Source organism: Oreochromis aureus, linkage group 14 (genome assembly GCF_013358895.1).
Source record: "Oreochromis aureus strain Israel breed Guangdong linkage group 14, ZZ_aureus, whole genome shotgun sequence".
Classification (NCBI taxonomy): Eukaryota; Metazoa; Chordata; class Actinopteri; order Cichliformes; family Cichlidae; genus Oreochromis; species Oreochromis aureus.
This window is the reverse complement of record NC_052955.1, coordinates 23,214,716-23,494,654: the sequence shown is the minus strand read 5'-3', so window position 1 is coordinate 23,494,654 and position 279,939 is coordinate 23,214,716. Positions and strand designations below refer to the sequence as shown.

At 39.6% G+C, this 279,939-nt stretch overlaps 5 protein-coding genes and 1 long non-coding RNA gene across 13 annotated transcripts; 3 read left to right on the top strand and 3 right to left on the bottom strand.

Moving 5' to 3' along the window:
- Positions 1 to 8,839: 8,839 nt before the first annotated feature.
- ctsc (cathepsin C) lies at positions 8,840 to 23,306 on the top strand. The gene is made up of 8 exons (XM_031743143.2): positions 8,840 to 9,208; positions 9,551 to 9,696; positions 10,413 to 10,567; positions 17,932 to 18,087; positions 19,091 to 19,209; positions 20,590 to 20,721; positions 21,384 to 21,616; positions 22,153 to 23,306. Exons 1-8 carry the CDS (start codon positions 9,049 to 9,051, stop codon positions 22,417 to 22,419), a joined length of 1,368 nt encoding a protein of 455 aa, XP_031599003.1. The 5' UTR covers positions 8,840 to 9,048; the 3' UTR covers positions 22,420 to 23,306.
- Positions 22,805 to 24,399, bottom strand: LOC120432781. Its single transcript, XR_005608098.1, has 3 exons — positions 24,067 to 24,399; positions 23,856 to 23,968; positions 22,805 to 23,754 (listed from the first exon to the last, which is right to left on the bottom strand). It is a non-coding gene; the product is annotated as an uncharacterized LOC120432781 (long non-coding RNA).
- Positions 24,400 to 24,522: 123 nt separating this feature from the next.
- rab38a (RAB38a, member RAS oncogene family) lies at positions 24,523 to 32,630 on the top strand. Its single transcript, XM_031743080.2, has 3 exons — positions 24,523 to 25,047; positions 28,234 to 28,514; positions 31,338 to 32,630. The coding sequence occupies exons 1-3, from the start codon at positions 24,846 to 24,848 to the stop codon at positions 31,491 to 31,493; spliced, it is 639 nt and encodes a 212-aa protein (XP_031598940.1). The 5' UTR covers positions 24,523 to 24,845; the 3' UTR covers positions 31,494 to 32,630.
- A 29,466-nt stretch (positions 32,631 to 62,096) lies between these two features.
- On the bottom strand, positions 62,097 to 72,736 carry fzd4 (frizzled class receptor 4). The gene is made up of 6 exons (XM_031743210.2): positions 72,048 to 72,736; positions 67,778 to 67,915; positions 67,258 to 67,644; positions 66,702 to 66,847; positions 65,810 to 66,057; positions 62,097 to 65,639 (listed from the first exon to the last, which is right to left on the bottom strand). The coding sequence occupies exons 1-6, from the start codon at positions 72,309 to 72,311 to the stop codon at positions 65,221 to 65,223; spliced, it is 1,602 nt and encodes a 533-aa protein (XP_031599070.1). The 5' UTR covers positions 72,312 to 72,736; the 3' UTR covers positions 62,097 to 65,220.
- A 65,358-nt stretch (positions 72,737 to 138,094) lies between these two features.
- On the bottom strand, positions 138,095 to 152,717 carry LOC116323037. Of its 5 annotated transcripts, none has more exons than XM_031743305.2 (10): positions 152,329 to 152,717; positions 149,268 to 149,337; positions 147,572 to 147,635; positions 144,782 to 144,810; positions 143,930 to 144,000; positions 142,723 to 143,010; positions 142,192 to 142,494; positions 140,726 to 140,836; positions 140,573 to 140,616; positions 138,095 to 140,369 (listed from the first exon to the last, which is right to left on the bottom strand). In XM_031743305.2, exons 3-9 carry the CDS (start codon positions 147,575 to 147,577, stop codon positions 140,573 to 140,575), a joined length of 852 nt encoding a protein of 283 aa, XP_031599165.1. In that variant the 5' UTR covers positions 147,578 to 147,635; positions 149,268 to 149,337; positions 152,329 to 152,717; the 3' UTR covers positions 138,095 to 140,369. The 5 variants fall into 5 exon arrangements, with proteins under 5 accessions (XP_031599165.1, XP_031599163.1, XP_039478838.1 ...); XM_031743303.2 differs by having other exon boundaries at positions 140,577 to 140,616; positions 152,329 to 152,716; XM_039622904.1 differs by lacking the exon at positions 149,268 to 149,337 and having other exon boundaries at positions 140,577 to 140,616.
- A 110-nt stretch (positions 152,718 to 152,827) lies between these two features.
- Positions 152,828 to 269,650, top strand: LOC116322966 (cytoplasmic dynein 2 heavy chain 1). Of its 4 annotated transcripts, none has more exons than XM_039597954.1 (97): positions 152,828 to 152,939; positions 153,586 to 153,781; positions 154,494 to 154,667; positions 154,803 to 154,941; positions 155,166 to 155,284; positions 155,608 to 155,752; positions 156,124 to 156,269; positions 156,512 to 156,598; positions 157,245 to 157,379; positions 158,775 to 158,888; positions 158,993 to 159,104; positions 159,557 to 159,681; positions 160,982 to 161,157; positions 164,361 to 164,556; positions 165,668 to 165,763; positions 165,990 to 166,151; positions 166,293 to 166,391; positions 166,667 to 166,806; positions 167,098 to 167,326; positions 168,056 to 168,183; positions 168,686 to 168,801; positions 169,140 to 169,267; positions 169,553 to 169,702; positions 169,826 to 170,031; positions 170,235 to 170,390; positions 170,505 to 170,619; positions 171,341 to 171,511; positions 172,211 to 172,369; positions 175,104 to 175,172; positions 175,376 to 175,530; positions 175,869 to 176,001; positions 176,095 to 176,212; positions 176,387 to 176,499; positions 176,697 to 176,810; positions 176,924 to 177,065; positions 180,226 to 180,431; positions 181,388 to 181,570; positions 181,785 to 181,967; positions 182,280 to 182,503; positions 182,749 to 182,864; positions 185,964 to 186,163; positions 186,260 to 186,391; positions 186,592 to 186,724; positions 186,990 to 187,197; positions 187,299 to 187,428; positions 187,818 to 187,973; positions 188,137 to 188,396; positions 189,326 to 189,572; positions 189,731 to 189,882; positions 190,032 to 190,176; positions 191,274 to 191,376; positions 193,137 to 193,301; positions 194,625 to 194,749; positions 195,176 to 195,424; positions 195,806 to 195,914; positions 196,500 to 196,613; positions 197,008 to 197,150; positions 197,492 to 197,573; positions 198,628 to 198,791; positions 199,318 to 199,455; positions 200,693 to 200,806; positions 200,956 to 201,116; positions 201,503 to 201,626; positions 201,796 to 201,917; positions 202,222 to 202,308; positions 202,827 to 202,953; positions 204,018 to 204,159; positions 204,624 to 204,733; positions 205,040 to 205,060; positions 206,116 to 206,214; positions 206,851 to 206,974; positions 210,060 to 210,223; positions 210,416 to 210,535; positions 213,403 to 213,537; positions 214,598 to 214,741; positions 217,665 to 217,754; positions 222,204 to 222,269; positions 222,383 to 222,433; positions 222,520 to 222,573; positions 222,850 to 222,981; positions 224,398 to 224,470; positions 230,493 to 230,653; positions 231,103 to 231,228; positions 235,850 to 235,960; positions 237,496 to 237,565; positions 237,860 to 237,945; positions 244,026 to 244,101; positions 244,327 to 244,547; positions 245,332 to 245,436; positions 251,029 to 251,145; positions 253,355 to 253,462; positions 253,925 to 254,026; positions 259,980 to 260,069; positions 265,727 to 265,836; positions 265,940 to 266,021; positions 267,140 to 267,256; positions 268,905 to 269,650. In XM_039597954.1, the coding sequence occupies exons 2-97, from the start codon at positions 153,599 to 153,601 to the stop codon at positions 269,064 to 269,066; spliced, it is 12,921 nt and encodes a 4,306-aa protein (XP_039453888.1). In that variant the 5' UTR covers positions 152,828 to 152,939; positions 153,586 to 153,598; the 3' UTR covers positions 269,067 to 269,650. The 4 variants fall into 4 exon arrangements, with proteins under 4 accessions (XP_039453888.1, XP_039453887.1, XP_031599075.1 ...); XM_039597953.1 differs by having other exon boundaries at positions 153,578 to 153,781; XM_031743215.2 differs by lacking the exon at positions 205,040 to 205,060 and having other exon boundaries at positions 153,578 to 153,781; positions 268,905 to 269,649.
- The last annotated feature ends 10,289 nt before the right edge of the window (positions 269,651 to 279,939 follow it).

Below are 279,939 nucleotides of genomic sequence, written 5' to 3'. Positions count from 1 at the left end.
GAAGCTTTGAGTATTTTGGATTAGTAGTACTGCTGTGTTTGTTGCATCATATTGCTGTAATTGTTTATATGCTTTATATATTCTGAGGTAAGTTGATCTATAGTGTTACATCATATTCTATAAGGATGTTATGTGTTTGTATACTTTCTGCCCAGTTTGACCCATTTAGCAGAAGTCAGCCTGTTTAAGGCTCTGATATCTATTCTGTATGACTTAAAGCAGTTATGACATGGTCTGATTTTCTCACCCAATAAAGGGATATTTAATGTATCAGTCTACTCTTCATTCTATCAGACACAGTTATCACAGCTCGTACATTTTCTATTTACACATATATGTAAGCATTGAGCCAAATTTAGTAATGCCAACATATTACATGGACAATATTTGTCTCTTATATATAATACATCTACATATACACTGTCAAAGATACTTGAGTGTCTTTGAGTGAAGATTTAAGGTGATAGGACATATAAATAACTGCAACTTGAATCTTTACTGAAGCTCAGTATTAGACACAGAGTTCACTCACATGAATTTCACTCACATGTGCTGTACCAGTGTGCCTGCACATGTGATGTGACAATAGAAGTGATTTGATTTGAGAGTTCAAACTCACTGCTGTAATAACTTATGATTAATATAATAACTATAATATTGGCCATATCATATTTACACTGACTTTAGTCTCATGAACAACATTAGCTAATTGTTATTTACTAGCTAATCTTAAATGACTGTTCAGTACAGATATGAAGGCCAGCAATCATATTTTACAGTCCTGTGGTTTCAGCCTCAGATACGTATTAAATCACACAAAGCTCGTGTAGAAACAAACACACGAACAAAATATGTTCTCCTTCATTTCCGTCAAAGCTGTATGAAACGTTTCCAGCGGTTGGTGTTATGGTTGCTAGGCAACCTGGGCAGCGTGACGGAGGCTAGACCGTCCCATTTCACAAGCCTCGCACTTCCGGCCTTAGCGGTCTTTGAGTACGCGGCCCTTGAGGATCGTTGAGGCTGCGTACTTAAAGGCTGCTGCAGACCCTGAATTGGGATACAGCCGTTGACTGCTCTTTCTCATAACCACATTCGGCAGAACAACTTCCGGTTCAAAAGGCTACGGATCCATCATCCAATCAGTGATGCCTGTTGTTGCAGCATTGGTACCTACCTCTTCCGGTTTGGTTTTTGTTGTTGCGCTTTTCGATTTGTTGTTGCGCTTTTCAATTTGTTTTTGCGTTAAGAGATTTGTTTTTGCGCTTTTCAATTTGTTTTTGCGCTTTTCAATTTGTTTTTGTGCTTTTCAATTTGTTGTGCGTTTTGTGATTTGTTTTTGCGCTTTTCAATTTGTTTTTGCGTTAAGTGAATTTGTTTTTGCGCTTTTCAATTTGTTTTTGCGCTTTTCAATTTGTTTTTGCGTTAAGTGATTTGTTGTTGCGCTTTTCAATTTGTTGTGCGTTTTGTGATTTGTTTTTGCGCTTTTCAATTTGTTTTTGCGTTAAGTGAATTTGTTTTTGCGCTTTTCAATTTGTTTTTGCGCTTTTCAATTTGTTGTGCGTTTTGTGATTTGTTTTTGTGGTTTGCACTTCAGGGCCACCGTAGGTTAGTATGGTTGATGTATTTTCTGTATGTTTTTGTGTTCCTCTCATCACATTTCATTATTCTCATCACTGCTTAAAACCACACACATCTCTCTCTCTCTCTCTTTTTTAAACTGTTCTTCTCTCCAAAACAGAAAGTAGCATTACAGCTGTTTCAGGCTGAGAAACACCAAACACTCTTCGTGCTATCATTCACCACACAACTTATGTTATTTCTTTGTCCACTGGGCAGGTGACCTGCAGAATCACGTCTGCCCCAGCTGGATACCTTTTCACACACACCGTGACATCAGACACGCTCACACTCACTTCTGCTTAGAGCACAATTTCACTTCATTCGTCAACGATCCACACACCACGTGCTGCCCAATAAAACTTTGCAGTGTATTTCATCCTCTTTCAAGGCAGACTTAAACACCATATGTTTTTTTTCTGTTGTGTCAGGGATGGATATGTGGTTGCAACGTTTATGTTCACTTTCTTTCCTTTCTGTCTCCTCTCCTGCCTAGTCTGTTTTGGACTCAATGCTGCTCCTAATGCCTCTCCATACTCAGCCTTTAGTCTCTCCTCCACCTCTGCCTCTGCTCTCTCACGCTCTTCTCTGGCTCTTCTTCCTGCTAACATTCTTGCTCTTTCTAATGCTTTTCTACGGTGTTGTTCTAGAGTAGTTGCAGTGGATTGAGCTGTGGTTTCATCCTCAGGTTTCACAACTACTGCTTATAATATTGCTCTTTTAACATTCTGTGCTTCTCTTCTCTTTTGAGCCTGCTCCAGCCACAACTTAGCGACTGCTAACTGCAATTCCTTCCTCTGCTTAGCTGTCCCTGTTTTACCTGCTGCACTTACAGTTATTCTTTCTACAAGCATTTTACACTGAACTTCCACTAATATCCCTTCAAATCCATATTTCTTACGCCAACAACCTACATACTGCATGCTGCCCGGTGAATATTTCTCCATAAATTTTACATCCCCTTCTAAGGCAGCCTTACACATTTTATTCTCACACAAGACAACAATCAGCCACACTCACGCAGACCACGTCTAGCCCGCACACACACAACATAGGCCTATCGCTTGCGTCTACACGCACAGCTAGCGCTCTCTGTTGAAAACTCTCAAACGCCCCATATGGCGGAGAATTCAACCGTCGGACACTCTCCAAACGCCCCAAATGGCGGAGATTCCGAACACTCCTCACGGCAGAGTCACCGAACCTAGGTTGTCTCCACGACCCACACGGCGGAGAAGCCTGCGTCTCTCTCACGCGGCTAGCGCGCTCCCCGCCTCGCGGTCAACGAGGGGTCATGTAGCCGCTCTCTAAGGCCTTCTGTACTTACTGTTCGTGTTGTTTCCGTTCATGGGAAGAGTCTCTGTATCCCGTCAATCGCCATCCATCCCGAGGGGAGTTCAGACGCAAACTTTCCGGCCTGGTGACAAGCAAGGCACCAGGGCTTTCCGTCAATCATCCCAGACATTGCGGTGGCGTCCTCTCCCTCTCCTCGGGGGTGGATGCGATGTGTTAGGATCCGGCTCGAAGGACCAAATAAATGTTGGGTCTGTTCCCACAAACCCGCTAATTCTAGAGACTTATTCAACATGAAAGCAAACAAGACAGTCAGCGATCGATCAATTACTTGCGCAAGGGAGGCCTCATCTGTGTCCAGCACGAAAATGACCCCGACGATGGCCTCCTCCTGCTGCCTTTTATTGAGAGACAGTTCACACAAAACACAGCAAAGCAACGCCCACATGGTTCTAAGGCATTGTATGTATATGTGTGAACTTTTATATGTAAGTAGGAATGTGTGTGTGTGTGTGTGTGTGTGTGTGTGTGTGTGTGTGTGTGTGTGTGTGTGTGTGTGTGTGTGTGTGTGTGTGTGTGTGTTTTGGGGGTGCGTTTGTGTGACCTCCTGCTGACCAAAAGGGTCATAAAAGCAGGAAGCTTACAACACAAGAAACAGATCTTTCAGATAGGATGTATCTACAATAAAACCTCCCCCAACACAAAGTGGTTAGAGGTGCTCAGGATCAAAGGAATGGCTTTGATAATACTGCTTGAACTAAGACTGTACAAATTTAAGAAACACAATGGCAACATTCAACAATTAGACCTAACACACATCAGAGTTGAACAACCAGAGCTGGTTTTTACCAGTCCGCATTAATGTGCCTGAACAGTGAGACTGGCATTCATGTTGAACCCAAACAGTGGAAGCTGCTAGACAGCACCTTGACAGCTTCTGTGATATTTGCTTCCCCTTCCATATCCTTCAGTGTCACATAGAAGCCAGGATGGCTAAGTGACACAGTGCAGCTATGAATCAGCCTCCAAAAACATTTTATTCATTTAACTGAAGGCATGCAGGTCAAGGCAATGAAATTACCCTGCCATCTTTCATTCTTTCTCAAAATCTCTGCCCAGTTTTGTCCTCTGTATTTCCTTCTGTCACTCTTCTTCACTCTCCTTTACTTTCCTTCTCTCTTGGCCTCTCAACGCAGAAATTGCTGTCTTCAAAATGAAATTTCCAAATTGCTGCAAATGGCTTGCTATTCGCGTAAATGGATGGGATGAAAAGGCAATAATAATAACGGCCAAAATACAAAAAAGTGGGCAAATGAAAATGGCCAACAAAATAGATTATGGTTTGTTTTACAATGGAGGCAGTTTAGGCTATGGCATGTGCGTAATATGACAGCAAACACATTTGTGTGCTCCACTCAGTCAAAGATGCTTTTAAAAAACTATCATGAACATTTCCTTCTATAAGCTGCTTGATATGCTCATATATGTGTCTCATGACAATTACAAGTAATAAGTAAATAAAAGAATAAGTAATAAAATATGACATTTGAAATTAGTAGACATATAGATGCAAAAACAGGATGCTCTCATGCCCATGAGATCCTGTATTATTTTCTATGTTACTATATTTTAGCTCCTCTCCTATTCACAGGGAGTCGCCACAGTGGATGGCTCCTTCCCTATGCAACCCCCAAGGGATTTGTGTCTCCTCCAGGTCTCGAGCAGGGGATCTTTCACAAGTTGGGGGAACATGTAAACCACTACACGAGACACCATTAATAATATTATAGTGTTAATAAACTTGGAGTACAGTAAGGGCATTAATTTGGGCATGACATTAAAAAAAGCAAAATAAACAAATAAATAATAAATGCATTTTAGTAAAGCAGCAAAACCTAAATGTACTTTAATCAGTTTTCTCAGTATATTTGATTTGGAGAGACCAGGACAAAATTAGAAACAAGAAACACTGAAACTGAAGTGACCCTGGTAATATGGAAATCTAGTGTAGTGTATTGATCTTTTTGTTTCACATAATATTTCATTGAAAAAAATCACGTTTTAAAAACTGAAAGGAAGAAAGTGCTTATGTCTCCCAATGAAAACAAACTAAAGCTTTTCCATAATTCATGTGACCATGACCTTTGACCTATGACCTTGAAGCATTATGTACTAAAACTGTGTATTTTATTATCTTTGCCCATACGATTGGAGCAGAATTAGCTGAAATTCGTATTGAAAAATAAAAACCATGTTGTACAGCTCTTGAATTTTTTTTCAATGCCAACTTTGATCTTGAGAGTTAACACTGAACGTCAAGGTCAAATGCTTAGCCAACTCAGATACTGTCACACAGAATTTGAATACGATGTCTTGAAAACTGTTAACACTAGAATGCTAACAAACAGACAGACAGGCAGGAGGAAAAGAGGAACATCTCTAAGAAGCTTCATGGATGTGGTGTAGGAGGACATGCAGAGGGGTGGCGTGACTGAGGAGGACGAATAGTGATAGGGTGAGATGGAGGCAGAGGATCCGCTGTTGGAACCCCTAAAAGCAATACGCCAAAAGCAGAAGAAGTAGTGACATTTTGTGGTTTCAGCTTAGTCAGATGGTCCCCACATGAAATCTATGTGGGCAGGGTGTCATGACAGTGTGTTCATGTGTGTGCTTGTACATACAGACGTTTGCTAAGCGTATACATGTGTGGGCATGGACATATGCACTAGGAAGGTGGTAACCTGCTTTTGTGTGTAGGTGTGGTAACTGATCGTCAAGCCACTCCACAGGACTTGCAATCTAAATGCAAAGAACTTAACATTAACACCACCAGGCCTAAAAAGCTAACCCCACTCTGTGATGGGAGAGGCTCCACCCACACCTCCAAGTTATCGAAATGCTCTTCTTGCATCCTTTTTGTGACTCGGTATCAACGCACAAAAGCAGCTCTAAGCTTCTGCTAAGAGATGTTATTAGGCACAATATAAATAGTAAAACCCTTTTAGCTGATCAAATTATCATCAAGCTCCCATCAAGTGGAACTAAAACAGCGGTAACACAAGCAACATTAGTAGCCTAATAGCGTTCAAACAGCATGTTAATATATAAATTAGGGAAAATCTATTCAGATGTCATCAGGTACTTAACAGCTTCAGAAATGACTTAACCATTCTCAACTGAGAACTGGAGCAAACATTACATTTCAGAGTGTATATTTGCATAAATTTAGTATTAACTTTTACAGTAAAGTTTTTTAAAAGTAGGTCTGTGAGAAACGGTGCAGGGAATGTGATGAAAGGTTTAGCTCGAGGCATGCATAGGCTCAGGCATGCTGTGTAACTGTTAATACACACCTGCATGTAAGGTAGATTTCAAATGAACTGAATTATTGTTTATTAATTATCATTTTTATGATATTCTGTAGTCAAAATGAAAATCAGGGAATCAGGAAATACACTGGAAAAAAGAATTTTTTTTAAATGAACCCACACAAGCACGAAGCATGTAGAGCAGCAGCCAGGGGACGAGAGACTGAGAGCAACGTACAGAGACCGTGAAGGCATGGCAAAAGAAGAAAAAACGTGATCGAGGGAGCGAAGAAACCAAGGGAGCAGGGAACAAATTTGTGGGTGCCAATAAAGCAGAACTCTAAGTCACTTGAGTTTTAATTTCCTGCCAGGGGAAGCGAGAACAATATCAAGATTGAAACACGACTTTCAATGAGTCACTCTCAGAGGCAGCTCAGTGGGATCAGGCTGTTAACATTCGAAACATCATCCCTCCGTCTCTCTTCTTCCTGCTCCTCCATTTGCGTTATTGCATAGGCGCACATGCACACAAACACACTGGTATGCACCACCGCACATGGGCCCATAAATGTGATAGCGTACACATGAGCCCTCAGTAACACGCACAAACACACTCACACACAAACACAGTGCAATGGCACTAATGAGAGTGCATGACTAATACCTCTTCAGTCCTTTCTTCAGATGAGTGCTTATTATGGTCTGTCAAGGAGATGAATCAGTTTATGTCACGGTTACTATGGTGATCAAAGCCTCCAGCACTTCCCTTAAGTGCCTGCTAGCTAAAATAAGCTATTTTAACCCCTTTAACTACAGGCCTATCAGTGTACAGTGACACCCACACACAAACATATAAATAGGCGAGCTGACTCTCTGACCTCTCTGGAGACAAGTGAAAACCCCCCTGAGGGACTGTTTGAAACCCCTTTATACGCACAACAGGCACACAAGAACTAAAAAAACAGACTCAAATTAGGGCAGAAATAAAAGATAAACATGACTTTATGACAGAAATTAACCAAAAAGGGTAACTTTTTGGAGCAATGCATTTTTTTATTAGGATCACGTCAGAGATCAAACTGCCATTAGATGTTTTTAAACCTTACCAACTCTACTGCGAGTATGTGCACCCATAAAACGTAAATGCGTTGAGCAGACTTGACAAGCCTATAAAATGTGCCCAATCTGCATTTTTAATGGCAGGTGCTTTTTTCAGAATCACAATTTGGTTAACTCATTCTCTAACAGCACTTCTGAGATAACAGATAATAACTAGTTTTATCAGTGCTTTCTGCTCATTTTATGTTTTGCTAGGCCTTTATTTAGTTCTTTGAGTTCCCACTTTCTTGGATACACAGATTGGATCTCGCTGTAGCTTTCAGTGTTATTTTTTTTTTTTTTTTATAAACTTTGTATTTCTCTTTCTCGTATTTGTTGACAGGTGTTTGTGTTTAGGTTAAGATTGGTCTCCTCTGCTTATTTCCTGTTTTACTTTGTGAGTTTGTTTTCTGTTGTGTCTTCTTTCAGATTTACTTCCCGTTGGTCTAGCTTTGACTCCCTCACTATGTTCACTTGTTGTTTATTGTGTTCAACTGTGTCTTGTTTAGTCGTTTGTTCAGTCCCTCTACCAGTGTGTATAAACAGTCCTGTCAATTCCTTTGTTCGGTGCTGTATATCCCTGGCTATGCCTTCTCTGTATTTTTGGTTTCATGCCCCTTGTGCATTTGTCTCTGAATTTTTGTTTATGTGTGCTCACATGAATTCAAAGAGTTTGGACTTTGTGTTTATGCCAGATAATCAGCAATAAAACCCTGTACCTCTTCCTTCTGTGTCCTCAAAGCAGAGGGTCACAGATGAGTTATATTATAGGGCAGAAAGGACAATTTTTTGTGTTCCATTAAAATAAATTTTAAAAAATTAATTTTTTTTAAACAACTCTTTTTGGGGAAAGGGGGAGGGTTAATCATTAATGTTTATGATTAAATCACCAGACAGATGCATCAACTACTGTTTTTTTCTGCCTAATTAAAAAACCCCAAAATCTGTTAAAAATGCAGTAAACAAAAACACAAATCAGGTTCTAACACAGAACGCATCCTAAAACTGTGATATTATTGCTTGTCAGTGTTAAAGATTTAAGTAGTTTATATATTTTTACCATCCTTTCATTTTATTACTTATTTTTTTTTAGCATATTTCTAACATTCAAGTAGCAATGTTATGCAAGCACAATTTTTAGCAACAAAAATAACTGTGAACTCACCTGGTTTTCCCCGCTAGGCTTTCAAATGTCCACTGCGCATGCTCTTAGCTAGGTCATATGACAAGGAAGTCGAAACTAAAGAAGTGGACTGTGAAGCAAAGATCAGTTGAGAGCAAGAGATTCAGATGCAATCAGTTCCTTGTTTGTTAGACTAATTACACTGTATTAAAGTCTCGATAAGCTACTCACGGCGTAATTACATCTTGCATGCGTGTTGATCACAATGATAGAAGACTTATGTTTCTGGAATGTGTCATATGTTAGCATTGATCTAAAATAAGAACAAACTAACATGTTTGTTTAACCTTAGCCGATTGGCTGTAGCGCTAGCTAAATCTGCGCATGCGCATTTTGCTGATAGCAGAGCGCTATCTTGACACGGCAAGTTATAAATCTGCGTCTGTGCAGAAGTTTCAGTCTGGATAGGTAGCTGTTTGGGGACTGGCTCGCAGACAAGTCGAAGTGGGACAGTTTGCAGTTAGTCAGGGTAAACTTTTATCTTTTTTAAGAGGAGCAGCTCTGCGTAGGTTTTATTTGTGTGGCCCGGTAAGCTAGCTGTGTTTGAAGATGAGGTTGAGTGGAGTGCTCGCGTGTTTGTTCCTGCTTTGTGTTGAGAGATGCTGGAGTGACACACCAGCAAACTGCACCTACGAAGACCTGGTGGGAACATGGGTGTTCCAGGTGTCCAAAGGAGGGCATGACAAGACGGTGAACTGTTCCGCTGAAGGTAAAAAAACAAAAAAAGAAAGCACATCATATCTAAAAAACCAAACAAACGGTCACACAATATGGGGGTCACATGAGGAGGAAATAAAATACTTAGCTTTTTGGAAATCATGTGACAGTCTTATGATGAGACATGTGTTAAGTTCCAGGAAGTTGTACTTTGTTTAAATTGTAGTTTTAAAACTTGCAGTATTGCACAAGTAAAACATACATTAAAGAAAGTAGTAAAAATGGTCCAACAAAAATTTAACTTCGTTGTAAAGAGTTGATGAAGTCAATCTAAAGGTCGACTTTGTTCAGGGGATTTTTGCTGCCTTTCATTGTGTGCCGTGTTTCTCTACAGCTGTAGGTGAGAGCACTGTGACTGTGACTCTGCAGAAACTGTCTGTGGCCACAGATGAGCTGGGGCACACCGGCTTCTTCACCATCATCTACAATCAAGGCTTTGAAGTGGTCATTAATGGGTACAAATGGTTCGCCTTCTTCAAGGTAAAAGATGGCTGCGACTAATTTGTGGATTTGAGTGAGGTCTTAAATTTCATGCCATGTTAGAGCTGCACATGCAATCTCCCAGCTTGCTGAGTTTTCCAACCATTATTGAAGTCGTGCTGTTTTTTAAGTATTTTATGCACTGTTCTTTTCTGAAGCCAGAGTGATAAAAGACTTGATATGTCGAAGTTTGACTCATCATTTAAAGCAATTAGAACTTGAGCTGTAAATGAATTTCAATCGTGGGTTAACCTTTATCTAAATATCTTAGATTTCACTCTGTCTCAATTTCCTCTTTCTGTACCTCATTTAATCTTTGAATTTCATGTTATTTAAAAGCAGCAGTTTCAGACTTCAGAATCTTTTGGCCGTGTGTGTGTGTGTGTGTGTGTGTGTGTGTGTGTGTGTGTGTGTGTGTTTCTTATCAGTCACATGACAGTGAGCTCAGAGATGTGTCATAACCACAAGTGTGGTCCAGTTCACTAATGACCATTGTCTGGTTCTTGATTTTTATTCAGTGTAATGATATGGGAGACATTTTTTTTTCTTTTACACTTTTAAACAATCTTGTACTGTATTTTCAAACTTTAACATCAATGGTTACCTAATTCAGTTGCTTTTAAAAAGGTTCTTTATATTAAATAAATATAAAACGATATGACTGAATTGTTCACACGATGTCCAACTTTAATCTGCGTGTCTCTTCAAACTTTCAGTACAGTCAAGAAGGTCCTAAGGTGACCAGCTACTGTGACCAGACCCTACCAGGGTGGGTCCATGATGTCCTGGGGCGTAACTGGGCATGCTTTGTTGGAAAGAGGGTAAATCCAGTACCGCCCCGAACAGAGTACAAACCAGTCTTCGGCAGCAGGTACATAACTAAACCAACCGTTTTTGTTGTTGTGTTTTTTTCTGTCACAAGATCTTTAAGATAATTGGGTATAAAAAGAAGCTGCTGTTTGAGAGGCTGAGAGAAAAATGGGTGTGCAAATGGTTCACAGTTTTAAGAGTGAAATTGCTAATAAATTGGATATGTCATCATCTTTGGTGAGTAATAACAAACCATTCTCAGAGTTGCAAGTAACCTTTGTATGGCAGAGACATGATTTAAAAACCAGTACAGCTATTATCTTTGACCCGGCATTGAAAATGGACTCGACTCTGCACTGTAAAATCACTCCCTAAAGCTGCTGTTAGTAAAAACAGTTTGTCACTGAAAAGTCTGTCAACCAAAGAAGTCCAAACCTAAACAAGATATAAACATGCAACTTCCTTCCTGAAAACCCTGCACAACTGTGCAGACACCAATAATTTTGAAAAATTTTTACCCTGAGGGGTGAAAATTAACTGGGCTACATTTAATATTTATCACCCACTGGAAATTCAATTCAGTTTAGTGCAAATAAGCAGATATTATTTAAAAGTACAATTTTACCATTGTAATATTTTCAAATATAACAAAGTGGAAAAATCATTTGGAAATTATTGCACTGTAAAATCTAACTTGTTGTTTCAACTTAAAAATATCAGGTACAGGGCTGCCTTAAAATTTTAAGTTAAGTCAAGAAATAGAGTTTGTTCTTATATATTCTTATAAAATAATCTATTGTTTAAACTCTTGTCCTAGTTCAGTTGACTTGGGTTTTTTAGTTAATTCAAATACTTTAGTAGTTCTTTTAACTTAGGAATCTATTTTAGCTTAACTAACATAATCTGTTAGCTAAGTTGATTTAAGTTTATTAATTAACTGATCTCCTTAAGGTAGCTGAGTGAACTTGTAAATCAGTTTCATTTTAATTATCAGAGTTGATTGACTGGATGTAAAGAAAAATGTGTATTAAACATCTTAAGTTTTTTTTTTTTTTTAAGCTTTCTAACATCCATTTCAGCAAAACTACCTGTTAGGTTTATCTTAGATCTCAGGTTTAAATATCTACATTCCTTTAAATTAATTTTCTGTTGTTTACAGAAAAAAAAATAAAACCCACAGATTCCATTAAAGTGTATCTGATCATTTCATACAGAAAGTTTGTTTTAAGAACATGACAAGACAATTACTAATGAGCACCCAACATTCACCATTTATTGTGCCATCTTAGTCATCTGAGAAACAGAAAAATCAGTGCGTAGCTCATCAGGCTCACAATCCATCAAAACTCAAAGGCTGCTCCTGTGAAACAATACATTTGAACTTGGTCTTGAGCCCAGTTTGGGTGAAGATTAAATTCTGACCAATACTCTAGGAGCAGTAGTGATTCTTGTGAAGTAACAACATAAAGTCTGCATTAATGTAATGTATCAACGGGACACTTGCTATTTTAGAAAAGTTATTCTTTACATTTGCACAATTTTTAAACTTCATTGTGCTCAGTCACACCTGTTAGCATAAAACTTGAAATATTAAAATAGTACAAAACCTTTGATAAGTGACAGTAAAGATCAGTTTATAACAACTAAGACATCAAACTCTTGTATTTGTCTTCGTTTACAATTGCAACAAATTCCACAGAACCAATATCTCTGAAAATGAGTGCATGCTTCTGAAACATTTGATAAGATGGATATTTCAGAAACATCAGTTTGAGTCTGCTCAATTGCAAAACAAAGGAAAAACTACTGACTTGCATGAGATAAGCATCTGCAAAGTCCACCATTATATTGTTGTTCACATAAGTTTCTTAAACCATGAACAAATGAGTAATTGTCTAATCTGGAATGTAAAGTGTAGTCATTTAGTGACATACAAAAGTGAGAATGAGAACTTGCAAGAATAAAAAAAACAAACAGTAAAATAAAAACTGTCCTTAACACTAAGGAGCATACAATTACAGTTCTGCATGGCTTTCTGCAAGAGTCTGTTTCTTAGACCATGCACTAGTGAGATGCACTGCCTTCCACCAATGTTCATTAGGATGTTCTGAATGACTTCAAAGATGTCCTTAAGTTCCTTTGGATAGTCTATGTTGAGGGCAAAAGAAGGCCCATCAGCATGGAAATGGCACTTGAGACATTCCTCAGATTAGACAGGATTACTGCCGCCTCAAGGACAACCAACACATCGATGATGTCTTCTTCTTTCACCATCGCAATGCCAACTTTCATCCTCCTAGAAAAGCGTGTCTTCAATACCTGTCGGCTATAAAAGACAAAAAAAATAAATAAATAAAATTACACAATTACAATTACACAATATCCCTTGTGCTTAAGAATTCATGTCTTTCCAAAGAAATGGTAAATGGCCTGTATTTATATAGCGCTTTACTAGTCCCTAAGGACCCCAAAGCGCTTTACATATCCAGTCATTCACCCATTCACACACACATTCACACACTGGTGATGGCAAGCTACGTTGTAGCCACAGCCACCCTGGGGCGCACTGACAGAAGAGCCATACTGATGCTTTGGATGATGGTGATTGGCTTTGGGTAACACTTATTAGTTGTTAAAGTTTTTCAGAATGAGATATGCACCCCATGTTACAAATCCATTTCTTGCTTTAAACAAAGACCATGTTCATAAATAACTGAGCATGTCTTCAATTGCAGAATTCAAACAAAATTTTCAATTTAAATGGTAAATGGCCTGTATTTGTATAGTGCCTTACTAGTCCCCTAAGGACTCCAAAGCGCTTTTACACATTCAGTCATTCACACACATGGGTGGATGACTGAAACTCAAGAGTTGACAGTTCATCTTATAATCAGAAGGTTGCGGTTCGAGCCCCGGCTCCGACAGTTTCAGTCGTTGTGTCCTTGGGCAAGACACTTCACCTGCTGCTTACTGGTGGTGGTCAGAGGGCCCAGTGGTGCCAGTGTCCGGCAGCCTCACCTCTGTCAGTGCGCCCCAGGGCGGCTGTGGCTACAATGTAGCTGCCATCACCAGTGTGTGAATTTAAATCTACTTATGCTAAATATTGGCTGTGCTCTAAACCAAATCTGGCTGAGAATACATGAAATGTGCAAACTGCAGCTACACTGCAGGATCAGATTATGGCTCCATAGACAATGCTTCTTTAATCAGTTTATTGATTAAAGTTTATTTTTTCCCCTATATTAACAGCATGAAAAAGAGCATATAGACATGGCTGAACAGGTTGCATAATTGGCACTGAATATCAACATCCACCTTTACCCGGCTGCCCAATGACTCTCGGCCAGTAACCTTTAATTGCTTACCCAGTCTACACAGTCTCTTTTCCAGGGTCCAGGACATTTCACCAAAGTATTGCCCCCACAGCTGTAGCAGCCACTGCAGCCCCTTAAATATCCTAATATCTCTGCCATTACAATATACAATGTGAGAAATCAAGCGTAAAGCTGAAGTGAACAGTACAGCAGCGAAATGTCAAAGACCCTGGTGAAGACATGAATAAACACAAGACACTAATAATATCAATGCTAGCTTGCCAGTTAGTTTCTCTGAAACCCAGACCAAATCCAGTGTCAAAGATCTTGTAATAATACATTTGGTGAGGAAAAAGTACACATGTTATCATGTGGCATCTATTGTTTCATAGATGCCACATGTTTCATTAAAACCCACTGTGGTGCTGTCATTATTAAATTTACTAAAAGAAACAATGCTAACCTTCACAGTCTTGAAAGTGTGTGAGGATCTTCCTTTAGAAAATGAGGTCCTCTGTCCTCTTCCTTTGTGTAGGGCTCTGGTCAAAGAAGTCAAAAACAAAACACTTTTTAAACAGTGTTTATGAAGCATGTAGACAGCTCCAAATTCACAGCTTTTGATACATAATTCCATCAATATATGATTATCATTGGAGATTTTGAATCAGGCTTATCAGGACATTCAAGTAGAATATGATATCCAACCTACCACCAATATACATAGATTCTGTAAAAGTTACCACACTAAATGTCCAGTTGTGAAATATGATGACTGACTTTACTTATCAGCTTTCTTTCAATGAGTTCATCAGTTGAACTGGATAACCTAAAACTTAAACAAAGGATTAGATTTCGCAGTTGAACACTTACATCATCACCGAAGCATCTTATGAGCCTAGTTAGCCCTCCTATGCCGCTCTTGATTTTGTACAGCTCCACGAACCTCTCCATAATGGTCAAGCACAGCAAAAGGAACCCTTTCAGGTCAACAGATGTAAGACGGGCAAATTCTGCTTCAACCTGAGCAATAGAAGAAGAGGGGTGGAGAGTACAGGCAGAATAAAAAAAAGATTCTTTGAGACCCAAATTTAAGCAAACAGTCATCTGAGGCCCATTAGAGAAAACACAAACACACAAAAGCAAACAAACAAAAAGATGCACTTTACCTGCCGTTCAGCAAACAAGGAAGTTCAGAGAACAATAAGCTCTGTCTCGAAATCTTTTAAAGTAGAATGATTGTGAAAATGACTTATGTGATGTAAAACTTTAGTAAAGCGTGCGATTAAAAGAACACTGAGTAAAAGGACAAGTAACAATTTCCTTATTCCTCAGATGTTTACCTTGATGAGCAATACTGTTTTAGTCCAACTGCCTCATTAAAGTTACACAACAGGCTTTTTACATTAAAGCCAGCAAGTCCATTACATACTCCCTTTTAGATCTGAAATACTGTGCACATTCTGTGTATATGTAGTGGACAGCAATTTACCCAAAAGAGCTTAAAGTTTGCAAGTCCACGTCATTTAAATGACGAAGTCAGATGTGATCATCTAGACCTGTGAAAATAAATTAATGACAAACCTGCAGTTATGGATGTTATTACAACCACAAGAACCTAAACAGTCTGCTCCATTGCTTTTGTTAATGAATCATTTGTTGGTAACACATCTGAATATTTAGTTTATGCCACCTGCATGTGATCATCAATAGTGCCATATTACTTCTTAAGAAGTACCCTGACACTACAATATTTATATCATTTGTTCTACAGAGCTATTAAGTTACAATATAATCTGTGGTGTTTCCAGTATGACAAAATGCACAAATTGTAACTTACCATTTGACTCCACTGACAAAAATAAATCCCCAGCATCAAGTTTGGCTTCACAGACCTAAAATAAGTAAAATAAAAATATATGTTATAATTATATTGTTTTGCCATTTATTCATGTTGCTAATTTTCTGACATATAAACAATATTAGTTTTGTTACAATACAGAGAATACAGTTTAATTAAAAGGTAAATTATGCAAAAAAAAAAAAACAAAAACAAAAAAAAACTTCTGCAGTATACCATGCCAAAAATCAGTGTCTCTGATGCCAATTATTTTATCACTACAGCTCTTTTAGTATGGAAACTCACACAAACTAGTCATACTGATCACAAGAGTTCAAAAATAAGTTAAAATGGTGAGCTGTTGTTAAGCATAAAGCATTTCAGGCTAACAAATAACTGCACAATATAATTAAAGCAAAAAATAAACACACTGGAGGACTATCTGATAAAAACTAATATAATGCTGGTTTGTAGACCATATTTTGTCTCAGTCCTCAGTGCACTCTTGCAGCTTAGCATGCAGCAGTTAATAACAACTTAAGTGATTACATAGGGGTAAACAGATGACAACAAGCATCCGAGTCCTGCCAAAAGTTCTTTTGAACCCAGTCAGTTATTGGAAATATTGCCAAAATGAACTTCCACCAAAATACAACAGCCTGTGAACTTGAAAGAAATTTACAAGTACAGAGACAATATGAAATAAGCTTTATTAATTAGCTGAGTTAGCTTGCTAATATCGCAACAGTGGTTGAGTGCACAACCTTAAAGCTAGCGGCACAATACTTGTGATTTGGTCAGTGCCACATTAAACCCATAAAAAAGGCCATATGTCAGTTTATTAAGTTAAGTTTGGTCATGACACACAAGCTGGACCTTGTCGGCTAAAGCTACATTAGCTAAAGCAAACATTTCGGTAAAAGAGAAAACACATCATGCCATAAATTCAAAACATGTTCCAACTTTTGTAGCTCTCTTTCCTTATAGTTATAACCAATGTTACTCACCTTGAAAGCATATTCCAAAGAAGACGATTAGAAAACGTCCAAGTAAAGTGAGCATGTCGTTAACCGCCAATTCCCCATGATGCACCTCGGTAGCAGTCACATGAGGCAGTTTTGAATCCTGCTGTGCTCAACTTACCCACATTGTCAACTTCACATAAGTTGCTGATTTAGCTGGACATGAGTTTTCAAGTTAGCTTTTTTTGGTGTAATTGGGACGTTTTTAACTTGTAATTCTATGTTATAACAACAACTTCAGTCATCTATCGTCAAACTGATATAGAATAATATGTTGAAATAACAAACATCTAGAATTACATTTTACAGTGTGGGGTTTTTTGCCCTTTTTTTTGTGTGTGTATTTATAACAGTAAAACTGTTACTGACTCGGGAATAAGCAAAATGTCTCCACACTTTACTGTTTTCCTCACAGCTGGGATCCTTATGATCATGTCTTTTTACTTAGTAGTAGTTATCTGTGGGTAACAGGTTCTTCTATTGTGAAGTGAGTGATTTGAAACTTAATTGATCGTTTCCCACACTTACCACTGCCTTGCTCCACACTTTGTGGAAGTGTGGGGGTTTTTTTTTGTTGTTTTTCTTTTTCTTTTTTTGAGAGTTGTGTAACCAACCAACACAACAAGTCTTAATTTTGCAACTTACAGTTAAGCAACTTGGCTGAAGTGGCATAAAAAGGCCACACTCATTGACTGCATCATTGAAAAAAACAAAAAACAAGTTGAGGTTATGAATTAGTAAGAATGCATATTTGGTTGAAATGATATTGAGCAACAACATCCCATACAGTATTAAAAAAATAAATAAATAAAAAACCATCAGATAACCATTGTAAACTTTTATTTGTAAAATGTGGTTGAATTCCACAGAAGTACAGAACATGGCCACAAACATGTGCAATGTTGCTTAAACTAGTTTCCTTTCCTTTTTGTCAATTGCCTCCTTATTTAACAATTTAGTGCTGAGGCGGTCAGAAAAAGGGGAACAGTGACTGTAACAGCTGTCTGGTCTTTCCCTTCACTATACTGCTTCTGCTTCAGTAAAATTAGATGTTTTTCAGCATTAATTACCAGATAAGTGCATTTAAAATAAATAAATAAAATCTGTACATTTTAACCTACTTTCTATCATACTGTGATTTTACTCAATCCATTTCAGTCGGTTTCTCTCTCTGTTGGGGGCTGAGGAGTCCCCTTAAAATCTTTTAAATCTGTACCTAATTAATTGTAATGTACTTTTATTATTTCTCCAGACTGCCACAGAAGCGCTACAAACACAGCATGGACTTTATTGATGTGATCAACTCTGTTCAGAAATCCTGGAAGGCTGCGCCCTATCCAGAGCACGAGATGTACACTTTACAGGAGCTGCAATACAGAGCAGGCGGGCCCGCCTCTCGTATCCCTGTGTGAGTATTTACTTGCACTTCCCGTTGTGTACTCCGGGATCCGGACACAGGAGACAAAAGATGTACATATAGGTAATATGTTTGCAATATTAGGAACTAGTCTGTTGATTTGGTTGGGAGGGGTTTTCAAAAGGGGAAAAAAAAGGTTAGTACACATTTGTGTTTTGTGTCTAGTTAAGCCATGACTGCTTGTCTTTTGTCTCGTCTTCCTCCCATCACTCCCAACCAGTCGTGGCAGAGCAAAAACTCCCTTCCTGTAAAAGGGATTTTTTTGCTCCCCACTATCACCAAGTCCTCGATCAAAAGGTGTTGTTTGATTGTTGGAGTTTTCTCTCTGTTACTTTAGGGTTTTTAGCTTGTAAAATATAAAGCACCTTGAAGTCACTCCTGTTTTGATTTGGTGCTATAAAAGAATTTACGTGTGGACAGTCCCCGCACCCTTATCTTGAAAGGTCAGCCACAACAAAACTAAGGCTGTTCATTGTGTCATTGTGACAGTCCTCCATAGCATTCAGCAGCCCATCCTGGGAGTTTCCACCCCTGCAGTCGTATGGACTCCAACACACCAGCTGAATTTATTGTCATGATTTAATAAGTCAGTAAAGACTTTTCTCCTGCAGGCAAACTTTACAAGAAGCATCATAAATAGTATATAATTCTCTACCACAGAGGGAGGATGTCCTGCCACAATGAAGAATTGAATTCATCAGTAGTATATTTGCTCACACTATTATTTTTTTTTTTTTTTTTTTTTTTTTTTTTTGGTCTAGTAGCAAGTTAAGAGTTATTTTAGCCATTTAGTTGTAATCTTTCCTCTTTATTTTGGACTGTCTCCTCCTCTAAGTGGATTTCAGCAAATTGTGGTACAAATATCACTTAGACTAACAGATCCAACTTACTTAATGTGGATTTACACACATTACATTTCCATAGTTATCGCTTTGTATAGGACTGCTTTTCAGTGCAAATGTGTTAAGTAAAATTACCCCCTTTTACATTTTAGGCGCGTTCGCCCTGCACCTGTGAAAGCTGACGTCGCTAAGATGGCATCGGCTCTACCTGAGCAGTGGGACTGGAGAAATGTTGACGGGGTTAACTTTGTTAGCCCTGTGAGAAACCAAGGTACACAATATAATAAATTTAATACAAAGTTCACTCAATACGATATAGAAAAGTTAAAGGGTCAGATTCAGACAAAGCCATACCTTTCCTTTTGAGCAGCTGTCACTAAGCCAGGCACTGAACAACTGCTCACCAGCTACCCTGCTTCCCTCATCGCAAGCCGGGGTGTGCTTTCTGCTTTCCTCCTGTGTTTCTGCACAGCCTAGTGTGAGAGTGGAGAGATTATGCATGCTTAGTACTTTAAGTGTCTGAGAGGGCCTCTGTAGGATGGGGTTTAAGGAGCTGGAGAGGGTTGAAGTGTTTCAGTCGAAGCACACTCAGCCACTGTGCAGAGTTGCAGAGCTTATTCTGCTTCAGTGTTATAAGTCAGGTGGATTCTTAAGGTTCCATTTCAGTTCACAAAAATTGGCAAGCTTGAAAGTAAATTGATGTGGGTGGTCTGGCAGAGGGTGCAATGCAAGGAAAGTGCCCATACACTCAATCAGAGCCCCCATTACTTTGAAATGCAGTGTTTTAGTGTATTGTCGTCACCCAGATGGGCGGGCAGGTGACGTGGACACCCAAGTTTGTGAATGTGAGAACTCAAGAACGAAAAGACATAGGACTTTCAAATTTATAACATAGGTGTATCTACTAAATATCTCAGATGAGTTTGAATCTCAGTGACCTCGACCTCAAGGTGAAGGTCAGAGGTCAAGTTTTCTGAAAATCTTGTGAATGCGATAACTTTAGTACAAGGTGACGATGGATTCATGCAAAAATGTATACAATGGGTGCATCTAGCTGGAGGCTGAGTGCTACCTCTGGCCGCTTCCAGTATTTTTTTTAAAATTTATTATACGAAGTCAGTATTTTATAAGGTGCCTGATTTACTGCTGGGAATTTACCAGAAGTAGACATTAGTTGGTTGAAAAGTTGCATATAAATGTTAAGAGTCTTCATTCCATCTGTGGGTACAGTTAATGGTCTTGTAGAGGAACATGATTAGTGTTCCTAATGTTAGAGCGTTTATGACTCTTTATTAATGTTGCACCTGGATCTCCCTTACATGTCAGCACTGGAGGATTGCAGGTGCATGTTATTTTAGCAAAGTACAGATTTATTAAGTCCTGTGAAAAAGCTTTAATTTTTCTGTCTTGGTCATACAAATGTTTGTCATCACAAACTAGACCAGCAGACATTTTTCCACTACCATAGGAACAAAGTGTTTGTATAAGAATTAGAATTAGGCTCGTTGTAGCTTCAGAAGTTGCCATAGTTTACCTGGACACCAAACAAGAAAAAAGCCATCACAAGTTTTGCAATGTTGGGATTTATTGAAGTGCTGCTGTGTTTCATAGTAGTGTTTTCTTAATGGAAATTTTGGATTTTCTGTTTCAGAATCATGCGGAAGCTGCTACTCCTTTGCCACAATGGGAATGCTGGAAGCTCGTATTCGAATCCTCACCAACAATAGCGACGCTCCCACCCTCAGCCCTCAACAAGTGGTCTCTTGCTCTGAATACTCTCAAGGTAAACTAACAGTAAATCTGTGCATTTGCTACTTGACTGCCTGTACAATTAATAATAAAGCAGTTAGTGGCTATTGCACATTTAAGCTACAAGTAAAAAATTAACAAAACGTAAAGTGAAAAATATTTACAGTCAATGTAAATATCGAATATCACAATACACTGTAACGATGGAAAATGTTTGTATTGAATTTTTTTTGTGTGTTTGGAGGGGGGTTTGCCTTTAACCTTAATTTGAACAAATATTGCTGAAGTATTTTAATAGCGTGTACAAAGTGTGATGGAGATGTTCTGTAAAGTATATGAAATCGCAGAAGGATTTCTAGGGTGCAGACTATAAGCACCCATGTTAGAAGAGGTCTACAGGTCCAGAAAAAAAGACTGACTGGTCAAATGTAAATTGGGTACAGGTTTTGCAGATGCTGTAACTCCTTTTTGAAGGATTTTTTGCATTTAATATCATCGCTGCCTTTAAAAAGTAATATTAATGCATTTTCAGTAATTAATTTTCTTTCTTTTTTTTTATTTCGCATTAAAAAAAATGTGTTGGTTTTTTTTTTGCCCCCCCCCCCCTTCTTGGATCACATGAAGTTTTGCCCTTGAAAGGTTTTTGACAGGTCTCATATGTTAAGCAAAACTTGTTTTTCTCCTCCTACTTTTAAGGTTGTGATGGCGGGTTCCCATACCTGATTGGGAAGTACACACAGGATTTTGGCATTGTGGACGAGTCATGCTTTCCATATGTTGGACTGAACACTCCGTGTGGTGTTCCTCAGAAATGCCAGCGCATTTACGCAGCAGAATACAACTATGTTGGTGGCTTTTACGGCGGCTGCAGTGAGGCGGCCATGATGTTGGAGCTTGTCAAGAATGGACCTATGGCAGTAGCTTTCGAGGTACAACAGCTTCTCCCCGATCTAAGGCTTGATCTGTTAATGCAAATTCAACCCTCAGCATAAACTAAGAGATAAAAAGAATGCTACAGACCAGTGTTTTTGAAATGGGGGGGGGGGGAGAAGATCAAACTCAAACTCAAATGATCATACTTACTGTTCACAGATCTTTCATTTTCTTGAGTTTATTACTTTTTTTGGTATTGGATGAGGCTGTCCTTGGACGGTGGCTCACCTCAGCTATAAAACACTCAGGGAAAACCCTATTCAGCAACTTCTCTTAAGGGTTTTGAATGTTACAGATTTTCATGAATTTTCTAAATTGCTTCTTGTAATTGTTTCAAATCACCACATTCAATATAAACTGTTTTCTAAATCTTTCTAAGCACAGGTTTAAATTATTTTGTTAACCCCAAACAAATAAGTAAGCCAGCAGACAGAGAGATGAGCAGAGAAGCAACCCCTTGAACTCTATATCCTTTATATCTGAGTGTATTTGCTTTCCAGTTAAAATTAAAATGATCCCTTTCTGTTCACAGGTCTATCCTGACTTCATGAACTATAAGGAGGGCATCTACCACCACACTGGCCTTGCAGACCCATTCAATCCCTTTGAGCTTACCAACCATGCTGTGTTGCTGGTGGGGTATGGCCGCTGCCACAAGACTGGGCAGAATTACTGGATTGTCAAGAACAGCTGGGGCACCGGCTGGGGCGAGGAAGGCTACTTCCGAATTCGCCGTGGAAATGACGAGTGTGCCATCGAGAGCATCGCTGTCGCAGCCAACCCTATACCTAAGCTGTAAAAGCTGAAACCTCAGAATTGACATAACCAGTGATGATTGACACAACCAATGATTATGAGTCACAGATTTTTAAGCACAGATATTCCTTGGTTTTTCTCAACATATGCATTGGAGATTGACAATTTAAAGCTAAATGTATAACTTTTCACAAAAAACCTTTGTCACAGGGTGGCGCTAATGAGCAGAGCAAGATTAATTAAATGGAAAAATTATGAATTTGCGCTGTAATGGCGATCTTCCAAATGGATATGCAATTTGTTTAAAAGGGAAAAAAATCTGAAATCTAAACATTGTTCATTTATATTTTTCATAAACTGCCAGCTCTCAGATCAGGAAGTATGGTGCAAACAGTAGGTTATCCACATAATTTCATATGTTGCTGTGATTTTTTTTTTTTTTTTTTAATAGTTTTTGCTCCCAAATGTAAAAATTTAGAATTTGGGTATCAAAGATTTTATGTTTGTATGAATTACACTTGTTTACAGCTCTTAAAATGGATTTTTAATTGAAGGGAAACAGTAATGCTGCTCTTTTGATGCCACTCCCCAACATCACCACTCTTTTATGTTTGCTGATTTAAGCAGTCACTGATTAGCTGCCTTTTGAATATTCAAGCTCTAACTGCCAGTAAGTACTTCAAATCAAGTACCTACCACTGTGGATTAGGACATACTTAGACGAGCAGTAAGTTTTACTTGTCACATTTAAAGGGAAGTCCAGATATGTGTTTTTTGTTCTTTGACTCAGGAATGCACTGAATGGAGTTGAAACCTCTTTTGTCCTTGCTACATTGAAACCAAAACTGCCATGTTTTTCTGTGGGATGATTTTTAAGAGTCCCCCAGTGAGCTGTGATTGCTGGATCAGTTAATAAAGGGATGCAACTGATTGTAGTGCCTCTTACTCCTCCTCTATCCCCTTTCTATTTCAATTTGGAAGCTTTGAGATTTTGTGTGTGTGTTTGTGTGAGAGAGAGACAAAATGTCATGCAATTTTGTATAAATGAAATAAAATAATTGGAAAAAGCATAATATAAAATTTAGATACTTCCACTGGTCACTTTATTAGGTACATCTTGCTGGCACTAGGTTCTTCCCTTCAGTGCTGCCTTCATTCTTCATGGCAAAGACTCAATAAGATACTGAGAGATCCTTGGTCTATATTAACATGATCACACAGTTGTAGATTTGTTGGCTGCACATCCATGTTGTTGTGTTCCACCACATCCCAAAGGTGCTCTGTTGGGTTGAGATCCGGTGACTTTGGAGTCCGTCTGTGTAGAGTGAACTCGGGTGCATTTTATCCTCCTGGATGCAGCCGTCATAGGACTGATGTGCTGTGGTCATAAAGGAATGGCATGGTCAGCAACAATATACTGGTAGACTGGTTTTAAAATGATGCACGGCTGGTACTAAGGCAACCGAGTTATGTCCTTACCATCTTAATGTTGCAGCAGAAGAGATAAGACTCATCAGACCAGGTAATGCTTTCCAGCTTTCTGTTGTCCAGTTTGTCAGTCTGTGCTAATCATAGCCTCAGTTCTTCCTGTTCTTAGGCGACATGAGGGGCAACCAGTATGAACTTATGTTGTAGTGGCTCATCAGCTTCAAGGCTGGACATGTGCATTCAGAAATGCTATTCTGCATACCTTGGTTGTATTTGAGCTCCTCTGATCTCTTGCATTTACAATGCATTTCACTGCTACTCACTCGATATTTTCTCCAGACCAGTCTCTGTAAACCCTGTAAGATGTTTGTGGGAGTAGAGCACAGTAGATCAGCCCGTCTGGCACCAACAACCACACCACGTTCAAAGTCACTTGAATCACCCATTCTGCTGCGCGGTTTGAACTTCAGCAGGTCGTCTTGACCACGTCTACAAACCTAAATGCGATGAGCTGCTTACATGCAATTGGCTGAATCGTGTTAAGGAGCCTATGAACAGGTGAACCTAATAAAGTGGCCGGGGAGTGTGTATAGGCCGTTCCGTTCTTGCGCTCTGCTTCGACGAGCTGCGAAACCAAAAAATGTTACCGTGCTGACGTTTCGGTAGTGATAGCTCAGTTTACATAATACAGACCAGTGCCAGGCACTGTTATGCCCCATCTTTTATCATTTCCATAAAGCAGGTTACATTTTGCTGACTGCTTTTATCTAAAAAAGTAGTCCGCAAATACAAAACAAGCAGTAGTAGTCAGCCAATATAAGAGAAGTGCTGCCTCTCCAGCTTGGAGCTGCCCATCGTGAGTCACAAGGTCCAGACGTCTCTGCCTCGCTTCCCTCTGTGGGCCAGGGCGTACCTTGCCACCCCTTCTCATTCCCAGCTCTCCCCAGCTCTCTCTGCGCTGTCCTGTGCGTCTCCCTCTATCATCCCCAGGTCTTCCCTATACGGTGGATTCATGCTCGGCTCTCGCCCTCCTCGGTCGCCATGCAGAACAACCACCATAAGGAGCATCTCTATAAGATTCTTGTGATAGGCGACCTCGGGGTTGGGAAGACCAGTATCATCAAGCGATATGTCCACCACAACTTTAGCCCCAACTACCGAGCCACCATCGGCGTGGACTTCGCACTCAAAGTGCTCAACTGGGACCAGGAGACCGTGCGCCTTCAGCTGTGGGACATCGCAGGTAAACCAACTTTTTACCCACCGGAGGTGAAACAGTTCGATAACACCGCGGGGATTGTAAGAAACAAGAGGATTTGTGCGATTTGTTTCCTTTTTTGCCTAAAAGTGTTTTAAGTATGTTACATTTAGAAGTTATGCAAAGCAGATTATTATCAATTTATAACTTCTTTGGTAATGTGTGATTTTCTTATGCAGAAAACATGCTGGAGAGGGTTAATTAGTCTTTTAAGTGAAATTACCATAACATTTGATAACTCTTTAATGAAAGTGACAAGCTATAATCGTAAAGAAATTTCTGTTTACAATTATTTAGCCCGTTATGTCTTCATTAAATGCCACACAATCACACAATGATTGTCGTTGTAAAAACCACTTTCTACTCCTCGGTAAGTGCTGTGCTAAAGCTTTCCAAATAATTAATGAAATACTTATGAGAGGTTGGCTGCTCCAGTAGAAACGACATGTTTTGTAATTTCAGGAAAATGTGTGAGCTGTCTGATTGTGGACTGTAAAAATATTGTTTATTTTAGATTTAAAAAATCATAGGTTTATAAGGAAACAAAAGCACACCAGTCCAAGAATTTTTTTTCTTTTTACAGTTCACCCTTTTTTAACACACACACACATACACACACACACACACACACACACACACACACACACACACACACACACATCCAGACTTGTTCGTCATTTGTACCAGCTGACTCCAAATTCCTGCCTTCCAATCACTTGGCTATGCACTCATACAATCACATGTTAAAAAGGTTAAAGCCATATATACGATGAGCTTTTGCTTGTGACCTTGATGAAGGAGCATCACGATGCTCCCATGATAAATCAGTGTCGTCATAGTAACGGTGTGCCACTTTAAGATTGTTTCCAGACTTGTGCAAAACCTTCTGCACCAGCTGGTCTGTTGAGCCAGAAAATTAATAATCTTATCTAATTTGGAACGAAACAGGGAGCTCATGTTCCAGCTGATGACATAATAAAAGCATGTTTATTATATCACCTTTATAATTTGATGTCATGCGGTCCCCAGTACGGAGTTTTTCTGCTCTAAAGCAGCTGTCTTACACACACACACACACACACACACACACACACAGTGTAACTAAAGGAAGTGTTTTCTCATTTTTTCCCCAAGTAGATCCCAAGTATCACACACCTTCAGTCTATACTTTGTAAATGAAGTATTATATATAAGTTGAATAGTGTAAATTGTAGGTGTTAGGATGCCATGTCATCAGGGATGAGGAATGAAAGTTTTTTATTTGCTTTAAAACCAAAGTTATTATAATAAAAGTTCAAGTATGTTTACTTGTCGGTTTACAGTTTTTAGATTGCTTCTGGCGATGACAGAAATCAGATATAATACTGGCTTTTGACTGGGGTGCTGTTGGTTAAGATGACAGAAAGACTACAACAGCCTCATGTCACATGAGTGTCTGCTGAGGTTTAGAAGAATCCTCAGACCTGGTGCTCTCTCCCCTCCTGTGCGCTCTCTCCCCTCCTGTGCGCTCTCTCTCCAGTAAGCGCAAGCAGTCATGTGTCTCAAACTCATGTGAGGGAGATTTTGAGGCCCAAGCTCCTGTACACAGAAAGCTTTTTATTATGAGCCAAAGATGAGGGTCGCCCTCAGAGAAAAGTGCCGCAGGTCTTGCACTGTACTCGTTGTGCTTCTTACACTCACCTAAAGGTTATTAAACCCTTTAAGATGGAAGATTATCTCAAGTAAATACGCTACGTACAAACCTTTTCTTGAAATATTTATGACTGCGTCTCACTTTTATGAATCTAAGAAAAAACTCACCCAGCTCTGTTATGGGATTTGGTAATGAGCTACAGTTTTCTCATGCAACAGATGTAATAAATCACTCGCTGTTCTGTGCATTTACCAAGATAAACAATTTCGACCTTTCTATTTTTGTCTCCCATTTTTCTATGCCGTGCTGTCAGTGTAGCAGAACTAACTTCACATGTACTCATAAGAGAAAAAACCTTTAGGGTTTTGTTTCTTTCTCTTTGACTTTATATCATTTTCAGTCTTTTGAACTTTCGTGGATTATGTTGAACTGCAGAGTTACACTATTGCTGCCTTTCTATGAGCCTAAAAGGCCCCTAAGTAGTACCTATTTTGAGGAGTGAGGTTAAATATTAGCAAAGATACAATATTTGCAAACAGCTACAACACTACATCCACAAAGACATGAGTAGTAACACCCAAAGATACCTGATCTGATCTGTTGTAAAGAGATACTTAAGTTTTCTAGTGAGGCTTTTTCAAACATCCTCTATTATGTACTTGCCCAGAAAGCAGTGTGTTTGAGAAGGCCAGGGGCATAATTTTCTGCTTGACATACTCCAATGGCCGACCTGTTTCAACAAGCATCTGCCCCTAGATAAGTCCTTGAGCAAACCTCTCTGCCTCCCACCTGTTCTGCATCTGACCTTGTGGTCTGATCCATCTGTTCAAAAAAACCAAAACACTGCTGTGGGACTCAAAACCCTTTTTCTTCGCATCTTCTCTTGAACGCCATGATGAGTAGACCAGTTTGATTTTTGGTTATTCCACAGTGTGGAAATGTCTTGATTTTATTCTGCAGCTGCGCAGCTGAATCTGATGGTCCTCCAGCAGAAATTATGGATGGGAAAATGTGTTTGGATACAACATTCCAACAGGGCTTATCAAATTAATTTGACCCTGAGGAATTTTTTTTTTATAGACAGTCTTACACACAGAGACTCCAAAGACACATTTCTTTCTCCCATTCTGCCTTTTTTCCATCTGTTGCTGCTTGTCTTGTAATGGAATGGAAAAAAAATTGTGTGTCTGAAGTGTCGGATGCAGGTGAAATATGTAAAGAAAGCATCCATAAATACACCCAAAATGATACAATGGTTACATTATTTACATTTTGCTGATAAGGTGACACCTTTGATAGACCATTGTGATACTGGTCTATCGAAAATTCACGATGTGCTTTAATAAAGTATGAAAAGTTTAAAAACCATCACAGTGACAACAAGCAATAATCTTTGTGTGTGTGTGTGTGTGTGTGTGTGTGTGTGTGTGTGTGTGTGTGTGTGTGTGTGTGTGTGTGTGTGTGTGTGTGTGTGTGTGTGTGTGTGTGTGTGTGTGTGTGTGTGTGTGTGTGTGTCACTTTGTTTGCACGTCTTTCAGGTCAGGAGAGGTTTGGCAACATGACCCGTGTGTATTACCGTGAAGCCATGGGTGCATTTATCGTGTTTGATGTCACACGGCCTGCCTCCTTTGAGGCTGTCACAAAGTGGAAGGAGGATTTGGATTCCAAACTGACACTTGCCAACGGGAAACATGTAGCCACTGTGCTTCTGGCCAATAAATGTGACCAGGGTCGGGATGTACTGACCAATAACGGAATAAAGATGGAGCAGTTCTGCCAGGAGAATGGCTTTGTGGGATGGTATGAGACTTCTGCTAAGGTGAGAAAGATGACACACAGACACACACACGAATACACGTACACACACAGTGTTTTAACTACAAGGAAACAAAGAGCAGCCTTCAACAGAGCTCTGAGGTTCAATCCCCCTGTGTCAGCAAGTCCTGTCTCCTCAGATGTCCTTGGGAAGCAGCTGACTCCTTGACTCTATCAGACCTAGCACCTGATTACCCTGTGGAGATGCCACCACAGAGGCACATTCAGGATGTGAAGAGAGCCTTTAAAAGTGCTGAGTTTAACAGTCCCAGTCTGTTCAGTATTTGCATATCAATCACGGAGCCCTGCTGCTTTTGCACAAGAGTCTCACAGTCGACGTTCCTTCTGTGTTATTCCAGGTCAGCTGCACTTGCATCAGGTGCTCTGTTATCCAGACAGGATGTCCAGGAGTGTTGAGGGAATATACCGGCACACTGTTTTCCACTGACTGCACAAACCATAAAGGAAAAAAGTGCTTATTCTTATGCTCGCAGAGACTCGGATGCAATTTAGAAAATTATATTTTTAACCAAAACGTAACTTTCAGCTAAAAGACCTAAACTGCTTACAAAGTATATTTTGTTACATTTGCTATATTCAGTCAGTCTGAAGCCTTTGTAACAGATTTTAGACTGGACTGACAGCATAGCAATAATATTTAAAGATGAACGGAAGAATTTAGATAATATATTTAAATACTGAGCACAAATAAGAAATAGAAGACAGTACAATTACAGTAAAAGTTTGATTCAAGGCTCACTCATGAAGACAGAAAATAAAAATGTGGTGGGTGTATTCTGATTGTGAAATGAGCAACACACAGTGACACAGTAACACACGGGACACTCAGACCTGAGTATGGCTGCTAGGAATCTCACAGCTGGGTGGTAAGAGGAGAAAATAGACTGAGGTGTGAGAAAGCATAGCCATATACGGCACTGAAAGTGCAAATAAAACTTAACAAAAACACTCAGCCACTTAACCATATACAAAATCTGTTCTCACTTTTGCTTTTTTGTACAAATATTTGTATAAATCTGTGAGGTCCACAGCTGCCACAGGCCCGAAATAGATTATGCTCAGTGTCCTCAGCAAAGCATTATTGTCCTCTATAGTTTTAGTTGCTGTATAAATGGCATTTATACCATTAGAAAACAAAATACAATCTGTAAAATATTTTAAATGTATAAAAACAGTAGAAGAAAAAGACCAACAAACAAGTTAATGAAGCTTTATAAAAATAATGACGATAACTTCTACGACAATAATTGTTTCAGGGGAAGAATGATTAAAAAAACACACAGAGATAAACTGAGTATTAACCTTGCTGAAAGCCTGACATTGCAAAACAGTCGCACCTAATAAATCATCTGTCATCTTTTTTTTCCACTAACCAGAAATATAAATAATAATCCATCACAAATGTTAAGTAGTTCAGAGCTTAATGCCTCGAATGTTAATTGGAAACACTATATTATATCCAGGTGATAGCTGACTTTTTTGCAGCTCAGTAACCTACAAAATTTGCAACAACAGTTTTTATTGTGAAAAACTCTGCGAAAGGAAAGAAGTGAAGCTGGCACATGATAGAGAATACATTTTATTTGAGCGGCACCCTGCTAGATCTTTAGGATATTAAAATATTAAGCACACAACTGCTGCTGCAGTAGACTTTACATGTTAGAAAAATGCATCTTTCTCATCATAAGTGATTGTCAGTCTTTTTTCACGCTCAGCATAAAATGGATGTTTGACATTTGGGTTGTATTCCTGTGGGTGGAGAAGCTTTGTAGAAGATGAGTTTCCTTAGAGGATCATTTAGCTCTGGAATGTTAAAACTAGGCATCCCAATTCCTATGTGAAGAAACTTTTTGGTATCATCTTCGTTTTATGTATCAAACTAAGGTAAAATTCCTCCTAACTAAACTTTGATAACTGGATCATGAAAAAAAAGAAAAATGCAGCTTATTTAAATTTATATTGAAAGAGTAGAGCAGGGCAGGGTGAGAGACACTTCTGGAAGTTATTTCTGTTTTTATTAGAGACCTCATTTGACTACGATGACATTTCCTTTCTGAGCTACTGCAGTATCCATCAATCAAAGACACGCACTGTGTCATCACTGAGTTCATCTAGGTTTTTTAATTCTTTCTAAGATTAGGATAGAAAAACTCTAATGTTGAGAATTTATATAAATTAGATTTCAGGTCTGCATAATGCAGGTCTTTCACACATATATAAGTGTTCTATATATACTGTGCAAATGGATAATTCCAGGTTTTGCCTATTCCAGTATTTTTGCAATCATCTCGGATTGTTTTGGCTTTCTCTGTATTATTGTAGAGTCTTTACTTTACAATATAAAGTGCCTTGAGGTGACTGTGGTTGGTATATGGTGCTGTATAAATACATTACATTGAAAAAATATACATTTTTAGTGTAATCACAGGTCTCATTAGGTTTTGCTGTGGATGCTTTTATCCTCATTTTTGTGTGTAAAAGAGGGATGCATTGTCATTTGTCAGTGTGTCAGACCAGAGGCAACCACTCAGAGTAAATGCAAAAATCTCTTTCCAGCTTGCGTTCACATCATTGCTGCTGACTGTTTTGTTGTGTTTCTTCCACCTTTTCAGTTTAGTGACGGTCCATTTGATTCACTCAATTACTACCACAGGTTTTTCCTCCTGCAAGCGCTTTTTTCTATCTTGTTTAGTGCCTTATAACATTGATTGATCTTCTGTGTTTTCCTACCTTTTCATATTCTTTGTCTTTCTTTTCCCCCTCTCCTCTATCACCCCCCCTCCTCTTTTTCCCTCTCTGCTTTCAGGAAAACATAAACATCGATGAAGCAGCCAACTGCTTGGTGAAGCACATCATTGCCAGTGAGAAAGACATGCTCCAGTCGGAAGTCCCAGACACCATCACGCCTCAATTAGAAAAGGACAAAGGCGGGACATGCTCCTCATGCTTCAGATCCCAGTAGGACCTGGTAGATAGATTCTCATTACACACAGTGTTCAGTTTGTGTGTGAGAAAGAGACCAAGGAAGGGCTCCTTTTGGCTGTTTTCGAGGAAGAGGATGCGGGTGCCAACTCCTTTCCAGTCTTTAAGCTTGGGTGAGGTGGGTTGGGGTGGGTTGGGTGTGGGGATTGAGTGGGTGACAGAGAGGCAGCTGGCTCAGGAAATGGATGGATTTGAGCAGAGGCAGAAAGAGAGATGGGTGCAGCTGTGTGCTCTTGTCAAAGGCAAGGTCACCCTCTGGGTGACTTCAGGCCTCGACACTGCCACTTCGGCTACCATGGAGACGGAGTTAATGAACACATGCACAGAAAGGTTGTGGCAAATCACAGAATATCTGTACTGGAGGTGTGTGGAGGTAATCACTATATAGAAGCCATGGTCGCTGCTCCTCTTTCTCTCTTCCTGCTGTCGTCTCTGTTCTTTTCCTCTACTCTCATTTTTTCCCCTCTGCTTGTTTGTAATTCCTAACCCATACCTGACGGCACTTTTGGTTTGTCACGTTTTTCATGCTTCGCTCACAAGCAAGCAGAGCAAGCAAGTTAAGAATTTTTTCCCACCGACTCTTTCCCAAGCAATCCCTTCTCAATCCTAATAAGACCACAGCCACATTACATGGCTCCTTCAAATATGGCTTCATTTATTTTTAACTTTTCATGTTCATCCACTAGTTCCAGTGAAGCACTGTAACACAGATTATTGCAATTAAAGTGCCTTTTCTAAAGCAACATTTTATTTAATATCTGCAGTAGAGATATTCACTATATATTATTTACAAGTGCTCTTAATGGTGCACATTTGTCTTTCCGTTCATCGCTAATTAAGAATTGAACTCATTTCAATTTCAGCACTTTTAAAAATAATGTTGAATGTGTGTTAATGCCCATTGTATCCCTTATTTCTATCCAGTGGTTTTATATTAACTTTCTATCCCACTGTGATTTTTTTTATTTGTAATGTTTGTAATTATGGGATGAATGCAAACATGTATACAACCATGTACATATTATATACAGCAAACTGAGACAGATTATACAGTAGAACCAAAGATGTATCCAGTTTTCAGAATGTTCATGTGAATAAACCATGGCTTTACTGACGACTAACTGTTTCCCATTTGTCTTCTTATTATATCATTAAAAAGTCTGTATACACCCACATATATGGTTTTAACATCCACTCTATGCACTATGATCAGGGTATAAATGACTGGATCCTAACAATTCAATAAATTAAGGATCGTGAGGCAGATGTCAGTTAAGAAGTCTGCTCATATGCTTAGCCACGCAGTCATGGGAGGAGGTCTAACCAGACAATACAGGTTACTCTAAAGAAGGGTTAGGTGGCAGTAGCCTCTTGTTGGCAAAACAAGAAGCCTGGGCTGTGTCTAAGCAGCACATCTGACAAACCATCACTGTCAGCCTGCAGCAGTCTATTGCTGACCAAAGACATTCACATAGCCACATGAAGTCAGCCAGCCAGTGTCCTCTGGTCTGATGTGAAAAGGGGTAAATATTTGCTGTGCCACAAGAAGAATCAGTGATCAGCACTGGTGATGCTTGTCTTTACTGACAACGGTGAACATTGAGACTCCCCCCATCCTGCTCCCCAAGGCTCTATCCTTCCTAATGGAATACAAACACAAGGCATGTAGAAGAGAATTTGGTGAACAAAGTGCAAATAAAGTCACTCAGCCCAGATCAGGAGGCCTTTAAAGGCCAAGCTATTTCATACAGCAGAACAACACCTTAATGTAGTTTTTCTTTGTGTTTATTCTTTTGTATGGCAGATACTACAATGATTGACATGAAACCAGTTATTCAGAGTATCTGGTATCAGAGCATGCTGTAATAGATCACCATGCACTGATTCCACCGGAGCCTATCCCAACTGAAGTCCAGCTGCATGACAACCCTGGTGTCAAGTAACTTCAGTATTTAACTGATGATATGAATTTGTGATTGCATTTATTCCCCTTTGTATCATATCTTGTAGTAAACAAAAAAGAGAATTATTGGTCATGCAAAAACCACACCTGTACTCTGTGTGTCAGTCAGTTCTTTTGATTTTAACAGTTTCATGCATTATGCTCATCTAACAGAAAAAGAACATTTTTCCCAGACATCAAATGCAGATTTTATACCAGAAAAACTGGGTTTACATTTACAGAACAACAGCTAAGGCAGAGCTTCATAGGACAGCAAGCAAAAGAATAGAACTTGCTGTAAAACAGCAACTAATGAGTTTATATGCCATTTGATTATGTGGTTAATTAAAGCTGACGTACATTCTGTGTTGTTCATTTGCACTGCACAAGAAACTGAACTCTGACAGCAGTTTTCAACAGCATAGCATTTTAAATTCACATGTTTAGTGTATCAAATCAAGTCAGGATCACTGAAGCAATTCAAGCATACCTCATAACTACACTTTGAATTGTATTTTTCACACTTTAACAGGAGATCACAGGCATTTCTTTTGGAGCAGGGATTTTCTCACTGTTTATGTAACACCCTGTGATAAGATGGAAATCCGATTTCACAGTGAAAAGTTCAAACTGGGACATAATAATAGTTCTTGTGCATTGTTTTTGACCCATCATGTGACTGCTGCATACACAGAAGGTTCCAATGCTCAGAGACGTTAAAGGAACACCCAACACAGTCTCAAGAGCTTGGAAGAGATTCCAGGAGACAGACAGTTACTCTAGGAGAGCTGGACAGGGCTGCAGAAGATCCTTAGCAGGTATCTGCTCCTTTGTGCAAGAGGAACAGGATGAGTACTGCCAGAGCTACAAAATAACCTCCTGCAGGTCACTGTTGTGAATGTCTCTGACCAAATAATGAGAAACAGACTTGATGAGGGTGGCCTGAGGCCTGATGTCTTCAAGCGGGACCTGTGCTCACTGCCCAGAACTGCAGAGCCCAACAGGTATTTGTAATAGAATACCACAATTGGCAGGTCCACAGGGTGCCACAGATGAGGACAGGTTCACCTTTAGGATATGGCAGACGTGAAAGTGAGAAGCCGTGGAGAACGTTATTCTGCCTGTAACATTGTTCAGCATGATTGGTTTGCTGGTGGGTCAGTGATGATCTGGGGATATCCATGGAGGGACACAACGACCTCTACAGGCTAGGCAACAGAACCCTGACTCCTATTAGAACACCTCACATTATGTTTCAGACCATCTGATGCTACCAGGCTGCGCTTTATTTCCTGATTACTGCATCCTGCACGTTACTGCATGGGAGTTGTTCCAGCCTACTTTAACCCCCCTGGCCATATAGCTTGTGAAACATTTGCTTATATCATATTAAATTCAACTGGAAAACCAAAAGAGAGTGGCAGCACAAGTTGGCTGATCACAGGCTTTACAAAACGGAAAATTCTAGTAGAGCTCACAAAACAAATTGTTTAGTGACTTATTTCTAAATGAGCCTTTAACCCCACAAATCTAAGCAACCATAGAGTTGATGTTTGTGGTTATTTTTCATGAATTCATTTTCCAGCAGTTTTCTCCTGAAACTCACTGTCTAATTATCTCCCTCTAATGATAACATTTTGAGCCTCGTTTAACACTGTGGTTTCTTCTAATCCTTGGGAGACAAAGACACCGTCTGTTGTCTAGCGTTTCTCTCTCCGTTGCATATTGGTTTAGAGGTTAGGCCGCACGCTGCAGGAAGATGGTGTCACTTTCTAATTTTCAATAATTAGATTGGATTTTCGGATTTTCAGCATTGATGTAATCATTTGAGAGAGAAACCACAGGGCCGAGGAAGCAGAGGGGAGAGGTTAGGCGCAGGGTAGAGTTGTGTGAGATTTTTTTTTCTTCTTCTTCTTCTTCTTCTTTTTTCTTCTGAATCAGAAGCCAACCCCTTCTCTGTACACCCACACAGACACAGTCTTCACTCTCTCACACAGTCAAACACACACATGCCCAGATGATCAGAAGATTTCACAGATTTATCTCTCGCTCTCTGCTAGTCTCTAAGGCAACAAGCTACCAAGAAAGTCATAGCTTTGTTTCTCTTTACTGAAAGACTCTGCCCTTGTAGTTCTCCTCTATTTCTTTTCCAATGTTACACAGAAAGGATAAAGTAGAGGGAATAAGGAGGAAGGGATAAGGAGGAAATGAGCTGCATGTGATTTCAGGTTGGTGTAAAGTCTCTCTTTAGTCGTGTTATTTACACACTCACTAACACAAACACACTCTATTTTCACACCAATACACCAACCTGCATCCAAAAGGTAGTGATGCTGTGTCAACTGTATTCAAAACGAGAACGCAAGAAGTTGCATAACATATATACGTGTAAAACTTCTAAACGGAGATTTATTTATTTAGTTAGTTTGTTAGTTTTGTAAAATGTGCTCGTTCTGGATTAATTGCTGGAAAATTTTGAGCATGTTTGGCACCTTGTTTCATCACTTCTTCTATTAGCAAACCTCTGTAAACATTTGGGAATTAAGTTAAGTTAAAGTTTTGAAAGCAAAACATTTTCCCATTCTAACTTGATTTCAGCTACTCGACAGTTTCAGGCGTCCTTTTTGGTGTTTTCCAACTGTTTTCAGTGAATGACAGGTGAGGTCTGACTCTTTTGTTACAGAGCCATGCTGCTGTCAGCAAAATAATGAGCAGAATGGTTTTTGGCGTTGCCTTGACATGCATTAATGTGCACATATATTTTCACGGATAGTCCAAAAAATACCAGAATTTGGACCCTGAGATGGCGTCAGTCAGACTTTTTTTTAATTTAATTTAATTTAATTTTATTATTGTTAAATGTTTGTATTGTAGCCTCTAGCTTAAGTTTACAGGAATTTCTTCTTCACCTTGCAAGGCAACAAATCCCACAGAGGTCTAAAAAATTGATATGCATTCAACTTAGCAACGTGTTCTCAGGTGAAAAATCACCCTCAAGAGATAAAGGATATTCATACTGTATACAGTATAAGTATAAATAAATTATAACTGCTGCAATAAAGCAGCCACAGAGAAAATACGGGCATAGAGCTCAGTTGTAGTGCTACTACATAATCGATAAACACTGAGAGAGGTGTTGGAAGTGGAGGCTGTGGCAGGCTTACTTTGGCTGTGAATTAAACACACAGTAAAAGAAAATCAATAGTAGGAGCCAGGAGAGACTCTGGATGAATGAAAATAGTGGCTGCACCTCCAGCTCTGATCGATGTGTGTGTCTGTGTGTCTGTGTGTGTGTGTGTGCGTGTGCGTGTGCCCATGTCTGTGTGACCTCACAGTAGCAAAGGTTTCAGTGAATTTAAAATATAGTGCTATGTGGACTCTCAAAGACTTGCTCCAAATGACTAATCATTCACAACCAGTTCAGCCTGAGAGTGAATCTGATTCAATACTAGACTTAGTGCACTCTCCCTTTGTCTCTCTCTCTCTCTCTCTCTCTCTCTCTCACACACACACACACACACAACACAAACACACTATTGATTAAACTTGAGGATTTGTTTACACATCATAGGCTAGCAGATCCTATTTGAAACGTCTGCGTGAGGTTTGTCTGTGCTTTTCCTCGCCAGCACTCGTTTCAGTGCTTTTAGAATTGATGGCAATTTTAAGGAGTTGTTTTGTTTGCTCTTCATAAGAGCATTCGTATGTCAGTGAAAATCAGAGGATGGCCTCTAGAAAATTGTCATTTGTGCAGCAAATGGGCTGAATTGATTCATCTGACATGATTGCGTTAAACCGAAGCTATGAAATGAGTCAAGCAGTTGGGGAGAAAGCTTTTGTCCGCACACAGGGTAAAACAGTGGTAATGTGGAGAAATGCATTTTCTATCTGTAGCAGTGGAGCTGGCTTACTTGTTGGTCAACTGCATCATCGGTCCACAACAGTATACTCAGACAAATTGCTGCACTCACTACACAATTACCTGGCAGCATGTTTTGGAAAATGTTGCGCTTCACATTGTTGCTCTGCTCCCTTTGTTGAGATAAGAAGTAAAGGCCACTTAAATGACAATGCACACAAGCACAGCTAGAAGTACTGCAGGAATTTTTAGTTTGTGTGACTTTGCCGCTGGTGAAACACAGAAACAAAGCCTCTAATATAGTGCCAGCTAGGCCAAAAATAAATAATGCATAGATAAAGTAATCCATGCTGACCAGTCTGTAACTGAATAGAAAGGTTGTTCAGACTGCAAACAACTGCCCACTGGAGGCTTGTTTTGTTAGAGTCATAAACCTGGACACTTACAGAGGCCACAGAGCTCTGTCTTAGCAAGACAAGTGCTCAGATTGTGAGTACAGCAAGCACCACATCAGCCAGTGAGCAGGTCACCTCTATGAAATATGAGTTTTTTTATACTGTCACACCAAACTCTTTTAAACATCACCATTTTTTTTGGTTTTCAATCTGTGGCTTGAAACAACAAATATTACTTTTGCTGGTCTCTTCTCAGACAGCTTAGTATGCAATTGGATCAGTGCCTGGTTTGGAAAGCTGACAATTTTCTCTAAGATGCAAATTCTGTCTGCGATCCATCCTAACTCAGAGATCACCAGAGGGACTGACAGAGCCTTTCTGTTAAAAAAAAAGAGAAGCTTTGTAAAGTTGCGCAGAGATTAGGTTGGTCAACCCACAACAAGAAAAAAATCAGGCACTTCTTGTGCTGATTCAGCATTGTCCTCATGTTTCTACCTACGTTTCCCTTTGATACTCCATAGTCAGGTAGAATGGCCTCTGTCTACAGCCCACAGATGCGTAAATGTATAAGGCTATGCTGCCTTTGTAGATTACTGACTTCTTCGGGGTATTTTGTTGCCTTTATTCCCAGCATACACTGTTTTTCACGCGGAGAAGAAGATTTATGGGAGAAAATAAAGCTTTCAAGGATGTTTGTTTCTCATCCAGAAGTGCATTAGTGGAGTGATGACGTGTCCGACGTGTCTCATTAATCCCGGAAAAACAAAATAAAAGAGACAATAAAAGGGCCCCTGATAGTTCTTGCTAAAAATAAATGCATTGTACATACATGACTGCATTTTAAGAGGCATTAGTGGTGTTCAAGACAAGTAAGTTACATATTGCCTTTCCCTAAGACAGATTTGCCATCACTGCATATGGTTCTGTTACGCAGAATTTACTACTCCACAGGCAGTCCAAAATCAGCACCTTGGACAGCAACCAAGACACATGGGGCTGTCTGATAGTGACACTAGTACATGTATTATGCTGTTATGATGTATTCATTTTAAGTATAATAGCAATTTAGTATATAAATAAAGTGTTTTTGTTCATAAAAGTTCAGAAATGTCAGTTTAATTTATGTCAGAATAGATTTATTACTTTTCTCTTATAAGTGAATCTTTGCTCAGGAAGTTAATTGCTGCTGCTGCTCATTTGTCCATCAGATTCATCTCTCCGCTACTGCATGTGTCATTCAGATTTTGCAGCTCTGTGTGTGTGTAGCTGCAAAGTGTTTGCTGTCTGTCTTTGCCTTGGCAGGGAAAAGACTAGGTGGAAAATTGGTCAGCAGTGCCCTTCCTCTCTGTGCCAACCGTGTCTCCTTTAGTGGATGTGTACAGAACAGCACGTGGACAAAATCTCTACATTAATGTGACCTTGTGCTGAATGTGCTCTATCCCAATTGTTAAAAGCCTGATAATGTGTGTGTGTTTGTGTGTGTGTGTTTGTGTGTCTGTCCATATTTTTACATGCATGAAAAACTCTGTTTATAGTTGTACTCTGGAGTCACTGTGTATGTGTGGAGACGGAGTTCAACAGCTGCGGTCCTCTCTGGTGCCTTACAGCGCTATCTAGCAGTGCATGTGCAGCACTGCATACCAACAAGCACACTCCCACCTCATGGATTAATCTAACGACACAAAAATGCAGGCATGCACAAACAGAAAGGAAGCCATGTTAATAAAAGGGTTATGGCTGTAAAAGTCAGGGAATTGAGAAAAAAAAAAGAAAAGGACATTGAAAAGATTCTTGCATATTGCACTTTTAGCACTTGGCATGTATGTATGATATTTCAAACTAAATTCTTAAAGCATGGAAATGACTCACTTGATCTTCTTAAAGGCAGCAGACAGAGAACAAGGAAGCACAGATGTTGATGTGATAGAAGGTGGACTGCATGGATGGACGGATGGATGGAGAGTGGGAGGATAGAAAGGAGGGAGGTAGGTGGATGAGAGGTAAGTTGCCAGGCAGCGTGGGAGTTTGAGGCCATGTTTAAGAGTTGTGTCTGTAAGCAAACGTGTGTGAGTGCATGTATGTGTGTTTGTGTGCGTTTGTGTGCGTTTGTGTGCGTTTGTGTGCGTATGTGTGCGATTTCGCTCTGTGTGGGCGAGCGAGCATGGGACGAAGCGATGGCTCACAGAGAGGCAGTTGTCATGGCAACAGAGGATGTCGTCTTGTTCTGCAAGATCTCAGCTGTCCCAGAATCAAACAGACCTCGCTCCTCTCTCGTCTCTCTCTGCAATACTTAATCTGTTTCTCCTGTTTTTGAATACTTTTTTTATTAAAAAAAAATGCCAAAACACCCACTCTCTCCTTTCTTCCTTGCCCTCTTCTTATCCCCTTCTCTCTTCTGTGACGTTCTCTATATCCCTTTATCGCTGCCTCTTGCCCCATTTCCCTGCATTCTCCAGTCGCTAGTTCTCCTCCTCCCACTCACTTTCACTCCTCCTCTCCCACATAGCTGTAACAGATATAAATAGAGGTAATAAATTGCAGTGAAGGTGCTGGGATGTGCATTTATATGTGTGTGTGTGTGTACTGAACTCTATACATGTTGCACATATGACACATGCCATGCTGATTTCCAGCTTTTAAATTACCAAACAAAAATCAACAGCAGCAAAAAAAAACCAAACAAAAAAAAACAACTGATGCAACTTTACTCAGTCTCAAATTTCACTGGTTTTTCACTGAGGGGGGAAAATACTGCACATATAATAACAGTAAATGCACATATAAAACAATAAAAATGCTGTTGGGTTTCCTTATGTGTAATATAAAAATATCACACATACATAAATTATTAATATTATATATTTTGGTAATAACTTTATACCAATTTTGTGAGAACTTGGTGGAGACCAAAACAGAGCTGAAAAAAGACTGATTGTGATGTGTGTATTGATTACACATTACACATTGATTTTGTGTAAAGAGGCAACTGGAAATTGGTACATTTGGCTCCTCCCTTATTTCCCAAATTTCCACCCCAGTAGAGGATCCATTCATTTGATATAACACAGATGTGAGATGCCCCCACCTTTATTTGGACTTGGGATTTTTGTGTGCCCTTCCAGCCTCCAGTGTCAAACTGGGGATTTTTTGGATTGTTACATCCCCCAGGAGGATGTTTCTTCTCTCAACTAACTCCTTATGTTTTGTCTAGGCTCCACCTCCTCTGTCCTGATTGGATGCTACTCACAGAATCCAGCTAATTGTCAATCAGCAGAGAGCTACTTAAGGCCTGTGGAGCTGTGTTTCTGGGCCCTCTGGCCATTTTGATCGCCATACCTGTGCAGGCTTGCATGCCTTTGTGACTTGTATGTGCATTTTTGTGTTTTTATGTTCAGACTGCCTGTAGGGGAGAGCTGCCTTTTGTTTTGACACCCTGTTTTCTCCTGTTTATGTGTTGTTAGGTAGGTTATGGTTATAGGTTGTATATTTTGTTTTCTTTAGAGTTAGGTAAGTTTCTTTTATTTTCATATCAGGGATGTTTTGTTTGTTATGTTGGCCTTGGCTCTCCTTGAAGTTAACCCTCAGTCTGAACCAGAACTTCAACTCTGGCATGAAATAAACCTTTTAAAATTACCATTTTGGCTCCTCCTTCACTATTTACCTTTATGTTCATCCCTTCAAACCCCCTAGACTAGCCAGGGGACGTAACAGTATGAACAAAAGAATCCATGTGGACTGCCATTATCACACCAGAGGCAACTATTATTGCCCTCAGACAGGCCAGAAAAGCCATTTAAGTGCATACATACATGCTGACTGTATCAGCTTAAAGACTAATGTTACACAAACTACATTTCAGTATTCACTGTTAATGATTCACTGGTTTATAATTATACTATATAAACTGAAAGAACACACATGCATAAAAAACAGGGGTGGGAGAGCTACAGGGAGAGAGAAACACAGAAAAATAGAATTCACATAGTGGATCACGGTCCTATGATCTGTGGATTACATCTAAGGTCAAGGATTGTACCTTCTGTCAGTTAAAAGATCGAATCTCTTTTCAAAGTCTTATCTTTTATAACTGATTTGTAAAATATTTGTTTTTGGATCTGTTACTTGTATCCACATTAAGATGAATGTTTCAGTTTTACATGATAACCTGAATGTGAAAACTCTGAATGTCCACAAAGGTCCTCTCATAACTGTGCAATGGCACGATTAGAATAATACTGTACTCTGTATACAACAGGATTCTTCTGATAAACATCACAAAAGGTAAAAACACTCAAAGGAGCTTGTGTATGTTTAACAGCATAATTGAGCATTGTGATTGGGTGGCGAGAAGCCAATAAGAGGAAGAGGGGGCAAACCAAGGAGTCACAGAGTCGAGACAGCAATTTAAAAAATGTTAATTTATTTAAAATAAATATTAAATACCTGCCCACTAAAACACGAATCATATAAAAAAAATAACAAATAAAAGCTTTTTTGTTTGTTTGTTTTTTACTGCCCAAGGCAGTAAAAATAAAAAAATAATGAAAACAAAATTGCACAATGTCCCAGAGTAAAACCCATCTCAGCAGCTCAGCAGTGTAACAGCAGTAGGCTCAGTCTTTCATGTTCAGTTCTCTCTCTTTCTAAATCATCTATTACTGCTGGATCTGTCTCCTCCTCTTGGCCAGATGCTCATGCTGAAGAAACAACTCCATGACCTCCATTTCCAGTTGAAGATTTCCTTGCTATCCATTTTCTGTGACCATTAAGCTGTGCCTTTCTGCCAACCCCTTGTTTTGCTAATATGGTGGCCTCCTGTCTCCATTTAAACACGGTAGACTGAGCATTTGCAAACTGTTTTGTTAACTTGGAAGATGTGTGTATGAAGTAAAATGCCAAACATTTTTAAAAATGTAAAACATGTAAAAATGTCAAAGTCCACACCAATAAAACCAAACAATAAATCACGGGATAAAATACAAAAATTACCTCTGCTGGGTGACATGCATAACTGCAACTGTGCAAAGAAAAGGTCTCTAGGAAGGTGCGGATATGATCAGGTTCCTCTCTTAGCCTTAAAGCACAAGCACAAAATAGATCATAAGATAATTAATCAGTATATAAATGACGACTAATTAATGTTTGACAATATTAATTAGTCATGATATTAATTACTAATAAAGTAGTGCAGCCACCATTAAAGTAAGTTCATTTTTATACCACTCTATTCATCTTTCATTTACACTGTATTTAGTTACACAGCGTTTTTATTGAAAAGTTTCGGGTGAGATCCACATCCTTGACAGCTGGGACAGACTCTCTTCTATCCAATCCATCTAATCTCTTCTAAAAATGGATGAATGTACTTCGGAAGCAAAGACAAATAAATACTTCTGTACAACCTGTTTCCCACATTTACTTTTCCCTGGTGGCTCTTACCTTATGTATTTCTTAATCACCTCTCAGTCCTTTACTCACACACAGAGGCAAACAACATGCCATGTGATTTATGGCTGTATTAGCATTGGTTTGTGTCCCTGGGTGTGGAAATAAGGTGAAAAAACAGAGCAAACAAATAAGCCCAGCTGAGACCTGACCCTACACTCATCTGTCCATATCCATTGAGGGGAAAGAGATAGGAGAGATAATAGAAAGGCATTAGAAGATAAATGTGAAATATATGACAATTTCTAATCAGAGCTTATCAACACAAGAGAGGAATTCCCAACATTTATCTTAAAAAGACAGCGCTGCCAACTGAGGTGGTTTCAGGTTGCCATTTATGTCCCAAGGTCACTCTATCTAAAAGGTTAGAGGTCGTACCTGAAAACTGGAATATGACCACATCACGTCTATCAGTACTTACAAGTGTTAAGCATTTCATTGAAATCAACATGTACATAATGAATGTGTATCCATACCATTATCGTAACTGTCTAGACAATATCATGGTCAATGCTACAAACAGAAACAAAAAAAGTTGCATTAATATGAGTTTTTCACCCTGCAGGAGAGGTTAGTAAAAAGAAACGAGTGAAAATGGAGCCTTAAGCTGTGAGCAGTTCTAGAAGAATAGTGAGGAGTGATGAGGATGTGACAAAGAGATAGTGATGATGACGATAAATGGAAAGGGGAAGAGAGAGTACAATTGGGGAAAGGTTGGATGAGCTTTGTGAGTCCCAGTGTGTTGGTATGGCCTCTCCACGCATCTGTCTCCTCATCCCATGGGGGGGCATTGCAAAAGCAGTTGCAACAGGGCATGTGTGTGCTCACCTCTCCCCTCCAAACACAAACATCTGGCTCATCACACAGGCCATATGCCTTGTAAGCCCTTACTCATCTCTATCCCCCTGCCTCACTTTCATGTCTTTTTCTCTTTCTGTCCCCCATCTCGTTGCCTTTGATGAAGTGCCAGGAGCTGGCACACGCTCTTTCTCCACAGCTTTATGGGCACACTGTCTCCCTCCATAACTCTCCACACACACACACACACACACACACAAACACACACACACACACACACACACACAAACACTGAGGAGACAAATTTGCTGTCCAATATTGTTCTTTTAAGGTGCTTTAAAGCATTTGTCTCTTACTGCAGGTAGCAGCTACCCTAATTATTGTCTCAATGACAGATGAGAGAATGCTACTTATCACTATAGTTAACCAACTAATGTAGACCACATTAACAACAACAGTCTCTTCCACATCGTTATAAAGCAACAGCTTGAAGATAAAGAGGTTGGTAGAATTAAAAACACGAGGCTTCTTTATCAGTAACTCAATTTGCAGATTAAAATCCCACATGCTGTTTTTCACTGAGTAAGGATTTACTCAGTTGCTAGACTTTGTTGTATACTCACAAGTATACATCTACATGTGCTTTTATACTTTTGAAAAATATATTATGATGTTTATGTGAGACATCACATTAACATCAAATTTATTTTTTTTGCTGAATTTATTGAACACGTTTTTATCAAGACAGTGTCCTCACTTGACTTCTTTGTCTTTCATCCCCTCAGAGTCACAGCTCACTGCTGCAACCAAACAGCTAGATCAGGGGTGTCAAACATAAGGCCCAGGGGCTAGAATAGGCCTACCAAAGTCTCCAATTTGGCCCACTGGACGACTTTGGAAAATGTGAAGGAGGGGGTAAATTTGAGACTTTGAACTGTATTGTTACAAGTCCAACACCTTTTCCTACTGATAACGACACTGCTTCATGGCCATTCACACTAACCAGATAAATTAGGTAATAGATAAACAACTACATTACAGAAAATTCCTGTTTTCATTTTCATCTACTATAGAAATTTATGATTTTTACAGAGGGTTTACAGTAAAAGAAAAAAAGAGATCCTGTCAGTTAACAAAAGAGTTCAATGTTTGTAATTATAGGACTGTTTCCACCAGGAGTTAACAGATACTTTTTTTCTGTAATTTTACACATTTATTTCTTGCTGGTTGGGCCCAAAGCAGCATCTTTATCGTGTAGAAAAAATGAGACATATTGATAATATTGCACTTATATTAAAATATTTCCAGTAATACATACATAGTTAAACTTCTTTACACCAACAGAAAGTTGATGTAAAAAGTGGTCGGGCCAACTTAAGATCAAATCAGGCTGTACTTGGTTGACATTCCTGGTCTAAATAAAGCTGGGTTTTTTCTGATCTGGGAGTTCTACCTGTGATTCGGTGTGAACACGTTTCCTGTTATTTTCCACAAATCCTCACCCAGTTGTGAGTTGTGAGCGCATTTTTAATGAATTTAAGAGGAAAAGCGGATTGGTTATATAACTGAGAGTTTTGTGAATGAACAAAGACAGTAAGCTCAGTGCATAGGATCACTCAAACAGATGAGTAACAACAATGAGCTCACTGACGGTCACAAGTTCGTCTCCAAAAGAGAACACTTCTGTGTTAATGTGCTTAACGATGTCCAAAAACATTGTGGGTTTGTGGGCTGAAGTGTTTTAATACCAACATACTGTATGCCGTTCTGCTGCTGAAATGTCAGGCAGACTAATTTCATCTGATCATGCAGAAATACACATTGCACCTGCTGCAGTGTTGTTAGTTTTTGTAGTTACTGGTGGCCAGCTTTACTCTGTGTGGGTTTTGCTTTGCCATAGTTACTTTTAGAATGGCTCATCAGTTGTATGCTTAGGCTGCAATGTTCACATCTAATTAAAAAAACAACAACAACAAAATTGGCTCGCAAAAATGCACGGTATAATCGGTGTGAGCTTTAAATATCATATGTGTGAGAGCTTTTCACACCTGAAATTAGCTCTCCTCCTGTAAAGCCTGATGGAATAAATTATACCACTGAGATGAACAAACATGCAGACACATATTTATCAGCAGGCAGATGGACATGAAGGGAAAAATGCAGATGTGCTTGAGCACACACATCTCTTATATATCTCAGGAATCGATCTAAGCCATGTACCTGTCTAAAAGAGGATTTAAACCACGAGTCTACAAGCAGTCTGTCACGCTGCACTGCCCAGCACACAGACGTGGGCACACACACAAATACTCAAACTGTCTATTCTTTACCGTCATCCACATTCATCCATAATGCATGAAACCTGTGTCTGGTTATTGGAAGTAGAGAGAGAGAGAGAGAGAATATGTTTATCCTATCCTGTGGGTGTGAGCCTGTGCATGTTTGACAGAAAAAGGCAGCATAACAAGAAGAAAAAGTTTCACTTGTCTTAAACGAGAACTAGATATACCTCTACTATGTTCACATGGACTCTCTCTGGCTCTCTGTTGCGCGCACAATCTTTCAGTGACTGCTTCCTCCTTTTGTCCTGTCACTCCACCTGTCTCCTGCAGCGGTTTCCCTGGGGACCCAGCCAGCAGTGACCACTAGAAAATAGATTATATCCTTAACACTTTCCTTGCCAGTGACTCAAGACCTCCCAGAATTTTTTTGTTCAATACATACACATAGGCACATCGAAAGAAATTTAGAGTTTTAACACCTCTGCATGATGTGAAATTACTCATTGCCAGAATATGTTGTCATCGGTGGGGATAGTGCTAACCAGCCACGACGAGAAGATGGGAAGAACGTGGAGGGGAAAAGGTATAAAGGAAATAGCAGGTGAAAAGAGGAGCAAAAAGAGTCATCAGTGAAGAAGTGGTAAAGGTCTTAAATGGATCATTAAAACCAGCCTGAATTAGGTTAAAATTGGGGAAAGAAGAACGTGAGAATGAGAGAGAATGAGCAGAAGAAAAGTGAGGATAAGGGAATAGTCAATACTGAAAGTGTAATGTTAAGGAACCATAATGTGATCATTTTACCTTGTGATACTAAAGAGCTCCACTGTAATTTGTAATATTGCTTTAGGGCTACCAGTATTATAGCTAAAAATGTAAAGTTTGAGGGAAACAGGCCATGCAGCCATAAAATTCTATGGTTAAAAGAGAACTTCACTGATTAGGTACTGATTTCCTAAAACATTAGAAATGAAAAAAATAAATATAGACAGGAATCGACAGGAAAAGTCAGGAGATCACCAAAAAAGATGAATCATAGCCTGAAAATTTTAAATAATTTGTACAAAATGAATGGCAAACATGCAGATAACACCTACAATATTTTATCAGTTAGCGAGCTTCTCAACAGGAAATTGGATCTGTCATTATTGATTACTAAGGAATCGCTTTGCCATTTTTCTAGCATAAATGCAAACGTAGATTCATCTGACATTAATGACACAGTAAACATTAAACAGTTTGTCCATCATATGTATGAAAAATGGATGAAGCAACTTTCAGTAATTAGTTTCTGGACTATTATTTTGAAAGCTCACGTGTGGTGTTTGGCTGTTACTATCTTGATTTTTTTAAACTGCTCTGTTATTGAGTGAAGACTGGGTGATGCTACTGCTAGCTAGCTAGCATGTTAATTCTAGCTGCATCTATATTGTGAAAACTGAACAGCTGACTCCAGCATTGCAATTGGATGTAGTAGCAACTCTTCAACCCTAAAGTAACTCTTCTATTTAAAGTAGACTCCAAATGTGACCACAGTTTAGAAATAAGTATTATCCAGTTTTGAAGAAGAGTTGGAATTAGCTTTCAAAACCACAAACTCATCAGGAAAATGCTTACCGACCCCAGTGATACAGTGGTTAGCACTGCTTAATGGCAAGCAGGTCCTGGGTTTGAATTCAGAAATGGGCCAGGACTTTTCCGTGAAGAGTTTGCATGTTCTCCCCATGCAGTTAGTGGGGTTAGGTTAATGTGTGAATCTAGATTGCCCTTGAGTATTAATGGTTGTCTGTCTCTCTGTGTTAGCGCTACTGCCAACCTGTCCAGGACCCCCCCTGCCTCTCTGGGATAAGCTCCCCAGTAACCTGAATTGGATATGCAAAAGAGAACAGATAGATGGATGACTAAAATTCAGTGAGGAATGGGTAATTTTGTCATGGTTTGTCTAGGATTGCTTCCAGTTGTCCATTGGAACAAATGCAAGTTTAAGACACTTTGCAATTTTTGCAGCTTTAAAGACCTGGAGTCTTTCTTTCATATCCAGTCTATGGCCCATCATAATATGTATTATGTTTTGCAAGCATTTAAAGATGGCGTGACTAATTATGAATGACAATCAATGTCTATTGCATTGAATGTACAGAAGAGATTTATAGGAGAAATGAGAAGTAGCCTAAATATAAAAGAAAAGGCATGATGTGCTTGTAAATTGGTATGTGTGTTTGTCTCTATGCATCCATTTTTGTTCGAGCGAGTGAAAGTAGGTTTCTTGACATTTTACTTATACTGACATTAAAGACTCGTCTGACATTTAAATTTCCCATTGATTTTTGCAGACAACTCCACCACTGCTGTACAATAAGACTGATCACCCACCTCAGTATGTGCTTTTGCTCTTAAATGCATGACAGTGATTATGTATTCCTACAGAAGGCCAGAACCAGATATAAGAGTGACTTAATATGTAACGTTTATTGTTGCTTCTGCTTGTTAATGTTTTCAATCCAGTTGCATACATGCGTGTGTTCATCATACTGGTGAATGATATTCAAACTACTTATTGCTTTCAAGATCATACCCTTAACTCTACTTTCATACTAGTATCCTAGTACCAGAAGAAAATACAGTTTTAGTTTGACAGAAGGATGAGGAAGGCATCTACAGAGTTTGAGCAGAACAGCATTAGATGAAGCAGAATATGATGGTGAACATGGTCACATAAACTGGCTAAGAGAACATTGTATGCACTTGGCTCTGTGGAAAAGTGCCTACATGCAGAATGTCATGCTCAGCGTGCTACTGCTGGACCACACAGCACTGGTGGTTTATAAATGCAATTAGTGCCAGAGCTCCTTGAGCTGGTGATTTACTTTGCAGTTGTTTAACAACACCTGAAGCCATATGTTGTGGACACAGGCATGAATCACTGTAAGAAATGTGAAGCACTTTCCATTGATCATCCTTTGGTGGCGAGTCGGTTCAGACAGATGGGAGGCTGCAGGTTGGAACCCATCAGCGATTTGAAAATTAATGAGCATGTTAATGTCGGGGATTTATTCATCTATGTGGGTTTCATGAAGCAGACACTACTGTATATCCAACAGATACTCACTTGTTATAGACCTGGAATATTTGGTGGAGTTCAAATAATATACATTAGAATTCATTCATATCTATAGACTATGTATATGTTTGTATTCTTCCTGTATTCTTTGGCCATTTTCTCTGAATGAATAACTAATATGCTGCTGCAAATTCAGCAGTGTCAGCGTCTATATCAGAGAGCTGTCAGCATTCTTGTATTAAGATGCTGCTACCAGCTAAATTCACAACCAGGAAAATGCTAACAAACTGATTCTCATGGAAGTATATTAGTTCTTTAAAAAAGTAACAATGATGTGGGAGCCCATTATTAAATCTAGGCTGAGTAGTCAGTTAAGTGATTGGTGAAATCTATACATTATTTGTTTAGGCAATACTTAGTTTAGTGTATGAACTAATCTCCACTCATGCACAAAAAAAGAAATATATTATTATTTTATTTAAGTTTTCTGAAACAGACACCATGTGATGGTATATACCACAGGATTTATTCTATAGCAACACTCGAGCTACATTTTTTGTCACACACTCCTTTTTTTCAATTAAACTGACACAGAAATGCTCCATTAATCTGATACATTGTATTGCTCACCAGCAGAGATCAATCACTGGTTGCTGGAGGAGCAGCCAAGTTATATGAGAAAGATGGTGAGAGCCTGGGTTACTCTGTGCTTTTTTTAAATTCTTTTTTCTTTCTTCTTTTTAGCTTCAGATGTGATGATAAAGGTGAGTCAGCCTACATGGACAAAACTATGCACTAATTGCTGCAAAACATTTTGTTCAGAGTGGGTAACGAACCAAACCAAAAAGAAGATCAACATTCTCTGGTTTATAATCAGGCTTCCACAAAATAGCACTAACATTTAAATTTAACACCATGCTTAAAGTAGTGTACCTGTGTTTTGTTTTTTTCTTGTTTAAATGTGTTTACAGAGCACTGACAATTCACATTTAAACATCTGTGTTTAAATTTTAAGTTACATATTAAATAAGGGGAAACTGAAAAGTTGATTAGTGATTGGCTGAGTCTTACAAAAAGTTCATATTTTTCACACAACTTATAAAACTGCTCAAAATCTTTAATCCCTGCAAGGCAGCTTCAAGTCTTTGGCATCACATTGTTACTGTAGAAAATGAATTCCCAGAATTTCCTGAAAAACAGGACCTCAGTGTGCTCAGCTGTAGTAACACTTCCTGTGTCCACTCATGTGAATATTCATGTGAGAACTCGGTATGCAGTCCTATACTACTTAATTTCTGTGGAACATCAGCTCTAAACATATCAAATGTAAATAAATAAATACCTTTTGCATTTCATCGCCGAGGTTGTAAAAGAATCCCTGTACAAGAAGAAGAAGAAATAACCAGACATTTAGTTTCGTAGTACAAGTAAAAGTATTAACTGTATTTATTTTTTGTGTTTTGTTTTTTGCAGCAGCTGTCACAGTCTCCTCCCGCTACGCTCTATATATCCAACCAGATGGCAGCAAAGACTTTAAATGCTGCAGACTTCCTCATGTGATCATAATGCATATCATTATGTATCAGCAATGAAAATAACACCTGAAGTAATCCATCCATCCATCCATCATCCATCCATTCATACATCTGCTCATCTAATTCATGGTTGAGCTGGAGCCTATCCCATAATGTGGTTTTCTAAAGTTATGTCACTACACTGTGATGTAAGACATTTCATTGTCTCGGCATCTTTGCATCATACTGAAAATAATGTGGTTGTGAATGTTGGTGGATCATTGTTTTTAGTGTCACTGGTTTGACATTGAACGCCTCGGGCTTTCTCCTAGGTCAGGGGGTCCAAGTCCAGGCCTTGAGGGCATGTGTTCTGCAGGTTTTAGATATCACCGTGGGTCAACACACCTGAATCAAATGATTAGTTCATTACCAGGCCTCTGGAAAACTTCAAGACAGGAGAAGACAAGGCTGAGGAGGTAATTTAGCCATTTAAATCAGCTGTGTTGGATCAAGGACACATTTAAAACCTGCAGGACACTGGCCCTTGAGTCCTGGAGTTGGCCACCCCCGTCCTAGGTGGAATGCAATGAATGGTCACTGGGACAAAGTGCTCTGTTTTTTTAATCGTGGTGTTGTCTTTGACCTAGAAACCTTTTCCACCCGGACAACTCCATAGTTGCATTGCTGGAGGAAGAAAGAGCACTGAAGCTCTCACTTGTATTGTTATATTTTCCCAAAGTCACTGGAAGTGTTTATGGTTTTATCACAGTGATATCAGTGGCTTTCTTGGCCTAAGAACACACCTCCATATGTGTCTCATTATCACAGGCACAAGCACAGGCTTGTACTTATGGATTGCTCGAAAGAGTAGGATGGAATATATATATTTCTATATTTATATTTCTGTAGGCAAATGGTTAATAATCATTAAAATAATTAAATTAATGCAAACATAAAATATTATTAGAGATAAAATGACTCATTTAAGTATATGTTTTACAGATCAAGCAATTTAATCAATAGCAGTAATTACTTATTAATTGATAATCTTAGTGAAAAGGTAAAAGTGCCTAAAAGATCTTCAGGAGTTTTTTTTTTTAAATCCTAAAACAAAATTCATCTTTTCTTTCACCAGAAAAACGGCAGCTGTGCATCCATACTTACACTGCTTAGTGTTCAGAGCCCAAATCCCTCATATTTTCTATATTTTCATACGTTTTAATATTTGGTACCACTGAACATAAACATAAACCTTTCTTTTTTTCTCCCTCTCAAAAAAACCCCCATTCTTCTCTCATTTACTGTGGAATTGAGGCCACACAGTGGCATTATATCCACTGACAGTAAACAAAGAGATTGTCCATTACCTGGCCACAATGGCCCAGCTGGTTTCTGGCTGAAAATATATTTTTACAAGTATTTTTTTTACAGCCCACTAATAAGAATGTTGCCAGCTGTGATATTTGTGGGAAGACAGTCTGCTACACTCATAATACCACAAATCTAATCAAATATAATCAGAAGAAAGGGCACAGCAAACTGTTACCAAGCAGAGAGCAAGACGAAGCCACAGTAGGACCAAAATGAATTTTAGTAATTGATATTTCTAAGAAATAAAAGAATATCGAGGACTGAATGAGAAACTACTGCAATCACTTATCAGTTAGTTTGCAATGACACTTTTCATTTTTGCATGTCAACTATCTCTAATTTCACCCTGTTATGTTAATGTCTGTTCTGCCAATCAAAGGCTCCATCGGCGCAAACTAACATTTGTAATAACTAGCCAGATATATCACTTGACATCAGATATAAACCAACAGTGTTGGCTAAAGGTAAGTGTTAAAAGCAACAACAAAAAAAGAAAGAAAGAAAGAAAGAAAGAAAGAAAGAAAGAAAGAAAGAAAGAAAGAAAGAAAGAAAACCAGTAAGCACTGAGGAAACTGACTTGTTAGAGTACATTCTAATTACCAATAAATTAAAAACCCTCAGACCCCTGCAGCATTGCATTTAGTTTAAAAACCCTCCTGACTATACCCCACTGAAAAGCAATTTGATCCTGTTGTATTCAGTATGATGTGAGACTAGCCACTGATAGGGGGACTTTGGAGCTGACTTTAACTAGTGTGCACTCTGTTTTTTTTGCACTTGTACTGCATCTGTGAATGTCTGATAATCAGGCAAATTATCAGACGTTGTTTCCTCTGCACCACGTCAGATTCACATACACTAAATGCTGCTAGTCATGACTTTGACATATCCTTTCCTCTTGCTCTACCCCTGAAGAGTCCACTCAGAAATGGCTCTTCCTCAGTGAGCACCCACAGCAGTAAGAAATGTAAGCTACATGCAGAATTATACAAATACAATTGTTGGGCATTATATGCTTTTAAATGGAAATCCATCCATCTTCTGCCATTTGCCCAGGTTTGGGTAGCAGGTGCAGCAGCCTAAGCAGAGACTTGCAGACTTCCCACTTAAAGCACCTCACCTAGAAGGCATCCAGGTGGCAGTCTAATCAGATGCCTAAACAACCTCAACTGGCTGCTTTCGATGTTGAGGAGTAGTGGCTCCATTCTGATGCCTTCTGCAATGACCCAGCTCCTCATCCTACCTCTCAAGGAGAGTCCAGCCATGCCATATCATGGCTAAGTTAAAAATAAAATATAAAACTATCAAATAGAATTTGTTAAAAAGAAAAAGTGTCTTGCAAAAAGGGCATCTGTCAAGTAAGAGGCCAAAAGTGCAAATGGTTGAGCACTAATCAGGTCTATCTTTGCACAGACCTGCCGGAAGTCATTTAGAAATCACATGAATTGTCCCCTGCTGGCCAATTTAAAGAATGCAGGTTTATGGCCCTTGCACACTGAGCACACTTCTTCTGTCTTCTCTTCTGTTTCATTATAGCAGTCTTGTGAGCAAACCGATTAGTTTACTGTAAACACAGTATACAGTTTTGACATCACGCTGCCTAGAAAGCTTACATGTAAATATGTATGGAGTGTGATCAGAACAATGTGCATTGCACTCTACCATCTACCATCTGCCTCATCAATCTATGACTACCTTCCTCCACTGTACTCTCTCTCTCTCTCTCTCTCTCTCTCTCTCTCTCTCTCTCTCTCTCTCTCTCTCTCTCTCTCTGGGGCATTTTATGATCAAGTGATTGTCTAACTTCAGATTAAACATTGTAGATGCAGGTGTTTCTGTATAGAGAGATGCCACTACTTGTAATTTCAATTACACCATTACATGTGAAAATTACATTTACAAGCCTCGCTTGTTCACTCCCATTTAGTTATACATGGCTCATCTTTTGAAGCATTTACTTGCAGCTGATGTCAATTATTATTCATGAAACCTTGAAAAGCTAAGATTTGTAATTGTTATTCTGCAACCCACAGACCGGCTCCACAGACCTGGAAACAGAATCATTTATAGGTGATTGATTTGCTCACTTCACAGGAAACATTTGGACCTTTCTTAGTGGTAAAAGGATAGATGTTACTAATAACAGCAATGACCTATTCAACTGTTCCAGCACATGTTTTTCACATTAGACCTTGAGTAGGGGAGGCACAGGTGTATTAATGAGGCCTTGCTACATTTGCTTTGGGGCGGTCTGGCTTTTTTTCATTGCTGGGCCACTGTTGAGGCTTACTGGGTCAATTAGTGGAACTTTGCCATCATTGGTTGCAGCTGTGCTTTATATCTTTTACTGAAGAACAAGCACACTGAAAAATCTAAACTGTAATAACTGTATTGTTTTCACTAGTGATGTTGACAAGAGGATATTTGGATCTAGATTGTGAAGAGCAATGAAAATACAGGAAGCATACACTCTGTATGATGTGGCTCCAAAATGACTTGGTATTTGTTATTTGTTGCCAACAGCTACATGTAATACTGCATTCAATTACTTAGTCTTGTAGCTTTGGGTGAGTCGCAAGATGCACAAACTGCCATCATATAAATGACTGCAACTCAGAGACAGACTCCAAAACCTAATTATGTCAATCACTTACACTCATGGTTACACAGTCACTTACACTGCTCAGTAAATACTTTGCATCATTGTCTCCCAGAAACCTTTCTGGGTGATGTCTGCAGAGCACTATTTATGTGTAACATCTATGCCAACTGAGTGGATTTGTGCTGGAATATTCTGACTAATACATGATGATTTCATTAAAATTATTTTTTTCACATTATTTCAAGTTGATCTAATCATGGGTTTTAGATGGAGCTTATTTATTAAATGGCAAACTCTCGCTTGACATCCAGCAACATCCTTGAATTTACTAACTAATCAAAATTCAGTTCATATGTTCGTTTCCTTTTTAAGAATAACATAGCCTGAAGCAGCTTTTGAGACATTTTCTTTATTTATTCTGAATAAAATCTTTTCAACACAGAGTAAAAAGCGATGCCCTTCACGTAAGTTCAATTAAATGTTTTTTTTTTTTCATTTTACCTAGTTTTGTTGCCATTTCAAATGAAACTGCCATTAATACTTTGACTGCTTTACCTTAGGCAGTTTTTGTGACATACTTTTCACAATGACCTGTTGGATTAATGCCAAGGAATAAAAATAAGCCCCATAAATGTCCTCAATTCTTTATTTCACTTGGTTTTTGCTTGGTAGTTTAGGGATATGGTTAGATTATTATTAGGAGAATTCATGAGATTTAAGGTCTGTACTTATCAATTTACAGATCCTTCTTTGATAAATCAGTGGCTTTAATAGCACTTTTTTTTTTTACAGAAACCAGGAGAATATGTTACATCCAATCAAACATTTCTCTGGGATAAAAGGTCAACCTAATTTAGGAGGATCACATGGATGAAGCAACAGTAGTTATACCAGTTAAATTGTCTTTGTTATAGCAAGAGACTCCACACAAGGAAATGTCCCAGTTACATGCCAAACTGTCCCTTCAAAGCATATGTTACACTGCTGTAGCCCATTTTATGTTGTAACTGAGAACAAACACCAAAAACAACAACAAAGATAACCTTTGACAGTCCCTAAAAGATCAATATTTCCACTGTTACAATCAAAAAAATACGTCTGGGGGCTGAGAGGCAAACAAAATTATGTGCTTCATTGCACTTAAAAAAGTTAGATGTGCAGTTGAATAGAACAAAACAAAAAAAACACTAATTCAGAGCAAAATGGGATATTTGTTGGATTTCTTTCTTGGAAAGAGCTCATGTGTCCATTAGTCATGTGAATGATAAAATGTATCATGGCTGCTTTCATCTTCCTTATCTGATTGTGTTTGTTTTGTGACTGTAGTGTCTTTGAGTTTTAATCTGTCTGTGCATGGTCCCACATTTCCATATTGGAGTGACTGGGTGCAGCTGAAGTGTGTTAGACCAGTTCTAATAAGCGGGGCGCAGCAAGTCCCGGATCATAGGCTTTAGATAATTGTCTCCTTCCTATGCGGGTGTCCAACGAAGTAGAAAGGCTGCAGCACAAAGTGGGTGACCCATGAGTGAACAAACAAACATACACACCCACAAATGCTGTCAAATATGCAACGGTATAAAGCTTACTAATACAGCCCAATATTCAGTCACATAAGCTATTCAAACAGGATGAAAGAATAAGGGAATTAAAGGTTTACAGTTGAGAGAACACACACGTCTGATCCATTTCATTTACTAACTGTTTAGATGTTCCAAATTGTACTTTCGGTTTAGTTTAGAGTCTCTGAAGGCACATCAGAGTCATCTAATTAATATGTAGAATAAGTCAAAATTTATAGTTGACTTTACTGTTAGCTTGACTTTTTCTTAAGGGTCAGATTATGAGCCGTACCATGAAGTAACAGTATGGCCTCATCTAAGAAAAAAGCACACTACATATGTGATGATTGCTTTGAGACTGTTGATGGAGAAGTATCGAGAAGGCCAGAAGATTTTGCACTGCAGAGAGAAACTATGATGCATGACGAAGTCAGGAGTGGCAAAGAAGTATGTGAAGATGGTGTGGGACATGTATGAGTACAGCAAGGATTATAATGTTTGCAGATGACACTGTGATATGTGCTGAGAGCATTGAGCAGGTGGAAGAGAGGCTGGAGAGGTGGAGGTATGCTCTGGAAAGAAGACAGAATACAGATGAATGAGAAGGAGACAGGTGGAAATATGAACGTCTAAGGAGAAGCTGTAGTAAAAGTGGATGGGGTCAACCATTGAAAGCAACAGGCATTACACAATAGAGATGAAGAAGAGAGTGCAGATGGGGTGGAGTGGATGGAGGTGAGTGTCAGGGATTATATGTGACCTAAGGATAGCTTCAAGCGTGATAGGGAAGGCTCAGGAGATGGTAGTGAGACCTGCTGGTCTCACTGGCTTGGAGACAGTGGCACAAATAAAAAGATAGGAGGCCGAGCTGAAGATGTTAAGATTTTTATTGGGAGTGACCAGGATGGACCTGAAGTAGAAATGAGTAAATCAGAGAGACAGTTCAGGATGAGCGATATGGAGACAAAGTCAGCGAGACAAGGCTGAGATGATTTGAACATGTGCAGAAGAGAGATATTGGATAAAGGATGCTGATGGAGTTGCTATGCAGGAGGAAAAGATGAGAGAGAAGATTCATTGATGTAGCGAAGGAGGACATGCAGAGGTTAGTGTGACAGAAGGATGTATAGGGATAGGGTGAAATGGAGGCAGTTGATCTACCGTTGTGACACTTAAAGTAAACATCCAAGAGAACAAGGAGGACTTTATGATCAAACATATGCCAAACCTAATGCCATGGAAGAGACCATACCTTGTTTAACGGATGGGCAGTAAATGGCAGTGATGAGACCGACTATAAAAGATGAACATAGAGAAAATATGACTGAGGAAACCAATGTCCCTGTTTGACTTCAGGTCAAGTTTTTCTATGCCCTTTATTTCTACGGTCTGCAATTGCAGATACACAGAAAAACTAATAGGAAACAAACCCTGACAGGCTCTTGAATTTAGATTATGTTTGTATGAGTCATTTCCAGTCAGCCAGTCTGCCAAACTGGCTGTCTAATTGACGAAAGCAACGGACTCATTTTTTTGTTTTGGTTTTCAGGCTTTTCGCTGCATTTTTTTTCTCTGACTTTGTCTTTAACACTGCCCCTCTTTTTCTCAGTCAGTAATCCCCTTCTGTTTCGTTCCCTCCCCTGCTCTTCCATCTCTCCCCCATCATTTTTCAGTCTGTTTTTCTGTCGGATATTCCCTGCTGCCCCACAATCCATCAGTGTGAGTGTGACTGAATTGAACCGTTGACATTTCTAAAGTTGACAAATGTCCTACTAAAATAACACGGAATCATTCAGCCTTTCACCCACATGAGACCACTTTTTTTTCCCACTGTCACACATTTGCTTCTCCTCTCAGACGAAAACCACTGTACACAACAGATTACACCTCTGAGGGTTCATTATGTGCATATTAGAAAAAGTGCTAACACAGTTGCTTTCTTGTGTAACAGTCATTATCCTCCTGATTACATTGGACCGGTGAAAGCGTTCACCCGTGTGAATTCGCTCACTAGCTCACCAGTGTAATGAGGTAGGTAATAATATGGCATATATTATTCTGATAAATCCCTACAAAACCAGCCATTTAAAACACATTCTCAGTCGCTGAAACGTTCAGGAGCTTCGAAGGGTAAGTAAATCATTTGTACAGTTCAAATTTTGCCACATCTAATAAGGATTTCATTTTTGTATTTATTATTTTATTAGTAGTAGTAATTGTAGTAGTAGTAGTAGTATTAGTACTAATATTGTCATTATAGTAGACCATGTCATCTATGAAAAACCTAGACACCAAAAATCCAAGTTTCCATCTTAACAACTTGATTTTTTTGTTCAATTACAAATGTCAAAACAAAATTGTTCCTTTATTGGTTGCAAATTTTCTTATTTCAGAAAGAAAATCAGAAAATCTTAACATTTTTCATTATTTCATGTTAGCAGACAATCCCCACGGTGCCACCAGACCAGACTGCTGTTAGGACCAAATGTAATATAACCGAGTACATTTACTCAAGTAATTTACGTATGTGTACTTTATTTAAATATTTCTAATACTACTTTCTGCTTTTACTTGAATCCTTACTCAAGTTTCTACATATTTTAAAGCTTTATTTTGTTATTCTTTTTCAACTTAACTTGCATTAAAGTAGCTCAAGCTATCAAGCATCCAATAATCCAATAAAATAACATGTACGATCCTGAGTATGTTTCCCATACGTACTTTGAATATATTTTAGTTATGCAACTTCTGCTTTATTAAGCTACTTCAGTAGGTTTGTGACTTGTATATAAGTTAAATCTCTAAATACATTGGAAAACTATAAAAACTGTTATCCAACATGTATATAAAATTATGGCCAGTGTTCCCCATGTGCTTTGTTCTTGGTCCCCACTCTGCCACAGCATTTAATAAATCCTAGAAACGCCTCATTTACACACATTTAGAGAAACAAGCAATAGTGACACTGAGAAAAGCGACACTGACAGTGGCACGGTGACATCTAGTGGTGAATAATGGTTTGACATGAGAGCAGCATAATTCATACAATCACAAATCGTCAAATGTGTGAAGCGCAGATTTTATGAAGTCCAGTGCTGCGTCAGATGTTTTACAACTTAAATGCTATGAGATGATATCACTTTGTATTATTATATTGATATTATCACAGGGCAGTAAACACTGAAAGCCTAAAGAAAGACTTATCTGTGCAAAGTCAGTGACATGTATGAAGGGTCTAAATGAGCATTTAAGCGCCCTTTATTATGAATGTAGTTCCATCAATAAAAAAAGAATACTTACAATACTCTACTTGCCAGATTATTATGGACATTACAATAAAAAATACACTGTATATGTTCAAATTTCTGGTCTGACCTTAACACACAGAGTAAGGTTTTGTTAGCCAGAAAAATAAATTCCAAGCTTTCACACTCCTTGCCATGTATAAAGAGCTCTCTGTTTCAGCTTGATGGCAAATAATTCGCCAATCTGCCTCCTGGCCGGGCTTTTGGATTTCAGTCTCAACTCGTTAGCATGTTTGGCCCGAGAACCAGGATTTACAAATTCTTCTTGCATCGAATTGGCTCTTAGGCCAGGACACCTACGTCACCCAGAATCCCCAGGAGTGGCCATTACTCAAAACTATTCATACAACATAGATGCTCGGTAGAATGGGAAAATGATTTCGACATTGCTGAGAGTGAACAGCTGCAACCTTCTGCTGCTGGACGATGACAGATTTCCTTTCCTCTCTTTATCTCGCTCACTTCCTTTTGTGTTACTCTCTCTTCTCTAATTTTGTCAGTTTGATGTTGCTTTTCTTTCACTTCTCGCATTTGACTTGTTTTTCCTGACCCTGATTTCTAACTTTGGCCTTTTTCACCCTCACTTTACTGCAATTTCTTACCCCTCTTTACACACACACACACACAAACATACATTTACACACAAGGGAACCCGACTCTGAAAATACATCTCCAAGAATAATGGCTAAGGAATTTTATTAGGGCCCTTTCACATTTCATCTGGAAAAGAATTCTAACATGCTGCTCGCTAACATAGTGTGTGTAGTACTCGGTGTGTATGTATGTGAGTGTGGTTATTCCGTCCAAATGTCACCAGGAGAGTGGATATACAGAAAATATGCTCTAGAGCTGTCACTTGTGAGGAAATGTCACAGTCAGAAGTGTAATTTCTGTTATTTTAAGGCTTGAAAATTAGCATTTAGGGTGAGCTTCTCCCGTTGCAGAATTTTGCTCATGACAAGCTGCGGTGTCTCTAAACAACCAAAGAAATGTGGAAACCAACGGGTAGATGGAGAAGCGTGGAGATTGAATGACCTGTGGCATTCACTGGGGGAAAAAAAAGAAAGAAAAAATTGGGAGGTTGTGTGCTCGAATGCACTCTCGAGTGAGAACACACATGAACTCACTATGCAAAAACCACCATATAGGGTATAAATTTAAGAGAATTTAACTCCTCCTCTTGCTTGTCTGTGTTTGTGAACACACATGTCAGTGTGCGAACATGCATGTGCGTGTACTCTCACTCTCTCTGTCTGCATGTACCGGTGTGTGTATGTGTGTGTTTTAGAGGAGCCACATCTGGAAACAATAGAGAAGGAGATGCTGTCACTTTCCCTTTACCTCAGGCTTTCGAGTGTGTTCTTAAAGAAACACTCAGTTCACTCACAGTAAATTACAGGAAGGCAATCTGAGCTTCAGACTTAGATATTTGGACTCTCTCGCTTGCCGACGCACACGCACACACATTTGCTCTCGGGCACATACACACACTCATTCAGACAGTCTAACATGCCCAGAATTAATCAGTTTCTCCAGATGTAATTTTACCCCTGCACCAGTAAATTGCAGTCTTGCTTGTATTAAGTGTAATTGTAAAGCCAAATTACAGCTAATTTTGAAGTGAGAGTCAGTGTGTGCTTCTGCAAATACTCCTGTGTGTGCTGTAAACGTGTGCGTCTGTTGGAGGGGTTGAAAGTTCATAGCTGATAAGATGTGATTGATGGTAAAGTCGTGTTTACACAGCATAATCACCATGTTTACACTGTGGATTCAAATGGAATTTAGTGGATATAGAGCATTACGTATCCTAACCCGGAGTGAACGTTAAAAAGAAACGCAAATTCGATAAAAGACCTAATAGGGTTGCGTGCCGGCAAATAATTGAGCAAATTGTAAATGCACTTGTGTCTGAAAGACCATTAAAATTTAATTTGCCTCATTAGACAAGAGGTGGCAGCATTGTTCAACCCAGTAAGTAAACACATCCCAGAGGACGTGCAAGGATGTTACACTGCATGGGCCAAAAGCAAAACAATAAAGCAGTCATCCATGGGTTCACTCATTCACACTACTTTTTAGTGGCCTTTATGAGTCATGGATTGTCTGTTTGTTTATACAAAACTAGAATTTTATATGATAACAATCGTACATTTTGAATGTCTTACCATTACAATAGTATGCTCACTAATTGCACTTTATGACCAAACTCTACTCTTCTGTACATAATAATTTTTTCAGTCATTTACCTATTTTATTTGTCTGTTGGCTATTCGAGTGATGACGATTTGAAAATGTAATTTGAGTATCTTTGTGTTCAGGTAAAGGTTTACCTTTAAGCTTTATAGAAACTGGAGGGCAATTTTCATTTTTTCTCCCGATGTACAACGAAAAATGTCACTACAATGAAATCAACACTCATCAAAGTCAGAGGCACACATATAACCCCGTCAGCATGTCAGAAAACAATTTTTTTTATTCTTCTGATACAAAACTGTTTTAAATAACAAACACATTTTAAAATTTGTTGTCATTTTTTTTACAAGGATAAATTAGCAATTTCATTATAAAACATTGACGATATTGACTTTTCTACACAGGGGTCAGTCCAGACCTTAAAGGCTGCGATCAGTGCTGGTGAACTGACTTCGGCAGTCATTCATATCTGGGTTTCTGGCAAACATTTAACAAATCGGTATAATCAGTGGTTCTCAATCTTTATTAAGCTTGACACATACGCACTGGGTTTCAAGGCACATTCTGTGATTGTTTGGAAATGTTACCTGAAGCTCAGTGTGGTCATAGGGGAGACGGCCAAAACATTAGCAGGGAAACTACATTAGCTCAGAGGGGAGGTGGTCAGAGGTTAATTTAATTCACTTTGAGTGAATGTAATGTTTGTTTGACTTTGGAAATGTAATAAATGTGCCAGGCTACGCTGGTTTAAGAAACACTTTCTTGAGGGGGTTCTAGGTTTCACCACAACCATTAAAAGTTGTCTCTTAATGTTAAAAAAAAGGCTCATATTTAACATATTTTGGGGCAGTTGAATCCCCACAATGATTTTCTGTCCAATTCCAAACATTAAGCCAAAAACAGGGGTACGTGTGAGGCACTACTAAGTTACAGAGGACACACAGGAAGACAAAGCTCCAGGCCTGATACATTTCAACTGTTTGAAACAGACATTTCCTTATTCTTCTCAAATATGGAAGGCAAAATGTGACAGACATCACATATACTACAGATATAAAGACTCGCAGAAATGCAAGAACGCTGCTGGAAAGATTGTCATGCAAATATACGGGACACAGGAGAAATTTCAGAATTTGGTAAATACAGCTCCAATCCAGTTTGAGAGACAATAACTTGTTTGAGTCATCCATGAAAATGTGAAATAAAATGCGCAACAGTCTCTTCCTATGAGGGTTTGATTGTCTGGGAAATTAGCCTTATATAAAACAGACTGGGCAGTGAGAGAGAGAGAGAGAGAGAGATAATGTGACATTTATAGAGAAAGAAAATATACACACCAACAGACCAGAAAAGAAAAGCACACAAAAGAAGATGTTTGATTCCTGATACTGACCAAAATATAGTCATAGGTGAGCTAATGAATAAGATTTGTGGAAAGAGAACCATGTACTTCATGTACAAAGGTTTTGGACACTTTAGATGTTCAGATGAATAGTAATGTTAAAATATCATGTCAGGCATTTACTGGTCCTACATTCAATCTGCAGCCTCTCATCAGTGGCTAAAAGAATTGCTCTAACCTCCACATATCTGAGCCATTCAGGGATAATGTGATTAAACAGCCCACAAATATGCCCCTTTGGAGCCCATGTGGGGTCACTGCGGACCCGTAGAACCCACAAGGAGATCAGTGCAGATTTTTTGTAGGTACGCCAACTATAGCTTGCCCACAAAAAACCCACATGGGGATTAAAAAGGGCAAATCTGCTATGGGCCCAATATAAGCTAGCCATCATGGGCTACACCTGGGTTATTTTCTGGTAAACCATCGCTGGGATACCCACAGAATTCCCTTTTTTGGGACCCAAAGGGGCAAATGTCCTATTGGCCCCACATGGGCTAACTTACATTTAGCACACATTGGGGGGGGGGGGTTGTGTGCTTAGTGGGCCACAGGGGGAAAAACTGCTGTGGGCCCTGTGTGGGCTCACCCACATGGGGCCCGTGGAATAAGCGTGGGCTGCTCTGCCCACACAGTTTACCCACACATACAGTTGCAATTCACCCACTGTGGGTCCACACCTAATACAGACCGCTTGTCTTCACTTTACTTTTATTGCCAAACATTTTGACAGTGATATCTGTGTGAGCACATGCATGTCTCTGTGACGGCCCTTTGCTGTTGCGTAATGTGTATTCTGGCAAGTGATTGTCTAATAACCTCAAATTCTTTAACCGTTACCTTGCCATAGAGACAATATTTGGGTAAGGACAGAGGAAATAATTTAATTTCCTGAATTTCACGGCGACTCAAGAGCATATACGGTACAGGATTTCCAGGAAAACCATACACATCACTGGAAGTTAGCCAAGCTCCTCGTAGAAAAGCACAAATTCCTTCATTTCCCAGGACATCTTAGCACTTACAAATTTATGGGGCAATAAAAGTCACAGCTGGTATTACCAGGATTCATTGTTGTGTGACGACTACCTCAGAATGTTTTTTTTCTTTGCACCTACATCTGACCAAACTCCCCATCAATGAGGCTGTGCATATAAATGTGTTGTATAGTGATTCACTTTCAGTCCTACCAATGCTTTCCCAACCCTTCACATATTATATCTCTATAGTGCATAAAACAGCTTAGAGCTGGTTTCCCAAAAATTCTGAGAATAACATTAACTGTTCTCTTGAACTGAAAAAAGTATAGTTCCCCAAAAAAGCAGAAAAATATAACCAAACTGTGGCTATAAGGCAGTGTATCAGATTCTCAGTACACTTTGTCTGATACGTTCAATGTGGAGGGGGTTTTAAAGGTATCAGGTGCTTCTGGGAAACTTCAGCCCACACCTATATGATACCTGCTCCAGTGTAAAATTTAAAACTTGAAGGAGACCCTAAAAGGACACAATGGCGTTAGGGTTATTTGTATTCAGCAGGTTCAGTCTCTTCTGCTGAGGCTCTGGAGAAAAGAGAGACAGAGAGGTAGACGTGGTGCTGTACAGCTTATTGGTGTCCGGTCTGCATGTTGATGCTTTAGTTCTGCCTTTTCCATCTCTCTTTTTCCTTAATTTGTTTTGCTTTCTCCACCTCTCTGAGCAAAGGAAGTCTATCAAGGTAGAGAGGCTATTGTTGCTACTGATGTATGACTCTCATCTTGTCTCCTTCATAGAGGCACATGGTCAAGGACTGTCTTTACTTTGATGATGCAATTACATCCAGAGGCTGTTTTGGTGATATTCCTGCAACGTTCCTGTGGCACATTTGCAATCTCCGTCTCATCTATTGATTCTCTGACCTCCTTCATTTGTCAGAGTGAGTTTCTGTACACGAGAGAGAAACAAGCAGAACTCCATTCCTGTCCATTCTCTCCTTCTTTCTCCTCAGACCACCGTCTCATTGCCTTTCCCTGGTTTGATCCAGCTCTCGCCCGGTGCCCTCTTGCCACCTCGGCTCGCTCTGCTGTCCCTGAGCAGGCGCGCAGAGCAGCGCTGCCAGGTGTGGAGGGTTTTTGCTGACCAGATCCACATGCCCGACGTGATGCCCACAAGCAGTGACATGAAGATTCGAAGCATCTCTGATGCCACATATGAGTCCTGGGTGCTGGCCCTGAACTCCCCCCAGTTAGAGAGTTGGTAAAGATAACAGCCAATAACGGTGGAGGCTGGAACGGTGTAAAGAACAGAAAACACTCCAATCTTCACCATTAAACGTTCCAGCTTGTCTGTTTTGGCACCGTCCTTCTGCAGATTGGAGCGAATCTTGAAAAGAGCCACAAGGCCAGCGCAGATGAACAGAGTGCCTGAGGAGGAGGGAGGAGAGGAGAGGGGGGCACATGTGAGGACCACCAGTTTGAAAATTGTAATGAGAAACTGAGTATGTTAAAGAAACGCTGAGGAAGAAAAACAAAGTAGAAAATAAGGAAACCCAATATAAGCAGATGAATGAATACCAATATTATGCTTTAATTACCTATAAGCAGGTACGTGGCCAGTGGTGCAACCACAAAGCCTGTGAGTGCTTCCTGCTGCTGGTTGCCAACATAGCAGAGCCCAGTCAGGTCATCTGCATCCACCAGTCTCATGATGAGGATAACAATGGTTTTAACTGCTGGAATGGCCCATGCAGCTATGTGGAAATAGGAGCTGTGCATTTCTATAGCCTCATGGCCCCACTTTAGTCCTGCAGCCAAGAACCAGGTGAGGGTCAGGATTACCCACCTGGAAGAGAGAGCAGACAAAGGAGCGATATAAGCAACACATTTTTTCTCATGGGTACACTTATCAGATTATATTTTTCTTTTTATAGTGAATAGAAATCATCTGTTTCTAGAAACTAAGATACTTAGGAAAACCATAGGCTACTGATTACTGTTGGAACGACACATAATTTTCCATTTATGTAACTTTTTCATAACCAATCAGGTGGACATGGCCAGTCGTCAATTATAATTAAGTTATCCTGACACCAGCTAGCCGTGAGTTGCATAATAGAGGGTTAATATTTTAGGAGAGAGTGAAGTCCTTGGTCTCTTGCTTTTCCAAATAGGGAAGAGTGTAGGCAAACAGGAAAGCAAGGCCCAAGCGAAAAGGAAGAAAAACAGCTGTAACAGCAGTGTTTCCAGTACAGGACATATTTAAGAAGTGTCACTTTTACCTTTGCATGTGTCGGAAATGAACCCAAATGGTACATGGGTTATGAGACAGGGCAGTAAGACTTTAAGGAAAACAGGATGCAAGTCTCATATTCCAATTGTTCTAGCAAAAGCCATTCCCAGCTGCTGATGACAATGATCAAACTGGGGCAAAGAGATGAAGGATTTATACAGCAAAAAGTCTGCAAGTCCGTGTTTATTTGCACTAACCAGAGAGAGGACGCCATGCCAAAGAAATAAAGGAGGAGGAAGACTATGGAACAGCCAGTGCTCTTTAATCCTTCTTGTACCAGAATTGGCACTGCTGCAGCATCCAGATCGCAGGAAACACGTTCCCTCCCAAGAGTCAGTCGTACCTGTTAAATGACATAAAAGAACAGAAAGGGAAAAGAGGTGAGGCTGAATTAATCCCAGAAGAAGGCAAAAAGAGGACGGATTGTCTTTCTTTCTAAATGCAGAGAGGCAGAGCTGGAGATTACTGAATTATCTGAATGCAGTGATGAATCAAAAAGTGCTTTTAGTATTTAATCATTGATGTAACATTTTGAAAACTCAAAAACAAACTGTACTCTTGTTGGATTATGTTCAACTGCTGGCGCTGTTACTCTACAACATTTTTATAAAATATGAAAAATAATCGATATGCAAAAACTATTCCATAAGGTGCTCATCTGATTATTTTTGATGAAATAGCTTTATTATTTCTTAACAAGAACAAGACAAGTGAAATTAAATAGATTGAAATAATACTAAACCTCCTGCTTACCAGGTAGGCTACGCTGTACAGGTTACAGCACATGGAGAGAAAGATGATGGGCCTTTCTGGGTAGGAGAAACGCTGAGAATCCAAGAGAAAGGTCAAGACTGTCAGAGTGGTTGAGAGGAAGCACAGCACAGCCCACACCGCCATCCACGCATCCGTGAACACTTTGGCCCCTCGCCTGTAGAGCCCGCTGTCATAGCCGCACTGGAGCGTACAGCTTTCAGTCTGTTTAAGCCAAGTATATTGGTCAGGTGCAGATCCCAGGGCGTGACACTCCTCTTGGTGGGGAGGATGGCGGACGGGCTGGTATGGAGGGTCTTCATCCCCTGGACCCTCCATACACATGTGGTTGTGGTCGTTTTGAGGTGGGAAGAGGCTGCAATTGAGCTCCTGGGCAGAAAATATAATGTGTAATGTCAGTAATGGATTTAAACGTTTCTTGGTTTTCCACATTGCTAAACTACATCCTGAACTCATATTTTTTTAAGACATGCGTGATGTCTTTGATGGTGATATGACTCACCTCAGGCCATATGAAGCCAAACTCGTGGAGCACGGGGAGGCATTTTTTCTTGACCGACAGACACATGCTGCCACATGGACCAATAGGGATGGGAACCTTGTCTGTGCACATCGGCACATAAACTGAGCACAAGAAGAACTGTTGGAAAGTGGAGATAAAGAAATACATGTTTAACATGTGATCCTTTGCAAATGTAATCAAGTTTGGCAAACTATGCATTCTGTGATGAGATTTAAAATTATGGAGCAAAGAGTGACTGCAAAGTAACTTTTGGGAGAAAAAACATTGTCACATGTACAATATATTAGTCTAATACTAATATACTGGCATATTTGCACTTCTCTTTGGGAAGATTGTTCACAATACTCTCATCGATGTCTGCAGTTGTGTCAGGGAACCACAGCCGAGTAGGTGCAGGGTCAAGTTGTGTCTAATTTGTCAAACACATTGCCGGAAGTTCAGAAACAATGGCCACTCATCATTTTCCTGTTCAGCATAACTCTAACATAAGGTATGGGCAGAAAAATGAAGGACAACCAACATAAAGCTTCTTACTTAAGGTGTTGGTCCATTACATGGCTGTCAGAAGTGCTTCAATAAGCCTTGCCACTGATTCTTTAAGTGTAGGCATGAACACTACTCTTCTAAAGGATTTTCACCCATTGGTTGTTTTTAATGATGCTAGTGGGGAATGCTGTCTAAAACATCTGTCCAGAATCTCCACAGATGTTCACCTGGGTTGGCACCAAGTGACTCTAAACCCACAGTATATTATTCAAATCATTTTCACACTAATCAAATTATTCATTTACCCTTTGTTCCCTTGAAAAGGCCAATATGATCAAGATAGAAGTGTTTCATCATAATATAAAGGGGATCCCTCGGAACAACTCTGAGTTGGAGTGAGCCTTCCCTCCAAGGCCCTCTGGCATGCCACACTTCAGAAGCAGGACAAAAGCTAATGCTCCACACCCAACAACAGTTAATAATTTATCAAATGAATACAAGTTTAACTTTAGTGAAATAAAAGTCAGCATGATATCATCTGTAAATGCTTGTTTATTTTCAACCACAATAATCATTATCATTCAACTTGGCCCTTTTATGGTCCAGCTCAAGTGGGCCTCTTTGGGGTCCGCCCGACAGTTCGAGAACCACAGCTCAAAAGGGGACAAGTGGACGCTAATGATGCCAGCAGCACTCCTCCCATTGAATTCTCAAAGCAGTGAACTCTAAAGGGCTTTTTCATCCTCTGTGCAGTATAAGGAATATATATGAATATGTATATATGAATATCAGAAGTTTTTGCCCATTAAAAACTGGTACTGGTACTAGGCTCCAATTCCAGTTCATCTAGAGCAAGTGAAAGCAACAGTATACTTAAGCCAGTTTCAATTAAACACTGAAATTGCAATAGGAGAGCAACAGTTATCCAATCTTATGTCATACTTTTTAGACTTTGATTCACTTCAATCAAACTGTGAAACACAAGGTAAATTGTGTCATTTGTGTGGTGTATTTTAAAGGAGTGAAAACAGTGCTGTGAGTGTAATGCCGGCCCTGTAGGCTTTCTGTATATTACAACTGGATTACAGCTGCTAACTGTACAGTACTCCCACATGTGGCTCCTCCAGCTACTTGCATATACATCTCGCTATCCTGCTGCTTTTTCTGCTCCGACTTTCATTACATTGCATCACCTCTTCTATTAGCGGCTCTCTATTTTCACCTCTAATAAGGAATGCCACATCTTGAGTCAAGACAGAGAGAGTCAACACTAACCTGCTCCAAGGTTACGCATACAAATCCGTACCATCAAAAACAATCTGTGGTCATTACAGCAGTGAGGGCATGTGCCGTGTAATGCTGCATGATCCCCCTGATCTAAGCCTGGTTTTTATTCTGTCCCATGGCAATAGTTTTGAAATAGATATCTAAGTCAGTGTTATAAAGATAGTGAACAGTCTGGAGTCACATTTGACTGCGTGCAGACATTCTAGCAGCAGTGAGGGAAGAAATACTCTGGGGTTACAGAGGGTAGCAATTTTAAGTGATTTCATGCATTTATAGTGAAATCTGTTTGAAGCCAGAGTGTAAAATTGTACCAGGCTCATGATATGAAAACACACAGAAGCAGAAAGTGCATTTCACTCAGCTACCATGAGATAACGGAAACAAGCTCTAGGCACTTGGAGTGGTTAAAAAAATGTGCTGGAGTAAAAGGTTTGATGCTGTTTTTCCATTTGAAAAATATCAAAATATGTATTGGGCCACAGCGGGAACTACATGTTACAGAAGTGCAGCCTTGATCCAGTTATAAACAAATCGCAGCTTGAAATCGGCCCTTGAACGGAGCCCAAATGAAACATGAATCCAACAAGGGTGTCAAGGTTGGGAAATAAATAATCAGGGAAATGTTATACAACTCTTAGTGTCTGTGAGAATTTACTGGTGGGGAAAAGTTAAAACTGTTGCCTCTGTGCACTGAAGCATGTTTGAGATATAAACGAATTTAATATACATTAAATGATTGAGCTACTGTTCTGCTGCACATCTACAAGCAGATAATGTTGACTTGTCTTCTGATAATGAATCAGCGACTCGTTACCGTGGCAATATCAAAATCACTAATCCGAGTCTAAGAAAACGTCCTTTAAACTCTCAGCTTATTACACTGTTCCCTGATCGGCATCTGGGTTATCATGTAGTTTCACTGGTCTGGCCCAAAGTGGCCTTTATGTGGCCAACAATGTAAAATGAGTTTGACAACCCTGTTATAGAGTTTCTCACCAAAAACAGAGAATGTATGTTCCTGAAATTTATTGAAGACCTGCCATCCTGAATAATTGTGACTTGATAAAATGCAATCAACCCAAATGTTGTAATATTGTCTTGGTTTGAGTTACTAAAGCATTCAAAGAAGTTCATAAGACATACAACACATGTTATACTTCAAATAATTCTCACGGTGAGCTCTGCATACTCAAGCTGTGACAGTAACCTCACATATTCTGGGTGTTTTCCCTGACTGTTGGTAACCTGAGTCCTGTCACTTCACTGCGAAAAGCTACTCCGGTTACTACTCAGGAAGCCTCCCATTAGAGCAAATGTTAAATGATACGGTTCCTCTTTCCCCTTTCTCCCTCTTTAGCATCTCTGTGTGTGTGTGTGTGTGCGAGAGAGAGAGAGAGAGAGAGAGAGAGAAACTGGGTTGTCAGCTAAACTTACTGGACAATTTACAACTGGAGGAGGACAGTTTGGCTTCATGCTGCAGTTGCTTCTTGTTCTGTGTGGTTGTCTAGCACACACTGTATGCTTCTTAAGCAGTGTATTAATTTAACATGCCAAAATATTTTTTTACCCCTATTTCCCAACAGCTGCACACAGCAATAAGTCACTCTAACGCTGTAATAAAATCACATGCCACTCCAGGCAGGGCAGTGGACTTAAAATAAGGACTGAGGGGGGGAAAAAGCACTTGGAAAGGTGTGGGCTTGATTTCATGTCAGTGTGCGAGGATGTCTAGACGATCTGGACATGCTTGCATGCCTTTGAAACTGGGCGTCTCTAAATAAAGGGAATAAAAGCAAATTATGGAAAAATGTAAACACCACTTGTCCACACTGAAACTTGCCATCTCTAAAAGAAATCTCTGATGTGCCACCAGCTGCTCCAATAATAGAAAATGAAATGTCACATAATTGGACCAATCTTTTTCTTTTTTCCTTACATGGTGCAGGAGTCAAACAAGCAGCATTTGTTTTATGACACTGAGGGCATCATTGTTAACAAGACAGTGCAGTATATAGCACTGAAGACTCAGCTGTTGCTGTGAGGGGCATGAACTCAGAATGTCAACAGACAGAGGGGGCATTTTCAATGAATTTAGCATGACAGCCTGGCACAACAGGAAAGGAAGGAAGGCACGGAGCCCCCCGCTCCCGCCCGCTCCTCTTGACTCCGTGGGAATCAACTCATGTTATGGCCCTCATTATCACCGGGGCCATCAGTCTGATCAGTTCGCGGTGCTGCAGCTCTGTCATGCGCTTTGAGACAAACACACTGCTCCTCTCTCTTTGACGCACGCAAATAAATATAGCAGAGATTCCAGACTGAGCCATGCTTTTTTTTAGACCAGGCTTGTTCCTAAATTTGTGCACGTTAATGGTGTATTATTATCATCATTATTATTATTATATTTGCATGGTGGTTATTCTACTCTGTTGTGATGCCTTGATATCAGTCGCTACGATTTGCATGGGTCCACTACCTTGAGTTGACTTGAGCAGCCGTACTGAATGAGTGGCGTGAACGTGGTCAGTTGCAGCTCTGCGTCCGACTGCAGCACGTTGCCGACCAAGTTGGGCATCTTGGTGACGTTGTAACCGAGACCCTGGCACATGCTGATCCGGATCGGGTCGCAGGTCATCTCCTCCACCTCATCGCCAAAAGCCCTGACCAAGCAGAGCGGAGCGACCAATCCGGATAAGAGAAGCACTGCTGACCCCGTGAGCGACACCATCATCCCGGGCATGGTCACCCTGATATTGAGCGGCTGCCCCTCTGTAAATGTTGCCACAGTTATTATCTCGTCAAACACAGTCGGGTTAAGTCGCCCTGGAACCTACAGCGGCGTTTGTAGTCCAGCTGGAGCGGAGTGCGTGTTCGTCCGTGCGCTCTGGGAGCTACACAATCCCACTCTGAGCCATTCAATAAATTCAAATATCCTGAACGCAGAAGTGGATCATTGCGATATCAAAAGCGCGTGTTTTCAATTAAAAGAACGTGCTCACTTGCAGTTTGAGAAACAAACAAACAAAACTGCATCTTGATAAATCCTCAAGTCCTTCTTATGACGTCTCCCGTCAGTAACTCCGTGTGGGAAAGCGCAGCGGACCGACAAAACATACAGCGGGACTGATTTTGTGCCTACTGCTTCCAAGCGTCCAGCATTAAACTTTATTGTGTCTGTGAAGGGAGACTATTTTCCTCGTCCAGAGAAAAGCCGACCAATCCAAGCACGGGAGTTGGGTTTCCCTGACCAACCCCTGGCCAGGTGGGCGGGATTCGAGAGAAAAATAGAAGAGCGAGCTTCATCCACTCCCCTCTCCCCTTTATACTCTCTCCCCTCTCGCTCTTTCCTTTCCTTCAGCATTTTGCCTTCTCCCGTCTCATTTCCTTTTCATGCTTTTCTTTTCTTTTCTCATTCTTCTCATTGTGTTTCCTCTCCTTTCCCCCTGAAAAGAAAATGAGAAGCATTCCCTAGCTAATTCTGACAATATCCAGAACATGTATTTTGACCGGATGATGTGGTCTACATATAATTTTATTGGCTGTATTTTTAGAAAATATGCATCTGAAAAATAGATTTAGAGTGTGCATGTGTGTGTGTGTGTGTTTGTGTGTTTTATATTTAAAGTCCTTAATTGTCTTTTAAGGGCATCTGGAACGCCACCACAGGTTCCACTCCCCTGCTCTAAAGGCCTGTCAGCTCTAAGTGCTCATGACATTGTAATTGAAAATAGGGCCTTAAGTGATGCTGAAGCATTGGAAATCTGTTTTGCATTGCAGTGAATGCACATACTGGACAGGTTTTGTTTGCAAGTGGCACCCAGGGAGAAGGTTTTTTTTTTTTTTTTTTTTTTTACAGCATGACACTAGCGGTGAAGAGTGTTGCTTTGGCTTTTCTGTGTTGTTAAGTGGCCTTGGGTGAGAAAGGGCTTGGATATGCTTGCAAATATTATGGGAGAAGGGATGCTTCATGTGTGTGTTCTTCAAAGTAACGTGCAGAATTATGACAGCTTAAAGAATCTCCCAGATGTAATCAAACTCAGAAAATTCAGATGCAATTGCAGACTAGCAGATATACAGTACTCAGGCTTTTCTGCAAAGTTATGATTCTCTAGTTAAATTCCATCTATGTGCAAGGACTGCTGTAGTTCTGTCATTTAAATATGTACCACGTCCAAGCATTATTTATCAAGGTTCAGGAGTTAACCTATTGAAACAACTGAATACACACCCTTTCATGGACACAAACATAAAAGTTCGTCCTGACCCCAAATATGTGCCTGTTTAATCTCTACTATCTACTCACACAAAGTAAACATTAGCAACAAAAACTGGAACAAACGGGAGGAGAAAAGAACAGTAACATTGCAGAGATAGCTAATTGTGATATAATAGACTTGAAACTTGAACTAGAAACACTTTTGCACATCAAACCATTTCTATCAGATTTCATGAGAGTTCCTGTCTATATCAGAGAGTTGCACAAATGCTGAAAACATGTCCAAATCAGCAGCAGTCAAGTTGACTGGTGTCATTGTGCTGCTGTTCTGGCTCCCTCTTAGATCACCCCATGATGGTTTCGCAAATCCAGTGTGAAAACTGATTGGCAGCACCAATGACCTCCCCAACCAACCACCCCAACCCCCAACGCAGAAACACTCACACATTCAGAGGGGCACATATTCGCATACGCACCTTCCCCCTCTATTGCTCTTCGTGTGAACCCGAGGTCAAGACCTGAAGTAATTAGCACCGAGCTGAAACAATAGCGTGTGCCTTGGAGCTGATGGCTATCAGGGGAGTGGCTTGTGTGCATGAGAGTGTGTGCGCATGGATCCAAAAGAATGAAGTGAATGCATGGGAACTTAAAACGAAGCAAACTTGGGACCAAAGTTCTGGAGCAAAGCTTAATTTAGGAACTTGTGAGCATTCAAAGTGAGATTGCTGGAAAAAGTAAGTATCCGTGAAAGCAGAGAAAAGTGGCATCAGCACACACACACACACACACACACACACACACACACACACACACACACACACACACCACCCCCCTCACCTTCCCAACAGAGTGTGAATAGCAGAAGTGAGCATTTAACATGTTTGAATGGACGACCTAATGACTATTACACTGGGTAGATAATGACCACAATTACCCTTTAAGCTACAAAACTAACACATCATACATTACACACTTATACATTCCTGAACTGACATTCAGCTGCTCAGCAAAAAACAAAAAGTAGTCCCATTTAAATATGTTTATACATGTAACTTGTATTTAAAAGAAACAGATGTGCATTATAAATATTAATACAGCTGACTGATTGCATGGGACACAGATGTTCTGACTGTTCATAATAAATTATTTTAGTACTTTGATAGTAGTTTTTACGAATCCACATGGAGGGTATTTTTTGAGCCATCCTGCGTCTTAGCACAAACCACGTTCTAACCAAACCAGCAATCAGCTTTGAAAGGAAATAGGTCTGCCAATACTTTGGTCAGGCTAAGCATAACATCAACATTTACTCTGAGTAGTTAATTTATAGTGACTGTACGGAACGCAGGATTTGAAGGCTGCAGAGGTGGGACCTGGTCGTAGTAAATATGTAATCAAAATCTATTAAATGCTTGTGTGGATGTGGGAAGGTGAGGAATTTCAGCCATTCAGGTCACCGGTGGCAGAAGTCGCTTCAACAGCAGCATAACAGCGCAGTTCCGTTTGGTATGTTTTTAATGATTTTGTAACAAGAAGGAATAAACCTTTAAAATGACTTTCTCAAACATACCGCATGAGGTCTGTGTGCGGTTTGTTTTGCAATCCAGTAATGCTGATTTCCACTGCTGAAGGCCAAGCAAAAATAGTCAGGGCTTTCTAATTATCAATGCCACACAGTTTTCTCCAAGACAGCGTTCATGTGACTCTTTTTGCATGCTGATGCCAACAGAAAGGACTCGGTGGTGTGGTTCTCATCCCCAAATTACCCACCCCTGCTAACATTTTGATGGTTTAATGCGTAAAGAGCCCTGCCTTTGGAAGGACATGTGCCCCGGTTGGCCCGAGTTCAAACTTCCTTGAGGTCTTAACTTCCCCTAATCCCTACTCTGCACCACTGCCACCTTTGTTACTTCCACAATAACAAAAAAGTACATGTGCAGAATTATAGACACTGCAGGAGGTAAGCTGGTTGGGCAAATATAATAAGTGAAACACCTCACCCACTCCCACTCCTACCAGTTTAATTCATCTTTAGTCTTTGGTTAATAAGGGGAGAAGTGAGGGAGAAGAGACAAATTAAAGAAATGTTTGACAGAGTCGAGTCTCTGCATCTTTTGTTGACGTGACTGCTGGTTTTAAAATGGTTGTGCCAATGCTGAGCTGATTTATGATTACTGGTAACGAAGCTTCACTTGAGATGACAGCTGCTAAAATCAGATACAGTCTGTGAGTGGGCAGGGCACCTGCATCTGTCCTAATGATTTAATAGCAGATGTTCAGAGTGAATTAGATTTTGTTACTTACTTCCTCCATGGTTGCTCTGTTTATTTTCTGGGGGAAAAAGCACATTATAGCAGCTACACTCTCCTTTCAGTTTTGTGGAAAGACGCACCATTATGCCATATGAAACCTTTAAAGCAGCACTAAATACAAAATGCTTCTTCCTAAAAAAATATCTTCATATACTAAAAACATCTGAGATTTCTCACAACCCTGCGAAGGCCAACTGGGTCTTACTGTGGGAATGTAACCATTCTAACCTTTCAGCTTGGCAGGCGGAGTGAAAAGCACTACCCTGAGGACAGAAAGAGAGACACAAGTGTGTATCTGTCACCAGATAGCATCTTATGGCTCCATGCCCGATCCCTTAGTCCTTGAAGTGTGGTATTAATAGGCCTGCCAACTCCTTGGAATGGTGTGAGTGTGCATAACTGAAAATGTTCGACATAGACTAGTGTGCTGCTAATGATGTGCGGCTTTGCTTCCATGAATTTAGTATTTTAAACTCCTTTGCATGCGAGGGTTTGTGTAGGATTGGTGCTACGTGTTGATGATGCTGAAGTGAGTGGTTATGTCAGTATGGGGTTCGGGGTGTTTGACACAAGAATGTTTTTTTTTACCAATTCTTTTCTTTTTCCTTACAAGTGATCTGTCCCCCGTAGGATAGTAGGTTCACATTACTCCATTGTATAATGCTACATACCACACACTGTCTTTCATCAACTCTCCTCCATCGTAATCTGGCCCCTGACTCCAGCTCTTTACTGCCACTCCCAGCCTCCTTTTCAAGCTGTCAGTCTTCTCCTCCTCCTCTTTTTAGGACTGGAGTCACAAAGCTTGCAAATGAAATCAAAATTTAGATGAAAAAAAGTAATACTCATAATTTTAGGTCTGATATGAACAATTTATACGTTGAAATTTTCAGTAAAACGTTCAGAGAATCATGTTCTCGGTAGAAAGGTCTTTTGGGTTGTGTATGTGTGAAAGAGAAAATGTTCAGTAAATCAACAAGATCAGAAAGGGACCCTTCTAATGTTAAAATCCTGAGCTTTACAGCAAACTAAACAAGTTTACAGTCAGTTACAGTGTTATCAATATTGAAGTTCATTGCAACAATGTAATATGTCAGCCATGGCAACTATATGGCTCCTTCACGTGTAAAATACTGTCATTATCTCAGTTTAAAATTACATTACCATGAATTTAATATGATTTGTAATTTGACACTGAGGTTTTTCTCATGTCTTCTTGGCAGGATTGGCATATATGCTTTGTGCCTGACTTATTTGCAGTGTACACAGTGGCGCATGTGACCTAAATAGGGATAAAAAATACAGTCAAAATGATAAAATACGAGATTTATTTAAATTTTTTATATTTTATACATATCATAAAAACAGCTCAGCTGTAAAGCCTCTTATAGGCAACAACATTTATGGCAGTTTTTCCTTAAAATTTCAGTTTTTCTTCTTATCTGAGCAAGGGACGTGTATCTAATAATACCCTACATAAAATATTGTTACTAACTTCTGCATAAAGACTTGAACCTCACTGGCAGGATACCACTGCACACCGGGAAGTGTCTTGTCTATTCATCTTAAATTCTAAAAGCCACTTTTTTGAGTGGTGACTTTAGCCCAAGGCGGCCCTGTTTGGCTTGTTTGGTGACAAGCAACAGAGTGCTGATAGATGGTTCCTGTCCGTGGCTGTAAATCGGCCTCTTGTTGGAAAGTTAACCCCTGTAACCCTGCTTGTCTGTAACAGCAGACTCCTCTCTCACAGCCCAGGGCAGCTGATGAGCTTTTCCCAGAAGTCCGATGAGCAGGTGGTAGCGGTCCAGTTGGGATGCGGACGGATGTGCTCTCTTCTTAAAAATGTCCCCATTTCTGTATATGACTGCGTGGGTGAGTATTTGGCTCAGAAGAGAGAGAGAGGGAGAGAGGGAGAAAAAAAAGAGTAAAATAAAATCATCTCCTATCTTTGGAACATCTGCACCAGCAAATGAATGCAGCTCCCTGTGATTACAGCAGTGCCGTAATAATGGATGAAAAAACATGTGTCTGTGCAGAGCATGTCAGGAGAGGTCAGCTAAGTAGGCTGGGCAAACCAATTAGGTAGCTGTTGCTGCTGAATGTGTTTCTTTGTGTTATGACTGTGTCTTTATGGTCATTATTAATCAGAAGGGAGATATATTGTGCAAACGCTTAATTCTGATGAACTGTGAACACATTCGTGCTCACAGAGAATTAGGGAGTAGTTCACCTCCTCCTCCTGACCTTCTGCAGACACAGCTGTTTCTCCTCTCCTCTGGCCGGTGACTGGGATGAGCTTTATTAATGTCCTGTAACTAAGTAACTACATAATATGGATCTCTGTGGCCCTGCTCAGTGACTGATTTATCTCCCTGCTTGCTGGGAGTGGGTGGGTCTGACTTTACAGTATTTCATGTATGAAGAGCGACATGCCTTTTTAATGAGCTGGATAATGCGGCCAGAGATGAGTAACTTCAACATTTGTTAACTAACTGTATTCTAATATATATTTGAGTATTGCTGCAATTTGTTCACTGCTTGCAAGTAAAGCAATCATTTTTGTGGTATGGCGATTTCTGGGGAGTGCGAGTGTTCAATCAAACATGGCAAAAACCAAGACACTGAACCTTTTCATGAAAGACTGTATAATTGAGGAGCTGGACTGCTCTTTAACAGACAACTTCTGGGAGCCACTTTAGCACAACTGTGTGTGTGTGTGTGTGTGTGTGTGTGTGTGTGTGTGTGTGTGTGTGTGTGTGTGTGTGTGTGTGTGTAGGTGTGTGTGTGTATGTGTGTTCTTGGCGCACTATTCATCCATGAACTGTAGAACCACCATGACACCATAAGATGACCGCATGTATACACAATGAGCACGTCCAATAATACCTTTGGGTAGTTTGTGCATGTTCCGTCCGACTATTGACATTTGTGAGTCAAGGCAAAGCAGACAGAGTGATGAGTGGCTTAAAGACTCAGAGCACACACAGTAACTCACACACACACATAAGCACACGAGTTTGGAAACAAAATATGCGATAAGAGCAGGCGTGTGCTTGTTCTGACTATGAAGTGGAAATGTTCTGTCAATTGTTGTGTCGAAGGGCTGACATCCAACATGCAGCTGTGCATCGGAACAGAGGGGGGAGCGGGAGAGAGCAAAGGAGAGACTGATTTATTATGCTTAGAGGAGGAAGGTGGACACCCTGTTTTTCCAATACAGTGGGAGATATGCGGAGAGGAAAGCGGGAGCGACTTCAGAGAGCTGGAAGCGGATACAACTGCGGTGTGCACTCACAGAGAGACCAAAAGAGAAAGCAAAGAGAAGACGAATCTGTATTTATTTCTATAACCAACTGAAAGAATAACTGTCACATAGTCATAAAAGGAATCGTTGTTTTAGTTGCTGAGTGCTCAGTGTTCTGGTTTCTACAGCAAACACACCATCATCTGCTTCTCCCTTAGTTTGTTATTCATAGACCTCTGCGCTGACTTCCTTGGCACCTGTCTCTTCCCCATCTTGTTGCTCCGCTCCCTTAAATAGAACTCGTGTCTCCAGAGGAAGAGTAAACACTAGCCCTGTCGTGGGAATACAGACAAGCACAAATACACACACAAGCATATAGCAATGTACTCATAGTTTATATCTGAGCACACATGGGGTAAGAAAATCACAAGATCAATTGTTTAGAAGTGGAAAGTGCAAGAAAAACAACAATGTAAGATAAAATGTTTATTTTATGATGCAAAATACCTCTGTTGGATGTTTATATGTCAGTGTTTAGTTTGATCTGGCCTCAGTGGTTTGGACCCAAAGCAAAGATGCACTGCCTCTGGGTATGTAGGAGGAAAAGGCCATTACGCTTGTGTAGGCTGAGGCACTCCCCTGCATGTGTGCCTTTGTGATAATATGAAAACACTCATAAACAATCTGCAGCTTCAGGCATGTTTAATTTCCACACTTTCCTGAGCTTTTCCAGGTCATTTTATAGCAACGCCAAAAATGTTTAGTGTTAGGAATGGCGCTAAGTCATTGTTATTCCAAACTACAAGGATAAAATTGGTTTAGAAAAAAAATGGCAAGGAGTGTTTCGAAACTAATGATTTGTAAAGCATTACATATTAACCCCGTGGGCTGTTTGTTCTGCCCATCAGGTCCTGCCCCCCCAGACTTAAGTACGAACTGATCAGTGCTACAGAGAGCTGAACTGGTCCTAGCCTGCAGAACTGTGGTACAATCACTGGAAACACTGTGAATGCTGACTGTTGATGTTCACTAGATAATATTGGTGCATCTTTTTAAATGTCACCAAATGCGTGCCTCTATATCTGTGTGCATACGCCGGTTCCATAACGGTTTCACCTTATTATGTACACACACGGGTTGTGGTTAGAGTGTTTCTCTTTTACTTGAGTTAAAGAAGCAGCACACAGCCAGACTGTTTGATATGTGGAGTGCCTGCTAGACACAGTCCCCTCCCTCACAGTGTTGCTCTCACATAAACACAAACACTTTTCATTCAACAGTCAGATTCCTGTTTTCGTGCCGCTCATTCAGAGACTCTGGACAAGAATAACCTGAAAAGAATTCACATGCTGGCACGCCCAGTCTCGGTACTGATGATATTGTCTTTTGATGCTTTTACAGTCATACCTGTGTTTCAAATTCTCCACCACAGAAACCGTCTAAAGCATTCAAAAGATCACAAGCGTATAAAAAAATGCATCTGTGGCTCTTGTTGTTCGTTTTTAGTCAGTACCTGAGTGTGTAATGCCTGTGTGTACAGTGTAAGCGAACGTGAGTTTTGATACCTGATGTGGGTTTGTGGTCATACGTCATCCAGCATATGGTGAGTGTGAGAGTGAGTGTGTGCTTGCAAAATGCTTTATACAAACGGCTTATTCATCTTTGTTGCAATAGTGGGTGCCCGCCGTAGCATTCTCACCATACCACGTCCGCTCAGTCCAGTTGTGTGTTTATGTGTCCCCTCTTTGTCTCACGACTGCTAGCTTTACTGCAGACAGTGGCTGACAGACATAATCTTGCATGCACACTGAACCTTTCTCTGAAGACACACACACACAGACACACACGCGTGCACGGACTGGAAGACAAATGATCCTTGCTGACACACAGACAGAGATGTAGACAAGCTGCTTTTCCGTTTGAATGCTCAGCCAAACCGCAAGCCGCAATTACACTTGTCCCTGTCTGTTTGACTGCAGCAGAGATAGCGTGCTGTGTATTCACTCTGTGGCAGAAGACGATGACAGACAACGGAGATGTCATGGTCTTTTTTAAAACTAATTGTAATGGTAAAAAGATCAGTTACAGTACTATAAAACTAATTCTCAACAATATATGCATTTTTATGACCAGAGTAAATACAAAAACTTGGTCTTCTCCCTTTTTTCAATCTCTCTGCATAAATCTATGTGTCACAGTAAGGAGGCTCTGTGGAATGTGTTGTATATGCTTTATAGAGCAGCGTTTCCTGGAATTAATTGGCAACGTTTTTAGAGGAGCATAACGCAGGTGTGGAGGAATTTTGGCTGAACTGGTAAAAATTTGTCAGAATAAATTGATGGAATTACAAGTGGAGTAAAGCAAACTATGTGAGCAAATGGTGCGCAATAATTCATGCAGGATTTAGATAGTGCCTCTTTGAGAAAGAGCTCAAATCCACTGGCTTTACATGACCGTTACAGCTCTGAAATATCAACCAAGGTTTTTGTGGATAAATTGTAATGAAGTTTCATAACAGCATAGCAAGGCATGTCAGCTCACTGCCAGACTCTTCCTTTGTTTCATATGTTAATGTCATGTGTTTTAAATATCAGTCATAAAGCTTTCTTTCCCCAAAAACTCCTTTCCTTCTCTTCTCTGCGTTTTCCTGTTTTTTTTCCTCGGGGTTTCCGACCCCTGACCCTTGTGAGGTCACTCATGGCAAATCATCAGATTGTTTTCCTGGCTGCTGTCAGCATCTCCCATGAATTTATTTTTTTCCACTTCCCCCCCTTCAAGGTTAAAAAAAATCAACTATATACATTTCAGGATGTGAAGTCTTTACTTTTGAAATTGTCAGTAGACAGTTGAGAATGAAAGGGTGAATCTGTACGCATGTGTGCATGCAGTGTGTGTTGCTGCGTGTGCAAAAGTCCAGAGGGATTTTTGGCCGCAGATGTAAAAGTCATTTCTGGGCTATTTCTCTCTGGATTTTTTGTCTTTCCTCCATCACTTTCAGACTTTTATTCCTTTCCTACCAAGTTTGCTCTCATTTTGTTCTGTGTCATTTTGTCCCTGTTTGTCATTCATATTTCCATTAGCATCTCCACCTAACTTACTTTCTCTCTTTTCATAAATCCTCATTTAATTATTATTGGCTTACTTTCCCTTTTTCCCTTCATTCTTTAATGGCCTACTAGCCCCCCCCTCATCTCTGTTTTTTCTTCTTTTTCCCCCTCCTCTGCTCTACTCTCTCTCTCCAAGGCCTAGTATAAGTGTATATACCTGGCAGAGTGTTTTATTGCACTGTCAGGGGGCTGGGGGGGACTAATTTCACCCATAAAAGCAGCTCGGAACAAGAAAAAAGGGGCGGCAAACGGGGATTGGGGGCAAATTTATTGGAACAGTTTGTTTTTTTAAACTGTGAACAGCTATTATTTTCCTTCTCCTCTTTCCCTTTTCTTTCCATCCTGGCAGCGGAGCGTTGTTTTGGCTCTCAGTCGCTCACTCTCGCTTCTGCGCACACAATGAAACACTGAGACATGCTTGTGAACTAATACTGTACAATCAAAAGGTGTCTGGGTACACGAAGAAATACAAAGATTTGATTATACATTAAGATAACCACACACACACACACACATGCACAGACTCTTTGGTGTGGTTTGGGGATGATGTGTTTGTTTGTCTTACTGAGTGCTACCGCTACCACAGACCACAGTGTATTTTGTGAGGGCAAGCCATTTTGTCTCACTGCAATTTGGCAGACAGCCTGCAATTGTCAGCTCAATGCACACAGATGTGTGTGAATATGTGTGTTTATGTGTGTATTCCCTTAGTCTGGTTCCCATAACTTAGCCCAGCCATAGGCTAAGCTTCCAAAGGAAACCCACACCCACTGAACCAGCTAAAGAACTAAAGAAAGCCATTATTAACTGTGACAATACATCAGATACGCAATATCTTGATATATATGGAAGTTAAAGGGGAACTACTATGCACATTTCCAGCTCTATATTTTTCCACTGGACCTGCTCTCTATGGCTCACAGTTTAAAAAATGTCACACTTATCTTACGAGCTGCCCCAAGGCCAAGTGTAAGTTCAACCAATGTCTGAAACAGTTTGAGCTCCATTTCCTCCATGGCTCCCCTCCCTGAAAGCCCACATTGTTCTGATTGACTTATAATATTCTGTAAACATAGTCCGCATTACCTCATTACATGTTTGTGTGAAACAATGGGGGAAATGTGCTAAAATGACAACTTAATTGAGTTTGGTGCAAAGGTAGCACGATGGGTAAAAAGTTCCTGCCGTCACTAAATAACTGCACAGTATCTCCCCACAATGCAGATCAGCTGCACAATCCTGCATTGGGTGGGTTTTTGGGGAAAAATTTAATTTAGATGCTTGAAGATTTTGTCATCATGATTCATATTCTATCTCCTTAGTTAAGATGTTAAACTACAACGTTACACAGCCTCAGCCCACTGGCCAAGAGTCATGACTTTTCTGGCCTCAGGAGGACTCAAACAAAACATCTGTTGTCTTTGTGCTGAAACAGTCAATTCTGTCATTTTTGTTATTGGCTGTTATGTTGACTTGTGTTTTTCAGCTTGTAGATGTGGATAGAAGTATTTGGCCACAGCTCTTAATCTTTAAATTTAGGTCTGTCCAGTCCCATTGCTATAGGTGCATAACATCAAGCAACCATCCATGCTGTGTGCATTTACAAACATTTGTCAAAGGAATCGTTAAGAAGTGCTCACTGAATTCAAGCATGGTGTTGTAATAAGACGCCATTGTTCCAACGAATCAGTTTGAGAAATTTCTTCCCTTCCAGATATTCCACCATCAAGTGTAAGGGGTGTTATTGCAAAGTGGAAGCGCTTAGGAACCACAGCAACTCAGCCATGAAGTGTCAGACCACATAAAGTTACATAGCAGCATCACCAAGTGCAGAGGCACAAAGTGTGTGAATAGTCACCATCGCTCTGCTGACTCAGTAGTTGCAGGGTTAAAAACCTCCTCTGGCATTAACATCTGCACAAAAACTGTTCACCGGGAACTTGTTGTTTTGGACTTTCATGAATGAGCAGTTCCTGTAAGTGTAATGCACAGAAGTACATCCTGGTACATTTGTCCATAAAATAGGGGAAATAATTACTTGAGACAGGTTGTAGGTTGTAGACCTGCACCTGGTGTGAGACTGGTCGTATGCAAGGTTGTAGATGATTCCCAAACTACTCATGTGGATTGTTAAAGAACTGAAAGCCATTAGGAACACAGTCCCCATGCACACAATTGATAACACACTACACTATAATGAACTGAAATCTTGCAAGGGTCCCCTTTGCTCAATAATGAACATCTACAGGCCTGTCTCAAGTTTGCCAGTGAACATCTAAATGTTTCAGAGAAGGTTTGGGACAAAGTGCAATCAAAAACAAACTCCCACCATCTTTGGAGGAGGAGAAATACTGAATATGACCAAAAGAACACCATCCTCGAGGCAAAGCATGGAAGTGGAGCCACTATCAGTACAAGATGACTTCACCACATTGAGGGACCGATGGACGGGGCCATATACCATAAAATTTTGGACGTGAGCCTCATTCCTTCAGCCAGAACACTGATGATGGGTCACGAATGGGTTTTCCAGCAGGAGAATGACCCAAAATACTGCATACTGCTGAGGTAACAGAGGGGTGCCCAAAGAAGAAGGACATTGAGGTCATGGAGTGGCCTAAACTGTCATGGTCCTGGGTCGGTGACCCAGCGCTTTGTGTTTACTATTATTATTTTCTAGTTTATTCTGTTTTGTATTTGTTCTTAGGGTCTCCATCATCCCTACCTGTGTCTTCCCTCTGTGCTCTGTTCGGGTCCCCGAGTTTTGTGTTGTAAAACAGTCTGTGTGTTTCCTGTTTTACTTTATAGGTCTGTGTCTCGTTATGCCCATTAGTTCCAGCTGTGTCCCCTCCTGTGTCATTTCCTGATTACCTGATGTGTGTATTTATACTGTGTGTCTGCCTGTGCTCCTCGTCGTGTCGTCTGTGTTCATCCTCTGTGTTACCCTGCGTACTCTACATTACTTCGTGAATCCCCTGCGTGTTCTCCCTGCTGTCCTCCCTTCATGTTCAGGTTTGCTGCTCTATGGTTTAGTTTCTCCCAGTTTAGTTCATCCTTAGTTCTGTTTTGCCATCCCCACTTTATGTTCGGTATTCTTAATAAATCACCCTCACATCCTAATAAGCGCTGCATTTGAGTCCTCCTTTCCACTCATCACACGGCTGCTGCCCCAGTCGTGACATAAACAGTCTCCAGATCTCAGCACTATAGAAAATCTGTGGAGGGAGCTGAAGCTGTAAGTTTCCAAGCAGAAGCAAAGTAACCTAAGAGATTTACTGTTGGATATGGGAGATGAGTGGGCCAAAATCCCTCCTGAGATGTGTGCAAACCTGGTGACCAACTATTGTCTACTACTAATGCTTTGCTTGAGGATCAAATACTAATTTCATTCACTTTCATGCAAAAAAATGTATTACTTTTATGGAACGTGTTTTTTTTGGGGGGGGGGGTTTGTGAGTTACAGTTGGTCAAAGAGCCAGAGAGTTTCACTTGCCTCAACCAAGCGACAACCTCCAGCGCCAGAGAAAAAAAAAAGCTGACTTGTAAGTGCCAAAGATTAAATTTCCTGTACTGAACCTGTCTCCAAAAGTGAGTCAGTCCCTGCAGACTCTAACTTTGAAGTGCCCAACTTTACAACATTGAAAAAACATGTCTACATCATGGAACAAAAAATTGTTTGGTCCTGTTTGAATCCCCACCCCTATAAAAACTCTGCTGGGAATGCAGGGGGAGCTCATCAAGACTTCTTTTATATGTATAACTCATCACCTTTCATACTGGACTGAGGGGTCACTTTGATTGATAGGTGTTCCTTCTGCAAGGCTTCAGCTCTGCTAACTGGATCCACTTAACTGGATTTGAATGCATTTGAATGGAACTGACTGAGACATTTCCTGACATCACATAGCTTATAGATAACTGATAACTCACAACGTGAGTCCAAAACGAATGGATGACGTCACTGTTTCTGCGTCCATGTTTTATATCGTCTATGGAATCGAGCAGACATGCTTTACAATGTTTTATAGTTTTGCCGTTACCTAATTAAAGGGCATTGCCAAAGCAGCTCTTGTTGACTGCTATAAAATGATGAAGTGCTTTAAAAATGTTTATCGTTGTGAACATTTAAGTATTCTGTAAGAATCTCATAGTTTATTGTTCTGTAGTCAAAAGAATTTGCTTAAAAAATTGGGAAATGGGTTTCAGTATATTAGTTATTGGATCAGATATGAAAATAATACCACCCAACCATTATATGACTTTCTGAGGGTGTTTATATTTACCTGGAGGCCTGTTTGGAAGAAAAACAGCTCTGTGTACCTTGTAGTATTGGTAACAATAAAATTGCATGCTGAAGTGATTAGTGAGCAAGAGAAAGAAAGCTGTACTGCTTCTCTGCATGTGCCCACTTATGCTGCCACCCAGAAGCATGAGTGCTGTTCTCAATATACATGTGTGAGCCTGTGTTTGGGTGGGTAGGAGTTTGGTTCAGTATAAATTGAATTCCTTGTTTCTAACTATATAAACAAGCACATGCAGTTACATTTGCAGTATTTTATCCTTGGTTTTCCTGATTAGCTAACAGCTAAGTTACAAGGGACTTTATAATGCTGTGGTTTTCAGGCTCGTGTATTACTGAGTGTATAATGCTGGACCAAAGAAATGCAGTGCCTGAATGTGTCTGTGGGTGTTAATGAAGGCAGATTCCTGTTTGAAAGTGTGCAGATTGGGGCTTGATTTGCTACATGTGCCATGTTTGTATGTTAATGGTGTCCAGCTTTAAATGCATTTCTTTTCATCTCGTTCAGTTCAGGTATGTGAACAGATTCATGCTTGACCCTGATCACTGTGTCTTTGTTTTCCTCAATGCCAGTTTTACAGTTTCATCATGATTCATCCATCCATCCACACATTTGTCTGTCCATCCATTTTCTGCCACACCAAATTGTTCCTGTAGGACATGTCCAAAACACCTCACCTGGTTCATGTCAAAGTGGAAGAAAGGAGATCATCAAGATTTTAGGACAATTTTTATTTTCCTCCCCTCTTTCTTTATGTGAAAGTCTTTAGGGAAAAGGTCCTTTTTCTACTTATGGAAACCCCCACAAAGCACAATGACACACTTTTGCACTGTGTGTATAATTCTTTGAAATATGAAGAATCAAGCTTAATTTTATCCCACAGCAAATTACTTCAAAGCGCGTGCTAAGCCTGCAGTCTACGGCCCCACTCTTTCTGTGTTTCTGAATGTGTGTGTGTGTGTGTGTGTTTGGGAATGGGAGTGAAAGAGGATATCTTTTGCTGAACAGAGGTTTCAGGAAATGCCGCTATAGGAGCCCGATGTAGCTGGACTGTATAACTTGGTGTTCTCAAACACACAGCTACAGACACACACACACAGAGTTTGACAGGCCGGTGTTTTATGGTCACCAGTTGGCTCAACTTAACTTTCCTTTACATGTGCCACTCGTGAATGTGTGTGTGTGCAACATTTCCCTCTAACACAGGTCCGTGCACATGTTTTTGTGAGTGTGTGTGCGTGGGTGTGTGCACATGCGGATATGTGTGGCTATGAGGTCATTAGAAGCAATTAGCTGTGGCACTGCAGGGCTAGTTAGGAGCTTGCTGATGGATTGGAAACATCCACAAAGCAAACTCACACTTCTTCAGTTACATCCTCTCTTCTCCGCTCTCCTCTCTCACACAGTCCACACAACAATCACTTGCTGTGCTCTCAGACAAGTTTGTGCGCGTGCGTATGCCTCAGTTCAGGTAAAACTGTGTGTATAGCTATTGGTGTGTGTGTGTCCGTGTGTGTTTTTGTGTAGCTGTAAGTGGATTTGATTTCAAAGGTATGTCTTAGGCCCATTTGAATCATTAAGTATGATTAGTGGAGAGGGAAGGAGGCCTCCTACTTGCTCTTTACCCACAGAGAGAAAATGTACTACACTGTACTACCAGCTGTGCTTGTGCCAAAAAAATGAAAACAACTCTCTCTCTTTCTCCCTCTCGCTCTCCTGTTTTATGTCTAATGTTTTCCTCTTTCTTACCTCACTTTGTTTTTCATTTTCTCTCCACTTATTTGAAATATGCCAGCTAAAGCTGGTACACTTGATATTTTTGTATGCACACTTCAACCTTTTTTCCATCTACAGTCTACTTAAATTTCTATACAGTGGTATGTGTGTATAACACACAGATTTGATTAAGGGTCATAAAGGCTACTAACCAAGGCTTACAAGGCTAATCCCCAGGCTCTGAGCGCTAAGACCTCCAATCACATGAGTAATTTATACTTGCAGAAATATGGACACATTATATGCCCAAACCATTGCATTAGGACCAGTTATATACATAGAAAGAGGTAGTTTTAAGGTAAGGTAGAAAGTTAGCCTTTTGCATATTAACAATTCTTTAAAATCATTGGAGTCTACTGCCAAGTTCAACTTATTTGATGTCGTACAGTCTGGTTGGCAGAGGAAGAGGAAGTGGAAGAATAACATATGCGTTTACAGTGTCATCTGATACACTCTGAAGTGAAAAAAGGTATCTACATCTGGATTCTTCTTGTTTTCCCCAGCAATCTTTAGCTGTCTCCACCATATTCTGGTATTTTCTCTGTGCGATCGACAATCTGAAGCTTAGCTATAAGCTTCTGTGATGGAAGGGAGCCATCCAGGATGGATGATTTATTTGTTGAAGTTGTAAGGACTTTCTGCTCTCAATCTCACATCAGTACACTGCTGTAAATCAACAGGCTGGGAGCCTGTCCAGCTTGCTCTCCTTTCTTGTTTTGATGGAGGTTAGAGTTAGTGTCAGGCTTTCTTCTCTGTCTCTTTTTATTTTTGGTGTAAGTGTCACACAGTTCTGGGGGGATTTGTTAGGAGCCTCTCAAAGCTGCATGTCCAGCAATGTTGAGAACCCGCTACACCCCTTTCAAAACTTCAACTCAAATGCTCATCTCCCTGTTTGCTGTGATTGGCCAGCTGTTTGGTGATGACAGAAGATCCTGGCTGTGCCTTTGTGCAGATTTTTGCATTAAAATCCTAACACACAAGGGACAACGCACACATGTGTGAACTTTGACATGTACTGTACACCCACATAAACCAACCCGATATCACAGCATCTGACAGCGTCCTAAGGGAAAAAAAGAAAAACACAATGAATATAAAGTAAACATGACAACTGTTCTGCTGTGTAGGTACATATACACTTATACACATAGGTGCTTCTATATAATGGCTTGTTACCACAAATCATACAGCAGCAATTCATTGCTTTTAGGCATGTGGACGTGGTCAAGACCAACAGTTAAAGTTCAAACTGAGCATCAGAATGAGGAAGAAAGGTGATTGAAGTAACTTTAAACAGGACATGGTCGTTAATACCAGACAAGCTGGTCTGAGTATTTCAGAAATGCTGATCTACTGGGATTTTCTTGCTCAACAGTCTCTAGGGTTTACAGAGAATGGCCCAAAAAGAGAAAATTTCCAGTGAGCAGCACTATTCTAGGCCAGAGGTCAGAGAAAAAATTTTGAGCTGATAGAAAGGCAACAGTAACACTAATAACCATTTGTTACAACTGAAGTATGCAGAAGAGAATCATTACATGAAGCAGATGGGCAACAGCGGCAGAAGAGCACACAAGGTGACACTTCTGTCAGCTAAGGTTGGGAAACTGAGGCTGTAGTTCACGCAGGTTTTTCAAAACTGGACAATAGAAGATTGAAAAATGTTGCCTGGTCTGATGAGTCTTAACTTTGCTGTGACATTTGAATGGCAGGGTCATAAATAGCAAATGATAAATGAGTGAATATATCTGGACCTAACCTCCAAACAGGGTTTTGTAGAGCCCCACAGGTATTTGCCTATATATTTTTTCTTTTTAAAAATCCCTGTTTAATTTCTTTATTCCTGTTTCCATTTTAGATTTAAGCTTAGTATGATTTGTTTTTGTTTTTGTTTGTTGCTCTCAGGTCGCTGTTACCTTGTATATCAGTGTAGAACAAACAGATACTTAAAATCCTGCATTCCCTCAGCTATTGGATCACTTAACACCATTTAGACGAATCCTTATGTGGTTGTACATTTTTAGACATTTCACCTTGTTATTCTATTTCTTATTTTACTTTTAATGTATTTATTTATTTATTTATTTATTACCTCATTATTGTTTATCTCTGCCTTGACATGTAACAGTTTTTGATTGGTGGTTGTGTGAGTTTGACTGTGAGATTAGGGGGTGTGAGTAAGCTGTGAACAAATTCCCCTTTTGGGGGGATTAGTAAGGTTAATCTCAGTCTGTTTTATGTCTATTGCCACTGTCGTTGTCTTTCTACATTTGTGGCCTTGGAAAAAAAAATATTTACTGTTCAAAATTTATTTAAGTAAGTTTCCTGTTGGCTGTTACATGCATTTGGTGCCTTTTTTTCACCCGTTTTAACAATTAGCATCATTACACCTAATATACTCCTTGTTTTTCATTTATTCATTATAGTCATCTTCCCACTTTTGTGCTACAGTCCGCTCCACTCCTGCTCTTGCCTGTTCTCCTCGGCTGCGTTTTGTTTCACTGCCTGGAGTTTGTTTTAGGTAAAAAGTCATCGCTTCTCAGCACCACACCACACACCACAAGTAATAGTTGTTTTAAGATGTAATCTGGGGGCACTTAGGCTTGTGTATTTCTGCAGCGAGAATGTTCGTGCATGTATGTTTTTTCTGCTGTTGAAGTGTGTGTGTGTTTATGTGTCAACAGCCACAGAACTGTATTCCCAAATTAGTCTGTGGTTTGTCAAAGCTTCAGAAAACAGCTTTTTTTTTTTTTCAGGCAGCTGAAAGATGTGTGTTTGTGTTTGTGTGTGTCAATGTGTGTGTGCGTGTGTGTGGTGTGCGCCTCTCTGTTGGCTCTATGTGTAAGCCTGATCTGAGCTCGTGTAAAACTGTGAATGCTGAGAAATCAGGCAAGCGCTGAGGTCATATTGTGCTTTTGGCCAATTTCTCCTATCAGTTACAAACCCACACACACACACACGCATATGCAGACTCCTTTACCTGAGCTCGTTCTTTGTTTCTCTACCTTTTCGCTTTACCTTTGATCCTCAGACATTTTAGTTTAAATCTAATCCTTACTCTTTGCATAAATGCACCATTATCAGTAGTTTACAGTAAACCCAATCCCACTGCTGTGGCCAGTTTACAGTCGTCTCTTTTTACCCCCTCCTTTTCTTTCTTCTCAGATGACTTTTTAAAAATATTACACAAATAACAAGTCCTAATTTGCTTATTTTATGCCTCTTTTTAGAGACGGTGTGTGGCTTTTTATTGTGGTGTGTGGGTGATTTTGTCTTGCAACTTTGTTTGTTTACTCACAAAAAGAAAGAAGGGGGAGGAAAAGGTGGAGGAGAGAATGGAAAAACTTCAGTTTTATTGCATGTTAACAAACAGATCTGCGTAGTTTACGGCTCTTTAATGAAGGAGCGGTGCTGCTGCTCCTGCTGTGTCTCCTCGAGTGACTGTTTTCAGGAAAACATGAGGGTTTGAGAGAATATAAAAAATAAATAAATAAAAGACCCGGAGCTGTGATTCCAGCTGTGGATGAAGCATGGATATGGAACTAAAGAATTGTGTGTTTGTGTGTGTTTATATGTGTGAACATGTGTTTCAGCAGTATCTAATAGCTGCTTCATCTGGTCTTCATTTGGTGATAAATGTTTGGCTGCTTCTGTACTGCTTGCACATGTGTGTTTGTGTGAGAGTGTTTGTCACAGAGAAACCATAAGAAATGTCTGTATTGGATTCTGATGTGTCAGATGTGTCACCAGGTGTGAAGATTTGTCTACTTCCCACATTGCTGTCTGGCTTTTTCTTCCGTTACGTAATTGTAAATAAAGCTAGTTAGAATGAGAAGCTTTTTATTTACTCAGTAGAGTTGCTTCTCCTAACAGGATGCGGGCGAAGACACGAGTCTTCATTTACTTCTGCCAGCTGAGAAGCTGACAAACCAGTGGATTAGTTATACCAGCATCAGTGCATCAGTATACTGGCTCAACTTTCCTGCCAACATTCAGATTTTCAAATTACAGGAGTTTTTCCACCCTAGAGCATCAAATACTGTCACAAAGTTATAAACGAGGTGGGGTTTTTTGGCATCAGTGCCTTTATGCATAAGCTATGGCAATATTGGACATTAATAACCAGTGGTACAGCTTTACAGAGTGTCAAACATCTGCATAAGGAAGTTGGAAGGACACCAGTGGTTTGTTTTGTGGGGCTTTCTCTTTTGAAAAAGGTGTTTCAAGACACTAAAACAGCTTGTTTTGTGGTACAGAAGAATGCAACAGCACTGAATAACCCAGGTAAATATTTAAATGGTGCCTACTTATATGCATTTATTTTAGATTCTTATAGAGAAGTATTCTAAAATGCATGTCATTGAATATTTTGAGGTGTCTCTCAGAGGTTTGAGCATGGGTATAAACTGTGCAATCTCGTCTACACAGATGCCCACCAGCACAGATGCTTGCAGAGCACAGGACTGGTTCTCAGGCTCTGCAGTAATTTGGGGTCAGAGTTTGGGCCTCTCGTCAATCAGCAGGTCATTAGAGCTCTTTAATGACCCCCTCCTTCTTCTTCTCTTCCTCCTCCTTCTCCATTTACTGCTCTCCCTTCGTCTCTGTCCCTCCTACCCCTTCATCCCTGTCCCCTAACTGCACTATATTCTAATGCTTCTTGTTTATTTCTTCTCTTTCCTATATCCTCTTCTGCTACGTTTGATTTACCTCACTCTTGATTCTCTGTCTCCTTTTTAGAAATCCAGCAGATTATTTTCTACTGCATTACCTTTGCCTCTCTGTTTCATTCACTACTTCTTTTCCTCCTCTTCTTATTTTGATATCTCCTCCAGAGGAAAGTGAACTGGCTGACATGATGCAGGCCTGCACTATTTCACATGTCTTGGGTTCGATTCCTTGCATTCCCTAAGATAACAAAACAGCCCGAGTCTGTTTTTCTTCTTTTTAATTTGTCATTCCCTGATTTCTCTTCCTCGCTCATTCCCTTCTCCCTGCTCACTTTTTGAACCCACTCTGTTGTCTTTCTTTACATTCCTGCATGCCTCACTCTTATGTCTCTTTGACAGTGAATAATTCGGCAGCATCTATCTATTAACTGTGTGTCAGCCTAAGGGTGCTTTATCATTTGTCAAATGACATCAGCCAGCAACTGACACTCCAAAAAAAAAAGAAGAAGAAGCCCAAAATGTGCACAAACAAAAACTGTGTTTGGCTTTTTGTGCTTCTTTGTTTTTTATTAATTGATTTTGGATGAAGGCTGAGGACTGTAGTGCCTGGAAAATGTGTTCTTTAGACTGTTTTTGATCTGTGTATTTGATCTTTGTCTGGCTTTCCATTTTTAAAATGCTACATTTGTTTTAGGTTTTTTTAAACTACCTTTTCCAACTTCCACCTGAAAGTATCAAACCCTTAAGAATGGCATTCATCGTAACTGATTGTGCAATTCATTTGTTGCATTCAGAAGATCTCACCCACTCAAGACAAGGGTTGTGATTCTACCAAATACGCCATAGTTTGTTTCAGAAGCATCCCAGAGCCAGCTTCCTGCTCCAAATCCCTAAAACCAGGTTTATACTTTATGGAAGTCAAGCTGCACAGAGCAGAGGAGGAGGGCAGGCAATATGGTCAATTATCCCAGGAAAACACCACATACACAACAAGAGCTCCACTTCTGCACCTGGTAAGACTCGAAACGAGCAAACGAAGGAACACAACTGCATTTGAGTCTTGGCGTCATGGACGTGCACTGGGAGTATTACCAGGGATATCCTCATCTCAAGTGTTTCCTGACTAGCCCTGACAGTGTATGGCTATAGTTTACTTGCTGTACCCACAGTCTTTTCCTAACCCTAACCGCACTGTATTTTCTGCAAATATTATAGAGCTCTGAACATTAAAAAAAAAAAATCTTTGACCATAATCTGGGGTTTTTCCACAACCATCTATTATCAACACTCGTATCGGATGTCAGGGCTTGCTAGAAAAGTATGATAATGATCTCTCAAATCTGATTTGCAATCAGATTTTACACCGATCTCTTCCTCCATGAATTGTAGTTTTAGTTTACCCCAAATGAGCTCCACTAGTTGAAAGATTTTTATTAAAGGCAGAATCAGAGCTGTTGCAGAAGTTGACGGGATCCTCAAAGAAGCCAGGAGAAACACCTGCTTGAAAACTGCACTTTTCAGCTCAATTTCAACAACTGCAATCCAAGTTTCTCACCTTCTGTACTGAGGCGGTCTTGACGTTGTAGCGAATGTGCTTTTCTGTTAAAAGCTAGCCACTGAACATCATCAGTGTTACAAAATGCTGAAACATATTTAGCATTTTGTACTTTTAAGCAGACGTCCAATTATCTCTGTAACAATGGGAACATTTATTTTTAAAAAATGAGTACAATTAGTAAAGGGTCAAAGGGACCAGCGTGAGTGTGTGCTGAATAAGCTCTGTCTGTCTAAGAGCCCCCCCTCCTATCTCCACAACATGTGGAAGTAATATCAGCACAAATGTGTTTCTCATTAAAGCAGCATCAGCAGCGCGTATGAACATGGTCAGGATCCACAGACAAATTAGCCCATTTCCCCCAACATGCACATGCATGCCTAAACACACACACAGCACACACACAACAGCACATGCACCCATGCATTGACACCTAAACACATGCAAGCACATACACTTTTTTATGAGCACATGCCTGCCTAATACGCACTCAGCAAAAAAGCAAAATAATGACTTTAGCTGTGTGTTGCTTAGTGTTCTGTGTTTCCTTGTAGAAGACAAACTAATTAAGCCAGGCTGCTGAAAAGTGTAGGAATGTGCTTAATTATGTGCTGTTTGTCTATGTGTTTCTGTTAGTGGGGTCATGTAGAACCAGGCATAGCAAGCTTGGTATGAGAAAAATTATGACAATCAGACTGTTTCAGCTCTGCTTATTTCCCTGTTGGGTGTGTGGATGAATCTACAGTATGTGTGTGTTGCATTTAAACGGAAGGGATTGGCTTCCTGTGTTCTGATTGGACAAAGTCTGAGGAAAGCCCCCTCTGGTCTCAGTCTCATTCACTGTTGTCACACTTTTCCTCCATAAAAGTGGCTATAAATATCACATGATTTATACTTGTACATGGACAGAAAGTGCAGTGCGTGTGTGTGTGTGTGTGTGTGTGTGTGTGTGTGTGTGTGTGTGTGTGTGTGTGTGTGTGTGTGTGTGTGTGTGTGTGAGAGAGAGAGAGCGAGAGCGAGAGAGCAAGAGAGAGAGAGGGTGTGTTTAGATTCATAACTTTTATTACCTGTTTTTAAAACCTGGAATCTCAGTATAGTAACATTTTATGGTTTTCACATAAAATATGTATATGTTGATACATTTGGTGAAATAATCAGACATATACCATAGATGTGTTTATATATAATTGAACTTGGCTCACTCACTGTGGGCCCTGTCACAGTCATTGTTGATCCTGGTTCTGACCTGCTCTGGGTGAGGGATGTTTGGATATCTTCTGAATAATAGCGAGAGACGAAAGCTTGGGCGGACACTGTAAGTATGTCTGGCGTGGTGTTTTTTTGGAAGTACATTTGTGCTCTTGCTGAGATGAAATCTTGGCCAGAGCTGCGAAAACAGAAAGACAAAAAAGATTAATGACCGACTAAATGTCCATTTTAGGTAGTGAGACTTTTGAAATCTTAGAGGGGGAAAAAGAAAACAGGCAGAACTGCAAATTGGTTCATTTTTTCATATTGTCTTTCCTGGGAGACATTCAAGACATTGGAGAAGAATGGAATGAATTCTCATTTTTATACCCAAATTTGATCCGACACACTGAACATAAAACCACTAAAAGCTCATTTTTCTTTTCAGGAATGCCTGTAAATTTCAGCATTTTTTGTAGAACAGTATGGAGTGTGTACGGATAACAAAAAAGCTTGCACATACTGGTGGATTATCAGAGCAACATAAAACAATGATTTTGGTAGTTTCAAATAATGCTAAATCAGGGTGTAAAGCTTTACACTGAGAGGTGGTTTAAGAAATTTGTTAAGCTCAATTGTTCCAGAAAGCATATGTGAATGTCAGAGGATTGGCTGCTCGGTGTCAGATATGTGTGAGGAAAAAAGAGGCTTCTGAGAGTATTTCACAATCACAGCATCCTAAGAATGAAAGTAAGGCTACAAATCACATAGAAAACCGACTTGTACAGTGTGATCAAAAGGCTTATTGTTTCTGCCTGTAAAGATCAACAACAGAGACAAACTTTCCAGTTAGAGGTCATCTTCGAGGGTACGTCCAGATCAGCCTTAGCACTGCTGCAAAAATATATTACCACTTGGAAGATTCATTAAGAGCACTCCCACTTAGCCTCTCCAATGGACTCCTTCCATGAAGGGAAGACTGTGATTGCTGCACCTGAATTTTGTTTTCAAGAAGAGAACAAATTTGCAGAGAGACAAATTTGTCGAGAATGGCGGATGGACGGCAAAGTTTAGTTTTGTGTTGCCAAAAGGCTCATGTATTTTCAGTGTTTATTCAGACAGCACTGCAGAACTCTTACACAGAAATTTTGTATACATATGAATTTATATACAGGGTTAAAAAACAGAGACAAACAAGAAAACTATGCAGTAATTTTGAAAGTTATCTGAGCGCTCATTAAAACGCCATTGTAGTTGCTCAGTGAAGCTTGGGGAGGATCCTGTAGATGGACTCTGAGAATGAAGATTACACAAAGATAAGAGTGTGAAAGAAAAGTGAATATAAAGAGAAAGTTTAAAACAGCCAAATGTTACCCAGCTAGGTGCCTTTTCATAGCATCTAGCAATAGCTAAAAATAGTTTGAAAATGAGTACCATGCCAACTTTATGATGTTCTTGTTAAACTCAACACAGCAAATGGGACCAACTAAGCTAACCCAAAACCCTCGGCCCCTCAACACTCAGGGTATAAAATGATGACATCACGATTAGCTGTATGGTGGCTTTCCAGCATGCTAAGTTCGGCATGCAACAAACGAGAGGGAATTTAAACATACAGAAACATTCGCAGCTTTAAATACTAATCTGTGTGTTTGATGCTCTATTCACAGCCATGTAGTGACCAAATTAGCCCTATTTGTTTCAAAACAACAAAAAACAGCTGCATTTAATTCTTTCAATCTGATATTTCTCTCTTTGGCTCTCTTCATTCTACATTGTGTACAATTCAGTTTTTTTGCTTTGGCGTTTCTGCCGTGTACTGATGAAGTAAAACTTTTCCGTGGTGTATAAATCCTGAGGCTGTTGTTTGCTGCACTTTTTTTTCTCCATTATGTTTAATTACCTCTGCACCAGCATGAAAAAATGAGGTGTTCAGAGCTTAACAGAAGCCTAAGTTAGAAGAAAATACAAAATGTCACAGCCATCTTTCATCCAATTATTTTGTACTTACTGGGGCAATAAAATTATTTTAGACATTCAGGTTTGTTCACAAGTCAAGATGTTGATACTGAGCCAGCGAAAACAGTTGTGCAATACCTACTGTGGCTCTCACTTTTTCCAAGTCTGATCGAAGGATCCCGCTGATGTCATTGGGGCTTGGAGGCAGTTTAATAGAAAACCTATGCTGCAAATGGGAGTTGTGGAGTTCATGTCAACAAGAAGACAGCACTGGTTTCATTCTCCAAAATACACATATGATTAATTTCTTTGATCGGTACATGCAACTACAAGAGAGGATACTGACCTAGCATTATTTCATTGGAGCTTCTTATAGTGTCTGCTTATGAAAGAAACCGTACAGTATGCAAAGTCCTCCATTGCAGCACCATCCTCTGCAGATGTGTTCTGCAGATATTGTCTACAAGGTTGACCTTTACTCTGGAAAACCTCCCAGTTTTACTTCTCAGAGTTGACTTTACAAATTAAAAAAGGTAGAATTAATCATTTGACCAGTGACGGGAAATGCTTGTAAGCAGTTTGACAAAACTGTGCATGCACGCACACACGAATGCTCACATGCAAACACACACGTGCACACACTTAGGAGGGGCTTTATGGTGGGAGCAGGGGCTCTGGCTTATATATTCAGTCTGCCTGTTTTCCTAATCTTTGATAGTCCCCTGACGCAGGTCTAAGCCTCGTCACTGTATTGGTTCAGAAGGGGTATTAATCACATTTGGGAAATGTGCCCAAATCCTCTTTCCTTCCTCTTCTATTGTTTTGGTCTCCTTCTTTATCTGTTGCTTGTCTTCCTCTTCTAGTTTTGTCTTCTCTTGTCTGAAACGCTTCACTGTCAGCCTCTACTGCCTCCTCCAGTTTTTCCTTATCCCAGGCCTTCAGGTTTGTAAGCGTTCGGTTGCGTGTAATGTGTGAGCGCACAGAAGTCCACGCCCCCTCCCCTTCAGGCAGTCTCTTCTACTAAATACAATGCTAAACTCGCAACAATGACACTTTACCCTGCTTCTGTTATAGCCTTCTTATAGAAGGTGGACGGGTGTGTGTGAACAGAAACCGGAGACTGAATTGTATACCTTATGGTCATGCTTGTAGAAGCAGAAGAAGAAGAAGATCGACAAGCTCACGAGAAAAACAAACTGAAGGAAGTGGCTGATGGATATGACAGAGCTCAATAATTGTAAATGAGTACACCAAAATAGGGGAGGGGAGGTGGGTTTTATAGCCCCATCTGTCTAAGTGAGTTAATGATCAAACAGATGCTGGAGCTGAGTCTCACTTTAAGTCTCCCCCTCTGTCTAACGAGACAGGGGCACTCAGCCCAGACTAATGCAGCTTTTCTCCTTCCTCTTCCTCAGTCTGTCGCTTAATTAGTGGCCAAAGAGAGAGAGGGGGGTGGTGGACTGAATGAAGAAAGAATAGAGAAAAAGATTAAGAGAGCAATAACCTAACTTGTCACTGCTCCACCACTTCTTTGGCCCTGTCCAACAATTCCTGTACACGTCCACGACTTTCACTCTCTTCCTCTGCAGGAACCAGAAGTTTAGGTGGGAAAAAACAAAGAGATAGTTTCTTGTAACCAGGAAAAAGTCTGCATTCACATGCAGCACCATGAATAGGGATTGGCCAATACACAGTTTTAAAGTAAATGAATACGTTTGCTGTGTCAGTCAGATTCATATTTACGTATGCACTCATTCAAACCATGTGTTACATTGTGTTAATTACAGATGAGCATTCTCTTTTGTGAAAAGAAGGATGCTGTTAAATCCCTCAGACTGCTGGTATAGTTCAGTCTGTACACAACTCCACTCACCCATCAGCTCCGAGCGACAAAAACTCTGTCTTGCTTACTGCAAAGGAAGCGGATATGATTAGCGATTTCAGTTAAATAGCAGGGAAACTATGAAATTATTGGACATTCAAATCACTTGTTTTCAACCATTTCCCCATTCTGTTCAGCAGGACTTAGCGATAGCAAAACAGCTGGAAGCACTGACGGTGAAAACCTGTGGAGATGTGATTGTTTCCCACAAAGAAATTTGAGCGGGAATCATTAGGAAATTGATGAGCAGAATCGATAATCGCTTTGATATCAATAAAAAATCAATTCCCTTTTCTGCTCGAGAGGACTTGGAGAGCTCGGCTTGATTATAATTGGGCTAAAATTACTCCACAGCAAGCCATCTGAGTCAGGTCGATTATGTTATGAGTGCTGGAGCTGGAGCTTTGACTTGGATGTACCTGGGGTAGGGTTTGAGGATGTGGGATTGCAACAATCTAGGTGGAGAAGTGTCTGGATTTGGGTGCAGTCTTGGCATTTTGAAAGATCACTGTACACAGTGGTGACTCCATGGCAGTTCTAGCTGCAAGGCAATCCTGACTTAGGTTGAAAAACACTTTTGTTATAGAAATATCTGCTGTAAAATAACAAAAATTGTCTTTTTTGTTAATTGAGGGGGGTTATCTTAAAGGCACTGATTTTGCTACTGCAGTTGGGTCCAGTACGTGCTTAAAAAGAAGAAAAAAAGTGATGTTTTCTATGGTGAGAGCCAATAGAAATGGATAAAAGAGTAAATCATTTTGGGTAAACTATGATCTCATGATCCAGTCTGCTCCATTCACCCTTTCTCCATCCTTCATCCTCCGATCTCTTTCTCCCCCTACTTTTCCGCTCTGCAGGATATCAATTGGTCAGACCACCTGTTGCTGTTGGCGACGGGGCCCTGACAGGAGAATGTGATTGGACGGCGAGGTCGTTAACCTCTGCATACAGAAAGCGGTGAACCCTGGCAGGAGGGGGTGACGAGGACACACACTGCCATAATAAACACAAACACGTACACGCAGACAATCCCACTGACATGCACAAATACCCCCACACACCAAAATTATACACACCCCACGGAAACACAGACAAACACACACATTTAAAAGCACTTTCCCCTCTCCCTCCCCCGTTCATCCTCCTCCCTTCCTCTGAAGGAGTATTTAGTAAAACAGCGATCGGCTCTATTGAGGACCAGTCTCTTTTCTCCTCTTCTCTTTGTCCTCAGCTGATTGGCAATTTGTCTGGAGATGAATTAGTTTGCTGGTTTCACAGGAGAGGCTGAATGGAATAAATTCCTAAAAGGCAAAGAATTAGAGAGCTAGTTAAGAGAGAGGGGGTAGGACAGAAAGGAGAGGGGAGTTGGGGAATGAGAGAGACATCGAGTGAACTAGAGGAAAAGTGAAAAGGGTGAATGAGAGTGCTGATTTAAATGGTGTATATAGCACTCCAAAGAATTAGAGCAGAGACAGAGTGCTTCGGGCAATTAAAACGGCTCGCTGCACCTCTGGTCCTGTTGTCATGGGTGGAGGGTCCTTTGTATACCTCAGTGCTCAAACTATGGCTCCAAGGTCTCTGAAAACAAGTGATTTTATCTAAACCCTTGAACGAATGTTGGTGGGACTTTTTTTTTAGCTGTAACATTATGTCAAAGCTAGATGGCTTAAAAAGAAAGTTACAGTATTGTGCGAAAATCTTGAGTTACCCCTTATTTATTTATACAATGCTAGGAAAATAGGAAAAAGGTGGGTGGGAAAAAGATCTATTGAAACGAGTGCAAACGTGCATGGAAATGCAGTGTAAAGCAACATCTGTACAATCCTAATGAATTGAAAGTCACTATTTCACTTTTATTTTTTGGCACAGCCCCTGAACTCTTTTAGAAAAGCATTCTAATTATTTCTCTCAGCAGTCTTCAGGAATAGTTTTCCAGGTTTCCTGAAGGACACTCAAAGCTTTTCTTTGGATGTTGGCTGCCTTTCGTTCAGTGTTCTGTCAAGATGATCCCACACTGCTTCAATAATGTTGAAGGCCAGGCTCTGGGGAGGCCAGTCCTTGACTGATACTGTTCCACTGTGTGTTTTTCTATCCAGGTATACTTTTACTAACTTGCCAGCCTGTTTGGGATCATTGTCATGCAAGAACAATGAAGCTGCTGTCAATCAGATGCTTTGCAGATGGGATTGCATGGTGGATAATTATCTGACAGTACTTTTCTTCATTTATATTTCCATCAATTTTAACAAGATCCCCGATACCACTTTGCTAAGAACCATTTTAAAATAGGTTCTTCTCCTGATTTAGTTTCCTTTTTATGTTTCAGTGATTTGTAGATCAGTGTTAAGTTGCTTAATAAGCAAAACAAGCACGCAAACAAAACAAAAACATTCCTTTGAAAATGGCGAGGACAGGACTGGACTGAAAATAAGAAAATCTCTCATAGACCATCAGAAAGCCTGAAGAACTATTGTTCAAGACCACTATAAAAATTACAAGAAAGTCTCCTTAGAAGCAAAATATGAAGAAACAAGGGTTGGCTCAACATGTTTGCACAGTACTGCGCAGGAAGAGTACATTCTGGAAATGTTAAAATTACCAGTATCGTTCCAGCACCAAAGGATTTCTGGGGCATTTTGAAGCTGAAAAGCATCAGAGACAGCAAGAGGTGCAAAAAAAACCCCAAAAAACAAAAAGCAAAACCTAATGGAGTATGAGTTAGTGATAATGCTGGATGTGTAAATATAAAACTGCTAACTCTGTTATCACATCACTGACAAAATGAGAAACATGTGCAGTGTAATGTAACATCTAAATAACTTTTCCAGTTGTCCAGTAAATGAATCATCTGCAGATGTCCCATAACTGTCTCTTCATCTTATGTGGAGCCATTTATAGCCCACTGGGAGAGGTGGGACACATCCAGGCAGCTATCGTCGTTTTCTTCACTTTCATAAAAAGATTTTAACTGGAAAGTAACGTGTAGCCAGCATGTGATTGTAGCTGGAAACGAAACCAGCTGCAGTCACAAAATAAACAAAGGTTCAAACAAGATATCAACTGGTTTCACTGTGAAATGTCACTGTTTCAACATGTCAACATCACAAAAGGAAATCCACAATTACACAACTTATGTTTTTAATTTGTAGCCATATTGCAAGGTTCAAATAAAACTTCACAAATGCTTGACTGTCACAATAAGCTACCGACAAATAGTCACACACATACTCACATGCACACAGACACAGACACACAAACACTTCCGCTGGGATGTCCCCTATTCTGTTATTTTGGCACAGTTGACAATATAAACCTTCCTAACAGACAAAGGCTCTTCCTGAAAGGCTGTATATGATATCCTCTATCTCTGTTTTACTCACATGCACTCTCACACACACAGACACAACAGCATAAATAGATGGAGGCATAGATTTCCGCTGGGATGTCGTCTTCTTCTTTGTTTTGCGACAGTTGACACTGCCAAACTTCCCAAGAGACAATTGCTTTAAGGCTGGACATTACATCATGACACACAAACACACACAGCAACATTATATTGTACTCATGCACCCACATGCTCGCAGTGTGTGATGTTCAAACTTTCTGTCACTTTGTTTTAATACTGCACAAATGACGTGATATATTTCCTGAAACCTTTCATATTTTCTCATAAGTGTAAACGGAAAACACAACGTGAAACTGGCCAAACCAGTCTCTTCAAATCTGTTTTATTCATGGACGTTGTTTTCAGATCATACAAACATACAGATGAAATTAAAAAATAAATATTTCTGAGGCTTTCTGACACTCAGCCAGCTCTTAAAGAAAAGACTTGCTGTTTATAATTTTTAAAAAGCATTTAAAATTTTAAAAAATACCCAAAAATCTGTTGCAGTCACTAACATATTTCAGGCATTTTTAACTATAAAGATAGCATGTGATACAGTAAAAATACAGAACTGCAAAGACACAATGTATATCACAAATGATTCTGCATCGCCTCTTGTTGCTACACAGGATCTGACCTCATGTTTGATCCTCCCTCAAAGAGTAACATTGTACAATTTACTTTTGGTAGAGCACAGATGTTAGCCTTTATTTTATCCGAGCGTTCTCATTGTGGGGGCCACAGGTAATTAGCAGATGTACTCTGTGTCACTCTAGTTTCTACTGATGTTGATGGCATTCAAGAAATTGTAGATTATTTCTCATCTGCTGCAACTCTGTTTGTGAATGTCTCAAAAACAGAACTTGCACACAACCCTGAGAAGAACCATCCACCTGACATACTGCTCACTGGGGTAACACTAAAAAGTGCAGAGTTGTTTAAATACCTGGGGAGTGCAGTCACCTACACCAACTCATCAAACGTTGAAGGTGAGAGGAGAATCTTTTCAGCAGCAAAAAGCTTTAGTGCATTACATAAATGACTCATGACATCAAAATGGAAAGAAAAATCAAAGTGTATAACGAGTTTTTTCTTCCACTGTTAACCAGTAAGCTAGCCAGAACTCAAGCCAGGCACCTGCAGCATGTACAGCAAATACAGTGGGAAAAGAAAATGCCACATGTTGAAGTGCTTAAATGAGCCGGGACAGTCAGTGTGTTATCCCTTAACACAGCTTCTCAGCTGCGATGGACTGGCCGTGTCAGGCATGTTCTCTACGGAGAGTTCAGCGATGGAAAAAGGAAACCAGAGTGACAGAAACTCCACCATAAAGATTTCCTCAAGCATCATGTGAAGAATGCTGCGATAAATGATGACACCTGTGAGGAGGATGGCTTAGACTGAAATAAATTCAGGCAACCGAAGAAAAGCCACATACAGAGAATGTCAAAGCACTTCCTACCAGAAAAATCAGCACATAGACGCAACCGCTGTGGAAGATACTATTGATCTGTGGGTCTTGTGGACCACAAAAGTGCCTGCCAAAAAATTATGTCTCCACACTGTCATCATCGAAAGTGGACTACTGACATGGTTGATTAGGAGACTGAGAATGGGTGTGTGCATTTTTCCAGTGAGATACCAAGAAAACAATTCAATCACTGCAGAAAAAAGATAAATGGACTGATACTTAGATGCTTTTCTACTATGACTGACCACTCAGTGCAATTTTCACTACAAGTGTCATTCACACAAGTAGGTTTTTGTAACTAAGCACCTTGTCTAACATCGACACACACTCTCACGGACTCAGGGTTTAGTATTGTGCCAAAGGACACTTTAACATGCAGCCTAGAGGAGCCAGGAATCAAACCACCAACCGTCTGATTGTTAAGCAACCCACTCTACCCCCTGAGCCACAGCTGCTACAAAAACAGCAAAGCACTCACTCACCGTCTCTTTGTATGTAACCCCACATGTGGAGAGATACGTGCATGTTTTAGCTTTCACACAGAGGATCATCTCAAACCGACAGGTACAGTTCTGCCTCTTTTTGGCAGCTCACACAACACCTACTGTCTAACTTTTAGGACACCTAAGTGTTAAGTGTTGAAACTCTAACTACATGTTTCTCCATTGTGGAATTTGATGTTTTTTTCTGGGGCTCTTTGTCTTTGTCTATGTCTACATAGGAGTGGTAGTAATTGCACAGGTACATTTTTCAGATGTCTGCCAGTGGACCACCTCATTGGGGCTGTCAGCACATACAAGGCACGAAAACATACAGCAAGAATGAGTAAGGATGAGGGAGGAAGGAGAGAACAACAAAATTAGATGGGTACAGTGGCAGGAGAGCAGTACAAAGGGAAAAAGGTCAAGGAAAAGACAGAGAACGATGGAGAGGTGAGATGGACAAGTGACAGACAGCACGGAAACATAAAAAAAGAAGAAAAGGGGATGAAGAGAGAGAGAGAGAAAGGAGAAAGGAAAGAAGAGAGAAACAGACAGGGTGATTTAATGGAAACGCACTGCTGTCATCAAGGCTAAAGCCCAAGAGATATTATACACATCCCTCATTATCTATGGATTAAGCAAAGACAGACACATAGACACACACACAGTGCCCACACATATGCCGCTTATAGCTGCACACAAAAATGTGCTCAAAAAGTCAAGCACACACATGGAAATGCTCTCATGGTCAAATTGTGATAGCCTGTCCCGATTTTGTTAACCTCTACCCTCTCTGCCTCTGAGGCATGTTTCCTAAAATGTTCCCTGGTCAACTGAGCCTATGGAGTTACCCTCCTGTATGGAAAAAAAAAATCAGCACTCGGAAATCTCATCATTGCTTATCTGTGTTTGTTCAAGACCCTTTAAGGGCCCGGGCTAAGTGATGATCTTATTATTTTAACTTTGCCTCATGCAGAAAGAAGCACTTCGTAGAGCTTTCAGATTCAAACATACAAAGTCGTGACTCATTGGTTGCCGAGTACATGGAACCGAAGAATGCATGTACAGACAGTCAAAACAAAGTCAGGCAGACAAATAGACTGGCAATCACCCAGCATCCCAAAGAACCAGACAGCCGGCAGCCGGCAAAATCCCCGCAGTGAGCCATTCATACTAGACATGCATAACAGTATAGGCTAGGAAGTGCGTCACGTAACTTATTTCCATGCTTTATTTTTTATTTGAGTATCTTCTTTGGTCTGAAATTGGGTTTTTGGTGCTGATTGTTGGACACAGGAGTGTTATTTGTAAAAATGGGATCAGTTACACATTTAAAAAAAAAAAATGTGGGTTTAATGGTATGGGTTAAATCATAATACCAAAACTCATCTTTCTCTCTTTCTCCCTCATGTCTGGTGTCAAAAATACGATAATGGTTGATTCCTCACAGGCCCTTTGAAGGCAGAAAGTCCTCCCCAGTGTCCAGCAGGCAGGAGAAAGACCAAAGCTGAAGGCTTCTAATGAAATTCTCCAGAATCAAAAAATAAGACCGAGTAAATAATAGTGAAGCTAGAGGGCAGCGGAATTTAAAAAAAAAAAAGATTTAAAATTGCTAAAAGTAATAAAAGTGATTGATTGAATCAAAATATGACCATGAAATGTAGGACTGACTTTAATAACTTCAGTATATTACCTCAGACAGTGTGTGAAAGGGAGAGGAAGACAGGTGTAACAGTGAAGTTGCAAAGAGTCGAGGTAGTGAGTGACTTTAAATGCATGAGGTCAATCATTCAAAGCAACAGACAGACAGACAAAAAGACAGGAAGCCAAATGGCAAATCTGAAGATACCAAGAGTTTCATCAGGAGTAACCAGGATGGACATCAGAGGAACAGCTCAGGCTGAGCAGTTTGGAGACAAAGTTAGAGAGGCTGGGCTGAGATGGTTTGGACATGTGCGGAGGAGGGACAGTGGATATACTGGACAAAGAGTGCAGAACATGGAGCTCACAGGCACAGGAAAAGAGGAAGCCCACAGAGAAGATTCATGGATGTAGTGAAGGATAACATGCAGAGGCTGGTGTGACAGAGGAGGGTGCTGGGGATAGGGTAAAACAGAGGCAGACGATAGAAGAAGACATTGCCACAGACAAGATAAAACATGGATGTAGCTTCCAGGTCAAAAAACAAAAAAAAATGTAGAAGTGCTTTGATCCTGCATTCTCCTCAAAGAACATAGATGGTGATGGTTGTGATTGCAAAAAGACTTCCAGTCCTGCGACTTGACCTCTGTAAACACTTTCTTGCTAAGCTTATGAGCTGAGCTTAAATCAGGTTATATTGAATTAGATTTACAAGATTTTGTAACTCTTGGTCATATTGTGTTTTAAAATGAAGGATTATTCCTGATATGCTCATTGGATGATGACGTATGAGTGACAAGTCTTTAGCCAATAAGCAAGTGGTTTCACAGTCAGCCCTCCTTAGTCACATCTGGTTTTGCTGAAACCAAAATAGTGACGGTGAAAAATGCTCAAATCTTTCATGGAAGCTCTGTCCATCTTTATGGACATCATTTATATAGACTTGCAGGCAGGCTGATCTTACTATTTCAAAGTGTGGGCTGAGTTGGACTCCTGTGCTGCCGTGCCAGGGTAACACTGGTAGTCTGCCCAGTCCAAGCTAAAAATTAGTTATCCACATAACCCCATGATGAGTGAGCTCTGGAGATCCTTATAGATGGATTTTGTTACCTTTTGGCAGAACAAGTTTAGCTGTCCTGTTGTCAGCCTTTCAGCTGCTAAGCAAACTACACTGGCTGAGGTTTTATATTTGTCTTAAAGAAAGGAGAATAGTTTAAATCTAGGGCCTAAGAAAACATTGATTCATGTTTTTATTGCAGTATTTAAGATCTGTGGACATTATATCCCAAAACAGGGTCCAAAAATTTGTCCTAATTTTGAGGAACGTCGCCCGTGCCAATAAAATAGGATTATGTAACTGAAGTAAAGAACTATTTTCAGCAACAAGAAAAACATCACAGGTCTGTTTTTCAGTAAAAACATGACGACACAGAAATAACTGAGTCTGCCTGAATCCACAGAAAAAGTTCTTCAAGATGTTTGGAACCACCTGTCTGCCAAGTTCCTTGAAAACGGTGATCAAGTGGAGAAGAAAGTGGAGAAAGAAAGGCAAATTTATAGGCAAATCAGGTTTGAATTTTTGAGTTTCCAGCTCTCTAAATCAGGGGTGTCAAACATAAGGCCCCGGGGCCAGAATCGACCCGGCAACGACTCCACTTTGGCCCACTGGACAGCTTTGGGAAATATGAAGAATTGCATAAATTTCTGACCTTTTTGCTGCTTGTCTTGCTGATAAATAAAGATAAAGACCTCCGTCACAGCCATTTAAACTACACCAATGTAGTTAAGTAACAGATAAACAGTTAAATGACAGAAAAGTTCCTGTTTTTCACTGCCTGTTAAATACATTTTGGTTGGAAAAAAGACAATTTTCATCAATCAACAATAACTTTGTTTTATAAATGTACGATGGTCGGGACAGTGAGGTACCAGAGGTTTTTTCTGTCATTTAAAACATTTAACATTTATGCTGTTGAACTTGAACTTCTCTATCTTATGTTAAGATATCTCAGGAATTAAATGTGTAGTTAAACATTTTTTAAGTGGAGTTTCACTTATCCAACACAATTAAGATTCAATGTAAAGTCCTCAATGTAAAGTCCCTGGTCTAAATGAACAAATATATAAATGTAATCAAGATTATTATGCTTTTCTTTTTTTTAAATCCAATCTTACTTTTAATGCCTGTACATGCACTGACGTTCCTGACAGTGTGGTGGCAAGACGCTGGCATCTTACCAACTCAGGTTTAGTGGCACAAAAAGTAAAGCAGTGCTGCAAAGTGTTTTAAAATGAAAATATTTCAGAGAAGGAACATGGTATGCAAGCACAGCTAGCTTTTGGCTTAATTTTTATAACTAATAAGAGCCAAAAGGTAAATGTGGGTATAACTCAGCAATTTAAAACTTTAAGTGGTCATTAAATGCTGGATGGGTGCAGATGCTAGGTGCAAACAAAGAAACAGAAGTGAAACATTTTAAAACTAAATTGTACATGTGTGGATTTGTCCTGAGTGTTTCCTCTCTCCTCTCATGTTTGCCCTTTGTCGTGTTTCCACCGTGTCTTTGCTGTGTGGGGAGCAGTCAGATCAGATCATCTCTTTCACTGGCTCTTCTCCTGTTTCTCACATTATCATCCATTATCCCTCCATCTCTCCTCCGCTCTTTTCAGTCCCTTTGTCATGTGTGCCCGACTCCCCCTTTCTGTCCGACTCTCTGTCTCAGAGAAAATCTCTCACATTCTGCTGCGCAACAGCATCTCCCATGTGCACGGTTGCTCCGTCTCCTTTTTGCATCCACCTTTTTATTACCTTGCTTTGTTTCTTTCTCCCGCTGACACTCGCTCACACAGACACACTTAGATGCATGATATCCCTCTCTCTGCCTCTTGCTCCTCGGTAGGAAACAATGCACAGGAATGGGCGTGCAGAGTTTGGAAGGGGGGGGGGGTGAAGTTGCTTTTCAGATATGTCAGGGACATCCTGTTACGCACACACACACACACACACACACACACACACACACACACACACACACACACACAAAGAGGATGTCGGCCGGACAATGGATAGGTCTCAGGAGTCTTAGTGTGGAACGGAGGCCTTACCATACTTTCCACTCCCTATTCCCTGCTCTGTATTTAAAGATCTGTTTCCACCACATTTCATTTTAAAGCATACATATTCTCTATATCTTCAGCGCCATATTTAAATGACTTTTACATCCCTTAATGTCTGTCCACCATCAATAAAAGCAACAAAGAAGCAGATTTCTGCTACATGCTCATATGTGCGGGTGTGTGTTTGAATACAGGGCAGGTGTACGAGTGTGTGAATGAGTCTTTGTGCGAGCCAGGTAGGCAAGTAAAGCTGAGACAGAGTCAGAAGTGCAGCCCTGGGGTGAAGAGTTCAGACAGAGAGTAAGTAAAAAGCAAAGGGACAGAAAAAAGAGGAAAAATACAAAAACAGAGTAGAAATGTTTCTGAAAGATTCGAATGAACGTGTTTGTCAGACCATGTGAAAGACATCGGTCTGGACTTTCATAACATTCAGAAGTGGAATGAGAGGATGTTTATTCAAGACACTGTGAAAATCAAAACAACTGCTGCTGCTGCTCAGTGTCTTTTTGTACATTTTTTTAAGTGAAACTGCTGTTATTGAATTTGCTCTTCCACTAATTACAAAGAATCCTCACTGATTTTCTGACTGGCTTTGTTGCAGATGAAATTCAATCACATGCAAATTTATTGACAGATTGTAAATCAGGGAAAAGTGAATCTGTACATTCACGTTCCTTTCAGTGACTGACTGTCTGAAAGGCGACTCTTGAGGCGACTTTTGTTGTGATTTGGCGCTATATAAATAAAATTGAATTGAATTGAATTATAGTTTAATGAAACACTGTATTTGTCCTCACCCCCAACCAGTCGTGGTAGATGGGCCTGGTTCTGTATAACTGCAGGGTCTTTACCTTACAATACAAAGCACCTTGAGGTGACTGCTGTTGTGATTTGGCTCTATGTAAATAACATTTAATTGAATTGAATTCAATGTAACTTTTTGTTCCTTGATATTAACACTATATGCAGAATAGAACATTTTTATTAGGAATAAGAGACATGCCTATTTTTACCGATTGATCTTGGTTGTAATTTTCAGTGTTTGTTATATTTGGGAAAAAAAAACATTTTCCTTCAATACCCCACGAAAAAGATGTTTTTTCATATGGTTCAAGAATGCACATTAAATACCATGTGGGCATTACTGGTTGGGGAAAGTGTGGGAAATTTCAGGGACATTTTTCCTATTTTTTCTTCCCTAAAATGTATTTTTACTTTCACAGTGCTCCATAGACGCGGTTCTTTTTTTTTTTTCACCACGTTTCCCATTTTTGTCTTTATGTTTTCCCAGGGCACTGAGATAATGGTGGAAACTTAATGTGAGAGTCATCTAAGCACATGCTACCAAAACACATGATTATTAGGTTTTGTTGGCTTTTTTTTTTTTTTTTTCAGATCTAACGCTATGCACGACAGTACGAGCCACGCATGAATGGAACAGAGCGATGGGTGAGGAGAATGCGGAGAAAGAGCGTGGAGGAGCAAAAGAGAGCTCGAGAAGGAGCAGTGCCCAGTGCTATTGTCCTGTCTGTCAGTCGCTGGAGGGAAAGAACAAAGAAAACTGGTGGGCTGTGGCGTATCACATGTCTGTCTCACTCTTTCTGACTCTTTGCTCTGTTATTCACTCGCACTCTCAGTATTCACTCCAGGAGATGTGTGACTTCTCTGCATTTGTCCTGTCTTCCAACCTCCCCCTCCACAATTCTTCTCATTCCTAATCTTTTAGCCTAATCATCTCTCCTGCTGTCTCACTTTGTTTACCCCCTCCGAGATATAAACGTTCTCCTCAGAGGCAGGTGGGGTCAGAGCAGGTGGAAGGCAGGACGCACAGGAAGAAAAGAATGAGGAATGGTGGGAGGAGGAGACCCCGGACTACGGAGGTCGCTGCAAGGCCAGTACATCCCACACCTGTCCCCTGGTGCCAGGGAGGGGCAAATAGGAAGATTGGGGAGATGGAGGGGGACACACCTGTCCCCTGAGGAGCTCACCTTTTGGAGAAATGACTGAAAGAGCTGAAAAGAGGAGAAAGGGAAAATGTAGAAAAACACACTCGTCCCCTGACCTTTGATGGGGGATGAGAAAAGCTGTGTGTATGCTATTTGCAACAAAGGAGATAAAAAACAGAAGAGGATAGATGTTGGACAACAAAATTACTAAGTCACTGGTAGCTCTTCACACACATTTTATTTCTCTACCTTGGTCCACAGACCATCCTGATGGTTCTCCCTGTTGTTTACTTCTACCATCTGCTTCCAAGATGGCATCTATATTCATTGGCCACCCAGCACCGTAACATGGAAAAAGTTAAATAATGAAATGTTTAACCAAATGGATCTATTGTTATGGTAACAAATCGGTGCTTGGAGAGACATGTGCTGGACTACCGCTAATTTCCATGACATAACAAACATTCTGTCTCAGCTTTCGGAAGTACAATGGCAAACTGGCCTATGAGCGTGTCTCATTTAAATTAACATCTCATTTGTTTAGCTTCTCTTCTCTTCTCTTCTCTTCTCTTCTCTTCTCTTCTTCTCTTCTCTTCACACACTAAAAAAAAAATCTTTGTGGGAGAACTTTTTCCCCTGTAAAGTTGAGGGAACATTTGTAGCTTCCAGAAACAGTCCAATAAAAACAGACCTCTGCCTCACTTTCTGTCATCTCTTGCTCCCTTGCTCATTTCCACTCTCTCCCTCTCTTTCTATTTTCTTTCAGTCCGATATTTCTATCTCAACTTGTCACCCCTTCAAAAAAAAGGTCATACCATTCCAGCCTGTCTTATTATGTTGAAACAGGATCACGCTGCTGCAATGTCAAGAAGTTGTACGACTGCTAGTGTGTTCTCATGCCTGGTGTTTATTCACCAAATAAAGATACCTCATAAAGGGAGTTACAAATACAATGAAAATGAAAAAGAATGTGGGACCTTGGCCCACACATTTCCAGTGGCCTTAAAGCTTGATTTGTAGTGTTAGGTTAAATCTACACTGCTGCCATGCCAGAACCATAAACCTTAACCTGCAGTCTACGTCAGCGCCTGATGTGCACCTTTCCAGAAAAGTAACTGTGCATTACACCGATGCAGACTACAACAAGTGTGACGGGTCCACCTGGTTAGCCATGTGCTTTGTAAGCATGTGATCGCTGACAAATGCAGCTAATCTTAGAAATATCAAACCATCCCCTCAATGATGGTTTGAAAAACATTAAACTGGTTTTCCCTGTGCAGCCCTAAATCACATGCTGGCACCGAGTCATCATGTAGTAACTCCTGTTACAGTTTCTGTTGTCAAGGCAACATGAACGTGAACAACAGCGTATTTACAAATAACTGTCCTTCATCGAACTTCATCATGCTGCTTGATGCTTCACTTGCCCTGTTTGAGGCCATGTGAAGACAAGTCCTCAGCTCCACTGCTTTTTATTGGATATTTTATTACCTGGCAAAGGAACGAGCTGAACATTAGCCATTTAGATAACGCTGCTGTATTTGCGGTGATGTTGTCATCCATTTGCACCGGCCGTATAAATACTGTGGAAAAGATAAAGAATAAAAAGTGGTGGGACACACTTTTGTTGTAGTCATCGACTGCTCAGATGCCCACATTTAAACTCAAAATGACGCAGATGTAATGATAATGCAAACGTGGCATCGCTTAAGAAGCACAGGCTGGTTTAATGTGAGCTGTTTGAGGATTACTACTTTCCTATCTGGTCTTTCTTTGAGGATCACAGCACGTCTTTGTCATGTTAATCCAGTAATTCCCTGCACTCGCTTACTGGGGCTAGATCAGAGGGTACAGACGGGGACACCTACCTCTGAGTTGATTACTTAGGCCTCTTGTTCAGCTGACATTACACGTGTTTGATGACAAAGGGACCCACATCCCAGAGAGGCTTTAACTGGTTCATGTGTACCTCCCCAGTCTTCTCTCACTTTTTCCCTTCATCATGTCGCGTGCGATTGATAATCAGGCTTCTTCACTCAATAGTTAGAGTCATTCTTCTGAAAACCTGTTAAGATTTCGAAGAATCTTCCTCAGGGCCACAAGACAAACAAAAGCCCTAATATGTCACAATGTGTTACATAATGCTTTCTAAATGTGTTTTCATATTGAACTTCTGATGCTTTCTATCAGAGGAAATTAAGATTGATATTCACATTAAGCTTCAGAGGGGAAACCCATCTAACCTAATTATGTGAAACCATTATGTCATGCATGACTCCACTTTAATTTACCACAACCTTACGAACAAAAGGGAATATACAGCATGAGTGTCGAAAATCACTGGCAAACTAGTCATAGCACAATGTATGAGGAATTAAGAGATATCACTGCTACCTTACCTTTTTCTTATTGACCTGCTCACCCCCTCTATCATTTGTGCAGATGACATATCTCTGATTAGCGTACACTGCTCTGCTTTAATGCCAAACTGATCTATCAAATAGTTGACTGATCCCTAAGAGGATGAGAGAAGTGAATTTGTTCAAGGAAAAAGAAACTCTTTTTTTCCATCATCATCTCTTTTTTTCTGTTCCTTGTCTTCTCCACACCTTCCTCTTTTCTTTTTCTTTAACCGCTTGTCAGTGAGGCATTTTCTCAGTTTCTTTAGTTTTTCTGTTGAACCGAACTCTTCCTTGTAAGGCCTCACTGGTTGTCTGCCACTTTATTTCAGGGGAATCGGTTTGTTTTCTCATGGGTGAGTGGGAAAAAAGGCAGATCCGGTTACAAACTATTAAAAAAAGCCCCACACACAGTACACGGAACGTAGGACATTTGAGTTTTTGTTCACTTTTTAAAACATGGGATGATTATCACACGTTTAATCCACATGGTTTGGGGGTTTTTTGAGCTCCTGGACAGATATCATGTCACTGTTATTCACAGAGAATCCCGATCCAGAACTGTGCTCACTGTGTAATCACTATATGTTACCAAATCTCTATTAAATCTATATGTGGGTTAAACTACAATATTATTTTCATAACAAATCTACTGTGACATTATGGTTTCTTATTTTGAGACTTTAGGGTCTCATACAGAATACTAAAACTACCCTATTAGGTTACTAACGCTAGTTTCCATTGTGACTGCCTGTATACTCCCTCATACCACAGCTAAGTAGTGCCAGGCCTGTGGTAAACCCAAGGAGAGAACAGATTTACAGAGAGAGGTTGGGTAAGGGTATTGATTACAGTTTATCTCTTTATTTTACCCAAATCAGGAACAAAGACGACAACGGTTTGTTGTTTTTGACACTGCAGGTTTTTCTTTTGGTATATCTATTACTTTTAAGTGTCATACTTTTAAACATAAGGGAAAGCAAGTTATGCATAAATAAATATACATGGTTTTATGTTGGCTGATAACATCGCTCCACTGACTCTTTGTTGACAGGAAGCATTCTAGCTTTAACCTTTCACTCCTGCCACTGACCAGATATAATCTTTTGACCCCTTGCACTTTCTTCTTCCTCTTTCCATTTGTTCTGCCACAAAATAGACGATGTGAGAGAAATTTTCCCAGCTGGTGACAGAAGAATGTATTTGTGTTTTGTTTTTTCTTCTAAAACATTACATTTATACCATACTCCTCATCAGTTAATACATTTTTCTGTCTGTCAAGACAGACTGATAGCTGCTTTACACACATGTCTAATGATGTCATCGGCCATAAAACATAAAACAGAGCTTTGTTTAAACAGTGTGTGCCCTTCATGTGTGAGTATAGGTTTTTGTTTGCATAAACTCATAACTGGAAGCAAGAAGCTTGGATGATTTGTGGGTAGTCAGTTTTATTTGTGAGTTTCTTAGTGTGTGTTGTCAAACACTCTGACAGCACTTAATAGGGGGTTTAAGTGGGATTTGGGTCAGAGACGAGGAAATGCTAAAATCAGGTGTAACAGCGCAGTATGTGGAAAAGACTCACTTAGAAGTAAGTCACATAATTTATTTGGTAATCGCCAGCAGATTTTTCTTTGTGTACAGACTGTTATCAGTTGACTTGTGCTGCTACTCAAATATTCACTGCTCTTTAAAAGAAGGAATGAGCTGATGTTACACAAAATATATGGAGGATTTCTAATCTTTAGAGAGTATAAAGCTACTATAAAAGGTAAAATGGGTGAAATAACCTTATCATAATCAATACTTTAAAAAAAATGATGCCTGCTACTCTTAATATAATCTATCAACAGCACCCTACATGCAACCAGTCCATTATAGTGCATTACTGTAAACTTTACCACAATACTGCAAACTAACCTGATGAGCCTGCACTGATCTGCCTGGTATTTTCATGCAATGTACTAAATACAAGACATTTCCAAAAACACAATTTAAATAAATGTAAATATATGTGTGTTTACGATGATGTGCAGGGATGATGTTTGACTCCTATTTTGACATCTTAATTTATATGACAAACTGTTCAGAACTCCAAGGTGCTCTCTTTTCAAATATTATTCAAAAGGCCTTTATGGTCATGTTTGACCTCGAAAACTCCAATGCGTTTCGGTGTACAAGCTTTCATCCAGGAGTTAAACACAGTTCCTGAAAACACTAGATCTTTTCTAGTGGTGTTCCAATAATAACAATCCTCTAGCTAAGAGTGGAATATTCCACCAGTGGTGCTCCACCAAAGGAGGAAAGTTTGAAACCTTGACAGGTGTAGGAGTCCAAAGGCATTTTGAACCATATTCAAAATGAGAGCGCTTCGGAGTTCTTTGATTATTAAACCTATATCCATCCAAAGAGCACCTCAAACCAAAACGATTTAAATCCAAGAAGTGCTCCGTGTCTGTTGAGACTGTTCTGCTAGCTTCTGTCTAGTAACTCCGCCCCCACCTCCACACACCATCTGTGTGGAAGCCTTTTCCTTCCAGAAAAATGGATATAAAGTTAGTGCAGATAGGATTGTGGGGTGAGCTTGATTGCATGACCTATCCCATATGAGTTGATGGCTCAGCGGATAGCCTTCCATATATCTGACTGACCATTAACACTGTTTTAGCCTGCCTAAAGTTGATATGCATGTTTGCTACCCGCCAGTACCCACCCAGGATTTTAGGGTCAGGGTGTTTTCAAGTGTTTTCAAGCTGTGTTTATCTTAATCAGTGTCACTGATGCCTGATCTGTACTGTTTGTGGAAGAACAGCCATATGAGTAAATATGACTTACTGCCAGTGGAAACAAAAATGGTCTTTTGACTATAGTAATCCTGCCTGAAAATAATATTTTGGGAATATAATTTTAGAAGAAAATTTTTCCGACCAGTCTGCAGCACAGAAGAGCAAATCATTCTTATATACAAAACAACATTCATCTAAGTTTATCAGAGAAATATGATGGAAAATATGGATGTTTCTTCTCTCCCTGCCTTTTTCTCAGTGGATAAAAGCTAAAACTTAGATAGTTAATACAGAAGAGTTCAGGGTCAGTCTGTCTTTATCTAATTCATCCTCTATGTGTGTGAGTTTGTGTGCATGCCCAAATGAGAAACACTTTATCACAGAGTCGAAATAGCTCACTGTGTGTGAGCACGCAGGGTGTATTAGTGTTCCAATTATTTCTGCTGGGAGTGATTAGGCTTCTAGTGAGTCTACAGGAATCCAGGGGTCATATAGGTTACCACTCCATACTCCCCTATCCCACGCACAAATACGCACACACACACACACACACACACACACACACACACACACACACACACACACACGCTTATACAAACATTCCTTTCCCCATAACTCAAAGTTTTGCCTTTCAAACTGCATTTTCAAATAGTCGCTGCAACTCTCAAGATCTAAGAAAAACAAAAGCATGAGGATAAGAGTGGCTACTGTTTCCCTAGCAGCTAATCCTCAGCCCACACTGTGGCAACATTCGGGGGAGGTGGTCTGTTGAGGGGTCAGTGGGCAGGTCAGCAGGTCATGGTCCTGTTTGAGGTGAAGCTATGGGAGAGGATTATTGAAGCACTGACATGAAGGGACTTAAATACACAGCAAAGGGAGAGTGGGGGTGGGTGGGGGCCTCTTTTTTTCTTAACACGAGAAAGAAAGCGTGGGGTAACCCTTACAATTTAATGTTCCTCACTGTACCTCCTGGAGAGAAGACAAACTACTTACTTTGAGATAAGTTAGGTGGAGACAGTGCACAGGGGGATTCAAATGGATGAGAGGAGTGAGAAGGATGTGACAGTGGATAAGGACAAATAAAAGAAGAACAGAATGGCTGACCTTTCAATTACACTGTGGTGCTTTTAAGAAGACCAGAGTGACCAAAACCTGAGATTACAACTTTAACTGCCACTCTGACCCTACTTACGTGCGAGCACCTTTTGATTCTTAGATTTCGTCTATCTTCTTTCTTGTGTTTCTTTCTCCGTTTGTACTCAAACTGACTTGCTTTCGGGTACTTATGTGTGCACGTGAAAGAGGACAGGTTGTGCAGCAGCTGACTGAGATGACAGCATGCTGTGCATTTATGTGTGGTGGGTGGGGAAAAATGATTTGATCTCCTGTTGAATTCGTAAGTTTGCTCACTTACAAAGAAATGACTCTAGTTTTTATAGTAGCTTCATTTTAACGGAGAGAGAGAGAGATGTATCAACCAAGAATTAAAAAAACAATTGATTTGCATGTTAGTGAATGAAATAAGCATTTGATCCTAAAGCAAGAGAAACCTTTGTTGCCAAGCACAGCCATAAGACATTTCTTGTAGATGTCACAAGGTTCTCACACACCTCAGGAGGGATTTTGGCCCACTCCTCTTAACCGAAACTCTTTAAATCCTTTAGTTTCTTGGCTTGCAGCTTTAGCTCCCTCCACAAATTTTTCATAACATTGTGTTTTGGTGACTGGCTAAGCCACTCCATGACTTCATTGTGTGACTTTTCTTTGTATTTTGGGTCGTTGTCATGCTGGAAGACCCATCTACGTCCCATTTTCAGTGTTCTGGCTGAACGAAGTTCGCGTCCAAGATTTTATGGCGCACGACCCCATAATTGGACACTTAATGTGGTGGTGAAAAACAGTCTTGAAGCATAATGTTTCCACTTCCTTGCTTGACTGTGAGGACGGGTTCTTTGGGTCACACTCTGACCCACAGCACTTTCTCCCAAACATTCTCTGAATCATTTAGATGTTTACTGACAAACTTAAGACGGGTCTGTACATGTGCATGATAAATTACAACTGCAACAAAAATGTACATTTGTTTGTTTCTTTATAATTTTGAGTATTGATGGTGTTGTGGTAAGAATTAGTACTGTCCGGCTAAGTGAAATGGAGAAAAAAACTGCATTTATACACATGCACTAAAGCCTGGGAGCCTCTTAAAAGTAGCGGTGTGATGAGACAGCGATTGAAAATCCAGACTACACAATTCTCCTTGGAACATTGCTGAGTGTACACATACATTCATGTCTGTGGAAGCCAAAAAACAAGTAAAGTCATGGTTGCCTTGACTGATGTCATGGTTGCAGTAGGAGTGGTGCCTGCTGACTTTAAAAGGGTTTTGTCCTCTAATCTCTGGGCTATCTGGAGCAATTCAGGGCAACGAATGTTAAAAAAATATTACCTTAGCTTCCATAGAGACGAGTTAAAAATAAAATCAGTGTTGGCTAAGAAGCGAGGCATAAAATCATCATTCTTGTTCTGTGTTCAAACACAATGTGTCAAGTTATAAATTATAACCTCCACTTTGAAAAGATCGTCTACTCACGTATCTCATGTCTGTTCGCTTCCGCCAGGTGTTGATGATGTACAACTGCCTCTTTTTTTTTAAAGGCATGACACAACAATGACTTGTTCGCTGCCTGTTTACAGTACAGTGCAGGGGTGTTTTAAAAACATGTAAAAAAAAAATCAGGCTTTTAGTAACAGAAAATGGTGATTACCTAAGCTTTGCTGTATATATATATATATATATATATATATATATATACATGCTTGATTTTTAAAGCCGAGGAATGTTGCCGTGCCAAATGTTTAGCATCTTGTATTTCTATGCAACCTTTGGATGAGTTTCCAGCATGAAGTCATAATGATCTGGCCGTGGAGTGAGAGCATTTAAGGGTAGAAGTGTGAACACGTCTCGCCACACATCAGTGGTTAGATTCAAAGACACAGGGTTATAAAATTACAACCTCGTCTGTTTAGCGCATCCAACAACTGTTGCCAGGAAGAACACACACTTAAACTCACACGCACGCTCACACAATACAAACAGTGCAGTTTGATACGTGGTACTAAGTCAGTCCAATCCAAGTTGTATAGTTAGGTCCATGAGTATTTATATAATAATACTACACCACAACAGTAGGTTTTGAATCAGGAATCAAAATGTGATTAAAGTATCAACTTTAAGCTTTGATTGAAGGGAGTTAACAAAAACTTTGCACTAACTTTTTAGGAATTACAGCAATTTTTTATACCTATATAAAAGAAAAAGGATCAAAATCAACCAATAAACAAATTAGCTGTGTAATATTAAAACCCCTATTTAAAGATATGTTGATATAAATGCTTAATGCTTCGCATAGATTATTTTCATAGACAAGGTTATTTTGGGACAAAAAACGTTTCAGAGGTACATTTAAAATTTTCACATTTTCTTGCTTCACTCATATTTTTTGATACATCTTTGTCACTCTGTCACTCTACTGCCATTTTTTGTTTCTGAATAATATTTGTCTCTTCAAAGTAAGAAAAAAGTTTGGTGCTTTTCCTCTGCCTCCAAAACAAAATCAAATGTTCCAAGTAATACGACAGACAGACTTTTTTTTTTTTTAATTATGTCTTAACAAAATGCAAGTATTGTCAAGAAAGACATACAGGAGGAATCTTGTCTGGCCATGGATTCAGCTAAGTGACAGCAGAAGTAAGATGAGGTTGTTTTGGGTGTTGTAATCCCACTTTTGGCTGAGGCCCAATGCTCACCTAACCAAAGTGCCTGGGAGGTGTGAAAGATCAGATGCTTTTATTGGCTAATATTTCACTAAGATACAGGAAAATGTAAGTAATGACTAATACCTTTATACATAAACAAATTTATATAAAAACAAGCTTAAAATGTTCACACGAAGTGCACTATTCAAGCCTGGGTGAGAGTGAGTAGATAAAGGAGATGGAGGAGAAAAGACAGGAGCCTCCCACACATTACCTGGAGGCATATTCCCCCTCCTCCCTTTAATTCATTCTGTCATCCACCCTCTCTCCCTGCCTTGTGGCTTTGAGTAGTTGTCACTTTGCCTGTCACATTAGAAAGGACAAGAGGGAGGATAAGTAATATAATACATGAAAGCTAATACTGGTGTAGGTCATAGCAGTTTATCAAGTGTCTGTCATCCTGAACGGCAGCTGCTAAAGAAAAAATCCTGTGATTAAAGCTCTTTATGGTGTTGAAGGGAAAATCCTTCACATTAGAGAAATATGCATGCTATTGCGCCCCATCACTGTATATACTGTTACTCAAATATAAAAAAGCTTACCTCACTTCAGTCTCACTTTCAGATATTTCAAAATTTCACAGGAGATGCATCACATAGATGTTATAACTATATATATTACTGGCATAACAATCAAAGATAATTCCAGTTTACAAAGTGGGTAAGATGTGGTGTCAAATAATTAATGAATTATCGTAACTAATCATGGATGTGGTGTCATTGCTAAATCTAGGGACATGTGATGATACAATAACACAGGCTGACTATACCCAGCACTTTAGCAAAATATTTAATCCACAGCAATGCCACTGCACAGCAAAACAGTGTCTGTAAACAACTACCATAAGTTAAAGCAAAGTGCTAATTAGCTTTGCTTAGCAACAAGCAGCACCGATCAGTCACACTCAGCATAAAGTAACAACTCTCCACCAGCTTAGAACTCTAATGAGAAATTGTGCTTTGGCTCATTTTAATTTTGGTGTATAGTGTAATCGTAAAGTTTGAGCTAGACTAAACGTGCTGTTGAATTGGGACCAAATCTTGGGCAGTGCGTCTGATCATGTGTTAAGTCACTATGGCAGTTTTTCCAGTACATTTGAATGGTGTTTCAGCTGGTTTGCTTCAAATAAATAATACAAAGCGATTAATTGTATCCGATTGCATACAGTTCATCTCTACAAATCTTTGAAGTGAACTGCACTGCAAAGTTTCAATCGGCAAAGCGATTTGATATTTTGATATTTTGTTGTAGACTGCTCACACTTATCTGCAATAATGCTTCAATTTCAAATGATTGTTCTTAAGTTGATCCAGGAAGTTTATATGTAATCTGTTACAACAGTAAGTACTTTATCATTCATTTTCATTTCCTCGTACATTTTTAGTTTTATGATCTTCTCTGTTGCTGTAGGATTCCCAGATCTAAGCAAATAGCTCAGGGATTATTCACATTCATCCTGCGGTGACCCGATAGTTTCTATATTTAACAGTGTTGAAAGAAACTTAAGATTAGAAACAAAAACTTATCAAAAGAAGTAGACAGGGAGCTCTTACAGTTAATAACACAAATGTGGTTTATAAATGGGGCGGATGACTGTGTGAGCACGAGAAAAGCAAAAAGGAGAAAAAAGAGAAAGTGAGGGGATGGAAAAAAGAAAGAACTGGTAGAGGTAGAGAAAGATGAGAGCAGTGGCGAGTCATCTGTGGTTCCCATGGTCCAGAGAATGAGCTGCTTGTGCTCACATGGTTGAATGTGTGTGTGCCATTAGAGTCCCCCCAGAGCGCTGAGACCAAAGGGGTCTCACTGTGACACCTATTATCCCCCGAAACATGACACACCACCAGGGAGAGAGACAAAAACAGAAAAGGCGCTTGAGCCCACATTTCACTTGTGTTATAGCGACTGTTTGCTTGAGCGCGTGTATGCGACTGAACACGCGTGTGCGTTTAAATGTTTCTGCATTTAGCAGCATCTGCTCTGTGTGTTAATATGCACACATGCTGGCAGAAACTGTGACTGCACACAGACTGAGTTTATGTCTGTATGAACTCCCCGTGTGCATATTTCTGTGGTAGATGGTGAAATGTAGCAGATCACTGAACTGTGCCAGGTGTTTGCCTTGGCCACACTTCTAAGGCCCTGACACACATTTTACATAGTCCACGGGGAGAGTGTTGTAAGGCTTTGGGGGGCTGTTGGTTTTGTATGCAGAATGAGCACAGTTTAAAGGAAAGGAATGAATTATTTTCCCTTTCCACTGATTTAACTCACATGATTATACTTAGGTCATGGAACTATTGTAAATGTCTTTTCCTTTCACTTTCAATTATTTATCTGCTAGATTTGGTAATCCTCTTGCGTTCAGTTTCTGGTGGATTTTTTTCCATTAGAAGTCTCTGAACTGGACATATTGCACAATAAGAGGAGCGGAGCAGCAGACACAATGTGAAAATGCTAAAAAAAAATGACAGCTCCTGGAATGGCCACTTGGATCAAGAAAGATATTCATGGTAAAATTCCCAAATTCAGGCTAAAAACATATTTAGAACCAAGTACAACACAGTTTTGTTTTTTTTGTCCAATGTCCCCTTTTTAATAGCTGTACTCATATGTTTATATATTGTGAAAGTTTAAAGTTGCAGTCTGGTAGCTGCTCGATAGCTAGTAGCCTGTTTGCTAGTGCTGATGCTTTTTTTTTTTTGCTATTGGTTGTGTTGTTGTCTGTATAACAAGCCATGTTATTTGTCAGATAATAGCTAGCTGACATTGCTAACATGAATTATTGTAGCACCACTGATATAGCACTAATGCTATTATGTACATAGCAGGAATTGTTATTTGTCAGATAACAGTTATCTAACATTGCTAATGTTAGCTGATGACCTAGCTGTTTCTCCAAATGTGAACAAATCAAGACTGAAGCACTAATAATGTAAAAATTCATTTCTCAGAGCCCATAAAAGTTATACTTGGCAAATGCATTACTAACCACAAAAATCTGTGTACAGCTAAGTTACAGCGCTATTAACCATGTATGAAATGTTTGCAAATGAAATAACTTATTATTAGGCTTAATTAAGTCTATTCAGGCCATGTTTGTGCTTATTTGTGCTCACACCAGTGGGCCTGTCATTAGCTTTGATTGTGTATGTGTTATTTTATGATATCACTGCAATTTCTGTCTCCAGTGCAAATGAAGTGCAACAAATTGCTTTTTATGCTCACATTATGTTCAGTAGCAAAATATCTTACCAAGAAACAGTTTGTCAGTAACTCTAAAAAATCAATAGAGCTTTCTTTGAACAACTTTTACTGCAAAAAATTGCTTCTAAATAAATAGTCACCATAAAAATTGACCCCAAGCTGGCAGAAAATAAGAAAGCATAATAATAATGTCTGACTGAACTGGCCCTTTCACATACACTGTGTAAAATATAGACCATTTTACTTACATCTTTTATAACCACATACATGATATCATTAAACCACTACCTGTAGCTGACTTGACTCTGTCTTCTTCGTGATGCATGCAGAGAATCCAGAAAGAAGTGATCAGAGAACACTGCATCCATCACCCAGTTTGTCCTGTTATGTTGTGCTTACTTAACACAAGCAAAATAACGTATTTACAGGACAATATTTATTATACTTATGATCACAAGCAAATTATTGCCTTAGTTCAATTCTCAATACAGAACATGTTAAAGACCAAAATCTGTCTGTCTGCAAACTGCTCTCACTCAGTCAGGAGGTGAATAACCAAACTTGATGCACAGGTACATCTTAGGCCTCTGAAGGTTTTATCTATGTCACATATGATGACTTCATCGTGTTACCTAGCAAACCCCTACCAACAAATGGCATTTTTTTAGGAGTTCATCACCTTATAAAAGCATCATATCACTTTAATTTAACAACATTAAAATCTCACAATAGCTATATAAAATATTATGATGTCATCACATTGCCCAGCATAGCCCAGAGACCAAAGTGACATTTATGAAGCAGAGCAGGACATGGGCATGGATATGTACTATAAATGCTTGAATGTAGATATAGATGAATGTAATGTAGATTAAAAGGAAGATTGGTTTAAGGGGATGCTGAGCATGGAGCAGTGTTTCTTTCATAGCGTTTTGGGATGCATATGCAATTACTGTTCCCACCTCCACACTCCAGCCACAAGGCTCTGAAGTTGAAAACACACCCCATGTTGCTTAAAGGCTTGTGTGTGTGTTTGGGTGGGGTAGGGTGGTTGTACAGTAGATATAAGTGGAGGCTGATTGGAGGGGGTCAACTTCAGACATTTTAAACCCTGGCTCCTCTCTTTCTATGGGCCCTATCAGGTTTCCAAAAAGGCTGCCAGCAACAAAGCAATAGAGAGCCAAAAAAGAGATGGTTCACAAGTCAGAGGGGTGTAGAGTGGTTGCAGGGGTCAGCATAAAGGGGGGTAAAGTAGGTCTGGAGGGAGAGAGAAGAGGAGAAGGGGGGGAGAAAACAAGCAGAAATGGGGCGCAGTAGGAGGCGGGAGCATAATTGAAAAAAAAAGTGAGGATGTGTAAAATCCTAACAACGTTAAACTAGAATAAGGAATCGACAAATGTAAGGTAGAAGTAGGATGAAGAAGGCAGAGAGCTGAAAAAAAGAAGAAAGATTAGAAATAAAAGAAATTGTGTCCCTTTTTTGAAAGTCAAAGTGTTGCCTGTTCATCCATTTCTTTCCCCCTCTTATTTTTCCTCTGAAGCCATCAAAATAATGGATTGTCACGCTAAATAGCCGGATACAAGAGGGCACAGGGGTTGCCTGAATGGGGGAGAGTTGGGAAGGAGGGGTAATTGTAGGAGGCCAAGAGAGGAGGGTAGTTTGGATAGACAGGGGGCGGACAGACTGATGCATTGGGAATGCTTCAAAGTCAATTTATTCGCTATTAAGGAGCGCAGCCAAAAACAACATGAAAGACGATAATCATTCTGATTCTGAGATTAGGTTTTCATCAGTTTTGCTTTCCAGCTTTGGTTTTGTGGAAAAAAATATATCAGGCTATTTTATTTCCTTTTTTTCTGATCAACGATTATGAATTTTTGATATATGATAAAGTATTTTTCTCCAGTTTGGCTCAGACATTTGTCACGCAACACTCTCACTACATTAGAGGCACAAGGTTTTTACAAAACACAGAGACAGTCTTTGGTTTCTATCAGAATTCTACACTTTGTTTTTATGAATACAGCTTGAATAATTTTTCAATATTTTAATCTAAAAATGTGTTTTGACTGTTGCAGATAGTCAGCAGACTTTCTTGGAGCCAATCATTATGAGGATTTATAAAGGTTCTGGGTAAGATAGGCTTTGAATGCACAAAACAAGATAAAATTTGGTCCATCAGTAGATACTGAATGTCTGCATATACGAGACAAACCCTCTACCCCACATTCTTTATTATCTATTATATGCACATTTCCATTGATTTTCTGCAGGGTGTCCTTATCTATTGTAACACTGCCTGTTATTTGACATTTTGGCTATTTGGGAACTTCTGTTTGCCAAATATAAATCCCTCGTACTAAAAAGATCATGTGGTCATAAGAAATTGGTCTCTATTGTCTTCCAGATGTTTCCAAATGCTATCCAGAAACCAAAGACAATATGACGCTCCAAAAAGATATATTTTCCCAGAATAATATCCTGGTGTCAGTTGTGCATTTTTTATTTTGTCTATATTTTAATTGCATTTATTTATTTAATTATTGGTTCTGCTTTTGCTAGACTTTGTATGGAGTTCTACTCTTTTTACCTTTGATATTACTTGCTTGTTTTTTTCCTTCTTTTAAAATCATGAATCACAGGGGTTCTTTGATTTATATTTGATGTATCTCAATATCACAAAAATCAAGATATCTCAGTTCTTTTTAGTCTACACAATACAGTATGGCGTGCATGAGTGTTTTAACATACAGGTTTGGCGTATAAAGCATAAAGGGAACATGAAAAAGATTGTTTATAAAAAGGGTGACATACTGTAGAAGGCTTTAGGTGAGTTCATGTCAATAAAACAAAAGATCTAAAGGGGCTATTAAAGTGTGAGTTAAGAGAAAAAGTGTTTATTTTGCATCTGGATGGTTTCTGGAGGTTCCTGAAAGTCACTTGCATTAAATGCATATACGGTGCTGCACCAAAAATTTTATTTTGATTGTTTCAACATCTAGCAGGTTGCCTCAGTCACCCATGGTTTGCACAGAAGATAGCGACTCGGCTAAAAACAATAGAAGCTAATGGAGACCGTTTGCCTTTAAAGTAAAATTTGCACCAACGTTTTCTGTTTCCAATTTACTTTTCACTTTTTTAAGTTTCGCTCCAACAACAGAGTGAAATGGTAAGAGTTTGCAGATAAATTGGGATCTTTCATGCAAACAAAGGGGTGCCTGCAGCAACCTGCTTGTAATCAAAGCAATCACAATGGGCGTTTTAGTGTAGCACCCTCTTTCCAACTGATTTCACCCAGTGCCAGTGAGCAACCAGTCAAAGTTGGGATCGGGAAACACTCATTTTCCATCGCGACTGGCGGTTGCCAGATGGTCAATAAGTGCTCTTTAGGTCTGTCTCCCGGAGGCTTTAGTTGACTAACTTTTGTTGTTTCGGTTGGTTGTTGGACGACATTCACGCAGTCAGTCAAAGGCTTTAAGACAGTACTTACATATGTAAGTCATGAGGTTGAGGTTGCATGTTCTCCATGTGTCTGTGTGGGTTTCCTCTGGCATATGTAGAGCATGAACATGGATATTAGGTGGGATGCAAAATTAGTATAGTGCTTAAATATTCAGAGGAAAGTCCTTTGTGAATTTATGTGAGAAAAAGGCTGACTGTGGCTTACAGTGTAGTGTCTTTTGAGTGGCCAGTATGAATAGAACAACTCTATATAAATGTCAGGCCATTCCATTCTGTAAAAACAGTATATTTAAATTCATATCATAAACATACAATGACTGATTGAGTAATCAACTTGGAATAACAAATACTCAAGTAGGAAAAACTTTGGATTTGCACAGCCCAGCTACTTTATCAAAGCCCTTTGGCACACTCATCTAAGCCTAATGTCTGCCTACAAATTCATCTTACTCCCAGGGTTCTTTTTTTACATTGCGTTCTTCACATTTGATTTTTTCAGCTTGTGAACACTCAATCAACTGAATAAAAGAGCCAACAGCAGAATTTCAACTTGTCAGCATCTTAGCCAGAACGTTAATGGTACCATAATACTGCAAATAAAAAAATGCTGTGTCCTTCCTGAAAAAAAAAATTGTGCTTTTCTGCTCTTTCATGCAAATACAGCATTTTATTCTATACCTTTAATAACTTACTAACTTGCATGGTAGCATCAGGGGGAATTTAGGGTTCAGACACATCCTTGGGCAAGACCAGAGTGCATCGACATGAGCGAGATCAAATCTGCGTAGATGACCCGTTCTCCCTCGTGAGCTACAGCCATCCTAAATACATGTACTGAGAGCTGAGAACACTTTGGGCTATTCAGTTTCTACCTTTACTTTTGGATACTTGTTAATGTTCACAGATGTGGGTGGAAAATTCTCACAGGAACAGTTAAAAGAAAAAAAAATTGATTTAAAGGAGACACAAATTACCAACGTTCCCCGCTCTCTCGTTATAAATTCTCTCACAATCTTCCTCCTCATCCTCAGGGCTCCTGATTTCCCCTGGTCTGTTTGCATATAACATGCTTTTGATTTACACCCAGTCCCCTGTGAATGTGAGTTCGGGCCTGTGTGCTCGATGTTTGTTTTTCCTCCGGCCTCACAGTGAATACTTGCATGTTTGGGTGCATTTATCTCTATGAATGTACATTTCTCAGCTATTCTCTGGGTTGTGAAACAGGAAGGTGAGCCTGACCACGTCCCATGGTGACGTGCTTTAACAATGTGTATTCTGCTTCCAGAAATTTGTCTCACTGGAGCAGTTGGGAGAGTTGGCCGAACATGCAGTGCATCCTCCCCCGATGCTCTGTTCTGCTATGAGAAAGATGAGATGCTGCAATACCTTTATAATGGATTGATGGTGCCTGCGGGTCTTTCAGTGATTTGAACTACAACCAAACATGGTCTCTGTGCAGACTTTCAAATGAAGATACTCCTTTTTTTTCTGGGCATTTATTCAAACAAGCATTGATTTTTCTATGTAAGGCTATGAAGCAGACCGAAGTCCTCATCAAGCAAAGGTTAGCTCTGACAAAGTCCATGTGTGGTTAAAACTCAGTGCAGAGGAATCCACAGAAGGAGTATTAATCTACCAAGAATCTAGGGAGAGCGATCTTTCCCTTTGCCCCAAAACTCTTATCAAGTTTAACACCTGGTGACTTGTTGGTTCACAAAATTTATTGTTGTTTTTCACAGATTTGGATCCCGCTGAGCTTCATCTTTTTAAGAGTGGACTGCCAGGGCGCACACACTTACACGAAAAAGCGGGATTTTTACGATCACACTTCAAAAGCATTTTAGTATTTTCAGCTGTCTTCTCTTGTGTTTGATATCAAAAACATGGTCCACTCAGACTTAAGAATGGCTGAGAGTGATGCTTTTGCTTATTTATTATATTTGTGTTCATTTTTATGTCTTGAGGCAAGAGTTTGAGTATTATTCAAACAAGAGAATTGGCTTGCCCTTCTCGGAAGTCTTTATAGAGCTTGTTCTGAACCAAAAATTGATAGTAAACCATAGTTTAATAAAAGTTATAAGCATTCGCTTTAATGTTTACTGTTCCTTGCAGCAGGAAGAATGGCTGTGGGAAAAGGCTAGAGCTGAGAGTTACATTTTACTGTGCTACTCTGCAACATTAAAAGTGTTTTGTACTTAACTGCGAATATTGGCGACTTTACCCGCTATGTCACGCACAGTCGTGACATGGAGAAATGAGGGCGAGAGAAAAAAGAAAGGTCCGGGGCTGAACTTTGCAAGCACTAAATATAACAAGAGCATGGGTGTTTTAAAGAAGCTGCCTCCAGCCATGCATGCTTCCTCTTCCTCTGCTCTCTCACTCTTTCGAAGACATCATCAGACCACCAAGACTAAACCTATCAGAGCATCTAGTAAATGTGTAAATCCCATAAGGGAGATTAAAAAAAATAACATTTTTACAAGTATGTCCTAAAACTAAGAGAAAAGAGTTCCTCCTGGTGGCTATTTTAGGACAAGCACAGATATAGTGCAGGTGTGTGTGCTAAGAAGGATAAGCACCAGACTGTTTATAGACCAAGCTGTTTAAATTAAGTTCTGGTCTTTTATGGATGAAATCTTCAGGAAACATGTGACTATTTAAAACACTGGCTGTGCCAATCTGACAAGCTCTCATGCTGCATAGCATGGCTTAAATGTTGTATAACTAATAACAAAAAATCTATGTAATTGTCAAGTATATTTAGGTACATAATTTGTGCTTTTGTGTGAGAAAGCGCAATTTTTAATACATTAAAAAAGTGGCAAAAAGACACTTTGATGAGCAATGTTTGGACTTAATTATGTCATGACAATGTCTCCAATTGCACCAATATGTGTCTATATGTGTTTATTCAATGTGGAAAACCAAACAAGAAATAGGACTTATTTTCTGAAGATTAGAGCAAGTTGTTTTTGTTACAAGGACACTTGTATGGTGGGATTCTCAGAGTCATCTCCCCCAGACGATGTCCTTGCCTTACAAGGTTTCCCGCATCCACAATTCCATAAACCACATAAAAAGCAGAGTATCTCTTTCTACAATCACCGCACCTTCTTGTAAAACTTGTTCTCAAAGTAAAGAAACACCAGACTCCATTAAAAACTTCTGATGAGAAAGATTAAAACAACGGATCTGCAGATAAATATTTTATACTATTTATGTCCTGTTATTAGCTCAAATATAATCAATTCAAACTCCTCAAAATACGATTGTAGCATGTTCATTGCTCATAAAAGAAATCCAAACACGCACAAATTAGAGCTCAAAGTCCTTTTTGAACTTGAGAAACCACAATCACCCCTCTCAACACTCACATGAGTGCACACAGACTTCCCCCTTGGGTATTTGCATACATGTGCATGAGCCTTTTCACACGATAAATGCAAGCAGTGGCAAACAAAAGTATGGGTGCAAATGCATTAGTGCAGTCATGCAAACACAGGCTTGTGCACTGCAAACAAGTGCACATTCCCTGTCAGTCTGTTAGACGAACGCTCTCCCTTGGCCTCCCCCTTGGACATAAGTACACACACAGCAAGGGAGTGTTTGTGCAAACTCTGTCCTCTCCGGTCTATTTCTGAGGCGACGAGAAAATGATCAAAGCTATGTGACCAGACTCCAGGAATGACCTTCTAACTGTCTCAGGTGTCAATTATTGCACACATACTGCACGCACACCTTCGTTCACTAAGACAAACGTACGTGCAAGACACATGCAAGCTCATGCACAGGGCTTCAATCTGATAAACTCTTCTAACATATGGAAACAAAATTCTCTGGTGGGTGCGTTTTACTTTTTATTTTTTCCACATTAGTGTCTGTACGCCATGTCCCTCCTCAAATCCCTCAACACGTCTGGGATGTAGAGATAAATTTAAGATGAGGTTGCTGCAGGGACCCTTTGGTGTCAAGTATCCCCTGCTTGCAGAGCATATAGACCATTTTTCTTCACATCTTTCTTCACTTTCAGTTGTTAATTATGTCGCCTTTAGCCCATGTAACACAAATGCATACTTTTTTAAAGTGGTAAAAGACAACTTTTTCCCTCCTTAACTTATCAATAAGCAGTGAAAGTTAATTGCATAGTGGCTATAGAACACTGGCATCAACTGTGTTGCCTTCATATAGATTCTTGCTCCCAGAAGAGATGAAACTTCACCCAGCAACAGAAAGGGGAAAACACTTGCTGTGAAAAGAGGGTAAAGGGGGGGTATGACTGAAGAAAATATGTTGCTGGCAGAGCACAGCTTAGTCAAGATTATGCAGCAACAGCTACTGCCATGATGCAGTGATGGCATACATCCATGCCCTACACATGCACAAAAACACAAACAAACAGCAATCATCTATGTAAAACTATAACTGACATATTAGGATTGCCCTATAAGTAAATTCGGCTCACCTACTAGCTTCTGGTCAACTGATTTGATAACAAAATGCTAGCTCTGTTTTTTGTGGGGGGGGTTTCAAATTTTTAAGAATTAAAGACTGGTTAAAAAGTTGAGTATGGAATGTGGTACATTTCTTACCCTCATTGGCTCCCATCATGGCTATGTAGCTTGTTCATCATTTCAGCTTGATAAGGTAGCACGAACAAAACAATAACATACATTTTTCAGGTTGTGCTAGTTTTCTTTTTACTCTTATTAATAAAGGCAAGCACAAGCCGATACTCAATACACAGCTTATGGCTGCGCAGTTGTTGTATGCACTACAGAGCAATCCACAACACACATTACAAATACTTCTGGTAGTCTTTGATGTTCAGCTTTTGCAGAAACATGAAGCTGCCAAGTATCTGCAGCCAACTGGGCATCCCACCAGCCATTCCTTGATACTAGTTGCTCACTGGTCTCTCACACTATCTCCCCTCATAGAGTACTCCCACAAGTGTGATCACCTGTCTGAGTGTTTCAGGCCGCAAACCAGTGTCTACTCCACACCTACCCTAGACAGATAGATAGCTACATAGATAGATAGGCAATATAGTCTTCTCTCTATATGTTTGCATGCATGAGTGTGCGAATGTAAAGGTCAAATCTTAAGCAGTACTATAAATATTCAAAGGAGATGTGACTCTAGTCAATGTCTGCTCAAATTTCGCTAATGCACACACACACACACACGCACACTCGCTCATACATATACACACACATGCACACTGCTTTAGATATTGGGTTATTGCCTAGTTAAAAAAGCCCTCGCCAAGAGCTCCATTGGTGGATCATCATTACAGAGGGGTGTTAATAGTTCTATTGAGCTAGAAGCCAACTATCTCTCACAATACTTCACGTTCTTTCACATCTCTGATGATAACTAATGGCTCAACCAAACCAGGCCCACACATTTGCACCAGCAATGCTTTTATCTTCCGAATAAGAGAAATATTTTCATTAATGCACATTCAAATAGCCCGTACTGGATTCCAGCAGTTTCAGAAACCTTCCATTAGTATTTTCTAAATGCAGAATGAGATTCTTTACTAACAAATATGGATTTTCTCATTTTATGAAACACTAAAAAAAGGTTTTCAATTTACGAATTTGGCTTAAAAGTGACAGATTGTTGTCCGGGTCACAATTTTCCTCATCTATTTCTCTATCTCCTCCTTGCTCTCTCCTTTTGTATTAGTGTTATTTTCCCTCTCTCAGGCACCAGGCCATGGGTCACAAAGCACAGAGGTGATAAATGCTTCCAGGTCACCTCTCCTGTCTCTGGAGGTCAGAGAGAGAGGGTTTCTGCAGTGACAGCAACAACATGATCAGTCAGCCTCAGCACCAGAGCTGAAACTCCTGACCTGCTTGGTCCCTCACTGCGACCGCTCCAACAGCCTCATTATGTTTCTTCTCTGAGCACCATCTACAAAAAATATCTAACCTAGGGTTCTCAATGTGGAGCCCATTTCCCTCAGTGGCTCTCAGTAAGGTTGTGTGCAGGCAGCACTGAATGAAAAAGAAACTGCCGTATATTTCCTGTAGCTGGTGTAAAGAAATACAACAGCTGTCTCACTATTTACTAAAAAACAATAAACTCCTACAGAAATTACACCGAAATCACAATCATTTGACAGGTCCAGTCCCCCAAAACATTTCTATGTGGTGTAAAATGTGAATAAAAACAGAATGATTCTGTTGATGATGCAAATCTCATAGACCCATACTTTATTCACAACAGAAACGAAAAGAAAACACATCCATTGTTCACATGAGAAAATGTACCATTTAAAGAAGTAAAATAAAATCCCTTTGAGTTGGATGGAAACAACAAGCATCAAAAACATTGTAACAAGGCCACGTTTTTCACTGTGTAGCATTAGTCTGTAAAGATCCGGGAAATGAGGAGACCAGCTGATGGACTTTTCAGAGAGGAATGTTGTCCCACTCCTGTCTGACTTAGGATTCTAGCAGCTCAACAGTCCTGGGTCTACTTATCTCATGTTTGCTCCATGATGCGCCAGATGTTTTTAGTTGGTGGTTTCAGTTTCGTGTGGCTTGTTGAAATATGCAAGGCCTTCCCTCAAAAAGATGTTGTGTGGATGTCAGTATATGTTGCTCTAAAACCTGTATATACCTTTCAGCATTGATGTTGCCTTTCCAGATGTGCAAGCTGCCAATTCCATAGACACTAATGCACCACTGTACCAGCAGAGGTGCAGGCGTTTGGACTGAGCACTGTTAACAAACTGGATGGTGCCTCCTCCCTTTAGTTTCCATGTGTTCCAAAAAGAATTTCAGATTTCATTCATCTGACCACAGAACAGTTTCCTACTTTGCCTTAGTCCATTTGAAATGAGCAGAGACGTGGACTGACAGCCTAACACAGTGATTCATGAAGAAATGAACAGATTGCCGAACCTCTACCCATGTTGACTTCTGAGAAACTCTGCCTCTCTAAGATGCTCTTGTTATACCCAGTCATGTTAATGACTTGTTGCCCATTAACCTAATCAGTTGCAAGATGTTCCTCCAGCTGTTTCTTTTAAGTACTACTTACCTTTCCAGCCTTGTGTTACTCCAGTTCCAACTTTCTTTGTTGAGGTTTGTTATTGGCATCAAATTCAAAATGAGCTCATATTTTTATGAAAGTGAAGTGTCATTTTAAACCTCTGAAATGTTTTCCATCTTCTATTGGAACTGGGGTTTAAATTGGCAAGTAAAAATATAAACTAAAAGTAACACTTATAAACATAAGACAGAAGACCTAAACAGACCACAGACTGAGTGACTAACTAGTAGGTGCTTTATAGGCATGATGGGAAATGAGGGCCATTGGTACAGCCTACAGCCTCAAATGTATGCCGGCTTTTTAAATAAACTTTAAAAAGCCGACACCAAAAAAAAGTGCAAGGCTAGAATGAAACAGCTGGTCTTTTAGTAAAGGGACAGACATTAAGTCACCAACTTATTAGTGTTTTGTGACGCTGACAGTTTATTTACATCAGCAATATCTGCAAACATACAAACATTCTCTTGTCCAATGAGAATACTCGATTTCTGGTATTACTTGACACTACCTACAAATTGCTGTAGTATTTTTATGAGCACATTACGATTACTGGAACTCCAATGCGATTCTAAAGTACGTTTTAAAAGTACAGTTTTGAGCTGAGTAAAGCTGTCTACATTATTCTACGTTGTTTGCCTTGCTACACTGCACTCTCTGTGTATTTAGCAAACATTACCAATCCTCCTCAAGCTGATCAGCTCCCCTCTCCTGCTGTGAATTGAAGCCTTTGTGCTCCAGCTCCCTCCACTAAAACTAATCTAGTTGACTTTCATAACTAGTATAATCTGATTATAAGTCCCACACAGAACAGTGTGGCAGAGGTCACAAACCACTTGCTGAGAAATGCCACAGGCCTGTGTTCTGACTGAGAGCATTCTCCATTAAGCAGTAGATTTCACGCTCTGCTGCGTCACTGGAAAAACACAAAAGTCTGCTTAGATTCCTTACGATGATCATAACTCCTCTCTTTGCCCCGACTCCTAATGTGTCTATAAAGACTTGTGCTTTATAAACAAAGGGAAAACTGGATTTTTTTGTTTTCCTTGTAGGCTAGCATGCAGTACTATTAAGTGGTTTTTGTTCATTAAACAGAACAATGGAGAAAGGAATAAACTTTTTCCTATTTACACCAAGACATATTGTTTTCTAATTGTTGTCTATTCGGTGGTTAGTTTTACCATAAAATAGTAATTTCACTTCATGCTGAACTTAAGTACCTCGTATTCTTTTTCAGTGCTTCAAATTGACTAATGTTTATGTTTAAACCAACTCTGACATGTGGTGTGTTTCTCTTACAATCACCAGAGAGGAAGGTCCTCCCTGGTTTGTTTGGGTTAGACAGCAGAGGAATGAGAGGAGGGAGGACAGAGATGGGGCGGAGTGGGAGGTGAGGGGATGATGACAGGGGAAAGGGGGTGTGAGTGAGCGGGGACAATGCTCTGAATTTTAAAAAGGGGAAAAGAAAAACATGGGTGAGAAAGGGAGTGGAGGCTTGGCGAAGAGAAAGGAGAAAGGGTTGGTAAAGGAAAGAGAAGAGAAAGGTGGTAGTAGGAGAGAATGGGACAAGTGGGAGGGGGTGAGATGGCAGAGGAAAGGATGTTTCTGGGAGGATGGGAGTAGAAGAGGAAAGACTGGAGAAAGGGAAGGGCTGAGTCTTTGCAAAGATGGAATAAAAAATGAAGGAATGGAAGGAAAAAATTGGGAAAGTTAGTGGGGAGAAAATGGAAAACAGGAGGAGGAAGGCACGGACCTTGGGGTTACATTCCTGAAGTGCAACGAGCCTGGTGCTGCTCTGCTGCGCAATGTAAACACAGGGCAGAGACGTGGACTGACAGCCTGTCACAGTGACTCATGATGAGAGAGAGAGAAAGTGAGAGAAAATCTGCGTCTGGAGAAATGAGAACAATAATGGGAGCAATAAAATGTAAAAAATACTGCCTGCCACTAGTGCTACCCCTCAGCCTCCTGGCAGTAGTATCTTTAGGGTGGGACAAATTCAGTGAAAAAAGGAATAAAGCACCTGGTGCTGTAGCAGCAGAAGACCACACCAAATGCCACTCCTGTCAACTGATAACAACAAACTGTGGCTCAGCAAAATTGAACAACAGAAGATTGGAAAAATGTTGGCTGGTATGATGAGTCTCAATTTCTGCTGCAACCGTTGGATGGCAGGGTCTGAAACTGTTACAAACAAAATGAAAGCATGGATCCATCCTGCCGTGTCCAAACAAAGTGCTGTAATGTTGCGAGGGATCATTTCTTGGCACACTTTGGGCCTGTTAGTACCAACTGAGAATCATTGCTGACCTTCTGTATCTATGTACGACCACAGCGTACCCATCTCCTTACGTCTGCTCCAGCAGGAGAAAATGCACCATCTCACAAAGCCGAATCATCTCAAACTGGTTTCTTTAACATGACAGTGAGTTCACTATACTCTAATGACTTCAACAGTCAATAGATCACAATCAAATAGAGCACCTTCCAGTCAGTGTGATGAGAGATTCACATCATAGATGTGCATCTGATAAAGCTGCAGAAGCTGTGTGATGCTATCATGTCATAATAGACCAAAAATCTCAGAGGAATGTTTGGAGCACTTTGCTGAAACTTTGCCATCAATAAAAAATTAAGGAATTCCTGAGGGCTCAAGGGGGCCCAATGTGGTACTAGCAAGGTGTAACTGATAAAATGGCAGCTGAGTATATAGTACTGTTGTTACGGATTCAAATATTGAGGAAGAGTACAAAACAATGATAGTCCAGAAGGGCTGGGTCAACACAATGATTTTATTTGAACACACGCACGGGGAGATAATGACTGCACACAATCAGCATGGATCTCCGCCCAAAATACACTTCAGATTGCTTTTATATCATCAGGGTATTATAACGCCCCCTCTTGCGTTTACAAGCACATAATTTGCATCTTAAGACCATTATTTGCCTCTTTTACAGACAATGATCAATTTTAAGAGATGAATGCAGACACAGAAGTTCCCCTTTCTGGCATCTTCTTCCAAATAAGGCGATGGTCTCAGGCCTTTGAGGTCCCCATGGACTGGTCCTCTCCTTCTGTCACCTGTTGTCAAGTAAACTCTAGTGCAACATGTTGCTGAATACATTCAGGCCTCTGCTCAGGCCTGTTTCTAGGTTACATGTGATATATATGTGTTTTGTAAGCATGTATGCGATCTTTCTTCAGCTCTAAGCCGCTTATCCAATAGATTGTCCGGACCTCTCGCCGAACGAAGCTTTTGACCTTTAATTACTTGGGCGAGCTTCAACTCTTTTATAAGCACAGAACTGCAATGTGTGTATAAAGATATAAAAATATAAAAATGGTTATACCTGCATCTGTAATAAAGGTTAATATGGTGTCGGTATGTTTAAATGTCTCAATGCCGTCTTAAAGCTATATGTGATATTGTTAATGCAATGTTAATGCTGTAGATTATATTGTGGCAGTAAAATGATTTCTTTAATTCCACACTGTGTACAGGTTTTAGGCAGGTGAGAAAAAATGCTGTAAACAAAGAGCGCTTTCAAAATGGCAGTATTAATTGTTTATTTTCATCAATCAACACAATGCAGTGAATGAACAAAAGAGAAATCTAAATCAAATCAGTATTTGGTGTGACCAGCATCCATTCTTCTAGGTACACTTGCACACAGTTTTTGAAGAAACTTGGCCGGTGGTTGTTCTAAACATCTTGGAGAACTAACCACAGATCTTCTGTGGATGTAGGCTTCCTCACATCCTTCTGTCTCTTCGTGTAATCCCAGACACACTCGATGATGTTGAGATCACTTCCAGTACTTCCTGTTCTTCTTTACGCTGAAGATAGTTCTTAATGACTTTGGCTGTATGATTGGGGTTGTCGTCCTGCTGCAGAATACATTTGGGGCCAGTAAACAATCATTTATATTTCTGAAAGTGTTCTTTGTTTCCAGCATTTTTTCCCCACACCTGCCTAAAACTTTTGCACAGTGCTGTAGGTACAAACTTGGTGTATATACAAAAAGACAGTTCAGTGTGATGTGTACACCATATTCACTTGTGTCTCCTCTCTCAAAGACTTAATAGTAAGGGAATTACACTATTCATGGCATGTCCAATCTACCCTACAACACCTTTCTTGCACTGGGAAGGAAAGTGCAGACACTGCTATAATTACACATTAAACATTGTTTCCCTCTTAGGCAGAAAGAAGTTAGCCTGTGAAACAAGGTTATCTTAAGACAAGTGTGCTTGGGATCATGAGGTATTTCAGTAACATTTCCAAACGCACTAGTACACAAAAATTTGAAAAAGCAATCATATACGTCAATTTTGTGGTGCTCGTACTACATCTAGTGGCAGGTTGACTACATTGCAGCTGAAGATGAGCTTGGAGGTTTTAAGGTGTAGTGAAGCGGGAGTTTAACTCTTCCCACAACTTCAGTTAAATTACACAACTTTTATTGGTTGAAAAGGGATACAGACAGAATTTGAAATTCTAAAAACAAAAAAAAAAGATAAATTAGGCACCGAACAAGAGTGTTTCATGCAGATTTAGGAAATGAAAACACCCTTTAGAGAATTTTTGGTAATTCCAGGGAATGGGGAATAACAGACTGGCTCCTCTTACCAAAAACTGTAAATATCACAAACATTTTACCGATAAATATCTTCAAGGAAGTAAAAGTTAGACTGAAATAAATATTATGCTTAATAGCATACAAAAGGTTACATGTGATAACCTGAGAACAGTCACCTGAGAAAACATCAGAATTGTGGAGAAGACCGCAATATCCCCAATTAGGGAACGTTTAACAGCCATTTAAATAAAATACAGAAAAAACACATTTCCCTTGTATTCAACATTGCACCTTACAAGGAAATCTGGAAATACTGGAACTTACTGCACAATACACAAAATGTGCTTAAAATTGACAAGTTAATGTCCACAAAATGTTCTGAATTCCACCTTTTCTTCATCCATACTTTTTTCAGTATATGTCAGTTATTATTTCTGACCCCAATGTAGTACTATTCTATTAAAAAAATAAACAAAACCAAAAAAAAATCAACACTAAGATGACTGTGGACTTTTCTTTTTTGTTTATTAAAATAAAAAAATATATAGTATTTACACTGTTGTTTAAAAATCTAGGGAAAAAAACATTAAAAATTGGCTACAGAAGGAATGTACAGAAGGGGATTTTAAAGTGCAGCAATGACAGTATTTTTTTAAATGACTCATAGTCCACAAATGACCATTGTAGCAAGTGTGCCAGGTTCTTCCCGCAGCGGTTGGTGTAACAACAAAGTACACATATACATAGTATACAAATACAAACATACATATCTATAATTCCTCCAACTTCTTGTTTTTCATCTTTCGTCACATGGCGTCAGGAGGTATTTCTGTCACAGTTTTCCAGTATTCAACAACCTGACCGCACACCGCTGATAAAGTCTCTGTTTTTTTGCTTTTACATAGTGAAGTCAGTCATTCTCACTTTAGTGACGCACTTTGCTTCACCAGTAAAAGACCAAGATATGATACTTCCTCAAACGCTTAAAAGTCACAAGTGTCGAGTGTGAAATGTTAATAGCATGCAGTTCCTGGTGATAGTCACTCACTCTTGGCGAGGACCGGTGAGGTTATTCCTATTTTGCATGGAACCAGTTGATCACAGTGTGTAATTGACACTGAGGAGACAATATCTGTCGCTCTAGATCCTTGAACGTTGATTTAATGTTGTCCTTCACTGGTTCACCCCTCAAGCAGCTTCTTTTTCTCCATTTTTTTCACAAAGTGATATTTCCACCCTGGATTAAATAAAACACAGAAGGAAAGAATTAGGCAGAAGGAAAGAATAAGGAAAGAACAGTAAAGTGAAAGCACATATGACTATCTGTTCTAATTTACAAGCAGAAATCAAAAGTACAATTTTGATTTCTATGTAAAGTGACACAGTATCAAAAGTATCAAAGTATTAGGACTACACTATTATGGACAATTAAACACTTACTTACGCCTCATTTGTATTTACTCTCTCTAGCCTCATACTGCCTCCTGAAAAACAACACAGAGCCTGCCATGAGTTTCTGCACATTTTGCATTATTCATTCTCTTATTTTCATGTCCCTGCAGTTTTACACGTGTGTGCAATCTCTGTGCTTACCTGTCTGTCTTCTCCAGCACAAAACACCTGCAATCATGACCACCACCACCACCAGTATAAAAATGGCTGTTACAATTACTATATCAGTGCTGTCTTGTATCTGATGAGCACCTATCAATGAGAACAAATGCATATCAGAATCAAGATTATTACAAAGAACCCCACATGACAAATAATATGAAATAACGAAAAAAGGAGTCATTATATTTAATTACCCTGAAGAACTAACACAAAAAAGTGAACTGAACTAAAAATAAGGTATGTCTGTCTTTATTTTTCCAAGCTGACAAACTTAAAAGTCAAGTTAAACTATTTAGATTTCATGGAAATTAACTACTGAATGTTTTAACTTAAACATTTTCCTTAAATCTGAATTAAATTGAATTCATTTCACAGAACTAACATCAGTACAAACCCCACCACACTGTTCATTAAGCCACTCTATTCTACTGTAATTCCTCTGCTTTAGTTACTGACATTTAAACTGTATGATTCTTAATTCTGGAAAACTTTTATAGCACACTCTTAGCATATGCAGAAAAGACTCGTTAATCTTTCTTTTCAGTTCATTTTTATTTCAAACATATACATTCACCAACATTTCATAAAATCTTTCCATGCAGTTGTTTGAAAAGGAGTAGGCAGAAGTATATACTTATTTAGCCCTGCCCCCTCAGGTTTACATCCTCATCATCTAAATGTGAACAACAAAAACGTATACAATGCCTTCAACTTAGCAGAAGGATTGATATCTTCACAAAGTGAAACTTGTATTTGCCCACATTGGGCACTGCAGTAATACTACACTACTACTGCTGTCAGTGCTGATATTGTGATGGTTATCAACCCAGCAACCCCACTGTATTCACAGTGTCACAGCTTCACTATTTTAACATGAAGGTAAATTAAAAACCACCAAGCAACTGATCAGGAAAGAAAAGGGAACAATCATTATCATTTAATATGTCAAAACATGACGTATAGTAATGCTGCAAAGCTCTAAAAAACCTGGAACTTCCCCCACGCACCCACTCTGTTGTTGTATCAATAAACATTACATAGTAGGCTCAAACAAAATTTACATTTCCGTAATACCTCAGTTTAAGAATAAATGCAGCACGTAATTTTATCACGTCAGTCTCAGCAGTAATTTGAGTTTGATTCTGCAGGGAATGCTTTGCTATTCAGTCACTTTCATTCGTCTTGCTGAAAAATGTAATCTAGTAGCCTCACATAAGTTTTAAAAATCTCAAAAATCACCAAAATTCAACCTAAACTGTTCTGTGTAAGCCACACAAATGCTGACAGAATAAGAGGATGTTGCTATGAAATAAAACAATAAAGGGGATATATGCCAAGAGATTTCCACTGGCTTTCAAACTTCCCAAAACTTGTCCAGTAGCTAATAGTGGGAACTACTTTGATAAAGAAATAATTGTCTTTTCTGAGATGAATAGGCTACTCACAGACTGAGATCTCATCTGAAGTGACGTCACCCACGGAGCAGCTGAACTTTATCTCCCCGTTCGAGCAGTTATAACTCACAGTGGTGGCAATGTTATACAGCAATGTACTTGAATTTGGGGATTGGACCGACTTCACATGTTCCCATGTCTGCCTGATGGTATCATTAGTGCTGGTAACTATAGCCTGAATTATCATGCGGGATTTTGGGTATCCATTATTTGATGTACATGTTGTCTGGCAATTTTGACTCTGGGTTTCCTTGTCGCAGACTGGAGGACTGAATACAGGTCTGCTGTACTTTGCTAGAAGAAAGACAGGGAAAGTGATATCAGCCTGGTGTTTCCAACATGTACAAAGGGACCGGCATATATATCTATATGAATATAAACAAAGAAAACAGCTTTTGTTATTAAAGCTAATTATTAATATGCACATACTTTACACTATTGTAACACTTCATCTTAAGGGTCTATTCACACTGATAGTCATATAAAAATGAACTTCATAAGATGAATTGAACACATAAATACCTGTAACACTGAGGGTTATTGAGATGTCAATAGGCTGCTCGTTTCTGTACCGAATGTGACATGTGTATTCCCCACTGTGTGAGACCTTTAGGTTATCCATGAACACAGATGAAGTGTTGCGATCAAGCTTTGTGTTGTTCCACGTTGTTCGTAGTTCTTTATATCCATAATAGCCATTAACAAAGTCACTGCCTCTTTGGAGGTAAAGAAAGTCAATGTGCTTTTCTTCAACAGGGCACTGAAAAGTCACATTTCCACCGACCTCCCCTGGGAGAAATTTAGCACTTCCTGTAAAAAATAAATAAAAAAGGAACAGGGGTGAAGTTTTAGGGCATATATCTTTTATTAAAGAAAATATCTAAAGGGAGAAATGAATGCAAACAGTTTCTATTTTAGGGCAGACATGTGTTTCCATGCGGTTTTGTTTAAGCTCTTGCAGAGTTCCGCTGCATGACGCGGTAGGCAAATTTCAGTTCTTCATAAGCTCTTTTCTCTTTCCTTTTGGTGCAAAATACACGAAGAGAACTATTTCGTTTTTCCTGTTTTGAAGTGTGAGTGTTTTTGACTGATTATCTACCAACTCGTAAGAAAACATCTCTGGCTTTAGCTTGCAGATATTCAGATTTTTCTGCTAATCGCATTTTCCTGCAGTTCTGGGCTGGACTGGTAGCTGGAAACTTAACTGGGGGAATTAAAGGGACTAAGACAGGAAAGTTATTATATTCTGAAGGAAGACATAGAGAATAGTTTGGAAAACTGGGTTACTTGCTTTCTTGGTAAGAGTTAGATGAGATGAAATAGTCAACACTCGTGTTTGCACACTAAACTTGAAGCTAAAACCAAAAACCCATTAGCTTAGCTTGTGTTAGCATAGGGTGCTGCTGTAATGGCTCGTTCAGTTATGTGGATGGCAGCTTCCTATTCATTACAAAGATGTGCGAATAGCATTGATCTACATATTCACCTTTTACAAAGAAAGGAAATCTCCTAAAAAGTTTAACTTCTTCATAAGACCACTCCATCAAACTAAGAAAAAATTAAAGTTATGTAAATCTGAGTTGGGTGAACACACTTTTTGCTTTCTTTCCTTAGCTAGTGATGTGCAGCCAAGCATAATACTGTCATATCACACATTCTTAGTCATGTAATAAACAACTGGTTTCTGTGTTTAACCACAATGAACGAGTGCTGCTGCTGAACTGCTCACCTGTGACAGTGAAGGGCCATGTCAACGTCAGAACTAGAGACAGCAGCAGACCGAGGGAAAACCTTTGAGTTCTAGGAACACAGAAAAAGACAAATTTACATAGTTGTCTAAGTAATGGTAAATCATTAAAGTGACATGCAGAGATAAAGAATCACACACACTTTTTTTTTGCCCCAGTGCCTAAAGATAGCTGAGATAGCTGACGGTAAAAACAACCAGGAAATAACTGAGACAGCTCAGTGAACAACATCTGTGACCAAGCAATGATCGAAAAACACAGATAATGAACTTGGGCCAGATTTGCTCTCTTCTGTCACCAACTTCTTAAAGCTAAAATGATCACTTCTCTTTTCAGTTCAAGTAACAGCACAAGTGCACACATGAGATCAGTGGGAAGGCTACAACCTCATGTCTGGATCCATAAGCTTTCACATTAACCTTACGTTGATGTCAATAACTAGCTAATATAAATAATTAATAACATAATATTTAAGTAACAGGAGGTATATAGGAGGAAACTGCTTTTAAAATTAGAACACCAGAAAATTACATTCCAAAATTAAAGCATGTTTGTAGTTACTTCCTGGTAATCTTTTTGGGCCTTACTTACTGTAAGTCTTACAAGTCCAGTCACAACAGTGGCACATGGATATGTATCATAGCAACAGTTAATAACAGGAACATGTGACTAGGTGTTAAAATATCAAAAGTGCCCTAACCACATACAAGTAACAATCTAAATGCTGATGAGGGACTCTGAGGTCATGTTGTTTACAGAAACGACTATAAGCAACACGCTGTCTTGTGCTGAAATCATGATGGGAAAGAATAGAAAATGGGAGCATTACTTACAGAAAGTGATACCGGCTCCAGGTGGATGCCTGTTAGAAAGACAAACCGGTTAATCACTGTGATGAAATGGATCATCTTTTGTTCTGATTCCTAACAATGTAGTGTGAGATGCAATCAAGTGGTACATTTACACCTGAACACTCAAAAATAACTTGAGCAGTGATTTCTCACCATTTGTCATTTGTCAGGAGAATGATTGTTTTGTCTTAAAATAAAAATGCTACACAAGGGCTATATCAAACACCCAGCCCCGAAACCCACCCAATCCTACCTTTTCAATGAACTAGAATCTTATTTGAAACATCTGACTGGCTCTTTACAGTCATGTTTTAGGGGAAAACAGGCTGTCTCATCCTGAAAGAACACACCCAAATGGTTTTCAGTATACAAGAAGCAAAAGGAAAGTCCCAGTCAGTATAAGAGAGGGCTTGTTCTAAAAGGGTGTATTCCTGTACCTGCTAGGAGAAAACAACAGTTTTCTTTTACTATGTGTTTGGTATCATAGAAACCAAATGCTAACCACATAAGCACATAGATTATTACATATCCTCCCCTGTGTTCTATAAATTTGGAAAATAAAAAATGAAATATAATATATAAATAGATCAGTTTCCTCCAACAAGAAGCACAGACTTTATCTGTTTTTGATAAACTAGTTTCACTTGAAATTGTTTCTAAAACTATTCATGAGGAAGTGATCTTTTTTTTATGTGACTTTGCTGGCAGTGACAAAAAATCTCAGGAAATTCCCACTTGGAAAATCAAATCGGGATTGTTTCAGTTGTAGGATATGGTGTAATAGGATAAAGCAAAAAAAAAAAAAAAAAATCACATATGCTTATCTACATTGTCAGTAAGTATCTGAAGTGAAGGCGTTTTAAAGAGGCTGACCAGTGGAAACACCCCTACCCTTCATGAGTGGCCATTTAGCAGCAGTGACTGTCATAAGTTGAAACAAAAACAGAGGGAAATCCCAAAGGTCAAGTAACTGCATGGTGTAGTTAGTTTCAGGAATACTGATACAAAATGAACCGTGGAAGTGATACTAATGCAGATGGATTTCTTTTTTTATCAAGGACTCAGATTAAAAAGTGACAATTTTATCCAACTCTGATGTGGCCATTGGGGGAGGGTGGTTACATTTCCCTAATGAGACATCTGAGAGTAAGCTGTGAATAGCATTTTGTTTGTTTTATGTTACATAAATAATTTACAGATCTTTGAGGTTAAAATAACAGAGCACATCTCCAAACTCTAATGCTATTCACACAATGCAAATTACAGTACTTACAAGTATATTTAAAAATAGCATTTCTGATTCTGTTTTGCAAATCAATCTGTGAATGTATTTTTTTTTTTGCAACTTCTGCTTTATCACTACACTCCTGTGCAAACTGAACAGCATTAATCAGCAAGGCTTTGCAGTACATGGGAATTCCCCTGACGTAATGATTTGAGAGAACACTGCCCAGTCTCCTGAGCTATTCTCACACACACATGCCCACCTCTAAATTCCTTTTGTCTTACAAATTAAAAACCTCACACCTGGTTCACACAATCAGCTGAATTCACCCAAATGGTTTCATGAATCATCTTCTTCTTTTCAGATTTTTTAATCTGAATGATACTAAACAATAAGCCAGACTGTAAAGAATTTTGGCTCTGTTTGTCTTCTAATGCTGACACTTGCCGCACTCGACCTTTGTTTTTCTCAGTGATAGACAAAACACAAAAGTTACTTTCTCTTTCCTTTCTCATTCTCATAACTATTTGTGTTCAACTCACAATTATGTCATGCATGGTGGACACACTGTTTCATACTAAAGTCGTTTTCCTAGAAATGTTGTACAGTCACACAGACATTCAGTCATGCTGAAAAAATATCTACATATAACAATTTCGATATATGTATATACATATGAATGTCTATCTGTTTATCTATGCTAAACCCCCAGGATTTTTTTCTCTGCTTTCTCTTTGAGAGCACATCTATACTAGACGTTACCATTACCGTCACAGTTTATACTACAGAGCTTAAACACATTTCCTCAGAAGCATTCATCCCTCTATCCATTTTCTTCCGGTTATCCGGGGATCCGCATTCATTTAGCTATAAAACCCTTCTCGGTTCTTTGCTAGCTTTGCAATAGGCATGCTCTCTGTGCAGCTGGTTACAAAGAGTTGTATTAGCAGTATATTTTTTTCTGTCCTGGATGCAGTTTCCACTTTACCAAGCCATTTTTGTTCTCTGAGACCTCCCTCTTTCCCCAGCCACTTCCTCCAGCTTATCCAAGGCAACACCGGGGCGTTCCCAGGCCAGCCGAAAGTTTCTCCAGCGTGTCCTGGGTCTACCCTTGAGCCCCTCTCGGACGGCTGAACTCCTCACCATATCTCTAAGGGAGAGGCCATCCTCCTTTCGAAGAAAGCCTATTTCTGCCGTTGTATCCGTGATCTGAGTATTAGTTTCAGTTGAACACTTAAAGTTTTAACTTGTATAAGGATTCAGCTGAAGCTACAACCGACCTGTTAATTTGTTCACTGCTCCTGAGGCAAGCTAGAATAAAGCAATGTAAACAGCGAGGTCCTGACACACATGCCTGCACACTCCGCTTCTCTGTCACTTTCACATAGCCTCGATTTGTTTACACGGTAGCTTACATTCTTGAGTGACTCACATTATTATTATTTTTTGTATCTCATAACAGCATGAATGATGATGGCAGCCCTAATCAATTCAAACACTGTTTGAGTATGTGACATTATCAAACTTAAAATGAAACAAACACTTACCATCATGCTGTCGTGCTCTCTCTGTTAAAATGAATCTGCAGACTCGTTCAAGCAGTCTACTATGCTAAGGGGGAGGAGGAGGAGGAGGAGCCACATTAGTTCCTCTTTCTTAGCTGAGCTGCTTCATGTGCTAGTAACAAGTTGTTACTAGCATAAAGGCTAAAGGCATGAACACTGACTGTTTTGAAAATGTAGTTAACGATAACTAGAAAATCTAAATCAAATCTTTGCCTTTCACGTGGCAAAATCAACAAGCCTTATAAAGAACTACACAGCTGTGAAGATTTTGATTGTGTGTATGTGTCTGTGTGTGGGTGTCTGTGCGTGCCTACTTTTTTATGTGGTGATACAATCAGCCTACACTTCCCTGTCCGAATCAACTTCTGGCTCAACTAAACATGTGACAGAAATTCTTCGGAAGAAATCCCAAATAGTTGTCGTGGTAACAGACTATATAAATGATAAAAAAAGAAACTTAAGAGCAAAGTTAACCTTAGTTTATTGGGCCTTTTAAGGTAATGTTCTAGCATTGACTTTTTTTGCTCCACTACATGCCAGAAACATCAAAGTGCTTCAGTCAAATTTCACCAAATGTTGTGGGGAAAGGATATTTTCTTTCAGGTTGTACGGTAACACAGACATAAGCAAGCACCCCAGTTTTATGGTTGTAACACAATAAAAATTCACATTTTTAAAAAAGGCTTTAGATGAAACACCATGCAATGTTCATTTCGATTTTTCTATGAATCTTTGCTAACATGTGTAACTTCAGACTACAGTGAATGCTTCATTGTGCCACCTATGTACTTGATTGTTTGCTAAAACTGGAGGGAAGTCTTGGTTAACGCACACAAACACAAAGACTTTGTGGCTTTCTGTGTGGCCCTGGTATGGATTTTTCTCTGTGGCTTTTGACGTTTTATTACAGTCAGTGACCTGTGAGTGTACAGCACACGCCCACCTCTGATTTTTCATAACATCTCTTTAAATGACCACAAAGTGTTTCACATTGACATTATGTTCTTTGAATTCCTGTCAACTTTTCTAGAACTTCTTTTGTTTTTCTTGTTAAATAATTACAATGTGTCTGATGACACAATTATTAGTTGATTATTCCTCCATATATGACATTTCCAGGTGGACAAATCTCTAATTTCTAGTGTATTAGAAAGGTTATTGTTTAATTTAACATTTAAATGATAAAGATTTACACACAAAGCATTTCCCTTCCTGTGACCTTTAGCTCAATATAAATGTTGTTCATACGAAAGTATTTGGGATGTTTCTTGTAAAAGTTCTGTTTTCCTTTGCATTGACCTTTTCAAAACATGTTGGTTAGAGTGGCCTCGGTTAAAAGGGGGAGTGTCTAGCTGCGAGGAATAGGGGGAATACCTGAGATGGGCGAGCAATTTCTCACGAGGCCATGAGGTCACTGACACACCCACTTAGAGAAAAAAATTCTCCACAGCACCTGGAAAATCTACTCGGATTTAATAATGAAACAATGTGGAGAAGATTTATCAAATAATCTGGGAATTTTTTTAAGTATCCAGGGAGAATTTAACAAACCGCTGCATTATTTGTAAATGACTCATCCTTATGTTTTTCATTTAACATTTACATGACAAAGCTTTAATGAAAAGGAATATTATTTAATACACATAAAATAGTTAACTGTGGAACAAAAGCTACTTACGTGAAGCTATAAAGTATAAAGCTGATGAAGTTGTTTCCCCTTTTAAAAAGTTGATATCAAGCATGAGCTTCTAAGGGAAAACAAAACAATGAAAATGTTTCTTACAACTTTCATATTTCACATCAAGATCTTCTACATACTACCTTGAAACTTTGTCTTACTTGCTTGGTGAAAAAGAAACATGCTGGCAATGAGCACTATGTGGGAGACAATAAACAAATCAGCTCTGTGTGTGAAACTCCCCTCACACAAAGCAAAGGCTGAATATCTCTGTTAAAATAATTTTACAGGAGTCCCTGCATAAAGCTGCATGTTTATGGCAACAGTATAAGCCATTTAAATGTGCTTATACTCCCTAAAAAATGATGACCACGATTTACATATGTCTACCAATCCAAGTCAAGACAATCAGATCATCTAATTCCATCTCATCCTATCTCTACACCAACCTTGTCCTCCTTCACTAAATCCATGAATCTTTTATGTGGCATTCTTTTTTTCCTTCTCCTGCCTGGCAGCTCAATATTCAGCATCCTTTATCCAATATATCAACTTTCCCTCCTCTGCACCTGTCCAAACCATCTCAGCCTTGCCTCTCTAACCAGACCGCTCAGCCCGAGCTGTCCCTCTGATATACTCATTTCTAATCTTGTACATTCTGTTCATTCACAATGAAAATGAAAAACAATTTCAATTCTGCCACCTTCAGCTCTGCCTCTTGTCTTTTTGTAAATGCCACCTCTCCAAACCAAACATCACAGCAGGTCCCACTGCCCTCTTGTAAACCTTCCCTTTCACTCTTGCTGCTATCCTTCTGTAACAAATCACCCCTGACACTCGTCTCCACCCACACATTGCCTGCACTCTCTTAATACCCCACGTATTTAACCTCATCTACTTTTGCTACTTCGATCCACCTGTCTCCCTCTCATTCACATACATGTAATCAGCCTTGCTTCTACTGACTTTCATTTCTCTTCTCTCCAGTGCATGCCTCCACCTCTCCAGGTTCTCTTCCACCTGCTCCCTATTCTCACTACGTATAACAATGTCATCTGCAAACATCATAGTTCACAGAGACTCGTGCTTGATCTCATGTGACCTCATACACTACCAATCAAATGTTTGGACACACCTTCTCATTTAATGTTTTTTTCTTTATTTTTACTACTTTCTACATTGTAGATGCATACTGAAGATATCAGATAATGAAGATAATATATGAAGCAAGATATATGGGATTATGCAGCAAAGAAAAAAAATTGATAATTCTAAAAATGTCTTATATTTTAGATTCTTGACAGTAATCACCCTTTGCTTTGTTCACAGCACTGCAAACCCTTGCCATTCTCTCAATGAGCTTCATGATGTAGTCATCTAAAATGGTTTTCACTTCACAGATGTGCCTTGTCAGGGGTCATTTGTGGAATTTCTTGCCTTCTTAATGGGGTTGGGACCATCATTTGTGTTGTGGAGAAATGATCTACTGATCTAATCTTTGTGCAACACAGAAAAGATGAACAGATGATCTCTACATGCATGGTTCCCACCATGAAGCATGGAGGAGCAGGTGTGATGGTGTGGGGGTGCTTTGCTGGTAACACTGTTGGGGATTTATTCAAAATTGAAGGAACACTGAACCAGCATGGCTACCACAGCATCCTGCAGTGACATGCCATCCCATCCGCTTTGTGTTTAGTTTGACCATCATTTATTTTTCAACAGGACAATGACCCCAAACACAGCAGGCTGTGTAAGGGCTACTTAACCAAGAAGGAGAGTGATGGAGTGCTGCGCCAGATAGTCTGGCCACCACAGTCACCTGACCTAAACCTGATCGAGATGGTTTGGGATGAGATGGACCACAGAGTGAAGGCAAAAGGGCCAACAAGTGCTCAGCATCTCTGGGAACTCCCTCAAAACTGTTGGAAAACCATTTCAGGTGACTACCTCATGAAGCTCATCGAGAGAATGCCAAGAGTATGCAAAGCTGTAATCAAAGCAAAGGGTGGCGGTTTTGAAAAATCTAAAACATAAAACATGTTTTGAGTTATTTCACATTTTTTTATTTACTACAAAATTCAGTATGCATTCATTCATAGTTTTGATGCCTTTAGTGAGAATCTATAATGTAAATAGCCATGAAAATAAAGAAAAAACATTAAATTAGAAGGCGTGTCCAAACTTTTGACTGGTAGTGTATGTCAACCTGTCGATCATTACTACAAACAAGAAGGAGCTCAGAGGTGTCCTTGATGTAGTCCCATCCCCACTTTAAACCAATGTGTCACTTATATCGTGACACTCACCACTATCTCTCTGTCCTCATATATGTCCTGTACCACACTCACATATTTCTTTGTCATTCTTGACATCTCATATAGTACCACAGTTCCTCTCTTGCCACCCTGATTCATCAGTCCCACTTTAGGGTCTCTGCACTTGCTGTAATAGTAACTGAGTGATTGAAGACTGAACACAAAGTTGACTTGAACTCGTATAACGGAAAAGACTGCTTTAGACAGTGATTTGAGAAATGTGTGACCGCAGATTTGATTATCAGTGTTTCAGTGTTACTAGCTTATCAGGTTTAAAGATAAGTTGCAAATTTTGTAACATATTTACTTTCATTTATAGCAATATCTTCATTCATGATGTAAATGCGCAACGCGATATGAGCACAGTGTGTGCCAAATGAATCAACACAGTCGGTGAAAGAAACGAAACTACTTACAGAAGGGAATCCCTATTTTTGAAGTGGTTTTTGCCATGTTTACAAGTATGAGTTCCTTATCCAAGACCGAAAATGGTCAGTCTGGGATGAGTAGTTTATGTCTGGCAGGGAACCCTTGTCTTAAAGAAGAAGCTAGCCACATTAGATATAACAATACTGATTCAGTTAACACAGCTGACTGTTCTTAAATTAAATTGTGTGGAAATGAAAGTGCACGCAGCAAACTTGGAGGGGGAAACAGCAGCATACACCTAACGTCTACACCCAATGTCCCACTTTCTTCAGCTAAATAAGATTAATAAACGTGAGATTAATAAGGTTTCTTACCTCTGCAGGTCACACTGGCTCACAGTAGCTACTTGACCATTTCCTAATGCTAATATAAAACCTACACCTTTTCTACTGTGACGACGTCCGCTATAACAAGAGCTTTGAAATTTCCAGCTAACTCCCGGACTACACTGCTTTGTTGTCTGTGAAGCCGCCTATACGTCGCGGTTTAGCTCAGTTCGCTGCACGGATTGATAAGACTGCGAGTGTTTTACAAACTGTATCGTGATCTTTTAGTTTGAAAATCTCCGTCTGCTTGCGTAGCTTCCGGAATGTCGCCTTTGAAACAGTAGCCGAATCGCTAGCATACACTACTCGACTATTAAAGTAACAAGGCAATAAATACTATTGCATTCTCACATTTCTATGTGGTAAAACAAAGCAAAACAAACATCATATTTAATGTCGCCGCATACGTAAATGCCGCATAAAAACTACGTAGGAATAGCTGCGTCACGTGATACAAAAGATCGTCGTTGTTACCTGGCAACCACACTAGCATTGGCGAACTCCCTTACACACAGAGAGGGGCAATTTTGCTAAAACTTCAAACCATGGATTAAGCATTCAGAAGCTTCCAGAGTTTGGTTTCTTTTGACGACATAACGGTATGAAACCAGATATTCTGTAGCTTGACTGTACGCCGAAAGTGAGCCAGCGAACTGATTGATGCACTGCACTTTAATGTACACAGGCAAAGCTAGTGTTAGCTATTAGCTGATGGTTTACTGATGGCCATTCCTTTGCCACAACCTGGTACTGCTGCTTTTCCAGGCATAAGTCTGATTTTAAACAAAACAAAAAAGCGTAGTGGTTTGATGTGCTAACGATGTTTTAGCGCAAACACAGAGATAACAGCTACTAATTTAGCAGGGATGTCAGCAATGGGTCAGTTCAGCGACTCTAAATACTACCCGATAACCTCTAGCTGGACACTGAACCAGTAAATGTAGGTACTGGTTCAAATAGGCTGTTCAAATAGAAATTTAACCTCTTTAGTTTGATACTATTTGATATTAAGGCATATTTCTTGCTGGATAAAACAGCAAAAAGGCGAGATTACCCTGAATAACCATGTATATCAAAGCCGCTCGTTATGGTTATTTTTAATTAGTGTTATTTTTATATTTATTCTCAAGATCTATGCTTGATAATCAATAAAACTGTGTTTACTCTTTAAAGACGTATTCCTTCACAATTATCAATTTATCCCGATGTTTGGATGTCTTTGCTTTCTCACTGCTAGTATTTTAGTTCCAGCAGAAAGATGCCACATGGTTCAGATGATGCCCGCAAGAAGTTTATTCTGACCACAACTGGAAACTTCTATGGATTAAAGCCATCATCATCACTGACTGACAGCCCAGAGCTCAATAACTTCTTAGATGATGGAAATGAATTTGTCTTATCTGTCAGCAGATATGACAATGACCTTCGCTTATCAAATAAGGTAATAAGTTTTCTTTAAAAAAAAGTTATTAAAATGTAAAACCATTTGTCTTAAGGGTTGCATTACACATCCATAGTTGTTAAACTGATGCAGTGTTTAAATCTATAACATTTTTCAATCTAATCCATATTTAAAAACAAATTATCAATAAATATATTAATGCAATTAATATTTATATCTCTAAATATCAATTTAACAAAGAAATTGATTGGGGCTTTTTATACATGATTTTTAAACTTCCATCCATTCACTTTCTCCAACTTATCTGGGTGCTCATCAAAGAAGTAGAGATGTTAGACATCCCTCTCTAGATGGTTTGATTAGACTTTGGTCCCTATATAAAAGGGAAAGCTGTAAAGCTGTAAATCAACAACCTTCCTTTCATGCTCAGCTCTTGCTTCACCACAGCCACCAGTATAGTGTCTGCTCACTGCCAACACCACACCAGTCAGCCTGTCAGTCTCCTGGTCCACTCTCCCCTCACTTGTGAACAACATCCGATATACTTGAACTTCTCCACTCAAAGCAGAAACTAATTTCCAACCTGGGCACCTTTTTCTGGCTCTGAACTGTGGTCTCTGACACAGAGGTGCTAATTGGAGAGGCAAATAACAAAATGTTATTTGATGTCCTGTAAAGTTACCTTCCATGTGTTGACTTGACGGTGTAGTGCCTTTTTAATTAAAAAAAAAATCTCCATCCTTTGACACAGATTGAAGCTGTGGGGGAGACTAGAGAGAATGTGCTGGTGTTCTTCAAGCTGCGTCCCACAGTGATCACAGAAGATAACCTTCATCACAGCCTTCTGGTTTCATCCATGCTGGAGTCTCCCATTAACACCCTCTATCAGGCTGTCAGACAGGTTTTCGCACCTGTATTGCTAAAGGTGAGTCTGTCCCTGTGCATTGAGGGGTTCCAGATATGTTATATGAAAAATCTTTATCTGTAGTTAGACTAAGAAAGAAAGTTGTTTTTTTGTTGTTGTTGTTGTTTTTTTAAACTTTCCTTTTGTTCTCTCAAGGATGAGCGTTGGCGTTCTGCATTTGACCCTAAACTGGCTGGCCTCCTGAGTGAGCTGGAGCTGGGTCTGGGTTCAGTACTTCGCCAGTCTGGGACACAACCTTCTGCCAAGAAGGGTCGCACAGAGGAAGATGTCCTGGGTATGTGCACATATTGTTTGTAGAGTGTATTTTAGCAGAAAGGGTGTTAGTGTCTACAGAATGGTAATGATACTTTTTTAAATTGTTGGATTTGGGAGAGATCTAATCATATGCATTATGAGTGGTAAAACATCTTGTTAGTATGTGTATGTCATTTTCTATATATATCACTGACTACTTTCTGACTTTTAAATAGTGTACATCATATTTCTTACACTCTGTAGGCATCCTGACTCCCAGCGATGAGTTCCAGTACTGGGCAGATCTCTCAGAGTCTGCAGAGAAGAGTAGTTTGAGAGAAAGAGCTCAACATTTCACTGAGCACTTCAAACCAATACAAAAGGTATGAATGCAAATATGTATCAAGACTTACTCATTTAAAAGAATGAATTCAAATCAAAATGAACACATTTATAAGATGCTAAATGTAGTTTTTGTACATAGGATGGAAGGTAATTAAACTATGAGATGAGAACTGTATTCTGGTACTGTCCTATAAATAATCTGGTAAAGCAATGTTATTTACAATATGATAAATTCAGTCATTTCCTTTAAAACTTAGCACTGTATAAGTGCTGTTTTCAACAGTAATTTGTTACTATTAAATAGCTGTTAACACACCGGGAGGAAACTAAAAATGATGACTGGTCTCTTTGTTGCCACCAGGAATATGATGGTCTCGATAGCCTGTCTATGTCTGATGTTATGGATCTGGTGGAACAGAGCAGGGACGCTCTGGATGACATTTGGAGGCAGACTGATTACGAGCCTTACCCAGAGACACGCATGGTCCGCCTCATGGATGTCATCGGTAGGACTCTCAGACAAACACAAACCAAAAAAGGGAAATGAGAGAAAATATTTGCCAATGACAGTACTTACTTACTCCATATATTACAAAGTAATAATTGGCAATATTTTGGGAACTGAAACAAATGTCCTTTTTTGTACTTGCTACGCACTGCAGCTACGTACTTTATGCCAAAAATAAAATGCTTACATGCTTTAGATTGCAGTGACGTACTATCCAGGACTGTGGTTTGTGGATAATATGTTGCCAAATATTCTTGTTATGTACCTGTGAAATCTTTTTAAAATTGTTGTTTTTTTAATATGCATATGTATGTAGCAACTGTATTCTTAATCTTCTTTTTTGTATTTCTTTATATCTAACTATACAAGGCGGAGCCCTGGGGAGATTTGTCCAGAGGAAGCTGAGTGGTCTTAAAATCTTTGAGGAACCATTTGTATTAGTGAGAGAGAACCTGAGAACGGGTTTTGCCATCTGTGAACAGTGGGTTGTAGCCTGTGAGCATCTGACTGGACAGGTATGGGAAGCTTCAGAAAATGAGAAAAAATAACAGTGCATTTGGAAAATATTCACAGGGCTTCACTTGTTCTACATTTTGTCATGTTACACGTTTTTAATAAATTAGCTAAAATTTCACTGAAACTTTTTTCACTTTGTCATTATGGGGTATTGTCTGTGAAATCTTCAGGTGAAAACTGAACTTAATCATTTTTAAAATAATGATGTAACATGAATCATTTTTGTTATTTTTTTCCTCAGGTGTGGAAGAGACATGCCCCCCACCCCTGGAAGGGAAACAAACACTCCCCAGAAACCCTGCAATGCCTCGCAAACAGATTGAATGAAGTAAATTGTGGCTCTGTTCCAGAACACTTCCTGTTTACTTTAACTAGAAGAAGCAGAATTTTTCTTGTTTTGCTTGTTCTTGTACAATCTCTTTGTTGTTTGCTTTGAGTACAGCGATTAAATGGCACTTACAGATACACTTTTAATAATCAGTTTCCTTCTTGCTACTTTTTCAGACGTCACATTTAAGTGGAATTTTCCCTTTCACGTTTTTTACCGAAGAAAAGAACACAGAAAAAGTGTAATGTAAGGACAGTAAAAGAGACTGGCCCTTAAAATAAATAGATAAATAAAAAAAATTGTTTTGGAGCTCTTGTTAAAATACAGTCAGGCCTAAGTTTTGTCATTTCATAAATTGTCAGTCTCTTATAAAGAAGACCTGTTATTTAATAGAGTATTTAATCTTTCAGAAAGGTTATATTAATTGAAACACATGTAGCCACTATCACACACAGATGCCTATTTCCTCTTCTTTTTTTTCTGACAACTATATTTATATATGCCCTGTTTCCATGGATGAAACATGAATGTTTGTTATTCTACACTAAGAAGTCACAAGTCATATTGTTGACTCTTGTGATTCTTGTGAGAATGGATATTGGACACTGATGTGCACACTGTACACTTTTCCATTTATGTTTTCCAGGTTGTGACTCTACGTGTGGTTCATGAGAAGCTGCTGTGTTTGCTACCAGGAGCGAAGCAACAGGCTCTGACTGTAGAGCGTGTTTTCGAACCATTCTCTGGGCTCAACCCTCTGCATTACAACCCTTATACAGAGGTTAGATATAGAGAACTTCATGTGTCTGTGTATCTTGTTTCTGTCATCCGTATGCAACTGTTGTTGATTGTGGTAGACCGGGTGGTAGCAGTTTCAGTGTTTCATTGGTATTTATCACTTCTGAAGAATCACAGTTTATACCACATTTACCACTGAATAGGCTCTGTGTGGCAGAGAAGTGCTACCAGATGACTGGGAAAGTACAGCTGAACTGGTGATAGAAACCAAATTCCAGGAAGATATTTAGTGTGTTCTGAACCAATGAGGAAAGATAAACACAAGATGGTGGAATGAGGAAGCACAGAAAGTATTCAAAGAAAGAGGTTGTCAAAGAAAAGTCAAGTCAAGTGGCTTTATTGTCATTCCAGCCATGTGCAGTGGTACAATACACAGTGAAACAAGACAACGTTCCTCCATGGTGCTACATATGACATATAACAGACAATCAACAGAGGATTACATAAAGTGCAATGTGCATAAATTGCAAAACCCCCCCAAAACAAAGACAGTGCAACACCAAACAGAACAGGATGATACAGACACAAGACGGTGCAGACACAACAGTGCAATAGAAATGTGCAAAAGATTAAGTATTGTGCAAAAAGTCACTTGGTGTACGAAGGTGTGCGTGTGTGTGGGTGTGTGTGTGTCAGTCCATTCACTGAGTGTTCAGGAGTCTGACGGCCTGGGGGAAGAAACTGTTTCGCAGTCTGGCAGTGAGGGCCTGAATGCTACAGTACCTGTTGCCAAAAGGCAGCAGGGTGAAGAGTGTATGTGAGGTGTGTGGGGTCCTCCACAATGCTGGTGGCTTTGCAGATGCAGCGGTTACGATAAGTGTCTGTGATGGAGGGAAGAGAGGCTCCAATGATCTTCTCACCTGTTCTCACTATCCGTTGTAGGGTACTGCAATCTGATATGGTGCAGTTATCATACTAGACAGTGATGCAGCTGCTCAGGACGCTCTCAATAGTCCCTCTGTAGAAGGTGGTGAGAATGGATAGTGGAAGATGGGCTTTTCTCAGCTTCCGCAGGAAGTAGAGATCCTAGAAAAATTAGGATTGTCAAGAAGAAGAAGAATAGTAGACAGGTAAATGAAAAAGCTTATAGTGAATTGTATGTAAGACTGGATGCTAAGGAAGGCAAAAAGGGCTTTCTTTAGATTGGTTTGAAAGGATGTGCAGCAGGTTAGGATGGTTAAAAATAGAGCTGTATTTAAAAGTGACAGGAGTGTGTTAAGAAGATGAAAAGAGTACTTTGAGAAGCTAATCAATGAAGAAAATGACAGAGACAGGAATAGATAAATAGAGAAGGAATGATCATCATCCGTGATCATGAAGTGCACAGGATTAATAATAGCGATCAGTGTTTACTCTGATTTTTTTTGTGTTTTTATAGCCTCTTTGGAGAGCAGCAGTGGCTCAGTTTGAGCGTCTAATGGCTCCATTAGAGCAGGAGGTTGCTGGCAGACTGAAGAGCTATATAGCTGCTGTGCAGGACAACCCGCAACAGGTAGTGAAACATCACACTTCAGCTCAGGTTGTGAAATATTGTGTGGGTGTGCGCTGATGGCTTAACTTACTGGATATGCCTGTGTTTGTGTATTTATTTCCCAGCTGTTACAGGTATTTCAGAAACATAAGGAGCTGATAAGACGTCCCACCATCAGCAAAGAATTGCAGTCAGAGAGAGAGACCCTACTAGCGAGATTACTAGACTACAACAAGGGTACATAGTACAGACACACACACACACACTATACACACATTTTTTTAAAAATTTCTTTCGTTTTTTGATTTTGGAGTGGTCTGTCTTAACACTGGAGGATAAAACAAACACCTTGAATAAATCCTGTTTATGCATGCTGTATATTTATGTGACAGTGAATGCTGAATTAATGTTGTTGTAACATTGTTATTGTCCATAACAGCTGATTTTATTGTGTAAGGCTGGGAGAAAGAAATTTAGAAATGATTTTGTTTGAATAGGGCAATAAAATTCTATAGATGTTAGGGTGAATGTCCTGAGAGCAGTATGGTAAGTGTCTAGGAATGCTGGTATTAGCTGAATGGGATATGTAAAAAATATGTCTAATATGTCTTTTCTCTCTTGGGAAAATAGGTGGTAATAAATTGTCACTTCTCATTTCTGACCCCCCTCTACTCTGTTGGTTTTCTCAGGTCTGAAGACTGACTTTGAGAGTCGCTGCCATGGAAGTCCTGGTGACAAGTCCGGCCCCCTTATTGGCCGAAACCTCCCTGAGGTGGTCAACAAAATAGTTTGGGTGCGACAGCTCCTACACAAGGTGACTGGTTTATTTACAGCTGCCAGAATGGCGTTGTAGAGTATGGCACCAACATGCGAGCACACCTCTCCTAACCCTACTTTACTGGCCAAATAGCACCAAACCCAGGCTTCTCCACAGCAACCCAGGCTGTCAGTGGCAGCTCATAGATTTACCTGACATTAAAAAAACCTCTCGGTAAACTTTATTGTTATGACACGACAGTAATGTCAAAAATTATTGCTACTGGAACTTTTATGGCACCTACACTGTAAATGCCAACAAAATGTAAGATTTACACGAGGTACTCTGTTTAAGCTGGTGATGTACCACTTACTTTTGCTTTAATTATGAACAATTTCTTGTTCATTTACTTTTCTGCATTCATAGTTCAATCAAAATTTCCAACCTCGCTGGATGAAATGCTGCCTCCACTGTGTTTTACAGATTACTGTAGACACTTGCTGCTGTACCTCCCTCCTGACCTCCTCCTTAAATACTGATGACAATGAAAAGCAATGTGAAGCAGCGTTATCAAATTTGAATTAATTGCTCCATAAGACCTGCCACTGATTTTCAGTCTAATTTTGTGTAATTTGGCATATTTCGGCTGTTTCTCCCTGTTTCCCTTCCTTAAGAATGGCCTTTTGACAGCCACCCTTCCACAGAAACCGTTTCTGATGAGCCTTCAGAAGTCATTTGTGTCATTTGATAGTCCAGATGCATATCTCAGTTCCTGTGTCAGCTCTTTGCTGGATTTTTTCGTATTTGTTAAGGACATGACTTTCAGATACTGTTGATGTGCTGTAGATAATTTTAGGTCTTAACTTCTTGAATTTCCTAAAATATTCAAGTCCTCAAATTGCCCAGTTTCCTCAAAATGCCCAAAGATAGCAAAGAAAGTTTTCTCCCATATGTAGACACAATGCTGGCTTATATCTTTAGTTAGGTGCCTTTTTTATGCTGGAATAAGTCATAGGTCAGTGTTAAGAACTTAAAAACATAAAAAAAAAACTTTGAAAATGGTCAGGTACAAGGAGTGGACTGAAAATGAGTGAAAAAGCAGCTAATGTTTAAAGAAAAACTTTGGAAAAACTTCAGAAAGAACTATTGCTCAAGACCACTTTAAAAATTCTTTAAGACAGTCTCATTCTTGAAAGCAAGATATAAATAAATGTAGAGTGCTTAAGACTTTTGTACAGTGCTATAAAACAACTGTTACATTTGCAGTTTTTTTTGTTTCTAATATGTCAAATACAAAATAATTTCTGTGACAGTGGAAAAAAAAATATTATTTTTATGTCTTTCATTCTTACAATAGGTGGAAGACTCTGTCCGCATAGCTGAGGCTCTGCTTTCAGATCTCTCTGGGTTCAAAGGGTTCCTGCATTTCTGTGATGACCTGCTGGAGATTCTGAGGGCCTATGAACAAGAGCAGTTTGAGGACTGGTCAAGAGATATACTTTCTGAGCTGACTGACCCAAAGTCAGGAATCAGGTCTGTAATATTTTAACCTCACGGCTACAAAATCCTAGAAATGAAAGTGTAAAGAAGAACTTCAATTGAAGCATCACAGAAGAGTATTTTGGTCATTACAGTTTTTTCTGATGGCTTAAGCACATTTTTTGTAACTATTGGCTATTTTTGCAAAACTCTACACACAAATAAGAAAACCCTTCACCTAATCAGCAAAACATTGTAGTTTTCTTGTAAAAGCGAATAACCCTTGCTTAACTCTCCACACCTTTGTAAAAATTGTATTTTCGTATCCAACAGTTAACACAAGCCATCACATTATTAAGCACACAATGCACCAACTACACACTGATGGTATGAATAAACAACACATCTGGCTTTTGCTTTCTCTGTGCACAAGGTAGGCTATGTCAGTTTGAGGTCATACTTTTGTCATAGATCCGTAAGCATAGAGGGATCCAAACTTCAAGTACTGGTGTTTATTCACACACATCAAAACAAACAAGTGTTTACAGTTTTTTACAGACGCTAGGACACATTTCGCAATACTTAGGTCACTTTTGCAAAACTCCTCACACAGTGAGCACAACAGAAGTCTATGTGGGCTAAACTGAGGATCAGTTATCATTGTTTTGGCACAAAATGCATTCAATGACTACATCTCTCAAATTTCATGAATTATTTTCTCACTCAGACACAACAACTGCCAAAAATCTTTGTACGTACAGGACATTTTGCATGTACTTACATACTGTTTTCAAAACTGTTAAACTTATGGTCAAAACAATAACATAATGCAAAACTGAATAAGACAGCAAAATTCAACAGCAATATTTTATTGAAACATATTTTAAATCTAAAAATGCAGTTTAACCAGTCACAGCTGATTCTCATTGTAGATGAACATCTATACAGGTGTTACTCCTTCAATTTCATTACAAAAGGAGACAAATGCTGAATAGGTTTGTTTTGTGATGTAAACATGGACCCAGCCAGAAATGGAGAAGTGGCTGAAAGAGGAAGAAGAGTGGCTGGGAGGGGGCGAGGAATACGTATGCGTGGTGGAAGAAGAATAAGAGGAAGATCAAGAGCTGTAGTCGCAGATGAGATCAGAGCTACTGTAATTGATCATGTAGTAAATCATGGTCACTCAATGAGAGAGGCTGGTCAGAGAGTGCAGCCAAATCTGCAACGCTCTACAGTGGCATCTATTGTTAGAGTTTTCCGGCAAACCAACAGGTAACCTGTATTCTGCAAGGGCATTTGCACATTTCGGAGAGAAGGAATCAGCCAACATTTATAATTGTATGGGACAATGTGGTATTTCATCACTCCCGTGCAGTCACCGAGTGGTTTGCAGCCCATCCCAGAATGGAGTCTCTTTTCCTCCCACCTTACTCTCCATTCCTCAACCCCATAGAGGAATTCTTTTCCTCATGGCGGTGGAAGGTTTACGACCATCATCCACATGATCAAATGTCCCTCCTGGATGCAATGAATGCTGGATGCCTGGAGATATCAGCAGAAGATTGCCAGGGATGGATCAGGCATGCCAGAAGATTCTTTCCTAGGTGTATTGCCCTAGATGACATAAGATGTGGTGTGGATGAGAACCTGTGGCCAAATGGAGAAGACCGAGTAGATTAGCATTACTATTGTATGTGTATCAGTGGATGGTGTGTATACAAATTCTTGTATTTTGGGATTACTTAGTGCAAAAAAATAAAAATACATAAACAAATATTAACGAATTCTGCATGATGTCTGATTCATTCCAGTAACATATATTGAAATTATAAACGGAGATGTGTCCTTGTTTTACACAAGAAAACACTGTGTAATGCTACATGTTGTTAGTGTTTTTTAGGTCATTGTTTTGTGGGTGACAAAGTGTGTTTGTCGGCTGTCAACCTTTGCTAGTGTTCTGGAAGGATGAGTTTATTTGAGACCTGAATAAAGTGTTTTGGTAGTTGTAGTGCATTTTGAATGTGAAATGAACTGCTTTGCCAAGCTGAGGGTCAGTTAGGAGAATTGTGTGAAGAATTTTGCAAAAGTGACCTAAGTATTGAGAAATGTGTCCTAGCGGCTGTAAAAAACTGTAATTTCCAAGTATAGAATTATTTGCAATCGCCATATTGACTATATGGGTTTCTTGGTCTGCAGTGAACATTCTTCCTCTGCCCCCAGCATCTGGTCGTCTAGCAATTCTGTAAAGTAACAATTTCAGTATTTTTACATCTATGGTATTGTTGTGTTTCTCATTAGCATATGGCAGTGCTACAAGTCTTAGTGCAAAGTGACTGTACTAACCGATTCTCATTTCGAAATGTCCTTATGATGCTTGCTACAGTGTAGCGGCTCGAGTTAGGCTGAACCCGTTGGCCAGCTTCCCTCAGGGTCATTCCATGGTTGATTACATGGTCCACTATTGTAGCTCTGATGTCATCAGTAATTCTGTTTCTTACTCTTCTTACCCTTCCTCCTCCCCCTCCTCGTCCTCCTCTTGCTCCTCCTTGTCCTCTTCCTCTAACTTCACCTCCTTGTCCTTGTCGTCCTCTTCGTCCTACTTCTTCACCTCCACGTCCTCTTCCTCGGGCTCCTCTAATTCTCACTCTTCTCACTCTTCCTGCTCCCTCCATTTTACTCCACACAGACAGCTTACCTGTAGCTTATTTATAGTGCTTAGGCTGATTGCAAAGTGAACTAATTATCTAACACAGTTGTCACATGTGACAGTGTGCCAGACAGTTGGCAAAATAGTGTAAATAATGGCCATAAATGTGTATAGTTTTGCTAGGAGTGTGTTGATCATTTGGAAATTGAGTGTAAAGCAGTGAGTTGTGTTTACAGTTCTGCAAAAAGAGTGCTGTGCAGTGGATTGTAGCTACAGGTTTGCAAGGTGTGTGTTACAAAATGGCAAACTGAGTGCAAAGCAGTGTTTGTGCTTTTAGTTTGGCAAACTCAGTGAGTGGTTTTGCTATAAGTATTAATAGTTTTAGAAATTATGCTATAAGAATCACAGTTAGGGTTTAAGCATTCAGGAAAAACTGTAATATACAAGTTTGAAAGAGGCATTTAATTCTACAGTATTATTAAATCCTTTTGCAATTGTATGCTGTTTTTTGTGTCTTTTCATTTAATCATTTAAAATAACCAGAGTGGAACGAATATTGGCTTGAATGGATGTTACATTTTGCACTTCTCTTTTCTCACACCCTGTATAGTCTTCAGGCCAGTAACCGTGTGATGGAGCTGGACCATGATGATGGCAGACTCAAGATTCAGTACTCAGACAGACTAGTCAGTCTGCTCAGGGAGGTCAGGCAGCTCTCTGCCCTGGGCTTTCCCATCCCAGCCAAGATACAACAGGCTGCTAATACTGCAGATAAATTCTACAGACAAGCCATTGTCCTAAAACAGGTGAGAGCGGAAGCTAAGACATGCAATATTTTTTCTTTCCTAATTTATTTATATACATTCAGTTGCTACTTCAGTTGTTACGCGCAGGAAGTCCTGAGTTACATCCTGAGTTTGCCCATTGCCCAAAAAAGGTGCTCTGTTGGATTGAGATCTGGCAATGGTGGAGGCCATTTGAGTACAGTTTATATAGTGCCAAATCACAACAGCAGTTACCTCAAGGCACTTTATGTTGTAAGATAAAAAAAACCCCACAACAATCTGATAACCCCCAATGAGCAAGCACTTTGGTGACAGTGGGAAGGAAGAATTCCCTTTTAATAGGAAAAAACCTCCGGCAGAACCAGCTGTGGCATTTAAATGATGATCAGTATTTAGTATGGGGCCTAAGTGTGGCAAGAACATATCCTTCAGACCATTACACCACTACACCAGCACCACCAGCCTGAACCACTGATATAAAGCAGGATAGAACCATGTTTTCATGTCGTTTACACCAAATACTGACTCTGTCATCTGGATGTTGCAGCAGAAATTGAGATTCATCAGAATTCCTTGTTCATCAGAACAGGGAATGTTTTTTCTGATCTTCTATTGTCCAGTCTTGTTGAACCCATGCAAATTTTAGTTTCAATTTCCTGCTATTACCTGACAGGAATGGCATGCAGAATGCTCTTCTGTTAGTAAAGCCCAATATAGCAATAAGGTTTGGTGGGATTTGTGTTCAGAAATACTCTTCTGCATATCTTGGTGGTAACAAATAGTTATTTGAGTCTCTGTTGCCTTCCTGAATTAGTCTGACCATTCTCCTCTGACCGCTATCGTTAACAAGGCCTTTTTAGTTTGCTTGCTGATGTTTTCTCTTTTTCAGACCAGTCTCTATAAACCCTAGAGATGGTTGTGAAGGAAAATCCCAGCAGATCAGCAGTTTCTGAAACGCTCAGATTCAGACTTAGACTAAATTCATTGAGTTGGTGCCATGTGATTGGCTGATTAGATATTTTTGTTAAAGAGCAGTTGAGCATGTATTCCTAATGTAGTAGCCAGGGTATATCTGTGTATATCTGCTATTGCTTTTTTATGCTTGTATTGTTACATATTACTGTTTTCATAGGTTGCTCATTTCTACAACACCATTGACCAGCAGATGATTCCCTCTCAGAGACCTATGATGCTAAATCTTGCCCTGGCCTTTGAGCATGTCATTAAGGTACAGCACACATTTGAAATGATTGTTTTACAATACTAATTGTATTTATTTTTTTTCTATGTGTAATGTTATAAGACTCAAAGTTGATGAGTACCTAATGCATACATAAAAAGAATACATGTAAAGAAAAATGCATGATCCTTGGAACTTTGTTCACCTTGAAAATTTGCCTGGCATCGATTTTGTGTCTTGACCTGGAGATAATCGGTTTGCTTGTCTTTGTAAGAATCCTCGTTCTCAGTCAAAGAAAACAGGAAGTAAGCTGCAGATCACCTGGGACAACCCCAAAGAGTTAGAAGTCTACATTGGCAAGCTGCAGGCTGCTGCTGAAAAACTCTCCACCGAAAACAGGAAGTTACGAAAATGGCACACTGACTTCATTGAGAAGGTGCTAGCAGAGACACAGTATTTAAATTTTTGGCCTTTAGTACAGTTCTTTGCAACAACACTTCCCACTCAAATTGGAATAAATAGCAAAAGTCTTACTATTCTCTTTGTTCTTCTCTGTATCTGTGGGTACATTTTTTAGGTCGTGACACTGATGAATGTTGACCTACTGAGACATCAGCAGCGATGGAAGGATGGTCTTCAGGAGCTCCGTGCTGGTTTTGCCACTCTGGAGGCTCAGGTACTGACTGGAGATGTCTTTGATGGAATGTGTCGCTGATGTTTTGCCTAATAGGATTTTTATTTTGTGCATAAAATATTTCTAAAAAAATAGTTGCATTGATTTGGCTATAATAGTAAATAAAAAAGTAAAAATACGGAAGTAAATATGTCTCCATGTTTTCAGCATGACATTCTTATTTCAGGATAAATAATTATGGATAAATAGTTAAAATATTTTTTGTATAGGAAATAAAAAGTGTGTGTTTATGTGTGTGTGTGTGTTTGTGTCTTTAGGGCTTCAGGTCTGATGACATGCGGGCATGGCGTCAGCACTGGAACCATCAGCTGTACAAAGCTCTTGAACACCAGTATCAGACTGGGCTGGAAGCACTGAACAAGAACTTGCCAGAAATACACATTGATCTCACTTTCAAGTCAGTGCCCAAAATTTCACTTGTCCAGCTTTCGCTTTCTCTCTTTGCCCTCTAATTCTTGTCATCTTTTTTTCCCTCCTCTGCATTTTCTCTGCATCTGCATTTTCAACTTCTCTTGTCAATTACAGCAACTACTGACTTTTCCCCTCACCTCTCAGTTCTCACCCTTGGTCATATCAACAGTTTTCTCTACCTCTCTATCACTTCCTCTTTCTTCTAAAAGGGTAATATCGATTAATGTGGATTTAAGAGTAAACCGTGGAATCTTTTTAATCCTGTTCTTGTTAACAGGCAGGGCCGCTTACAGTTCTCGCCACCATTTGAGGAGGTGCGTGCACGCTATTTTAGAGAAATGAAGCGTTTCATCTCGATCCCAAACCAGTTCCGAGGGGTCAGCGCCCAGGGGGAGGAGCTCATCTTCAACATCATGATTGACAGGAATGCGTCTGGGTTCCTCACAATTTTCAGCAAGGCCGAGGACCTCTTTAGTCGCCTGGAAGCTATGCAATACAAGTTCAAGGTGTTTTGACTTTTATAATTACTCTGAGAATGATTTGTTATTATCTTTCCTTTAGGGGAGCCTCTGTATAGTGTTTTATGTGGAGTAATTATCACTGTACAAAAATGAAAATTTGCATGATGTGTAATCCTTTGACATCTGGAGCGGATTTGAGCCTGGTCAAATTTGGAGTCGAGATTTAATCATTTCCGATAAGTGGAAATTATTTAAGTGGCTCAGCGCTTTTAGTATTATCATCATCATGGTTCTGACTTGATTTTAGTTTATCAGCAGCGTACTGTTTTATATGTACGTAAATTTTAAATAATGAAACATTTGTCACAATTTTCTCACTGAAGCATTGCAGTGAGGAATAACTGTATTGCTCTCTTTGAAAGAATGAAACCTGGATCAGTCATGGTTCTCTTTTTTTTTCACTGAAGCTCTGTTGTTTTCACTGCTGTGTTCCCCTGCATACTACCATGACAGAACAGTAAAGGCAGTTGATTGTCTTTTCCCTTTAGTCTGCGATCATGCATGTATAAATTGCAGGGGGAAGCCCTCAGCTTACACCAGACTTCTCTTTTATCTCATCTTTTCTTTACTTCTCTTTTTATTTAGTCATCTGTGTCTTGATGGACGATCTTGTTACTGTCACCTTTAACACAGACACCTTTAAAAATAGGAAATATGCACTGCACCCCGCCTCACTGTGATCCTGTGTGCGTGTGTGTGTGTGCGTGAGTGCAGGAGTGGGTGGTGTTAGGACAGACTGATTTAGAGAAGTTGATCGAGAAGCATTTGAGTTCCGTGCAGGACTGGGAAAGAAATTTCAAGGCCCTGAAAGCCAAGGGGAAAGAGTCAGAACGTTTACCCAGGTACACATCACGTATTAACTAATGTAATTAAACCTGGTGAAATGAAAATGATATTTATGCTCACACATAAGGATAGTAAACACTGCAAAAAGTGTATAGACTGTATTGTCATATACTGTTTATATAACTAGGTCATTCACAGATTGTTTTAATATCTTAAGTGATTTTGTTTGTTACAAGTTAATCGTTAATCGGGTCCTCTGAAGTGTTTTTCTCCGTAACAGCTTGGGAAGGTTTGTTTAATCATACCAGCAAAGATCACATATCAGATTCATAACTTTTAGAAAATGATGCACTCCAGAAATGCCCAATGCATCATGTTCTGTTCTCTACTAAGAATTTGTCTCACTGTCTGAGTCAGTGACCTGCTTTATCCATTTATAGTTGTACTTATTATATTTCTTTATTGGGTACAGTTCGTGCAGTTAAAAGTGAACTTACACCACAAATGTAACACTTAACAACTGCATTTCTGTCACTGGCCTCCTCCTTTCTTTGTCAGTCTGGAGAAAGTGGACTGTATCACCGTCAACTGTGAGCCTGTAAAAGCCGCCATAGATGACCTGATTCAGAGGCTGTTTGACATGCTGCTCCTCTCACTTAGGAAATCTATACAAGGTAAACACAGACACCTTGGTTTTCCTTGTTTTTTCCAGTATGTAATGTTTGTGGCAGAATGAAAACACTCTAGCCCAGCCCCCACTTTGTTTCTCTTCTTTGCATCAATAAATGCTTTTATATAAAAAACATTAAGTGTATTATTATAATTAAAAGTGTCTTTCTTACCAATGAAAAACCAGTGTTTTATTTCTCTTTCTCAATTTTGTGTCTGTGTCTTGATATTTTGTTTTCCCTTTCTTCAGCTCTAAGGTATCCCCTTTGCTCTCACTTTCCCTTTCCCTTTCCTTTTCTGTTTTCTCTTTTTGAAAGTATATTCTCTTCCTTCTTCCTTGCAGGCCACACACAAGCAATAGAAACTTTTGTGACAGAATCAATGGAGGCCTTGTCCACTCGACCAGAGAGTATGGAGGAAATTGGTGCGGCTAGTGCCAAATATAACCAGATACTTGCCCGCAAACCTGAAGTAAGACACAAGCACTCCTAAACCCAGTTCGTTAGGGTTTCTTTGTAAATTTCTTCCTTCCTTGTTTGTGGGTAATTTTAGAATTAAAGGTTAACTTTCATACATCTAGTAAAACATTTTGCTCCCTGTCAAAGAAATAAAAGCTTTGTCTTCATTAATGCATTTTACAGTATGTCTTGTCATATTTCTGATTGATTTATAGCATTGGTCCTATAAGTCCACAAGGAACGGTCTAAAATTTAACCATGTCATTTGAAACAAACTGTACTTCATGTCTATACACAGATTCTACCTCAGTTCCAGTTTGCTGAGGAGAAGAACCGCTTGCTACGTGCGGTGGCTGGAGCTGGGCTAGACTCTCTCTCTTCACTCAGGGCCAAGTGGGACAAACTGGAGCTTGTCATGGAGAGCCACCAGCTAATGGTCAAAGACCAGGTGACATATACTCATACAGACACACTTAAATCGATCAAATAGCAGCTTATTGCTCCAATTGGTTTTTCAGATCCTGTTTTCCTCAGAATGACTCCTTCTTTTTCATGCACGGTACACTCTTAGGTGGAGGTGATGCGAAGTTATGCGGCCAGTCGTATCGATGTTTACAGGGCAGATCTGGAGCGGTTTAAGGCACGCTGGGACCAGCTAAAACCTAAAGATGAGATGCTTGAGACTGGTGATCATGCTGCCCTGCTTGCATGTCTTCAGACAATCAGGGACAAACAGCAAGAGTTTGAGGAGCTGGAGCTTGTGCGCACTAAGCTGCTGTACGTTTATTTTCATTCAGGTTTATTCACTAAGAGATTTAGAATGTTTAAAGTATTTAGGATTTTTATTTATCGTGTGCCACATGAACAACTTGTACAAGGTCATTTTCAGTTATGACTTTGTTTGCGACTAATTCTGGTGTGAAGAAATCGCATTTAGTTCAATTACGGCCAAAAGTTTGACTCTCCTGTGCTCTCCTCAGTGAAGACTGTGCTTATTTCAATCTGGAGACTCCGTCTTTCTCTGTGGCTGAAGAGACAAAAAGAGACATGGAGGAGTGCAGCCAAATGTGGGGTCTGTATGAGGAGTGGCACCAAGGGTTCTCAGAGAAGGCCCAGGAAGACTGGATATCATTCAGGTAGAGGGGGGTCATGTTTAGGGCTCATATCTTAACTTTTACATAGAGTATTTTTTTAATCAGTACTGCGTGTTTAGTCATGTAATTGTGTGTGTTTTTTCTTTTAATTTACAGGAGTAAAACATATGTATTTGAGGAGTTTTTGTTTACCTGGCAAGACAGACTAAGAAAACTGGAGCAACCCACTGTGATGTCTGTTAAACTACAAGGGGAAGTCGACAAATACAAGGTATAAACTAGTACAGTTCAAGTAATAATATGTTGCTGTCTTCTTTTCATATTCAATTCAAGTCTTGTTATCTGAAATATGTGTGTATGGTTTGGCTGAGTCAGATATTCAGAAAACTTATTCTTGTTCTTGTTAGAGTTTACCCAGAAATTGTCACAGCAAGTAGCTGCTACATTTTGATATACAGTTTCTCTAAGTGGAGACATGACTTAAAAATATACACAGTTCCATCCTTTCTCTTCCGTTTCTCCTTGTCAAGTCAGGGTACACCCTAGACAGGTCACCAGTCTGTCACAGGACTAACACATGGACACAGACAACCATTCACATTCACCTTCACACCTATGGGCAATTTAGAGTTTCCATTTAACCTATCCCCACTAACTGCATGTCTTTGGACTGTGGGAGAAAGCTGGAATACCCAGAGAGAACCCACGCAAACGTGGAGAGAACATGCAAACTCCACACAGAAAGACCCCGGCCTGATGGTGGAATTGAAATCAGGGAACAGTAAGGGGCAATAGTGCTGCCCTATAGTAGGGGGAAACCCCGTAAAGGTGGGATGTTCCCTCGGGGGCGCCCTGGCTGTGACGTCTCATTTGAATCTACACAGCTGTGAGAGGGAAATCTTTATTCTGACTTTATAAGTGATCTAATTACAAGTCTTGTTTTTTTTTTTTTTGTTTTTTTGTTTCCTTTTCTTTTTTGTCTCCATATCTAGAACATGATTCCAGTGCTGAAGTATGTACGAGGGGACCACCTGTCTCAGGACCACTGGTTGGACATGTTCCGTTTACTAGGCCTCCCAAGAGGGACGACCTTAGAGAGACTTAGCTTTAGTGACCTTCTTGCTGTGGCAAATACCATCATAGAGAAAGCAATGGAGCTCAAGGTCTGTACAAACACATTTTTGAAATTGTATATAAATGTCTTTTTTAGTGCCCTAACCTTTAGGGAATCAGAACTCAGTCATTTTCAGTAATGGCATGATAAAGATCGTAACTGATATCCATAAAGCTGCTTTGGCCTGCATTTGTATATTACACAACCACCTTAAAAAAACATTGACTGTAAGGGTTTATAGGATACACAGTTAAAATGCAAATATTTAAGTGCTTTTAGAAATGATCTTAAGCTGGGCGTACACTGTGCAATTTTGGCCCATTTTGAGACAATTTTTCAGTCGTCCCACCGTTTTGTGGATCGGCCCGAGTTTCGCCTTAATCGTGTGTCGTGCAACGTGTAGTATACATGGGGTAACGAGAAGCGATTAACACCTCACGACCAGCTCCCGATCAAGAAAATCGCAAGAAAATCAAACCTGTTTGAAATCCTGAGGGTATTAAAGCAACCTCTCACACTGTGCAGGCACAAACACAGAAATGGAAGTGAAAAAGTCAGTACATCACGACTCGAAGCTGAGAAATGATAGTCTTCCAGGTTTTCTGGAAAAAGTTTGGACATGTTGGCAGATTTCAGTGATGTGCTGGAAATGTAATGAGGCAAACGGGTGGTCCAGACGCAAAACCCAATATGACTGATGCAGAGGCGTGTGTTTTTTTGTGTGTGCATGTGCTGCGCATTGATATAGGATCTGAACAGTCGTGCTCAGGCGGAGGTGACGATCAGAGAAGCTCTGAGGGAACTGGATTTGTGGGGAGCTGCAGCTACCTTTACCCTCACTGAGTACACAGACAGCAGTGGGCGCACTCTCACCCTCATCAAGGACTGGAAGGATATTGTCAACCAGGTAGATATATGGAAGACATCAACTCAGCTGTTGTGTACAAAAATAAAATGCAGATTTGGTTCACAATGCCACACTGAATCTCTGAAGTTTGACTAGGAAAGTAAATTGAGTTTTTTTAATTGGTTAAAGTTGACCATAACTCATTTTATAAAAAATAGTCACATCTCCTGGATGGACCTTGCACCCCTACCTGGTTGTCTGGTTTTCTTTTATGGCCCTCAAAAATCATGTTGTATATGGTGACCCAGAATTGAAAGCAGGTTATTTGCTATTCAGAAGGTCCATGTTTCGATCCTCAGCTCCTGCAACACTAAGTTTAAGTGCCTTTAGGCAAGATCCTGAATCCTCAGTACCATCTGATGCATCCATTTTGGTTTGCAGGTGTTACATTAAAATGCGAGTGTAAAAAGGTACTGTATAAATTGCAGTTCATTTATTGTGGACTAAACTAGGGGAAGGTTGAACACAGAGATCTAATGTAGTTAGATCAGGTGCAGTTAGCCTATAAGAAATTGCTGGGCAGCACAGTGCTTGAGTTAGTTCAGAGAAATAAGCTAGAAATTAGCTACTTACTTATAGTAAAAAGAATACAAATCAAGATTAAAACCCCTGAAATGTATCCACTTGTTGAAATTCACTAGAGAAGCACTTGTTTGCTAAGATGGAAATGATGGCCAAATAGGAAACTTTAGACATTTTGAACATTCAAGTGGCTAATGAGATTTTTCTGTTTAATGACTCCAGAGGGACAAACAGGCAAATCTTGGCACTTGCATCCCTTTTTGAAAAACAGCTTCAGTTATCTGCTGCGCTCATTCGTCCTCATCTTGCTTTACATTTGTTCTGCTGTTGTTAATCTTTTGCCTGTCGAGATTGGATTGTTTTAAATTTTCTATTTTGTTGACTATTGAATTTGGGATGGCCTCTAGATATAATTGAGCTTCATTATATGCTTGGATAGGGTGGCACAAGATTGCTGCTTCTTTACTCTAGTTTAATTTGTCAGAGGAAATTGAATAAGAAAAAGAGCCACAAAGGGATTTGCAGCAATTATACACTTTTTTTGTACTAAAGTATTGCTTTTATTTATTTAAGATACTTCTTGAACACAAATTTATCTGAACATGAGCCCTGAATATACAACATATGGACAAAAGTACAAGACTGCCTACACATACAGTACAGGAGCTTCTCAGCTATGGAAACTCATCTTAGCAAACTCAGTTTTTGTGCTGATCTTAATGCCAGAGGCGGTCTGGGCACTCTGTTGACTTACTGAGTCAACAGAGTGTTGGCGACTTTTACGCACTATGCACCACAGCACTTGGTGCTCTGACACTTTGTGGCTGAGTTTCAGTGGTTTCTGAAAAACTTCCACTTTGTAGTAATGCCACCTATTGTGAAATATTTAGAAAGGAAGAAATTTCACAAGCTGACTTGTTGCATCAGTGCCACACTTGAATCCAATGAACTCTTTAGAACAGGGGTCTCAAACCAAAATGGGCTGTGGGCAACTGCTAGCACTGTCATCTCATTGGAGGGCCACTTAGGGTTCAAGTAATACAAAAAACAAACAAACAAACACAAAAACACCCACAAATATTTCCAGAAATATAGTGTTTTGCTAGTTTTTTTTAAATGTCAAATATTGTATAACAAGACAAATCTGCAAAATGGAATTTTTTTTCTCACTCTTAACTAACTGAAGCCTTTCAACTACTACTACTTTGAACTACCAAATAAACAAATTGTTACTCTCTTCCTGATCAAACGGGCGGCAGCACTTCTACTCTAATTTTGTTTGTATTTGACAAAATAAAAATGCAGACATAAGTGTACACATTAGTTTTTGACTTCTAGTGAAAATTGTTTTCTTTACAAATAACTCTCTCACTGAACCAACACAACCAATCCCTCAACATGTTTGTACTCTCTGCTCATATTGTCTTCATGTTACATCATTTTTTTGCTTTTTAAGGAACTTATTTTAACATTGCATTCAGCAACAAACAAATCATGCCTAACAAAAAAGGTTCAATATGTAATTGCATTACATTTCTTCACGTCAATATACGGGTCGCAAGTAGGAGTGACGTGGGCCACAAGTGGCCCCCGGGCCGAAAGTTTGAGACCCCTGCTTTAGAATGACCCATACATAAGGTTTGTAGAGGCTTACCAAGATAGAACCCATTGTGTCTGATTGTGAAACAGTGTTACTGTTTTTTTTTTTAAACCATTTATATAATTAATACTTGCTTCTTTAAATGTTGCTGTCCATATTTACATGTAAATGTTGCCCTGGTTTCAGTACATCAGTGAAATGTTATGTCAGACAGTTCAAATAAAAGAGCTTACTTGACTCAGTTGTTAGGGAGACATAGTTGACACTAAATGCCTAAATAACGATCGTGGATCAAGAGTTGGGAGCTCGCTTTGTAATCGGAAGATTGCCGGTTCGAGCCCCGGCTTGGACAGTCTCGGTCGTTGTGTCCTTGGGCAAGACACTTCACCCATTGCCTACTGGTGGTGGTCAGAGGGACCGGTGGCGCCAGTGTCCGGCAGCCTCGCCTCTGTCAGTGCGCCCCAGGGTGGCTGTGGCTACAATGTAGCTTGCCATCACCAGTGTGTGAATGTGTGTGTGAATGGGTGGATGACTGGATGTGTAAAGCGCTATACAAATACAGGCCATTTACCATTTACGTATTACGTTTTCACCATTTCTCTGTCTATCTAGGTGGGAGATAATCGCTGTCTGCTGCAGTCGCTGAAAGATTCCCCTTATTACCGCAGCTTCCAGGACAAGGTCAGGTCTTAAATCTATGAATAAACTTTAAGTGCTTAATTTTGTTTTTTATGTATGGAAAAAGTACTTTTCACATACCTTTCTCAGCTTGTATTGGTACATGCATTTTTTTTTTAAATTTTTGGTTCATTTATATATTAACATTTAAACCCTGATGAAGAAACTGTGACAAAGGTTTGAGTATTTACTCCACGTATATCCAGGTCAGTCTGTGGGAAGTTCGTCTGTCCGACTTGGATGAGTATCTGCTCAGTCTGAATGCCATTCAGAGGCGCTGGGTTTATTTGGAGCCCATTTTTGGACGAGGAGCATTGCCCCGAGAGGAGGCTCGCTTCAAACGAGTTGATGAAGACTTCAGGTACAGTGTGTGCAGCTCTGTGTAATAACACAAAGGAAGCTTTTGCCCATTTAGGCACAATGGTGGCTAACTGATACTTCCCAGCAAGAGCGTTCCTGATTTGGACCTTTCCTTCTGGTGTTTGAATGTGCGCACTCATTATGAGTGCATGAGGTTTCTTTGGGTAGTCTAGCTTCCTCTGACAGTTGAAAGACTTCCATGTTTGCAATGTATAGAATAAAACACTATTTGACTGTGTGGTTACCATACCAACCATAATATACCAACTACATGTGGCTTCTCTTTTGCTGACAAATAGAAACTGGCATAACTGAACATGTTCTCGCTCTGTGTCTTAGGTCTATAATGTCAGACATCCAGAGAGACAACAGAGTTGTTTCTCTGAGTTCGAGGGCTGGCATCAGAAACTCCCTCGTCACCATACTGGACCAACTACAGCGCTGCCAAAAGTCACTCAATGAGTTCCTGGAGGTGAATACGCACGTGTGAAAAGACATTTGCTTTCTTTCACATGAGTTTCAAATATCACCACTACCTAAATGTGGTTTTGTGTCTGCATCACAGGAGAAACGGTCTGCCTTTCCACGGTTCTATTTCATTGGAGATGATGATCTGTTGGAAATTCTTGGGCAGGCAACCAACCCTAGCGTCATCCAGTCACACCTAAAAAAACTATTTGCAGGTCAGAGAAATGTGTGTTCTTACATTCTGTTGTTGCTACTGATTGTTTGTATTTATCTGCTGTCGCTCTGTCTTCTGCCTGTTTTCCCCCTTTTGTTATATTTGTTCATATTGCTTGAATCATAGCGGTTGTATTGGATAGTGAAGGTAGTCTGCGTATATATTCCCTTTGCAGGCATCCACAGTGTTGTGTTTGATGAGCAATGCCAGCACATTGTCGCCATGTGTTCTTTGGAGGGAGAAATTGTACCACTCAGAAATGTTGTACGCATTTCCAGCCTTGTGGAGGTAAAGCTGTGAATGTATATAGATGGATAAATAGTATACTCATTGTTGGAGGTTTAAGGAGGTACTTGTAGTATGTTTATCCTTTTTTAAAATGTATTCAAAGCAACACAAATGTGTATTCATTTTAAACGTTTTATACGCTCTTTCTTTGAACCTTCCTTTGTGGTTCTGCATAAACAGTTTTCCTTCGTTTCTAGGTGTGGTTAAGTGAGCTGTCTGTGGAAATGAAGGAGACCCTGAAGCACTTGCTGTATGAATGTGTGTCAGCAGCAAAGAAAGGGGAAGTTGACCCCTCTCGTTATCCATCACAGGTGCACACACTCTTTTATACAACTGCTTTTTAAAAATATTCTTTAAAGCTTGTGATGTTAAAAAAAATGTTTTTTCCCCCCAGCATTAAACAATGTTGCATTTTTTTGTGTAGATCCTGTGTCTGGCTGAGCAAATCCAATTTACTGAAGATGTGGAAAGAGCTATAAAAGAACAAAATTTGCATCAGTTGGAGTTGGAGCTTAACAGCAAATTAGAAGTCTATACCACAGTGGACACCAGCTCTGATAACACAGGTAGGGACCACATTTGTGTTTAAGCATCGGGGAAGATAAAGTATGTGTGCCCATTCAGACCCTGAACTACATGAAATTCTGCACAAATGAAATGGATTTTATTTAACATATATACATTTAGCTTAGTGTGTGCATACAAGGATTAAAAAAACTTACAGATAAAAGCAATTTATAACCAACATTAATGAATAAACATCAAATCTGTGATTATGACAACCAGCCAGTTTCTTTCTTCTTCTTATTTCCACTCCTCCCTTTAGGGATGGCCACAACAAGTCATCTCACTCTATCCCTAGCATCTTCTTCCGTCACACAAACCCTCTGCAGGCCCTCCTTTACTTCATGCCTGAACCTTTTATGTAAACTTCCTCTTTTCTTTTTGCCTGGTAGCTGTCTTCAACATCCTTTGCCCAATATATCCACTACCTCTCTTCTGCTCATGTCCAAAACAGTCTCAGCCTTGCATCTCTGACTTCATCTCCTATCCCAGCTGTCACAGGGCTAACACAGAGAGACAGGCAACCATTCACACTGACATTCACATCTGAAGCCTATTAGAGCCAATCACCAATTAACCTAACCCTACTAACATGCCTGTCTTTGGAGTGCTTGAGGAAGCCGTAGTATCCGGACAGAACCCACACAGATACGAGGAGAACAAGCAAACTGCACACAGAAAGGCCTTGGCCAGATCCAGGACCAACTTACTGTTAGGCTTTGAGGCAACAGTGCTAATCACCATGCCACCGTGTTCACCAGTGCTTCTACAATTTTTCTTCCTCTAATCCAAGTACTCAGCTAAACGTAGACGCTAACTTTAACATTATAGATATATATAAAGTGATACAAGTTTATATAACTGACATATAATAGCAGGGCTCCTTGACTGGAGTCCTATGACCCCTAGTGGCCATATTGGCAAGTAGCATTGCCAATATTGACTGGTTACGATCTCTGACATAAGGGTAATACACAGAAAGACAGAAGAAGTTGTGATAAACAGGAACTACGCAATGTTTTTTCCCCAAGAGGCCTTAAAATATTCACGTCTTTGCCCCACACTTGATGTGTGATTTTTCTTTCTCTGTCTCTGTCTCTGTCTCTGGTTATTTCTACAGCAAATTTCACAACCCTTATTTTAGTTTATGACCTTTCTGTGAGAGTCCAGATAAACAATTGCTACTTAATATGTGTACTTAATCTACATCAGATACTGATCCAAATCTCAGGCTTGGTTGAATCTGTTGAGAGTATGAGATGAGTGGGAAATTAATTTCAAATGAGTGCATCACTCATAGTCTCTTAGGAAGCTGCAAAGGGGCAGTAGTACGCTTTAAAGCTATAGGCAACATAACTGACAGGCGAATTTAATGACCCGGGGATGAATATATGGCTGCATAAAGCATTACAGACGACTTTTGCCTCAGAACTCAAATTTGCTTTACTTTTAGATTTAAATAAGTTACTCATTCATGAGATGAAAAGCACCAGCAGTACCGACATTTCACAGGACATTGGCATTCTGGGAAATGGTCAAATTCCAAATCTCTTCTGTCATTTTCTTCATGCTTAACTTCACCGTGTGGGCTAAATTTGCTTTTAGTCTTTTTCACTCAGTTGTAGAATACCTTTTATTTTAGTACAGCACTTTATATTATATGGAGATATTATATGCTTACAGATCATGTGGTTCATTCTGTGAATATTTTACATGCCTGTACCAGTTATTTCCACGATGGCACATTATTAAATTACTGGCTTCTGTTTAAATAACCAAAATATATGGCAATGTTTCTTAGAGATATCATTAGATAGGACTGACACGCCTAGGTGGTGATGTACTGTAATATTGCAAGTGCTGTTTCTTTTAGCTGTTAAAGAAAAAAAAAAACAAGCCTTTGGAGTTATTCACTTCTTGTGTCAGGATGGTGCCTGGGGAAGTTTTCATTTTGTTTTCTACTGAAAATGACAAGCTGTATCGAATCGGGGGCTTTTGATAGCTGAAAAGGTTATTATGACTAAACCAGTGTAAAGGCTGCAAAGGCTCATTTTGGACTATTTTGAGTGGTCGTGTCGCTTATTAGTTTTAACTTAACTAATAATGTCTTACTTTTGCTCGTTTATGATTCATTTTGAGATGAAATCATGGATGCAGGACATCGTTGTGAAAAAGGGTTAAAAAGGGTAAAATTCCTATGTGATGTGCTTTCTTTTAACACCAGTGTGCCTCAAGTGGCTATAAAGTGCTGGGACTGATTAAAGCAGGCAAAAGTAATGGCAAGAAAGACAATCTAATTACCCAGTCTGCCTAAAATGTCCATAAACTCCACAGGAAGTGAGGAGCCATTTGTTGGTGAACAGGATACATTTGGCATACATTTGCTGAAGTAATTTGTATGCATCTCTAGCTAGGCTGACACTACTGATGCATACATGTCAACACGACTATAAAAGATGCATAAAAGATGGCTTTGAAGTGGTAATTCTCAGCTTCAGAGATAAATGTAAAAAGGAGTGTAGCCATAATTGATTTTTGGGGGTTGCTAGGCAGTAAAAAGTTACTAAAATTATAATTATATAAGAACTATACATATTGTAATTTTTTTCTTTTTTTTTTCTTCACTGTGACACTGCTCTCTATCATCATGTACAGTTTATAGTATAGTACAGTACAGTATAAAGTCAGGTGCACATAAAAATACACATATAAACAGACCCAGAAGCACCAGTGCTCTCTCTGGGCCTTTGTTTGGACTGAGGGAAAGCAGAAAATATTCCTGTGGTCTGACAGGTCAAAATTTTAAACTCTTCTTAGAAATCCTCCAGGCTAAACAGAAGGGCCATCACTCAACTTGTTGTAAGCACACAGTACAAAAGCCACCATCCTCGATGTTATCAGTGCGCATTGCCTGAGTCATAGAGCAAAAAAACAGGATATAGTTATCATATTGTTTATTTTCATATTGTTTATTACTCAGTTCTACACTGTGGTTTATTCAAATTCTATTTGCTATTGTAACAAATATCAACTGTTTCCTGGCCTGGTTAAATCCAGCATCTTCCGTTAACAGAGAAAATGCTCTTTTATGTCAGAAATGTGTTATTTGTGTACCTTTACAGGTTCTGCCACCCTAAAATTTATGCATGTCTCCTTGTACAGATTCTAGTGTCCTGCAGTTGAAGCTGAAGGCCTTGATCCTGGATATTATCCATAACATCAGTGTGGTGAAGCAACTTAACCAGGCAGGAGTTACCAGTACTGACGCCTGGGCCTGGAAGAAGCAGCTTCGGTTCTACATGGGGCCGGACAAATGCTGCCACATACATATGGTGGATGCACAGTTCAGCTATACCTATGAATACCAGGTGTGATAGAGTGCAAATGTGTTGTGTATGCGTTCCTCTTTTCAATAACACAAACGGAACGAACCAAAACATTCAGTGATGTTTCCTGCACTCCAGTTAATCTTTACTTGCCATTTTGTTTTGCTAATTAAGAATATTTAACCAGAGGAAATTATATCTACTTTCTTAGCATTCATTTTACAGCACATTGACTTGCAAGGGAGGAAAGCAGCAGACATTTTCAACAGCAAGTTATGCCATCTGGTTTTCGTCTATTTTTACAGATGATAAATAACTGACATCATGTCTAATTTTATAACCATAAAAATTATTATATTCCTGAGTAACCACCAAAACAAGGAAACCAAATATCTAAATCTAGCCAAAATATGCCAAGAGTTTAATATTCAGGTGAAGTCTTATAACATTTTGTTCATTCTGTAGCTACCTTCAGTATGACCCAGGTAAGGTAGTATTAGGAGTACATATGTTTTCTTAATCCCAGTATACATCAGTAATAATTACACTATAGGTAGGAGATTGGGGGCTGGATCAGCTTTATCACAAACTACCGTTAAACAGTTTTTGCAATGTGGCAGGCTGCAGTATCCTGCTGATGGAAGCTGCTGTGTAGGTGTTGATCAGTGTATTTGAAGCTATTTTTTAACCTTTTGGGGGCACTGTTTATGCAGGGATAAGGAGCATTTGTAATTCAGTGCCTTCTTGCATTTCCCCTCTGCAGTTTTCTACAACCACATCCAGACTCCTGCTTACTTTTCTTTCTTTGCCCGTCCATCATTCATTTGTCATGTCTTTCCTCCTCCATTCATTTAATTCCCTTTATTTTTTGACGAGCTTCTTTTAGTCTCTGTCGTGCCCCTTCCCCCATATTTCCAATGCTGTCTGGCCACCATCACTTTCCTTTGCTGTCTTTATTATTAATTTTATTCTCTATCTTATCCCTTACTGCCTCCCAGGGGAATGCGGCTAAGCTGGTGCACACTCCACTGACTGATAAATGCTACCTGACTCTGACCCAAGCAATGAAGATGGGGCTCGGGGGGAACCCTTATGGGCCAGCCGGCACAGGCAAGACTGAGTCCGTCAAAGCCTTAGGAGGGTTGTTTGGACGTCAAGTGCTGGTATTCAACTGTGACGAGGTATATAGATGCTTCTGTGAAAAGCAAAAAACATATACAAAATGAAAGCTACAACTAAACACATGTGGATACACTATATCCATGAATCACATATGTGCACTAGTAGACACACACATACAGTAACCTTTAGATTAGTCCACACACATGCGCAAACAAAGCAGGATTGCAAATTGAGTACAAATGACAAGGTCTTTTTTTTGGGTCCTTTTTCCAGGGAATCGATGTGAAGTCAATGGGACGGATCTTTGTAGGGTTGGTGAAGTGTGGAGCATGGGGCTGCTTTGACGAGTTTAACCGTTTAGAGGAAGCAGTACTGTCTGCAGTTTCCATGCAGATTCAGGCCATTCAAGACTCCCTCAAACACCATAAGAACACATGCGATCTGCTGGGGAAGGAGGTCAGAAAATAAACGAATGCAGACAAAAACAATAATACTGAACACCAGCTCATTCCGTTTTTTCAAGCTCACCTCAGTAATTTATGCTGCTTTCTCATGATATGCAATTTCTTTTCAATTTTTATTCAGTGTCTTTAAGAGTTTAAGAGTTGCCCAGTAAATCATTTATTTATTCATATATGGTGTTAAAACTGGTTTTGTGATAATTCAGCCTTGAAAAGAAAAGAAAAAACTCGATTATTTGTACTTAGGCCAGTTTAAAACACATCATAATATTGAGAAGAACATGTCCTTCCTTTCTTCATCCTCTAGGTGGAATTGGACCCTAACTCTGGAGTCTTCATCACATTAAACCCGGCAGGAAAAGGCTATGGAGGCAGACAGAAACTTCCAGACAACCTAAAGCAGCTGTTCAGGCCCGTGGCCATGAGCAGGCCAGACAATGAGCTCATTGCTGAAGTTATCCTCTACTCCGAGGGCTTCAAAAATGGAGAAATACTGGGACGCAAACTTGTAGCAATCTTCAATCTGGCAAGGTAGAATTAAGTCATTTTTGGTTTGGATTAGGGTCAAATTGACACGTGATGTGCTTCACCTGTGTATTTTGATATCTGTGTTGTCTTTTTTGTGTTGTATGGACTTTAGCATTAATAGTATGCAGTTGCTTGATTTTTGTGAATAAATAACCCTTTCTGCCTCCCACGACTGACTGTTACAGACAATGCTACCGCCAACTGAACGTGTGTGATGTGTAAAAATGTGCCTTTATTTCTTTCTCCAGAGAGTTGTTGACTCCTCAGCAACACTATGACTGGGGTTTGCGAGCTCTGAAGACAGTGCTGAAGGCCTGTGGCGGTCTCCTGCAGCAACAGAGAAGAAATCGTGACAAAGAAAAGAGTAAGACCCCCTCTGGGTGTTTTTTCTTTTTTTTTTTAATATAGAATATTTCTGTGAGGCATTTTTTTCTTCTCCAATATTGTGTCAAGAAAGTTTGGAGGGGGTGCCAGTGTAGCTCACTGGGTTGAGCAGGCAACTCATATGCCACAAGGTTATTCCAGAGACCAGAGTTTGATTTCGTACTGGGCCAATTGCTACATGCCTTCCCCCTGCTCTCCCCAACCTTTCTTGTCCACCCTCAGCCTTTCATATCATAACAAAGGTTAAAAAGCCCCAAAATATATTTTAAAAGAAAGTTAGGAGGAAATGGGTTCATCTTTGACTCAAAATTAAACTCTTTGCCAAGTACAGAGGATCAAAACTTTAACAAAGTAAAGTGCTAGGATTTTCATAAAGTAGACTGCGTTTTATTCGGGTTTATAATTACACAACATTAATGGCTAAATATGCAGACTTTCATTATAGCCAAGCAGCAGCTGATGATTTGATTGATGATTTCTTTCTGTCTGAAGCAGAGGTTGTTCTAACTTGTGAAATCATTTGGTGGGGTGAGAATGAAATCTATACTTAAGAGGGAGCTGCACATAATCTGATAAATTGCCTTAAGCCACTTGAGTCAACACTGATTGAGACTACAAGTCTGAAAATTATGGGCTGCATATTTGTTTAGTCAATTTACACATTCTTTATTCTAGTACTACAGATGAATTACAGTGATATATTGTATTTAACAAAAATAGGTATAATTAGAAACAACATCCAGCATCCAACTTCTTGTTGCCAGAAGACTCTCCCCCTGGGTAGAGTTTTGAAAGTCTACTGTTGTGTTCAAGACATTCCTCATCTGGAGGCTGAATTTAAACAAACAGACATACTTTTTTAGGGGTTCTTGGCTGTTGCTGTTTCTCCAGCTAAAGAACTTTTTGCCATGGGCTCCTCTCACTCCCCTTTGTGGCCAGCTGCTGAACAGATGGACAATGACACAACCATTTCTCACTGCTTCGAAGCTGCCCTGGCTGATGATCTTTGTATTCCCTTGGGAGCTAAACCCAAAGGCCTTAAGTTACCTCGATACCTCATACTGGGACCACTGGTCTGTTGTTGGCAGAGGGAAACATTATGATGTGTGGTTTTCACACTCCTGACAAGATTTCCAAAGAGAAATTAAAGTCAACATTTCATCCACTGGTGTGTCACTCAGCTGGATCCAAGGGATCAGCAGTGACCTGGGGGTGATTGTGATTGGGTAAAGTTGGGCCATTTAATTAACATAACAAGCAGCTACGTGAACAACTTCTGCTCCTTGATGGAGAACACATATAGGGATATATATGGGATATCATATCCCCTCATGGTATATGTCAAGAACAGAGTGCAGGTCATCAGATTATTTATTTATTTATTTATCCCTCAGGAGTAACTGGGGGATCCCAAAGTGTCGAGTCTCACTGAGTGAGAGGATGTCTGGTTAGCCTGCTGCCACTGTAACATGACTTCATATAAGCAAAAGAGGATGGATGGATAGATGTTAAAAAATATATTGTTCAATCCATTGTGTTTATTGGAGACCGGACTCTTGTCCTGGTGAAGGATCATTCAACACATCATAAATAAATATATCTCAAAGGCAAAGTAAGCATAACTGTGCTGTCATGTAACATCCAAACCACGCTTTTAATATCATCTGATTGTTTTAATCGACTAAAGTTAAAGGAGCCCAAAAGACTATTGACACTTTTAATAATAATAACACCCTTTGTCAGACTGACAGATTTGGCTCATTGGGGTTATTGAAAAAGAATCCACAAGTAAACTTGTCAAAGTTTTAGCCTCTTCAGACTTTTTAACTTCTTCATCCACCTCAGAAGTAGATGAAGCTGTAACAGAAATCTCGACACAGTCTCTGATAATAAAAAAATAAGTGCCAACTTTTCTAAGTCTAGTTGAAAATCTACTTTTTGGAAGTGCTGAAACTGCTATACTGATAGCAACCTTTGGACCTGAGGGACAGAAAGTTTTTGAGTTGATGAAAAGGATCGGAAGATAAGGTTACAGTTAAAAATTTGACTGGTCCGGAGATGCTTATCCTTTGCTCAACAGAGATACAATAAAAGTGTTTGGCTTATCTGTGCCTCTGCGTGTGGATATCTATTGAATGCAGCCGGATAAACACCACGAGTATACTTAAACAAAAGGCTGAATTGTCCCGCTCTGTTTCTGTGCACATGCTGCGCTTGCACTCTAAATATTCTAGTATGGACATGCCATGAATTGACATTTAGCTCAAACACTTTCCCTAAAAACTTTTCTCCCCTCGGGTTTTTCACTTGTCTGTACTTTTGTCCTTCTGCATTCTCTCATCCCCAAAACACTTTGCCAGAGCGTTGTTGTTTACCTCTTCAGTATTTCTTCCTCAGGGAGCAGGCACTCCTCTGACCTCTTGTTAGCACTCTCTTTCTCTGATACCTGGCTGTTCATGTTGCTCTCGTCCCGCTCGTTCGCGCTCGCTGCCCTCCCCCCCCAAAGGTCCCCTTCATGCCTCTTGTTTTCAATAACCTCCCCCACTTCTAGCTTGGTTTTACTCACCCTTTCCCTGGTTCTATCATTCTTTCCTTTAAAACTTTCTCTTCCTCCACGACCCACCTTTTATCTGTCCAACACACAAACACACACACACAGATTCACAGACACATCGTGTGAACCTCTCGTCTGTCGATGAGTCCCTGAGGTTTTTCCTTGTATTCGTCTCTGTATGTAGTCTGGCCAAGTGCGCTTCTCTGCAGAAAGAAAAGAGATCAAAAGTATTGACAATCTCTTAAATCGTGACAAGTTTTGGTAATTAGCACATTTTTCACCGGGGACATTTGCAAGAGCAAACCAATACTAAACTTTCCTCACCTTGTTTTTATATAATTTCCCTTTTTTTTCCTTTTCATTCAGCATATTGCCTTTTTCATAGTTTATAGCTGTTTTATAATGTTAACCATACTCTTATTCTAGTATTTTTTACGCTTATCCCTGTTTTGGATTGAAATTAAATTTATATTAATTTCTTTTCTTTCTCTAACTCATTTTCTCTCTCTGTCCATCTACTTGCAGTTGAAGAGAGTAGTCTGGTAGTGCAGGCCTTAAGACTGAACACAATGTCCAAGCTGACCTTTGCCGATAGCTCTCGGTTTGATGCTCTGGTGAGAGATGTCTTCTCTGGGGTTGATTTTACTGACGTGGAGGACCAGATACTAACACGTGCACTGGAACAAGTTTATAAGGAGGCACAGCTTGAACTTATACCCAGCCAGGTATGTATATGAAGAATTCTAATAAACACTATGTGAACTGATGTTGTTTGTTAGAAAGATCAGATAGTTAAATGGAGTAATTGATGTCATTTATAGCTAAAGAAAGCATTGGAGCTAAATGAACAGCTAAGACAGCGTATGGGCGTAGTTGTTGTCGGGCCAAGCGGAGCAGGCAAGTCCACACTGTGGAGGATGCTCAGGGCGGCTCTCAGCAAGACAGGAAAAGTGGTGAGTAGAGGGAGAACCTCCCCTCTTGAATTTAATGCTGTAACTGGAAAAAGTGAGTAAGTACTCTAAAATTACATTATGCACAGTCTGAGTTCCAGTGTTATTTAGCATATTAAAGATTATAAAAAGCGACATTTTCAAAATTAAAGAAATTCTGCCTTGAGTTCCTTGCCGATTCACCTTTTTTTTTTGTTTGGTAGGTGAAGCAGTACACAATGAATCCTAAGGCCATGCCCAGACAACAGTTGTTGGGACATATAGACATGGACACCAGAGAGTGGTCCGATGGCGTCCTCACCCACAGTGCCAGGAACGTGGTCAAAGAATCTCAGGGTAATAAGAGAGGGACACCACTCTGCTGGTTTGTGATTAACCAGACGTTTGACATTATTGCCCACTGAAACTGGAAAAGCTTTTAGCCATCACCAGAATCATCCAATTTCAAAGTGCTTTAATTCTGCAATGTTAAGCACTCGTGAACAAGTTTTGTATGTAAAACTTTTGAAATCAGATGATTCTTTCAGACATACCCTGTACCGTGATTAATATCCTGTATGCATGCGTTGTAAACATACGCATATATATTTGTGTTTTCCAGAGGTGAACTCTTGGATCGTGTGTGATGGCGACATTGATCCTGAGTGGATTGAGAGTCTGAATTCTGTGCTCGATGATAATCGGCTGTTAACCATGCCCAGTGGCGAACGCATCCAGTTTGGACCTAATGTTAACTTCCTGTTTGAGACTCATGACCTCAGCTGTGCCTCACCAGCTACCATATCCCGCATGGGCATGATCTTTCTCAGGTCAGTCAGCCTATGCAGAAAGAGTTTTAAGCATTTATTTCTACCAAATTCCACCTTTTCAGTACTTGTCTTACTGGCATTTTACTTCCTCATATCTAAAGTGATGAGGACATTGATGTGGGTGCCTTGGTGAAGTCGTGGTTAAAGGGTCAGCCAGAAGAGTGTCGCAATAATCTTGAAAACTGGCTGGGCGATTACTTCCAAAGATCTCTGGACTGGGTCCTCAAGCAGGTCAGCATCCCACTGCTACACAGTGCATGAAAAGCAGTCACATCTTTTCATTGTTCTAAATGTTAAACACATCTTTTGTTTGGAACCTGACACAGTGGTCTCATGAGTGTGTATGCACTGAGCAACTTAGAACCTTGATCAGTTAACTTCATTTATACTTACAGTATTTATTATGATATATTTAATTGGTAACATTATGAAAGTGCAATCAAGTAACTGAAATGATTTGTGACCTTTCAGCTCAATGAACAGATCCACGTATTATTTCCTTCTAATTTACATAATCCTTACAGACTGGATTTTTCTTTTGCTCAACCAGTTTTTTTTGAAAATCTTAAAAGATCTTTGATCCTTACATCTATATGCTGTTCTTTCTGTCTCCTCATCAGAATGACTTTGTGGTGGAAACTAGTTTAGTGGGCACAGTGTTCAATTGTCTGTCTCACCTCAATGCTGTGAAGGAGAGGGGCCAGTTCATCGTTGGTCTTTTGAGAGGTATGGGAGGAAACCTCAACCTCAAAACACGACAGGAGTTTGCCAAAGAGGTGAGGACCTCATTTTGTTCTCTTTTGGTGTCAATAGAGGTTGACTTCAAGAACAGTTTTATGTTTGGATTTAAATTGTATTCATGTCTTAATTGTAACTGCTGCAAATTATAAGGATGGATAACCAGGTAATGTTTGTCTTTATGTCTTTTCACTCCTGTAGTTGCTGAGCTGGGCCAGGGAAAGCCCACCAGACCCCAGAAAACCATTGGATACTTACTATAACTCTGACAGTGGTCATCTAGCAAGCTACATGTTCCAGCGTCCTGAGGGTCTCACGCTGGAGCAGTTCTCTCATACACACATGCTACCTGTGATTGAGACTCCAGGCATGCAGAGAGGTCTGCAGGGTTTCTCTCCTTGGCTCACCACACAGCACAGGCAGCCCTTCATGGTCGTAGGGCCAGAGGGTTGTGGAAAGGGGTAATTACGTCTGGATCCATACACAAAAACACATTAAAAACCATTTAGCCCTTCACAAAGCCATGATTGCTGAACAACTGTTACATTACCTTACATTATCCTGACTTAAGATCAAATGGCATTCTGTGGAAGCAATTCACAAAGGGTATTTTTTATTCTATCCTCATGTTAGCCTTATAGTACAAAAATCACTGGTGAGGTCAGAGTGTGCAGAGTGGTTTGTGAGACAGAGGGGCTCAAATATGAATACTCAGAATGACACAATCACATAATCAACAGTGAAATCAAAGCTGCTTTTATTCAAGACTTGACCTTTCTTGTAAAGGCACTGAAAGCTCAGAATAAAGATAAAAATCTGTGGGTGTGTGTATGTGTGTGCGCTGTTTGTGCTTGGGATTGTGTATGTGTACACATCAAGTTCTGAACTGCCCCACAAGTAATTGTGTCCCTCCCCTGGGTATAAAAGAACAAGGGTCACTCACTTTGCCTTTTACACTCCACTTCTGTATCTTTCAGTCTTTTCTTTTCTCATCCTCATGCCCTGCCTCACTTTGTCTGAAACATTACTGTGCCAGTAAGGCACGGGATTTGTCAACTTAGTCTTCTGATGAAAGTACAGATTTTCTGATAATGACTGTGCATGCCCATGAACACGTCATATTTACTTTCTTTAGTTTGCCTTTGAGTCAAAGGTAAACAATTTTCTTGAGGTCCCAAAAGGCTTTTTTTGGTTAATGTGGCAGTAACACAGATTTCATCCTCTCATCCTTTCTTGCTTTCCTTAGATCAGCTTAAAAATGGATGAAGCTGAACCGTTTAAAACATTTAAGCATATGGATGAAATGTTGCCATCCTCTGCGCTCATGTCTCACCTCACATACTTTGAGTTCTTGTGTGTTTCCTGACCTTATTCTGTTCATCCTGTTCAGCATGCTCCTGCGCTTCGCCTTCTCTCGGCTGCGTTCCACCCAAGTTGCTGTGGTTCACTGCAGCGCCCAGACATCATCACGCCATGTCCTACAGAAACTGAGCCAGACGTGCCTGTTGCTCAGCTCTAACACTGGTCGAGTGTTCAGACCCAAGGACTGTGAGAACTTGGTCCTTTATTTAAAAGACATCAACCTACCCAAACCAGACAAGTGGGGGACCAGCAACCTCACTGCCTTCCTCCAACAGGTAAAAAAGACAGATAAATTAAAAAGTCAGTCAATGGCTGGATGTGTTGTAAACAGTTTTGATACAAGTGCCCACTCTCAGAAACTTAGACATTAACATTGTTTCATGTCACACCAGCAAGCATCACAATATCACAATATCTATTAATCTTTCTACAGGTGTTGACCTATAAGGGGTTCTATGATGAAAATCTGGAGTGGGTCAGTCTTGAGAACATACAAGTGGTGGCCTCCATGTCCACAGGGGGTGCTGTCGGGACCCATTCACTCACAACCCGCTTCTCTTCTATTGTACGCATCTGCACAATAGAGTAAGTACAAAACAAGCAACATATAATTGAATACCAGTAAAACAACACTTTGTCATTATTCCCATCTCGCTCCGTTTCTCTCCTTGGGCTCCTCAAACTTGACAGTGATTCATTCTTGTTATCCTACTGTTTACTCCACCTGACTTTAGCTATCCAGACAGGGAGCAGCTGCAGACTATCTACTCGGCTTACCTGCAGCCAGTTCTCCAGCACAGCCTGGGCAGCCAGGCAGCCTGGGCCAGCACAGGGAAAACACACCAGCTGGCTGGGTCTCTTGTGCAGCTCTATGAACAGGTATTGCATTTGACAGGGTGTTCATTCAAGTCTATAACCAGGTTTGTAAAAATACACTTTTCGTGAGACACAAAGAACATAAAAAAGGCATAAAAAATCTGAGTAATTCCAGATTAAAACAGTCTCGATGTGATGCAAAATCACACTGTCCAAGTCCTTGTATATTCACAGATATCCATTTTAACTAATGGGTATTAGCTAAACTCTCTCCAGTCTTTTCAAAAGCACATTAGGTTTTCACATAATTTGTGCCGGTTTTATTGCAGGTACAGACATTACATTGCAGACTCTTGTGCATAAGATAACTTGATACTCAGAAATGTGTCCAGATGAATGCTGAGATTTTGCTTTCATGACGTTAGAAAATATCAGTTAAAAGAAATCTGTTGTGTTGTTATTCGCCTCCATAGGAGCTTCTTACTGTTTTATTGCAGCGACAAATGTCAGATATTCTCAGTAATTGTGACATTTTCAAGTAATTATGCATTTTTGTACGCACTTGGGGGGAATGTTTGTTCTGTTGCTATTTTGATATTGCTCTTCATGCCATTGGATTATTAGGATTATAAATGCAGCGTAGTGATAACTGAAAATTCAGGTGCTTATTTTTAATCGTGTCATCTTTTGACTTTTCTAGTTTTACGTAGATAGAAATGTGTAATGAAAAGGGTTTTTATCTGTATCCTATAGATATTTACTCACAGCCACTTTATTAGGAACACAGTTTTATCAGGTGATTGATGTTCAAGAAACCAGTGAGCTTTGTGGCATGGTGCTTTAATTACATGTCTAGAAGCAGACATCAGAAGACACATACATTGTGGTCATAAAGCATGTGTACAGGGTCAACAAAGTAAATATCCCCAACATCAATACCATTAATAGAAAAAACGATGAATCTGTGCTATGGTCAAAATCAATTAAGTCATTTTTCCTCCCTGTTCTGATGCTCGGTTTGAAGTTCAGTCTATGCCTAAATGTATCAATTTGCTGCCATGTGGTTTTTTGTCTTAACAATCAGTTAATTAAGTTGATTAATAAACTGTCTGCTGAGTGTGGATAATAACCCCTTTCTGTATTTTCTTCTTTCCTGTTAGATAAAAGCCAAGTTCACAGTGGATGACCACAGCCACTATGTGTTTACACCTTGTATTCTCACAGAATGGGTTCTCAGCCTGCTGCGATATGACCTCACTGCAGGTAACTAAAATCAAACCAAGAATGGATACATATAAATATGTGTGTGTTTTATGAGGTTAAGATTTTTCAATAACACGGCCCAGCCTTCTCTAAGTTAAAAACGTAAAAAAAAATGTATGTGGGGACTAGTTTGAGGCACTAGTCACTACAAATACAAAAGCAGAAGGTTTAATTTAATGACCCACTTATTTACTACTAATTTCTTCGTTTATTCATATTGCTGAGTAATAATTCAATTTTGATGCCAGAATAATACAAAAAAAATACAGCCCCACAGAGGTAGTTACTCGTCTGTATTCTTTCAGCTCAGAGCCACCGTTTCTGTCTCTCACCTTTTTCCTTCTTTCCGTCGGCCTCTCTCTGATTCCTCTCTTCTCTTTCCCCAGTTCCTTTCTACCACTCGTCTGTCTCTCACTCTTTCATCATCCTCTCCCTTTGCTGTCCTTTCATCGCTCCTTCTGTCACTCTTTCTCTCCTTCTGCAATGTGTTCCTGCTGTGATAGTGAGTCCAATCATTTATTTTAATTAAACACGTCAGCAGAGAAACTTCCCTTTTCCTGTCCTCATCAGTTTTAACTTTCTTTTTTTCTTTCTGAATTTTCTGCCCGGTTTGCTGCTTACCTTCATTTTGGTATGTAAAAAAAAAAATCCTTCTTCTTTATATTTCTTCTGTACCTGCGGTGAATTTGAGCTTGAATAGAGTCCTTTAGGCAGTGTTGTCTGTGCTTCCTTGTTTTATTTGATGTGTTGAGGTGATGAGTTGATACTGAGACTGGATACTGTCACAGATGCTGACATACCACTTTTACAATTTCACGAAAATGTCAGTGTAAAAATGCCAAAAAATAACATATCTTTGAGGCCATTTAGGAACATCTGTTGCCAATATGTAGAGTATCCACAAGAGAGCACTGACAAGTTTTAGATGGATGCAGCTTGTGGAGCCCATTCTGTATACACTCAGAAATGTACAAATTGGTATTGTATAAATTAGAATTGTTTTTTTGTTTGTTTTTGTGGTCATTGCTTTTTTGTTAAACATCCAATATTAATTGTTCATATTAGCAAATATCAATATCAGTGTTTGCCTCAAAACTCCAAAATAAGCGAGGATTTATTTGCCTTACTGCTGGTGGCGGAATCATTATAAAGTGGGTTTTGGAAATTAAAAGTCATGGGAATTAAAAACAAAAATGCATGAAAAATTTACATTTAAAGTGTTTTTTTCCTGTATTGGTTTTTTGAATTTAATTTGCTAGGAAAACCCCAGAGACAGAACTGTGTGTCACTTTTCAGTATTTTTAGTGTAATTTGCCAGGCACTGTCAAAACCAGTGTTCTATGGTACCACAAATCTGGCTTGTCCCTCCAGTTTTCAGCAAGTAGCAGTCTGCTGTTTCGTGGGGAAATTTATTACATATGTGTGATCCAGGGAGGTGGTTTTGTCATACTGAGCACTGTCAAAAACAGCCCTTTGACTCATATTAAATCCTGAGTAATATTGTGATTACTATGAAACTAAATGCCAGGTTTAGGCAGACTAAAATTCATATTGTATATTTAATGTATGAATTTGGCTCACATCTGGTATGAGGTCACCTAAATATTTAAATTATGAGGGAAGGGGGGGGGGGGTGTCTAACAAAATGAATAAATCTTTATTTGTGTGTAAATGTGTAAAGGTCTTTTTTTTTTTTTTTACTATATTCTGTTAAGTCTTAATTGATATATGTGTGTGTGTATCTCACTTGTTCCCTTTAGCTCAATCTAATGTGACAGACAGCGTGTTGGAGGTGGTAGCATATGAGGCCAGGAGGCTCTTCAGAGACCGACTAGTTTCCTCCAAAGACCTTCACACCTTTGATAACATCCTCTCCTCCATCATACGAGGGGACTGGGGCTCTGATGCTCTAGATAACATGACTGGTATGAGATGGCTGAGCTCTTGCTTCTAATTCACAAGCCCAATATTAGGTCTGAGCATGAAAGACTCTATTACTGATTGAGTCTTTTAAGCAGTTAATGTCAATATTACTGGCTGGGCATGTCTGAATGAAAGCAGTATTTGATGAGAGCGCTTTTTGACAGCTCTGCATATAGATTTACATGTGGCAATATCTCTGTTAATGGTCTGTTTTGAATGATAAACTAGCATTATTGATTTTTTTTCCATTTGCTTTGATTGCTTTCAGTGTGTCAAGAGAGCCAACTCTGTACCTAGTAGTATGTCTTATTCACTGATTGATAGAGTTCTGAGATATCTTCTGGATAATACCAGAATGACATCTAGTGTTGTCCATGTTGTACACAAGCTTTACTTTGGACGCTGTGACGTTAAAAAGATTAGAGTAAAAGACGAACCCTGACCCTGCCGTTACTTAACCAGCTCACTGTAGTAGCAATAATACTATGTATTGTGTTTAATAATGTGCTTTACAGCAGTCTGGAAACCTGTGAAAAGAGGTAGCTTTTGCTAGCATTTGTTATTAAAATAGCACTGAAAACCCTTACAGAGAAAACCGGCTCAGTTACAAAGAGGCAGAAAAATCAAGAACATATCTTGGCTGCTACGTAAATATAATATAATACCATATCTGTACGCAAGGCCCTTGAATGTGCTTAACAAAGGTGTACAGTTCTCGCAACTATGCAGCACAGACAGAAACTTAAAGGATAATTGACCTTTTCATCACATCGGCTCATGAGGCTAGGGTGTCAGGTCAAGAACCAACTCAGTTCAGCCAATAACGTGTACAAAGCTTTTAAATCCAGTCTGCATTTTAATCTAATCAGCGTGAAGATTGCCTTGTATCCCCAGTGAGGAACGCCTCCCCCAGACTGTGGCCACCTCGAAAACAGGAATTGCAAACTCAAAGTTCTTGTGCACAAGTTGCTTATAAAAGCACAAAGTAAATTTGAGAATACTTGTTGATGAAATTTGATGTCTGTTTGTTTGTCACCAACATTGTGCAACAATTACCCAGCCTCATTTCAGGAAATCTGATGAAGATGTGAATCATGGGCAAAGGAAAAACCCATCAAAGCTGATTGCAGATCTGGATCACTTTCTTTGAACTGACAAAATGGGCCATTTAGCCCTGATGGTGGATGCACTCTCTGCACTTCTGTGTTTCATACACAGTTGATTGCTAGTACAACACTGTCTATGCAGCACTTATATTTTTTCTTAGACAACCTCCATGTAATTTAACATGTCCACTAATAGTCTGTCATTTTGTCTGTTTGCAGACGGTTTCTATGTGACATGGGGAGCGTCTGAGGGGGCTGTGACTGCTCCTGGCCAGTCTCTGCCTCCTCATGGCAAACAACTGGGACGCCTGGACTCTGTTGATTTAAAACAAGTTATACAGAAGGTGCGCAGTAAGAGACTGTCGTTAGACTTGTTGGATTAACTGTGCACAGAAAGGTGTTTACACACAGTGATACAGCAACTATAGGGATTTTCCCTTTATTCTTCTTAGCTACCACACTGATATGGCCCTTATGTGTAAATGTGCTAATACAATAAATCATCAGTATATCAATAACATTTTAGACAGGATGCATTAGTGTCATATTTTGCTAAAAATGCCTAAATGTTTTACCTAATTTAAAGTTAAAACAATGGTACTGCCACTTTGCTTTAGTAAATTTCTAAACTCTTGTTTTTGTGCTTCTGTTTTCATCGTCGTGTCTCACTCTGTTTGCATTTCTTTGTCTTTGTTTTCTTATTTTCACTTCATTGTGTTTGCTGCTGTGTGCCTCCTTCACCTGTGTGTCTGTTCCTCGTCTTCCTCTAGGGAGTGGTGCTGTACAGTCGAGATAACAGAGAGCTGGATCTTCTCCTGTTCTGGGAAGTGTGCGACTTTGTGTCCAGGGTAGATCGGGTCCTAAGCAGACCTGGTGGGTCTCTGCTTTTGGCAGGGCGGAGCGGAGTGGGTCGGCACACAGCCACGTGCCTGGTGTCACACATGCACGGATACACGTTGTTTACTCCCAAAATCTCCCGTGGTTACACCCTGAAGCATTTCAACAGTGATCTCAAGACGGTAAGTGGATTTCCTTTATTAGATTTTATCTCTTTATCTGGTTCACATTATACTTTAATAAATTGCATTTGCAAAATGCTCTTAGAGATAATCACACGTTACACACTAATCCTGCAGGCTATACGGTTCCTATTCTGAAGAACTCCCTGTCGAGCATTTGTGTGTTTTTTCAGATTGAGTGACACCTATAATTACCATTAAACATGAATAGTTACTGATAAAAGAATTTTCTGTATTTTAGTTGATTTTTATGCATTAAATCAGTACCCATTATCACAGCCATGTTGACAGATGTCTCACTTTGCAGAGGTTTAAGCATAAACTATGTAATCTCAGCTGGTGGCACTATATAATATATTTGTGTGGATACTGTGTGATTAGGTGATGCAGCTGGCAGGTCTGGAGGGGCAACAGGTGGTTTTACTATTAGAGGACTATCAGTTTGTCCACCCAGCTTTCTTAGAGATGGTGAACAGCCTGCTCTCATCAGGTATGTGTTGTGTTTATTTATGCTCTTGCCTTATTTTTATATTTATAGAAACATGAGTTTTTGGGACTCAGGAAGTTGTAGCTTGATTTAAGAGTTAATGTTTAAACTGTTATTGTCACTCTATAAATCTTAAACAGTATTTGCAATATATAGCTGTGCTATGGTTTTAGATGGGTTTATGTTCTGTTAGAAGAATTTTTGTTGACCTTTGGTTTTAGTCAGACCAGAATTTTCTTCCTGCTCACAGACTTCATGCTAGGCTAACCATCCCCCCACTCCAGCTTCATTCTGAGCAGACAGATTTGAGTGGTTATTGGGTGATATTGTTCATCTTGCGTATACAGTCTTGTCAAATGACTTTCAGCTCTAATTCAAGGGGTTTACCAAAAGTATTTCATTTACTGTTTAGGAATCACATTCCTCATTTTCAGAGTCTTAAAAGTAACTGGACAAACTACCATAATTTTAAATATGAGCATTGTAAACTATATATGAGATCTGCATTTGAATATGGATCATGCACTCAAGAATTTTGTCAGTTGTAGTTAAGTTGTAGTTCTAATGTATCCCGGGGACATTTTTCAGGTGAAGTTCCAGGTCTATATACCCCTGAGGAACTGGAGCCACTCCTCTCGTCACTGAAAGATGGTGCTTCCCAGGATGGATTTACTGGACCTCTCTACAACTATTTCTCTCACAGTCAGTACTGTGGTTTTATTGACAGCATGGTCCCTCTCTGTCTTTCTGTTGTTCATTTTTTCTTCGTAAGGGCCTCTTCTCACTGTAAATCTCTATTATATGTGACATTTTGTTACAGAGATTGTTTTTTTTCTGTTTTTCTCTTCATATCCGACTGTGTTCTTCTGCTTCATTGCTGTGCACGGTTGTTGGTACTGTACAAATGGTGCAATGTCACAGAGGTTGCTGCTTGTGAATCAAATCAATAACCATTATTGGCAAACTCTGCCAGATACGAGTTAATGAAGATGCTGTTAGTGATAATACCGATGCCTGTCATTGTCCCACACCGTGTCCATCTTTTATCAGCGTTTCCTGATGAATTCCCTTCACCACTGTCTCACATCCCACTCAGGAATCCAGCAGAACCTCCACATTGTTCTGATCATGGACTGCTCCAACTCTAACTTCACCATCAACTGTGAGAGCAACCCAGCTTTTTACCGCAAGTGTTCTGTCCAGTGGATGGAAGGATGGTCTGAAAGCAGCATGAAAAAGGTTAATATTAGAACAACAAGATCAAAATCGACATTAAATCATCAGTTGTTAATAAAGCTCACACTAAGTGTTGCGTATGAGATTTGCAATGCACATTCCTTCCAATCTTTTAAAGACAGACCTGTGTAATTCTGCTCTACTAATGTCTGTTGACCTAATACAGCAGCCCTAAATAATGAATTGTTTTTCTGTCATTGTTGGAATTTTAAAATTGAAAACTTTTTTTTTTACTTTACAGGTTATTTTTAAAAAGCAAGGTGTTGCGGTCATTTTTGTGCATACATCAGTTGTTTTATAGTCACATTTGCAAATCTGGTAAACCTAAACATGTTGCTTGTCAGATACCCGAGCTGTTGTTGGCAAAAACTGAACAGGGAGGAGAGGACACCGACAGAGAAAAGGGCAGCAAGAGGAAAAGCTCAGGTAAGCACATGAACATTAAGTCACAGTTAATGAATGATTGATGGTCTCTGGACTGCTTGTATTTGCTTGCTTTATCCCTGTCATTTTCCTGTTTAACTGGATTGCTCTTCAGTGTAGTTGATTTTTTAAAATGTTTTAATTATTTACCTTCTTATCATTACATAATTTCATTCTGTATTAAAATGTTGTCAGATAGCTGATAAATATGCGGATGCAGAATTGTGTACACGCGAAGCTATCACCTTTACAATGTGAGTGACTTTGAAATAGGAGTGATGACAAAGTGCATTTGAGCCATTTTATAGTTGTTCATGCTGTTGGCATGAATAATCACATTGAAAAACGCAAAAAATAGAACTGGTCAATGTTGTTTAAACAAATAAATAGAAAATAAATATGGGACTGATTATGTATTTATCTACAGTGTAATAGTACTAACAGACTTAGCGCAACATTTTTTGAAGCACCTTTGGCAGCAGTCAAGTCTTTTTGAGTATGATGCTCTAAGCTGTCACATCTATTTTTGGGCAGTTTCTCCCATTCTTTGTTGCAGAACCTCTCAAGCTCCATCAGGTTGGATAGGGAGGGTGTGTCGATGCACAGCCATTTTCAGATCTCTCCAGAGATGTTCAGTCGGGTTTGGGTGTCTGATTCCCTTCAGACATGACTCTCGGCATTCAGGCCAAAGAGTTCAATCTTTGTTTTATCAAACCAGAGAATTTTGTTTCTATGGTCTGAGAGTCTTTCAGGCAAACTCCAGGTGGGCTGTCCTCTTACTGAGGAGGGGCTTCCATCTGACCAGTCTACCATGAAGGCTTTTATTATTATTATTATTTATTTGTTTATTTTATTTTACTCATATTTCCATTTAGTCACTACCATGCAATAAATTAAGATGAATTAGCTTATTGTATTAATAGTAGTAGTAATATAAGCTTATAAGCTTATAATACTTAGACATATTTAATTGCTTTATATTTTTGGTGCAATCAGAATGACTTTATATCACCTTTTTATCTTTGTGCATCTTTTTTTTTTCACCTGTGACTCTCAGGAGGGTCTGGGCAGGGGGATCTGTGCCGATTGTTCTTGATGGTCCATGAGTCATGTCGCGAACACGGTGCAACACCTAGCAAGTACATGGCCTTTCTGCATGTTTACACCGCATTATACAGTCGGAAGCAAAAGCAGCTTACTACAAGACAGCAGCATCTGCAGGTAAAATTGCAAATGTACCCTGTGATACAGAATTAGAAGTAGTATGAATTTTACTACTTCCGTTACGTTTTTCACAATTTTCCACAAATACACTTTGTGATAGTTCACAGCTAAAGGTAAGAAGCAACTTATTTTCGGAACAACTGATAAGAATTGTTTATCCTAGACTTGAAAATCGATAGATCTACACATAAAATAGCTCTTGATTTGACTTTTAGTGACGATGAGAGTTTTAAAAGAGCCTTGCGGTGAAAACGACACACAGCAAATAAAAGACGTAAATTAGCGAAGTTATTCGGTTTGTGGAACTGTATCCAGCCCTGCTAGATGAGCTTGGGCCCAGCATCCATCCTGTGTAGTATTTTATTTAAAGTTTTACTGCAGTTTTACACACCGATATGAGAAAGTACAATTACAAAGCAACTGTAAATGTTGTTGGTAAACATTGCACACACAAATTCCATTGAATCTGTAAGAGGAAACAAGTTTGAAATTACTTGTAAAGTAATACATGTTATGTCTACAGGCAGGCGTTTCTAAGCTGAATGAAGCTAAAACATTGGTTGATGAACTAAAGAGGCGGGCTGCAGAGCAGAGCGAACTGCTGAGGACTAAACAACAGGAGGCAGATTCTGCCCTGCAGGAAATCACAACCTCCATGCAGGTGTGTATGTCTGTGCTGCTGGTGCATTGTACGCTAGTGATTGTGTATTGGGATGTGCGGGTGGGTGTATGTGTATAAATGTGTGGCTCAGGACAGCAGTCCTGCAGGGTTTCGTGTCTTTTCTAACTTATATCTATTCTATGTCTATCTATCCCTCTTCTCTTCTCTTCTCTTCTCTTCTCTTCTCTTCTCTTCTCTTCTCTTCTCTTCTCTTCTCTTCTCTTCTCTTCTCTTCTCTTCTCTTCTCTGGCTTTCTTTTTCATCTGCATTGCATTATACAAGAAACTTTCTGCCTTTCCCTTGGCAATATCCTCCCTGCTGTGAAGACACTATTTATTTAGTTTGTGTACGTATGTGTATTTGTTTGTTTTGTGACTTTCCTTTCATTCTCATCTCCTGATACCCCCATTTCCATTTCCTCCTGCTGGGTCTGTCTCGAGGATGGATGGTTGGATGGATAGATGTGTGGAGGGGGAAAAAGGAGATGAACCTTGTTCATTAGTTATGATATCCTTCTATCTTTCACTCTGTGGGGATTGGGTTTGTTGAGTTAGAGGGAGGGAGGAAGAAAGGAGACAAGAGAAACAAAAAAGAAAGAAAGAAAAAGAAATAACTGTCAGAGGAGTCAGTTTTGCAGAGTGATAATTAAGAACTAGACTCATCCCTTTGGTCTGTAGTAGCTATGTCGCCTGTGGGGATGGAGACAGCAGGGAGGGAAAAGCGAGGAACACTGGAACAACGATGGGAAGAGTGTAAACAAAATAGATGGAAGACTGACTGAGGCTTGGGGAAGATGGAAATATTAAGAGAGCCGTTAAGGAGGAAGGAAAATAAGATTTGGAGCAGAAAAGGGGAATATTGTGGCATATAGCAAGACCTGGAGCCTTGACGATGGATGAATTATAGGGATGGAAAAAAAAGTCAATGGTGGGATTAGCTTTAGATGAAAATGTGATGTGATAAAATTTTCAGGTTTGAAGAGGTCAGAGAGAGGACCTGTTGCAAAATGATGCGGCCAAACATTTGTCCTCACTGCTTTTTCATCATCAGTGTCACAATATTCCTTAAAAAAATCCTATAGATGTAAAATAAAATACAGATGATTATATAGAAATCATATATTCAGCTGCTAAATTTCAGTCCTGATTGAGCCTTTTTTCCTAACTTCAGTACATGCTAAAAACCAGTTTTTTAATCTAGTGTACTGAACATTTTCTTTATTTTTTGGGTTTTCCAGAATGCCAGTGACCAGAAGGCAGAGATGGAAAAATTGAAAGGGAAAATGGCTCAAGAAGTGTCCAAGATTGAAGAGAGAAAAGCCAAAATCGACGACGAGCTGAAAGAAGTACAGGTAAGTCGTCTGGTGCCTGTTTTTGCGAGCATGCCCATTTTTATAAGTTACGAGAAAACATCCCCCTTTTCAAGGCTTGCAATCCCCACTGTGCTTATCCTTCACGTACTTGTGCATCTCTCGCTGCCTTTTCCCCTGCTGCCCTCTAGCCTTTGGTAGATGAAGCAAAGCGTGCAGTTGGAAACATCAAGCCTGAAGCGCTGTCTGAGATCCGCTCCCTCCGCATGCCTCCCGATGTCATCAGAGACATCCTGGAGGGGGTACTGAGGCTGATGGGCATCTTTGACACCTCCTGGGTCAGCATGAAGAGGTGAGAGAAAAGAGACAGGAAGAACGTGTAAAGGGATGGATAGGAAGATGAAGAGTTACCCTGTTGGGAGTAATTAAATTGATGAGGATCTTCGACACCTCTCGGGTTACCAAAAAGAGGCATTAGGAGGTGATGGGGTGTTAGAAGATGGGTGGGAAAGAAGAAAGAAAAGGGAAGGGTAAACAAAGCCTTTCTGCACTGATAATGAGCGAGTGTAGGTTGTGTGCAACTGTTCATGCTTTAATTAAGGAAAAAAGGCTCATATTTTAGGCTTGAATTAACATTAAACTCTCTGCTTTATGGGTTAATTTTATCTCTTTCTGATGATTTCATCTGTGTTTGGCTTTAATGTTGAACTCACACATGAAAACTCCTCTCTTCTCTAGCTTTCTAGCTAAACGTGGTGTGAGGGAGGACATAGCTACATTTGAAGCCAGGAACATCACTCCTGAGATTCGCCAGAGTGTGGAAGAGCTACTCAACAGGAACAGGGCTTCTTTCGACCCTAAGGTCTGCCTACAATAGTAGCAGAATCAGAATTAGATGTACTGTTGGAGGTTGTTATTACAGCTTGATTCTTTTTTGTTGTTGTTGTTGTTGGTTTGTTAGTGTGTTTGTCTTCTAAAGAAGTTATTGTGGCTGTTTTACTGATTTGTAATGCTGTTGTTGTTTCATTCAGAATGCAAAGCGTGCAAGTGCAGCAGCTGCTCCTCTGGCTGCCTGGGTCAAAGCCAATGTCCAATACTCCCGCGTCCTAGAGAGGATAGAGCCACTGGAAAGAGAACAGGCTGGACTTTTGGAGTAGGAAAACACACAAACACAACTCTATAAAAGACCAAAAAATGCTTTCAACCTGTAAAACGCTGTATGTTTAAACAAAACAAAAAACAACAAAGTACAAGTTCTTGATTAAAAAAATTTAAAAGTTGGTAAGTTTCGTAAAGTAATTTTGATCTAGATTGTATTCTTGTAAACAAACTTGTGATCACTGACTTCATCTAATTCTACTCAACTCTAACGCACGCTCAGTTTCTCGATGCTACACATGCACTAAATGATACATAAAGTAAGTCAATAAATCAATGTGTGTGTTGTATGTGTCCAGAAACCTGAGGAAGACTGAGAGTAGGAAGAATAAACTAGAAGACCAGCTCAGCACTGTTGGAGCCAAAGTCAATGAGTTGAAAGAGAAGTATGCATCCTTCCTTCACCAATTAATCCTTCTATACTGAGTAGTTTGTATTGTGCTTGTGGTTTTTGTGTGCCGTTGTCTTAAATTAAGATTAGGGTTGTAGTTTCTTTTAATCTCGAACTGTTGATTTGTTGATGCAATGATGAGCCACCTAAAAATGAACAACAACAGCAACAAACATGGGCAGACATTTACCAGCCTCAGTGTTTACAACATCAGAGCGCAACAAAGGGTCGAACTTCACACTTTACATTAGTGTCACTGAGCTCCCTGCGCTCTGTCCTCTTTAGTCTTCAGTTTTCCTCCTCCTCATCCATGTTCAATCATACAATACAATCATTTTATAACCGAAAGATGTCTTACTTTCACTACACTCATTTTCAATATGAATCTATCTGCTGTAAATGTCATAGAAGAAGCCTTGCCTGTTATATTTACAATGCATCTTATCGTCTTGGGTAAATATTACATTACATCTGCTTTCGGTTGGCTTTTCTTTCTCCTTGCTTTCTCTGCAGGTTTCAGTGTCACACTGCAGAGGCAGCTAAGTTGGAGGCTGATGTGTCAAAAGCTCAGGACACGATCACTGCTGCCCAGCAGCTTATATCACAACTGGACGGAGAACACACACGCTGGAATGCACAGGTAGTTTGATGTATGGGTGTGATGATATATGTATTGGTGTGGGAGGTTATACACATTTACTCAAAAAGAGGCTCATTTACCATGTAAGAGCAACAGGAGCCGTGAGTGTCTAAGAGCTCGTGGGTGGGTGGGTGTGTGTGCGTGCGTGTGTGTATGACAGGGGGGATGGATCCCGCTGTCTTGGGTCCCTTCTGGCTGTTTTTACTCCTCTCCACAGCATCTGTCTGCACCTTAATTAAAACACTCAATCTCTTCCTGACACGCTCGCTCGTACACACCCTCAGTCCCACCGCCTCCCTCAAGGAGTACACCAGAGAGCCAGTTTGCTCTCCACTCACGTATTACCATATACTCTCACGTGTACACACATACACACTTCATCCCTAACTCTTTTCAACGCTGTACAGTAGCTGTAGGTCACTATACATCAATACTTCTAAGCTGTTTTAGTGTTTCACAGGAAGGGAAAACCAATGAGTCAGGTGTACACAGCTACAGCGTAAGTGAAACAGATGCAAGTTTTTAAGTAGGATGTATTAATGCAGTAGACTAGAGATCTCAAGGTCATGAAAACCTGCAACCTCAGATGTGGATATAAGTGGGGAAAAGGGGTTAGCAATTAAGCCTGATGTTTAAGTATTTTCCAGAGATGTGCGGGTGCGCCCGTGTTCCCCTGACATGCTATTAAAATATCTCAAAGGAATCCTGATGAACCTGGAAGTCTTTACAGCTGTGTCAGTAAAATCGGTGCAGAACAGCAAGTGTGTTCCAGGTCCTGCACTTGTGGGTTAGCATTTTTTCGTCTAGTTAAACATTTTATGTCGTCATTTGGTATTTATCTCTGTGTTTAGTATTAAAGAGTCATTAGGAAAAAAAACAAAACAAAAACCAAACATGTTCTGCATACCTGGGTCATATTAGCATCATATGAGCAATGTACCAACTTCCGTTCTCTCCTTGCTCCACCTTCTTTTCTCACATCCATGCCTTTTCTCCTGATACTGCCCTTCACTCTAATGTCATCAGTTTTCATACTTTGTTCACCTATCTGTATTTTATCCTAGATGTCCGAGATAAAGAATGAGTTGGATACGCTCCCTGCTAGAGCCTTGCTTGCTGCAGCCTTCATCACCTACCTGTCTGCAGCTTCGGAAGACCGTAGACGACAGTGTCTGGACTCATGGATGGTTCAATCTGGACTACAGAGTAAATATATCACTAGTTCTTTTACCACACTAGCAACAGCATATGCCAAGTCCTGTCCCAAGCAGCCTACTCAGACACCGCTACCCACACACAACATAATGGACTCTGCTGTTACAATATGGAACATACAGACTTTACAGCTTCAAGGTCTTCTCAAAGAGCTTGTTTGCCATTTAACTAAATAAATGGTAATTTTGCCATTTTTAACGATGTTATGTTTTAATCCCAGGCTCAGAAAGCATCACAGTACTTGATAATCCATGTTGTAACTTTAATTGTGTTTTTTAATGATATGATACTACATCAATTATCAATACCCCAGTAACTGATCTCCTCTTACGTTCATATGCATGCAGTGAGATTGTACACGAAAAGCACTAATTATTATCTCAGTGGTATTTAAACTGAGGTATGGTGACAATAAATACAGATAAAGACAGAAGCCTTTTTGTTGCGTGTTTCAGAGTTTGACTTGCGATCGTTCCTGTGCTCGGAGAGTGAACAGTTGATCTGGAAGAGTCAAGGGCTGCCATCAGATGATCTCTCAATGGAGAATGCACTGGTTATACTGCAGGTTAGACTAACATTTCAAATCTGCGTCTACAACATGACACAGGGATTTACTAAATGTAAACACTAATTTCAGTCTCTTTTTGCCTACTTTATATAAAGATATTATTAATATTTTTTATGCATTGGCTTGCTTATTTAACGTAATTGTATAAAGTATTTAAAAAGACATCAAAGTACAGTACAGACACAACATTTACATGATAAAGCAAGTCTAGCTGTACCGAAAGTTGTGTCCTTGTTGTCATACGTCTGTGCTCCATTTGGTTGTATCGTGTTTGTGTGTTGTTCTTATCATCGCCACCTCCAGATCAATGCACTCAAGTTGAAGGTAAGAAGTCCATCGTTCATCCTCGTAGCTGTTTCCTCCATAGCTAGTTTATTTATTTAGTGTTTCTTTATCTCTCTGTGTTTCTCTTTTGCTTTTGTGTTTGCCTTTGAAACTAGTGAGAAAGAGATGTGCTGGTCATTTTATTAGGTACACCTAGAGAGTACCAGGTTTGATACCCTTTCCCATCGGAACTGTCTTAATTCTTCATGGCATAGATTCAACAAGGCACAATATTCCTCAGAGATTTTGGTTTCTGTTGACATGCTGGTTGATTTCTGCGCATATGTAATGCAAATCTCACGCACATCCCAGATGTGCACTTTTGGACTGGGATGGTGACTGTGGAGTCCATTTCAGTCATGTGAACTAATTGTTATGTTCAAGAACATAACAATGAGAAAGTTTGAGATTGTTTGACCTTTCTGACATGGCACGTTGAGTTCGCGCCATGTGGTTAGAAATTTGCATTAAGGAGCAGATGAACAGGTGTACCCAATAAAGTGTCGAGGGAGTATGTGTACACATACACTCTCGCAAAAATGACCTATAGATCATGTTAAATTTTGGGGTTTTTGGAGACATCAAATGGTCTGCTCTCTCGCTGAATGTGCCGTAACTACTTGTGGGCAAATTGTCAGTGGTTTCATGTACAAGACTTGTAGATGATTTGCCTCACAATAACATGACTTCTTTCAACTGATTTGTCAGGCTCATGAGCATTCGCAACCATTTTTTTTTCTAAAGGCATTAGAGATCTTTTTATATTGCTGCACACTTCAGCTGGTACAAGAACAGTGGATGCTATATAAACAGACTGTAATCATTGTTGTGTATGTGGGAGAGAATAAGAAAGACGTGAGAGAAAGACTCCTGTACCTGGTATAGGAAGGTGGTGTTGATTGGTAAGTATGACAGCACTGTGATGGAGCTAAACTACATCCATACACACATGCAGTGCACATCCATCTTCTTGGTGAGTTGTGTGCTTTATAAGTAAAACTATCCTAAAACAACTTCAGCTGAAATGTCCTACTTTCTCCTTGTTTCTGACTCAGAGTGTTGCTTGTCCATTCCTGATCGACCCATCATCCCGAGCTACAGAGTGGCTGTGTACACATCTCAAACAGCACAGACTAGAGGTTATCAACCAGCAGGTAACAACACACAATCAGTAACATGTGTCGTGGAACGGTCATTAATCTGTTAGATTTTGCGAACTCTTGTGCACACACTGGTGATGTGCTTCGTTTAAAGCAGTTAAACCTCATTCTGTTCTTTCTTCTTTTTCTAAGTTTCCATTAGACATTCTTGACTGATCAGTTTCTTCTTGTCTAATGAATCAAAGTTTAATATATCTTAATCATTTAGGAGCAAGCCTTAACCATACTTTGATCAGTCCAGGTAATGATTTTAGCAAAGAATTATGATGATTACATTAATTAACACTGCTGTCTATTACTCATCACTTAACTGCTACATATTAATTACTGCATTAGTATCATTAAGTACACTGAAAACACTCATTTAATTATTTATTTTTTGTATATGCATTAAAATTGTTTGGTTTTTGCTTAATAACTTGTTAAAACTCTCTAGACGCTCTAGATGTGAATGCTATGTTTAGAAAGAAAATATGTGATTTATTCACCTTCCAACTGTAAATTATTTTCTTTTTTGTCTTTTTTTTACTCTTCCATCCACCACATACAGGAGAGAACTGTGTTACCATCCACCTCTAAAATTTAATGTAACCTCTTTGTACTGGGTGTCTGTGTGCCTTCTCTCTATAGGATAATAACTTCATGACATCCCTAGAGCTGGCAGTCAGATTTGGAAAAACCCTTATCATCCAAGAGATGGATGGAGTTGAACCTGTGCTCTATCCGCTGCTGAGGAGAGACCTAATAGCACAGGGTACTCACACATTCTCACAAGCACAAACACCAATTTCATACAAAGTTGGGCTGAAGAACTCTTTTGGGCATAATTCAGAGGCTTAAGAAACCTCAGGTTGCTGACTACTCACCTCTATCCGGGGGCTACTTTTCTGCAGCGTAGTGAAATCCCATTCTGAGGGATATTGCCTCAAAGTTTAATTAACCAATCCTGACTAGTGCATTGGGCCGTCACAGTACTTCTTCTCACTCTCAAAAGCCTTACTCTGTAAAATATTAAGTAAATCAAATAGTTAAACATTGACTATTCATGTTTTATTTTATATTCAGACAAGACCTTTCCACAATACAGTCACAGTAAAAAGAAAGTTAAAAGAACTCAGCCAAAATGCAAAAGCACCCTTCATTTCTCTATAATGTACTTCAAAGTTGCCAGACTTGTAATATGTTTTAAGTGGTCTTCAGTGTTTTAGTTTTGGACATGTTTTTTTTCCATTTTCAGGCCTTCTATCTTACCTTTTTTTTGTTTGTTTGTTCGGTTGCTTAACACTGACCTGCGAATCGTTTATAGATGACTTGATAAAGAACCAGTTAGAAGCCTTGTGCAAAAACACATCATTTGTATACATTTCTTATGAAATGTCTATGTCTGTCTTTATGAAATTAATCTATGAAAAATGGAAAAGATAACACAGTTTGACAGGCATAAACAATAATATTTTTCTACTAAAAAAGGTGATTTTTGAAGAGCTATTTGCTGATAACTTGGCATATATCAATATGGTGTAGACTTTGTCATTAAACAATTTGAGGAAACTACAAAGCTGATCAAAAAAGATGAAGTAGCAGGCTTTAAAAAAAAACAGCCTACACCAGATGAACAGTATCATAAAGTGATGTCATCAAGAAACAGAAAAAAGTATCCAGCAAAGACCTGACACAGGACCTCAGAGATGCATCTGGCCCTTCAGTCAATTCATCTACTGTTCACTGAAGCATCAGCAGAAGTGGTCTCAGTGGAACGGTGGCAATTAAGAAGCCATTCTCAAGGAAGGCAAAAAGGGAGAAAAGGCTGAGCTATGCTGAATTACTCAAGAGCTGGACAGAAATCAGTGGTAACAGCTCTATAAAACACGGTGGAGGCTCTGTCATGGTTTGGGGCTCAATTTCAGCCAGTGGTGTTGCAGATCTTATCAAAACTGATGGAATTACAAACATAGAAAAGTACAGTCAGATCTTGATCTCCCTGGATAGAAAAACACAGAGTGGATCACTATCAGTCATTGACTCCCAGAGCCCGGACCTCAACATTGTTGAAGAAGTGTGGGATCATGTTGAAAACTTGAAGAGATTACAAGAATAACCCTTCCCAGAATATTGCACAGCAGCTGTTGCTTCTCTAAGATCATTGCTGAACATTTACTCCTGGCATTGTGCTAACACACCTGAATGCACCAGACCTGCAAACTGCCAGAGCTTCAGCTTTTATAGAGGTGCTCACACTTGCTGATGATCAGCTAATCAAGTGAATTTGATTAAAGTGGTCGGTACTCACGCTCTCAATTCCTGTGGAAGCAGTTGTAGTTTGTTTAAATTTGTATGTTGCCAGTTGTAAAGCCTGCTAAGGATCACATTGTTTTTACTATATCCCGATACATAAAACCTTAGAATTTAAAGTGTGTGTACTTTATTTTTTACCAAACTGTAGATAATGATTGAAAACCAGTAGATTCAAGCCTTACATTTTGATAGTGAGTCTTGATGTCAGTGATATTGATAACCTATTAATAACTTGCTCCTGACTTACTTTCTTTTTTTCAACAAACGCTTGTGAAACTTTGTACCATGTCCATTATTTTGAGTGTGCCATTCAACAGGTCAGGTTAGTTATATTTTAAAGAATTAATGAACATACTGTGGGCGAGCATTACAAATGAAAAAGAAAAGTGTGAACGAAGGAGATGGTGGATAAATAACAATAAGTGAAAAAAGAAAACAGGTTTGCTGCATTATCACACTGTGGTACATAAGAAGTAATTGCTTTCCGTGTGTCACTTCTCATTATTTGTACAATCACAGAAATAGACCTTTCAGGTAAAGTGTGGTAGTTTCTCAGTAGGAGCTCACTTATTGATTTTCCTTGAATTACCTAGTCTTTGTTCCTTGCCTTTTTAGAAAGAAAGAGCTTGCAAAGAGAAAGAGCAAATTAGACATTTGAGTTTTGAGTGTTTTTTCTGTATGCGTGAGATAAGATGCTGTAGCACCCTGGTGTTGTCTCATTTAGTGTCCACAGGTTTATGCAGATCTAACACACATGAGAAACATGCATGCAGTAGACCTAAATAGCTCCTTTTTTACACAGTGATTAGGCTGTATGTACATAATATGTTATAACATCCATCCATCCACCCGTTTTCTTTAGCTTAAGCCAAATGAATTGTATGTAGTAAAAATATTGCCAATTAATAGTCCTGAAAATATCAAAATGGTGGTTATTTTATCCTGAAATGCCTGAAATATTAAATATTTCAGGCAGCTCCATAGGAAAAAAAAAACATGCAATGCATTCCTTTGGTCATTCCATTTTATGCATGAATACTCTTTGAAATTGTCTTACAAAATTGGAAAAAAAAGCCACCCAAAAATACAGCCTGTATTCATACACGACTGGTTTTGAAGCATCTTATATGGCTAGTAATACTTTAGTTTCTCCTTTCAGGTAATTGTATTCCAATCACATATATAAAAAACAGAGGTTGAAAACATACCTGTAAAAATGATGTGTGATTCATGAGGCTCTGAATCATCCAGGGAGAGGCGGTTCGCTATTTGAAGCAGAATTGGAAAGAGCGGGGGCAGAAACAGTATGCGAAAGGGCAAGTTATCCACTTAAAAGTGGTGTTGAACAAGAAAGAAAAAAAGTGCTGAGACAAAAAAGTGACAGTTCTGCACTGCGGACATCTAGACGACAGAAGGGGAAGAAAGTAGAGGGAGAAAAGTAAAAGGACGGAAGGTAGGATAAAGTTAAAAGTTGATATGATACAAAGTATCTTGCTAAGAGACTCTTTTGTTGTGTCTACGCTGACACATTTGCACACATGCAGGTCCTAGATATGTGGTCCAGATAGGCGACAAGGTTATTGATTACAATGAGGACTTCCGTCTCTTCCTGGCAACACGGAATCCCAGTCCCTTCATCCCTCCTGATGCCATCTCAGTGGTTACCGAGGTGAACTTCACAACAACCAGGGCAGGCTTGCGGGGACAGGTAACCCATTCAACCAGCACACAAATACAATTGCATATAAACTGTACAATGCCAGTAATTTAAAATGTGCCTATTTAGCATAATCATGTCCGATAATAACTTTAAAGTTAATAACACAAATACATGGGATATGTACTTGATGTTGCCACACAGTGTGCACACTGGCTCTTTATTTGTGTGTCTGTATGTTAGCTGCTAGCCTTGACCATCCAGCAAGAAAAGCCAGAGCTGGAGACTGAGAAAACAAGGCTACTACAACAAGAGGAAGACAAGAAGATACAGCTGGCTCAGCTGGAAGAATCATTATTGGAGGTACTCATGCTAACATGTCTATAAAATCTAAAAAAAAAACAAGTAATTTTTGAAAAAAAGAAAACACCTGAATAGAAGATAAAAGTTTACATTTCAATCATGTGTTGATTGCTTCACACCAAATCTGCTTTGGTGGTGTGCAGAAGCAAATTCAGAATTATGTCAGAGCCCAAATACCTGTGGCCCTGAATGTGGAGATGATGATTTCATGTTGGGGAAACCTCATTTTCTTCCAGTGTGAATGCTCAGTTTTCTCTGCACTGCAGATCTTGTTTTTGCTCCCACCCACTGATGAGGACTAAGCCTGAGGAGGATATGGTAGACAAAATAGAACGGTGTGTACAGACTGAGCAGGAGGAGTTGCTGCTGTCGCGATCAGTTTCCCTCCCCTGAATGCTGACGCATATGTCTGATGGAGCACTTCATCATAACCAGAAGCTGTTATTGCTGAGTACTGAAGTTTAGTTCAATGAATCTGTGAAAATTGAGAGACTGAACAAATGGAAACTTCGTGGATTACAATGTATCCACTGGAGGGACTGCTTTCTGATGATTTAGCCTCTGTAACTAGTGATATCTTAATAATCAGTAACTGGGCCAGTTATTCTGTATTCTGGTCATTGCAGACAAATATGAAAACAAAAATTACTGACAACACAGTGTGTTCATTTTGTTCTCAACACAGATAATTTTTAGGTTGGAATGGGCTACAGCCAAAGCCCATTCAAACCTTCTTCTGTCCGACTACTTGAACTGCAAAAAGACTAAAAACAGAAAACAAACCTTCCATCATCATCATCATCATCATCATCCCATCATAGTTTAAAAAACTGAAAATATCCATTGAGGAGAATGGGCAGACTGCTTTGAGTTGACATAAAAGCAACAGTAACTCAAGTAACCACTACATCTGAACTAGAGGCTGAATGCTCATCGCTCTTCTTTAACATTGCTAATTTGGCAGCATTATATCTGCTGCTTGTGTTAGATTTGTGCCTCACTGCTACACCATTTATTGAAATTGGCACAGGTAGTCTATCCTGCAGGCATGTTTGGTCCCTCTTAGCCAGGAGGTTGGCCATGACAGATGTCCACTGTGTCTTGGCATTGAATATCTCAGGCAGGCTCTGACAGATGATGTTTGCATCAACTCCAGCTGTATGCCATTAACTGAGAGGACAACGAGGCTGGCCTGGTTTGACAATACTTTACTGAGGCTGACTTGCCTTTTTCAGGGGTCCCTGCATGTACCTCCCTCTTTAGCTACTAAACACCACAAGCTTGCTCAAGGCCATGCTGCCCAAAGCAGGAAGAAACAAAGGGATGGTGGCTCCTCTGGAGCCACCATGCCAAGCTGCTGCTTATCCTCCATTGTAAGCGTCAATAAGGATGCACTATCTGTTGGAGCCTCAGGAAAATCTCTTTGTTAAGGAAACAGAAAGCCAGGAGAAGTCCCCCTCCAATTCTAGTCCTCTGGGTCAAACACCGATTCCCTATAGAATTCTGGGAACATTTATTCCTCAACAAACAAAGCCATTCAATTAGTTATGTGGCTTAACCTGAATGCAGCCCCTGTAGAGGCTGATCCATCCAGTGCCTTTTCCAGATACACTCCTCAATCTTCTGGCTTTAGGTTCCTGCTTCTGTTCGCTACATTGATAAGCTCCAGAGATGCCTGCCAGAACCTACAGCATTTATCTAAGTGACTGTAGAGTCCTGGAGGCTACATAGGATGCTGCCCATATGTTTCCAATTCAAGCATCAGCCTCCAGGTTTGGAGTGGGGTCTGGATGACCTTTGTCAAAGATGCCCCAAAGGCTTTTGTTCTGAGGCAGGAAACACAGCAGTTCTGGAGAAAGGTGCCATTGAAACAGTAGACAGTTCATTTCAATTCAGAGGGTTGTATTTGACTTACTTTCTTGTTCCAAAGAGGCACAGTGGTATTATAAAGCTCAAATCATCTCATACTGGTTTTTAGAACATGACAGTGTACTGAAATGGCCTCCACAGTCACCAGATCACATTACAAGAGAGTACCTTGAAGTGGTGGAACAGGAGATTCAATGAGCAACCATCAAATCTACAGCAACTGTTTGATGCTGTCACGTCACATGAACCAAAATCTCAGATGAATGGTTTCAGCACCTTGTTGAATCTGTCCCATGTGGTGTACCTAATAAAGACTGCTGGTTTAAGAAGATGTAGCCATGAGAAGGGGTGAGCATTGTGTGGATATGTCATTTTACACACACTGTAATGACAATATAGAGCCAAACATCAAATTCTTCCTGGCTAAGTGCTTCATTCCAATGAAGATTCCTTCATTCCTTTACTTTTACACAACAGCTGAATGAAAGGTTCATGCATACGGTATACAGTCACAGTCAGAGAAACATGCACACATCACTGATGGACATTGTGGAACTCACCCTAATGATCTTTTTTTTTTTTTGTCTAATGGAAATCTGATCTCACACACACACAGACACACCCACACGGATACCAAGATGTCAGTGCTTCAGTGGTACTAGACATGTAATTATTCTTGAATTGTAGGAGCATATTTGACTTGACATTTCCATGCTCTGCTGCTTTCTCATCTATTTTATTTGAATTTATTTGAATACATTTTATCACTTGGTTTCAGAGAATAGATTCCACAGGATTTAGTGGAAGAGTCACGGCACCCAATGAATGCTTAAATACAACACAATAAATAAACATCCCACATGATGCAAACAACTTGTCTTTTCCTTGCAACTTTTATCAGATCAAAGATTTTATCCAATTGAGCTCTCTCTACATAATTTAAATTTCTCCTTATTTCCTGCTGATCTTTTGCAACTTGTCCTTTTTTTGTGTGTCAGACCTTGGCTACAGCTCAGGGGAATATTCTGGAGAACAGGGAGCTAATAGACAGCCTAAACCAGACCAAAGCAAGCAGCGCCCTAATCCAGGAGTCACTACTGGAATCACATAGGCTGCAGGCCTCCTTGGACCAGGTATTTCAACCACACACACACACACACACACACACACACACACACACACACACACACACACACACACACACACACACACACACACACACACACACACACACACACACACAATTTGAAAATACTATGTACTAAATATATTTTTGGGGTTCAGTTGTTAAAGGAGTAACACTTGGGCATCAACAGTATGAGTTATGTTGGCCTTCTACATGGATGTCATGCCTTGATGTTTGTGAGTCAAACTCTGACTCTTTATAGTTCAAAAGGCTGTAAGTGAAAATCGAAAAGCCTGTAACTTCTAATCTTTGACAGATGACTCCTGGAAAGCTTCGCTAGCTGAGAGCAACAATTCAGTTTTTATTTTTTGGAGTTTTTTGCCACATATGTTCTACTTTCCAATAAATGATTTGAGACCCTGTAAAACAGTTGCTAATTTATTATTAAAACAAGAGATTTAGGTATATATAACATACTTTCAATTTCAGAGAATGTGTACCTAAGCAATTGAGCAAAACATATATTAAATGTATTAAAATGAGCAATATAACAAACGAAATGGTTTAAAATGAAGACATTCCTTGCAAATGTCTGTACATAATGCTGCAGGCATCAGACGGCACATATGTAAAAGTGTAGGCACATTGTAAGTGCATTATATACTCATCCTCTAGGGTGCAGTGTTACACCAGAACTGATTTTGCACTTTACTCTTTTTTTTTTTTAATGTGTGTGTGTATTTTATTATATCTCCCCGGTTCTTTTCTCTGTCCCATGCACCTCTGTTTTCTCTCACAGCTCCTTTCTCATTACAAGTCATTGAGTCCGTCCTAATTTATCCCTCTATTCTTCCATTTTGATTGAAATAAACACTTGTAATTGCTTTTTCGCGCATTTTATGTTTTCTGCATATCAGTCCAATTTTCGGGCTTCATCCATCCATCTGTTGTAACTCCACAACATATGTGGTCCTTCTTTCACTGTTTCCTTGTTTTGTCCCTTATTCCTTTTTGACATTGTTTTTTCTCTCTGTCTCTCTTTCTATTTTTCTTTGTTTTTACTTTAGGAACGGGATGCCTACCTGCCTCTTGCAGAGAGTGCTAGCAAGATGTATTTTGTTATCACAGACCTGTCAAAGATCAACAACATGTACCGCTTCAGCCTCGCCTCTTTTCTGCGCCTCTTCCAAAGAGCTCTTCAGGCCAAGAAGGTAACTAAATACTTTTAGCTCTAACTTTAACCCTTTATTGTTACTGCACAGTCATACTTTGTACAATAGTACAGTGAAATTGGAGTACTGTCCCACACTGGTGGTAAAAGAAATGGAAGCAGATCACCATACATAAATAATACATACATACATACAATACAATAAATAAAAAAAAATGTATACAGAATAAAATATATACAATGCAGCAAGAAATTCCTCACAGCTCCTACAGTCACAATCAGGGTGTAAAATTAAACTGTTTAAAATAGCAGTTGACTGTTTTCAGTGTGTGTTCACGTGTTTTCAGTCGTGGCATTGTATATTATCAGATATATGCACAATCTGTGCCTTTTTATTAATATACCAGCTAAAGGATGCTTAGGCAGTTTAGTGTAGTTGATGTTTCAGTGGAGATGGACCATGTGTGTATGGATGAAATAGAAAAAGTTCAGCTTCAAAGAATAGCTTTGGACATCTTGGATAATGCATTTATTTAATTTCTGGCAAAGAGTTCAGTGAGAAAGTTGACACCTCTCTCTTTTCTGTCAAGTAAATATGAAACTATCACCGAAAGCTTGTCAGCTTAGCTTAACATAGAGACTGGAAACTGACCTAGCCCGACTCTTTCCAGCAGTAAAAAAAAAAACTCTAAACTGCTCGCTAATTAACAAGTTTTTTTAACAGAGGGTCTCTGGTTGCCTGGCAACTGCTCATACACAATAGATATATATGCACACAGCTATTGGGCAGAGCTATTCACAATGCTAGCTCTGTTCAAGCAATAGCCTAAACCTAAAAAATTAGCAAAGTTGCCTGGGAAAAAACGTAGACGCAAATTTCAAAAAAGCCTGTTCACTTTTCTCCGATATATAATAACAGTTCTGCTCAGTGCATTGTGTGCTCTGACCAGATATTTCTGCTTCTTTCTTCAGTTGGCCTTCAGTTGTACCTTTCAACTAGTCTGCCTCATAAGTGGCTCAGGCGATTGTTGGGCAAGTCTAATGACGTAACAACCACTAAGAGCAGAGCAACTCTTCAGTTGTTCCAATCAGGCACGCACCCTCAAAGATGAAAATAAACGTCGCGTCATTACAGATCTTCTGGGAAAGGCTGGTTCTGTGACATAGAAATTCATCTACAAACTGTTATCGGGAAAGAGACTATACGGGAAAGTCTCATTTTCTTAATTTGCATCACAGCTCATTGTACATTGATGGTAAAAAAATAAAATGGAGTGGTACTTATGTAGCGCATTTCTACTCAGTAGAGCACTCAAAGCACTTTCTTACTGCAAGTCTCATTGACCCAATCACACACACATTCATACAGCGCTTTTATCTACGCGTTGTAGTATTCACACACATCAGAGGGCAACTTGGGGTTCAGTAATTTGCCCAAAGATACGGCACCAATCAGACTGGAGGACTCTGGGATCCATCTGATAGGTAGACCCCCCCAGTGTTTCATACATTACAAAAAACTGTTTTGCAATCTTATTCACAATAACGTAAATTGCTGTTTTTGGCATGTACAGAGGAAAGCAGTTTTGCTACTGCTTATTTTTTAATACATTTATTACTCATCAGTACAAGCATTAGTGCAAGACAATATGTTTACACTGAAGCAGACTGCAAAAGATATATGGTGTTTGTAGTTGTTTAAGAATATTTTGTCTAGCTCAGTTTATTTTTGATAAATTCAGCTTAATTTACTTTGTTACATTTTATAAGGATTATTTTTTCATTTAAAGTCATCATTTTTGTGTTCTTCTGTAAGTGAGTATTTCAGTCTGACCTGTACAGCTGGAGCACATCGTGCATGTATCACACTGATGTTCCCCATCTGAGCCCTAAGCACTGTCTGATAACCAGAGTGCACACATGCATGTGCACACACATACACACCGGCACACATAGACTGGGTTGAGAGACTCAACACTAATTCTCCCAAATCCTGTGTGGGTTGTTAGAGCCAGTGCTGCCATCCAAGAATGTCACCAGGCAGCAGTTGGTCACCACTCTTACATGTTTCTACGTATGAGTGTGTATGTTGTCTTACAGTCAGCAGTATAGTCAGAATAGTGCACTGATTCATGGACTCTTTGCATCCATTGGTTTGTGTGTTGAATAAGCAAGTTTAATTTGCCACAAAGTGCAGATGGCTTCTGAAATCTAACAAGAGGATTTTACCCTCTCATGGCTGACATACACACTTTTCTGTTTGCCTGCATACATAGATTCACACAGTCACACTTTAACAAGCATACCCATGTGGAAAAGAAACACGAAAGACTTGTGTTTTTGTTTTATGTATAGTATACACAATGGTGAAATGGTCGGGCAACTGAAGTGTGTTATATAACTTTTTTTTTAAAAAATATAAGTATATAACAGAAAAAAATGTCACACACACCTTGAATGGAAGCAGGTTATGAAGTGTAGATTAGCTTTTGCAAAGGTTTAAAACAGCAGAGATTCAGATAGGAGAGGTAGAAGGACACATACATGAAAGAATGTGGCAGAGCATCAGTCCATCTGGAATTTTTAAAAATATTTATTTATTTTTACTATTTCCATTTGTTTCTTTTGTGTCTCTCTCTATATGTGTTGTTATCATGGTATAATTGTAAAATAGATGCGCATGCACTCCAGAACAGCCTTGAGACAATCGGGTTGCTCTGATATGACAGAAAAAAAGAACACACTAAAATATAAATGCTGTTGTCAATTATTCTACTTTTGGTAGTACATCTAGGACACAGTTATTTATTATAAAATACAGTTACACACACTTTTCCTGCTTGGTATTAATAAAAACTTATTTTGTGACACGACATCCTTTTGTAACATCAGTTCGTCCTATTTAATGTCCAGTGTCTCTTCAGCTCATTTATGTCTGTGTGTTTGTTTGTTTTACATTGTAGGAAGAAGAGAATACTGATGCCAGGATTGCGGCTTTAGGAGCCAACTTGAAGAATATGGTTTATGAGTATGTCTGTCGGTCTCTTTTCAAGGTAAACCACATATTTACACAGAACTACAAAGCCAACGTTGTTTGGATAATTTATTTGGGTAATTTTGGTGATTTGTATGTCACCAGTGGGTAATATATTAAACACATGGACATGGTCATGTGGGCTGTGGCATTTAAATGATGCTCTGTTGGTACTAAGGTGTCCAAAGTATGCCAAGACAATGTATGCCAAACCAACAGCCTAAAGTCAGGATGGATCCATGCTTTCATGTTGTTTATACAGTCAGTTTTGAACTTACCATTCGAATTAAGTCTCATCTGAATGTTGAACATTTTTCCAGTTGTCTTTTGTCCACTTTGGCGAGTGGAAGAAAATCCTGTTCTTACCTGACAGGAGTGATATACCCAGTGTGGTCTTCTGCTGCTGCAGCCTGTTTGCTTCAAGGTTCAATGTTCTTTGCTTTCAGAGATGCTGTTCTGCATACTTTGGTGGTGTCGTTATTTGAATTACTGTTACCTTGTTATAATCTCAAAGAAGTCTGTCTCTCTAACTTCTCACATCACCAAGGCATTTTTACCCAGAGGACTGATGCTTCCTGGATATTTTTAGATCATTCACCCTAAACCCTAGAGATGATTGTGTGGGAAAATCCCAATAAGTCAGCTGGTTCCAATCAGACTGTTTGGCACGAATTCCTATTCCAAATTTATAAAAATAAAAACAAAAAACAAGTCTTTAATCACCTTTCTTCCCCATTCTGATTCTCAACTAGTGGGTCATGTTATGAAGAGACATATAAGACATGTGCAGACCACAGGAAATATAGTCATGTGTTCCTGATCATTACTTGCCTGTTCATTATTATTATTTGTTGAAAGTAATGCATTAGCCTTGCCAAGTATAAATTTGTATTTTTAACTTTGCAGCTTTTGTGGAAAGTTGACCAGGTTGGTCATTCAGTAACATACTGTCAGATGAATAGAAAGGAGAAAGGAGCACACGCTTGTCTATAAAATCTATAAAGCTGTCAAATAGTCTTTGTCAATTTTTTTGACACTTTGCAAATCAGACAATCATGTACATTTGCTTAGTACATACTTTAAACCTCTGAAGTTAATGCAATAATGAAGCGTCAAATACTGAACAACACAACAATTGTTGCATTGATCCGAGAGTGATAAATGCAGTTTTCTTACTCTGTGTGTGTGTGTGTTCTCAGTTTAGTAATAGAGATTTCAAGCAGTCAGGTTGACTGTTCACTGCTGATCATATCTATAGGTTATCTTCTTACCTGCTACACACAAACATGTACATATATCGTTAGCAGCTTAGTTATTAGCAGAGGGGAAACACTGGTCTACTTTATCTGTCCTTCTGTGAACTCCATCATGTGTGCTGAAAAAGAGATAACTCTGAGGGGAAGAGGGGAGGGGTGGGGGGGATGTTGATAATGAGCAAGACAGAAAGTGGAAAAGCAAAATGTGTGAGAAATCATCATCATGAATATTACATTTTAACAGACCCATATTTTCCTGTGTTAAATTCCATGAAAACCGAATGGATCCAGAAAACACTTACCGCTGTTGTTTTAAATCTTAGAGAATATGCCATTTGACCTCCTTTAGCTATTTAATATTTTTATGGTTGTTTTTACAAAATATGCTCAAAGAAGATGGATGGATGGATGGATAGCTAATAGGTGGTCATCACATATTAAATATATAATATGTGATGACCAGCTTAGTTTTTTTACTCACTGATATTTAGTTAATTCCACTGTAGAATGAATTTACTTTATGGACAGATTGTGAATGTGTGGTTTGTATTCTAGTCCTATTATTGTGAATGTGAGAATTTAGATGCATCTCCTGAATTAGACAAGGCATTAGTTTCACTTGTAGAAACATATATGACATATAGTCAAGGTTGTAGAGTCTACCTGGGGTCTTTACCTTCCACTATTCTAGTATATACTATACTAGTAAGAGACTTTCGTGGTCTTAGACTCTTTCAGCTTCATTTCTTTCTGACTCAGAGCACACACTACAAAAACATGTATACACACAGATTGACACATGCACACAGAAATGTGGTACATTTTTTGTGCTTTGTGTGATCAGTCATCTTACTCTTCAACTTTATGTGTGCGCAGCTGTACAGTATCCACTGCTGCAGCACTTCAGTAGACGGGCTTGAACTTTGCAGCTTGGGGTAAATCACTTAGACATGGATGAAGAGATGAAGCATGGAGAGGGTTGGACAGAGGTCATGGCAGTTTAGATGTCTGGTCTGACTGTAACCTGAAAATTAACTTTGCTGCACATCAAGCTGAATCTTCATCTGGTTGGTAAAAGTACAGAATATAGTAGGTGACAAGCAGAGATGTGTTAGGAAGGTTTTTGAAGACGTGGACTATGTAAAAATGCTTGATTTTCTTTCTTGATGTATTTTATTTTAGCTTTTTTATGGGTGGAGTGTGTGGAGGTGTTGTGTCTAACCAAAAACCCACATGTCTGCGACAAAACAAAGGGAAACTCTTAGAAAATACTCATATTTTAAAAACAGTCACTACAGTTAAGCTTTTAAAATACGTGCAGTAACTACCTGGAAGATCTCAGGAAAGTACACCTGTGAAAAAGTTTGGGCCCCATTGGAACACACACACAAACACACAGTCATGTTTTCATATCTTGGTGGGGACATCTAATTCACATAATGCTTTTCCTAGCTGCGTCCCCTAACCCTAACCATTAAAAAATGAATGCCTAACCACAACTCTTAGCCTTAACCCATCCATAACCTAACTGCATTTTTTCCCCATAAGGACTGTTGGTCCCCATAAAAATAATAACATTGCAATTTTTGGTCCCCACAAAGATATGGTGCACATGGTACACACACACACACACACACAGGAAGCAATTCGCTCATCATCACTTTGCTAGCTATTAACCATCAGCTACAGACATCCCAGGCTCTGGTTACCTAGGTAACATTCTAATGTATTTACCACCTGTCAAATATCAACTAAGACTATCCTTCACGCTGCTCTTTTACTGGTAGTCGCTTCAATCTCTCGCCTCAAAGTTAAGAAAAGTTTACTTTGTGTTGCTGTCCATAGGTCACATGGCTTTCCTATGGTCTGTGGTTGCCACTCCCAGCCACTTCCTGTGTGGATGCCCCTTTGGAAGAGACAAATAAATAAATAAATAACAACCACTTGTCGTCGAGGCTAAGCTGTCGAAGGGAAACGTTCATAGTCCTTAATAAGCTGTTTATGAACCTTTGCTGCATCTGCCGTCTGTATAATATCATTTCTTCACTATAACTCTGGTTTTGTTGCCAGTGGTGCATAGTTAAAAATGCACCCAAATTAATGTATAAATAGAGCCCTGTGTGCACCTCCTCTTTTGCTACCTTGCATTAGATAATCATCCAATAAACACACCCAAATGATGAATAGCTGTTCTCTGACAGACTACAAGCTCCATTATCTACCTTCTCTGCATCTGATAGCAGTGACATCAGCTGCTATGAATAGCCCAGCTGAACTGATTAACACATTTAACCTTTTTTTGCCCACTTTATAGAGCATTGAGACTTATTACGGACAAGCATGCTAATTCTAATGTGGTTGCCCTTGCCAGTTGTTAAGTACATGAAATTAGATTAACATAAATATGCGTGGCGGTCACAGAGGCAATGTGGGTGTATTCCACTGTGAATGTTATTAGGTGCATTGTGTGTTTGTTTATTGAGTACTGTGGTACTGTTACATGTAAATGATGAGAAATCAGTAGAATCAATACATTTATATAATGCCAGTTATGGGCCATTTATACCACCTACAGACGTAAGATGTGAGCTATATTAGAAAGTCGTGACTCATAGAAGTCTTACATCAAGCATGCTCCAATAGGAAATGAAAGAACTTCTTTAGAGTTACTGCTGCAACTAAGTTACTATAATTCATTTGTTTAAAACAGGTTTATCTTTTTATTTTACATGTATTTTTACTGTTTGCCTGTATGTACGTACAGAATACATTTCAGTGTTATTTTTTCACTTTTATTATAGGGGGCTCTAAACTTGTTAAAAAATGGTACTATTTTACTTTAAAAGAAGGTGATTGTGCATCCTTCATCCGGTGTGTACTACAGTGGATGAAAAAGCATTTGCCCCCTTCCTGATTTCCTATTTTAAATTTAAATATTAGACAAAAATAACACAAGTAAAACACAAAATGCGTGTTTATTACTAAGGGGGAACTTGAAACCTGAAAAATAACCATTTGTACTTTGAAGGCTCATTGCATCGGTTTTGAAGCATTTGGCTGAATCTGAGCAGAAAGTATAGTCCTGTACATGTCAGAACTCCTCCTGCTACTTTTATCACTAGTGTACCCATACCATAAATAACCCCTTTGTCCCACTCTTTCTCTCTCTTTCTCTCCTTTTCTATCACTTCCTTTCATTAAATCTGTGGCAGGCTGACCAGTTGATGTTTGCTATACACTTTGTGAAAGGCATGTACCCCGAACTCTTCCTCGAGAACGTGAGTCATTTTGTTTGTTCATTTTTAGGATTTTATTACCTATTACAATGACAATTGATCGCCATGCTTTTTAACTTTCAATGTGTTAATCTGAACTCTTCTGCTCCATGTAGGAATGGGATGTCTTTACTGGGTCCATCGTGGGAGAAATGTTTAAGAAAGAGGTAAGAATTCAACTTTTTTTTGTAACAACAAGAAGACACCATGCTTTGTCTTTTCTGTCTCTCTAACGTCTCCCCTGTCTTGGTAGGAGTTCCCTTCTTGGATTGATCAGGAGAGGCACGGAGCAGTGGCCATTTTAAAAGTAAATACACTGATATACAAAATAACAAACAAAGCATACATACTCAGCTCGGATAGTAATGGATTTTCTTTTAAAAGTTCCATGTTAAAATCATCTACCGTCTGCCGCAATATGCAGCACAGGCATAACAGTAGAATACTGCCTTCTGACACGAAAAATGCATTTTTAAAGGTGTTTAAATAGATTGCCAGTGAACCAGTCCTTACCAAGCTAAAGATTGGATCTATTCATCTTACATCTCTCACCCTTTTAACTTTTGCCCCCTCTCTTTTGCAGGCTACGTTCCCGGCTCTCTACCAGACCCTCTGTTTAAGCGACTCAGACCTTTGGCTGTCCTTCTTGCAGAGCTCGCACTGTGAACAAGAAATCCCATCTTCCATTGCCAAGAAGATTACTCCCTTCCAACAGGTCAGCTTTCAATCAACTTCTTTAGCTGTGAGCCACAGAAACATTGAACACCCGCATTTGTTGGTTCAAGATGAACCTTTCAGCATAGGTCACTCCTGTTTCTGCTTAGAAACTGATTGCTGTTACAACAACAAACAGCCTGCTATTTTAAACATTTTTATTTACCCTCCAGATATAAATTTTATCTAATTCTTCTTATTTTGATAGTTATTATCATAATTACTTAAAAGGATAATATGTACAAATACATAATATTACGGTACAGAAGTTATGTATATTAACTTGGCTATAGATGTAATTGTTCGTGTAATCGATTTTTGCTTAACACATATGTCTTTATACATACAGTACATTTAAGATCTAGGTTACATAAACCTAGGAACCCCAGAAAAATGTGTATTAGGTTGGCAGGTTTTTACTGAAGGTTGCTGACTGTGAACCAATGTCACAAAGTGAGTGCTACACCAAAAGCTGCCTTGTGATTGCTTTGGTCACTAGCAGATTGCCGAGCTCTCCCATAGTTTGCATGAAAAATGCTGACTTGTCTGTAAACACTTGCCAAATGCCAGTTGATCGCCAGAAAACTAAAAAAGGCCAGTGGGAACTTTAAAGTAAAAGGTGTGATTCACTGCTAAAACCAACATGTTTTAACAGATACAGCTATTACTGTGAAGGCAAATAGTTTCCATTTCAAGCTTGTGACACACTTTTCACAATTTAACTGTTACTTGAATATAGTTCCTGAGCATTAGGAGACAAGTTGCGGTCTTGCATGCAAACTACAGGCAACTTCCAGCACCAATCACAGGGAGATGTTCAATGCAGCACCTTTATACCCTTTTATGACCAATTTCCCTTTGCAACTACCAAAAACCTCCGACAACCGCTCACCAACCAGTTGGGGAATACAAATTACTCGTTGCAACCAGTGGCTGCCAGCAGGTTGCCAACCCTCTCTGGTCCTGTGTGACTGTAGCCAAAGTGATTGGGCAGCTTCGGATGAGGACCTCGCCCTCTCATTTCTTTTAGTATAATAAAAAAAATTCTTTAATCTTTCTTTTTTTATCCATGGTCAAATAGAAAGGAAAACCAAACACCATTCCCCACCTGGTTCCAGATTGAATAAAAAATTACCCATTCTCAAAACAAAGAAAGACACTGGAAGCCACTTATCTGTAAAGTCAAATACATGCATTACATGCAGGTGACATACTCGTTTGCATATATATTTCATTCTAAAATATATTACAAAGAAGATCTCAAACCCTCACCCTGTGAGTCTGACTGTGGATCTATGAATAATTTAAGGAATTACTTTTCTTAATACCTGACTCTTTGAAATATGTCACATACTGCTTTGACATAAGTTTTTTGTTTTATCGGTTCATGGGGATTTTTTTTTTTTTTTTTTTCCAGCTGTTATTGGTTCAGGCCGTCAGACCAGACCGGCTACAGAGCGCCATGACTTGTTTTGCCTCTCAAACCCTGGGTAAATGTTTCATATTACTACTGTGTGCTCTTTTCATATTTGCTGTGCACCTGAATATACATAAAAAATAGATTCCCAGTTAAAAACAACAAATTCACAGTGTCTTTCATCTTCAGTGATGCTTACAAGATTTCTTTTTTGCCCTAATTAGTCAGACCAAGATCATTAAAATAAATACACCAACACTCTTTATTTTCTTCTTATGCAAAATATAATGCAGATGTTGAAAGTAAACAAACCAAAATGTGACTGAAACGATAAACTGAAGCAAACTGAAATTTATTGTGATTGCTATGGATAATGAGATATAAACATATGAAGATGTCCTCTTTTATTCCTTTCAGTAAAGTATTTTTCTCCTGCTTTCACTCCACTATATAGAAAGGTGCTTTGTTTTTCAAGTGCACCTTCTGCTTTCACACTCTACTCAAACAAAATGTTTTCAGACAAGGCTTTTATTCCATACTTCTAAGCCGTATTTTCCCACTTGTCATCAATGGTGTGATTTTTATATTTTTATATTTTTTCACAATAGTCCTTCGCATCCTCTCTTTATTTGTCTTTCATCACTGCAAGAATGTCACTGTCCTTAAGTAAATGCCACGCACACACACGCGCACAAATCTCTGTCTGTGCTCTTTTTTCATCTATCTCTCTCTCCTACTGACACAGACACATCCAAAATATCTTTGTAACTCTTGTTTTACGTCATGTTTTCTAACACGTGGATAACCAATACCTTAGTTTCAGACCAAAGAGGCAGACAAAACAACCAAAACTGTGATTTGGCGGTATACTTGAATTCTCTGTTTGACCTGTGAAACCACGCAATAAAAATATTGCACTTAAGCAGTGTGATCTCTGGGTACAGCTTTGCTCGCTCTTTGAGGAATTTACTAGTTTGTTGAATTTAAGGTCAGTGTTATGCACTGTCCTTGCGCTTATATAAGCGCAAAGTTTCAAAAGTTTCCATCGATGACCCCCGTGTCAAGTCTGAAGCACTTGTCCCTGTAGTTTGCTTTCTTAACCACATGTCTATCATAACAGAATGGCTGCTTGGTTGTGGAAATATTTCCAAGTCACCTTGCACCGGTGCATTAACCCATCAAGGAATGGATGTGGGCCCCTGTGGGTTTTCCATTTTCTGGCATTGTTGTTAGTTCCAGATAAAAATTTTACACTGACAATAAAATCATTTGAATTCATTTCATTTTTTTCTCAGTTCCATATGATCAGAATTCAGTGAATGTCAAACATTTCCAAAATAATTTCCTAACTGAAATGTATACTCATTTGCCACTATGTTAGGTACACGTATTAAGCTGCTCATTAACACAAATATCTAATCAGTCAATCATATGGCAGCAATTTGCATTTAGGCAAATTTCTTTTTTTTTCTTTTTTTTCTTTTTTTTTTTTTTAACCTGTCCCATTTGGTTCTTTTGCCATCAGAATTATTGTCTAAAGGCGAAGAAAGATGCCCAACGGATTTACTTTACCAAATGGACCATCCCAGCCTTGCCGTAATGGTCCATTTGATTCACCTTTTATTGTTTATTTTATTTTCACTTGCTGAATACGGGACAGACTTGACTGGTGGAAAGAAAGGGGAGAAAGAAAGAGGGAAAGAAAAAAACCTGAGAAGAGGGACGGGGAAAAAGGGCAAAAACAAAACCAACAGAATAAGCAGACAAAAACACATATATCGATCACCTGGATCACCTGTTGAGAAAGAAAAAAGAAAGCAAGCAGAAGAAAACGAGAGTAATAAACAAGATCACAATGATATATGGGAATATGACAGTAAATACTAAATATTAAACATTATTGTGCAGCACGTGAGATCGACAGCGCACAGTGTGCTTTGAGGTAGGAGCCAAAAAGGGTGTAGTTTGTGTGTGTGATCACCCATGTGTACACCTGTGAGCATGAACGCGCTTGTTTTTTAAAAGGTTCCTTCATGTAATGATCTGCTAGAGGTGTGGGGGCCACTGCCCCCGTCCTCAAGGGCATGAAGCAGGTATGGAGGAGATCAAAACTCCAGACATCCAGAGGCCCCCAGAACACAAGAGACCAAGGAAGACCAACAGAGGGGCAGCCGCGTCACTATCCCAGAAAGAGCTGAGGAGAGCCCCAGATGAGGCGTCACTCAGCAGCCGCGGAGCAGAAGCCAGGGGGTTGCAGACGCGTGCCCGTGAGCTCCGCCCGGCAGCCAGCTGTGCCTGAGTGACCGAGCCCCGGGCCGAGGCCGAGGGCACCCCATCCCCGAAGTGGCCCGAGCGAGCTCCAGGCTACATGCCCCGATAAGCAGCCGCCAAGGAGTGAGCCGGTGGGTACCTGGGCGCCCACCCCCGGAGACAAAGAACCACCAACGCACCGATGTCTGAGGGCGTCTGCCACCGGCAGGGGAAGTAGTGGGGGGAGATGGGCCTCCAAACCTTGGAGGGCCTGAGATGTCCCCAGAGAGGTGGCGTCTGATACCCAACCTGACATATAGACACAGACAAACAGGCACACACAGATACAAACATCTATTCCCACCCTCATGCTCTCATTTACAATTACTCAACACTCACCCAACATGGAGACAGACATAGAGAGACACTGTACACACAATCACACTCCCCAAGCGTACTCTAAGCCCCGGGTCTAGGTACCCTTGCTGCGCCCAGACCCAGGTGGTGTTACCGTTTTCCCTGCGGTGGGGAGAAGCAGACCGCCCCGACTCCGCAGCAGCAGGGAGGCCCCACATTCCAGACCCCAGTCGGACGGCCAACTCCTCCTCCTAGCCCCCCCGCTCCAGCAGGCCTCAGAGAACGGGGGTGTAGGAAGACTCCAAACCTCCCTCCACCCGCTCATATGTAGTGTTGATGTATGTGTGTTCTAAGGTGCATTTAAAACCCAGGAGGGCATGGAGCTACCTGCCAGAGCAGCAGGTAAGCGTATAGCCCCTCCTGCTAGCCCTCAATGTCTACATGTATTTAAAATTGAGAGGTGGGCAACGACGCCAGGGGTGAGGTGTACATCCTGATGGTAATTTGGAGTCCGCATTTAGGCAAATTTCTGTATGATCACGACGTCCTGCTGAAGTTTAAACTGGTCATCAAAATTGTGAGATCCAGGCCTTGAAAGTAGAGGTCAAACGTGAATGGCAAGACTGCTACAAGCAAGGAAACCAACAGTAATTCAGATGACCACTTGCTGCAACCAGGTTATGCAGTAGAACAGAGGTCCCCAACCCCCGGGCCTCGGACCGGTACCGGTCCGTGAGTCGTTTGGTACCGGGCCGCGAGAGTTGAGGCTCAGGTGTGAAATGTATGGTTTTCAGGGTTTTTATCGGTTTTCAGCGTTATTCTGTTATCGTTTTTATCATTAACTCGGTTTTCCTGGGTCTTTTCACGTGTGTTATGAATAAATCTTTTTTTTTTCGGTACCGGTACTAGTTTTATTTTGTTGTATTTATCCGCGACACCTTAAAGGCCGGTCTGTGAAAATATTGTCGGGCATAAACCGGTCCGTGGCGCAAAAAAGGTTGGGGACCGCTGCAGTAGAACATCACTGAATGCATAACACATCAGTCCTTGATGCAGACGGGCTAGAATAACAGAATACCACACTGCGTACCACTCCTGTCAGCCAAGAACAGCAAATTCAGTTTGCACAGGATCCCTTAAATTGGACAGCAGAAGATTGAAAAACACTGCTGGTCTGACCAGACTCGATTTCTGCTGCGTTATTCGGATGGTAGGGCCAGAATTTTGGGTAATCAACATGAAAGTATGGATGCATCCTGCCTTAAATCGGCAGGCTGGTGGTGTAATGGTGTGGGAAATATTTTCTTGGCAGATTTTGGGCCTCTTAGTACTAATTGAGTATTGTTGCTGACCACAGCCATCCCGTTATGACCACATTGTTCCCATCTTCTGACGGTTTCTTCCAACAGCTCAAATAATCTCAAACTGCTTTCTTTGAAATGTAGTGGAACGGCACATTCCCATCATGGATGAGCAGCTGGCAAATTTGCAGCAACTATGTGACCAAATTCTCAAAAGAATGTTGTTAAATCTTTGCCATTAATAATTAAGGCAGTTCTGAAGGCAATACTTGCAAAGTGTACATAATAAAGGGTCCAGTGAGTGTATGTATTTCCCATCTCCTGTCTTAGTGGTGTTATTTGCTGTTGTGGACTGAGCTTATTTCTCAAACACAAGTGTCACATCTTTGTATCTATTTTTATACATAGGTAGACTTTTTTAAAAATCATGATACAGAGATCATCTGCACAATCCTTACACTCGCAGTAACCCACTGATAACAGTGTACTGTGTGTACAATGGATGAGGTGGATAATAGTCCATGTATATTTGAAAGAGCTTGAGCGACAGACAGATGAAAAAGGAACAGAAGAGAAGAAGATTTCGTGTCTATGTGTATGTGTTTTTGGCAGTAAATCAGTATGCTAATGAGGCATGGTCTGTAATCCTCTTACAGCTAATCTCACTCAATCCCTCCAGTCCAGGCCTGGGCACTGCTCTCACACACCCAGGCATGCCTGAGTGAATACAACAGACACACACACATAGAGACTCGGTGCTTGCTCATACAACTTCTCAAAACACACAAAACCTCTTTCACAAAAATAGTGACTTTGACAGAAAGATAATGAAATTTTTATAGAAAGACTTGAATGCTCATAATGCCACGGATTTTATGTGAGCACCGTTCTTTCACAGTCGCTCAGTGTTTCCTCAACAGCACTGTTTGAACCACAGAGAGACCAGTACTTTCCTTTTCCAGGCTCATCTTAGCCCTCTTTTTTTGATAGCGTGTTGTAAAGGCCAAGGTGAACTTTGCTATTCAGACGGAGGATGCTGGTCTGCAGCATGAATACTGATTACCTGCGCACGTCAAAGGTAGTTGTGTATGTAATTGTGCAGGCCCACGTTCTGCCAATTCTCCCTTACTTTGCAGAGAGACATCACAAGCCATGTGGTCCGAGAACTGTTTTTCTTAGTGTTGCCATAGCGATGCGGGAAAAGGTCACTCAGCGATGTTCTCCGCTAAGACCTTGTGTATGTGCATGCATGTGTACTTCAGTGCAGCAGATTGCATTTGGCAGCAGACACCAAAAGAATGTTCAGGATGGGGCAGCTGCGCCAACCAGAGAAGACAGCACTGCGCGTGTGTGTCTGTTTGTGTGTGCACGCTCGTGTCTGAAAGCAATATCTGCTGATACTTGCACAAAAAATGTCACAGAGGAATTTCTAACACAGCCACTCATGCTCGGCGTGCCTGGATCGTTGCATGTGTGTCACTATTAACCCATATCTGATATGTGATTCAATATATTACAGCGGGATTAGAGCTTAAGTATTCTCAATAAGGGGTTACACACACACACACACACACACACACACACACACACACACACACACACACACACACACACACACACACACACACACACACACTGATATACTAAGAGCTTGGCTTCTCAACACCAGGGGGCTGACAAGGTGTTCTTCTCTGTGTGGTGAATTCTGCTGCATACCTAGTACTCAATATGCATAGCACATCACCCTCCTAAACTTTCTCTCTCTGTCTTTCATAGTGTCTTCCTCTTATTCCCCATCTCCCTTTCTCCATTACCTCCTTCTTTCTGCTTTCCCTCAGCCTTCCCTTTTTTCCTCTTTACCCCAGACTTCTCTTCACATCACCACCCTTTAGGTGCTGTCTTCCCCTCCTTGTCTCTGTCTCCCTGTCTATCTCATCTATGTCTCCTTCTAACCCATCTGCCCTCACAAAATACCGCTTTGCTGCTGTGTACTAGCATTTCCCTCTATTTCTTCTTTCCTGCTGTGTTCAGCCCTTGCTCTATGCATTGCTAGTATCGCACAATATATCCACTTACTCTGACTCTGTGTACCATATCAAATTTGAACGTAATGTTGACACACATTTTACAGATCCTTTTTTGACTCTTTTTGTCATCTTCCTACCCCCTTTTTCCTCCTCTGTGCAGCTATGAAAGAGCTCTCGCCCCCTCCTCTGAATCTGCGGCGTCTCTGCACCGAGACAATGGAATGGGAGCCAGTGTTGATCATCATCTCTCCAGGGGCAGACCCTTCCCAGGAGCTCGCAGAACTAGCAGCCGAAACTGTTGGCAGGGACAATTATCATGAGGTAGCGAATAACAGCATAAAATGGTAGAAGTCGCAGCAGATTAACAAGTGCAGGTGGATTTTTTCTTAACATAACAGCAAGATCACAACTATAGAATCTAGCCCATTCAATTTAGTCTAGCCTAGAATCTAGTGATATACTACACACCTTAAAGGGGAAAACAGAGGGTGCTACAATTTGGTGAATGTCCTGTTGCTAAATAGTTCTTGACATATGTTTATTTGGCATATAAGTCTGAGAAAAGATGCTCTTACACAGCTGAAGTAATACAATGGGGTTATTATCACAATTTAAAAGCCGAAACTTAGCAAAATCTCGGAGATAATCTCACTTGGTGCCTAACTTATGAGTTATTACAGTGTAGTATTCAAGTTTCATACCACTTTCTCTGTTTCTCACTCACCCCTCCATCTCTCCCCCCACTTCTCCTGTTCTCCCTCTCTGTGTAGATCTCCATGGGTCAGGGGCAGGCTGATGTAGCCTTAGCTACACTCAGAGAATGCTCCCGAAATGGAGACTGGCTTTGCCTGAAAAACCTTCACCTTGTCACCGCATGGCTACCCCTCCTGGAAAAAGTGAGTACTCTGTCTCAGTGAGTTTTTGTCTGTGTTAGTGCCAGAGGATCAGCCGTTATCTTTTGTCTGTGTACATGTGTCTGAGTGAGGGGTTTTTTTTTGTATTTTGAACTATTTTTTGGGTTAATAATGGTTGAACAATAGAACCTGAAAAGGGGTGTTTTTGATGAATGAGTTAGTCTGAATAGATTATTTATTCATGGATATGAACTTGTGTCAATCCACAGCTGGACTTTATTAAATAGCTCTGCATTAATTGTAAAATGATATTACATTACATCAACGTGTGAGTGTGTGTGTGTGTGTGGGGGGGGGGGGTAATTGTAATAATCCAGCAGAGGAAAGATATCAAGTCCAAAACTAATATAATAACTACACAAGACTTCCAAAGTAAGTTTAAGAAGTAGTCCAATAGCGAGTCCATGGAGGAAATCCAATAAAATAAGTCCCACAGACTGCATCCAACAAAGTGAGTCCACAAAATAGTTTCAGTAGAACACGCCCGGTTAGAAGACACCCCTAATATATCTTTTTTGACTCCACATTGTAAGATGGCATTGGAGTTAAAAGGGAAGATCAGTGTTAAAGAGTCATGTGGAAGACATGTATTAAAAGTGTGTTTGTAATTACTTATTTCACTCCAGCTTGTAAGTGTTTATCTGTAATATTACAAGACTGCTACATACAAAAACAAAGCCACGACCACATTCTGCTGGTTGCCCAAATTTCCATATCTAAAATTACCTTCTGTCCTTTGTCTCTACACATACACATTTTGTATTCTGCCTGCCCACAATAGACTCTTTGGTGTTGTTTATGCCGCTGTGTTTCTACATTTGTCTTTCTGGACATTTACGTGTGTGTGTCTATGTGTATATGTGTTTGGATCTTGCTTTAAGTATGTGTGGATTTGTGTGGAATTATCATGTTGTGATGTCTTGTATATTTTAATTTCAGGGAAGATGGGCTTTTATGTTACAATAAATAGGATTCTTTTGTGTCGTGCAAATTTTTGGTTGTTTCTTTCTTTCGTTTTTTTTCCTGGGGTTCAGTTTCATTTTTTGTTGCTGTAGCAGGCCGCATCTTTCAGATGCCAAAAAAGGCGATAATGGGAAGCAAAGCCCAAAGCAGACAGTTTCAAAGTTTAACTGGTTTATTGACTCAAGGAGAGAAGATGTCATTGCGGAGAGATCCAGGAGACTGAGCAGGTTAGTCACTGGGAGAGGAGTAATTTGTAAGTCTGGGAATGATTGGTTTTAGTTAGAGGAGGTTGGGCAGGCAGGCAGGTGACTTGAGACATGGACTTCTTCAGTGAAGTTGAACAGACCAGCTTGATGGAAACAGGTAAGTTGCACTGAGCAGGGATCCACTCTTTGGCCACTCGGGAAGTACTGAAAAGCAAGAAAACAAGAATATTACACTAGAAAATCTGCGAGAATGCAGGAGAGCCATAAAAAAGCCTGATTACCACTCTGAAGAGGCAGACAATCTGGTGGACTCTGAGTGCTGGAGCCGGTCCATAAGTAGTGGTTGTTGATGACAGTGTTGAGCAACAGGTGACCAAACCGAAGAGTGGGAATCCGACTCTCCTCCTGCCTAACCCAACAGGGACTCACAGAGAGTTAGAAGACCAGAACAGTGCAGGACGATAACGGTACCATATTGAGAGGAACCACTTCATGCTGTGATTACCCCCCTTGCCTGTGTTTGTTTGTGCATAGCCCTCACCTGTATACATGTGCCTGTGTGCATGCCTTGGAGATAGCCAAGAGATCCCACCTGTCAGCTCTGCGCCCCCCTCCTGAGTGTGACTTAAACCATGGCTTATTACAGCTCTCCTCTACTTCTTCTCCTAATATTTCATTTTGCATTAATCTGCCTGTTTTTCTGTATTTGTTTCCAACTCTATTCCCCAGCCATCTTCTCACCAGATTTTCACACCCTTCCTTAAATTTTACAAGTACAACTCTTTCTTTCCGTCTCTCTCTTTCTCTCGCTGTTTCATTGTCTCCCTCTTTGCGCAGCTACCGATGTAGTCGGGGCCTCAGCACTCGAGCTTGAAATGAAAAGCTGACGCAACGTGGGGAACGAGGGAGGCAAGGAGCGTAGGAAAGAATGGAGAAACTGAGGATGAAAATAGAAAAAAACAGGGAAAATGAACTGAACCGCAACATTCTACCAAGAGAGGGGGTGTGTTTTAGTATACGCTTCAGTTTCTGTAGCTTCGTCCTTTTGCTTACCGTTTCTCCCGCTCTATGTTTTCCAGCTTCTTTTTTTGCCCATCTGTCTCTCTGGTGTTTCCTTTCTTCACTAAAGCAGTTGGCCATTTAAAGAGATGGAAATAGAGGTGGAGAGACGGCAGAGAAGAGTGGTCAGTGTTCATAATCTGAGTTGGCAGGGCAGATGTCTTCTCATTGCTGTCCACTCATATTCTTCCACTTGCACTATTTCCTGCCTCATTGTTTACATCACTCACTCCATCTGTCTACTTATGGATCCTTCCCTCACTCTTGTAATCAATTTGCTTCCATCTGTATTATTGCATTATGAGGAAACAATGGCAAAATTTGATCCGCACTTTTTATGATAAATCAGATACCGCCAGTGGTTTCAGAATATCTGCTGTGATGTAATTAGTAACTGATCGAAATATGATATCTGTGTCTTTACAAGGATAATTCTTATCACTGGTGTGCTGATTCAGAGCCTATTTAGTTTATCTATTTGTGCATGAGTGGTTTGGCTTTCACACTCTGGACAGTGTGGATATATTCCAACAAAGGGAGATTTTGATTTGTGAATACTAAAATAGATTTATGCTCTCTCTGGCGTCTTCCTGCTCCTGCTTTCTATCTACACATCTACACATTTTCTTTTCCTCGTTGTTTTCTTCTTGGTCTTACATCATCCTGCAACACTATAATTTGTTCCAGTGGAATTCTGATTGACAACGCTTCAGACAGACATACGTGTAGACACATTTACGCAATACACACACACATACAATGGGAGACATCAAGTATTTCTTCAAGGGACGTCAGTTCTTGTGGTCTTTGATTTTTTTGGGATCATGTGAGCTGCCATGAGGATGACTTGAGCTCTAAATGATGCAGAAACACATTGATTACAGTTTGACTGTGTGTGTGTGTGTGTGTGTGTGTGTGTGTGTGTGTGTGTGTGTGTGTGTGTGTGTGTGTGTGTGAGAGAGTGTGTGTTTGTGTTTGTATGTGCGTACCCAATCAGATGACACAAGACCCTAAGGTGCCAGCAGGCTATTTTTAACCATGAGTCTTTGAGAAAAATAGAAAGAGATGGGGAAGGAATGTAAAGGGGAGATGTGAAAGAAAGAAAGCTAGAAATTGAGAGAGTAATGGAGTCAGGAGAAAAAAAGATGCTGAAAGAAGAAAAAGTGAATGTGAAGTGAAGTGAATGGGTTTGTCATTGTGGAGAATTTATCACAGTGCAATGGTTCTAAAAGAGAAACAATTATATAAAAAGACAGACAGAAAACATGAAAGGATGAAATGTATTTACTTGAAGTATACTGTGCATAAGGCTAGTTTAATTAGTATAATTTCCCTACATGCAGCACCTTGCAAAAGTCTTGAGGCACCTCTCATTTCTTTATATTTTGCTAGGAAAATGGGTGCAGTAATTTTTGAAATGTGCAGACACACAATATAAAAGCTCAGTATTTGGTATGACCACCTTTATTCTGTAGCACAGCCTGAACTATTTTAGGCAGGCTTTCTTGTAATTTCTTTAAGTAGTCTTCAGGAATAGTTCTCCAGGCTTCTTGAAGGACATTCAAAGCTCTTCTTTGGATGTTGGCTGCCTTTTGTTCCGTTCTCTGTCAAGATCATTCCATACTGCTTCCATAGTCTTAAATTCTGAACTCTGGGGAGGCCAATACATGTGTGATCATGTACCAGTGTGTGTTTTTCTATCCAGGTATGATGCATCTTCAAGATCCTGTGTCAGATCTTTGCTTGTTTTTTTTCATATTTCTTAAGGACATAACTTTCAGATCCTATCTGTGTGCTGTAGATGTAGATCTTTTAAGCCAACCATCACTTCTCTGGTCCTCTGCTCTTCCAGTTTCCTCTCTTGTTATTTATTTATTTATTAACCTTGGCACACCATACCAACCCGTTTAAGGACACACAGCACACCAGGCTGGTATATGCCAAGTTTTCAGCTAATAGCTCTTTTGGAAACACAGTGTTTATACAAAAATACAATTTTATGCCTGTCAAACTGTGTTTTAGGCACTTTTCAAATATTCAGACAAAGAAATTGAAAGTAATGAGTTTTTTCAACAACGTTTTGTGCCAAAAGATACAATTTAACATAGGTTCTGTGCTAAGTTATTTTTTGCGTAGAAACAACACTGATGCATTTCTTGAGTTAGGTGCCTTTTTTAGACTCTTACACTCGTTTCATCAAACCACTGAGTAAGGTTTATAGTTTGAAATATTTAAGATTTGCAGACATATGTGGGTTGGGAAGCCGTGGTACTGGATACGTGGTCTGGTGTCATGTCATAAAACTCAGATTTCAGCTTTGATTTATTGGCATATATATTAATCTATTTAATGTGCACACTCTTTTTCCTCTGTAGGAGCTAAATGTTCTACGGCCCAAAGCAGGCTTCCGTCTTTGGCTGACAGCAGAAGTTCACCCCAGATTTCCCCCCATTCTGCTGCAGTCCAGCCTTAAGATCACTTATGAGGTATGCACACAAATACACATCCAGTACCATAAGTTTGGTGTTTTGACTCATTGCGCAAATTAGAGCTGTTCCAACACATTTTTGCAAGCATTCTGTACACATGCTTACATATCCTTATACTTACCTACCACTTTATACAGTATCTCAAATCATCCTTGGATGTGGGTGCCTGTAAACTGAATTTATCAACGTGTATTTTCTCTACTCCATATAATACGCCGGGAGATACAGAAGCCTGCGGTTTGTGTGTTAGTGATGCTGCTTTAGTGCTCAGTGTGTTTCTGATGGGAGTTGTGCTGGTGGGGTTAGCTGCTTCAGCAGCCAAGCATGCTGCATGAACTTCCTGTCTGTTTCACTATTTTTCGTCTTTTCTTTTTCTTCACAAACACTTGGAAAAATCTGTTAGTTTACTTGTGTTTATACACATTATGAACACAGTCTGGCTTACTGCAATACAAAATGTCTCAGCTCCAGGATAAGTGTGAACATTAATGTCTAAAGCTATAAACTGATATATGTATGTAGTATTTATTTAAATGGGTATGTGCATATGGATTTTCTTTTTTTGGGGGGGTTGTTTGGTTAGGATTGTAGAGAGGAGAACTGGTTGATTGGTGCTACACCTAAACAAATATATCTAATCTACTGATTTGGTAACTCATCCAGTGCATTGATCAACTTTGGCAAATTGTGTGCACGCCTTACTGGCAGTGTGCATTGTCAAAACCCCCAGATGGTGTACAAGATCTTCAGCTAAGCTGTTAATGTTTGAACAAAGTCGATGTATACTGATTGGTTTTAACTTAAATGGGCCATATTGTTGGCAGAGGAATGAAATATTCAGAGAACTGTTTAGAGGAACAATATGTGTTGCATCATGTGGCAGATGCTGCAGCTAAATTATACCAAAACATTTATATCATTTATATTCAGTAGTTATGTGCACATGTAGTAGTTCTGTGTATAGTCTAGCCTGTTCGTGCAAGAGTACCAAAGTACTCTGTGTCAAGAAGCTTCTGTCCCAGTCCTTCCTGTGGTAAATTATACGTTCAACTCTGTCGAACTAAAGAATTATTTTTATATTTAATTAAGCTTTTTGGTGATTTAATGGGCTACAAATAACTTACCTAACAGTTAATCAGTGCAGAAAGGATTTTCAGCCTTCCTGCTATGATGTTTTTTCAGTGTCTCGCAGTTGTCAGACATTGCCAGATTTTTGCTACAGTCATAAGTAATTTTTTTTGTAATTAATGAAGCTCTTCAAAAACACTTTGGCTCAAATGTTTTCCAGCCCCATGTTAGCTAAAGTTCTAAATACAAAACACAACTAAACAAAAACTCGAATGCGTCTTCTTTATTTCTTAACAGGACATTGTCGTGAATGCATTTGTTCAAAATATTTATGTGTTTGGAGCTTAGAATCTTCTTTTATGTTTGCTATTTGATCTTTGAATTTATATGTGAATAATGTGCAGGATTACCACCTTTCACACTTTCACTTTTCCTCCTCCAACATCTTTCTTTCACAATTCCAGGATCCTCCTGGATTAAAGAAGAATTTGCTGAGGACATATGAGTCCTGGACTCCAGAGCAGATCAGTAAAGGTTGTGTCTCTTCTCTGGAGTTGATACCTCAGAGTAGATTATACATCTCTGAACTCATCATGTGTCAGCCTTTTGACATAGCTGAAAAGTAGACCTATTGCTTAAATTATAAATATTTTTTTTTGTTGTTTCCTGTCTTGTAAGTGACAGTTCACTTTCTTTGATTATAATATAAGTGTTCTCGCACTAGTATAATCACTGTTTTTGATATCACTGCCTATTAGCTTTAGCAGCTTGTCATGTGAACCAGAATCACAGCTTCTGTGTTGTGACGTCGTGACTGATTGTGTGCAGGAGGTGTTCTGGCCAGAGCCCAGTCTCTTTTCTGTTTGGGTTGGTTCCACGCCGTCTGTCAAGAGAGACGAAACTACATCCCACAGGTAAAATACTTAAACAAATAACGTAATCATAGTTCTTTATAATCATTATGTGAGTGAGTACTCCAACCTTGTCATTGTTACTACGCACACAGCACATTTTCAAATTCCAAATCATTTGAAAATAATTTGTCCCTCTGATAATCAAGGCGTATAAAATGATTAGGCAACTTTAAAGAGGCTCTTCAGTTCAGAACTGAATGAGAACTGAAACATCTAAACAAACTTGAAGAAGTTCAGTTTCCTTCTTTTTTCAAGCCCTTATGGACTACCATTACCTGGATGACTGAGAACCTACTCAGACACTGGACAATTAAACATATTTGTTGTGAATAGTCGACATGGTTCCAAACTATATAAAAGATAATTAACCTGATGGATGGGCCTGTAGCTGTATTAATGATTGATAAAGGATGTCACATTAGAGAGGTGGTGAAAGGTTGCTGCTGTAGGTTTCTAAAATTTGACCAATGACCAAAATTCATTCCCAGACCTATCAGTATCTGGAAAATACCTTTTCCAAATAGTGGTTTAGGATAAAGCCCAGTATTCAAGGAAGCCATGAAATGATGGTTAATTTAAGACAGACTTCAAACAACAAGAAACATGAAATATGTCAATATAATTAATACCTATCAAGGCAATAACAAAAAACATGAACAGATCAATTACAAATTATAAAAGAGAAAAAAAGAAATGCAACACAGCTATAAAAAGAATCTTTAAACACATTTTTATGTAGAAATGTTTTTCAAGAAGGGATTTAAAGCAAGTCACTGATTCTGCAAGCTTTATCTCCGCAGGCAGGTGGTTCCAAAGATGAAGGGTCACCTTTAGATTAAATCCTTGACTTTGGCACAGCCAGAAGGTACCCACCTGAGGGTCCAAGGCTCCAAACCAGCTTATATTGAATCAGCATCATTGCTGTGTAGTTTTTGGGCACAATAAATCAGTAGTCAAGTCAAGTCAAGTTTATTTATAAAGCACATTTAAAAACAACCAAGGCTGACCAAAGTGCTGTACAATAAAATACAAATATAGAATACTATAAAACACAGGTACATAAAATACCTCACTGATAAAACAATAAATTAAAACAATAGGTTAAACCTTGCTAAAAGCCAATGAAAAGAGGTGAGTTTTAAGAGCAGTTTTAAAAGTTCCTAGGCTTGTGGAGAATCTGATGTGAGGGGGTAAACTGTTCCACAGTCTGGGTGCAGCCACAGCAAAAGCCCTCTCTCCCCTAGTCTTTAATCTGTACCTGGGAACATCTAAAAGCATCAAGTCTGCTGACCTCAAAGATCTCCTAGGGCAGTAAATACTAAGAAGCTCTGCCAGGTAAGGAGGTGCAGTACCGTTAAGAACCTTAAAAACCAGCAGTAAAATTTTAAAATCAATCCTAAAAGCAACTGGGAGCCAGTGGAGAGAGCAGACGACCGGAGTGATGGTCTCTCTTTTGGAACCGGTCAGCATGCGAGCAGCAGCGTTCTGCACCAGTTGGAGGCGATGCAGACAGGAACGATCTAAACCAGCATAAAGGGAGTTACAGTAGTCCAGACGTGAAGTGATAAAAGCATGGACCACCCTTTCTAGATCGTTCCTGCACAGGTAGGACTTGACTTTAGCTAAAATCCGTAGGTGATAAAAAGATCCCTTGACTACGGAGCTGATTTGTTTATCAAATTTAAAAGCACTGTCAAAAGTAACACCGAGGCTCTTAATGGAGGAAGTACATTCAGAAGTTAGGGGTCCCATAAAATCAAAGGAAGGGTTGGGGTCTTTAGGAAGCCCAAACACAATGACTTCAGTTTTACTTTCATTTAGATGTAGAAAGTTAAGAGCCATCCAAGTCTTAACGTCAGACAGACAGGAGAATAACGGCTGCAAAGAGTCCTTACAGTCTAACCTCAAAATGAGGTAGATCTGAATGTCATCAGCAAAAGAGTGGAAGGACACATTATGTTTGCGCAGCACATCGCCCAGAGGGAGCAAATACAGAATAAACAGCAGGGGGCCTAGAATGGACCCCTGAGGTACACCACAAGTTAAAGGAGCTCTGGGAGATGACAGTTCACCGAGGTGAACAGAGAAACTCCTGTTATCCAGGTAGGACTGGAAAAACTTTAAAACAGTACCTTTCAAACCGACACAGTGTTCTAGGCGGGATAACAGTATGTTGTGATCGACGGTGTCGAAGGCTGCTGTCAGGTCTAAGGTTACTAGGACAGCAGCACGACCAGAGTCTACAGTTAAAAGCAAATCATTAAAAACTCTCAGTAAGGCGGTTTCAGTGCTGTGACGAGCTCTAAAACCGGACTGAAACTTCTCATAGAGACTGTTGTTGTCTAAAAATGACTGGAGCTGCCTGAAGACAACTCGTTCCAATACTTTGGACAGAAAGGGCAGATTGGAGATGGGCCTATAATTAGAGAGTATAGATGGATCCAGGTTAGGCTTTTTGAGGAGTGGTTGAACAACAGCATGCTTAAAAAGTGTTGGGAAACAACCAGAGCTGAGACAGGCATTGATCAGGACCAGAAGGACAGGTCCAACTGAGTCCAGGACCTGCTTCAGAAGACGAGAGGGGATAGCGTCAGTGGAACAGTTGGTAGACTTGACCTTGCAGACTGTTTCATGCAGCTGAGAAAGAGAGATTAGCTCAAACTGATTAAAGGCAGATTGGCACGGGAGAGAAACACAGGGATTGAAAAGTGGAGGTGGAATGACAGACTGCAGGGAGGAAATCTTATTAACAAAGAAACATAAAAAGTCATTGCAAAGGGTGGCAGAAGGTGTGAAAGTAAAATCTTGAAATCAATTGTAAAACATACGGAGGTGATGCCATCTGTGGGACAGTGATTTTACATTAGATTCCAAAATGCATGTTCAGTGGGTTTGTAGTACTGAAGAGTATACAGTGGGAGAAATAACTATCTGATTCCCTGCTGAATTTGTAGGTTTGAACATGAATGAACATTTAAAATTTGTAAACCTAAAATTAATGTGAAATATAAACCTACAAAAACAAAAGGAAAAAACAGAAAAAAGCATGACAGGTCTGTTGGGCAAACACACAAGCTGATTCTGTGTGTGTGTGTGTGGGTGTGTGCATGGCTGTGTGCATGTACCCACGCATGTGTAAATGTTTACATCCAGCCAATATAAGCCTTTGTAGTAACCCGGTCTGCTGGCCAACACAATGAGTTTGGTCAATAAACCCCACACTGGTGAGGCACCTGATGCTTGTCATGCATACTCCTTATAGAGCAATGTGTGTACTATTTCTAATATAAAAGACAGTGGAATATGTAATACTTTTGATGTTGGTGGCCAGTCTTACAAAGGAAATTAAATTGTCTCAACTGTGTCTTGACTCATGGCACGTAGTGGAAGTAGAGCTTTTTTAGTCCATGTGGGTTCAGAATGTGTAACATACGGTATATAAAAGCATTTAAACAGTATTGAAGTAGGAACACTTGCTGGATTTGATTCCTTTGAGGTGCTCTTGGAAATGGATACATATAAGCCTAAAAGTCATCAAGGTTCCCAAAAGAAATCCAGCAAACTCCCTGATAAAGGCTAGAAAGCTCAAATGCCCAAACTTGAGATTTTTTCGGTTAAAAATGACCATGGCATGAGAATAAAGGCATCTGAAATATTATTTAAAAGCAAGTGCTTAGAGGTATTTATCAGTATTTTATTGTTTAAATAATTTCTGTAATCACCATTTCTATAGAGAAAATCTGGCTGTTTATTTTCTCAGTTTCAGTTTTGATGTATTGAGGTCATTCCATATCAGTTCATCAAATCCCTCCAAATGACGATCTCTGAGTTGCCTTAAATCGTCTTAAGGAAAGATACACTTATTAATGATAATTATACAAAATTTCAGAGCCTCAGGTCAAAAATAGGAAAATGAGACAGAACGCTATCCCAAATTTTGGATGTAATATTAATAGAAACTTGCATTTTGTAAAAACATTCTGGAAATGTCACACTGAAGATGGACGGAAGTATGTTTTATCTCATAATCAAGCTTTAATATCTGTGAAATAATTTACCTGATGTGGACTGTGTTTTTTTTTAATGTTATTTGTCTTGTGTATGAGAAGCTGTAAATTTAAAAAAAAAAATCTCCCCACCCAGCCTACCTGCAAAACACAGGTTTCCACAGGCCTTCAAATCTGCTGTCAGAGGCTGGATATGCAAATATTCTGTAGACTTAAAGCATCCATCATTATATGTTAACCTGAGACACTCCTGAGAGTTTATATTCATACAATCATGTACCTTAAATATTTGAAGGACCTAGCTCAAGGAGTTTTCTTTTTAGATATTTGAATTTTAAAATGCCCCCCCAAAAACAGCTTTAAAACATGTGTAAAAACGACAATAAAAATGTATTTAATTCTTCTTTTCATTTCATGTATTAAATCAGAGTTGAAGGTTTAAAATGTCTGCATGAGTGAATGCAGAAATAACCCATAAAAGTAGCTTTCTTAAAGTGACAGTCTGACATTCACTGCTACCTCACACAGCTTCTGGCCAGGTGTGCGGGGGAGAGAAAGTAAGCATGATGTTCTTGCTCTTTTCTTAATGCAGCATTGTGACTTTTGTACCTTTTTGATATGTACAGCTGAGTACAAAATTCTAACAGGAAAAACCGAAGGTGTGTGTATTATTATGCTTGTTCCTTTCAAATCCTAACGAAACAAGATTCACTGAAAATCAGTCTTGGCTGATTCTTACCTTTTCATGTTTCCTCGTGTGTCCTTATGAACCAATCAACTAAAAAAAGCTTCTTAACTTTAGAAGTGCTGGTTTGTTTGACATTAAGTAATCTGAGTACATTCTAATGAAATGTAAAGATATAAAGAGACTTCAACAAATTTAAGAAGATGTCATTTATGTGTCAATATATGGTACTTGATGCATTTCTCAAATTTAGGAAACAATCACAGAATACCTCATCTGTGAGCATTCCCCTTTCTTTAAATTCCATTTTCCTTTCCGGCCCCGTGATATTTGTTTTAGCCTCTCTGTCTGCAGTTGTCTTGTCTGTCTTTTGCTGTTTTTATCTCTCTCATTCTCTTTCTTGCTCAGTCACTGAATCTCTGGTAAGTGTTTTCGTTTGAGATGGTAATGTTGTTTCTCATCCAAGAACATGATCACCTAATTACTGAAACAGTCACAGCGCCTCTTGTCCACTCCACCATCACTCATTTCCTTCTTGCTTCATCTACTGTTCTTCTTCCCCATCTCATTTATTCTCTTGTTTTCATCCTCTTTACATGCCACTGCAAAAAGTATTTCTTTTAAAAAGAAAAGGCAGTAGAATTAAAATGAAGCAAAGCGGACAGGCTTCTATTTCCAAGGTTGTGTATATTCCTAATGAAAGGGAATCGGTAAAGTTACGTCTGTGTGCGTGTGTGTATGAATGATTAACATCTGGCCAAAGGACAGCAAGCTGACTGGTTAGCTATGTCTGGTAAATTACTGATTTTATAGCACACTTTCTGAAGTGCTTACAGTCAGTAAGCTCAAATATAACCCATACATTAAATGAAATATTGGCTCAATAAGCAGCCTTTGCTTAATACAAAAGCCTACAAACTTGTGAATGTTGACACTTATACTGTAAGCGAATTTATTAGGCGCTGCGAAACGTGTCCCACCAAAGTTTTTGAATGCACATTCAGGCACACAATTGCTGGACGAACAACATACACTTAATCACTGAAAGATGCCCACACAGTTTTCTTCCACCTCTCACCTCATCCAACTACAGTGGGCAGTTTACAACAGGTGATTGAGTGAAGTGAAGTAAACAAAAAAAAAAACAAAAAAAATTTAATGTTTTTTTTTGTTTGTTTTTTGGTTTTACAGAAATGGTCAGTGCTGTGAAAATGTGTGTTTTATCGACTTATTAAACTTTGTACTTTCAGTTTCATCTGGATTTTAAATTCCAATGGAATTTTGGATCTGAATAAATCCCAGAGGTTTTTTTTTTTTTTTTTTTTATTGTCACTTTTCATTTGTCATTTCTGTACTGACTTGTACGCTTATCTCTGATTTATCTGCAGGGCTGGACAAAGTTCTATGAGTTTTCCTTGTCAGACCTTCGTGCTGGCTTTGAGATTATCGACAGGCTTTTTGAAGGTAGGACGACTGATGAAATGTGTAAATTCAGCAGAAAGCTCTGCATTTTTGTCTGCACATGGTAATCTCTTGTTTCTTTGATTGCCTTTTATGAACGTGTTTCTTTGACCACCACTTATGAAGAAGCATAACCTGGGCAATTCAGCATTCGCATCTCTGTGTTATTTACCTTCTGTGTGGACCCCGCTTTTTATTTGTGTATTTATATGTCTCGATATCTCTAAGGTGGTAAACAATTTCAGTGGGAGTTTGTCCATGGTCTGTTGGAGAATGCTATCTATGGAGGACGTATTGACAACCCGTCTGACCTCCGCATCTTGCGCTCCTACCTTGAGCAGTTCTTTTCCGCACGTCTCCTTTCGTCCTCCCTCTCTGCTGGACAGAGAAAAAGCAGAGGAGGATTCTTTCCACCTCAGATCAGCCTCCCAAACTCTTGTGCCATATTGGTAGGTTACTGGGAACACTCACTATGTAACACCTAGTTGTACATATACTTATTATTAAGAAATATATGTGCATTACAAATATATGTATCTTTAGGCTTAAGGTGAAAGTTTATATAGTTTGTATACATCTTGATGAGCCCACGTCCAGTGGCAAAGAAGCAAAAATGGTTGATTAGATTCACTAGTTGGGGTTTGTGTTTAAGTTCTGTCTGGTGTTAGCTTCATTTTCACTTGGTTTATAAAGTAGCCATTACAAATAAATGTCAGCAATAACTCGCAAGTAAGTGGTTATGTGGTTCTGTTTTTCTGCTGCTTTGCTTTCTGTTTAGATTTTCTTTGCCAGATGTTAGTTCATTCCACAGAATCACTGACAGGTCATTTGTTTAAAAAACAATCAATATGGAAATCTATCATTTGAATTGTCAGTCTTTTGCTAGAATTCAGCAGTCAGCAGTGAGTGATGAGGGAGATCAGTTTAGTAATTTAGGCTTTTAAAGCCCTATTCAAAGCAAATATATGTTGTTAAAAAACCTGCATCAAACTGTTACAAACAACACACCCTAATAAGCTCAGTATTGCATTATTAATCCCATACACCCACACAGAAATCTAACAAGCATGCCACAAGATTTCACTTTTAAATTTAATAACGCGTTGCTTAGAAATGGAAAAATGTCTTTTGTCTTAAAGCCATGATATAAATTGGCAGCATGCTTTAATTTGCTCTCTCTTTATATGGGTGTGTGTCCATGTGTGACCTGTATGGGTCTGCGTGTCTTCCCAGGACTACCGCAGAGTAATAGAGAATCTCCCAGAGGATGACAGGCCAGCATTCTTTGGTCTGCCTGCCAACATAGAGAGATCCTCCCAGAGAATCGTCAGCTCCCAGGTGCACCCACACACAGCAGTCTGCCTATTCACACAAGCACATGCGCTCACATCGCCTGTAGCTCACATCAGTCTCGCATGTATACAGATGAGAAATGAAAAGAAAATCAACTCAAATTGTCTTAGTGAGGTGTTGGGTCAACATGTGTCACTAGAGCAGCTTCAGTGCGCCTTGACACTGATCCCACAAGTCAGTGGAACTCCACTGGAGGGATGGAGCAGCAATCCTGGCAGTGCTGGCATAGACTCCACATGATAAGCCATGTTATCTCAGCGTGATTTGACAGTGTTCCAAAGAGCTCCTTGTGATGTCAGGAATACTTGGCTTTTTCCACTTTTTCAAGTGCCGCCATAAATGTACAGTTGAGGTCAGGTGACTGTCAAAAAGTCACAATCATTGAAGTCAGTCCTCCTCTTTGATCTTCAAGCAGAAGGTGCCAAGCTTTGAGGTTAGGGTCTTTATTCTGCTGCAGTATATATCCTTCTCTACAGAGAAGCAAAGCAGAAGGTGTAACATAGTATGGAAAAATAGAGTTCAGGGCAGTCTGGTTAAAGATGCCCCTTCTCTCACTGCTATCTGTCGGGCGTTTGTGTCTTGAGTACATATGTCTGTTTTCCAATCATCCAATGACAAATACCGCCTTTGCCCACTGGCTAGATTTTTTAATCTATTCTACATGTACTTTAACAGAATTTTACCAGTATTCGGGTGGACAAATATACTCACTTTATTCACATGTATTTTTATTATTATTGCAACATTCCAAAACAATGACAACGACTGAGAATATTCTCCAGGAAAGACTCAAAAGTACTGCATGCTCATAGATATGCCCAGTTCACTTAAGCACATACAGTACTCGCACGTAATGTAACTACCTGCAAGCTGTAACTACTCATTTAGCTATGGTTGTTGAAAGTTTGTTGCATGTAGAATTACGCAGATGTCTCAGTTGAAACCTATCCAGCATAGTCTGCTTTTGGCCTAGGAGACGAGGGATCTGGGTATTTGAGACTCAATGTACTATGGCGGTAACTTTCACATGGACAGTAAATACAAAAACTTTTGTTCTCGTCAAGGGAACAATTCATTAAGAATTAAAAATGTTTAATATTTCATTAATAGTTAGTTTGTAAACACTATCAGGATGTTATTATAAGTTGCAACTGACATTTATAAAACTTTATACATTCATTACACAGTATTTATTAAACATTAACTGACTGGATATTATAAAGTTGAAACTTGTATTTATGATACATAAACTAATTACATAAATTATAACACTGATAATATTTTTTTTCCTAATTTTGTAAATCATAATTTCATTGTTACTTTAACAGTACAATAAGTTTTACTAACTGTTTAACATACATTGAATTTAATTATTGTAAAGTGTTATCGATTTATTAGAAATAATCTAATTGCTACATTTGCCAAAATCCTTAAAGATATAAGTGTAATATAAAAACAAATGAGTCGAGAAACCATTAATGACATGAAAAATTATTATTTTAAAACTGCACTATTTTTTAGACAATTATAAGACATATGCAAGATCATGTCATGCAAATTAAACCCAAAACCTTAAAATCTCAAAATAACATTTTTCACAATATGATGATTTTTGCATGTAGTTATCATTTTAAGGCACATTTGATAACATCAGAAAGTTGACGTTTATCATCCAAACAACTATATGGCAATATTTCATATATATTGCATCAGATAAGATTGATGTGTATCTGTGTTAGCTCTTACTTTGAGCTATATAAGCAAACTCTGCAAAAGCTGCACTCAATCTGTTTTGTTCACTTACGACAATAAACCGAAGCAACTTGGGGGTTTCTGATAACATTTCAGCCATAAATACATTTACCACTACTTCACAGATATTGAGTCTGACAGTTTGTATAGATGATTGTAGCTGATTAAAATGGATGTTGGTGTTTTTCAGCCTATGGAGCTTTGAGCAAAATCTGCATAGTGAGTTGAATCTGCCAAGTACTTTCTTCCTTTATAGGGAATGTGTGAATGGTGTGTATGTGTGAATGTGTTTAATGGTTTATGGTCACTGCAGATTCTGATGTAATACAGTGTAACACAGTCTCACATAAACACACAATATGTTTTATTTCAGTGTTATAATTTTGTGTGTGTGTTAGTGTGAGTTTGAGAGAGATGAAAATCTTAAAAGACAGAAGCAGGATATAGACTGAAGGTTGCATGGCTGCATTGTTCACTGACTGTGACCATATCGTTTGAATTTTGCAATATTTGCATCTAATAATACAAACAATATAGTCTGTGTAATATATGAATCTGTGTGTGGTGTTTGGATAGGACCTGTCTTTGGTGTTTACTTTCCACATTCAGGTAATTATTTTTCTCAGGCTGAGACTTATTGATTTTTATTCTTTTACAGATTTTCTGTGAAGCACAAAGAAAAATATGTTTTGATTTGATTCTGCCACTTGTGATATTGTGCAAATGTCGAAATGGTAGAAAGGTTGACCTGTAATACATGTGAAGGAAGCTGCATAAGAGCCAGTTGTTTTTGAGGAACTGGCCTGGACTTTGGCCAGATGCTATAAATCTATAAGAGAAAACAAAATCCAAGATCTTTTTAACCCTAAAGGAAAGATGAAATAGTATAAATGTGCCACACACAACACAATTAAACCTTGCTTCTTGCATGCACTAGAGAAAGGTTTTTTTTTTTTTTGATAATGGCATGTTTGTTATCATTGTCATTTGTGCAGAAAATAACATGTATATGTCTTTCCATTGTTTTACATTCAAGCCTGGTATCGTTGTTGAGAATTAATTTTTGAAAATAAAGATGCTTTAGTGTAAATTGGATGAGTAACCAAAACATGAGCACATATAAGGATTAATTTTTTTTTAAGAACCAAATCATTGTTTTCGTAAGAACAAACTGCTGATAGAACCAGAGCAAAAATGAAATGAAAATGGAATACATGACATTGCGATGACATTACAATGAGCTCGTTTTGCTGCGTTTTTCTGTTTGTACAAGGTGTGATCTTATGTGGCTCATCTCGCATTCAAGATCATCTTCTGGGGCATATCCAGAGAGCTTTCAGCTGTTTTTAGATTGCTCCTGCCACCTTCTGTTTTATGCCCTCTGTGATTTTACCACTGACATCAAACTTAGAGCTAGCATCATCTTCTCATTTAAACTGACCCAAATTTCATGTGAAGGATCGTCACTGACTGTGACCAAGCAGTTTTCTGTTGAAGAGTTTGCAGTTTACAAGCTCAAAGGCAGCATTCAGTTGAACCCCAGGATGAGACTGTCAGTGTAAAGATCTACTGTATCGTCCTGAGACGTCTGAAGGAGAACATTCAGATGATCTCAACTGTGTGTGCCAGCGTGTTATCTTGTGCCCCTTAGAGTCCACTGAAAATACTGAAGATTTTAGGCCACCGGTGTCTGAGATGATGACTTTCAATATGAAATTGGCCACATTTACATCAGGTAAAGTCTCAGTCACACAGGTCTGGAGATGGTCAACATTGTGTTAGGGACAAATGTGTATTTCCTGACCAGTTGGCGACTGGTTGCTGGCTGTCACTAGGAGAAATTCGCTGCACCAAAGATCTCCTCATAATTGCTTTGATCGGTAGCAGTTTTGTTTTGTTTTGGGTTTTTTTATTTTGTGACTGCCAATAACCTCCAGAAACCACTTGCCATTCAGTTGGGAAATACACATTTTTCCCTAGTAACCGTTAGTTGTCAAGGAGTTGCCAATGGGTCTCTGGGCCTGTGAGACCGAGATCTACTGATTTCTAAGAATATTTTTACACTTTGCATATGTGATTTTAAGTGATTCCACACTGCAGGAGTTTACAAGCGAAAGATCCATTAATTCCAGGAGAAGCCACAAATCCTTCTGGACTCGGTTGAGTAAGGACATCCAGCATTTAAAAAAAAAAATCTGTCAAATCAAACATGTGGAGCTACCCACTGTGGCAAAATCTTGTGAATAAGTGAACAGCTGAAAGTAGCTGCTTCTTCTTTTTTTTATGTCTTCTGATTGTAATTATCCTCAGTGAGCACACTTCAACCACACACAACCTTTACAGACTGTAAGGACAGTCCCCATGTGGGTTTTAATACAATTAAATTCACTCATAGTGTGGTCTGCTGATCACTGGAACCACCAACCTAGTTTAATTCATACGACTCCCACAAGACCATTTATGTGAGTCTGTTACTGTGTCTCTTTCCCCACCTATCTCCCCCATATGTCATTGTCTCCCATCCTGGTGTCATTTGTCACTGTCACTTTCATGTTCTCTCTTTTTCTCTCCCTTTTTCCCAAAATGTGTGCCTTCTTTACTCTCACTGTATGTGGGTTCTGCTGTTAACCACATACACTGAAGAGGTCCTGGGGAAAAGTCTGCAGTTTTCGTGGAAACCATTAAATATAAATGTCTAATCTTACCAATTACCTGACACGAGCCCTAAATGTCTTTTGAAATGTCTTTACAAAAGGCTTGAGGTATGATTTCCTGCATTCATAGTTTTTATGCACAATGTCAAAGATAAGCACTTTGGATAGAACTTGCATGTAAAAATGTATCATTGTACCATTACAACTAAAATAACAGGAAAAAAAAGACATTAAATGCGGAGAGATTTTTTTCTCCAAATCTTGCATATACACAAAAGCTCTCTCGTATACTGCTTCTGTTCATTTCTGATTATATATTTAGATATAATGACATCTGTGCCTTCTGTGGCATCTGTGATTTTCACTCTGTTATGCTCAATTTATCAATCAGCTTGACTTATTAACAACCCTAAACTACAATACTATGTTATACTGAAATAAAGTGAAAAACTGAGTAAATTCAGTACATACAATTAAGTTGTATAATGTCCTTGGAAGTTGTCCAGTAACTTTGTATCCCCAGACGATTATGGCAGAAATTTCAGCTCATTAAAATCTTGATTATCTTAATATATTTAAATTACTATTTGAATCACATTATATTTGATATCAACCTCCTTCATATTGCTGTCAATTAAATTTTAGATTAGGATTTTTTTTTAATCCTTCCTCTCCCTCTTTCATGTACTCGAACAGACATGTGTGCAAATGCACATATATACCGTTTCCCTCCTGAGCTCCTGAGCAGAGAAGATAAAACAAATGTTAGTAAAGAGTTCTCCTGGACCAAATGAAAGTCATTTATCAGACAAGCTGCTTTACTCGTAACGCAGACATTTATGGAAACTTGCACTATCACAAAACACACACACACACACACACTCACACTGAGTCTACATAAAAGTACTGTCCAAGATTCTAAGCCTGAAGCTAAGCTTGGCTGATTAGGTATGTAAGGAGATGTGTTTACGTGTTTCTCTCTTTTTTTCTTTTTTTTTTTTCAACCTTACAGGGCCTGAAACAGTGTTTTGGGATTTACATATGGGAGTCAAAATTCATGTCCCTACTTCAAATTATATGAGCGATGTTTTAAAAAAAAATAGGCTGTTTATTCTTACAGGAACACATGCAGCAGCATATCACTGACTATTTGTGTTTTAATTGTTTACAGGTAATTTCTCAACTGCGCATCCTGAGCCGCTCAGTCGCAACAGGTTCAAAGTTTGACAGGGAGCTCTGGTCAAATGGACTGTCACCGATCCTGAACTTATGGAAGAAACTCAACCAGGTTGGTTGTCTTTGCCTTTTCATATTGAGTTTTTATTGCCCTTGTTCTGCAAACCAAATTGGAAAGCTGCATCTGTAGCTGTAAAGGACTTCATTTGCACTGATTTTATGTCATTTTTCATTTCCATACTAATACTGCAGCATTTCTACTGTCACTGCACATCAACTAGTTGTAATATCAGTCCACACACACAGTCCAGTTGGCAACAAAAAAAGAACAATAAGTAGATATACAGGAAGCAAATGGAGAAGGGGAGAGGCAAGGCTATATACACAGACAGGGCAGACTGTTCACATTTGAATACAATCAAACACAGGTCAACATGAGGTTCACAGCAGAGCGAAAGACCCAAAAGCAGGAAGTAAAACCACGGTGAGACAACTAACCTTCCAAGTAAAACAGCAATAACAAAAAGACGAATAAAATAACTGAAGCATGAAGACTAACATTAAACATGAAGACAGGGAAGAGGGAATGTAGAAAGCAGGGGGTTAATGGAAAAACTAGGAACACAAAGGGCCTTAACAAAACCAACAGACAATAAGGGTCGTGACACCTAATTAAAAGTTGTGGGAGGTAATCGGATATTACTAGTGCGGTCAAAGGCTGTCACACACAGTGCGTTAGCCCCTGGCTTGCTTGGCCAAGAAGTACTGCTGTGTGCAGTTGCTTGGAGACTGGCACATTTTCAAATTAAAAGGACATCTGCCTCCACCTTTAACAATTTAGTCACCATGTATCAGTCTCCTCTCTCTGCCTCTCATGCTGTCAAGCACACATGCTTACTGTCTCCTTCTCTCTCATTTACACTTATGTCTCCTCTCCTTCTGTCTCTCTTCTTGCTCTTTCAGTCTCTTGTAGATGGAGTTGTTTTGTGCTTACTGAAAGGAAAATGGTTAACTGTGTTAATTGTTGCCATTGTGTCACCAGCAAGCTTTCCATAGATCACAATCAACCTCTGGCTGCTTTCAATTAACTATCCCTTTGTCATCAGCCAACCTTGTTGTTTGACCCTCAGTGGATCTGAACTTCCCAGTGTGCCATTTAAATGCACGTACTTGCATGTGTGCATTGTTTGTGCGTACAAACGTTTATGGTTTGTGGAAAATATGTTAGAGGTGTGTGTGTGTGTGTGTGTGCATATGTACAGGCATATTTATTTTTGGCAAATCATTATGTAGTCTGGAAAGACATGGGCAGAGCATGATACAGCAGAGACTGTTTATTTGGCTTTTTAGTTACATTTTTGAATGGAAACAATAGCTGAGCTCTAGTCAATCTGAATCCCATCCAACCAGCTTTTTTCTTCATTGTCTGTCTTCATCCCTTGGTCCTGCTATCCTTCTCTTCCTCTCTTTTTTTGCCTCTTTCTCTAACTAAGTTGTTGCAAGTAAGCAAAATAGGATCCACGTATAGAGTGTGATGGTTCTAATAGATTACAACAAAATCCAAGCATTTCTATTGTTTTATTTTTTTATGGTATACTTTGTATACAGAAGACAAAGTGTTTATCTATTGTAAACAAGTGCTCAGTCTCCACCCCTGTGTTTGCACTGTATGGAGCAAGAGAAAAAAAAATCCTGTTTAGTGATGCTGATGCTGATGTTACTGTAGGAATTTAGTATATGCATATATACATAGATCCATATGGAAATCCATAGATAATATTTCACCATTGTACTGTATAAGGGGGAAAAAAGATAGCATGCTAATGTAGCAGGAGTTCCTAAAGTGAACATACATCTTACTCTGAGTATTACGTAGACAATACTTGTTGCAAATGAAATGAGAAATCAGCATTAAGAGCCATACACTGAACTAGAACACATTCAAAACCCCTCAGAAAGTCTTATGAACTCTACTGGGTGGAACCATCACCTCATTCTGTTTCAATGATTGTGGTACAGAGCACTGTCATTTCATGTCAGTGCAAAATCGCCAATTTGTATACAGTTGCATTGACATCTGCAGGCTGCAGCATAAGAGTTGCATGATTTTATATAACCAGCAAACCATTCAGTATCTACAGATGAGATCATTGTAATCTTGAAAGAGACCACTCATCAGAAAGAAATATTTTTTCATAGGACGAAGGTGATCACGTAGAACAACTTCACACTGATGTACAGTGATCATTTCTGTATTGGAACAAGGACACTCAAATAGCTATAGCTCTCTCATAGTTTCTCTCATGTCTCTCATCTATCAGGGCTCCACACTAATCCACCAGAAGGTGGACCCACCTACAGAGAGTCAGAAATCACCGGTCCTTTCATTCATTTCTCTGGAACAGTTCAATGCCATCCGCATGGTCCAGGTGGGTGAAAGCATTACAAATGGTAGCTACATTAAAAATGGGCCACCACATGCTTTTTTTTTGGGGGGGGGGTAGTGGTACTCACCGTGTATGAATTCAACAGTAAAAGCAAAAGACTGAGACTTGTATGTAAATAAAGCTTGCTTTGTTTATTCAGAAAAAACTTATTAACATTACAAGCCATGAAGATGCATAAGCTAATTTCCCTTCATTGATTGTTCAAGTATGTTTATCATGTCATGTAATAGTTTTATTCATTTCTAGACACTCACAGTTATCTGTTTGTTTAAATGAACCAAGGCAATCAGTGGAAGCAGGCTTGATCACTACCTGCATCCAATAGCCATTTGCGTCATTATGACACATACAGTTGTGGTCATGTGAATGAATGTCATGGTAATTTGGGGCTTGATTGCACAGCATACAGTATGTACTGTATGTAAACTGTAAGTGTCATCACAGAGTATCCACCAGTCCCTGGCTGCTCTGAGCAAGGTCATCCGAGGGACTCAACTGTTAACTCCAGAAGTCCAGAAACTGGCCACTGCCCTACTAAATCAAGAGGTAAGACAGGAAAAAGACAGAGAAACTCAACCCTAACACTCTATGTGCTATTTTATGCTTTTGAGTACATGTGTTATCTAGAGTTTTTTAATGTATCTCGTGATGATTTATTGAATGGGGCGTAGTGCAATAAATGTGGAATACAACTGAAAATAAAATAGAAGGCCTTACCCTGATAGTATTACAAATGCACACACAGTCCCAAATGCTGTATGCAATGCATCTTTTAACTCACATTTAACTTACACCTTTTTACAATGTTGCTGGAGGTTTCTAGCTTTTACCATAAAATACACAGTTAGCTCTATGTTCAGTGACAGTGACAGTGTAAAATAAAGCTTTCTTTTTACCATATTGTTTTAGAGGGGGACTGCAATTCTTTTTATTCTGTGGTGAAATGAAGGCCACAGGGACAGGCCCGCATACAGTATACAGAGCTGACATGTAGACATGTAGCAAACACAATATGTATCCTTGTATGTCCCCAGGCTGAGTTGGGGACAAAGGGGATATTATGAGGTAGAGAAGAAGAGACACAGCCAACCTTTCACTCCTTCTGTGTGTAATCTCCAGAAAGAAGCCTTGGGCATAATTCCTATTTCGCTGCTTGCCTTCTCTCTCTTTTTGTATTAATCAGCAGGTTTTTAGTCTTATCCCCGTGCCCTCTCGACCAGCTCCAGTCTTTATCTGTCACATTTTGCAATCTTTGATTTCCTTACATTTTCTCTATCTTGCTAACTTTTTCTTTTAATATGCAGTTATGGTAAAAGTAAAGTGCACCCTCTGTCTATTCTAAGGTTTTTATATTATCAGGACATATTAAAAAATCACATGGTTCTTACCAGGCAAATTAGGACAGTGCAACTTCAGATAAACAACAGCTCGCAACATATTTCATTGTGTCATTGTTTAACAAAAATTATGCCAAAAATTAGAAACAATATGTAAGACTAGGAACACTCAATGATCCAGTAGCCCAAAGAACCACTTTTAGCTGCAATAGTAACTTTTTCTGTATGACGTTATCAGTATTTCACATCATTGTGGAGGAATTTTGGCACATACTTCTATATGATGTTGCTTCAGTTCATTGACATTTGCGGGGATTTACTGTTTCTTTCCTGTTGTGGTTTGGAGTTTGACTGGGACCGCTGCTGTTTGCTGCTGCGTTTGGGATCACTGATCTGTTTTAGGACTCAATTTGGCCAAGCTTAAGCTGTCAGACAGATGGCATCATATTTGACTCGTATACAAAGGATCTGACTGTCAACTCAATGACTGCAATGTGCACAGGTCCTGTGGCTTCAGAACAAGCCAAAATCATCGCCCTTCTATCACCATTCTTGACAGTTAGTGTTTGTGCTGATATATTGTGTATGATTTTCTCCAAACATGGCGCTGTGACATATGGCCAAACATCTCCACTTTGGTCTCATCTATTCTAAGAACAACATATAATATGCTGAGACCTATAGAATCTATGATCCAACCCTTGGGTTTTTTGCAGTTTCTCTGAGCATTGCACGGTCTGATTTTGGGGGGAAGTTGCTAAGATGTTCACTGATGGGAAGATTGGCAGCAATTTTGAATGCTTTCCACTTGTGAATAATCTTTATCAATAGATAGACTTTAAATTCTTTTGAATTACCTTATAACTCTTCCTAGATTGATGGGCAACAACAAACGCTTCTTTTAACATGCTCCAGACCAGAAAACTGCCAGAAGCTTTGCTTTTATAGAGGTGTTCGTACTTGCTGATGACCACTCTGCATTGGTTTATCACCACCTTGCTGGTACTTACCCTCTTAATTGCTATTGAAACAAGAAGGGTCTACTTTGTTTTCCACACGTCTTGTACATTTTGGGTATTTTTTTTTTTTTTAGTTTGTTTGTTGGTTTTAATAAATGTCACTGTGTAATGTGTAATGATTTGTAGTTCATCTGAGGTTATGTTTACCTTATTATAAGACCTACTAAAGACTGAACTTTTTATCATGTTCTGATATATAAAACCTATTCTGAATTTCCAAATAATAAAATATTTTAGTGATTTAAAAATATATGTAATTACAATTAAGTCAGTTATAAATGGGAACTGTACATATAATGTATTAAATAAAACAAAGCCATTTGTTTTATAATTTATAATTATATCTCTATATCATCTAATTTATATCTCAATTATAATTCTGTATCACAAAAATACTGTCCATCATCTGTTAGCACACTATGGTCTAAATAAAAACATATTTTAGATTTTAGACTTTTTTTAAAAGTCTGATTTCCACTTTTAAGCGTTCATTTTACAAGAGTGCCATAATTTACCATTTCTATGCCCTGATGTGGGTACACTTTACTTTAACCTTTTCCATTATTTACATTGTTTTCCTAAAAGAGCATACTTTGTCATCCATTTTAACTGACCTATGTAACTACTCGGTGCTATATATGAAACAGATGCAGTTACAGTTTTTATACAGGTTTTTATAAGAGTTCTGTTCAGCCTTCTCTGAGCTTTTTCCTTTATGGCCTGTCTAAAGATTTTCTCTCTGTAATATGCATAATCTCGATACTATGTTTTACTTGTTTGATAAACACAGAAATGCATTTTGTTAGCTGTATAGATCAGGAGAATTTTTTCAATATCATATCTTTTTTATCATAGCTCTTTTTCTTTTTTATATAAAAAAAGATCATAAATTTTGACCCACAATATTGTTTGAGGCTCTCTGATGTGTAGCTTCTCCCAGAGAGGGAGCATTTCTTGAGAACTAAATCAGAGTTTTGCCAAAAAAGATTTTGCCTAGAGTATAAAAATGTTGTTGTACCGTGGAAAAAGCAGCAGCAGCTGTTATGTTTCCTGTTGCACATTTTGCAGAAACACAAAATTCTCGGCATACATCGAATTTACTGGCAGCTAAATTTTTAACAAACACCTGATGACTTCTGTGACCCTAGCTGGCAGTATTTTTACATCACTGACAAGAAGCCCCTGAGTGAATTGGCCTAAGTGTGATTCTCCCCACAATGCTACAGTATGTGACTATAATATTTGGTCCAAACATTATTTTAAACCTGAGTAATTTAAAGAAACTTTATCACTGTCCAAGCAGTAAGTATTTAAGCATGTACAGCTTCAGTTATTTATGACTATATAAAGCCAAGGTTTCCAGGGGGGCAAACTAAGCAGACAATGATATTCTTCCCTCACACCAAAAGTTCAGTTGGCTGTCCTCCATGAGCCTGACTGAGGAGTTTTTCTATCTCGCTGTGGCCAGGTTTGGTGCTGAGAAAATCAATGTGTTTTTGGGGGGTTGCTTGTTTTTTTTTTCTTTTTTTTTGTTTCTTTTTTTGTTTTGAAAGTTCTTATGTTGCGACTGGGCACTACTACTACTACTACAAATGTCACTGAAAATTTTTACACAAGCAGAAAATTTAAATATGAGGTCAGATATAGCACCGGTAAGATAAGTGCCTTTGAAAGTGGGTGCTTCTTAAGGTAAGGCCTTGAATTTGTATTACACATTCAATTTTTTAAATATTACTTGAAAAAATCCTAATTACATACAACAGATACGCAGTTAACTGAGCATTTAGTGTCTTTTATAACAAAACAGAATATAAATTAGATTGGAGTCTTTACAGGAAATACTGTTGCATACAATGAGCAGATCACATGGATTAATGCCATTTTGCATTTGGGCTTCTATTAAAACCGACTGTTACTAATTAACCCCATTTAAATCAGAGAAGGTTAGAATGAGCTGATGATGCAATTTATGCATTTGAAAAATGCTCCATTTATGCTTGTGATAATGGAAAAGTGTAGCAGGCACAGTTCTGAGGGGATCAGCTCTGCTGCCCTTTTTCTCAGCTGTGCAGTAAAAAATAATTACATGACTGGAAAGAACCCAAACTACCTACCTTCTGATGGGGGGGTTGGGTTGTGTGAGAGTCATAAGCAGTGCTGCAAGACCGAAAAAGTGTTACCACTACCTTCATTTGATAGAAAGAGCATGATTATCAGGACATGGTGAGCGATGAGGAAATGGCTTTTTGATTAAAGGTGAAGTAATCTCTGTGATCAGTTAGATTTTCAGTACCACTTGTAGTAATTCGCAGGCCAATACTAATCATCATCATAGAAGCTTGGGTTTGTAACCAAAAAGTAGTTATTCAACATATTATCAACACATACATCGATCAGGCATAACATTAAGACCACTTACAGGTGACGTGATTAAGACAGATTTTCTCTTCATTATGGCACCTGTTAGTGGGCGGGATATATCAGTCGGGGTGCTTATGCTGACCCCTATCCACTGCTGAAAGCACCAGCAATGGCACAGAAGTATCAGAACTAGACCACGGAGAAATGGAAGAAGTTAGCCTGGTCTGATGCACATCATGTGCATGACCGGGTGTGTTCACTGCTCACTTGGGGAACACCTGGCACCAGGATGCAGAAAAAAGGAAAGCCAGCAGAGGCAGTTCACTGCTTTGGGCAATGTTCTGGTAGGAAACCTTGCCTCCTGCTACCTACCTAAACATTGTTGCAGACCTTGTACACACTTTCATTGATATATCAGGTAATCCCTGATGGCTGTGGCCTCTTTCAGCAGGATAATGTGGCATGCCACAAAGCAAAAATGGATCAGGAATGGTTTGAGAAGCACAACAACAAGTTTGAGGTGCTGATTTGGCCTCCAAATTCCCCAGATTTCAATTAATTGAGCATCCAGGATTCAATTGCTCAATTGAGCAAAAGGGGTGCCAATACAATATTAGGTAGGTGGTTATGATGTCATGTCTGATCGGTGTATATTGATTGCATTCCTGTATACATTTGGTTTGTGTCTCTGTTTTCTGCCACCCTTATCTTGTTAAAAAATAAAAATTAAAACAGCATTTTACACTTATTTGTACCATACAAATGGCAGTGACTTAACTTAAACCGGCATGTTTTTCCTCCTGAGACACTTCAGTGCAACACACACACATACATACACACACCCAACCACGCAGCAGGAGAGTGAGTGAATGGTTGACTTGCAGCTGAGAGACATGCAAAGTCTCTTTTATTTCCATTATGGCTTTCATGCCTAAATAACACCAAATTCTCAATTCTCAGCCTCCTGCTGTGCATGTTTGTGCGTGTGTGTGTGTGAGTCAAATCTTTGATCTCTGTTTAACGGTAACATACACGGCCTAACGTGTTCAGGAGTTAACATTCTTCTCCTGAGGGAAGCTTTCCTTTTCCAACCCTGCTAACATTTTACATTTGTCTGTGACTTCCATATTTAGACATTTCAGATATTGCTGCACGGACAAGACTGTCTGTGGATCTGCAACAGTTACTTACATGAGGAGACGGACAGACAATACTGTTTGTGTACACAAGAGTATTTTTCCGTTGTGAAGTTTAAGTTAGCATTGTAACAAGTCACAAATATATTTGGTATTTTTACAATGTACAAAATAGTGCCAGAGATTTATCTCAGTATCACCCAGCTGTAACTTTTTTGCATGTCATGACAGAAATTGAGGAGGGCATGTCACCAGTGACATCACAGAAACTTAAATATAGATTGCATTTTAGCTGGACCAGAGTGAGGGTGTTGCTGGGCGCGGCGTGCCCTTCAGTGACTTACACATATTGTTAAATTTGTATTTTGAATCGTGTCAAGGCGACTCGACAGGGGCTGATGTTGCTGCAGTCCTCCTGCAGATTAACTGTGGCTTGGCTGCCAGCATGGTTAGGAGAAGGAAATAGAGGCAGGTTCACATAGTGGCAGAGTAAACCTGCAGAGTACCCCTGTTTTGTTTTTGTTTTTTGTTTTTTTTAAAAACATGGTTTACATCACTCTTTTGCTTATACTCGTTTTTGTGATTTTTGTTTTTATTATTGCTTGCATTGACCTTTATTCTCTGTGCTTGTTTCCTCTTGTCTCAGTGTCCTTTAACATGGCAGAACAAATGGGAGGGACCAGAGGAGCCAATGCAGTACCTTAGAGCTGTAGTAACACGCGCCCTCGCCATACAGGTAACGCATGATGGATGGTATAGCGAAAAGACATAATCTGCTGTCTTTCTTTAGGAACCTGCTTTTCACCACAGTCACAAAAAGAATATTCAAACATCTATGAACATGCTATGCAATACATGACAAATAAAGGGTTCTCTCCGGGTACTCTGGTTTCCTCCCACAGTCCAAAGACATGGAGTTAGTATAATTGAAAACCCTAAATTGCCCATGTGAATGTGAGTGCGAATGGTTGTGTGTGTCTATATGTTAGTCCTGTGACAGACTGGCGACCTGTACTGGGTGTACCCTGCCTCTCGCCCTGGGATAGCCTCCAGCCCCCCCGCAACCCTGAAAAGGATAAGTGGAAGAGAATGGATGGATGGAAAAGTGCAAAAGTTTTGAGGCTTAATGCCACAATGGGAAACGGGTGCCAAAATATATGGAAAATCAGTACATAAGGCAAAAAAAAGAGTTTGCACAAAGCTCATTATTTGTTATGGTCACCTTTATTCTGTAACACAGCCTGAACACCTTTAGGCAGACTTAATTGCAATTTCTTTAAGTAGTCTTCTGGAATAGTTCTCCAGGCTTCTTGAAGGACATTCAAAGCTCTTCTTTGGATGTTGGCTTCCTTTTGTTCTCTTCTCTCTAAAGATAATTCCACACTGCTTCAATAATGTTGAAGTCTGTGTTCTGGGAATGCCAATCCATGACTAATAGTGTTCTACTGTGTGTTTCCACTGTCCAGGTATGTTTTTACTACACTGGCAGTGTGTTTGGGATCATTATCATGCTCGAAAATGAAACTGTTGCCAATCAGACGCTTTCTAGATAGTACTGCACGGTGGTTCATTATCTGATTGTACTTTCCAGTGTTGATAATTACATTAAATTTTGGCAAGATCCCGAACCCCACTGGCTGAAATACAACCACAGCCATGTCAGAGCCTCAACCATGTATTATAAATGGTTATAGACACTCGCCGTTGTCCAAATTTCAAATTTGGATCCATTACTCCAAAAGACCTATTGGCACCGATTTTCAGTTCAGTAATTTAGCATACCTCAGCATTTTCTCCCTGTTTCCCTTCCTCAAGAATGGCTCCTTGATAGCTACCCTTCCACTGAGAGCAATTCTGATGAGGCTTCAGTAGATGGATCAACTGAAGGTTCAGAGGACTATGACAGTCCTGTACTCCACTTACCCAGTTTGCTCAGGCTTTTTAACGAAACTCTACACACCGTTCCGAGATATGGCACATTTTTGGCTAATTGTTCTTTTGGAATCACCTTGTTCGTGCAAATATATGTGTTGTCTTTTCCACTTTTGTAAATAATGCGTTGGTTCTTTGCACAGGTTTATCTCTTAAAGTTAGGTGTAATTGTCTACACATGAATGAATAATAGGTCAGTGTTTAAGTGGCTTGACAACCAAAAAGAAACCCAGATATTTCCCTGAAAATGGTCAGGCACGAGGACTGGAGTGAAACTGAGTGTAAAAGCAGCCGATGTCCGAAGAAAAACACTGAAAGACCTTCAAAAAAATGTGAAGAACTATTGCTTGAGACCACTTTGAAAAATTAAAAGAAATTAAAAGCTCCATAGAAGCAAAAGAAAAAGTCTTTGCACCGTAGTGTGTAACAGTTGTGATCATTTAGTTTTAATTATTTCTTCAGGGGCTGAAATTCACAAGAGCCCACTACTATAAGAGCACCTTTGTCCTCAACAAAACATGGTATTTTCTGATGACCTAAGTTAAAAATTGAGATGGCCTTGAGAATCCTCTGTAGTGCTGCTCTCAAAGGAAGGAGTAGAGTAGAGCGTAAGAGTTTTCTAATCAGCATTTGAGGGATCCATTTAAATTCATCATGCATTTATCCTACCCAGAGCTTTGTCATTCAGCAGTGATGAATATTAACAGATTTTTCTTTTTAATTTTAATTCCAAAGGATTTAAAGAGAACCTCGCATTTCAGAGATCATAAAACATGAAGTGGAATCCCACTTTTTATAAACGGATCTCAAAACAACAAGAGGCCTGTAAGCTGAATTTGCGGTACTTTACATTATGACATACAGGGTGGTCTAGGCAATATGTTTATTAAAACGCTGCCAGAAAAATTCTTATGTTGTTTTCAATAGGGGTACATAAATAAAAGGGGATTATTCTATAAAAGCAGGAGGTTCTGGGAAGTGTCAGCCTTAGGTTGGTGCCAGGAAATAAGGGTTCTGGCGGAAATTCCTCTCTATCTCCGCTCAACTGTGTCTGACTGTACGCCTACTTCAATATGTTCTGGCAGACTAGAATGCACACATACACCCTCACGTTCAGAAATTATTTCTGTGTGGATGCATTTCATTATCTGCGTGGGCGAGCCTCCCTGCCTCTGTCTGTCTGCTGGCCTGCCTGCCTACCCATCTGTTTGTGTGTATGTCTGCCTGATACTCGATTTCTGTTTTTTTTTCTCTTTTTTTGCTCTGTCTGCTAGCCTCCCTGTCTACCTGCACTCCATCTGTCTTAGTATGTGTCTGTCTAGAGGCTGCGCTGTCCTTAACTGTCTGTTTCTGCCCATCAGCACTGAGTGATATCTCTGTTTGCAGCATGTCTGTATTCTATTAGCTAATCAGCGTAATAAAGGCGGACTCTTCCAGAGCTGCAGCTGTGTGGAGCTGCTGAAGAATAAAAAGCCAACAGCACAGCAGTGCACCCAGACGAACAGGACGACCTTGACAGCACTCAAATGCTTGCACACATACAGTATATACGCACAAATAGCATGAGCAACATCAGCACAACTCGGTTCGCTTTATTATTAATGCCCCAAAATCTTTCTTGGTGCATGCCTTGCTTTGATTATGTGTGCCCACATGCGCCCGGCTGCAAGTGTGTACTTGTGTGGATGTGAAGCTAGGATTTATGCATATTTCTTCTTGACATAAAGCGCATCTCAGTTTATCTCTAAAGCCAGTGCAGACTGATTCTGTGGTAAAAGTGAATCTATTAATAAAAGAGATTGGATCTCTATTGGAGAGATAAAATGTTTGCTCATTCCGCCTCCATTTGTCAGCATTTTTCTTCAGTTGACATTAAATCTTAGAGCTGCAGCCAACCGGGCTTAAATAATCTTTTGTATTTATAAAGTTTAAAAGCACAGTAAAATCAGTTGTGCTCTGCAGCATTTACCAGTAATAAAGTATTTTTGCTTGCCACACAATTTAATAATTTTTTTATCCCTTTTTGTTGTGACACAATAGAAGGCTGACATCTAATCAAAGCAGATGTTGCTGAATGTAGCAGACTGCATCAACATATTGGACGGGGCTAACAAAGCTCCAAGTCCATCTGCGCAGAATTACACACAGAATTATGTTTAACATCACTGTTTGTCTGGGTTAAGCATTTATTTTATTTTACTGTTTTTGCACAAAACCCAAGAATCTGGGAGTGTTTCCAGGATTATTTTTAAAGTTGGGGTGGCAAATCTTAATACTTGATTATAAATACAGTTAAGAAATTGCTGTAGAAAATATTCTGCATGGTTTTTGATCTCATGCACAGACCTTGTACAGATATATTTTGGGAAAAGCAGCACCGCACGTTGTTTTGTATTTAATTACTCTCTTACAAAGTGCTGAAACACGTATTTAGACTCATTACTTAAAAGAGAAGGATAGAAATAGAAATGGCATTACATAGAAATACCTTAATCAAGTACATTAAAACTGTACCTCAGAATAGTGCTTCAGTAAATGTACACCACTAGCCCTGTCCACGCGCTAATAAAATGGCGTTGGGCTTTGTAAGGTTTGTGGGCGTGCGTCTGTATGTGTATTATGTTCCCATTAGTGCATAATTGGTGTTCCAGTTTTATCAGCTTGTTGATGCGGTGATAAAAAGGTGAGGCATTAAATGGCCTATTAGCCACATTAGGCTGTACATTTTATTCTCTCCCTTTGTAACCCTTTTGGCTCCAATTTACAAATACACAATAACTGAGACAAAAATTACTCTGTCCAATTTAGGAATCATTCCACTGAAAGATACATGCTGGGTCCATGTATCTTTGGACCGTGACATTATTTATTATTTTAGCTGTTCCCCAAAATGTGGTCAAGTTACAGTTACATGATGAATATGAGTTTGAATTTCAACCTTTCACCTTTAATTTAAAGGTTTGAATGAAAATATTAGCTGTAATGTTTTTCTGAACAGTTCGGTGTTTTTAGAGGTTCAATATGTAATTGGACAAATTAACATATTAATAAATACTTTCTTGAAATGACCCCCTGAAGTGTGGCACTCGTGGCCCTCCCCAAATAATGGTTTTCCTGCTGTGTGTGTGTGTGTTTGGCCATTACTGCTGCTCTGTTCAGTTGTTGTTGATCGACTCAGACCAGGTGATTAACTCTGCAGAATATTCCACTACTTTACTTTTCAAAACCTGATGGATTGCTTTTACAGTATGTTTTGGTTCCATCTGTGCAGTGCCATGAAAACAAATATTTGCCCCCCTTCCTGATTTCTTCGTTTTCTGTTTTGTTTATTTTTTTCATATTTGTCACATTCACCTGTTTCAGATCATCAAAAACAAGCTTTAATATTAGAGAAAGATGACCCAAACAAATATAAAAAGTCCTACACCGTGTTACCATGATGTGGTGTAGCTAAGCTGTTCAGACCCATCTCTGTGCCTTTTTCTTTCATCAGAGTGCTCTGGGTTCCAGAACTCGCTGGCTTTTGTCTTGGATGTTTATGGCAAAGTCTAATCTGTTCTTTCTGTTTTTGAGGCGGGTGACTGGTTTGCATCTTGTAATGAATCTCCTTCTCTTTATGGTAGACCTGGATAATGATATGTCCCCTCCTGAAGAGTGTCCTTCCACTCAGCTGAATGTTATAAAGGGTTTTTTCATGGGAAAGGACCCTGTGGTCATCTGGCACTGTTATCTTCAGTGGATGTCTAAACCTTTTTATGTTGCAGTGCTCACCGGTGTGTCCCAAATGCACTCAATTCTTGATCTGACCACTCCTAAAGTCCCTGCTACCTCTCTGTTGGGTTTGTTTAGTGTATGTAGCCTGAGGACGGCCTGTTCCTCCTACAGTGAGTGCTCCTTTGACAGCATATTTTGGATTAACCCAAACAGCTTCCACTCTTCAGCTTAAATCCGGACCTCTGACCTGCCCAATTTATGGAAAAATGTACCCCATACTTGGCCATAAAACAGCTTTATAATTATGTATCCAATTACATCTGAGCCTCTGTTTATAAAGACACCTACAGTGGTTAATGCACTTTTTGTTTGTGTTTGTTTTTTTTGTTCAACCCCTCCAATTAAAACTGTGCTACACTTTAAGCCCATAGTCATTATTTAACTGAAACTAGAATAAGCTCTGGTACACACACACAAAAAAACCCCAAAAGCACATGGATCTAACTGTGTGTTTTATTTTATGAGAAGCTCAACACAAGCATGGAACGTAAACACGTTTTTTAGACTCCAAATCTGTGTCATATTTCCATGTGACATAAAACTGTGACGCCTTTGTGTAACAGATTTTATGCCTGCATTATGTGTTAGCTTTGAGTCTTTATTTTTGATTTGCTAAGTATTTGGCTCATTAATCTTTGCGTCTACACGTCTCTCTGTTTCTGTTTGTCTGTCTTTCTTTGCATACAGAGTTGGGTGGAACGTGCAAATAGACAGGCACTCCTGTCAGACATCCTAGATCTATCTGAGCTATTTCACCCTGATACCTTTCTCAATGCTTTGAGACAGGAAACTGCCAGGTAACACACACACACAAACACACACACTGGACACTTTTATAGGGGATTGAATAAGTGTATGTATCAATGTTAAAAAACGTATATTCATTTTGCTTTTTTTAAGGACCATGTCCTGTTCTATGGATAGTTTGGTGTTTGTTTCGTCATGGAGGAGTCCAATTGCACAAGCAAAACTACAAGTAAAGGTAAAGCCACATCAAACATACAGTAATCTACTGCTCATGCATGCGAACATCAGATCCTCACCTCCATCTACAGAAGAATAAAGGTGCTATAAACAAGGTAGACTGGCTGAGTGATAATTATTGGAGGAGAAGACAGCAAGAATAGATACAGATGCAGATAAGGAGGCAGGAGTTACAATACTGAAGAAAAAGGAGAAACTGGGGGTAAAAGAAAAGCAAAGAATTAGCCATTGTGCCAGATCTCAACTCTTTCAGAAGGGTACGTTACCCAGAATTATGCCTGATCATGGTACATGGGGATCACTCAGCTAACCCAAACTGCACTTTTGGAAATGTGCTCGGGCACAGCAAAGATCCTCCTGGTGTGAATAAAGCCTTTATTAGGGACAAGGCCGCTGCTTTTGACAGCAGCCAGCTCAGGTCTCTGGTGCGTTTTGGATACATTGTGTAATTCTAGTCTTTTCTGACCAAACAAAACTGTGCAGCACTCCTCTCAGTCATCAGTTATTCATTTTATGCTCTGATTTAAGGGTGATATAACTGTCTTTAATATAATACTTTGAGGCAATACTTCTATTACTCTCATGCCAATAAAAATTGGCACAGTTTGACATGTGCTTAGTTAAAATACACAAAGAGAGAAGGAAAGGGTGTTGGTGCTGACAAAGAGGCTGCAGCTGCAGGGAGGGAAGGGGAAAACACTCAGATGTCTGACAGAGAAAGTGAAAGGATATAATTGTTGTGAAGCAATGAGCTCTCTTACACACACACACACACACACACACACACACAATATGTAAAAACATTTTCTGGATTTGTGTCTTGCTCTCACTCTCTGGGTTTTTCTTTCCCAGATTATGGTGATTTAGTACTTGTATGTGTGTGTCTGATTTGACGCCAGAGTTCCCTTTATTGTCTGTCCTACTGTGGAAAATCCCTGAGTCACTGGACTGACTTCACTTGATGTCTCTTTCATGTAGTATGTAGCATGCTAGTTAATCTGGGAAGGGCTCCCACCAGCGTTCAGCATTTAAGTCACAGAGTCGCTGTTTTCCCGTTGTTCCATTTTCACGTGTCTGTTTCTCTCGTTCACCTTATCATTTGCATTTTCTTTGTAGATTGGAGGTCTCCAGTTGGAGGGTTGCAGTTTTGATGGTGTCCATCTTTGTGAGAACCAGCATGATTCTCCCAGCGTGTCAGCTGTCCCAACTTGCTACATGGCCTGGGTTCCACAGGTATGCATGTGTTCTTAAAAGAGAGAACCACACTGTGCAGCACCTGAAAGTAATCATCTTAAATGTTTTGTTCAAGATTTCCAAAGCCCACGGCAATGTCGTCTTTCAAAACCCAAACATGTACAGTTTAAGATAATAAATTGTATAAAACAGAATTCTTTTTGGTTACATTTTAGGATTTTGGCAGCAATTGTTTGCAGTGTTATTTGAAAAGTGACACAAATGGCTACATAATTTCTTAAACAGTTGCCAGGTGCTCTCATGTCAGTTGACTACTCGGTTAATGAAGTACTTGTTCTTTGACCTGGGATGTTGCATTATGTTGGAAATTATACAAATTACACAAATAAGTCAAAGTCTGAAGAACACTCTGAGGATTTGTGCAAATTTTAGTTTTTTGCTGTTTATGCTTCAGTCACACAGGTAGAGCCCAGCCAAATATATGACTGATATGACTGATATTTGCTAACATGTAACAGCTGATAAATACTAATTTAAAAAGTAATGAAGAGACGAGAGGATCGTCTTTCAATTGTGTTATAAAATTTTTCAGTGTTGATGTTGCATAGTTTGTCCAACAGAGGGCACTATACAGCTTCAGTGTTGGCATTGAGACATGTTTATTTTTAACTTGGATTGTTAATTATTTTAGTAACAATTCATAAATAACAACATGTGACAAATATTAACAGGGAAATTTGTTTAAGCTTTATGTGTCTAAAAGGAAAAAACATTTGACTGTTTGTCATATTTGTAAAACACTGAATATCAGTATTGGTTTTAAAAATCTTCTGTGGGTCCCTAAAAATAATTAGTGGTCATTGTCGGCCTGTCTGGCTTTTTATTAACATGATTCTTGTGCAGCATGTCTTTATGGTCAGTTTTTAAAACCCTTCAACGTAACTACAGCCCACAGACTCTTGGTTTGCTAGACACCAAATATTTGAGTGCTCCAGAAAAGAATCGCTCTGACTAAAATTTCAGTGTGGACGTCAAGCTTAGGTTTAGGAATTTTTCATAGCGAGTCATCCAAACCATGCAGCGGCATATTAATGTCTAACCTCATGTTGTGGATGGATTGTCTCAGGTCTTCTCTTGATGAAGTTGGGTATGTTTTTGGCGTCTTCTTCTTACCATGTGATTGCATTTGTCTCTGCCCATCGGGACCCGCACGAACTTTTATTGAGGGGAAAAAAGTTAATCCTCATCCTCCATCTTTGCTGGGCTAAGAAATTGCTAATGATGTCAGACTTAAGAGGTTGACTGGGCTCTACAGGCTGGTCTTGAGACCTTTCGACTGGTTGGCGAGTAGTTGCTGTGAGATTGGTTGCAAAGAGGCTACACTGAAATGCGATTGCTTTGATCTCTCTTTGCGACTGATTTAACCTAGAAGTTCCAGCAACCACTCGCCAACTGGTCTTGGAATTCACATTCACATTCACACCAGAGTTTACCAGGTGTTCACTGACCAGTGACTGAAGTTTTATGTTTTATCTAATCGGTTACATTGCAGTGGCAGAAAGTTGTCATTTATTTGTTATCACGTTTGTGAGATATGTCAATATTTAATCATTTAGCATGAAACTCTGTGACTATACAGTATTTGTGCATACTTACGCTCACATGCTAAATTTCTACTTCATCCTAGAACTCTGTTGCTGCCTCCACTGCAGCAGAGGAGAGTATCTGTCTGCCTCTCTATGCCAGCTCTGAGAGGGTGAAGGTGGTCACGCACATCTCTCTGCCCTGTGGAGCGAACCCCAACCAGTGGATACAGTGTGGAGCTGCTCTCTTTCTCAAACAGCAGTAAGAGGACGGCATCTGGTTGTGGCGAGACTCACAGAGAGAAAAGGGATTTTCTGTGCTCAGTATCTGACCAGGGCAGCAAATAAACCCGATGGATTGTTAGCACTCCGATATGTGGGGGTAATTTTTCAGTGAAGCGCATTAGCTCATAGACCAAACCTTTTAAAACTCATTTACTTTATATCATATCATTTGTATAACAGAGTACAAGGGAAAGGACCAGAGTGTAGGAAAGCAGGACGAAAGAATAACTGATCCTTTCTCTGGTTGTGCTACAACACTAAAACTGAATGAAAAGCTAAAACACAAACAGCTTAAAGAAACGGTGTGATACTGTTAATAAACTATACATGCAATATTGTTTGGATCCCAAGAAACACTACTACACTGAAACTGTCAGTAAGTCTTGCTGCTTCCAGTCTCACAAGAAAATCGTGTTTGTTACATATTAAAAATGTTTTTTACATAGGTATTGTGTTTCCTGCTGTACTTTTGGACCTATTTATTCAAAATAAAGGTAAAATAAAAAAACAACCTTCCTGCCTTTTATAGAATAACATTGGTAAAGTACTAACAGAGATGTGAGTGCTTGTGCGCGGTGTCTCAGAATGGCGCTGACCCTCCGTCACATACTATTAGTAGTCAGAACTGTTTGACAGTGAACTGTACAGATCTCAGTTCACTGTGTTCTGCCTCTCCCACAGCTCTGCTGAAAGGGGCTTTACAGACATGAAGCACTTCAGTGTCAGTTCTCTTTCTCTAACGCAAATACACACACATGCACAAGTTAGTCCCTAACCTCTGTGCGATTGGTTCTGAGTTGAGGTTGAGCGGAGTCAGTGAAGCTGTGATGGATGGCCGCTGAGCTGCAAGTGTGGGCGTGCGATTTGGAAGGTGTGTATGGGCGCTTGTGTATGAATCCAATCATAAGCATCAAGCTTGATTGATGGCTTAATTAAGATTTTTTTTTCCCCCCCTCCACCGCTCACTTTTTCAATTTTTCTCATGCCTTTGCGCAAATGTGTGTTAATGTGAGTGTATGAAAGTGTGATCACATCTGTGTGTGTGTGTGTGAGGAGACAGAGAGGAGAGTTGAAATTAGGGAGGAGCGGGTATTGTGTGTGCACTGCAGTGTGACAAAATGGGAGTGAAATGGAACAGCAGGTTTAAAAAAGAGAGAGGATTGGATTTCAGCGAAACATGGCCCTCTGGGTCAGAGAGGGAGAGCGAGAGACAGACAGAAGGATGGAGGCAGAGGAGGAGAGAGAGAGATGATGATGCAGGGACGGGAAAGAGCGAGAAAAGGGCCGTAAAACTTGGGCGAGAAAATTGAAGAGAAACAGGAAAATGAGTGTGGCAAAGGTGACAGGGTTTGGGAGGACAGGTTAAAGGGAAAGATGGATGGAGGGAGTGAGGACAAGTAGTGAGTGAGTTATGGGGGAATCAACAGGGGAGGGAGAGAGTGAAACAGAGGGAGCTTATAGAAAGTTTTTATTCAAGTAAAACACAGGGTTTATACCTGCTACGTTACTGGACACACTGCCGGTTTGTCCTGTATTTCCTTAACAGCATAAAGATCTTTAATGTCTTCATTAGATTGAGCTGTAACAAGTCTAAACGCGACTCTAAAGGCTGATTATCCTCTCTCTGCCGAAAGCTTCTCAAAAATTAGACATTGTTGAAATTGGATTCAAAACAGCGAGCGCTGTTTCACAACTCTTCCTCGCGTTTTGATCACTTCTAATCCTGTAGGCAGCGGTGGAAAATTAACATCAGCATTGCAGCAGAGGGGGGAGAAAAAAAAGGCTTTTGCCAACGGCTTGTTTCCAAGGTAATGTGTTTACAGAGTTTTGTCTTTATCTCAAATTAGCATTCCAGGTTTGAGAAACTATTGTGATAAAACTCCTGCTGCGACGGTGTTCAGCAGCTGCCTTTGCAGGTTGTTTGTTTGGAGTTCTGATCACAAACCCACACAACATGAGTAATCCGGTGAAACGTCAGAGCAATGATGTAAACGCGACACGCTGCAGATGCCTGCGATAGACAGATTTCTGATTTACCTCAGCAAAGCATTGTAATCTGTTTGTGAACCGCCACGTATAGCGCGCATAGCATTCAAAAAACTCCCACTTTTCAGTAATAATAAAAAAATCTTGGCCTTTTCTTTGCCTTTCTCTTGACCCGCCCTCCATTCTTCTTGAGCTTCCTCCATGACGTCCACAAGTGATTGGGGATTTTCTGTGTTGTTTAAGCAACAATACAATAATGCTTATGTAAACCGTGCATATGTGAGACATAAACATTTTGTTTTCTGTCTGATAATGTCTCTAACACTTGTGGGGGGCTTTTTCATCCAAATAAACATGAGGAAATAAACAGGAATGAACAGGACCTTTTCATTTGTTTTCCTATACTGTAAAATATACAATCAGGCCTCCTCAGATGGGAGTCGGGTTTGGTCTACGTTTAGTCTTCCTTTCATGGTGTGTCGAATAGTATTTTAACTTTTGGCATCCACTATGCTAACCGGGCCAACATGTGTTGGCTCTCCATAAAACAAGGTCGATAAAATATCTGCTTCCCAGATTTAAAATGTTAGGGACACTCCCTTATTGGGAACTTGCCATATTTTAATAAGCAGTACAGGACTGGAACCTGGTCTCTGACACCTCTGCTCCCTCCTGACGCCTTCATGGGCTTCACAATTTGATTCAGACGTCTCACTGTGCTGTTTTCCCTATAAACAACAACAAAAACCCTTCAGTGTGTCCCAACTCAACAGAGAGTTTTTTTCAGGGGCAGGAAGTGAGAGGAAGAAGCCAACACAGTCAAGCAGGATGGAAACATGCTGAAAATACACTGCAGGAGAGCAAAATGGAGGAGGTGTGGAGAGAGATGCGAACACTACTGGCAAGGAGGCAACAGAGGAAAAATGGCATCTACCTGGCAGTGAGCAAGTTCGATTGACCCAAAGGCAACAGCAGCTGAAAAATATTGTACCAAGACATGTCTGCTTAATGCACACTGCAGCTGTACATATAGTATCTGTGTATCTTTATGCAATATTAAAGTTCCTGGCGATATGATAAGACATCATTTAATACTGTCATATTTAATGTTTTGTACTATTTTATCATAGTGTCAGATCAACTGGTTTCAGACTGGATCTGCCACACCCCTCATCACAAATACTGCCAGTTGTTACCCGTTAATTGTCCGTTATCTGTTCCGTTTTAGTGTTACCGACTGAGGAGCCAAAGATTGTGGTTTTTGATTGATTATGTAGGATATTGAGTTTTTGTTATTAAATAGCGTGTCAGGTTGTATTTTATTATTTTGGCCCTGGAGAGCCTGACACTTCCTTTTTTATCCCTCAGCATAAACATGCCAACTGGGGTGTTGTCACCCTGCCGGTGGGCGGGCAGACGGGGTGGACGCTCAAGTTTGTGGAAGCGGTAACTCGTGAACGTGGCGATTAGGATTTTGAAATTGATATCATGGGTTCATCTGCTAAACATCTTGGACCGGTTAGAATCTCAGTGACCTCGACCTCAAGGTGAAGGTCAAAGGTCAAGTTTTCTTGAGCATCTGTTGGGTGTTCAGACCTGCCCTTCTGCAGACCTTTAAAAGTTATCAAACCTATCTGACCTTAACTGGCCAAGATACAGCTTGTTGATCCATTGTCCCATTCATTTTGAACTTCTAAAAAAGTTGGACTGTAGATTCAAATGTCTGTAATTCTTAAACAGTTCATGCAACAACAAAAAAACCCAAAGCAAACAAACTAAAACCCTTTGAATTAAAGCGGAAAGTCTGCCCTTTAGTAACATATTGATTGTTTGATTTACAATCCACTATGGTGGTGTTACAGAGGCTAAACTACAAAGGTTGTGTCTTTGTCCCAAACATTATGAAGAGCACTACTTACCTCATGCTAGCTTCCTCTTGTAATGGGCCTTTCCTTGTCACAGCGCTGCCATCCAAGATGAGAGTACAAGATATAATGAGACGATGTATTAGTGGTCAGCTGCTGCTTTAGCCAAGATGATCACTTCATTCCTCTCCTAATAACAACGTAGGATCCCCAGAGCCCATTAAAATAATTGCAAGACACCCACTGCGAAAAGGTTTAAGGCCTAAGTGATCTTAAATATATCTTATATATCCTATATATATATGTATATATATATGTAGGTAAAAGAAGCTCTGGCCTCATGCCTTGAGAACAAATACAGTGTAATCATAGCAGAAAAAAAAAGTTCAGTATTGTAGCTAATGTAATTCCCTTTGATAATGTGCAGAGCCATTTGAAAGGTGATTTCTGGAGCGACTGCACAGAACATGAAACAGATGTTTTCAAAGAGTCCTTTTCCTTTTTACATTTGTTTTTTATGTGTATAAAATAGTAATGAAAATTGGTCACTCTTCAGTTTTCTACATACATTTTGAGTGGCGACCTCAGGCAGATGGTTTTCATGAATTACATGCTGATGAAGGGCACGAGATGCAGTTTTAACTACTGCCAGATATCCCTGTCTGAAGTCCTTTAAAATCTGGGAATAGTCTGTTGGCCTGTGCACGATATTACATTTAAAATATCTATAAAAAACCATGTTTTCCTCTCATGTGAGTGTCACATATGTAATACTGTGCCTGTGTACAAACCTCTGGGAACCCAGTATGAGACAGCCTAGAACAGAAAAGTTGACGGCAGCAGTTTTTTTTACAGTGAAAGCTTTCAGGATGTGACATGAAGCTATCTTGCTTGTTCACTGCAAAGAGCGCAGGTTCCCTTCAGTTGTCTCACAACACGTATTTTGTGTTGTGCTCCAAATGATTTCATCCTTTTTGTTTGTTCCTGTGCAAACGTGTGAGTGAGAATGTGGGAGTATGCATATGTTCTCCTCAGTATACTGTACAATGGTTTGTGAGTTCAAGTGTGTGCATGCGTGTGTGCGTTTTAGTGTGTTCTTTCCCTGGAGAGATATCCTGCCTCCAGCAGAGTCAGAGGGACTGACAGATGACCACAAGGTCACTCATCTCCTCAATCTGTGACCCTCTCAGGAGGCACAAACACACATAAGAGGGATTTTATTCCCCTTTTTCCTCGTTTTGCTTTGAATCGCTTCTATTCCTCGCTCCTCTCCTCTTCTGCTGCCTTCAGTCTCAACTTTCCTTTGTTCTCTTGTCATTTGCACTTATCTTTTCCTCCTTCACACCTCTTCTTCTCCCCTCTGCGGTCTCACCTTTTTCCTTTTTTTGCCTCACCTCCTGAGTTTTTTTTTCTTTACAACTTCAAATTTTGCACTCCCTTCTTACGTCGCTGCCCCTTTCTCACTCGAATTAATGACCTCTGTGCAAACTAATGAGATTATTGTATTAACCAGGTTCCTTTGAAGACCTCATGCAATCTCTGATACAATATTTGAGACCTACTGTCTGGTTGAACTGGCTCGGATCAAAAGATTTCTTTCTTTTTTTTGGTCATGTTTTGTATGAGACTTTGTTACCTGTGCCATTCGATTATGAGCTAAAATAGAAATTTAATACAAGGTTTATTGAAAAATGTCCACTCAAAGGGAGATGGGGTTAAAATGTAGTGTTGTAAACCAGCTTGACAAAATGAGACATTTTAAGATAAAGTATGTGAGTATGAGTGTGTGTAACTGTAAATCATAAATGAACTACTGTCCTCTGATGTTTTATGTGAGGTCTTGCCAAAACTAAAAGCCAGCTCATGCAAAAATATTGACAGCTGTGGACTTGAACTCAGACCAGTGAGGTTGCTCATTTTTATACATATGAAGTGCACATATGTGCATGTATGCTAGAAAAAATAACATGAGGAAAAATTGCTTTCTCAGTTGTACAGTTTGTGCATTGCAGACGGTCCACATGATCAAAGGTTTTGAGCTATATGCACAAGTCCACAGAGGGGACGGGAACCAAGAAGCGACCTGCAATCACTCTGTGGTTCGTATTAACAATGCGAGCCAGCATCGATTATTGATTAACTGTTCAGGAAGAAAAGAAGCATTTTGAGTCTGCTCTGTCATAAAAATGTACATAAACATACTCAATACTTGTGAAAAATTTAAAAGAATGACATGAAAAACATTTACTCTGCTCTTGGCTTCAGTGTAAACAATGTGATGTCTCACACTGACTGCAGTTTGGACCCATGAATGATTTCTGCCCTCTGTTAATACAGGGGAAAATTTCAGAGGCCCACCGCTTTGGTTTTACTCTCTGTGAATAACTCAAGGGATTTAAACTTAAATGATTTGATTTTGGGAAGTATCGCTGTGTGATCACTAAGCAGCACTGTGGACTGCATCCTGATTTCTAGGCAGCACAGAAAACTTTCAGAAACTCTGGCAGTGGTAGCTCAGCCCTCACCCAACCTCACCCCCAAGGTGCCTATGGGACATTTTAACTCTGATGCATCCATTCACCCAATTTTTTCCCCACTAATTCAATTAAAGGTCACCAGTTAAGAGGCTGGAGCCTATCCCAGAGGTCCTGGGGCATGAGGTGGGTTGTAGTCAGTCTGTGGTGAGGAGCCAGATTACACATAGGTGCAGGCAGAACATGCAAACTCCACACAGGAGGGTCCCAGGATTCAAACCCAAAACCTTTTGGTTAGCAACACTGGTAACAACCGCACCACTGTGCAGCACATTACTGTGAGCCAAACAACTGAAAATAAGGATAGTTCGAGGGCTGTTCTGCTCCAGAAATACATTTTTTTCTATAAGGTATTGACTCTATTTGACAGTCCTTTAAAAGCTAAGCTTTTATATCAGGCTTAGCTTACTTATATACTTATAAGTCATAGCTTAGTTTGGCCTTATCTAAGGAAGTCTGCTAAGATTAATTACTTTACCTTACCCAGAAAATCCCTTATCAATTTTTTTTAAAGTATCTTGTGGTTTCCTTCGATCAGTGTTTTAAAATGTTGCCAGCATCAGTTCCTCTTACAAAATAGAAAAAAGTCACATTTGTTTTCCAAATAGCTTTCAGAGCAAATATCCAACTATCTTCTGCTCTGACAACTATTTGCACAGCAGCTTGAAAATATGGGTTGGAGGTTTTTGCACTTTGCCCAGCATTCGTCTGAAGTCAGCTACAGCGGGCTATGTAGCGGTCATTATGGCCAAAATTATTGTGGTTGTAAAAACATTAATGAAATGCATGTACTCAACAGATGACCTGGGCCGTTGCTAAGAGCACTTAGCACCAGGGTATTATTTTGTACCTATTCAAGACAACAAAAGTTAATGGACGCCAGCATGACTTCCTGCTATGAATTCTATTTATGCGTTGTATAGAATTTATATGAAATAAAGGCATGCTAATCACAAGCTGCATTTTCAGTGTAAATGTGTTTGATGTATATCACATGAAACAAACTCGCTGAGAACTTTTAGTTGAAGTGCTGTTGCCAGCATAATAGAGATGGAGTCCATTAGGGTCTATAATGGTGTAATAATCTCTCAGAGGAGTGTGAAGTCACATCATCTAAATGTTTTTTTTTTCCAGCAAACTGTTTCTCTGGACTTGGTTGTTCTTTTTCTAAGATCTTACGCTGTTTAGAAATCCATTTGAAGGCGACAGAGACTTTCATCACAGATATTGAACTTTCGGGCAAACTATTTGCTGTGTTTTTCCCATCTATGATCGATCCCACCATCACAGGCCACACACACCATCTAAAAGCTGTTTTCTGCATTGATTTTACATGCGGTCTTCAGTCCGAATCAATCAGAAATCAGCTTGTGACCACAATTGGCATCTGTCCATACTGTACTGCATTCATCACCGGAACAGTGAGTCACTTTTCTATGCTCAGATTAATTGTAAGAAGCACACTGGCTCAGGGGTCAGTACTCTTGGCTTACAGCAAGATGGTCCCGTGTTTGAAACATTCCTGATGGAGCATATTCTTCACTTGCTTGTGTGGATTTCTTTGGAAGCTCCGGTGCTGGGTATAATATCAAGAATTTGACATTTTGGTTAAATAAATGGTAAAAAAAAAAAACACAATAAAGACATGTCAAACCTGAGAAGAGGTCACATAGAATTCTATATTTGAGGGATGTGGATCACACTAGCCTAATCCTCTGCATCTCAGGTTGTGTAGACAAACTGTATTGCAATACAGTCTGCAATAATTCTGCTAACCAGTTCAAACTAGTTTATTCTTGCTGCATTATTGAAATGCAGAGCAAGTATGATCTTCCATCTTCAACCTACCCGGATACTGTGCTGCATAATAAACAACAAAAAAATGTGAGAGGTTAAAAGATGCAGGACAGAGAAGATGTAGTGTTTTAGTGGATCTGGTTGGGCCCCAGTGATCATGCACTCGCCATCTAATATTGAAGAATGTTCCAGATTAGAAAGCTGACAGCAGCTAACTGACCAGCTGCACTAACCCCTCCCCTCCGCCGTTACAGCCAATGGACCAGCATAGATTAATGACCCTCCCCCACCACTCCTCAAAGCCTCACCCAATGACCAAACTGCTCCCATCTCCAATGAAGAATACCCTTGAGGAAGCTCACAGGCACACATTCCAGTATGGATAGACACAAGCGCGCACAAAGCCACACACTCACCACTTAATTCAGCCTCCTCTGGGGGCAGCGGGCCGCTCGGTGACCGTGTTTATGGCTTCTCCAAACCTGCAAATCACCGTGGTTACGGCTGGGCAGATTTATGACCGCGGCCTGTCTAGCAGCCCTTAGACCAACCGTGGATCACTGGAACAAGCGCACACGGTCACATACGCGAGTCTTACACTGGAGACGATACACGTGCTCAGACAGAATAAAAGGCCTGTGTTGTGTTTGCGTGTGACCAACCATCACATGCAAAGAGATCCAATCTGCAAGTGTCAGAGAAGTACTGCGGTATTACAGTTGATGAAATTCTTTGGAGAAATACTAAATCACAAAAAAGTGACTTAAAAGTTGCGAGCATGCAGTTATTTGAGTCTAATGAATCTGAAGTTCGTCATTGCTGGCTTGTGTAGCAGTAGAGGCTTTAAGGTGCAATAGACCCACTTCTTGCAGGATTTAGCAATTTATTTTGTTATTTCCACATCCAGAAACCATGATTTCTCTCTGTATATTTTGTGGCAAACTGGTGGAACTCAATCCTTCTGTTCTTTTGTGATAAAAGTATCGGAAATTGCCAGCTCAAAGGGATCTAACTTTGTAACAGAGCATGGCGCAGTGGGGGAGTTTGCACCACCAAAGCATTGTCATCACCTTTTTTTCTCACCTGTGCCCATTTTGTTTGTTTATTTGTTTGTTTTTTTATGACGCAAAATGACCTTGGCTGCTGGTATGTCAGAGAGGAGTCACAGTTGGGGAAGTTCTGTGTCAGTAACAATCAAGCAGTGAATGCCTGCTGTGGGCTGACATTGGCCAATTTGACTCATGAATTTCTGAAAGAAGAAGAGAAGTAAAAAAGCGCCTTTGTTCGGCAAACAGAATTATTGACGTTATCACCTTGAACTGTCAGTACTCACCACGATACAGTCTGCGTTCCTTAGAAATATCCTTTTCCTGATATGTTTGAATTGCTTCTTTTACATTTTAATAGCACCAAATGTCTTGTTTCTGCTCCAATTCTAGTAGAACATGTTCTCTCACATTTATTTAAGGTGAGGTGTGATGATTTTGCACTTCCCACATTAGAGTAGACTTGTAGTCAAGACCGCCTAATCCGAGACCAAGACAAGACCAAGACCAGAGGGTATCAAGACCAAGACAAAGACCAAGACCAGAGGGTATCGAGACCAAGACAAGACCAAGACCAAGACCAAGTTGAGACGAGACCAAGACCGAGACCGAGTCGAGACGAGACCAAGACCAAAACCAAGACCGAGACAAAAAAAGTCTTTAAACTGCAGCCAGATGCTGCTTCGTTTACGGGTGTCAGGCATATTTATGTGTTTTTGCTTTCGCACAGCCCTCCTCACCGCTGTCTACTGTCTCACTCACTTGCTGAGAGGACAGACGCACGCTCCACTTGACTGTCGCGTCTCTCACCCTCTCTGTTTTTCACATAATGATATTATCCTATATCCTCGCATGTGATTGGCAACAATATGGAGGGATTGGAGCATAACTGAGCCACTGTGTGAGAGCTGAGCAGCGAAAGGAAATTAAGTGAGGGTAGAAATGACTGAAAGATTATTAGGCTCTGTTTTGAGTTTTGTTCAAAAAGAATGACTTCATATAGGAAAAAAAATAAATATCACATATGCAGGACACCTTAAACTAGTTTTTTAATTAAGCAGCAAGGCAGAACAAAGTCGGGCCTGTATCAAGACACAGGGACTAAACCCCAATTCAACCAGACCCAGAACTGATCTGGAATTAAAACAGGAGTACAACAGCTCAAAATCAGGACTACTTAGGACTTAACCAAGACGGAACCAGAATCAGAACTAGATGATAGTAGCACTGAAAATCATCATAGACCTGCACTACACTTATTTTTTTAATTCTACCAAAGTACACTATTTAGATTCTGAAAAGTTTATATAATTATTTAGCCTTGTTGTGCAAACAAGCCTGCATAACTTAATAAATATAGAATTTGAAAAGTAACAAATGGTATCTAAAAAGAAACAGGTACTAGATACATGTTCTGATGAGTTTTGGCAAACAACCATTTGACTAACACGTGTGTCTCACCTGCTCTTGTTCCATCTGTCCTCATTCGCCTCTCTCTCTCCCTCTCTGTTCCTCTCTCTCCCTCTTTGTGCTGACAATCAAGCCAAACACCAACATCATCAAATATACAGTTGAAACCAGATATTTACAAACTCTTCAGATAAAAACACAAACACTTTTTAATTG

Excerpts from the sequence above, each read along its gene's own strand:
- fzd4 (XM_031743210.2), bottom strand. The coding sequence starts at position 72,311 with ATGCCCGGGATGATGGTGTCGCTCACGGGGTCAGCAGTGCTTCTCTTA. Across the intron at positions 67,645-67,777 it reads TTGGCTTCATATGGCCTGAG|GAGCTCAATTGCAGCCTCTT; the intron begins GTGAGTCATATC and ends TTTTCTGCCCAG. Across the intron at positions 66,058-66,701 it reads GGCATGGCGTCCTCTCTCTG|GTGGGTAATCCTGACCCTCA; the intron begins GTTAGTGCAAAT and ends TCTCTCTTCCAG.
- LOC116322966 (XM_039597954.1), top strand. The coding sequence starts at position 153,599 with ATGCCACATGGTTCAGATGATGCCCGCAAGAAGTTTATTCTGACCACA. Across the intron at positions 180,432-181,387 it reads GCTATACCTATGAATACCAG|GGGAATGCGGCTAAGCTGGT; the intron begins GTGTGATAGAGT and ends ACTGCCTCCCAG. Across the intron at positions 222,270-222,382 it reads CCGAACTCTTCCTCGAGAAC|GAATGGGATGTCTTTACTGG; the intron begins GTGAGTCATTTT and ends TGCTCCATGTAG.
- rab38a (XM_031743080.2), top strand. The coding sequence starts at position 24,846 with ATGCAGAACAACCACCATAAGGAGCATCTCTATAAGATTCTTGTGATA. Across the intron at positions 25,048-28,233 it reads TCAGCTGTGGGACATCGCAG|GTCAGGAGAGGTTTGGCAAC; the intron begins GTAAACCAACTT and ends CACGTCTTTCAG. Across the intron at positions 28,515-31,337 it reads GGTATGAGACTTCTGCTAAG|GAAAACATAAACATCGATGA; the intron begins GTGAGAAAGATG and ends CTCTGCTTTCAG.
- LOC116323037 (XM_039622904.1), bottom strand. Across the intron at positions 140,837-142,191 it reads TTCAGATGAGATCTCAGTCT|GTGCTCATCAGATACAAGAC; the intron begins GTGAGTAGCCTA and ends TCTCATTGATAG. Across the intron at positions 140,370-140,576 it reads AGAGTAAATACAAATGAGGC|GGTGGAAATATCACTTTGTG; the intron begins GTAAGTAAGTGT and ends TATTTAATCCAG.
- ctsc (XM_031743143.2), top strand. The coding sequence starts at position 9,049 with ATGAGGTTGAGTGGAGTGCTCGCGTGTTTGTTCCTGCTTTGTGTTGAG. Across the intron at positions 18,088-19,090 it reads CCCGCCTCTCGTATCCCTGT|GCGCGTTCGCCCTGCACCTG; the intron begins GTGAGTATTTAC and ends TTTACATTTTAG. Across the intron at positions 21,617-22,152 it reads CTATGGCAGTAGCTTTCGAG|GTCTATCCTGACTTCATGAA; the intron begins GTACAACAGCTT and ends TTCTGTTCACAG.